This window comes from Capra hircus, chromosome 4 (genome assembly GCF_001704415.2).
Source record: "Capra hircus breed San Clemente chromosome 4, ASM170441v1, whole genome shotgun sequence".
Taxonomy (NCBI): Eukaryota; Metazoa; Chordata; class Mammalia; order Artiodactyla; family Bovidae; genus Capra; species Capra hircus.
This window is the reverse complement of record NC_030811.1, coordinates 37,637,111-37,925,468: the sequence shown is the minus strand read 5'-3', so window position 1 is coordinate 37,925,468 and position 288,358 is coordinate 37,637,111. Positions and strand designations below refer to the sequence as shown.

The 288,358-nt window shown below is 40.7% G+C and overlaps 1 protein-coding gene, 1 long non-coding RNA gene, 1 pseudogene and 1 gene segment (V, D, J or C); 3 read left to right on the top strand and 1 right to left on the bottom strand.

Annotated features, from left to right (window-relative positions):
* Positions 53,662 to 267,203, top strand: AMPH (amphiphysin). The gene is made up of 21 exons (XM_018046989.1): positions 53,662 to 54,011; positions 157,760 to 157,840; positions 174,897 to 174,951; positions 182,562 to 182,656; positions 186,224 to 186,319; positions 196,027 to 196,134; positions 197,860 to 197,945; positions 202,405 to 202,480; positions 203,126 to 203,208; positions 207,125 to 207,263; positions 208,819 to 208,947; positions 221,154 to 221,270; positions 225,701 to 225,724; positions 227,247 to 227,270; positions 230,093 to 230,125; positions 235,813 to 235,860; positions 240,314 to 240,439; positions 255,249 to 255,458; positions 258,250 to 258,495; positions 261,765 to 261,866; positions 265,986 to 267,203. The coding sequence occupies exons 1-21, from the start codon at positions 53,943 to 53,945 to the stop codon at positions 266,091 to 266,093; spliced, it is 2,055 nt and encodes a 684-aa protein (XP_017902478.1). The 5' UTR covers positions 53,662 to 53,942; the 3' UTR covers positions 266,094 to 267,203.
* Positions 121,271 to 121,724, bottom strand: LOC102190931 (annotated as a pseudogene). The gene has a single exon (XR_001295600.2). The product of XR_001295600.2 is annotated as a 40S ribosomal protein S15a pseudogene (transcript).
* On the top strand, positions 274,730 to 275,581 carry LOC108635840. Its single transcript, XR_001917958.1, has 2 exons — positions 274,730 to 275,158; positions 275,279 to 275,581. It is a non-coding gene; the product is annotated as an uncharacterized LOC108635840 (long non-coding RNA).
* Positions 287,446 to 288,001, top strand: LOC108635897. The segment is given in 2 exon segments: positions 287,446 to 287,568; positions 287,676 to 288,001. Coding segments are annotated over 2 exon segments (369 nt in total).

The window sequence follows — 288,358 nt, the reverse complement described above, 5'->3', positions numbered from 1 at the left end:
CATGTAAGAATTAAAGATTTTAAAATTTAAAAAAAAATAAAAAAATTAAAAACAAAACAAAACAAACAAAAAAAAACAAAACAACAAGTATTGGTGAGGATACCAGAAGACTGGAACACTTATGTACTGTTTGTGGGTGTATAAAATTCTACAGCCTCTATGGAAAACAAAGTGGCAGTTTCTCAAAAAATTAAAAATGGAACCACTATATAATCAGCAATTTCAGTTCAGGATAATACTCAAAGGAATTTAAAGTAGGGATTTCAAGACATATTTGCACTCCTGTGTTCATAGCAGTAATATTTACAATAATCAAAATGTGGAAGCAAACCAAGTATCCATTGGTGGATGAATGGGCAAACAAAACGTGGTATATATAAGGCAGGATAATAATTCCATATATATATATATATGGAATATTATATGTATAATATATATAAAACAGAATATTATCCTACCTTATATATGAACTGTGGTGTTGGAGAAGACTCTTGAGAGTCCCTTGGACTGCAAGAAGATCCAACCAGTCCATCCTAAAGGAGATCAGTCCCGGGTGTTCATTAGAGGGACTGATGCTGAAGCCGAAACTCCAATACTTTGGCCACCTGATACAGACAGCTGACTCATTTGAAAAGACCCTGATGCTGGGAAAGATTGAAGGCAGGAGGAGAAGGGGACAACAGAGGATGAGATGGTTGGATGGCATCACTGACTCAATGGACATGGGTTTGGGTGGTCTCCGGGAGTTGGTGATGGACAGGGAGGCCTGACGTGCTGCAGTTCATGGGGTCGCAAAGAATCGGACACAACTGAGTGACTGAACTGAACATACAAAACAGAATATTATCCTGCCCTAAAAAAGCAGAAAATTCTGATACATACTACAACATAGATGAACCTTGACGGCATTATGCTAAGTGAAATAAGCCAGTCATAAAAGGATAAACGTTGTATGGTCCCACTTGTGTAACTTATCTAGAGTAGTCAAATTTAGAGCCAGAAAGTAGGATGGGGTTACCAAAGTCTGGAGGGATGGGAGAATGAGGAGCTATAATTTCATTGGTACAGAATTTCAGTTTTGCAAGATGAAATGAGTTCTGCAGGTAGATAGTGCTGATGGCTGCACAGCAATGTGAACGTACTTAATGCTACTGAACTCTACTCGAATAAAATTAAAGAATATTTTTCTTTTTATAGCTTTAAATATATATTAAGCACAAACAATTTTACATATATTTTAGTTTTAGCTAAAAGTAAATCTGGAAACATTTCAAATTTCAAATATAGCTTCTTCTAGCAGGCAAAATATAAAGGAAGTATATGTAATAAGTCTATACTGCATCCTAAAAGTCTGTGTTCTACCCTATTTTAAAAAATAAAAATACTTGTGGGTTGCATTATTCTTTAAAGTACAAAAAAGGAAAAAGAGTTTGGTTTTTCATTCAGTAACTTTTTGAATTCCTCTAGATGCTAGGTTTATCACCTAAAAATCAACTACAGATAGCTTCTTCCTTGAAAGAACGTACTTGTTCCCAGAAGTTAAAACATATTTTTAAAATGTCTATAAAAAATGGTTAAGATGGTAAGTTTTATGTATGTTTACTCACAATTTAAAAATGTCCAAAAAACTTTGAAAGAAACTTTGAATGGAAGCAAGAGATAAAAATTCTGAGAATATATGAGTTGAAATATTTACAAATATCAATATAAAGGAAATTAGAATTTAACATTTTCTCCATTGAGCAGAATTTTTTCTATACTTACTTGCATGTTATACCTGTAAAAATAGTCTTTTTTAAAATTAAATACAGACAGCAGTATGTGGAAGAAAAGCAAAGTGAAGGTGTGAGCAATTTTAAATTTACTAACCATAAAACGTACATTTGAAGATGATTACTGGCAAGTTTTTTGAAAAAAATATTTAAATCATTTAAAATAGTAAGTTTTTCTCACAGTCTCTTCAGCACGTGGTGCTGGGAAAGCTAGACAGCTGCATGTAAATCAATGAAGTTAGAACACTCCCTCACACTATATACAAAAATAAACTCAAAATGGTTTAAGCACTTAAATACAAGACATGAAACCATAAAACTCGTAGAAGCGAAGACAGGCAAAACATTCTCTGACATAAATTATGCTAGTGTTTCCTTAGGTCAATCTCCCAAGGCAACAGAAATGAAAACAAAAATCAAAATGGGACCTAAACAAATTCAGCAGCTTTTCCACAGCAAAAGACACCATAAAAAAATGAAAAGGCAAGCAACAAAATGGGAAGAAATACTTGTAAACTATGCAACCAAGCACTTAATTTCCAAAATATACAAACAGTTCACACAACTCAGTATCAAAAAATAAACAACCCAATGGGAAAATGGGCAGAAGACCTAAATAGATATTTCTCCAAAGAAGCCATACAGATGACAGGCACACAAAAAGATGTCCAACATCATTAATTCTTACAGAAATGCAAATCAAAACTGCCACCTCCCACTGCTCAGAATGGCCATCATTAAAAAGTCTGAAAATAATAAACTCTGGGGATGGTATAGAAAAAAGGGAACCCTCCTACACTATTGGCAGGAATGTAAATTGGTACAGCCACTATGTAAAACAGTAAAAAAGCTAAAAAGAGAACTGTCATATGACCCAGCAATCCCACTCCTGGATATACAACTAGAGAAAATAATAATTCAAACAAATACATGCACCCTTATGTTCAGAGCAGCACTAATTACAATAGCGAAGACATAGAAACAACCAAAATGTCCTTCAACAAATGAGTGGCGTAGTACATATAGAAGATGTACATACATACAATGGAATATTACTCAGCCATTAAAAGAATGAAACAAAGCCAGTTGCAGCAACACGGATGGTCCTAGAGACCATCATATTGTAACAGGGCCACGAGGCTAATACTGTTTGATGAAGGATATCTAAGCAAAAGTTTTTCTCTTCTCCCTCAGTTGCTGGGAACTAAACTCAGCATTCTTTGTTACTGATTAACATAGGCAGGCCTTCATGCTGTTTTGCTTGTTCCTCTTACTTAACCCCAGTTGCAAGACTTTTCCTTATGCTTGCTTCTTCCCAGAATGGTTGATTTCAAGACGCTAGTTGGCTACCCACTCTAATTATTGGCAAATCAATAGATTTCTTTTTCCTTTACTCTCAATACCTTGTTCTCATTATTCTCATCAGCATCAGGGACAAGGACAGAATTTTCAGTAACAATGCTTAAGTGAAGTAAGTCAAAAAGAGAAAGAAAAATACCACATGATATCACTTATATGTGGAATCTAAAATATGATACAAATGAACTTATCTATAAAACAGGACCAGACTCACAGACATACAGAACAGACTTGTGGTTGCCAAGGCAGAGGAGGGTGGGGAAGGAACGAATTGGGTGTTTTGGATTAGCAGATTCAAATTATTATATATAAAATAGATAAACAATAAGGTCCTGCTGATAGCACAGGGAACTACATACAATATCCTGTGATTAAACCAAAATGAAAGAATGTACATATAACTGACTCACTGTGCTGTACAGCAGAAATTAACACAACATTGTAAATTAACTATACGTCAATAAACCAACTGTTTTTCTTAAAGTAAGTTTTTCTCTAAAAATAGAGTTATCATATCATCCAGCAATCCCACTCCTGGGCATATATCAAGAAAAGATGAAAATTCTAATTCAAAAAAGATACATGCATCCCTAAGTTCACAGCAGCACTATTATAAGAGCCAAGACATGGGAGCAACCTAAGTGTCCACTGACAGCAGAATGGATAAAGAAGGTATGGTACATATATACAATGGAAAGGTACTCAGCCATAAAAAAGAATGAAATGAATGTATATATGTATGTATAACTCACTTTGCTTTACACCTGAACTATATTTCAATTTTTAAAATTAAAACAAAAAGTAAATAAAAGCTTTTCAGAAAACTGTCAGTGACCGAGAAAGAGATATGCCTGAGTAGCAGATTAAAGTAAGTAAATAGGTATCAGAAATAATTATTTTGCTTACATTATTTCAAATGCTTAATAAAGAAGGTATTATAAAATTTGCTTTAATGGACATGGAAATGTTACTTTATTTTGTAGAAAAAATTTTACTTTTTCTTATTTTATTTTTTAGTGATTTTTATAAACTTTTTTTTTTTTTTTGAAAAGAAAAAAGTGTGTAATTTTTTGGCTGTGCTGGGTCTTAGTCGCTGTGTGGGCTTTTCTCTGGCTGTGGTAATCCGGGGCTACTCTCCAGTGCGGCACTTGGGCTTCTCATTGAGTGGCTTTTCTTGTTGCAGAGCACAGGTTCCAGAGGCGTGGGCTTCAGTAGTTGCAGCTCCCAGGCTCTAGAGACCAGACTCAGTTGCTATGGAACAGGGGCTTAACTGTTCCACAATATGTGGGATCCTCCCCCATCAGGCATGAAACTCCTGTCTTCTGCATTGGCAGGTGGATTCTTTATCACTGAGCCCATCAAGGAAACTCAAGAATTTTAAAAAAAATTAGTTTTTATAGGACTATTTTAGAAGCCTATCAGCATCATAAAATCTGTTGAGGGCCAATAGATAAATGTTTATTTCAAATTATATGATTCATTCCTAGCAGACTTTCTCAGTCTCGAAAACGTTCAAGCTTAGATGATAAATGGTACACTTAGCTGTTGATAAAGGTAGTATTAATATTTGGTATTTCCCAACAGTCCAGTGGTTAAGATTCCACATTTGCAAAGCAGCAGGTGGGGTAGGGGGTTCAATCCCTGGTTGGAGAACTAAGGTCTTACAAGGCACGAAGCCAAAAACAAAGAAACGAACAGAAACAGAGAGCTCTGTATGCTTTCTGTAAGGGGAATGACCTCATTTGAAAGAGTATGGCTGGGTTTACTTGATAATTTCAGAGATCCCATTTTACAGGGATGTATTGCTTGAGTTAACTTTCAGTGCAAAATCTTAAATAAATAAATAGAAAGATTCATAAACAAACTTGGTATTTCCCTATCTGGTTGTTAATCCTCAGTCCCTCCACAGAAGTCACTGTAGAAAAGGAGGAGAAGCAGTGGGTCGTAATTGTGATGCATGGGTGCCCAGCCACATGAGGACACTGACAAAGCAGTGTTCAGAGACCAGTGTTCTTTCTGGAAAGGCCACATCTCCTTGTGTCTCTGTGAATGTCAATGGCTAGGCTCAGGCTAGTATGCAATGATTGGGAAATAAGATTCAGCTCCACTTGTGGCTGACTTCAGAAGTCGGCGCCTCCAGCACTGGGGGGAGTGTGAGCTGCCTGTCACCTGTAGACAGCTGTGGGGAGAATGATGTTTTGCTATCGCAGCTTGTTTTCCCCTTTCATCTGTTTCTTAGCGAGGACAGCAAACAGGGACTGTAAACTGCAGAGAGCATCCACGTTCCACACATCCCTCAGGGGCCTCTGGTTCATGAGCTCCGGGCACAGAACATGGATCCATATTCCCAGACTGTGTATCCAGAGCCACAAAGGCAACCATGGCGTGGCTAACTTCTTGGCTTCATGCAGCTTGTGAAGTTCCTTGGGTTCCCTACCTCCCCCTCACCGTGTATCAGCTTCACTTTGGGTTGCTAATTATATACCTTTGATTCAGTTTCAGGATTTCATGACCCAAACTGTGGTTTCAATCACAGCAGGTAATAGAATTTATTTTATCAATAAATAAACAAAGATACCTGAGGACCGTATGCAAGACTGCATTACCTGAGTTAAGGCAGATTCTGATAGATTATATTATTGCAGGCCAGATAGTCTAGCTTTCTTCCTTAGATGCTTCTGCAAGAGTGTTATACATTCTTACACAGGAGTGGCCAACGTGACTCACAGTAACCAATGAAATAAGGACAGAAGTAATGTGTATACCTTCTAAGTAGGAGCTTTAAGGGCCAGTATGTGGGTTCTCCATGTCTCTTCTCTCTGCCACAGCAATTGCCAATATTTCAGGTAGAGGCTGCTCTGCTAGCCTAGGCCCAGAATGAAGATGAGCAAAGCAAAGATGAACAGAGCAAAAACCATAACAATGTGTCACAATAAATAGATAATGTGAGTGAAAAATAAACCTTTATCACTGTGAGTCATTAACATTTGGAGTTGTTACTATTGCATAACTTAACCTATCCTGAGTCACACATAAATATTATAAAATCAAAGGCTAGAAATAAATCTAGGTGCACTTGGACATTTTGCTTATGGGAATCTCAAAGAAAAACAGGATGAAAAATGGAATACAAGACAGGCAGAACAACAATAATGTAGTCCATTATTGGACTAATGTAGTCCATCTATCCCAGGCTTAGATAAGTTAAATGTTGGAGTCATGGCATCCTGGGTAAAATTGCCTCATTTAGACAGATAGGAGAGCGAAGCTGTGCATGATTTGTTCAGGAAATAGACGTTTAATAGACTCAGAACTTGGCACATTTATATTTCTTATTGTAGAGAACCCCATAAGATAAATTATAGGTGACTGTGTTAGGAAAAGAAGTGTTTAAGCTCAAGAACAAAGAGAAAGGAATAAGAAGCACCCCAGTATGGTGCAGTTTTCACCCTACATGTGCTAGAGAGGAAACAGGACTACTGTACAAGCCAGTTAGATCTTAAGCTCTGCCCAGTTGGTTTGAAAAGGGTAGAAAACAGTTCAAGGAATAGGGGTTCTAGGGGTTTTTTCCAATATTATAATAAAAGAAGCATCAGAAAGAAAGCTTTTTACTGCTACAGAAGGCACACAAGTTACTCTAAAACTAGAATTTAAACATTTGATACAAACAGCTCATACAATTCAGTGTTATAAAACCAAACAACTCAATCAGAAAAAAAAAAAAAATATATATATATATATGGGCAGGTGTCCCAGGCAAACGATTCAGTGTCACAGTAATCCAAGTCTATGCCTCAATAACTGACACTGAAGAAGCTGAAGTTGAACAGTTCTGTGAAGACCTACAACACCTTCTAGCATTAATACCGAACTGGAGTGCAAAAGTAGGAAGTCAAGATATACTTGGGATAACAGGTATATTTGGCCTCAGAGTACAAAATGAAGCAAGGCAGCGAACATTCTGCTCATAGTAAACACCCTTTTCCAACAATCCAAGTGATGACTCCACACATGAACATTACTACATAGTCAGTGCCAAAATCAGATTGATTACGTTCTTGGCAGCTAAAGATGGAGAAACTTTATACAGTCAGGAAAAACAAGACCTGGAGCTCTCTGTGGCTCAGATCATGAGGTCCTTATTGCAAATCCAGCCTTAAATTGAAGAAAAGAGGGAAAACCATTAGGCCATTCAGGTATGATCTAAATCAAACCCTTATGATTACACAGTGGAGGTGATGAACAGATTCAAGAAATTAGATCTGGTAGACAGAGTGCCAGAAGAACTACAGATGGAAGTTCATAACACACAGAATTCAGTGACGAAACCATCCCAAAGAAAAAGAAATGGAAGAAGGCAAAGTGGTTGCCTGAAGAAATTTCACAAATAGCTAAGGAACGAAGAGAAGCAAAAGGCAAGAGAGAAAGGGAAAGATGTACCTAACTGAATACAAAGTCACAGAGAATAGCATGGAGAGATAAGAAAACCTTCCTAAGTGTAAAGAACAATGTCAAGAAATGGAGGAAAACAGGAGAATGGGAAAGATGAGAGACCTCTTCAAGAAAACTGGATATATCAAGGGAACATTTCATGCAAGATGGGCACAATAAAGGACAGAAAGTAAAAACCTAACAGAAGCAGATGAGATTAAGAAGAAGCGGCAAGAATACACTGAAGAACTATTCAAAAAAGATCACAATGACCTGGATAACTCCAACAGTATGGTCACTCACCTACATTCAGACATCCTGGAGTATGATGTCAAGTGGGCCTTATGACACATTACTACAAACAAAGCAAGTGGAGGTGATGGAATTCTGGCTGAACTATTTCAAATCCTAAAAGATGATGCTGGGAAAGCACTGCATTCAATACACCAGCAAATTTGGAAAACTCAGCAGTGGCCACAGGACTGGAAAAGTCCATTTTCATTCCAATCCCAAAGAAGGGTAATGCCGAAGAATATTCAACCTACTGTAGAAGTGCCTTCATTTCACATGCTATTAAAGTTATGTTCAAAATTCTTCAAGTTAGGTTTCAGCAGTATGTGAACTGAGAACTTCCAGATGTACAAGCTTCAAAGAGCCAGAAGAACCAGAGATCAAATCGCCAACATTCCTTGGATCATGGAGCAAGAAAAGGAATTTAAGAAAAACATCTACTTTGACTCTATAGATCACAACAAACTGGAAAATTCTTCAAATGATGGGAATACCAGACAATATCACCTGCCTCCTGAGAAACCTGTATGTGAGTCAAGAAGCAATAGTTAGAGCCAGACATGGAGCAATGGACTGGTTCCAAATTGGGTAAGGAGAATGTCAAGGCTGTATATTGTCACCCTGCTTATTTAACTTATATTCAGAGTACCTCATGCAAAATGCTGAGCTGGATGAAGCACAAGATGGAATCAAGATTGCCAGGAGAAATATCAACAACCTCAGAAATGCAGATGATAATACTCTAATGGCAGGAACTAAAGAGCCTCTTGATGAGGGTGAAAAGAGGAGAGTGAAAAAGTTGGCTTGAAATTCAATATTAAAAAAACTAAGATTGTGGCAACTGGTCCTAACACTTCATGACAAATCAAAGAGGGAAAAGTGGAAGCAATGATAGATTTTATTTTCTTGGGCTCCAAAATCACTTCATATTGTGACTGCAGCCATGAAATTAAAAGACACTTGCTCTTTGGAAGGAAAGCTATGACAAACTTAGACAGCATATTAAAAAGCAGAGACATCACTTTGCCAACGAAGGTCTGTATAGTCAGAGCTATGGTTTTTCCAGTAGTCATGTATGGATGTAAGAGCTGGACCATAAAGAAGGCTGAGCATCAAAGAATTGATGCTTTTGAACTGTGGTGTTGGAGAAGACTTGAGACTGCAAGAAAATCAAATCAGTCAATCCTGAAGGAAATCAACCCTGAATATTCACTGGACAGACTGATGCCGAGGCTGAAATTCCAATACTTTGGCCACCTGATGTGAAGAGCCAACTCACTGGAAAAGACCCTGATGCTGGGAGGGATTGGGGGCAGAAGGAGAAAGGGATGACAGAGGAAGAGATGGCTAGATGGCATCACCGACTCAATGGACATGAGTTTGGGTAAACTCTGGGATTGGTGATGGACAGGGAGGCCTGGCATGCATGAGGTCGCAAAGAGACACGACTGAGCAACTGAACTGAAGTGAATGATATTCAATTCTTATATTAATAATAACCTGTAATGGAAAAGAATATAAATATATATATATAACTAAATAACTTCACTGTATGCCTGAAACATTATTTTGTTTTTACTGAAATATAGCTGATTTACAAAATGTTAATTGCTACTATATAGCAAAGTGATTCAGTCATATATATACATTTTTTATATTATTTTCCATTATAGTTTTTCATAGAATACTGAATATCGTTTTCTGTGCTATACAGTAGGACCTTGTTGTTTATCCATTCTAGATATAAAAGCTTACATCTGCTAACCCAAACCTCCCATTCTATCCCTCCCCCAATCACCTCCCCCTTGGCAACCACCAGTCTGGTCTTTGTGTCCAAGATTCTGTTTCTATTTCATAGATAGGTTCATTAAGTATATTTAAATAAAAATGTTGACGCCTTGCTTTGCTGTTTCTGCAGTGATAATTCTTCCTGGAGCAACAGGGGCCCCATCTGGTGCCCTGACAATGATCAGGGATGAGAGTACAGGGAGGCAGAGGAAACACCTTGTCTAATGCTTTAGAATACATCCCCTCCCACGTCTATCAGCACAGCGGCTCTTGCGTCATCCTGCTCTTCTACCTCGTGGGTACAGTTTCAGTATGTAGGGGGAGGAGGGGATGTGATTTTAGGGCACATTTGGGGCGTTCTGTGCCTGGTCATTTAACTCACAACATGCACAGAATTAAATGACTAGAGGGGTGAGCAGGAGTGACTGATATTTCTACAGGCAGTTTTGTAAGAAATAAGCACAAAACGAGGGAGACCCAGTGTGTGACCAGAAGGCATAGGGAGCTGGCAGGGGCCATCTGTAACAGGGAGAATAAGATGGATGGACAACAAAAGAAGAGGTCCAACAGCCTAAGGGGAAGGTGCCAGCTCCACCTAGACTCTGCCCAGCAGTCAGGGCTAAACTGGGCTGACACGGGATGCAGGAAGGGGTGACTGGATAGGCTTCAACAGGGCAACCCTCCTACTTTAAGGTAAGATGTGAGTAACTGATAATTTGAGACCAAACTGGTGAGTTCTCCTTCCTTTTCCCTGTGACTCATGCCTTCTTTCATACACACATGTGTGCATACAGATACATGTGGACAAACACAGAGACACATAAAACCAAGGACTGATTGAGAAAATGACAGGAATGGCAGTCACCAAATGGCCACTTGTGAGATGAAAGAGTTGCGGGCGGAGGTATACAGACCTAAAGAACAGCCTGCCCAGCTCTACTGGAGTAAAGATACATGGCTGCTAGAGCTGGAAGAGGAGGGGACAGGATCTGTGAGGCAGGGAGGAACATGTGTTGCCACCTGCCCTCTGCAGATAACCTAGAAGGAACTATAGAAACTCTTCCCTGAAGTTTGAAAGTGATGCTAAATATCGATTTGGCAGCCATCATCTGAGCTCTGCACAGTCCCCCAGGATAGTTTTCTGCACGCTTCTCCCCTGGTTCCCTTTGCTTTTGCTTCCAGAGCTCTGTACCTGTGATTCTTCCAGACTTCCTCAGCTTCCTGGAGATTTTGTCTGCAGGAGCACAGAGCTCCAGGTGTTCCCAGCCCCGTGGCTCTTAACCAATGACGAAGCGTGCACGTGCAGGCATGCGCGCCCGTGTGTGTCCGTTTCTGTGTATGTCTGTGTTGGGGATGGGAAATGACTGCCTGGCCTCAACTGCTCAGGTCCAGACAGCTCTGAGGCTTATTTTATACTCCAGAGTTCTAAGGAATCAGGGTGTGGCCACCCTCCCCTAAGAATCCATCTGAAAGCTCACCCTCACTTGCCTTCTCTACCTTCTCCTTCTCCCAACACCCCTGCTCCCTTTGTGGTCTTTTTCTGGAAGCAGTTCCTTAACAAATCATTTCACCCAAATCTTTATTTCAGAGGCTTTTCCCGGGGAATCTTTTTTTTTTTTTTTTTTACTTTGAGGTATAATTGACATACAACATTATATTAGTTTCACGTGTATATAATTTGTATATATTGTGAAATGATCACCATAATCAGTCTAGTTTCCAGGGAATTTGACTCGACAATAGAGGAATAGTGTGTGTTTTTGTTTGTTTGTTTGTTTTGCTAAAGCTTGCTGAGAGGCAGAATCTACAGGTCATCCTTGCTGCTAAGATCTCAAGGCTGTTGAGTGGACCAGGCACCAGAGTGTGGGAGGAAGCAGTTAGGTCTCCACAGGATCATCCAGTGACAGAGCTGCAGAAGACTCACCTGGGTACCTGAAGAGCACTGCCAACATTGGTTACATCCAGGATGATGGAGTGACAGCAGCCATCAGCTGGAGTTGGGCACAAAGGACAAGCAAATGTGATGAAAATAAAGACATACATGGCTCCCTCACATTCCCACCCAAGTGTGTTATCCATGGAAACAGACACTTCTTTCTTCTCCCTGATGCTGCCCAGAGATGAGAACACTAAAAGCTATGGAAAGAGAAAGAGAATCAATAGGAGATAAGAGGAAGAACTTAGGATGGGAAAGAGCTGGGATAGGGAGCTATATATAAGCTCTGAAGTAATACTTCACTTCAGCTGAGTATTTACCTGAATGGGACAAAGTATTAAAACAGAAGTGACTAGAAGGTTGTCCAAAGATGTCAGCTTTGTGGTAAATATCTTTGAAAAACATAACCTAATATATCTCAGGTTTGGCAGCAGGAAAGCGTTTATCCCATCAAATGACCCAGATCTTGTTTGAGGATTACATTTAAAATGTATTTAACCTTGGCAGAGACAAGAAATAAATGCTGGAGAGAGTGTGGAGAAAAGGGAACCCTCTTACACTGTTGGTGGGAATGCAAACTAGTACAGCCACTATGGAGAACACTGCGGAGATTCCTTAAAAAACTGGAAATTGAACTGCCTTATGACCCAGCAATCCCACTGCTGGGCATACACACCGAGGAAACCACAATTGAAAGAGACACATGTACCCCAATGTTCATTGCAGCACTGTTTATAATAGTCAGGACATGGAAGCAACCTAGATGTCCATCAGCAGATGAATGGATAAGAAAGCTGTGGTACATATACACAATGGAGTATTACTCAGCCATTGAAAAGAACACATTTGAATCCGTTCTAATGAGGTGGATGAAACTGGAGCCGATTATACAGAGTGAAGTAAGCCAGAAAGAAAAACACCAATACAGTATACTAACATATATATATGGAATTTAGAGAGATGGTAATGATAACCCTGTATGCGAGACAGCAAAAGAGACACAGACGTATAGAACAGACTTTTGGACTCTGAGGGAGAGGGAGAGGGTGGGATGATGTGGGAGAATGGCATTGAAACATGTATACTATCATGTAAGAAACAAATCGCCAGTCTAGCTTTGATACAGGATACAGGATGCTTGGGGCTGGTGCACTGGGATGACCCAGAGAGATGATATAGGGAGAGAGGTGGGAGGGGGGTTCAGGATTGGGAACTCATGTACACCTGTGGCGGATTCATGTCAATGTATGGCAAAATCAATACAGCATTGTAAAGCAAAATAATAAATAAATAAATAATAAGAAAAAAAAAAAGATGACAGTAAGAAGATAATCTTGATCTAAGTAAGCTGCCCAGTGCATAAACGTGAGCAGTAAACTAGTCCTGGAAAGTAAAGACTCCATTTAAAAATATTTTTTCTTCTTGAGATTAAAAAAAAAAAAAAAGTATTTAACCTTGGCAGAGACAGGCCAAGATGGAAGAGTAGAAAGACCCTGAGCTCATCTCTTCTCTTGAGCATGCCAAATCACAACTATCTGCAGAACAACCATCAATGAAAAAGACCAGAACCTACCAGAAAAAAAATATTCTATCACTAAAGACATAAAGGAACCACAGGGACTTCCCTGGTAGCCCAGTGGTTGGGATTCCATGCTTCCAATGCAGGGGGTGTGGGTTTGATCCCTGCTCAGGGGAACTAGGATCCTGCATGCTGTGTGGCACAGCCAAATAACTAAATAAATAAAAGAAGGAACCACCATAAGAAGGGTGGGAGGGGTAGACTCATGATATAATCAAGTCTCATATCCCTGGGTGGGAAACCCAGAAACTGGCGAATAATTGTATTATGTTGCAGAGGTTCTCCTACAGGAGCAAGAGTTCTGAGCTCCACGTCAGACCCAGGGGTCCTGCACCAGGAGCATAAGGCTTTGGGGTTAGTGGGGCTTAATTTTGGGAGCCAGCCTCACTGCTGCTGCTGCTGCTGCTAAGTTGTTTCAGTCGTGTCTGACTCTGTGCAACCCCAGAGATGGCAGCCCACCAGGCCCCCCGTCCCTGGGATTCTCCAGGCAAGAACACTGGAGTGGGTTGCCATTTCCTTCTCAGTGCATGAAAGTGAAAAGCGAAAGTGAAGTTGCTCAGTTGTGTTTGACTCTTAGCGACCCCATGGACTGCAGCCCACCAGGCTCCTCTGTCCATGGGATTTTCCAGGCAAGAGTACTGGAGTGGGGTACCATTGCCTTCTCCAACCAGCCCCACAGGACTGGGGAAAAGAGAGACTTCATTCTTAAAGGGTGCTCACAAACTTTCATGTGCATTGGGACCCAGGGAAAAAGCAGTAACTTGATAGGGGCCTGGGCCAAAGCTACCTGCTGGCCCTGGGGAGTTTCCTGGAGAGGCAGGGGCAGCTGAGGCTCACTCTGTAGAGAGACTGGCAACAACCACATTTGGGAACTTTCTACTGCATGAACACTGCTGCTGGTGGCCAACATCTTGCTTAATTAGTGCCGAGAACCAGCCCCACACTATAGCCTGTAGGAACCAGTGTCGGGATGCCTCAGGTCACACAACTCACTGGTTGGAGACCCTTCCCCACCCACCAGCAGAAAGTGAAAGTGAAACTAGGTCACTCAGTCCTGTCTGACTCTTTGCAACCCCGTGGACTGTAGCCCACCAGGCTCCTCAGTCCATGGGATTCTCCAAGCAAGAATACTGGAGTGGATTGCCATTTCCTTCTCCAGGGGATCTTCCCAACCCAGGGATAGAACCCAGGTCTCCTGCATTGCAGGCAGACGCTTTAACCTCTGAGCCACCAGGGAAGCCCACCAGCAGACATCCTGTCTAAAGAATTCAGAGCCCAAAGTCACCTCTAAACATGCTTCTAGACAGGGCCCTGCTCACCAGAGGGTTAAGACCCAGCTCCGCTCACTAATAGGAAGGATAACAGGCCCTGCCCTCCAGAAAACCTACATTAGCTTCTTAATCAGCCTCATCCACCAGGGAGCAGACATCAGATGCAAGAAAACCACAGTCTCAAAGCCCACGGATCCAGCCTGCCCACAGGAGGCCAGATCCTACCCAGGGACCAGCTGGGACCTGGCCCTGCCAGCTAGCAGGTCAACACAAGTTTCAAAACACTCCAGATGACATACCCAGCTGTGTCAGAAACTGGTTCCCCCACAGTGATCTGACACCAGCTCTTGGCCCTTGACCTTGCAACCAGGCCCCGGGGCCTGGCTCTGCCTTCCAATAGTCTAGCACTAATCCCAGGATCTGGCTTCAGCCACAAGTGGGTGGGTGGACAATAGCCCTGGAGTCTTCTGGACCCCGACTCTGATCACCAGTGAGCTAGCATCTGTCCGGGCCCCCAAAGATTCTTCAGCTAGCCCCCTCATGACCAGGCCCCACTAAACAGTAGCTAATAGCAGGCACACAAGGCAGAACCTGGTAACTGACAGGGCTGTGGGCAAGCAAGCCTACCAGACAGCCCACATAGCCTACTACAACAGAAGGACCTACAAAGCCCTCTTAGGGGGACCCCTAGAGCATATAACTTAACTGATAGGAAGCGAATGTGCAGCTGAGACTCATAGGACATCTCCTATAGACAGCAACTTCTCCCAGGTTGAGAAATGTAACTAACCTACCACATATATAAACAGACAAATAGGAACTTGGCCAAAATGAGGCAGCAGAGCAACATGTTCCAGATAAAGGAACAAGATAAAACCCCAGAAGAAGACCCAAGGGAAGTGGACATAGGCTATCAACCCAAGAGAGAGTCCAGAGGAATGATTGCAAAGATGAGCCAAGAGCCTGGAAGAAGAATGAGTGCACAGAGTGAGAAGTTAGAAGTTTTTAACAATGGAGTAATAAGCATACAGAACAACCGAACTGAGAGGAACAATAAAATAAATGAAAAATACAGACGCAGTCAACTGTAAAGTAACTGATACAAAGAAATGGAGCAGTGGGCTGGAAGACAGTAGTGAAAATCACTGCTCCTGAACAGAAAAAAAAAGGAGAAAAAAATGGAAAAGAAATGAGGATAGTTTAAGAGACCTCTGGGACAAGATTGAATGCACTAACAATCATATTATAGAGGTTCCAAAAGGAGAGAAAAAAGGGCCTGAGAAATTATTTGAAGAGATAACAGCTGAAGACTTCCCTAACATGAGAAAGGAAACAGTCACTCAAGACCAGGAAGAGCGGAGAATCCCATACAGGATAAATCCAAAGAGAAACATATTGGAGACATACTATAAGTAAAATGACAAAACTTGAAGAGAGAATACTAAAAGTAACAAGGGAAAAATAATAAATAATATACAAGGGAAATATCACACAGCCCTCAGCAAATTATTCAGGAGAAATTCTGCAGGCCAGAGGGAAGTGGCATGATATATTTAAAGCTATGAAAAGGAAAAACCTACAACCAAGAATATGCCATCCACCAAGGCTCTCTTCCATAGATGAACGGGACAGGATAAAACCCCTAAAGGAAAACACAGGCAGAACACTCTGACACAAATCATAACAATTTTTTTGCTTTGTATCCATATCCTAAAGTAAAGGAAATAAAAGCAAAAATAAACAAATGGGACCTAATTAAATTTTAAAACTTTTCACAGGAAAAGAAACCACTGACACAATGAAAAAATAACTTACTGAATGGGATAAAATATTTCAAAACGACATGACTGGTAAGGGGTTAGTTTCTAACATATATAAACAGCTCATATTTATATTGATGATATCCACCATGAGATATCATCTCACACTTGTCAAAATGGCTATCACCAAAAAGACAACAAATAACAAATGTTGGCAAGGATGTGGAAAGAAGGGAACTGTAGCACACTGTTGATAGGAATGTAAACTGGTGCAGCCACCATGTGAAATGGTATTGAATTTTCTCAAAAAACTAAAACTAGATATGACCCAGCAATTCCAATCAAGTATATACCTGAAAAAAAAACAAAAACACTAACTGGAAAAGACATATGCACCCCAACATAGCAGTGTTACTTACAATTGCCAAGATATGGAAGCACCCTAAGTGTCCATCAACAGATGAATGGATAAAGAAGACATGAGGTTATATACATACACACACAAACACACACACAATGGAATACTACTACTCAGCCATAAAAGGAGTGAAATTTTGCCATTTGCAGCAACACAGATGGACTTGGAGGGCATTATGTTCAGTGAAGTAAGTCAGAGAAAGTAAAATATTGCATAATATCACTTACATGTGGAATCTAAAAGACAGAAAATAGTGAATATAACAAAAAAGAAGCAGACTCAATGATATGGAGAACAAATTAGTGGTTACCAGTGGGGAGGAGAGAGGGAGGAGGGGCACTATTGAGGGAGGGAAGGGAAGTAAGAGGTACAAACCATTAGGTATAAAATAAATTACAAGGCTATAGTGTACAACAGGGGGAACAGAGCCAATATTTTATAATAACCATCAATGGAGTATAACCTTTAAAAATAATGAATCACTATAGTGTACACCTGTGACTTATAGTATTGAAAGCAACTATACTTCAATAAAAATTTTTTTAAGTAAAACAGGAGTGACTAAAATAGCTGGAAGAGACAAGATCAATAACCAGTTATGTACTGCTGAAAAGCCCATATGGGAGCTCATAAATGGAAACAAGATCTATTAGGAAAATAATTCCATCTTTGCACACATCCCCTTTGTCACATACCTGGCACCGTTGTCACTCCCCATTTAAAGGTAGAAGATAATAACGTTCCAATGGACTTGCCTTCCTCAGCTCCTTTACAAATTTGGGAGAAATCCTTATGAGAGAAAACCCATCCTATTAGGCAGGATAGCCTCATCTAAGAGCCATCCAAAACAATACTTATGCCACTATTGATAAGCATATACAAAATAGATAACAAATGAGAACTTACTGTTTAGCACAGGGAACTCTACTCAACGTTCTGTGGCAACCTAAATGGGAAAAAATCCAAAAAAAGGACGTATACGTATAAACCATTCATTTTGCTGTACATAGAAACTAACACAACATTGTAAAGCAATTACACTTCAGTAAAAAAATTAAAAAACTAAACAGCACTTATGATGGGTAAGTCTTCTCAGATCTCTTTCAATTTTTTTCTTAATAAAAGATAGAACCACCTGGAGAAATTCCCTTTCAGCTGAGGTGTGTGGGTACAGAAGTGAGTACAACTGCTGGGATGGGGAGGGGCTCATGACAGAGAGGTCACGAGGGGATGAATAGATCCTGCTTTGTGAACTTTCAGCCACAGGGCTCCCCCTGCTAGGCTGAAGGACCACCTTCCTAGGTCACAAATATTGGGCCTAAAACTGAGGCCAACTCTGAATGAGTGCAAAGACTGTGAAGTTCTGAATTGTTCACCCACCTGGTCCACAGAGGCGGGCAGTGCAATTGCTGAGAAAGTATCCATTCATCTTCGCATTCTAGGCCGAGGGAGCTAAACTCATGACTGATCAGAGGAACCGCTTAGTCCAAATCGACCCTGAAATCTGTGCTTTCGTCCTTCAGTGCCAAAATATAAGCTCTCCTGGGTGTCCACCTTTCTCTATAGCACATCTCTCGATGGTTCCAGGTGATTTTACTGTTAATCCATTTATGGCTTATAGAGATGGTCCCTCTTGGCTCCCACGGCCATTTTCAAATAAGAGGATCATCTCTCAAAATAAAACCAAACTTGGCTCCTTGGCAACTCACACCATTGGAGTCATCACACCTGACCTGTCAGGCACTCAGCAAACTCCTCATGTTCTCTCCTCTCATTTACTAAAGATGTTGAAATCGGATTGATAATCTTTAGCTCCATATAAAGTTCTGCATCCTGGATGACCTCAAAATCTGTTGGGAAAACTTATCTAATAAATCTTTTCCTTAGATCTTTGATCACTTCATCTCCAATGACCATCTCTTCCATTCTTCTCCAGCTACCATCTCCCAAAGTCATGGTATTGGATTGAAGAGGGCAATCAATAGACCCCCTCCTCTCTTCTAATTAAGTTCTATACCAATTATAATACAGAGAGGAATACAACAGATAGAAATGAATTTATCTTTACTGCAGATAATAAGAGAGATTTTGACTTAGCTATGTGGCCATTGTGGGACCTAGAATAGAAAAGATATACCCATTTGAACGCAGAGTTCCAAAGAATAGCAAGGAGAGATAAGAAAGCCTTCTTCAGTTATCAGTGCAAAGAAATAGAGGAAAACAATGGAATGGGAAAGACTAGAGATTTCTTCAAGAAAATTAGAGATATCAAGGGAACATTTCATGCAAAGATGGGCTTGATAAAGGACAGAAATGGTATGGACCTAACAGAAGCAGGAGAAATTAAGAAGAGATGGCAAAAATACATGAAGAACTAAACAAAAAAGATCTTCTCGACCCAGATAATCATGATGGTGTGATAATTCACTTAGAGGAATGTGAAATCAAGTGGGCCTTAGGAAGCATCACTGCAAACAAAGCTCGTGGAGGTGATGGAATTCCAGTTGAGCTATTTCAAATCCTAAAAGATGATGCTGTGAAAGTGCTGCACTCAATATGCCAGCAAATTTGGAAAACTCAGCAGTGGCCACAGGACTGGAAAATATCAGTTTTCATTCCAATTCCAAAGAAAGGTAATGCAAAAGAATGCTCAGACTACCACACAATTGCACTCATCTAACATGCTAGCAAAGCAATGCTCAAAATTCTCCAAGACAGGCTTCAACAGTATGTGAACTGTGAACTTCCAGATGTTCAAGCTGGATTTAGAAAAGGGAGAGGAACCAGGGACCAAATTGCCAACATCCACTGGATCATCAAAAGAGCAAGAGAGTTCCAGAAAAACATCTATTTCTGCTTTATTGACTATGCCAAAGCCTTTGACTGTGTGGATCACAAGAAACTGTGGAAAATTCTGAAAGAGATGGGAATACCAGACCACCTGACCTGCCTCTCGAGAAACCTATATGCACGTCAGGAAGCAACAGCTAGAACTGGACATGGAACAACAGACTGGTTCCAAATCGGGAAAGGAGTACATCAAGGCTGTACATTGTCACCCTGCTTATTTAACTTATATGCAGAGTACATCATGCGAAATGCTGGGCTGGATGAAGCACAAGTTGGAATCAAGATTGCCAGGTGAAATATCAATAACTTCAGATATGCAGATGACACCACCCTTATGGCAGAAAGTGAAGAGGAACTAAAGAGCCTCTTGATGAAAGTGGAAAAGTTGGCTTTAAGCTCAACATTCAGAAAACGAAGATCATGGCATCTGGTCCCATCATTTCATGACAAATAGATGGGGAAACAATGGAAACAGTGACAGACTTTATTGTTTGGGCTCCAAAATTATTGCAGATGGTGACTGCAGCCATGAAATTAAAAGACACTTGCTTCTTGGAAGAAAAGTTATAACCAACCTAGACAGCATATTAAAATGCAGAGACATTACTTTGCTGACAAAGGTCCGTCTAGTCAAAGCTATGGTTTTTCCAGTAGTCATGTATGGATGTGATAGTTGGACCATAAAGAAAGCTGAGCAGTGACAAATTGATGCTTTTGAACTGTGGCATTGGAGAAGACTCTTGAGAGTCCCTTGGACTGCTAGGAGATCCAACCAGTCCATCCTAAAGGAAATCAGAACTGATGCTAAAGCTGAAGCTCCAAATCTTTGGCCAACTGATGGGAAGAACTGACTCATTTTAAAAGACCCTGATGCTTGGAAAGAATTGAAGACAGGAGGAGAAGGAGATGATAAGAGGATGAGATGGTTGGATGGCATCACCAACTCAATGGACATGAGTTTGAGCAGGCTCCAGGAGTTGGTGATGGACAGGGAAGCCTGGCATGCTCCAGTCCATGGGGTCACAGAGAGTCAGACACAACTGAGTGAGTAAACTGAATTGAACTCAGCTGAGTATGCACAAGTTCTTAATGAGGAAGTTAGAGAAGCAGATCAGGATGTACACCTCCTGGGCAGCAAAGGAGATAAGGCAGAAAGAGTTGAGTACTTATGTTTAATTTCTACTTTCCAGCTGCTCCAGAGTTGAAAGAAAGCCCAAGAGAGAACTACTTTATATACTTACCCCCAACTTAGGGGGTAAGTATCCTTCCCACCTACAGCTTGTACCACATTATCATCCAAATTTGCTTCATCCCCCAAATCACTAATTTGAGCCTCCTACTCCATAGGCAACTACAGTGTACCCTCACTGGAACTTACGGTGTTATGACTTTCTTGTTCATTTTCCTTCTATTACAATGTAGATTTCTTTCTAAGCTCTCTCTAATATTCTCTGCTACCTTGCCCCTCTGTACTTTCTTCATATGTCTAGCATAAGTTTAGCCCTGTAAGATTCTGGGTTGTTTTGCACCTATATTCAAATTGCCAAATACTCATGGAGACGAGCAACACAGAACTTGACATCATTTTTAAATGGCAACTCACTCCAGTATTCTTGCCTGGAAAATTCCATTGTCAGAGGAGCCTGGAGGGTGACAGTCCATGGGGCCGCAAAGAATCAGGCACAACTGACCACACTTGCCCCAAAGACATGGTCATCAGTCTCAAGACTCATGCGCCCTCAAGGCTGACCGGCAGTACTAACACTTTTATCAGATCAAATCATTCTCCTGCTCTCAACGTGCCTATTTACCTCACTATTGGCCAGGGCCTGGTACAGAAACTAACTCCTATGGCCAGCGATTTTTATTTTGGTCAGCCAAAAACTAATTCTGTTATTTCATTATCATTTTGCAGGTTATTACATTCACTTATTCAGTCAATCTCTAGCACTTCTACTGAACTCTTAACAGCCTCCCCTACAGGACTACCCTTGTTGCTACTCCAGCGTCACTGGTGTCCAGTACAGTGAGTGGACACTCTTATAGAAGGCACTTAATAACGTTTGTTTAGACTCACAGATGTAGAGAATAGACTCAAGGTTGCCAAGAGGGAGGGACGTTGGGAGGGATGGACTGAGAGTTTGAGATGAGAAGATGCAAACTATTACATAGAAGATGGATGAACAACAAGGTCTTAATGTATAGCACAGGGAACTATATTAGTATCCTGTGATAAACCATATGGAAAAGAATATGAAAAAAATATATGTGTGCATATATATATAAATGAATCACTTTGCTGTACATCAGTAATGAACACAACACTGTAAATCAACTATACTTCAATTAAGAAATAACATTTGTTTCAATTATGTGTGTGTAATCATAAGTAAATGAATGATTCGTATGTAGTATGATATAATTTATTCTCTCTTTAAGTGTTAAGTAATTTGGATGCTGGTTTTACTTTGCAGTCTGGATTGTTTTATTTTGTGCCTCTTTTATTTTGTTGTGTGATCAATATCCAGAGAGTTATGGATTTCAGTGGCCTGCCAGACACTCTGATATACCTGGAATTGTCACAGGACTGCAGACACTGAAGGATAAGATGCCAGGAGCCCACAGGAAGAATATTAAGAAAGTTGTTCCTGAAAATGAACATCAAAAGCCTCCACTGGCTTCCATTCTTGCTTAAAAGCCTCTCTTGCTAGAAGCTAAAAATTATATTATTGGATATGGATTCTTGTGGTAACAAGGAGGCAGGGAGCTATTTAAGAAGACATTACAATGCATATAGGAGCTTAGTCTATAGAAACTTTGGGTTAAAGTCTCGTCCTTTGAGATAGGCTTTAAATGTAATGTCTACTTTTCTGAATATGGAGGACTTCATAAAGAACACAAGAATATTTGGAGGTTTTTTTTTTTTTTTTTTTTTTTTTTTTTACAAGCAGACTGATCTTTTTTTCTATCCATTCTCAGAGGATCCTAGAAAGACCACAAAAGAGGCCTCCTGGCAATGGTAACAAAGGGGGATTAAAGTCAAGGTTAGGAGGCTGCCAAAGTGAAGAATTCTATTTTGAGTAGAGAGAATAGAAAGTGGAACTCAGTGACAATGCAGATGAAGAGAAGAAACATTTTCAAGGCACTGACCATGATCCTGGCACTTTCCCAAGGGTTTACTATATATATTATTTTAATCCTCAACTTAATTTTATGAAAGCGGTACTATTTTTATCCTAATTTTAGAGATGAGGAAATGGGAGCATAATGGGCTGAGTAACTTGCCCAGGATAATCAATGTTATGCCATGGTTATAAATTTTTTCAACAGAAAATGCATTTAGGTGTGATTAAAGAGCATCCTACACTCCATGCAATGAACAAATGATACTGGTGGGAGGAAACATGCCACTAGATCCAGAATGAGGATCGACTCTTAATGGGATGGTTGTTGACTGGGCCCACAGTTGTTTGTAAATCTCCCTTCTTTAAAGGTTGCTTACTTGTTGGGTGAGTATATTAATCTGTCTATGTCTTAACAATCGATAGATTTTTCTGAACATGTTGAAGGCTTAAACCAAATCCTTGCTCAGCTTGATAATGAGACTAATGGAGACTTGTGGGAGTGAACATTTTTCATTTCCAAAAATTGGGTAGAGTGGAATCTGGGAGCATGGAAGATTGTGGTCTTAGGTCCTTGATGTATTTGCATATAGATCCTAACCATGTTGTTGGATTCAAGGACCAGGTGTGTCATCAACTATGTGTGTCTCAGAAAATATACTACAGAAGGCCATTCTCCTCTTTGTAAAGAAAGAGCATGCAGAGTAAGGATGTTTTGAGTTTAATTGGAGTCACTTAGCAAGTGATGGAGGGATCCCAAATTGAAGCTGCTTAACAAGAGGCCAAAGTTCTGTGCATTAGTAAAAGCACATATATACTCAGAAAATAATGTGTTAGGGTCTGAATAAGTTGGAGGACAAATGTTCCAGCCCCTAGAATCAGTGAATATAAGGTCCTATGGTGGCTTAGTAAACAAGATCCCAGAGATCCAGGTAAGAACTTCCTATAACATTAGGAGACAACAGCAGGAATAATGTGCAAGTGAGGAGGTCTCTCTGGAGGTCTGCAAGATTACAGCCATTCGACTCTTGAAGTTTCCTGTGAATCTGGGTCAGGGGTCATTGGGAGCGGCTCACTAGGATGGCTTTGCTGCTGCTAAGTCGCTTCAGTCGTGTCCAACTCTGTGCGACCCCATAGACGGCAGCCCACCAGGCTCCCCAGTCTCTGGGATTCTCCAGGCAAGAACCCTGGAGTGGGTTGCCATTTCCTTCTCCAATGCATGAAAGTGAAAAGTGAAAGTGAAGTCGCTCAGTCGTGTCCTACCCTCAGCGACCCCATGGACTGCAGCCCACCAGGCTCCTCCGCCCACGGCTTTAGGGCTGTTGATTCAATCCCTGGGAGTGTTGGCTGTCTGATCTCCTGCTGGTGTTACAACACACACTAGAGGGCGCTGTGGAAGAGTGGAGGGTGGCGACTGTGACAAGGAGAGATCTAAATGAGTCACAAGGATTAGAAGATGCCAGAAAGGGAGACATCCCAAATCTAGGATAAAAATGTCCTAGAAGAGGCAAGAGACTGTGGGATGAGATCAGCTAAAGTCACCGTTAGGGACATCATGTGGCAGATGCAAAAATTACATGTATTCCTCCTATTTTAGGGTCAACCGAAGTGGAAGAAATCTCTCAAGTCTTTATGGCTTCACATGAGAGCATACAAAGGTCAGTTCCATATGAAGACAGAAAATAAAACATGAATAAACACAAAGCTGTGCCACATTACTGAACAAATTTAAAATCATGAATATGTGAATTGTCCCATTAATATAGAAATGAGTGCAATCCAAATTAGAACCCTGGTGTGTGGGCTTTTTATTTTGGATTAAATGAATTTAAAATTCATATGGATATATAAATATTCAAGAATAGTCAAGAAAATTTTGAAAAGGAACTCTTTTATAAGATATTAAATGAGGTGAAACCTCTGTAAAAAAGCAGTATAATGTTAGCATAGGAATAGGCAAAGATATAAGTGGAATTATGAAAAGTGGGATCCCCTAAAATAGATTCTACTGCCTTTAGGAATTTAATATAGGAAAGTATTTTATAATTCATCAGGGAATAGTATTTTATTTAATACATAATACTAGCAAACTTGATTATGCATTGGGAAAGAACAAATTTGATTCTGTCTCTCACATAAGAATAAATTCCACATAGACTAAAATCTTAAAGGTAAAGAATAACATAATACATTTTCAAAGAAAGTGTAGGAGACCATATATGCAAACTAGTGGTTGGGGAGGCAGGAAAATAAGCTATTAAAAATTAGTCATATTTGATTGAGCATAGAAGGAACTCTACCTCATCATCATAAAGGCTATACATGACAAACCCACAGCAAATATCATTCAAAACATCATTCTTGATGGTAAAAAACTCAAAGCCTTTCCTCTATGATCAGGAATAAGAAAAGGATGAGCACGCTCACCACTTTTATTCAACATAATTTTGGAAGTCTTAGCCACTGTAACCTGAGGGGAAAAAAAGAAATACAAAGAATTCAAATTGGAAAAGAAGTAAAACAGGTCACTGTTTGCAGATGACATGATACTGTATGTTGAAAATCCTAAAGATGCTATGTGAAAACCACTAAAGCTGATCAATGGATTTGGTAAAGTCACAGAATACAAAATTAATGCACAGAAATCTCTGGCATTCCTGTACACTAGGAAAGAAACAGCAGAAAGAGAAACTGAGGAAACAATTCCACTTATCATTCCAACAAGAAGAATAAAACACCTAGGAATAAGCCTATGTAAGGAGGCAAAAGATCTATTTGGAAAACTAAGATATTGATGAAAGAAATCAACAATGATACAAACAGATGGAGAGATATACAATGTTCTTGGATTAGAAGAATCAATATTTTCAAAATGAATATACTACCCAAAGCAATCTCTAGATTCAATGCTGCTGCTGCTACTGCTGCTAAGTCGCTTCAGTCGTGTCCGACTCTGTGCGACCCCATAGACGGCAGCCCACCAGGCTCCCCTGTCCCTGGGATTCTCCAGGCAAGAACACTGGAGTGGGTGGCCATTTCCTTCTCCAAGATTCAATGCAATCCTTATCAAATTATCAATGACATTTTTCACATAATTAGAACAAAAAATTTTAATTTGTATGGAAACACAAAAGACCCTGAATAGCCAAAGCAATCTTGAGAAAGAAAAATAGAGCTGGGAGGAATCAGGCTTCCTGACTTCAGACTATACTGTAAAGTGCTGGTCATTAAAACAGTATGATACTGCCACAAGAAAAGAAACATAAAGTGTAACAGGATAGAAAACCCAAAGATAAACCCACACACCTAAGTCACCTGAACTATAACAAAGAAGGCAAGGATATACAATGGAGAAATAAAGAGTCTCTTCAATAAGTGGTGCTGGGAAAACTGGACAGTTACATGTAAAAGAATGAAATTAGAACACTCCCAAACACCATACACAAAAAATAAACTCAAGATGGATCAAAGACCTTAATGGAAGGTTGGACACTATAAAATTCTTAGAGGAAAAACATAGGCAGAAAGTCTTTAATGTAAATACAGCAAAATTTTTTTCTTTTTACTTACCTCCTAGAGTAGTGAAAATAACAATAAAGAAATGGGATCTAAACTTAAATGCTTTGCCCAGCACAGCAAAAGAAACCATAAGCAAGATGAAAAGACAACATTCAGACTGGGAGAAAATATTTGCAAACGAAGCAACTGATAAAGGATTAATCTCCAAAACATAGAAAGAGCTCATGCACCTCAATACCAAAAAACCAAACCACTCAATCAAAAAATAGGCAGAAGACCTAAGTAGACATTTTTCCAAATACAGATGGCGCAGAAGTACATGAAAAGATGCTCACATCACTTATTATTAGAGAAATGCAAATCAAAACTACAATGAGGTATCACACTGGTCAAAACGGCCATCATCAAAAAATCTACGAACAATAAACACTGAAAAGGCTGTGGAGAAAAGGGAAAGTTCTTACACTATTGGTGAGAATATAAACTGATACAGCCACTATGGAAGACAGTAAGGAGGTTCCTCAAAACACTAAAAATGGAACTACAATATGACCAACAATCCCACTGCTGGGCATATACTCAGTTCAGTTCAGTCTCTCAGTCGTGTCCATCTCTTTGCGACCCCATGAACTGCAGCACGCCAGGCCTCCCTGTCCATCACCAACTCCCAGAGTTCACCCAAACTCATGTCCATTGAGTCAATGATGCCATCCAACCATCTCATCCTCTGTCGTCCCCTTCTCCTCCTGCCCTCAATCTTTCCCAGCATCAGGGTCTTTTCAAATGAGTCATCTGTTTGTATCAGGTGGCCAAAGTACTGGAGCTGCAGCTTCAACATCAGTCCTTTCAATGAACACCCAGGACTGATGTCCTTTAGGACGGACTGGTTGGATATCCTTGCAGTCCAAGGGACTCTCAAGAGTCTTCTCCAACACCACAAAAGCATCAATTCTTCAAAAGTTCAAAAGCATCAGTTCTTCAAAAATTCAAAAGCATCAATTCTTCAGTGCTCAGCTTTCTTTACCCAGAAGTGAAGTGAAGTCGCTCAGTCGTGTCCGACTCTTTGCGACCCTGTGGACTGTAGCCCACCAGGCTCCTCTGTCCATGGGATTCTCCAGGCAAGAATACTGGAGTGGGTTGCCATTTCCTTCTCCAGGGGATCTTCCCACCCAAGGATCGAACCCAAGTCTCCTGCGTTGCAGGCAGACGTTTTAAACTCTGAGCCACCTAAAGAGAAAGCCATAATTCCAACAGACACATGCACCCTAATGTTCACTGCAGCACTATTTACAATATCCAGGACATGAAAGCAATCTAAATGTCCATCAACAGTGGAATGGATACATATACATATATACAATGGAATATTACTCAGTGATAAAAAGGAATAAAATTGTGTTATCCGAAGAGATGCAGATCTAGAGACTGTCATACAGAATGAAGTAAGTCAGAAAGAGAAAAACAAATATTGTCTATTAAGGCATGTATGTGTAACACAGAAAAACAGTACAGATGAACCTATGTGCAAAGAAGAAATAGAGACACAGAAAGAACAAAAGTATGGACACTAAGGGGGAAAAGGTGGGGGGTGGGATAAACTGAGGGGTTGAGATTAACATATATACATTACCACGTATAAAATAGATAACTAATGAGAACCTGCTGTATAGCATAGGGGGGAAAAAAGAAGGTAAAATATGTTTGTAGGACATATATTAAGTTAATCTTAAAAATGCATTCCAGGGGCTTCCCTAGTGGTCCAGTGGTTAAGAGTCCGCCTGCCAACGCAGGAGACACAGGTTCAATCCCTGGTCCAGGAAAATTCCATGTGCCATGAGGCAACCAAACCTGAGTGCCATAACTACTGAGCCGCACAACCTAGAGCCTGTGCTCCCCAGCAAAAGAAGCCACTGCAATGAGAAACTCACTCAACACAACTAGAATAAGCCATAGCACAGCAACGAAGACCCAAAGCAGCCAAAATAAATAAATAAATGCATTCCAATATACATTAGGTGCAGACAAGTTCTGTTTGAATTCCATTTATGCAAGATATCTAGAACAGTCAAATTCATAGAGTCAGAAGGTACGTTGATAGATGCCAGGGGCCAGGAGGGTGGGGGCTTGGGAAGGGGGAATGGGACTTAGTGTTTAACGGAGACAGTTTCAGTTTAGGATGGTAAAAAATCCAGGCAAGGATGATGTTGAGAATTATACAACAATGTGAATGTACTTATGTTTATATTGTGTGACTTTTACCACAATAAGAAAAAAAAAACATCAAAAAAGCAGAACCCTTATTGCAAAAATAAATAAATAAAAATTCATCTCGACTATCTAGTCCTCTAAAAAACTAGTTCTATTTGATTTTACAAATGTTAAGATTTTTAAAAGTGAAATATAATAAATATTGTATAAAATGTTTATATTGTTTGTAGCAGAAAAAGCATCTGCAATGTAACAGCTAAAGAGTCAGTAACATACAAACAACTATAACAAATTATAACCACACCAAAGAAGACAATGCAATAGAAAAAGGGACATAGGTTAGAAACAGGCAGATCACAGAGCAACTCCATATGGGTTGCTATCAGCAACAAAAGGCCTTTAAGCTTGCTAGTATCCAGAGGAAAACCAATAAAGGTAACTATGAAGTATTAGTGTACATCAATGATATTGGCAAAAATAAAAAGAAAATCTCACCTACCTACTGTTGGCACTCAATCGTCAGGAAAACAGGGTGCTCATGTGCTGCTGATCCACGCATGAACTGTTCAGAGTTTTCTGAAAACAATCTCGCAAAATCTGTCAAAAAAAGAGAACAATCTGTGAAACACCTGGAAATCTAATCTTTAAGTAGAAAAACAAACATGTACTCAGATATCTGTTGCAGCAGTCTTTGTGTACTAAAACTCCTGGAAACAAGTAAATACCTATCAAGAAGGGCATGGTTATATAGATGGAGGCATAGCTGACTAAGGCATATCTTGCAGTTATAAAAGAATCACCTAGAGCTACACAAGCTGACTTGGAGGAATTCATGAAGTTGTTAAACTAGGCATGCAAGATGCAGATAGAGAGAGGGAGGGATGGAGAAATGGAGGGAGGGAGAGGGGGATATGTAAAATACAGTCCTAGTTTTATGAAAGCTAATGACAAAAAAGCCACTTGTTTTTATACATGAGTATATTGTATATTTGTGTGGTTTACTTGTATAGAAATATGTGTATGTTCATAACTATATGCACAGAAATATCATGAAAGAATGGTCACTGAAAGTCACTGTGGACACTGCATGATATGAGGTTTCTAGGAGACCCTGAGACAGGCTAGGATCTGGGATTCTTAACTGTAGTCCTTATATCTGGACAAATGTCTCCTTAATCAAAAGAATGGATGCTTTTCAACTGTGGTGTGGAAGAAGACTCTTGAGAGTTCCTTGGGCTGCAAGGAGATCAAACCAGGCAATCCTAAAGGAAATCAGTCCTGAATATTCATTGGAAGGACTGATGCTGAAGCTCCAATACTTTGGCCACCTGATGCAAAGGACAGACTCATTTGAAAAGACCCTGATGCTGGGAAAGACTGAAGGCGGGAGGAGAAGGGGACAACAGAAGATGAGATGGTTGGATGGCATCACCAACTCAATGGACATGAGTTTGAGTAAGCTCCGAGAGTTGGTGATGGACAGGGAGGCCTGGCGTGTTGCAGTCCATGGGGTCGCTCAGTCGGACACAACTGAGTGACTGAACTGAGGAGCAAAGGCAGAGTACTGTGCATGGTCCCTGCACACCTCAACACCAAAGGGGTGGCAGACAAGCTAAGCGACTCTCCATGTCCAACCCACCTACTTCACCCCTACTTTCACCACAATTAAGGAAGCAGCTCACCGAAAGTAAGGGCACCTGTAATTTGTTCTCACTCCCTCATACTACAGCATGAGTCCCAATAAAGCCTTGCTTGAATTCATCCGGCCTCCTATCAGTTTCTATTGATTAAAAGAGTCCAAAGACCCTAGTCAGTAACAACCGCAGTGTCTTTTGACTCTTAGGATGGACCTCAGAACATGGCAGCTAAGAAGACAGACTTCAGGGCGAGATGGACTGGATCAGAAGTCCACCTCCACTGCCTTTTAACTATGAGATTTATGGAATTTCCTGTGCCTCAGTTTCCCTTATTGATAAAACAGGTTTATAACACCTAACTCACAGACTGTTCAGAGAATTTAATAAGAAATTAAAATACTTAAAGTATCTAGAACAGAGTTTGGCACACTGGTTCTAAACAGGAGAAGGAGTACGTCAAGGCTGTGTATTGTCACCCTGTTTATTTAACTTACATGCAGAGTACATCATGAGAAATGCAGGACTGGAAGAAACACAGCTGGAATCAAGATTGCTGGGAGAAATATCAATAACCTCAGATATGCAGATGACACCACCCTTATGGCAGAAAGTGAAGAGGAACTAAAAAGCCTCTTGGTGAAAGTTAAAGAGGAGAGTGAAAAAGTTGGCTTAAAGCTCAACATTCAGAAAACGAAGATCATGGCATCCGGTCCCATCACTTCATGGGAAATAGATGGGGAAACAGTGGAAACAGTGTCAGACTTTATTTTTGGGGGCTCCAAAATCACTGCAGATGGTGACTTCAGCCATGAAATTAAAAGACGCTTACTCCTTGGAAGAAAAGTTATGAAACCTAGATAGCATATTCAAAAGGAGAGACATTACTTTGCTGACTAAGGTCCGTCTAGTCAAGACTATGGTTTTTCCAGTAGTCATGTATGGATGTGAGAGTTGGACTGTAAAGAAGGCTGAGCACCAAAGAATTGATGCTTTTGATCTGTGGTGTTGGGGAAAACTCTTGAGAGTCCCTTGGACTGCAAGGAGATCTAACCAGTCCATTCTGAAGGAGATCAGCCCTGGGATTTCTTTGGAAGGAATGATGCTAAAGCTGAAACTCTGGTACTTTAGCCACCTCATGCGAAGAGTTGACTCATTGGAAAAGACTTTGATGCTGGGAGGGATTGGGGGCAAGAGGAGAAGGGGACAACAGAGGATGAGATGGCTGGATGGCATCACGGACTCGATGGACGTGAGTCTGAGTGAACTCCGGGAGTTGGTGATGGACAGGGAGGCCTGGCGTGCTGCGATTCATGGGGTCGCAAAGAGTCGGACACAACTGAGCGACTGAATTGAACTGAAGCAGTGTATAAGTCCTTGCTAATGAAACATTCCGACATTGCTTTATATTGTGGCAATTAAGAGGTATTATTTCAGAAATAATAATAAATGACATTAAAGGAACAAACCCAGGTATAGTGGAATTTTCTGACTAAAAAAAAAAAAGTGTATGGTTTTCTAATTTCTTCCCTTCAGTTTCTGTAAAAGTAGGAGCCAAAAAAAAAAAACAAACAAAAAAACCCAGAACTTCTCTGAGTGGGAAGAAAGAAAGAAGAAAGAGTGGTAGAAAGGTAAGAAGCAAAAGAGGAAAGAATGAAGATGTATACATGCCTGTATGGAAGGGTCTCTGCAGCATAGTGGAGAGTGCCTGGTGCAGTGTATACAGGGGTGATAACTGTCAGTCAAAATTAAGATATGCAGGGACTGATGTGGAGACAGGCTGGGACCTAGGACCCTTGCACATGGACAAACATCTTCTCAAGCAAAAGAATAAAAAGAAACTATAAGGGACTAGAATAACTGCATATAAGTGTATGTGTGTGCTAAGCTGCTTCAGTCATGTCCAACTCTGCGACCTATGCACTGTATGTAGACCTGCCAGGCTCCTCGGTCCATAGGATTCTCCAATTAAGAACACTGGAGTGGGCTGCCATGCCCGTCTCCCTTCTCCGGGGATCTTCCCAACCCAGGGATCAAACCCATGTCTCTTATGTCTCCTGCATTGGCAGGCGGGTTCTTTACTATTAGTGCCACCTGGAAAGCCCTGTAGGTGGGGTCAATTATGAACAATAAGATACAAAAAGGCCACAAACCAATTGCCACTTCTAGGGTGCCAGGAGCAAAAATAGGATACTTAGCATGATCCCTGCACACAGCACCATCAAGGCAGACCACCTAAACCACCCTTCTGGCCTGACCCACCCCCTCCCTCACCCACCCCACGTGCAGGGAGCAAGCAAGAGCACCTGTTACTTATTTTCACTCCCTCCTGCTGTAGCTTGAGTCCCGTTAAAGCCTTGCCTGAATTTCTCACCTGGCCTCCTATCAATTTCTATTGATTAAAGAGTCCAAGGGCCCAGGTTAGAAACAATGACTGCACGGTGGGGAAGATAGAAAAGTCCCAGAATGTATCTTTCTATAATAGGGAAGAAGTAGTCTGTCTTCATATTAGATCTGCTTGTTTTGTTTTAATCTTTGTATTCTACTACTTTTGCTTCGAGTTAAGAAAGTTGCCTGTAGCATGAAAATATACAGGATGGCCCATTCTCAAGGCTCTGACATTTAAGGGTATAACACATTTCCACTCCTATGGAGGCAAAGAGTTGTAGAAGAGAGGAAAACATTTGTTTTGTTGGAGGTTTACAGGAACATTGAGACCTGACTTTTGTGGACAAAGGATTGTTGCATTAAGAAGTTTGCAAAAACCAGCCTGGCCCCTCCCTCACCTAGCCTTTAAAAATACTTTGGTGAAACCCTTGAGGGAGTTTGGAGTTTTGGGGGCTACAAATCACTCGCCTTCTAGCTTGGCCCTGCAATAAACCTTTCTCTGCTCCCAAATCCCAGGTTTTGGTATTGTTTGGTCTCACTGTGTGTCAGGCATATGAACTTTCATCCACTAACATTCCCACATAAACAATGATCTAACAATTATCCACAGACGAAAATCGCTCTGGGAAAGCTCTGAAATACAATTAAGAAGCTGCAACAACCTAGTGGAACCGCAAAACAAAGGATGGCCACATAAGAAAAGGAAGGATTTTACCTGAGTCACTCCATCCCTGAAACTCAGCAACTCCTCTTGGACCTGAGCTCACTCCATGGAAGAAAAGAGGCGCAAGAGAACCCCAGCAGCTTTCAACATGAGGACCCCACAAAAGCCTCACTGCTCCTGTGGACTCCTACAGCCTCTGCCACTGAGAATCTCCTGTCTTCCCCAATGTGGACCACGGCTATGGAGCTTCTGAGAGCCTGCACCACTCAGCCTCTCTGGAACCAATATTATCATGAAAAAAACCTCTCCCCTCCAGTCCCTGTATGAGTGCTACTGCCAATGGGCACCCTATATTTAGTGTACCTGAAGCCGGTATCCCCACATAATCTTAGACCCAGAATCAAACTTGCCATAACAGTGCTCCCCACTGAACCAGTGAAACCCTCACTAGAAGCTGGTAACTAGTAGTAACACCCGAACTTGTCTTATAAAACAACAGATAAAGGAACAACATGTTAAAACTCCTTTTGCTTGTAGACTGCCTTCACTGATTAAGTTCGCTTAAAAATTTTTTTTTTTTTTCTTTTTAGGCTGTGCTGGGTCTCAGTTGCCACAAGCAGGATCTTTAGTTGAGACATGAGGGATCTAGTTCCCTGCTGCTAAATCGCTTCAGTCATGTCCGACTCTGTGCGACCCCAAGACGGCAGCCTGCCAGGCTCCCCGTCCCTGGGATTCTCCAGGCAAGAACAGTAGAGTGGGTTGCCATGTCCTTTTCCAGTGCATGAAAGTAAAAAGTGAAAGTGAAGTCACTCAGTCGTGTTCGACTGTTAGAGACCCCATAGACTGTGGCCCACCAGGATCCTCCGTCCATGGAATTTTCCAGGCAAGAATGCTGGAGTGGGGTGCCACTGCCTTCTCCGACCAGGGATCAAACCTGCGTGTTCTGCATTGGGAGCGTAGTTTTAACCACTGGACCACCAGGGAAGTCTTTTTTCTTAGAGACAGGGAAAAATATAATTACATACCTGTTCCGTTTCACGCAGTCCAGATGGTTTATAGGAATGTGGAGTCAGCTCCTACCTAGTGTGAACTGGCTGGAGCTGGTTAGGGCCACTGACCTTAAAACTGGATTTGTGTATGTTCAGTGGATGACTTTTGACGTCAGAGAGCCAGAAAACTCTGCTCTCAGATCAGGTTAAGCGCCTCCGTTTTGAATATGCAGATAAATGAATATAACCTGGACGCACTTGCGCAGAGCACCAATTGCCTCCCTTTTCGCCTACCACCAATCACCTTTCCCCCAGCCTAAGACCATTCTACTGGCTCCAACCCCCTTGCCTTTGGGGGATGAATCTGAGACTTGTTCTCTTGTCTTTTCACTTTGTTGCTTTGTGAATAAATGTTTTATTGGCTGTAAATCTCAGCGAATCAGCATTTGGTTTGCTGTGTGCTGGGTAAACAGACTTGGTTTGTTAACATTAATGCTGTGGCATCCACTCACAAGTGAAGATCTTTCCCTGCAGGAGCCAGTCAATAAAGTTTGGAAGATGTGACTGTTAATAATACTTCCAATGTGACGATACCAGTGCAGGACTGCAGGGAAAACATAAAATTAGGTAAACACGACACCATGAAAGGAAGACAATACATTTACAGCAACTGACAAAACAAATGGAAATCCATGAGATCTTTGATAAAAAATTAAAGGAAATTGTTTTAAAGAAGTTCAGAGAGCTACAAGAAAACACAGATAATTCAATGAAATCAGAAACAAAATTCATGAACAGAAAACAACCTAAATAAAAATGGACTAGAGACCTGAATAAACTTTTGTCCAAAGAAGATATACGAATGATGAACAGGTATACAAAAAGGTACTCAACATCACTAATCATCAGGGAAATGCAAATCAAAACCACCAAGAGATATTATTTCACATCTATTAGGGATATTATTAAGAAAATCAAGAGATAGCAAGTGTTAGCAAAGATGTGAAGAAAAGGGAACCTTCGTGCACTGTTGGTGGCAAACCGGTACAGCCACAATGGAAAGCGATACAAGATTCCTCAAAAAAGCTTAAAATAGAACAATCAGACTATAACAGCAATCCCACTTTGGGGTTATAATCCAAAGGAAACAAAATCAGGATCTTAAAGTACTATCTCCACTCCCATGTTTATTGCAGCATCATTCACAATAACGAAGGTAGGGAAATAACCTAAATGGTCATTGATGAATAAATTGATAAAGAAAACATGGCACACACACACACACACACACACATTGAAACACTATTTGACCAGAAAAAAGAAGGAAATTCTGCCATTTGTAACAATATGGATGAACTCTAAGGATATTATGCCTAGTGAAATTAACTATACACATAAAGACAAATATTACATGCTGCCTTTTTTTTTTTTTTTCTGGTCAAGCCACATAGCTTGCAGGATCTTAGTTCCCTGACCAAGGATGAAACCCCAGCCTATTACAATGAAAGTACAAAGTCCTAACCACTGGGCCACCAGGGAACTCCCTGCATGTGTTTTTTTATTGCAAAACAAGTTACTAAAAATATAAACTCAATAAAACCAGAGGTTGGAGCTGTGTTGTTTACAATGATGAACTGTTTTGTAGTAGACCAACCTGCTGAGAATGCATAGAAAAGCTGAATAGAATTATGCATGTACACTCACACAAACTATTTGAAGGCATCAGAGAACTACCCAGCCAGTGAAGACTCGAGGAAGGCAAGAGTACATTAATTAGGGAAGTGAGGTAGTTGAAACATTTGGCACTGTTTTCCACTCCCAGCTGTGAGCTGGGAGCTTTTGCTGGTTAAAAAGCACTTTCAAGGCCAAGAGGTTGAGGAGAAAACCAAGGCTTACAGAGAGAGAGGATGAGTAGAATTTCTGGAAGTCTCTGGGGAGTTAGATATTAAAAATTGGAATACAAGTCCACAAAGGGGGAAGAGATGTGGTAAACACCCTAAGCAATCAGTTGGGACCACAAAGGGATAGATACTCAAAATTAAATGAATCATAAATTGCCCAACCTTCACACACAAAAAAAGGTTTGAATGAATTTAATCTCTATTGGGGTCAAGATGATCCTCATTCCTCTAATTGCTCACCAAAAGCAAACATATATTTCACTTGGGGGAAGACATCACTAAAAGCCTCAATTTATCTTGATAATATATAACATAAATGTCTTATATTCAATCAAAAATGACTTGGTATGCAAAATGGAAGGAAAGAAAGAGAGAGGGAGAAGAAAATTATTTGACTGAAAGGAAAAAGGCAAAAAACATTTAGATGAAAAATTCAAATATTAGAGTTATCAGATAAGAACATAGTTGTAACTCAGAAGCTCAAGGAATTTAATGACAAGATGGTGAATTTCACCATATACTGGTTGTTATAGAGAAGAATCAAATAGGAATTCTAGAATTGAAAGAAAAGTGAAATTAAGAATCAAAGGTTGGAGAAGTTTGATTACTGATTAGGCTGTTGACATTATAAAACATCATTGTTCCTGCCCAAACAACAATGTATTAGTTAAACTAAAAAAAAGTCTTATTTTAAAAATGATATTAAAATGACATTGAAGACCTGTTGAAACCATAAAGTCTAAATGATCTATATTACAGAACAAGGCCAGCCCTTTCCAAGCGGGGAATGAATGGCAGTCTGTTTTACATGTGGGCATAATTATCCTCTCTGGTAGCATGGATTTGCCACTCAAAAAATGCCAATAAAAAACTTGTTGGCTCAGCTGTTGGGAATATGACAGAAGACAACATTTCCTTGTTAAACTCTTCAAAGATTGCCTCAGCTACAGAAAGCCAACCCATCCCAAGTCACACCCTTCTGGGTGTAGCCTATACCTAACCACTGATTGAAGCATTTTGGCTTAATACAGGAAAGCTGTGACTAGCCATTTTATCCCAGGACTCTTTGGAGTTTGCCTGAGACTACTGTGTTTGCATTACAGCTTCACTTACCTATTTGCTTCTTTCCTTTCTCTCCTATAGATATTGATTCCTAAAAAAACAAACTGTGCTTCAGACTTTGTCTCAGAAACTACTGACTAGAGAACTCCATCTGTAGACAGTTACTGCCAGGAATGGCCCAAAACATGAACATTAAAGTGGGAATTTTGGAGCTATATTACTCTCTAACCAGCTGCCACTGAAGACCTCATCACTGGTGATAAGTGGGGCACAGACAGTTGTTAAAAATTTCAGCAGTGATGAATGCATGTGCATGTAAAGAGAATGTACTAGCTGGTGAAATGTGGCAGCCAATATTTTAAAAGTAGGGGGGAGGAGAGACTTCCCTGGCAGTCCAGTGGTTAAGACTTCATCTTCCAGTACCGGGGGTGTAGATTCAATCCCTGGTTGAGCTAAGATCCCACACACCTCATGACCTAAAAATCCAAACATAAAATAAAGCAAACCCCCCAAACTAGAAGTAATATTGTAACAAATTCAATAAAGACTTTTAAAACGGTCCACATTAAAAAATTTTAAAAAGAAAGTATGAGGGAGGAAAGTATTTCAACGCATTAAAGACCAAATATGAAGATCCTATCGCTGGTATCACTCTCAATGGTGAAAAACAAAGCTTTTCCTCTAAAATCAGGAGCAAGTCAAAAACGTTGACTTTTACCACTTCTATGCAACATAGTACTGGAAATCCTAGGCAAAATAATTAGACAAGAAAAAGAAATAAAAGACACCAAAATTTAAAAGGAATTTTACTTCCTTTGTCTCTGTTTGCAAATATGATCTTATGTATAGAAATCCAAAATACTCCATGAAAAATGGTATGATACTGGCAAAATACTGTTAGAACTGATAAATGAATTCAGTAAAATTGTATGACATAAGCTCAACATATAAAATCAATTGCATTTCTATGTACTAACAATGAACTATCTGAAAAGGAAATAATTGTAATATCCCATTAATAATAGAACTGAAATGAATAAAACACTTAGGAATAAACTTAACCAAGGAAGAAAGACTTGGGCATTAAAAACTATGACATTGATTAACTGATTAAAGAAATCACAAATGAAAAGACAGCCTATGTTCATGGATTAAAAGGCATAATGTTATTAAAATGTCCATACTACCCCTAAATGATCTATAGTTTCAGTAATCCCTATCAAAATCCCAAAGGCATTTTTAACAGAAAGAGAAAGAATTATTCTATACCTTGTATGGAACCACAAAAACACCCCAAGAGCTAAAACAATCCTGAGCAAAAAGAACAAAGTCAGAGGCATCATGCATCCTGATTTTGAAACATTTTACAAAGCTGCTGCTGCTAAGTCGCTTCAGTCATGTTCGACTCTGCGACCCCGTAGATGGCAGCCCACCAGGCTGCCCCATCCCTGGGATTCTCCAGGCAAGAACAAAACAGTATAGACCAAGGAATCTATGGAATAGAATAGAGAGTCCAGAAATAAATCCATGCATATACACTCAATTGATCTTAGGGTGCCAAAGAGTACACAGTGTGGAAATAATATTTCTTTCAACAAATGATATTAAGAAAATTGGATAGCCATATGTAAAAGAAAAAAAACCTGGGCCCTTATATCTTACACAAAAATCAACTCAAATGGATTAATGAGCTAATTTCAATTTCAGTTAAAGACTTGAAATTGTAAAAACTCTAGCCGAAAATTATAGAGAAAAATTCTTGATATTGACCTTAACAATGATTTCAAAGATACAACAACAAAAGCACAGACAACAAAAATAAACAAGTAGGACACGTTAGACTAAAAAATTCTGTGCATAAAATAAAACAATCAGCAGAGTCAAAAGGCAACTTAGGAAATGGGAGAAAATATTTGCACACCATACATTTGATAAGGGGTAAATCTCCAAAATCTATAATGAACCCTTACAACTCAACAGCCATAGAACTAATAAACTGATTTTTAAATGAACTAAAGACTTGAATGGGCATTTCCCCAAAGAATACATACAAATGGTCAATACACATATGTAAAAATGTTTAACATCATTAATCACTGGGAAATGCAAGCCAAAATCATAACATCACTTCACACATCAAGACAGTTTTCATGGAAAAAAAATAAACAACTATACATTGTTGGTGGAGATATAAATTGGTACAGCCATTCTGGAAGGTGGTATGGCGGTTACTTAGAAAATTAAAAATAGGACTACCATATGATCCAGGAATCTCACTTCTGGGTACTTATCCAAAATGATTGAAATCAGGATCTCAAATACATATAAGCACTCCTATGTTCCCTGCAGCACTATTCACAACAGCCAAGATGTGGGAACACCCTAAATGTCCATTAACATAGAAATCAATAAATTAAATGTGGTACATACATACAATGAAACACCAGGCAGATTTTTTTTTTAATAAAGAAATTTGGCAATATGCATGACACAGTGAAATCTTGAGAATATTATGCTAAGGGAAACAAGTAAGACACAGAAAGACAAATCTGCATGTTTCTGCTTATATCAAGTATTTAAAATAGTCAAAGTCATAGGATCAAGGAGTGAAATGGTGGTTACCAGGAGCCAGTGGGAGGGGAAAATGAGACATTACTAATCAGTGGGTGAAAAGTTTCGGTTGATTGAGATGAATAAGTCCTAGAGATCTGCTGTACGATGTGATTCAGTCCACAATACTGAATTGCACATTGAAAAATTTGTTCAACAGGTAGATCTCATATGAAGTATTCTTATTACAATAAACTGAAATTAAAAAAAATCAAATTTCATTGGCGTATAGGTGCTTTACAATGCTGTGTGTTTCTACTGTACAGCAGAATGAATCAGCCATAAATATACATATATCTGATACTTTAAAAAAGAAAAATATGCAGGAATTAGTACCAAAAATATTATGGAGTTAGATGCCTAGTGTAAAATTCATTGACAATCTAGAAAAAGATAACAAAAGATTAAAAGCAACTAACTGGCAGTTGAAGGGCCAGCATGAATAACTTGCTGGAGACTGCCTCCCTGGTGCTGTGCTGTGCTTAGTAGCTCAGCTGTGTCCGACTCTTTGTGATCCCATGGACTGTAGCCCACCAGGTTCCACTGTCCATGGGGATTCTCCAGGCAAGAATAATGGAGTGGGTTGCCATGCACTCCTCCAGGGGATCATCCCAAACCAGTAATCAAACTCAGGTCTCCTGAATTGCAGGTGGATGTTTAGGGTCTGAGCCACCAGGGAAGCCCAGGAATACTGGAGTGGGTAGCCTATCTCTTCTCCAGGGAATCTTCCTGACCCAGGAATCAGATTGGGATCTCTTGCATTGTAGGCGGATTCTTTACCAGCTGAGCTACCGGGGAAGCGGGCTTCCCTGGTGATTCAGACAATAATGCAATGCGGGTGACCTAGGTTCAATCTCTGGATTGGGAGTGGAGAAGGGAATGGCTACCCACTCCAGTATTCTTGCCTGGAGAGATCCATGGACAGAGGAAACTGAGGGCTACAGTCCATGGGAACACAAAGAGTTGGGCACAACTGAGTGACTAACAGTTTCACTTGCACTTGCACTTTCACTTCTGGAGACTGCAAAGAGGCTCTGAAAAGTATCTGCAGGAATCCTTGTCAGTCCATTGGTTAAGACTGAGCTTCCACTGCAGGAGGAGTGGATTTCATCCCTGGTCAAGAAACTAAGACCTAGCATGCTGTGGTGCAGTGGGTGGGTGGGGGGGGGAGGGGCGAAGTATCTGCGGTGGGGCTGCAGGGAAATCTAACCATGAGTCCTAGGACTCAATCACTGGAGTAGCACGGTTCCAGAGGTTAAATTCTCAGTCATGGTAGATGTTCAATGCCAAGATTCGATTCTTGTTTGGGAAACAACAGACACTAACATATGGGATGAGAACACCTGGGTTGAAAACCCTAAAACCCTTAAATCCACAAATTTTCCTAAAACTTTGGAGAGGTCAGAAGTGGCACATCCCTCTCCATCTAAAGCAGCACTCTAGGGACTTCCTTGGTGGACCAGTGGTTTAGACTCCGCCTTCCAATGCAAGTGGTGATCCCTGGTCGGGGGGCTAAGATCCAACCATGCCTCCCGGCCAAACAACCCAAACATAAAACAGAAGCAATATTGTAACAAATTCAAAACTTTAAAATGGGCCACATTAAAAAAAAAAAAGAAAAGAGAGAATGAGTACTCTAGGGAGTGGGGGAGGGAAGAATTGGGAGTTTGGAATTAGCACATGCAAACTATTACATACAGAATGGATAAACAACAAAGTCCTTCTCGATAGTACAGGGAAATATATTCAATGTTTTATAATAAACCATAACGGAAAATAATATAAAAAAAATGCATGCATGCTCGGTCATGTCCGACTCTTTGTAACCCGAGTCTCTTATGTCTTCTGCATTGACAGGTGGGTTCTTTACCACTAGCATCACTTGAGAAGCCAAAATGATGAAGCCACGTTAAAAAAAAAAACATGAAGGAGGTTTTACAGGCCAACTGTGGAATAATTTGGGCATCGATAAGAATGAATAACAGAAGAATCATGAGTCCATATTGACAATAGATAATAAATCTGTAACGATATGGGAAGAAATGGAAAGCTCTTTCATACAGTGGAGTACCAACTGACAAACACAGTAGCACTGTTAGAAGTAGAAAATTGCCATTTAAAATCCATCTTAGAGGGACTTCCCTGGTGGTCCTGTTCTTAAGACTTTGCCTTTCAAAGCAGGGACAGTGGGTTCTATCCCTGATTAGGGAACTAAGATCCTACATGCCTTGAGGGAAGAAAGAAAAAAGAAGCATAAAGCAGAAGCAGTATTGTAACAAATTCAATAAAGACTTTAAAAATGGTCCACATCAAAAAAACAAACAAACAAAACCCCAAACCAAAATCCATCTTAGTAAAAATGAATTTGGGCAAAAACCATTATGCACACCAAATTGAGGGAGGGAGATTTTGACCCCCAAAATGAGGCATTTACATAGTCTCCGAATGTCTGCCTTCAACTTTCTTGTTTATTACAGATGAAAAAACAGTAGCTATGGAGCCGAGAGCCCTGCCAACACAGATGACCACTAACTTCATCAGGTATGGTCAAAAGGTCCATGTTTAAAGGTAAAAGTCTGGGCCTTATGGAGGATGATCAGCTTCAGAAACATCTGAAGGTGGGAGGCAGGAAATGATGGGAGGGTGAAGAAACAGCAGATGATATCTGGAAGGGACCAAAGTACTCGTGTCTACAATGTTCAAGATGCTCTTCACCTGAACCACATAGTAGGGGATGGCCTGGGACTAGTGCCCAGATCTCCCTCCAGGAAGTGTCTGCTGCCCAAGTAGGGCCTACCAAGTGGGCTTCCCTGGCAGAGAGCTGCCTGGTCCCAGTTCACACCCCTCCTAGGGCCACTGGCCTCCAGTGACTGGTGTAATGGCCCAGGCCCCGTGAGCAGCATGGGGACAGTCTAGGGGCAGTGCTCGCTACACAGCCCCTTGCCTGGGTGTCCAACTTCCTCCTCTGCTAATTCTGCTGGCTCCCTGGGCCTTTCACAGATGCAGTGATCTCTAATTTGCACCCCAAAGTCCACCCCTGCTTCCTTAGAACCCATCCTGTAACAGGTTCACTCAAAAGCTACTGCTTTTCACTAAATTAAGAAGGAAAATAAGGACAAATCATGCACTTACAAAAATACATTGTTTCAGAAGAAAGCGGCAGATGAGCACGAGCTGTTCCATCTAATGAAAATCTTGTTTTTAGAAATCTCTTTGTCAGTGATTTGGGTTGGGGAATACTTTTTTTGGAGATGCATGCTGTTTTGAAGAAGGAGGTTGGATTCTGTATGAGTTTCCTAGATCTGCTATAACAAAGTAACAGGAACTGGGTAGCTAAAAACAACAGAAATTATAACCTCAGTTCTGGAGGCTGGAAGTCTGCAATCCAGGTGCCAGTGGGGCCATGCTCAGCCTCCAAGCTTCTGGAATTGCTGGCAAACCTTGGTGCTTCTTGGAATGTAGCTGTGTAAGGCCCAGCCCTGTCTCCATCAACACATGGCCTTCTCCCCTCTGCGTCTTGTCTTTACCTGGCATTCTCCTCAGTGTAGGTCTGATTTCTGGTCTCTTCTCCATTTTATAAAAATAAAGACTGCAGTCCTATTGAAGTAAAGGCCAATCCTCTTCAGTGTGACCTCATCTTAATTTGCATCTTCATTACAGTAAGTCCCCTACATATGAACCTTCCAGTTATGAACTTTTAAAGATGAACGTGGGTACTAACCCCCATGTGCCACTGTTATACTGCACTACTGTACTTTTCAAGGCACTGTACTTAAGATTTAAATTGTTTCTAGTTTTTTTTTCTGTACATATTATTTGCATGAAAAGTATTATAAACCTATTACAGTACAGTACTATATAGCCAGTTGTGTTAGCTGGGTACCTAGGCTAACTTTTGTTGGACTTGCAAACAAATTGGACTTATGAACACACTCTTGGAATGAAACTCATTTCCAAATAAGGTTAAATAAACAGGTACCAGTGGCTAAGACTTCAATTATCTCTGTAAAGAAAAGACTCCTTTAGTGTGTTTCTTTTCTATCTCAATACTGCTGCTGCTAAGTCACTTCAGTCGTGTCCGACTCTGTGCGACCCCATAGATGGTAGCCCACCAGGCTCCCCCGTCCCTGGGATTCTCCAGGCAAGAACACTGGAGTGGGTTGCCATTTCCTTCTCCAATGCGTGAACGTGAACAGTGAAAGTGAAGTCACTCAGTCGTGCCCGACTAGTATTGACCCCATGGACTGCAGCCTACCAAGCTCCTCAGTCCATGAGATTTTCTAGGCAAGAGTACTGGAGTGGCTTGCCATTAATACTACTGGCCACCAAATGCTGGGGGCAGGGGGTAGTTTCAACATGCCAGGTAATTCTGAAACCCCAGCTGGGTGTCCTACAAGTCATCTTGGTCCTGACACTGTCCACCCAGAGTCAGCACCAGATCCCATAGTTTAAGGGCTCAGCTCCACCCTCCACTTCAGATGCCCATGGCAAGTCCAGGTTGTTACCTGTGCTTCCTACCAACTGGCTGTAAATTGGAGGTTCTCATGATTCCCCTACTGGGATTTAATTAATTTGCTAGAGCAGTTCACAAAACTCAGAGAAACATTTCACCTACTAGATTCCCGGTTTATCATAAAGATATAACTCGGGAATTGCCAGATGGAAGAGATACATAGGATGAGATATGTGGGCAAGGGTGTGGAGTTTCTGAGCCCCCTCCAGGCCCCACTCTCTCTGTCCCACCATGTGTTTACCAAGCTGGAAGCTCTCTGAATCTCATCCTTTTGGTTTTTGTGGGGTCTTCATTACATAGGCATGGTAGAGTTAATCATGGGCCATCTGTGATTGAACTCAATCTCCAGCCTGATTCTCCTTTCCCCAGAGTCTGAGGGTGGGAGAGGTAGCGGGGTAGGGGGTGAAATGATCACGAGGTTGATTCTCCTGGCAACAAGTCCCCATTCTTAGGACTATTCCAAAAGTCACCTCACTAACATACACTTAGGCGTGATTGAAAGAAACTTTCTTAAAGAGGGTGGGATGATTTGGGAGAATGGCATTGAAACTTGTATACTATCATGTAAGAATCGAAGCGCCAGTCTATGTCCGATGCAGGATACAGCATGCTTGGGGCTGGTGCACGGGGATGACCCAGAGGGATGTTGTGAGGAGGGAGGTGGGAAGGGGGCTCATGTTTGGGATCGCATGTACACCTGTGGTGGATTCATGTCAATGTATGGCAAAACCAATACAGTATTGTAAAGTAAAATGAAGTAAAAATAAAAATTAAAAAAAAAAAAGAACAGCAAAAAAATACCTTCATTGTTCTAATTACTTGAGAAATTTCAAGGCTTGGTGAACACTGCAAAAATCGAGACAAACACCAAACATAATATTTCTTATCATAAATCACAATATCACAGGGACACAATTCAATCCATGACAGGTTCGGTCCTAGACTAGATTTACAGAAGCCTACCTAAGCCCAATAATGCTGACCTACAGCAGCAACATGGAGAGCAATACTAATAGGAACTACTACTATCATCACTAACCAACTTGTCTGATTCCCTGGAGACTACTCTGGTCTCCCCAGGTGGCGCTAGTGGTAAAGAACCCACCTGCCAATGCAGGAGACATAAGAGACGCGGGCTCAATCCTTGAGTCAGAAAGATCCCTCGGAGGAGGAAATGGCAACCCACTCCAGTATTCTTGCCTGGAAAATTCCAAGGACAAAGAAGCCTGGTGGGCTACAGTTCATGGAGTCACAAAGAGTCAGATGCAACTGAGCATACAAGCACACATATTGCCTGTAGCTTAAAGTATACATCATGGCCCATCTCTGAGAACCCTGCCTCCCATACCTTAGTGTTAAGCTAAATATCTTTGTTAAACTCACAGGACTTCCCAAATGGCACTAGTGGTAAAGAGCCTGCCTGCCAATGCAGGAAACATAAGAGACTCGGGTTCAATGCCTGGGTCAGGAAGATCCCTTGGAGGAGGGCATGGCAACCCACTTCAGTATTCTTGCCTAGGTCCCATGGACAGAGGTCCCATGGCAGGGTATAGTCCATAGAGTTGCAAAGAGTTGGACATGACTGAAGTGACTAAACATGCATGCAAACTCACAGGAAACATCCTGACCAGACTCCCTAGAAACGAAAGCAGGAAAGAAGAAATTAACACATCCCCTCTAGAGTATGTCAGAACCAGGAAGTATCTGCACCAACTTACTGTCTTTTTTTTTACTTTACCTCATCACCTTCTCCTCTTTGTTCTGTAAAAGAAACTACCATCCAAATTTGGGCAAGATGTTTCTTTGGGGCACTAGTCCATCATCTTATCTGTCTGCTGGCTTTCCAAATGAAGTTGCTATTGCTTGCCGCAGTGACTCGTCTCTCCATTTAGTGGTCTGTTGTGTGGTTAGCAGTCCAAGCTTGGGCTAGGTAACGAAACAGAAGGTTGTGTGGTCTCTGCAGAGGAAACATGCTGTACTGTAGAGGAAGAGGCAGATGTTGGGAGGACATGTTGCTTAGTGCAGGCTACTAGCACATAAAATCAGACCATGACCGTGGACTGGCTTCATTAGCCAGGGGTGGAGAAGGCAATGGCAACCCACTCCAGTACTCTTGCCTGGAAAATCCCATGGACGGAGGATCCTGGTAGGCTACAGTCCATGGGGTCCCAAAGAGTCGGACACGACTGAGCGATTTCACTTTTTTTTGGTTGAAGTGTGGGCTTGGAGTGGAGGGACACTATAGTGAGGAATGTTATGACCCAAGATAATACCTCTACTATGTCAGCAGCCACAGCTCCAGGAGCAGTTTGGAGAGAGGGGTGTGTGTGTGTGTGTGTGTGTGTGTGTGTGTGTGTGTGGTGGGGGCGGTGCTGGCAAAAGAGGGGCTGAGTTGGGGGAGCAGCCATGCAACCAAAGACAGGCACATGTGAATGGCTATGTAACATAAATATGGATGAATTTAATAAAAAATGAATTCCTTGAACCAATTAATAAGTCTCCAGCCAATATATGATAAAAATTAAGCATTTGTTAAAGAGGTTTTAAAGTAGATCACTGTTACAAAGCTGGGGTTTGTCCAAGCTGGAAACTTCCCAATAAAACAGTCCAGCTATATATGCAATTAAGAGGATGTTCTTGGTAGCCCAGACAAATGTGCCGTTTCCCAGAGTGCACAGGGAATTTTTATAGCTTATTTGTGGATAGAAAATAGCTTAAAATATTTGCAGGGACTTGTTCCTTTCTTCAGAACGAGTCACAGCTAATTAGAATTTCTATTCTATTTTGCTCCTTGACCTCTCAGTTGGCTTGTAAGCTATTAAGTGATGTTCAAGTAATTTGTTTTGGTGTATAGAAGCTGTTTTTCATATATTTTGCATAAAAGCATCAAACATGGTGTGGAATACTTTAGAGTTACTAGACAGTTTAATACAATGTTAGTGTTTTCTTTGGTGCCCGGTGGTTCACCTATTAAAACCAAGCTCTTGCCTCTTATGTGGTATTTTGGGATACATTAGTGATGCATTATTTATAGAGTTAGGACGTTTTTATTTTTAGACTTAGGAAAGGAAAGGACAGTCATTGAGGCAAAATTTGGTAAAAAAAATAATATGTGGAACTAAAAATGTAAATAATTGGCACAATTTGAAGAGTTGAATATTTTCACCTGACATGTACAAAACAGTAAAAAAAAAATATACAGCACATCCTCCTTTCACTGCTCTTTTAACATTTGTGAGAGGAAAATAGTTTTAGTATTTACGTCTTAGTCTTTAAACAAAGAGGTAACAGTAAGCACTAGTCAATGATTTGGGTACGACCAAAGTCCAGTTAGGTTCAATCAAATGTTTCAATGGAATGGCTTCTTAATTATCTGTAAAATGACACAGAACAGTTGTAGCTAATTAGAATACATAGCATATATTTTCACTCTTATGAGTGTCAATAAATAGCTAAACACATTAAGCACTTGATCTAGAAAGCTCCTTCTCTAAGGGTCTATAGTGAACTACCTGATACACAGATAGGTTAGGATAGGTTAGGATATCTGTACCACTAAAACATCTGGAAACTTTTGTGATAATACAGTAGTAATTCTTGGCCTACTCCAAATTACCAAGTTCATTTCAGTTCAGTTCAGTCACTCAGTTGTGTCTGACTCTTTGTAACCCCATGAATTGCAGCACGCCAGGCCTCCCTGTCTATCACCAACTCCCGGAGTTTACCCAAACTCGTGTTCATCGAGTCAGTGATGCCATCCAGCCATCTCATCCTCTGTCGTCCCCTTGTCCTCCTGCCCCCAATCCCTCCCAGCATCAGAGTCTTTTCCAATGAGTCAACTCTTCACATGAGGTGGCCAAATTATTGGACTTTCAGCCTCAGCATCAGTCCTTCCAATGAACACCCAGGACTGGTCCCCCTTAGGATGTACTGGTTGGATCTCCCTGCAGTTCAGGGAACTCTCAAGAGTCTTCTCCAACACCACAGTTCAAAAGTATCAATTCTTTGGTGCTCAGCTTTCTTCATAGTCCAACTCTCACATCCATACATGACCACTGGAAAAACCATAGCCTTGACTAGACGGACCTTTGTTGGCAAAGTAATGTCTCTGCTTTTCAATATGCTATCTAGGTTGGTCATAACTTTTCTTCCAAGGAGTAAGCGTCTTTTAATTTCATGGCCGTAGTCTTCATCTGCAGTAATTTTGGAGCCCCCCAAAATAAAGTCTGACACTGTTTCTGCTGTTTCCCCATCTATTTGCCATAAAGTGATGGGACTGGATGCCATGATCTTTGTTTCCTGAATGTTGAGCTTTAAGCCAAGTTTTTCACTCTCCTCTTTCACTTTCATCAAGAGGCTTTTTAGTTCCTCTTCACTTCCTGCCATAAGGGTGGTGTCATCTGCATATCTGAGGTTATTGATATTTCTCCTGGCAATCTTGATTCCAGCTTGTGCTTCCTCCAGCCCAGCGTTTCTCATGATGTACTCTGCATATAAGTTAAATAAGCAGGGTGACAATATACAGCCTTGACGTACTCCTTTTCCTATTTGCAACCAGTCTGTTGTCCAAATTACCCAAACCTGTCATAATTGTCTTTTTAACTTATCAACCAAGTTGAAATGCAATTTAGAAGAAAGGAAAGTGAATTGGAAGTTAGAATTAATTCAGGAATTCTGCCTTGTTCACATGAAGATCTGGGGTTGGAGCTGTGATGCTGTTTATGAACCTGAATAATCATTAAGCATATTATAATTTGACATCCTGTAAGTAGCTGAGTAAATCAGTGGTAAAGAATCCGCCTGCCAATCCAGGAGACGTAGGAGACTGGAGTTCGACTCCTGGGTTGGGAAGATCCTCTGGAGGAGGAAATGGCAACCAGCTCCAGTACTCCTGCCTGGGAAATCCCATGGACAGAGGAGGCTGTCGGGCTACAGTCCAAGGGGTGGCAGAGGGTGGGACGCAACTTAGCACAGCACATGGCAGGAAGCAGCTTTTGGCAGGAAAGAGCTCTCTGCAGGAGGCCCATTTTTGTCTTGACACTAATCGTATACCAGGCACCCCCATGCTCTACTCACCTCCAGCCCAAGCACAGTTTTCAAAAGCACACTTCTGATCACAGAATATTTTGCCTGTCGTGTTGGCTCTTTCCATAGATCAAAGAAGTAGAAATGAAGAATAAGTAGTTAACAGATGACTAGATCTCTTCCCTAGCTTTCCCTTCAGTAATCTTGTGAATAAACTCTGCGAACAAGATAGCATCTGGAGAAATATGGTATCATAAGAAGTTGACAAGCCTATACATAAGCCTGCACATAGTGGGGAGTGCAAGAAACATTGTTTCCTTGACTGACCAAGGAGAAAAATGTCTGTCACTAAGAGGAACAGGCACAAGCAAGCAAGGAATATTGCTGGGAAGCCCCAGTGGTGTTGGAGATGAAGGAAACATCCACAAGTGTATGGACCCTGCCATTGTAGAGATGGAAGGTGCTGCTAAGACTGCTCATCTTATGAACTGTGTCCTGGGAGTTACATAACTCTAGGTTGTGTTATTATGCTCAGTTGCTCAGTCATGTCCAACTCTTTGCAGCCCCATGGACTGTATGTAGCCTGACAAGCTCCTCTGTCCATGGAATTTTCCAGGTAAGAGTGGCTTGCCATGCCCTCTTCTAAGGGATCTTCCAGATCTTCCTGACCTGGATCTTCCTGGCTCAGGGATAGAACTCTGGCCTCTTTTCCTGCATTGGCACTAGCACCACCTGGGAAGTCTGTAACTCTAAGGGTCTTCCTTAAAGACAGCCACAGGGAGGGACTTCCTTGGCCGTCTAGTGGCTCAAACTCTGGGCTTCCAATGCGGGGGGGCTGGTTTTCATCTCTGATTAGGGATCTAGATCCCACATACTGCAACTAAGACCTGTAAATAAAGAAATAGATAAATAAATATTTTTTATAAAAGACAGTCATAAGGAATAAAGAAGCTGCCTAATGGGTGGAGCTCTGGGCACTCAATATTCTTTACACGCCAAGACGATGCATCTGGTTAATATATTTGAGTCTTTCATAAGGTTTTGTATAAAAAGGACTCCACTGTATGGCATAACAATGTTTAAAAATCATACTAAGTGAAGTGAGGCAGACAAAGAAAGACAGATAGCATATGATATCACTCTTATGTGGAATCTAAAAGAATGATACAAATGAACTTATGTACAAAAAGAAAACAGAGGCACAGACATAGAAAATAAACTTTTAGTTACCGAAGAGGAGAGGGGGAGGGAGGGACAAATTAGGGGTTTGGGATTAACAGAAACACATATATAAAATAGGTCAACAATAAGGACCTACCATATAGCACAGAGAACTATATTCAATATCCAGAGGTAAACCATAATGGAAAAGAATATGAAAAAAAATGTGTGTGTGTGTGTGTGTGTGTGTGCGTGTGTGTGCGTGCAGGTGTGTGTGCAATTGAATGACTTTTCTGTACACTTGAAACTAATACAATATTGCAAATCAACTATACTTATAATTAAAAAAAATTATCCCAAGGGAAAAGATCACTGCATAGTTTGAGTGCCTTTCCCTCCACCCATGTTCCAGTAGCATTATTACAGAATTAGGAGAAGAAATAGCTAAGAATAGATCCTCATGAACTAGTCTCATGCATGCTTGCATTTTTTCCCTAGCAAATATTTATAATGCACCAGTTAAGTATCACCCAAAATGCTTCCTCAATATTCCAGAATGGCTAGAATGAGCCACAGGGCAACCTGAAAATGGATACCGGTTGATTTGATAACATTATGCACATGACAATTTTTAAAATATGCTCAGCATGTATTCCAAATAGAATTATCAAGATGTGACAAGTTTGCCTTTCCACCCACACTACAGACTTAGATTTGGGCATGTGAATGATAAGAAAAGTTAACCATTTGCAATTTTATTTCAAAAGATATTCATTGTGTTTATCTTGGTGGGGGAGTAACTGCCAAGAGAAACAAAGGCTGGGAGAGTGGGATCTGATAGCTTGGCCTCTAAGGAAGTGAGAAAAAGTACACTCATTGCTTGGAACTCTGTCCCTTGACTTATCAAAGAGAAAGCAGTGGCAGCTATAATGGGGGCTGTAGCCAGGCCCATCAAGGGAGCCGCAGGGACTCTGGAGTTCAGAGTATGAGTAAACATGGGCTTCCCTGATGGTTCAGCTAAAGAGTCTGCCTGAGATGCAGGAGATGGTAGTTCAATCCCTAGGTTGGGACCCTGGAGGAGGAAATGGCAACCTACACCAGTATTCTTGCCTGGAAAAATCCATGGGCAGAGGAGCCTGGTGAGCTATATAGTCCAATGCGTCACAAAGAGTCAGACAAGACTGAAGCCACTGAGCCTGCATGGACTGATATACTCCAGAACATTCTGGTATATTCCAACATCCTGAGGCAGAGCTAAGGTTCAAAAGCCCCTGACTCAAAATTCCTAACTTCTGAGTAGCCTTTTCTATTGAATACTAACCAAAAGAAGAATCAAGTTTCTCTTACTTTGCTCTGAAGTTAAACACCTATTTTGTTGAGATGTTGGAAACAGGGAGGTCAACTCAAGCAGTTTACCTAGGTCTCTCCTGGTTTTAGCACTGAAAATCCTATGTCCTGGAAACTCCTTCATTCCCAGGCAAACTGGGATAAATAGGAAGCCTGAGGAAACAAGAACCAAGTGAATAGGTATTTCAGTAACAAACTATCCCAAAAGTTAGTGGCTTATAACTGTATTTGGGAAGAACAAATCTGACTCCATACTGAATCTGTTTTTTCTAAAATTTGTATTCTCTGGTTTTTGCTTAATGTTAAGAATGTTGCCTATAGCCTGAAATGTACAGGATATATCATTTTCAAGGCTCTGAACTTTAAGGGTCATTTTTGCATTCATATAAATATTAAAAAATCATTGAACAGAGAAAAACATTTGTCTAGTTGGAAGTTTACAGGACCACCCTGAATTGAACTCCAGGGACAGCTGCAAGAACAAAGGATTCTGACACCAAGAAGTTTGCAACAATGACCCATGCTGCTCCTTCACCTTGCCTTTAAAATGTTTTGCTGAAACTCCTTCAAAGAGTTGAGGATTTAGGGGATTTAGGGAATCACGAGTCACCCACCTTTCTCCTGAACCACCTACCACTCTTCTTCTGTGGCCCTGCAGTAAACCTTTCTCTGCTCCAAACTCTGACATTTTGGTTTGCTTGGCCTCACTGTGTGTCAGCCACATGAACTGGCATTCAGTAACAAACCCACTATCTTTTTTTTTTTTTTTGCTCACCATTCCACATTCTTGGCTAGGATTGGCTGGGCAGTTCTTTTACTGGTCTTGCTTATGACTTCTTGTGTGGCTGCTTTCAGCCAGTGTGTCTCCAGGAGGCTGGTCTCAGCTGAGATGCAGGGAAATTTGGGTTTTGCTCCCTGTCCAAGTAATCTCAGGGCTTCTCCCTTTCCATGGAGTCTCTCCAAGGGCCTTTTTACAGCAGGGTAGCTGAAGCTTTACAGGGTGCAAGGAGATCCAACCAGTCCATCCTAAAGGAAATCAGTCCTGGGTGTTCATTGGAAGGACTGATATTGAAGCTGAAACTCCAATATTTTGGCCACCTGATGCGAAGGGTTGATTCATTTGAAAAGACCCTGATGTTGGGAAGGATTGAAGGCAGGAGGAGAAGGGGCCGACAGAAGATGAGATGGTTAGATAGCATCACCGACTCAATGGACATGAGTTTGGGTAAACTCTTGGGAGTTGGTGATGGACAGGGAGGCCTGGCAGCTGCCCTTCATGGGGTTGCAAAGAGTTGGACACGACTGAGCAAATGAACTGAACTCCAAGGGCCTTTTTACAGCAGGGTAGCTGAAGCTTTACAGTAGGAGCAAAACCTGCCTGGTTTCTCAAGGTGTAGGCCTGGAATTGGCACAGTGTACTTAACACCTATCTTATTAGTGAAAGCCAGGTTACAGGGTCTTCTAGAGTCAACGTGAGGGGACTACCCTAGGAGTGGATATCCAGGGGCAGTTCATGGGTGCTGCCAACCTAACTGTTTACTCCAGAGGTGCAGTGAGATGCTCTCTGGAACTCACAGAATTCCTGGTGCCTGATTCTCTTCTGGCCTGTTTACCAGCCGGCGTGCCTTACTCTTCACACACTCTCAGAGAGAAATGAATAGGAATAGTTGGACCTTTCTTCAGGGACTTCAGGAGCTCTGGGTACATATAGGATAAGTTTATCCCTATTGAGCTTACTCTTGCTAAGTGTACTAAGGATGGTGAATCCCTGTTAAGGTTGCCAGAGGCGAGTGTGTTCCTGACACACAGATAATCCAGGGCTGCGCCTTCTGCTCTGGGTGGTCCAGCTGGAACTTCTGGGAGACCAGCCCAATCCTCTCCATCCCAGAGTTGCTCCAGTTCCACATTCCCGGGGTTCTCCTCTCTCCAACCGTTTTTTCCTTTTTTTTTTTTTTTTTTTGCTGGAGAGAATTGGGCCCCTCTCATCCTCCTCTACCACGAACTCCTCCTTAAAAGAACCCGGGAGCTGCTGAGGGCCCTGGGGTCGCCGCTGGCTTCCTTTCCTTTCTGCACCAGACCTCCTCTTCCATCACTGTGGGCACTCTCTGGGCTTTTTGACTCTCTTTCGCGCGCCACCCCGCCCCGGGTCACAGCCAGGGCCAGCGCGTCCCGCCTCCGCTCTGTCGCTTTAAGCGGGTCCCCGCCGGCGCGCCCCTCCCTCACCCCTCCTGGCGCTCGGCGGCTCTTCGCCGCCTCTCCCGCTCCTCCTGCTCCTCCTCCTCCTCGTCTCCCGCTCCTCCTCGCCGCCCGCTCCGCTCCTCGCAGCCTCCGCGCACCCGCAGCCATGGCCGACATCAAGACGGGCATCTTCGCCAAGAACGTCCAGAAGCGACTCAACCGCGCGCAAGAAAAGGTCAGAAGCGCGCGGCAGGCCGGGTGGTGGGGACTCGGGCAGGCAGGGCCGAGCTGGCCGGGGGAGCGCAGGAGGCCGGGCCGGGGCCGGGGTCGCGGGGACGCCCTGCCCTCCGCCGCAGCCACTGCAGCAAGGCGGCAACCGGCAGTCGGGGGCGCGCAGACCCGGTCCCCGGAGGCGCGGGGTGGGCCGGGTCTCCCGGCTCCCTCTCCCCTTGCGCGGCTGGGCGGGCGCCGGGCACGAGCTGAGGCAGGTGCGGCGGGTCGCCCGCGGCTCCCAGAGCGGAGCGCATCTCCCTCCCGGCGCCAGCTCCCCTCGCTCCCGCAGGCGGCTCGCGGGTCCCGGCGGGAGCTTGCGGCGCTGTAGTTCCTCCGGCGGGATTTCTGGCTACTTGGGTGCAGCAGGCAAGAGCGATTTCGCACAGAAGCTACACCTCTCAAATCTGTTTGGATCAAGAGGGCTGACCGCTCAAACCCAACGGCTTTAATACAGTGCAGTGAAGTGAATCCTGAAGTTCAAAACCGAGATCTAGATACACAACTTCTTTTTCTTTGCTTTTTATTTCTTTTTCTGAGGGGTCTCTGTTACACGTGTATCCCTTTTGACGCCAGTGCCCTTCTCTGGAAGGTCAACGATAAATATGACCCGAACCTAACAATTCTCTGCACATTTCTGCATAGAGGAGGGCGTTTTACTGCATTAAAAAAAAAAAAAAAAAAGATCCAGTTGGGTTCCTTGGTGTTTCACAAGCCCCTCAGGATCGGTCACAGTCAATTATTTTTTTCCCCGAGAGATGGGTACAAATGAATGGCAGGTCCACGTCAAGCCCAGCGCCCAACAGTTGGGGAGGTACTGTTCCATGCACTGGGCTTGCCTGGCTTCCCTTGCCTACTGCTTGTCACCAAGACCTTGCCAGCACTGAGGTCTTCATTTGTGTCCCTTGCAGAGGACATTCATATTGTATGTTAAGCATTGTGCTTGAAAATTGACACCAGCTAATAAGCCCCGTGGTTTGTGTCCGTTGAACTGTGTTCTCTTTCACGTGGAAGTATTTTCTGTCCCTGGGATTCTGGGTGTTTAGCGGTTTCCTGTTTTACTGGAAGTCAGATTTGCCGCGTTGCTCACTGTGGCAGTGAATTTCCCTCTGCAGACCCTGTCTTAGACTGCCCTCCAATTCCCACTGACCGCCAGGAACTGAGCTGAACGGGGGCACTGATCCCTTTGCCTCTCTGTGTTCCCAGAGGCTTGGTGGCTGCCTTTAGTCCCTCCCTTCACACATCCAGGCTCTCAATGCAGTAAGAGGATTGTATTTCTTTTAATATCTACCCAAGCTTATCCTGAACCAACAGTGATCCTCCTGCCATTCCTTTAGCTGCTGAATTAGCAAGGCTTCCTGCCTGCTTCCAGTTCCTGGCTGCGTGTCCAGAACGTAGCCAAAATCTGCTGGGAACCTGGTTAGGTTTTGTCATCATTTTTCCATACTTCATTTTATCCACTGGTAGGTATTCCACCCCACCCTCTCCCTCCTTCCAAGTAATTACTTGAATTTTGGGTCTGAAGCTTTTCATTGAATCCACTTTCCATCTGTGAAGGAATTTAGTGATACAGTCTGCCTTTTGACATATTAAATTATTTCTTAATCTAGGTCACCAGCTGTTAATATGCCAGAAATAACTGAAAAGAAAATGTAATCTGACTTAGCATGCAAGCCCTTATAAATTGTTGAAAACTCACTGTTGCGTTACTAAGATCAGGTGTGTGTTATGATTGCAGTTGTGGCTGGTGGTTGATCACAGTGATCTAGGGAAGCTTTGAGTAGGGCTTCAAGTGTCCTGATTTCTTCCCTGGAGAAAGCTGCTGATGAAAAGTGCCTGTTGTACCTAGTTTAGAAGATTAAGGCACCAAGAGGCTGAGAGAGTGGGTTCTGGCCCTGGGTAAGTCCTGCACCCCCTACTGAGCCTGTTCAGTGTATGGGAAAAGAGCACGTGCACATCCAGGTAAGGCAGTCCAGCCAAGCCCAAACAGTAGCCTCTGGACAATGGAAAACGAAGTGTGCCGCTATTGATGGGTTCATTAGACATCTCCTCCAGTGATGCCTTATTTTTGCATCTTTAGACTCCTGGTGCTCTTCTCCAGATGCTCTGTTGTAGTAACTATGTGCCATGTATGTTCTTGAGACCCTTTGTTCCTGGTTTTTACCACAAATTTTCTCAAAAGAGTCCACTCTCTCACGTTCTCATCATTTTTGATCCACCTGACAGCTTGCATGCATTTTCCCTCCAAATGCATGACAAACTACTCTTTCAGGTAACTTATGGCTTTCTATGAATTTAATATAGTATTTTTAATTGAAAGCCTGTAAAGTTTCTTTGGAGAAAAAAAAAGTGAAATACATATATAAGGGGGAAAAAAAACCACCAACAAATTAGAACACTCATAAATTCTACCACTCAGAGACTCACAATTGTTTGATGTGTGTCCCAGTAGATTTTTTCCTCTTGTATATGTATGTATTTATTTAACTAAAACAGATCCATCCTATAAGATTTTGTAACCTGTTTATTTCATTTAATAATCACAATATTTTTCATTTAATCATAATATTTTTCAGTAGATGTACATATTTTCCATCATGATTTTAAGTGAACAGTATTGGAATGTATGCATTTTAGTGAATCCCCTATTTTTGGACATTCAATTTCCATTGTTTCTGAATATAAATGCAAATAAGTGAGAAAACTTACAGGGGAAATGTTGCTACACATTCAAGTATCTCCTTCAATAAATTCCTAGAAGAATTATTCTGTCAAAGTTATGCTTATTTTTATCATAGTTAGATCGCTTTTCAGAAAGGTTGAATCAATTTACATTCTCACCAGCAATCTCTGAGACTTTGCCATTAGCAGATACTAAAATTTAAAACATTCTTCAGATACATAATTGGAAAAAACTCTTGCTATTCTTTTTCTTGGTTTTATTTTTTAAAGGTCTAACATTTTTTGTATTAGTTTTTTTAATCTGTGAATTTTGTTTGTATAATTTTGCCCATTTTGTATAGCATCTCCATCTTGTTATTTGCAAGGGCAGAAACTATCAATTCTAAAGGTTACAAATATTATTTCTTCCTCTCTATATACTTTTTAACTTTTGAGCATTTTTTTCTGCTGTGGAGCATATTTATGTTTGTGTTATGTTTATTTATTTATTTTGTATTTGCTTAAATCTATCAGTTGATTTTGTGTGGTTTCCTCTTTTGGATGTTGAATTACTTAGGATCCTGCCACTTGTAAATGTCAGAAAACTCAGTTCAAACTGGCTTAAGGAAAAAAAATGGATTTAATTACTAAAAATAAAAATATAGTTCTTGCACATATAAATTTAAATGAGCACAAATACAGTATGTACTTTTATTAAACTATGAACATATATATATTCTTATATATGTGTATTTAAAAATATATGTACACATTTCTGTTATATATGTTAACTCATTTGATTCTGTGGAGTTAGGTACTATTATTATCCCTGTTTTATAGATGAAGAAGAGATTAAGTTACATGCCCAAGGTCACACAGTATGCAGTGAAGCTGAAGTTTGAACCCAAGCAGTCCAATGCTTCTTGATTACACGGTACTGCCTCTTATAATTAGGAAAGGGGCAGCCGTGGACACATATCATGCCTGCATAGAAGCAGGGATTCAACCACAGACATCAGGGCTCAGGTGTTTTCTCCCTACCTCTCATCTCTGCAGCCATCTAGTCAGCCCCATTCTTGGGCAGGTTCTTCTCTTTTGGTGGCAAGATGGCTGCCAGCAGCGCTAGGCAAGAGCATGTCACTATTTACGGATAACTCAGGATAGCCCTCACCAGCCCGAATTGGGGCTTGTTCCTCACCCTGGAAGAAAGAAATCTCTGGCCAAGGGCCAGGGCCATGGGTTGGACTGGGCCTGAATCACAGACTTCTGTGGAAGCTGGGGTGAAGAAATGTCCTCTAGACCATATGCCATGCTCGTGGAGGAGGGAGAATCAGAGGACAGAAAATGGAATGGGTGCTGGGCTGGCAAAATAAAAAGTGTCCACTGAGGTATAATTAAAAAGTTTTCTTGTCCCATGTTTGTGTAAAGAATCATGTAGTTAATAATTTAATATTCATTTAAATTTTCTTATCAAATTAATACATCCACAGTTTAAAAAATAAAATATTAATAAAAGGCTTATTATGAAAAATAGCAGTCCCCTGTCTCCTCTCTCCTCAACCACCAATCTTGTTTCCCCAGAGGCAGCTATCATTAATCACAGTGCCTCTCAAATTATACTTAAAACTACTTCTGAATCTATCCTTTCATATTCGGTGAAATAGGTAAAGATTTAGCTCTCATACATTCTTCCCTCTACTTCCATATCCCCTAATAATATAGCAAAAATAGTTGGTTGCTGAGGATTATATTTTTAAAATGGTAAAGTATGGAAAAGAATAGGTATTTGTACATGTATAACTGAATCCCTTTATCGTACAGCTGAAACTAACGCAACGTTGTTAATCAACAATACTCCAATGTAAAATAAAAAAGCTTTAAAAAGCCTAATTGATAAGGTCAGAAGAAAGTATAGTGTTTGTTGACACACACACATCTTAAGTATTCAGCCTTTGTGGATTTTTGTGTATATGGATCTCTGTATAGCTATCACACAGAACATTTCTATCACACGAGATAACTCTCAACCTTCATGCCTCACCTGTTGTCTTTTTCTATGTTCATACATTTTAAATTCCTTTACCATCATTTTCCTGATGAACACCTTTTATTGTACATATTGGTTATTTTAATATCTTCTTTTGCAAAGTGTTTGTTCAAGTCTGTGTTTTATTTGGGTTGCTTGTTGTTTCCTTATTGACTTGTAGAAGTTCTTTATATATTTAGTATATAAGTCCTTTCTCAGATAGACATTCTGTGAAGGTGTTCTCCCAGAAAGTGGCTTGTGTTTTTCTTTCTTAATGGTGCCCTTGGATGAAATGAAGTTTAAAATTTTTATGAAGCCTTATCAGAAGATTAGATTTTCCATGTAGTTTTTTATTTTCCTAGAGTTAATCATAGCCTTATTTCTGTTTGCTTGTTTTTCTATGAGCTATGTAGAGTTGTTTGTTCTTGCTTCATCAGATCTGTTAAATGCCTACCAATATTGTATCAAAGGTCTGTATAGTCAAAGCTATGGTTTTCCACTAATCACATATGGATGTGAGAGTTGGACCATAAAGAAGCCTGAGCGCTGAAAAATTGATGTTTTTGAACTGTGATGTTGGAGAATACTCTTGAGAGTCCCTTGGACAGCAAGGAGATCAAACCAGTCAATCCTAAAGAAAGTCAGTCCTGAGTATTCATTGGAAGGACTGATGCTGAAACTGAAGGTCCAATACTTTGGCCACCTGATGGAAAGAGCCGACTCATTGGAAAAGACCCTGATGCTGGGAAAGATTGAAGGGGGGAGGAGAGGGGGACAACAGAGGATAAGATGGTTGGATGGCATCACTGACTCAATATATATGAGTTTGAGCAAGCTCCAGGAGATGGTGAAGGACAGGGAAGCCTGTGGTGCTGCAGTCCATGGGGTTGCAAAGAGTCAGACGTGACTGAGTGACTGAATATCAACAACAATTATAATCAAGGGTTCAGTAAAATCAGATAATGCAATTATGTTCTTCTACTGAAGGACCCCCTCTCCCAAACTCCGTCAGTTTGTCGTCTCTGCCCTTTTACTGTAAGCTGGGCTGATTTTTTTCTAAGCCTGCTACACAGCTGTCATCCTGGGTCTTTCCTCACCAATGTTGGGGTTGAGGAAGGGACTTGAAGGCCCATCTATTCTATAATCCCAGGCTTTCAAACTGTTCCCCATTGTCAGTGTTGTGCTTTATCCTCACTTTCTGCACTTCTTGGTGGATCCGGGTTCTAAGGTGGAGTGTGTTTGTGACTCGTGAGAATTGGCTGCTTTTTCATGGGTTGCCTAAACAGGCACTTCGAGAAAGTACTTGTCTCTATTTGGCTGAATTGTTTCCATTCCTGTGTCTACTTCTTTGCTTCTGTAAAATGTATTGAGCTCTCTCGTCCACTAGTAACGCCTCTCCTCTTTTTATCCATGTATGTTCATACCTTTTTTTTATTCCTTTGTTGTCATTTTTCTTGCAAGGGTCTTGGGAGGAAATGGATGTAAATAATACAGTCAGTATGCCTGTTTTTTTCAGAGGCCTTTTTTACTTAAGTATTTAATATCCCTGGGATTTTTTTGTCCATCTTTATTCATTTGTGAAATCCAGTGACCTTTATTTGGTCTTAACCCTCCTTGACCTCTATGCAATATTTAAGTTGGTGGTGCAGTTCAAACATTTTTTAAGATTAAAACTGGCTTCCCAGATGGCACTAGTGGTAAAAAACCTGCCTGCTAATTCAGGACATGAGATACGGGTTCAGTCCTTGGGTTGGGAAGATCCCCTGGAGGAGGAAATGGCAACCCACTCCAGTGTTATTGCCTGGAGAATCCCCATGGAGAGAGGAGCCTGACAGGTGACAGATAGTCCATAGGGTTGAAAAGTGTCTGACCTGACTGAAGCGACTGAGCATGCATTCAAACATTTTTTTAAATGTGACTCTAGTAAGGAGGGAGGCTTTTGGTATGTTATAATACTAGCCTCTTTCAGTATTAGATTTTAGTATTAATAAGAGTGAAAGTGAAAGTAAAGTGAAAGTTGCTCAGTCCATGGAATTATAGTCCATGGAATTCTCCAGGCCAGAATACTGGAGTGGGTAGCCTTTCCCTTCTCCAGGGGATCTTCCCAACCCAGGGAGCAAACCCAGGTCTCCTGCATTGCAGGCAGATTCTTTACCAGCTGAGCCACAAGGCTTCCCTCCAGTGTTCCCAAGAATGCTGGAGTGGGTAGCCTATCCCTTCTCCAGCGGATCTTCCCAGCCCAGAAATGGAACCAGGGTCGCTTGCATTGCAGGCGACCAACTGAGCTATGAGGGAAGGCCAATAAGAGAGTTACATTATATAAACTCTAAGGACATATACTGTTCTATAGTCTTTGTGCTAGTTTATCTGCCGTGAGTGACTGTTATATAATAGTCTTAGGTGGAGTTTTCTTCATGCATTGTATCTTCCCGAGTAAATTGTAGATGCTTGAGGGGAAGGACCAAATGTATCGTGAATTGTATGTATGCAGCGATGATGTATTATTTGACATTGTGTTTTCTTGCTAGTTTACTTTCCACCTCTGCAAACACATTGCCTGAAAGCATCCACCTACATTATTCTTTCTCTGACTTTTGTGGAATTATGATAAAGTTTTCACTGTGTATCATTGCCATTTGAACTGTCGTTTTGTGAAGATAGTATATAAAATAAAATTAACTTTAAGAGTTTCGAAGATGGATGGAACTCCATAAATATTAGGTTTTGTTGTTGTTCAGTCATTAAGTAATGTCTGACTCTTTGCCACCCCATGGATTGCAGCACACTAGGCTCCCTTATTCTTCACTTTCTCCTGAAGTTTGCTCAAATTCATGTTGATTGAGTTGGTGATACTGTCTACCCATCGCATTCTCTGCTGCCCCTTTCTCCTTTTGCCTTTGATCTTTCCGATCATCAGGGTCTTTTCCAATGAGTTGGATCTTCACATCAGATGGCTAAAGTATTGGAGCTTCAGCATCAGCCCTTCCAATGAATATTCAGAGTTGCTTTCCTCTACATTGAACTGTGCTAAATTCTAAGTTTTATGGGTCAAACAGATATTGATAGAAAGAATCCTGTGGTTCAGTCCAATGTTGATTGTGTGATATGGCAAGAAAAGCAATGTAGTCTCCGCGCATGGCAAATTATGTGACTTTGTGGGTTTAAAAAAAAAATTGTTGCTTTCCAGATGCTCACATTTAGATTTGTTCTCAAAGAGAGACCTATAAATGGTGCTTGCATGTGCCTGTACTGGTGAGCATGTGCTTGTGTTTATTTTATTTATGCAGATTGAGTGGGAGAAGAAATACCTTGCTCTGATCAGGAGAATTTACCTGGGACCAGAGCCTTTTCTGTGGAAGAGTAGCTTATATGACCATGTTTACGTTTGAGGACTTTTTTAGAGACTGAGTCTCTGAGGCAGTTACAGGGTTTCCCCTTTTAAAATCATCTGAAGACTTTCTTGTCCAGTTCCACATTGTATGACATATACCTTTGCTTCTACTAAGATAATTTTCTCTGGCTGTATTATGAACTGACAGAATTAAAAATAATTTTGAGGGCATTCTTGAGAGTAAGTTTGCCTTCTTCATTTTTTTTTTTTTAACACATAAGCATGCTTATGTGCATCATCCTTCTTTCCCCAGGAGTGAATATAATAGAGAATCAGAACTGTAGGGACTGAGATTTTAACTTTATACAAAGTTATCATTATCCTTTGCAACATAGCATATTGTATGCATTTTCCATAAATCATACTTTAAAAGTCAGCTTGTCTATGAACCAATGCAACTTAAAATATCTGAAATGCTTGTATAAATAATATGGTCCATTTGGAGTATAAAATTAGGTCCCATTTAAAAAGTACTCAAATGATTTTTTAAAAATACATAAATGTTCCAGTATATCGTGAAGATACACTTACTCCTCCCTGGGGTGTCCGTCTTATGATAAGTTCTGAAATCCTATGGGGAGTTTCCCTTCCCTAAAGAAGTCTAATTTTTACTATGGCCGTATGGTAAGGGAGTCCAGCTTTCAGATGTCAGTCCTGTCCCCCAGGGTGAGCACTGCAGTGTATCAGGAACCCAGTGGCATCCCCCCTCACTACCCCAATAGCTCTCACAGAGAGGGCAGGGCCAGGAAGCCTTTTTCTCCAGGGTTATACTCAGCTATGACCACTCTGTGTCATAGCACCCCTAAACGCCCAATGTGTGAGCTCTTTATCAGTGGGTTTATCATTTCCAAATATACTCGCATATGTACACACAGATTCTCACTCCAAGATTTCCCATCATGCCACGGTTCCTAAGTTAGGAAACGCAACATCAGCAAACACTGATCATCCAATTCATTCATGCCAGTCCACATTCTTCTGTTTTTAATAACATGCTCATAGGGACGTATCAAATTGATTTTAAGCCTGCAGTTTGAGAATACTACCCTAGCGGAGCCTCAGCATCCTTCCCTGTAAATTTCTTTTGGGTCATGAGTCCATTCAAAGATATATGTGTGTGTTTATGTGAGAGAGAAAGAGATTGTTTTAAAAAATATTGTGAAGTACTTTGTGAGCGAATGAGTTGAGAAGGCAAAGAGTATTTTTAATAATGATATGTTCTGACTTTTTAAGTCTGGAAATTTCTACTTGACTCTTCAAATATACTTTTCTTTCCATTTTTATAGCCCTTTAAATTAGGGGCCATCTGAATAGAACACCTGAAGAAATATGTAAGCCTGTGGGCTTCAGTGATGGGATAAGGGATAAAAAGATTTCTTGTGTTACAGATAGAATTTTCCAGATAAATGGCTAGTGTTTACATAATGGAACTGCCATCATCACAGAGTTTGAGGAATTCACCTATGAAAGTATATATAGTAAGACTCTACACACAGCATTGTGTAAAATTAACACAAAAGTAATCACGATTTCTTGGGAACACATCCACAGGTCAACTTTTCATATAGTAATGCTGAAACTTCATTCTTATTGATTCAAATCTACATTTAAGTGTAGTAGATTATATTTCCTGAATATATACTGAGTGAATCTTTAGAGGAGTAATATTGGATAAAGCCATGAATAAGATCTTAGTTTTAAAATATTTGCTATGCATAGTATATTAATTTTGATTACCCTGAAATTATTTAGAACAGATGTATAAAAATAAAAAAGCTACAATTTTGGTCATTTTCATCTTATTCTCATATAGTTATTTATTTGACAGTTTAGTTCAGAAGTGGGAAGAACCTGAAAAAATGTATACACATGTATATATATATGGGGCCTTCCAGGTGGTACTAGTGGTAAGGAACCCACCTGCCAATGCAGGAGACATAAGATATTCAGATTCCATCCCTGGGTAGGGAGGATCTGCTGGAGGAGGACATGACAACCCACTCCAGTATTCTTGCATGGAGAATCCCATGGAAGGAGGAGCCTGGCAGGCTACAGTCCATAGGATACCAAGGAATTGGACATGACTGAAGTGACTTAACATGCATACGCACATATGTGTGTGTGTGTGTGTGTATGTATGCATCTTTTTTCCATCTTAAAGTGCCTATAATGACTTAATAAAATACACATGGATCCGTGAATAAATGTACTCTTGTTATGGAACCTAACATTTGTTGAGTAAAAGCATGCTAGATGTACATATTCTAATAGTTATATATATTCTATTGTAAAGTCAACGTGGTAAAATTTGGTTATTCATTTAGAGTCATTTATTAAAAATCTAATGCCTGAAAGGCACTTGCTACTAATATAGCATTGTAATATAGCATTCAACAAAGACATCTTGGTTGATCATAGACCAGCAGGAGCTGGTAGAGAGATAAACCTTTGAACTTAAAAGTAACTACATAGTAATTAATGAAAAATAATAATTAAAAATTCTATGAAAAGAAAAAGAAATTAAAAAAAAATGTAACTAGGGATTTCACCTGGAGTGAGAGGGTTGCACATACCTACCTGAAGAAGGTAGATATTAAGCTAAGATTCTAAGGATGAGTTGCAGTTATCCAGACAAGAGGAGTAAGATAACGGTGTGGGAATTATAGTAGTGAGCATTCCAGACATCAGACTCTTTGCCCTTATTCACAATGCTGCTGCTAAGTCATGTCAGTCGTGTCCGACTCTGTGTGACTCCATAGACGGCAGCCCACCAGGCTCCCGTCCCTGGGATTCTCCAGGCAAGAACACTGGAGTGGGTTGCCATTTCTTTCTCCGATGCATGAAAGTGAAAAGTGAAAGTGAAGTTGCTCAATCGTGTCTGACTCTTCGCAACCTCATGGACTGCAGCCTACCAGGCTCCTCTGTCCATGGGATTTCCCAGGCAAGAGTACTGGAGTGAGTTGCCCTTGCCTTCTCCCTTATTCATAATAGATAAGATAAAAATAAGAGCTATAGAAAATAGTGTCAGAATTGACTGTTAGCATTGGCCTTGTCAATGATCTCTTCTACCATTTGCATATTTATCAAAGTGGAGAAGTGGACCCTAATTGGGAGACTCTTTCTGTAGTTGCAGTCTGTCTTTTGTGTGATCCAATTTTTACTCTCAGGTATTAAAGGGTCTTTCTGGGACAAAGTTCCCCCTTGATAGAGAGGCAGGACGCTGGTTTCAGACATGAATTATCTGTCATACAAAGATCCCTTTGTACAATAGCAGTATACACAAGCGGAATCTGTTTTTATGGCTATGTAACTAAAGAGCCTCTTGATGATGGTTAAAGAGGAGAGTGAAAAAACTGGCTTAAAACTCAACATTCAAAAAACAAAGATCATGGCATCTGGTTCCATCACTTCATGGCAAATAGAAGGGGAAAAAATCGAAGCAGTGACAGATTTTATTTTCTCAGGCTCCAAAATCTCTGCCGACTGTGACTGCAACCATGAAATTAAAAGACTTTTGCTCCTTGGAAGAAGGAAAACTATGACAAAGCTAGACAGCATGTTAAAAAATGAAGACATTAATTTGCGTACAAAAGTCTGTATAGTCAAAGCTTTGGTTTTTCCAATAGTCAAGTACAGATGTGAGAGTTGGACCATGTAGAAGGCTGAGTGCTGAAGAACTGATGTTTTTGAATTGTGGCGCTGGAGAAGACTCTTGAGAGTTCCTTGGACAGCAAGGAGATAAAGCCAGTCAATCCTAAAGGAGATCAACCCTGCATATGCATTGGAAGGACTGAAACTGAAACTCTAATATTTGGCCACCTGCTGTGAAGAGCTGACTCATTATAAAAGACCCTGATACTGGGAAAGATTGAAGGCAAAAGAAGAGGGGATAGCAGAGGATGAGATGGTTAGATAGCATCATTGACTTAATGGACATGAATTTAAGCAAACTCTGGTAGATAGCGAAGGACAGCCAAGCCTGGTGTGCTGCAGTTCGTGGTTCATGGGGTTGCAAAGAGTTGGACATGACTTATCGACTGAAAAACAGCAGGGTCTCTTATCATAGTTCAGTTCAGGCCCTCAGTCATGTCTTTGCAACCTCATGGACTGCAGCACACCAGGCTTCCCTGTCTATTGCCAACTCCTGGAGCTTGCTCAAACTCATGTCCATAGAGTTGGTGATGCTATCCAACCATCTCATCCTCTGTCATCCCCTTCTCCTCCTGCCTTCAATCTTTCTCAGCATTAGGGTCTTTTCCAATGAGTCAGCTCTTCGCATCAGGTGGCCAAAGTGTTGGAGTTTCAGGCTCAGCATCAGTCCTTCCAGTGAATATTCAGGACTGATTTTCTGTTGGATTGACTGGTTTGATCTCCTTGCAGTCCAAGGAACTCAGAAGCTATCAGGAATTCAAAATAGAAATTAAAGTCCTTATAAAAATTTTAAATGCCACACGTTTGGAAAGATTAGTTTGTCTTTAAAAGGTTTGAATGGGCTTCCCTGATAGCTCAGTTGGTGAAGAATCCTCCTGCAATGCAGGAGACCCTGGTTTGATTCCTGGGTCAGGAAGATCCCCTGGAGAAGGGATAGGTTACCCACTCTAGTATTCTTATGCTTCCCTGTGGCTCAGCTGGTAAAGAATCCACCTGCAATGTGGGAGACCTGGGTTTGCTCCCTGGGTTGGGAAGATCCCCTGGAGAAGGGAAAGGCTACCCACTCCAGTATTCTGGCCTGGAGAATTCCATGGTCTGTATGATCCATGGGGTCACAGAGAGGCAGACATGACTGAGCGACATTCACTAAAAGGTTTGAATCCACTTGGATTCCCAACTTTTAATGAGAGAGAGAAGAGAAGAGAACCCACATGATTAATGCTGGAGGCCTTAATTATTTTGTAGGCACTGACCTGATTATATTGCAAGCTGTGGTCTTGAGTTTAAGAATCTGAGATAATTTGCAGCTTGAGAAGAATCTTAAATTTGGAAGAGAATCTTCAGTAGCAGGCAGACTCTTCCCTTATCTAATAATGATTGCTAACAGTTGAGTAGCATAGATGGCCCAAGCCATGGAAGGATACTCCATTTTGTGGTAGCACAGCCTAGATCAGTGTGATACCTTTCACATACTCTAGAATTCCTCAATATTTGAGGCCCCCATACAAGAAATCCTTCCTTTTTAACCTATGTGTTTCTACAGCAAAAAATGAACTTCCCACCTGCTCTTTGTTTAGTGGGTTCTTCTCTGAGTCTCCAAGCAAACTGTGTCCAGATTTTTCTTCTCACCTCTGTAGGAAATGCATGTAAGCATTGGGATCACTAGCATTATGAAACATGGTCCATGAGAGGGCTCTTCTGGGAACTGATATTGGCCTGTGATTTCTCCTTTGAAGCCTAGAGAGTAAATCTAGAAATCCAGTACCCCAGGGTAGTGTTTTTGCGATAGTCAAGAATATTTGGGGGAGTGGGTGAGTTAAGAATGCAGATTCCTGGGCTTATTTTAAAACCTACCAGAATCTCATATTAAGACTCAAGAATATGCATTTTTAATAAGTTAATTCAAAGTCTTAATGAATGCAGAGTATACTACTTTAGAGAAAGGGGCTTGGTTGAGATTTTGTGGTGGGTATGAGCTTCTAGGGGATTTCCTGGTGGCTTAGATGGGAAAGCATCTACCTGCAATGCAGGAGACCCGGGTTCATTCCCTGGGTTAGGAAGATCCCCTGGAGAACGAAATGGCAACCCACTCCAGTACTCTTGCCTAGAAAATTCCATGGATGGAGGAGTCTGGTGGGCTGCAGTCCATGGGATCACAAAGAGTCAGACATAAGTGAGCTGCTAGGTCCACTTCAGGGTTATAGTATAGAGAGTAAGGCTTTCTGGGACATGAGTTTGAGCAAACTCTGGGAGATAGTGAAAGATAGGGGAGCCTGGTGTGCTGCAGTCCATGGGGTTGCAATGAGTCGGACATGACTTAGCAACTGAATAACAACAACAAGGCTTTCTCCCACCTAGTGACTCTAAATTTATCTTGAATGTTGCAGAGAGTGAAAGGTGAACAAACAGTGCCCTATGCAATGCTTAAAAATATCCTTATTCTTAAAATAGCCTACTTAGGTTTCAAAGAAATCAGTCAGTTTTGTAGAGGCCAAATCAGAGATGTTTCATCAAGGGCCAAATGTCTTCTTTATTAGGAGTGTTGTACAGCGTGGAGGATTGGAGTCTGTGTAATCTGGTGCTGTAAAAGCCATTATAATTTTGGAATAAATCTGGCTGGTGCATTGTTCACACAAAGTAGAAATGTTTGTGTCAAAAAATTGCTGCATATTTTTGGTAGGTGATAGAGAGAGATGGGAAAATTTGAGAAATTTATTTATAATTACATTGATTTTGTATGTTTTATTATGGAGTGAATAGTAATGAGATTGCTTAATATGGCTCATAGGGAGTGTCATCAAAACTCAGAGGATGGTTTTGGTCTTTAGTTGAAGAAGCCCTATTTGATAGGAACTGGATTATCATATTCTAAGTTTAATTTTTGTTAAAGTATTTTGTTGAGAACTTGTGTCTGTGTTCTTTTTAAAAAAATTAATTGATTTATTTTAACTGGAGGCTAGTTACTCTCCATACTCTCCATAGACATGATTTTGGTAAATGGAGAGTACGTAGAATCAAGTACATATTTTTTCAGAAGATTTTTGCTAGTCACAAGGAGCAGATGTCACCATGAAGGAATTTAGTGATTTTCTAGATATAAATATAAGGAGATGCAAGAATTGGGCTCATAAAATCAGCTCCTGAAGATATCCAACTATCTAAAAACTTGTTCTGCTAGTTTTTCTAGGGCACAGAGTACCTCATTTCTGATATCCATCCTAAACTCCCTTCAGGTGCTATTGAAGGTCAGCAGCTACAGCAGCACATGATTTAATCTTTGCAAAATATATTGACCTTCCCCCTATCTCTTTGGGGCAGTTTTCTCAGAGCTATTTGAAATGCTGTTTCCCAGGACATAGTCCTCATTTTGCCTCAGACAAAACTTAACTTGCATCTCTCACTTTGTGCACTTTTTTTTAAAGTTGAAAGGATGGAGAATGGGGGAATTGGGTGAAAGTGGTCAAAAGGTACAAACTTGCAGCTATAAGACAAATAAGTTATGGGGATGTAATGTTCAATATGCTGACTGTGGTTAAATTAACAATGCTGCTGCTGCTGCTGCTGCTAAGTCGCTTCAGTCGTGTCTGACTCTGTGCGACCCCATAGACGGCAGCCCACCAGGCTCCCCCATCCCTGGGATTCTCCAGGCAAGAACAGTGGAGTGAGTTGCCATTTCCTTCTCCAGTGAAGGAAAGTGAAAAGTGAAAGTGAAGTCACTCAGTCATGTCCGACTCTTCGCAACCCCATGGACTGCAGCCTACCAAGCTCCTCCGTCCATGACAAGAGTACTGGAGTGGGGTGCTATCACCTTCTCCGAAATTGACAATACTGTACTCTATATTCGAAAGTTGTTAAGAGAGTAGATCTTAAAATTTCTCAAAACAAAAAAAATTGTAACTATGTGACATGATGGATATTAATAAACTTACTGTGGTAATCATTTTAAAGTACAGATCTTCCTTGACATATGCCCTGATAAATTCATCATAAGTTAAAAATATCCTAAGTTGAAAAATGCATTTCGTGCACCTGACCTACCAAATATCATAGCTTAGCCTAAGCTACGTTAAATATGCTCAGGACACTTACCTTTGTTCATAGTTGGGCAACATCGCATAATGTAAAACCTATTTTAAAATACAGTGTTGAATATCTCATGTAATTTATTGAGTACTCTACTCACACCTATGGATAGATCAACTAAACAGAAAATTGACAAAGAAACACAAACTTTAAATGATACAATAGACCAGTTAGACCTAATTGATATCTATAGGACATTTCACCCCAAAACAATGAGTTCTCTATTGAAAGTAATGGGAAGGTTGTCTGGGTACAGAGTGGCTGTAAGTGTATTGGTCCCCCTCTTGATCTCATGGCTGCTCAGAGCTGCATTCACTGCTGCCGCCCAGCATCATGAGACAGCTTATTCTAATAAAATACCTTATTTTGTGTGTGTGTGCTTGGCTTTACTGCATTTCCCAGATATGGTGTTTTCTGCAAGTTGGTTTGTTGTAACCTTGCGTTAAGCAGGTCTATTGGCACCATTTTCCCAACAGCATTTGCTCTTCATGTATCCGTGTCACATTTTGGTAATTCTTGCAGTAGTTCTAACTCTTTATCAGAAGAAAGATTATGACTTACTGCTGGATCAAATGATGGTTAGCATTTTTTAGCAATAACACATTTTTTAATTAAGGTATATATGTAGATTTTTTTAGATGTAAGCTGTTGAACCCGTATTTAGGCAAAATGTAGTGTAGACAAGTGTTCTGAACTTTTATATGAACTTGTGCTTAGTCACTCAGTCGTGTCTGATCCTTGCAACCCCATGAACTGCAGCCTGCTAGGCTCCTCCGTCTATGGGGATTCTCCAAACAAGAATACTGGAGTGGGTTGCCATGGCCTTTTCCAGGGGATGTTCCCAACCCAAGAATTGAGCCTAGGTCTCCTATATTGTAGGCAGATTCTTTACCATCTGAGCCACCAAGGAAGCCCGTTATATGCACCAAGAAACCTAACAATCTCTATGACTAGCTTTCCTGCAGTATTCACCTTACTGTGGAACTGAACCCACACTACCTCTGAGGTATACCTATATTGTACCAGATATTGCTTAGTCCAGGATAATATAAAAATTCAAAATTTGAAGTATACTTTCTACTGAATGGGTATCACTTTTGCACCCAGATAAGTTGAAAAATTGTAAGTTGAACTGGCCTAAGTCAGGAACCATTTGTACATACATATATCAAATCATTATGTTGCATACCTTAAACTTACACAATGTTATGTCAATTACATCTCAATAAAACTGTAAAAAATTTGTTGGACTTTGTTTTACAGCCTAACATGTGATCTGTCCTGGAGGACATACCATGTGCATTTGAGAAGAATTGTAATCTGCTGTTGAGTGAAGTGACCTATAGGTAGATGTGTGCTAGGACACTGATTTATAGTGTTGTTCATACCCTCCATTTTCTTACTGGTTTTCTGTTTAATTGTTCTGTCCATTACTGAAGGTGAGGTAGTGGAGTCTTCCACTATTATTTTTGACTTGTTTATTCTTGTCTTCAGTTTTGTCAATTGTTGCTTTATACATTTTGTTAGGTGCATAAATGTTTATATTTCTTATGTCTTCTTTATGAATTGACCTTTTTGCCATTATAAAATGTCCTGCTTTGTGTCTAGTGACAACTTTTGTCTAAAGCCCATCTTGTCTGCTATTAGCATAGCCCCTCCAGCTCTCTTGGTTATTGTTTGCATGGTCTATCTTCTCCATCCTTGGGCTCTTAACTCATTTGTGTCTTTGAATCTAATTTGTGTCTCTTGTAGACAGTATATAGCTGAGTGTTTTTTTTTTAATCCATTCTTCCAATCTTTGCCTTTTAGAGTGCTTAACTTATTTACATTTAATGTAGTTAATGACAAATTAGGATTTATGTCAGCCAGTTGTATTTATTTATTTTTGTTCCTTGATTCCTCATCACTGCCTTCTCTCTGTTAAATAGACATTTTGTACTGTGCCATTTTAATTCCCTTGTTTCTTCTACTACATTTTTTGAATTATTCTCTTAGTGGTTTGCCTGGAATTACAATTAACATCTTTTTTTTTTTTTTTAAGGAAAGAACTTAGAATTTTAAGAGAAATGTTTATTTATTTATTTATTTGTAACTATGCTGGGTCTTCATTGGTGCACGCAGGCTTTCTCTACTTGTGGCATACAGGGGCTACTCTATACTTGTGATACGTGGGCTTCTCACGGTGGGGGCTTCTCACGGTGGGGGCTTCTCATGGTGGGGGCTTCTCTTATTGCAGAGCATGGGTCCTAGAGGGAGCAGGTTTTAGTTGTCAGGGCATGTGGGCTCAGTAGTTGCTGCTCAAGGGCTCTAGAGCTCAGGCTCCGCAGTTGTGGTGCATGGGCTTAGTTGCCCCTTGGTATGTGAAATCTTCCTGGACCGGGGATTGAACCCGTGTCCTCTGAATTGGCAGGCACATTCTTAACTACTGCATCACCAGGGAAATCCTACAGTTAGCATCTTAATTTATAGCAGCGTAATTCAGATTGAAAGTGAAAGTCACTCAGTCGTGTCTGACTCTTTGTGATCCCATGGACTATACAGTCCAGGGAATTCTCCAGGTCAGAATACTGGAGTGGGTAGCCTTTACCTTCTCCAGGGGATCTTCCCAACCTGGGGATCAAACCCAGAATCTGCATTGCAGGAAGATTCTTTACCAGCTGAGCCACAAGGGAAGCCCATAATTAATTCAGATTGAAGTGAACTTAATTTCAATAGTATAGAAAACTTTGCTCTCACACAGTTCCATGTCTTCTTCCCTTTTGTGCTGTAGTTGTCAAACAAATTACATCTGTATGTATTGTACATCCATGAGTGAAATTTATAATTATTGCTTTATTCTATTGTCTTTTAAATTGGATAGGATAAAAAGTTAAGTTAAAAGAAAAATATACTGTATTTTACATTTACATGTGCAGTTAACTGAATGTTTCAAAACATATATTTCTTATGAAATGGATTCTGTTAGATAATAATTAGCTTACTTCTCCATTTTTAAAACTAAGACAAGTAGTTTTAAAACTAAGACAAGTAGTAGGAGATAGCTAGTGTTAGCACATTTATTAAAGGAATTAGTCTTTAGCTTTATAGTAAATAAGTGTATACCTACAATCTGTTAGTCTGTTTAAAGAAAAGGTTTCAGACTCCTCTTAATGGTTTTATAGTTCTGTAGTTAAGAACTATTGAGTATTACTTAGGATTTAAAATATATGCAGCATTTTATGCTTTTTGCCCCTGGTTCCCCATAGTTTTTATCAGATCCTCAAAAAGATCTGTGACCTTAATAGCTTAAATACCAATTAGTCTATAATGTATTAAGGAACTCCTTTGGCTCAAACATTTTCACAGAACTCCTGGAAGAGCAAGAAGGATAATGAAGTATTTAGTGGATGCTGGAACTACTGGCATCCAGGTGCCCAGTCGTGTTTTGGTTTTGGTCATGGTCCTTGTGCCTTGAAGCCTTGAAAACTCAGATTAACTGTATTCCTCCAGGTTAGCCCTGTTATCGTGCTTGTTTTAACATAGATGTGTAACACATGGCCTCCATGGCGCCAGGCTCCTCATCATGTCTTTAAAAGAATTATTATTGAAGTATAGTTGATTTACAATGTTATGCTAGCTTCAGGTGTACAGCATAGAGATTCAGTTACACACACACACACACACACACACACACACACATTCATTTTCAAATTCTTTTCCCTTATAGGTTATTACAAAATACTGAGTGTAGTTTCCTATGCTATATAGTAGGTGCTATTGATTATCTGTTTTGTATGTAGTAGTGTGTATATGTTAACCCAAACTCCTAATTTATGTAAACAAAGCCTTATAAAAAAATGAATTATTTTGATCTGTTATTTAAGGGATGATAAAATTTCTTGGGGCTTCCCTGGTGGCTCAGTGATAAAGAATTGGCCTGCCAATGCAGGAGATGTGGGTTCAGCCCCTGGGTTGGGAAGATCTCCTAGGGAAGGAAATGGCAATGCACTCCAGTATTCTTGCCTGGAAAATCTGTGGACAGAGGAGCCTAGTGGGCTACAGTCTTGGGGTCACAAAGAGTTGGACATGACTTACCAACTAAACAATAAGAGCAAAAGATTTCTTTATGTAGTCATTGTGGTTTTCTCAGTTGTCCATCCTGTAGTAACTAGAGATATGTATATTGAGGTGGCCTAGGTAAATGAAGAGGGAGTCTCTGTGAGAGGTGACCAGGGAGAAATCTACATGTGTCTCCAGAGTGCATTAGCTGAATTCCTGTAGACTCCAGTATTCTTGCCTGGAGAATCCCAGAGACAGAGGAGCCTAGTGGGCTGCCATCTATGGGGTCGCACAGAGTCGGACACGACTGAAGCGACTTAGCAGCAGCAGCAGCAGAGTCTGGGTATTGAGCAACCTCTTTGGAGTAGCATGGTAAAATTGCTGATCCTCCTCTCATCAGTAAAGATCCTGCTTCCTCAAACTGAAACAGAAAGGTGCACATGTGTATGTGCAGTATCTGTGTGTATGTGTGTGTGCATGTGTATTTTTTGGACTCTTAGGATGAGGTATGACATGCATATATTAATTTGCAAAACTCTTAGGTGTACAGCTGGATAAAATTTTATAAATATATATGTATAATATATAATCTGGCTTACACTCAGATGAAATGAACTGCATTTCTACAGCCCAGCAGGCTCCCTCAGGCTTCTTCCAAGTTAATAAATCCTCTCTTCTGGTCTCTTCCTCCTACCAGATAGCCACTGCTCTGCTTCTACCTCCCATGGGTTAGTTTCATCTGTCCTTTAAATTGGTATAAATGGAATCATACAATGTATGGGGCTTCCCCGATGGCTCAGTGGGTAAAGAATCTGTCCGCAATGCTGGAGACACAGTAGACAAAAGTTTGATCCCTGGATCAGGGATATTCCCTGGAGAAGAAAATGGCAACCCACTCCAATATTCTTGCCTGGGAAATTCCATGGACAGAGGAGCCTGGCAGGCTACTGTCCATGGGGCCTCAAGGAGTTGGATATGACTAAGAACTAATACATTGTATACGCTTTTGAGTCTTACTTCTTTCACTCATCATAGTACATGTTAGAGTGGTCCATGTTTCTGCGTGTAGGAGTTCATTCTTTTTTATACACGAATAGTATTACCCTGTACAATCTTTTTTATCCATCCTCCAGTTGATAGGCATTTGGTTCTTAGGAATACAGTTGCTATGCACATTCATTATACATGTCTTCCAGTGGACAAAACCACCAATTTCTCTTGAGTTAATACTCACAATAGAATTACTGATTCTTTGAGATAGGCATTATTTAGTTTTAGGAGATAGGGCCAAAGAGTTTGCCAGAGCAGTGTATCAAATTTACACTCCTATCAGCAACTGTGAGAGTGTAGAAAGCCCGTAACTTCAAATAGTAAGTTTGATGTTGCAAACTGAGTTGTATTTGTCCACTGTCTCATCCACATGCGTGCGTGCATGCATGCTAAGATGCAGCAGTCCTGTCTGACTTTGCTATCCTATGGGCTGTAGCCCATCAGGCTCCTCTGTCCATGGGATGCTCTAGGCAAGAATACTGGAGTGGGTTGCCATTTCCTCCTCCAGGGGATCTTCCCAAACACTCTCTCTTACATTATAGGATTCCTTGATTAATGAACAGATGAGTTTATTTTTATATATTTTGCATATAATCATGGGAACATTTCTCTCAAGAACTTGTCAACATATTGTGTTTTAATTAGGTGGTGGGGAAGTGGTCCATTTTTAACTCACACTGCAACTCACATATGCAGAGGAAGGGTACAGATGGTGTTGTGTAGATGGGGTGAGGGGCAGGAGGACTGTGGTGCAAACGATCTCAAGGGTCAGGGTTCTTTGCTGTGCTGTATTTTTCTTCGTCTTATCTGGGAGCAGTGTCTCTGGTTCACACAGGTGCCTTTCCCTGTAGGTGTATGTGGCTCAGTAACTTAAGATCTGAGCATATCTGGGTTCAAGCATGGTCCAATGGCATGGTGTGCTGCAATGGACTTAGCTTCACTTTGGTTTCTTCTGACCTTGTATGTGCTTCTGCCATCTGACTGGAATGATACCCTGGGCTCTGGTCCCCAGCCTTTGCTACAGAGCCACGTGGCTACTACCTCAGCAACCCATTTCCCTCTTCCAGTCTAGTGAGTTGCCCGGCCAAATTTCCATGTGACTATGTATTCACTATGGGTATCACGGCATTGTGGAATCTTAACTTCAGGTTCTTCCTTCACCTTGTTGCCTCATGCAGCTAAAGTGATGTAGCTGTGCTCAAGGTTGGCAAGTAGGTCTGGCTGAGAAGGGATCTTTCTAGAGTGTTCCATGAGGTGTAAGGGTCATAGCTGCCTTTTGCTGTTGACATTATCCTTACTTCAAAGGCAGGGAGAGGAAAATTGGGATCTACTTTTCTTCCACCTTTTCCCCTCTTTTACAAGAAGGGGAAGGCTTTCCTTTCCATTCTTTGTATCTTCCTGCCACAGAGCTTGCCAGGCCATCACGAATGGAGGGGGCACCTTTATTCCAGGACAGAAATGGTATGGACCTAACAGAAGTAGAAGATATTAAGAAGAGGTGGCAACAATACACAGAAGAACTATACAGAAAAGATTTTCATGAATCAGATAACCATGGTGGTGTGATCACTCTCCTAGAGCCAGACATCCTGGAATGTGAAGTCAAGTGGGCCTTAGGAAGCATCACTATGAACAAAGCTAGTGGAGGTGATGGAATTCCATTTGAGCTGTTTCAAATCTTGAAAGATGATGCTGTGAAAGTGGTGCACTCAATATGCCAACAAATTTGGAAAACAGCAGTGGCCCCAGGATTAGAAAAGGTCAGTTTTCATTCCAGTCCCAAAGAAAAGCAATGCCAAAGAATGCTCAAACTACCACACAATTGCACTCATCTCACACACTAGCAAAGTAATGCTCAAAACTCTCCAAGCCAGGCTTCAGCAATACGTGAACTGTGAACTTCCAGATGTTCAAGCTGGATTTGCAAAAGGCAGAGGAACTAGAGATCAACCTGCCATCATCCACTGGGTCATCAAAAAAGCAAGAGAGTTCCAGAAAAACATCTGCTTTATTGACTACACCAAAGTCTTTGACTGTGTGGATCACAACAAACTGTGGAAAATTCTTCAAGAGATGGGAATACCAGACCACCTGACCTGCCTCCTGAGAAATCTGTATGCAGGTCAAGAAGAAACAGTTAGAACTGTACCTGGAACAACAGACTGGTTCCAAATTGGGAAAGGAGTACTTCAAGGCTGTATAATGTCACCCTGCTTATTTAACTTATATGCAGAGTAGTACATCATGCGAAATTCTTGACTGGATAAAGCACAATCTGGAATCAAGATTGTGGGGAGAAATATCAATAACTTCAGATTTGCAGTTGACACCACCCTTATGGCAGAAAGTGAAGAGGAACTAAAGAGCCTCTTGATGAAAGTGAAAGAGGAGACTGAAAAAGCTGGCTTAAAAGTCAACATTCAGAAAACTAAGATCATGGCATCTGGTCCCATCACTTCATGACAAATAAATGGGGAAACAATGGAAACAGAGACTTAATTTTCTTGGGCTCCAAAATCACTGCAGATGGTGACTGCAGCCATGAAATTAAAAGACATTTGCTCCTCGAAAGAAAACCTATGACCAACCTAGACACCATATTAAAATATAGAAACATTACTTTACCAAAGTAAGTGATGAGGCAAATAGATGAGGAAACAGTGGAAACAGTGGCTGACGTTATTTTTTGGGCTTCAAAATCACTGCAGATGGTGATTGCAGCCATGAAATTAAAAGACACTTGCTCCTTGGAAGAAAAGTTATGAACAACCTAGACAGCATATTAAAAAGCAGAGACATTATTTTGCCAACAAAGGTCCATCTAGTCAAGGCTATGGTTTTTCCAGTTGTCATGTATGGATGTGAGAGTTGGACTATAAAGAAAGCTGAGTGCCAAAGAATTGATGCTTTTAAACTGTGGTGTTGGAGAAGACTGTTGAGAGTCCCTTGGACTGCAAGGAGATCCAACCAGTCCATCCTAAAGGAGATCAGTCCTATTCATTGGAAGGACTGATGCTGAAGCTAAAACTCCAATTCTTTGGCCACCTGATGGGAAGAGCTGGCTCATTTGAAAAGACCCTGATTCTGGGGAAGATTGAGGTGGGAGGGGAAGGGGACGACAGAGGATGAGATGGTTGGATGGCATCATCGACTCAATGGACATGAGTTTGGGTGGACTCCGGGAGTTGGTGATGGACAGGGAGGCCTGGCGTGCTGCAGTCCATGAAGTCTCAAGGAGTCGGACATGACTGAGTGACTGAACTGAACTGGACTGAACAGTTAAGGCTGGCATTGGCATTAGGATTTGATCTTGGACGTCTGGTTCCAGAGAGCCCACATTCTTTGAAATGAGTGAGAACCTGGCAGTGACATGTTCTTTTCATCCATTCTGATGACATTCTTCTGCAGTGTTGAGTTGAGAAAATGTCAGATCTCCAGTAGTGTCCCCAGATGGGTGAGAAATTCCATGTAGTCTGGTACCTGATGTGGTTTCATTCCTTTACGAGTCATTCATTGCTTCATGTGTTGTCATATTTGTGCCCCTGGGACCTTTGCATTTTCTTGAAGTGGGGCAAACCCATGTGACAGTCATCCGTTTTTGGTTACATTGTAGTTTTATCTCAGCAGCTCAAGCTACTTTACTAAACATGATGCTCACAGCCTTAAGGGATCTGGGAAGGAGTTGCTGGTCATTTGGGATGAGTCTCAAAAGGTGCATTTGGAAAAATCAAAGAGAATTAATATTAAATATTAAATTAATTAATATTAATGTTAATATTAAAAACCATAGAGAATTATCAAGTACTATCCCAGTTCATTTCATTTCTTACAAGATGAACACCCTGCAAAATCTTTACAACTCACCCTAATATTGAGTGTCAGTAGAAGTAAGAGAAAGACATGCCCCTGGTATGACCTCACAGATGGTGAAGAGAGCAGAGCATGCATGTATGTATTCTACCAGATTGACAAAGGCAGCTTTCTACAAGGAGATTTTTCCTAGGCCACCAGTGAACCGATGCATGTTCTATATCGGCATCTTAGAAATTTGCATGTGCCAAGAATGCTGATTTCCTCTTAATTTAAGCTCACTTGAATAACCCCATTTTCATCTCTCCAGATGCTTTTCCAAAGCCTCTCAAATCAGCAAGTTTTTCATGATCCATCACAGAAACTCTCTAGTGTTCACTGATGATTCCTGTTCCTTCTTTTGTCACCTAATGTCGGACACGACTAAAGTGACTTAGGAGCAGCAGCAATTTCAGGTTGTCCCTAATATCAGTTCTTCCTCTTTCCTTCCTTTTTCTGGATTCCTATCCAGCTAATTATAGCGTTTCCAAACTTCATTTGCAGCTAGTTGTGTCCATGGGAGTAAGCCCTGACCAGACGCAGATGTGTTAAAGGTGTACCTATAAAACTTGTAGGTCTTGATTGTAAGCATAAGGGGTTGGGTTCCATGGAATGCTTCTTAATTCCTGCTATCTGGAATGTGGATGTAATGGTGGGAGCCAAGACCTTAGACTGTGGATGTCCCATAGTCTCAGGTGTTGAGTGTGGCAGGAAATTGAGGTGTTGGGAGCCTGGGTCCACCACGCTGTGGAGTCACCGTAGCTTCAGGGCTCCAACAGGATAGTTGCTGGAGGGGGCAAGAGAATCCTATCTTTGCAGAAGCTGTTGTGTTTTCTGGCTTTTATTCTTACAGCTAAACCTCCATCCTAAGGTTTAGTTTGAACTCGTTGAAACTGCCATTTTTTGAGAATCAAAAATTGTCAACAATTACAGTTCAACTTAAGAGCACACATTCATTTAATCATTTTTTTCCCACTGAGTTTTGCACCTACTGTCTGAGGATGCATCCTGTGAAAGTAGAGAGTGTTTGATGGAAGGTGACTCAGACACGGTGGAGAAATACTTGTAGTTCGGAACAGAGGATAATGAGTAGGTGCTAGATGACTTAGAAATTATCCAGATTTGATCTGTTGAAAAGATTTTTTTCTTGGTTAAGAACTTCCTGGAAGCATCATAAGGTATTATTATTATTATCCAACTATTATCCCAATTAGTTGGAAGGCAGCCACCTCAGCAGCTGAGTCTGTCAATGGATGGCTTTCAAGTTTGACCCCTGAATGATACTCTTGCTTGAACTGTGATGTTAATGGTTCACTTGCATTGGGTCATTTTTCAAGGGTAGGTGCTGATGCTCTCAGGGGACTATTTGGAGCTGACCGTGATACTTTAGAAAGCGTATTTTTGGTAAAAGATAAGCTGGGCTTCTAAAACCACCAGGATTTGGAAGCAGTTAAGGATGATGGGAGGAGAAGGCAATGGCAACCCACTCCAGTACTCTTGTCTGGAAAAATCCCATGGATGGAGAAGCCTGGTAGGCTGCAGTCCATGGGGTCGCTAGGAGTCAGACACAACTGAGTGACTTCACTTTGACTTTTCACTTTCATGCATTGGAGAAGGAAATGGCAACCCACTCCAGTGTTCTTGCCTGGAGAATCCCAGGGATGGGGGAGCCTGGTGGGCTGCCGTCTCTGGGGTCGCACAGAGTCGGACACGCCTGAAGCTACTTAGTAGCAGCAGCAAGGATGATGGGGAGAGAGTTGGGAATTAGGTATGGGTTTGAATTCTGATCTCCTCACTTCCTAGCTGTGTGGTCAGTTTTTCTGAATCTATGTTTCCACTTCAATAAAATGCAGAAAATTATGCTGATTTTTTTCAGACTGTACAGAATGGAAATCTGTTAGATTTTCAATCTAAATACAGTTAGAATCTGAACTAGTATTGTAAACATTTGCACAGTATATGGTAGTTCCATACAATAGAATAGAAATGGTAGCTATTTTTATTTTCTTTGGATTTTAATGTCTTTCTCAAGGTGACAAATTAGTGCTCTATTTATATGGTTTCTAATCCTCCTTTAGGCGAGAAGGCAAAAAGAGGATCTAAGTATATACTACATAGATCTATTTGGGCCAAATTGGAAAGTGCCTTATTTAAACTGAGAAAACCTGGTGCATAACACATATTTCCTTTGGTCACATGCAAGTGTGCTAAAGAGGTGGGCCAGAACCGCAGGTGGAGGGAGACAAACCATCATCTGTCTGTCCTTGGCTACTTCACAGGCAGAGTGTCTGGCCTGCATCCTCAGCCATGGGGAAACAGACCCAGGAAAACTTTGGGAAATCCTGGTTTTTATCTGTGCAGAGAACCAACTTTTGTAGAGACCAAGATAGAAAGACATTCTCTGTCTCTTTTCTTTCAAAGCTGCCTACATCTCAATGCCTGTGAGGTCCTTTGAGGAAATCATGCAGATTTTAGGGAGGAACTTGATCCCAGGGGTAGGGTTTAATCCACCTTGCCCTCTGTTCAAGTTTTGAAGCCTCCTCTTGTGATATTTTCACAGTGATAGTGGTATAAAACAACAAGAATCTTACTAGGGTTTTTGCTGGACTTGAACTAGAACTTGAGAGCTGGAAGAGAAGTGAGAAACCAGAGTGCATCCTCAGACCCAAGGCACTGGCTTAACTTCCTGTCTTAAGTTGTGTAGACTGACCATTTAGGTATCTGTTACATTTACAGTAACCTGGGCTCATCTCTTCCTGTGATTTGGCTCTCTTATCAGTATAATTAAAATTTTAATAACTAACTGCTATAATTGACATTTATGAAATAAGGAATAAGAAACCTCTGTTCCAACCCCATAGGAAAGATATTTGATACACCCGTAAACAAGGTGAGCTGATATAAGTGGTCAGATTTAGGTGAGACAACCTGTAACATGACTAGTGGATGTAATTCAGGTGCTAGTTTCATTCCTCCGAGCTGCTACAAGTAGCAGTTGCAGTTATTGCACCCGGAAGGATACAGCAGTCTAAAGAAGAATTCCTATGATGTGTGGAGCCTGGACATTTAGGACATATTTCCAGAGTGGAGACTGGACATTTAGGAATCAGAACTATACATTGGGCTTCATCACACTGTCCTACTTTTATAGAACAAATATGATCCTGGGGTCAGATAAGAGAAGCTTACCTCACTTAAACATTAAAAAAATACTTTATTATGGTAAGAACATAATATGAGATCTCCCTTCTTAGCAAATTTTAAAGTATATAATCCAGTATTGTTGACTACAGGTGCAGTGTTGCACAACAGATCTGTAGAATTTATTTGTCTTGTCTAACTGAAATTTTATCCCTGTTGATTATTATTGTTGTTTAGTCATTAAGTCGTGTCCAGCTCTTTGGAAATCTCATGGACTGTAGTCCACCAGGCTCCTCTGCCCATGGGATTTCCCAGGCAAGAATACTGGAGTGGGTTGCCATTTCCTTCTCCAGGGGATCTTCCCGACCCATGGATTGAACCCGCATCTCCTGCATTGGCAGGTGGATTCTCTACCATTGTGCCACCAGGGAAGCCCCCTCCCTGTTGATTAGCACTGCCTGTTTCTTCCTCCCTGCCTACCCCTGACAGGATGTCTATGAATCTCACTATTTAGATACCTCACACGCAGCATTTTGTCCTTCTGTGACTAGCTTATTTCACTTAGTATCATGTCTTCAAGGTTTATCTATGTTGTCCATATTACAGAAGGTCCTTCCTTTTTTAAGGCTGATTAATATTCCACTGTATGAATGTACCATATTTTCTTTATCCTTTCATCAGTTTAGGGACACTAAGATTATTTTCACATCTTGACTATTCTGAATAATGTTTAAAATGATAAGCTGCTGAAGCATTTTAAAAAGTATTTTTATTTATTTATTTATTTGACCACACCTCACTGCACATGGGAATCCTAGTTCCCCAACCAGGGATCGAACCTTGGCCCCCTGCAGTGGAAGGGTGGAGTCTTAACCACTGGGCCACCAGGGAGGTCTGCTGCTGAGATGTTTGTATCACACATAGGATAGAAGCCAGCCCAAGACTTTAATGTACTGGTGATGGCATCTGGTGACCAGGCTTTCCACTCTGATTTATCACCCCATGAGGCCCTGGGCTCTGTTTCTTTGATTTGATGTCAGTATTGATCACTGGCGTCAGTAGTGACAATTAATGGTATCAATATATTGGAGGGATCGGGGATATACATGGCAGAGATTAAATAACTGGCCTTTTTTCTTTTAAGTCTGGGGGCTTTTGGGGGTGCTGATAGGATAAAAACCTTTGCTGGAGAGCTGAAGAAGCTTAGACAGGGATCAGAGTGATATATGAGGAAGGTGGCAGCTAACTCAGTGAAGAACAGGCAGAAGAAACAGGCAAGAGAGGAAATTTATCTGATTTTCACCCCAGGATTGGGAGATAGACAGCTTTACTCTTCTTACAGATGAGTACACTAAGAATGCAGAGAGAGAAAGTGAAGGATGAGCAGAAGAGTTGGCAGTGAGGCAGCCTAGGGGAGAACTGTCCCACAGGTTCATGTTCAAATGCCCCCACAGTCCTGAACTCCATCAAAGCTCTTGTCTTATGCAAGCGAACCCCTGCAGAAACTCTGAACATGGGGATTTGATGAATAGACACACACAAAAATCCATCCCTGAATTATATCAGACTTTTCACCAAGGGGGAAAAAAAGCAGAAAATTCTATCTTTTAAGTCATTTTCATAATGCTTTATAAATGGAATTTTTAATGAAGTTAATGTTTGTAACATCAGGAATTGGCCTCACAAGGACTAGATATTGGAAGTCTTAGATCCTATTTTCAGTACTTCCAGTGGTCCACGCAATTAAAATCCATTACCAGGAAAACTGCATGAGTTCCTAGTGTTCCTCCTTGGAGCAGACCCCCTCACTTTCATGTGATTGTGCAGTCATGGGAATAAATGATTTAGCAAACATTAGAGCATTCTCTAATAATGGAAACAAACCCTCCTGGTTTCTCTCTATTGCCTCCTTTCTTCCATTTGTCTGTAACTCTTGGTTCCCTGGAGGCCCCGATGTCTTCTGGAAGGGCTTTTTCACATTCCCCCTTTGAACCATGACAGATAGCTTCTTTGATGTTAGCCTGAAACATTGCATAAAATCATTCTGCTGTCAGAAATTAGATCTGTATCATCAATGCGTACCCCAAGGTACATTGAACTATTTTAGTGTTTTGGATGCTCTGCTTTGGAAATTTAGTTACAGGGGGGTTTTTAGTTGAGAAAATGAGGTCGCGCTCTCCATTCCACACCCCAAATGCTCGCTGGCACTTGGATATAACAGGTACACTGACATGGTGGTCATAGAAGGAGCAAAAGCTTGGGTCTGTGAAGTTGGAGGGTTCATTACCTCATCCTTTGGTCTTGTTGCAGTTTCTGTCTTGCCATCATTTGTCTCAGGTTCTACTGTCTTCTGAGGCTCTGTTTGGAGCCTCAAGGAGGAGGGCTGATTCTTGGGAACATTAGCTACAGACCACCTGGTAGGGTGCCCAGCCACGCCAACAGAAGACCCTGTTTCTCCAGGACATCTTGGGATACACACACCCTGGTGCTTCTGCCTGTGGTCTGAACACTGCTCCCCACCTTTGTCTCTAAGGGCTTGGGAATTCAAATTCAGCTGCCACCCGATGTGTTCTTTGTTTTATAGGTCTTGTTACTATAGGTCTTTTCTGTGTGTTGTGACAGTGCAAATATCTCCTCTTTATTTAGAAAGATTTTAGTACACAGGTGAATGAGGTCCAACACTTAAAGTTTCATCTGCCAGCCATGGTCTTCATAAATGACCCCATCAGTTTGCCCAGGCTGGTGCAATTGGACTTATTTGCCTAATTTTGATGTTTCCTTGAAACTCCCTCAACCCATATTTATTCCTGTTAATCAGCAGAGGATGTAATTTTCACATTGAAGTAACTTGGTTTTCTGCCTTATGTGCTGTTCTTTGGCCTTTGAAAAAATAATACTTCTCATGCACTGGGCTTCCCTGGTAGCTCAGCTGGTAAGGAATCTGCCTGCAATTCAGGAGACCCCGGCTCGATTCCTGGGTCGGGAAGATCCACTGGAGAAGGGAACGGCTACCCACCCCAGTATTCTGGCCTGGAGAATTCAATGGACTGTGTAGTCCATGGGGTCACAAAGAGTCAGACATGACTGAGTGACTTTCACTTTCTCATGCATTGCACTCCCGCACATGTAAAATTTGTCAAAACCTGGATCTTTTTCTTATTTTTGTTTCCATGAGGAGAGTAGGACCTGATATACAACTCAGCTGGGCTTGCATTTGGTAGCACTCTCCACTCTGGAGCTTAGGAATAGTCTGGGGGCCTCAGGGTGGTACCACCTAATGATCGGGTTGTCTAAGCAGGGAGAGCTGGGGCTGTGCTAGGCTCTACTCACAGTGAGCTTTCATCATGGATTTGTTGAGTTTTTTGGCACATCTGTTTTCAGAGCCTGTGTGGTACATTGATCTAGAGGCCCGGCTCTTCTGATGGTCTTCAGTCAAGGGTTTTCAGAAACCAACCACTATACTTGTTTTATGCCACCATGGAGACATACATTTATAGCTGTAACTTGTGCCTAGCTTGTTGCCAGAATGGTCTAGGCACTAGAAATTATCTGGCTCCCATGGTGAAATCCAAAGGAGATAGAATAGAAAAGAATTTCAAAACTAGTTTGAGTAGCTTTTCTTTTGCTTTGGAATTCTGAGAAATGAAAAATATGTTTTTTGTTTAATGTGATTTAAAAAATATATTTCCAGTCTTGTTTTATGTATACATTTTATTTTAACATTATTTCAGACTTATAGAAAAGTTATAAAGTTATATAAATATAACAGTATTCAAAATCAGGAAATTGATATGGTGCTATTATCTAACCTAGAGACCTGATTCAGGCTTCACCATTTGTGTCTTTTTAGCATATCTTTTTAGTCTCCTTTGATCTCAAGCAATCCTCAACTTTTCTTTGTCTTAGGAAATTGACAGCTCTGAAGAATCTAGGTCATTTATTTTGTAGAATGCCCCTCAGTTTTAGTATGCCTGTTCCTTGTGATTCACTGATTTTGGCAGGGATACTGTAGAAATGGTGCCGTGTTTTCAGTGTGTCATAGTACATTACATCAATGTCTTGGAGATTGTAGTAAGCAGAGTAATATGCCCTCAAGATGTTCACATCCTAATTTCTGGAACCTGTAATAGCTTACCTTGCCTGCAAAAGGGACTTCACAGATGTGATTAAGTGAATGATTTTGAGATGGGGAGATTATCTTGGAATATCTGGGCAGGTCCAATATTATCAGGGATCCTGATAAAGGACGGAGAGAGCCAGGGAAGTCAGAGGAGGAGACATGATGAAAGAAGCAGGGTTGGATGATGTATCTTTAGTTCAGTGTCAGCCTGGGGGATGTTGTCTATGGTAGCACTGTAACTTTGTAATAGTGTCTTAATGTTGTATTAGATTTGGCTCATAACAAGGCTGAATAAAGAACGCTTAGCCCAAGATCACTCATGAATGTAGATACAAAAGCCCCATGTAAAAATGTTGACAAACTGAATTTAGAAGTGCATTAAAGGAATTGTCCTCCAACCACACAAGATTTGTCCCCCAGGTGCAGGAATGGTTAAATATTTAGTGTTTTTTAGTATGTTAGTTTGAACAATAGGAAATTGCCATGTTTTCTAGTTTAAAAAATATTGGAAGATTGGTATTTTCCTATGGTTGAGCCTCAAAGTGTACCAGTCAATAGGCAATAATTTCAATAGATGTACAGAAGTGTATGATAAAATTCACCGCCCATTCCTCCTTTATTCTCATGACAAAAATATTGATGTTAGTCTTATAGTGAACATTATAGTCCTATTTGAAATCAGGAATATGAAAAGGATCTCCAGTTAACAATATTATTTGATGTTGATTTGGAATTTCAGGCTAATTCAGAGAGTCATGTAATGGAAGTAATTTTATAACATAAGTGTGACATGATTAACAGATACAAAAACAAATTTAAATATACAAATAAAACTCAGGTAATTATTTAAATCATTTAGTACATTTGTATATATGAGACAAAGAAAAAATGACTATTTTCTTATATATATCAGTATTTGGAAGCTATGATAAAAAAGTCACTCCATTTAGCTTAACAACAACACAATAAAAACTCTGGACAACCCTACTAAACAATGTGTGGGAATAATTAAAAGAAAATTATATTCTAAGAGCCATAGCTGTAAGTTAAGTTCATGATGTGAAAATGTCTGAATGCATGGAGAGATGTACTGTGTTCTTTAGAAAGGGTGAATATTTTTAAGATGGCAGAACTCCCAATTTAATCTCAATTTTAAAAACATCCTAGCAGCACATAATCAGATTAAAATACATCCAAATATTTTGTGTTATTTTGTGCTACCAGAGGACTTACCCTTTTCATATTTATTTATTTTAATTGGAGGTTAATTACTTTACAGTATTGTATTGGTTTTGCCATACATCAGCATGAATCTGCCACAGGTATACACGTGTTCCCCATCCTGAACCCTCCTCCCCCCTCCCTCCCCATACCATCCCTCTGGGTTGTCCCAGTGCACCAGCCCTAAGCATCCAGTATCATGCATTGGCAAAATCATGAAAACAACGGGCATTTGTTTAAAATCTGTACACAGATTAGACTTCCTATACACAGACCTCCTAAAAAGGCAGACCCATTGGGAAAGCATTGGTTGACAAAGGGAATAACTCCAAAAATATATGAAAGGAATATTCAACAGTATTTCTTACAGAAAAAACAGCTAATTGGGGAAATAATGAATTGCATGTTTTCACCTATGCTATAAATGAAAACATTTTTCAGATGGAGTAATTATAAAAATGATATCAGATAAAGCTATAAAAATTAAATGTGAATATATTACTGAATCTGGGATGACAAAGAATTTTCTAAGCATAAAAGCAACAGAATACTAACATAGGTTTGAATACACAAAGGTTTAAAGTGTAAGTTTGTTTGGAATGTATTAAGCAGTATTATAAAGCAAACAACTAAAATATATCATTTGCAACGTATGTGAGTGGTTTTCCTATTACAGCAAAAAGTCTCATAAGTCTATTAAAGTGTTCATAGTCTTTGGGGAATGGACCAATGGGTGGTTTAGACAGTCATTAAAAGAAGTTAATAGAAATGATTTAGAAAGGTATGAGACAGATCAGATTAGTTGGTAATAAAAGAAATGCATTTAAATTGCGATTTTGTCTTTTATGTTATTAGACTCTCAAAGAAAAATAAATAAATAAAATCAACTCATTACCCTTTACTTGGGTGGGGAAATGTCTTATAATAGTAAAATGTGAGAGTAAATAGTGTTGGAGAATAGAAGTTTTAGTAACTATGTGGGATCCATTTATTATTAAGGTACCATTAAGATAATATTTACACAGCTTATTTAAATAAGTATTTAAAATACTTCAAATCTATTTGATACTAGTGATAAAATATTAAGTAAAAGTTCATGCCACAGACTAAATATATAATTTTATACGTATGAATATATCAATTTGTATGTATATATTCATATAAATTGGAGGACATAGGTGATTTATTGTGTCCTATAAATTAAGAATATATGCTCTTATCCAGTACTTCATGAATATTTACACTGACAAAACTATTAAGCTATAAAGATCATCTTTCTACATTGCTAAAAGCAGAAATCACATAGACCACACTTTCTATAGCTCAACGAATTAGAAAATAGCTCAAAAGTTTTATCGGAATTCAACTACAGAGGAATCGGAATTACAAAGGATTCTGTTAAGTAACTTGAAGCAAAAAGAGGAAATTAAAACCACATGTAGGGACTTCCCTGGTAGACCAGTGGTTAAGAATCCACCTTGCAATGCTGGAGACTCGGGGGTTTGATCCCTGGTCAGCGAGCTAAGATTCCTCATACCACATGGGGTGACCAAAAAACAAATTCTGTATATAGAAATCACTGTGTCGGAATCAATGGCAGTGACACACTGCACACTAACATTCATGACATCATGCAAAACTATACTCAGAGAAAAAGCAATTGCTTTGAGTGTTTTTATATGAGCAGGAAAGGACAAAATTAAATAAAATGAGCTTCTACTCAAGAAGTCAGGAAAGGATAATTTAAGGACAGGAAGAGAAAAGAACAATAAGGTTAAAAACAGAAATCAAGGAATAAGGAAATAAAATGTACGATAAAATTGATATAGTAAAATAAGACTTAATTCTTTAAAAAGACTAATAAAAAGTGACTGTAACTCTAGGATGAACAATCAAGAAAAAATACTGGAATACACATCAAGAAAATAAGGAGAGAGGGGATGCAACCACAGATATAGGGCTGATTAAAATGTAAAATCGGAAAAGGCACTGGCAACCCACTCTAGTACTGTTGCCTGGAGAATCCCATGGGCGGAGGAGCCTGGTAGGCTGCAGTCCATGGGGTCGCTAAGAGTCAGACATGACTGAGCAACTTCACTTTCACTTTTCACTCTCATGCATTGGAAAAGGAAATGGCAACCCACTCCAGTATTCTTGCCGGGAGAATCCCAGGGACGGGGGAGCCTGGTGGGCTGCCGTCTATGGGGTCGCACAGAGTCGGGCACGACTGAAGCGGCTTAGCAGCAGCAGCAGCAGAATGTAAAATACTAAATCTGTACGTCAGAAAATTTTGGTGAGAGCAACTAGACCTTGTTGTAACAGATGTCAAAATACTGCAAACGCAAAATATGACTTGAACACTGACTGACAGAATTTTAGTGAAAGGGAATGGACTTTGTCTTATCAGGTATTAAAATGTTACAAACATAATGATATCAATATGTGGAAAATTATAGAAAGTTGAGATATAAGGCCAAAGATATGTTAGAACCATTCAGCATGTCTACTTGGGTCAACAGCTCATCATTTTGGAAAAAAAAAATCGTGTTTATTTTATGCACTCTGTATAAATATAAAAATCACAGCTAGAATGAGGATTAGTGTCCAGAAGAGAAGAACAATACAGGTGTTCTCAGAAACTACAGGTAAATATGTACATAAGGAGATGGAGAGTAGGAGAGTTTTTCTGGTCCAGCTAGCAAGGCAGGCACCATAGCAAAAAGATTGACATATTTCACTCTGTTAAAAACACCAAGAATAAAATTTACCATAAATAAGATTAAGAGATAAAGATATTTTCAAGTCATATGAAAACTGGCAGCATGTTCTGTTATGTTCTATTGAGTTTTGATAGGTGGATGTGATTAAGACGAGTTTAGTTTATCAGACATTAATGTTGTGTTCTGTGTGTATTCAGAGTATTTGGCAGGAGTAATTTCTGCCTCTGCTTGTGAGAGATTATGAAAGTCTATTTTAATTGTGGAAAAGACTTTTAAAAGCTAATTCAACTCAGCATGAGAAATGTATATTTAATTCTTTTTGAGAAATCCTAGGCAGTGAATTACTCCAAAGCATCTCTCTTGAATTAAAATATTCATAAATGATTATATATTTGTATATATATATTTTATCTTGAACTCCTAGCTGTAGTTCAGTTCAGTCACTCTGTCGTGTCCGACTCTTTGCGACCCCATGAATCGCAGCACGCCAGGCCTCCCTGTCCATCACCAACTCCCGGAGTTCACTCAGACTCACGACCACTGAGTCAGTGATGCCATCCAGCCCTCTCATCCTCTGTCGTCCCCTTCTCCTCCTGCCCCCAATCCCTCCCAGCATCAGAGTCTTTTCCAGTGAGTCAACTCTTCACATGAGGTGGCCAAAGTACTGGAGTTTCAGCTTTAGCATCATTCCTTCCAAAGAACATCCAGGGCTGATCTCATTCAGAATGGACTGGTTGGATCTCCTTGCAGTCCAAGGGACTCTCAAGAGTCTTCTCCAACACCACAGTTCAAAAGCATCAATTCTTTAGCACTCAGCCTTCTTCACAGTCCAACTCTCACATCCATACATGACCACAGGAAAAACCATAGCCTTGACTAGACGGACCTTAGTCGGTAATGTCTCTGCTTTTTAATATGCTATCTAGGTTGGTTGTAACTTTTCTTCCAAGGAGTAAGCGTCTTTTAATTTCATGGCTGCAGTCACCATCTGCAGTGATTTTGGAGCCCCCAAAAATAAAGTCTGACACTGTTTCCACTGTTTCCCCATCTATTTGCCATGAAGTGATGGGACTGGATGCCATGATCTTCGTTTTCTGAATGTTGAGCTTTAAGCCAACTTTGCCACTCTCCTCTTTCACTTTCATCAAGAGGCTTTTTAGTTCCTCTTCACTTTCTGCCATAAGGGTGGTGTCATCTGCATATCTGAGGTTATTGATATTTCTCCCGGCAATCTTGATTCCAGCTTGTGCTTCTTCCAGTCCAGCATTTCTCATGATGTACTCTGCATATAAGTTGAATAAGCAGGGTGACAATATACAGCCTTGACGTACTCCTTTTCCTATTTGGAACCAGTCTGTTATTCCATGTCCAGTTCTAACTGTTGCTTCCTGACCTACATACAGGTTTCTCAAGAGGCAGGTCAGGTGGTCTGGTATTCCCATGTCTTTCAGAATTTTCCACAGTTTATTGTGATCCACACAGTCAAAGGCTTTGGCATAGTCAATAAAGCAGAAATAGATGTTTTTCTGAAACTCTCTTGCTGTTTCCATGATCCAGCAGATGTTGGCAGTTTGCTCTCTGGTTCCTCTGCCTTTTCTAAAACCAGCTTGAACATCAGGGAGTTCACGGTTCACGTATTGCTGAAGCCTGGCTTGGAGAATTTTGAGCATTACTTTACTAGCATGTGAGATGAGTGCAATTGTGTCGTAGTTTGAGCATTATTCAAATCCATCGAGGTCAAGTGCATGATCTGCTGAATTTCATGATTCATTACAGCTTTTCTCCTATTCCTCTTATGTGGCAAATATGCAGTCGAGGGCTATTTTCTTAATATAATAGAACTTTCATAATGATGATCTATTAAACAGAAATATAATCATATACTTAAATCTATGAATTCCTATGATTGCATATGTCATACAGTTTCACAAATAAACCAAATAATTGATTATGAATCTGAAACTTTTATTAAGTATTTATGGTATCAAAACCATAGGATGAAATGGATATTGTTACTCTGCCTTTTCATTTGATTGTAATATTGACAAAGAATTATGTATCCCTTTTAATATTCAGTTCTGAGGTTAATCAGCCCAGTTTAGTTCAGTTCAGTCGCTCAGTCGTGTCCGACTCTTTGTGACCCTGTGAATCGCAGCACACCAGGCCTCCCTGTCCATCACCAACTCCTGGAGTTCACTCAGACTCACGTCCATCGAGTCGGTGATGCCATCCAAACATCTCATCCTCTGTCGTCCCCTTCTCCTCCTGCCCCCAATCTCTCCCAGTATCAGAGTCTTTTCCAATAAGTCAACTCTTCACATGAGGTGGCCAAAGTACTGGAGTTTCAGCCTCAGCATCAGTCCTTCCAATGGACACCCAGGACTAGTCTCCTTTAGGATGGACTGGTTATATCTCCTTGCAGTCCAAGGGACTCTCAAGAGTCTTATCGAACACCATAGTTCAAAAGCAGCAATTCTTCGGCGCTTAGCCTACTTCACAGTCCAACTCTCACATCCATACATAACCACTGGAAGAACCATAGCCTTGACTAGACGGACCTTTGTTGGCAAAGTAATATCTCTGCTTTTGAATATGCTGTCTAGGTTGGTCATAACTTTCCTTCCAAGGAGGTTTATACTAGGACTAAAAATGGAGCATACATAGAGATGATCTAAAATAGATTTTTTCAGTTATTTAATGACTGTGTTGCGTTCTTGCCCTGGGCCAGGTGGCGTTGGACTTTATCCTAAAGGCAGTGGGAAGCTGTTGAAAAAGCAGAGAGGTTAGATCTGAGTGTTCAGAGCGTCATCTGGACTGTGGTGTAGAGGATGGATTGGAGGGGTAAGAAAGACTTGAAGCAAAGAGGTGGTGCACAAGCAGAGACGTGATACACAGGTGAGGGGCAGAGGATGGAGGCCATCTGGCCAAGGGAAATGGCAGGGGCTAGAGAGGGGTGGCCAGGACTGAGGGGTCTTTGAGAGGGAGGATGCATGGGATTTGATATGTGGGACTGGGCAACAGAGATGGTCAAGGGCAATTTTAGGTTTCTGACTTGAGAAAGTAAATATAAAAGAAGGTTTGGACTTCTATCCTTTCTCGTATCTCCCTTCCTGTCTGCAGTTTCATTTGATCACACTTGACTGCAGTGTGAAAGTCGAAAGTTACAACACAAAGGCGCACTTCTAAGTGTGTTTATATGTAGTGTCCCAACTCCAAATCCGGTATGAATGGTGTGCCTTCACTCTTGCTGCTATGTCCCACCACCTCTCCATAGTGTATCTACACTTCCCCTCTTGCTGCCCACTCTGTTTTTCTGGAGCCTCCTCTGATGGTCTATGAAGTCCCTGGGCTCTTTGCTTATGTCTAAAGGGCTGGTCCTGGGTGCTCCTTGGTGGAGTTGAAATGGAGGAAGAGGCTGAGGAGGCCCCCACTGATGGTCCTGCGAGGTGGTGGCTTGTGGATAAGCTGCTTTCTGTACACTCTTCATTTCTCACCTACAGGCAAGGGGCCCCTTCTCTTTCCTGGCAGCTTTTAAATCTTGCATATCTCTATTGCTGTATGTCCAAATTAAAGTTGGGCTTTTATGGATGCCCTGATTTACATGTGAGAGGGTTCTTGCTCTTCTGTGTGGCCTCCACTCTATATTTTGGTTTCACTGGCCATTCTGAAATCTTTTCTCTGCAGAAGAACCGCATCAGAGACTGTCCTTTTGACTGTTGAGCTCTCTAGCCTGGACCCCAAACACTCTCTTTTTGTACAACCCATTTTTTTAGAAAAAATTAATTTTATTGAAGCACAGTTATTTACAATTTTGTGTAAATGTCTGCTACACGGCAACGTGATTCATTTCCATTATGGTTTTTCTCAGGATACTGAATATGGTTTCTTGTGCTCTGCAGTAGTACCTGGTTATTCATCCCTTCTATATGTAATAGCTTGCATCTGTTAATCCCAGACTCCCAATCCAGCCCTCCCCTTCCCCCTCGGCAACCACAGGTCTGCTCTCTAGGTCTGTGGGTCTGTTTCTGTTTCTCAGGTAAATTAACTTGTGTCATATTGTAGATTCCACGTATGTGATATCTCACGGTGCTTGTCTTTCTCTTTCTGACATACTTCACTTATGGTCACCTCTAGGTGCATCCTTGTTACTGCAGATCACATTATTTCATTCCTTTTTATGGCTGAGTAGTATTCAATTGTATACATGTTGTACAGCTCATTTTTATGCGACCTTCATCTTTCCTAGCACTTCCCACCCTGAACCCCGGCATAGACCGCATACCTGCACCCACCTCTCTGCCTACTGCCAAGGGGAGAGCAGGAAGCAGAGGCGATGGAAGGAAGCCACATGATGTGGAGCCTTGGGGAGCACTCTGCTTCCATTCGAAAGTGGAGGTCAGAATTAATAGGTCAAAGGCATAACTGGAGAGCTGCTCCCCATCCCTCCGTGGTGTAAGAGCACTGACTGTGAGCAGGTTCTTTGCCCCAGTTTCGCTTGGCAAAATCTCTCCTCGAGAGCAAAGGCCATCTGTGTCCTTGCTCTTTTTATATTTGTTATGTGACATATTCCAATACAGTGGCCCTCTAATCAGTCTTAAAATTCTTAACACCCCCTCCCTTTTTTTGGCTCATGTCTCATCCCTGCCTTGTTTCTCTTTGAAGGGTTTCCTGGATTCTTTATTTGCCTCCACATCACCTAAGATGATCATTTCAAAAAATATTATTGATCAATCTAGGAATAATTTACAATTAGCAGCAACACTGCCTTCTCCGTCTAGCTAGGATGAACTGCCCTTAGGTAAAATTTGGTACAAAGGTGTGTTTATTTAGCGATGCAAGTATTGATTTTTGTTTTAGTATGCTGTAGACACAGAATCTCAGACATATGTTTGGTAATTGTTTCCCTCTCTTTTTAAAATCTTAGTTGGGTAGGGTTGATTGGGAGCATTATATGTTTTTAGAGGCCATTTTACACAAAACTGTAAAAATACAGTTTTACGGAGTTGGTATTTTTAAAAATTACACATTTAAATATCAGGAATGTCCATGTAATAATCTGCATTTCAGAGTTCTCTATGAAGAAATATGAAGAGAAATATGAAGATGTAGCAAATACTTTGTATTTCAATAGAAATATGAAGATGTTGAATGACTTTCCCTTAGGCGACAAACTCCTGGATTGGAATATATGACCCGCCATTTATTTTATTTTTTAATTTTTTGACTGCACCGAAGGGCATGTGGGATCTAAGCTCCCTGACTAGGAATCAAACCCGTGTCCCCTGCATTGGAAGGTGAAGTCTTAACCAATGGACCGCCAGAGGAGTTCCTCCATCTCCCTTTAGACATGCTGTCTCTTCTCTGGGTCCAACGTTAGGCAGATCACCTACCTCTGCTGAGCCTCAGGTCTCTGTAACACAAGATGGGATATGAAAAGAATAAAATAATGCCCCTTGCATCAACAGAAATGGAGCCAGAGGCTATCACTCCAAGTGACGTGAGTCAGACAGAGAAAGATGAATACCGTATGAAACCGCTTACACGTGCAATCTAAAACACGACACAAACGAGCCTTTCCATGAAACAGAAACACAATCACAGACACAGAAAACAGACAGGTGGTTACCAAACGGGAGGGGCTTGGAAGGGGGATGGAATGGGAGGCTGGGGTTAGCCGAAGTAAGCTTCTTTATGTAGAACGGATAAACAACAAGGTCCTACCGTATAGCACCGATAACTGTATTCACTATCCTATGATAATCCACAATGGAAAAGAATATAAATAAAGAATGTATATATATATGTGTGTGTGTGTGTGAATCACTTTGTTGTAAAGCAGTAATTAACACAACATTGTAAATCAACTATACTTCAGTGAAACATGAAAGAAAACAAAAGCATAAGATGAGATAATAATCACCACTGTACAAATTTGCAGTGTGGATTATGTGCACACAATGTGCAATGTCTAATATGAGGTAGACCAGCAGGGTACATGGGTTACTGTCCCCTAGGAGCTGGTTCAGTGGTTTAAGACCTGGTGTGCTGGGGAAGGTGTTTTGGGAACATAGGAAGATGTATTGAAAGGAGCTTGGAATTCACTAGGATCACACACATATCTTGTGTGCAGACCTGGCAGAGAGCAGAAACTGTGTCATCCTAGACTCTGCTCTTTCCTGCCCCACATCCAGTCCATCAATAAATCATATCAGCTCTGCTTTCAGAATGAGCCTGGAATTGGAGCGCCCCTCACTTCTCTCTCTGATCCAGACCATCATCATCGGTCACTTGGTGATGGGACTGGCTTCCCAACTTGGCTTCCTGCTTCTGCTGCAGACCCCTGCAACTTACACACCTCAAGACTACCAGAGCACTAAGGTCAGAGTGAAGCAGGCCTCTTCTTAGCACTCTCCAGTGATGCTCACGTCACTGTGGTCAAAGCCACCACTCTCTCCGGGTCATGATCCGGCTCCCCTTTATCTCTCTGACCTGATTTCTTACTGCCTTCTCCCCTACCCTCAGCTTTCTTCACTCTGTTTCTCTGCTTTCTGGGTTCTTTATTGCATCTTGAGCACTACTACTGTCTAACACACTACTTATTTTATTTCTTCATCTTTTTTAAAAAAATTAATTTTTATCGGAGTACAGTTGCTTTACAATGTTGTGTTAGTTTCTGCTGTACAGCAAAGTGAACCATGCTGCTGCTGCTGCTGCTAAGTCGCTTCAGTCATGTCCAACCCTGTGCGACCCCATAGACAGCAGCCCACCAGGCTCCCCCGTCCTTGGCATTCTCAAGGCAAGAACGCTGGAGTGGACTGCCGTTTCCTTCTCTAATGCATGAAAGTGAAAAGTGAAAGTGAAGTCGCTCAGTCGTGTCCGACTCCTAGCGACCCCATGGACTGCAGCCTACCAGGCTCCTCCATCCATGGGATTTTCCACGCAAGAGTACTGGAGTGGGTTGTCATTGCCTTCCCTGAAAGTGAACAATAGGTATACATATATCCCCTCTGGTTTGGATTTCCTTCCCATTTAGGTCACCACAGAGCCCTGAGTAGGGTTGCCTGAACTATACAATAGGTTCTTATTAGTGATCTATTTTGTACATGGTATCAGTTCGTACATGGTGTTTTTATCATATTACTATTTCTTTCTGCAGTGGCATGTAAACTTTGGGCAAGGATTTTGGACTATGTATTCACTCCTCTTTTATATCCCCAGTGTCAAGAGCAGTACCTGGCACTTAGTACCCACCAATGTTTGTGGATGAAGGGAAAAAAGCTAGTGAAAACATGTTACCAACTATGAGTTCCTGTCACCTGCTTCTTTCCAAAGCAAAGCTGTGAACTAATGCAGCAATTTAACACTTGTTATTTTTTGCAGAGGCAGTTAGCTCCTGTGACAGAACTAAAAGCAATAGGGAGGAAATTATAGGTCCTTTCATATTTTTATTTGATTAAAGGTAGGAGTCACCCAGGAGCACTATTTGTATCCCTTGGTGTAGTGAATGTTGCTGTGGTTAATTTGACAGGGTTTGTTCCCTTAGAAACACATTCATCAGAGTATCTTGGAAGCTCCTGGAACTTTTCTTTAAAGAATGTCAAAGCAATGTAGTGAATATGTCCTACACTGAAAGAATACATTTTGCTTCACTAGAGTGAAACAGATCCTTAAATACAAAAATAAATGTTTGACTGATTGTTAAGCTGTTTTATGGTTTCTTTCCGCTCAGAAGCCTTTCATATCTGTCATTTAGCCAGCAGTTATTGTATCCTTACTGTGTGCCAAGGGCTTCCCTGGTGGCTCAGTGGTAAGAGAATCCGTCTGCAGGAGATGTGGGTTCCATCCCTGGATTGGGAAGATCCCCTGGAGAAGGGAATGGATACCCACTCCAGTATTCCTGCCTGGGAAATCCCATGGACAGAGGAGCCTGGTGGGTTGCAATTCATGGGGTTGCAAATAGTCAGACACTACTTGGGGACTAGACAACAACTGTGTGCCAAATGTTTTGTAAGAGGTAAAGAGACATTAAAATGATGTCTGTACTCTAGTAATTTGCAATTCAGCTGGAGACAGAGAATGCAGATTCATAAGCATCTGTATATATACAATATATAAGAATGTGAGTAAGTAGGAGAAAAGAGATGCATCTTTTAACAGTCATTGGGGTTGTAGAATATACCAGACACCCTCCTCAGGGTAGGTCAAGGTGTGTGACCTTATTGATGCAGCTATGATGTAAGTATTGCTGGTCCTACAGTGCAGTGAGATGCAGAGAGCTTAAGTAACTGGGGATTCTGCAGTGGGAGAAACTGAATTTGAATCCAGGTCATTAGATCCCAAGATCATTGTATCTCCAGGTCATTTCTCTTTCCATTCAAACATGGCTGAGAAGGTGCTAAGGTTCATGTGGTGGGGTGAGTCGGGGAGGATCATGTTTGCAGGGAGAGACCTCAGGGAGAGTTGAATGGAGGACTGGGCAGAAGGACGTGAGTATCAGGGCAGTGAACAGGAGGCGGTAGAGGAGGCTCATGGAATGCAAGTGTGGGGTTGCCAGCAGTTTGGCTGTGAGCTTGTTGTGGGCAGAGGAGGGGGTGGTGATAGGGATAATGAGGATTCAGGGAACTTTGCAGTATTTTCCCACTTTGGAGACTCTCTCAAACTTAGGAAAGTAAAGTTAACCCAAAAAGGCTTTGGACTTTTAAGATGTGTATGTTATTCTCTCTCTTGATTGGGATAATTTTTATTTGGGAATTGCCTTAGCTTTAGGGATTTGAGAGCTTGGTGGGAGTCAGAGGAGTGAGTGAATGAGTGAATGAGTGAGTGAGTGAGTAAATGAGTGAGTGAATGAATGAGTGAGTGAGTGAATGAGTGAGTGAGTGAGTGAATGAGTGAGTGAATGAATGAGTGAGTGAGTGAGTGAATGAATGAGTGAGTGAATGAGTGAATGAATGAGGGAATGAGTGAGTGAATGAATGAGTGAGTGAGTGAATGAATGAATGAATGAGTGAGTGAATGAGTGAGTGAATGAGTGAGTGAGTGAGTGAATGAGTCAGTGAAAGAGTGAGTGAGTGAAAATCGCTCAGTCACGTCTGACTCTTTGTGACCCCATGGACTACACAGTCAATGAAATTCTCCAGGCAAGAATACTGGAGTGGGTAGCCTTTCCCTTCTCCAGGGGATCTTCCCAACCCAGGGATCAAACCCAGGTCTCCCGCATTGCAGGCGGATTCTTAACCAGCTGAGCCACAAGGGAAGCCCAAGAATACTGGAGTGGATAGCCCATCCCTTCTCCAGCCAATTTTCCTGACCTAGGAATTGAACCGGGGTCTCCTGCATTGCAGGCAGGTTCTTTACCAATTGAGCTGAGAGTCAGAGGAGACCTGATAATTTAGCCCTATGCTCAAGAGAAAAAAAGAAATCATGGGACTTCTGAAGAACTGCGTGACTGGTGGAAAAACCACCCTGGGCTTTGGACGCAGATCAACCAGGGTGTTGACCCCTCTTTCTATCAGTAAGGAGCTGTGTAGTATGTTTTAACCTCTCTAAAATGATCATAATAATATTTATCATGTTCTCTTGAGTGTAAGGCAGTCAGAAGGTTCACTCAAAAATATTTTTCTCCATGTGCGTGTGTGTGTATATATATATATATATATATATATATATATATAAACTTATAAAGCTGTGGTTGAAATCATTGAATATAAATTTCCAAAATTAATGTATTAAGTAGCATATACTTAAAAATCTATAAAATTGTATCTTACCTTAGAGATGCCCATGAAAGATTCAATTAAATTTTTAGAAAATTTATTCGGGTGCACTGGGTCTTACTAAGAGCATCATGTGGGCACTTAGGTGTGGCCCTTGGGATCTAGTTCCCTGACCGGGGATTGAACCCAAGCCCCCTGCATTGGGAATATGGAGTCTTAACCAGTGAGCCACCAGGGAAGTTCCTCTTCAATTAAATTTTAACAATGACAGCCATGATCTCAATATCTTCAATATAGTATCATGAGTTCTTTATCCTGATGATTTGGTGGTAGAGAAATAATGGTCTTTAGCATTAAAGCGACTTCCAACAGGTTTTCTGAAAATATCTATCTTTTTTTCCTAATTATAGAAATAGTCAATACACCTAACAATTAATGCAGTATAGCCACCATCCCTGCTCCATAACTGGAGAGTTAATTAGACATAGAATAAAGTCAGGAATGTGAGTAGGGCATTTGTTGTTGTTTTTTGGTTTTTAGTTCCTAAGTGCCTAAGACTCTTTGTGACCCTATGGATGCAGCATGCCAGGCTCAGCTGTCCTTCACTATCTCCTGGAGTTTGCTCATATTCATGCCCATTGAGTCAGTGATGCTATGTAATCATTTCATCCTCTACCGTCTCCTTCTCCTTTTGCCTTCAGTCTTTCCAAGGATCAGGGTCTTTTCTAGTGAGTCACCACTTCGCATGAGGTGGTCAAAGTATTGGCGCTTCAGCTTGAGCATCAGTCCTTCCAGTGAATAGTCAGGGCTGATTTTCTTTAGGAATGACTGGTTTGATCAGTAGAGCATACTAATTGGCAGGAAAAAATGTTTTGCATTTTGATAGGTCCGTTTTGATGTGCTGGCATTAACATATCTGTAACATGCAGTAGACATTTAGAAAATCATAAATCATTGTGCCTTTGCTTACCCAGATCAGTCCACCAAGGGAGGAAAAGCAAGATAATGATTAAACATATCCTGGAATTGTTCTGCTTTTTTAATATCTAGGGAAGCCAAGTTCAATGGAAAAGTTTCAAGATAATAAGATAATTATGTAGGTGATTAAGAGAGTGGTACAGACTTAAGTTGGGAGGAAAAGTTTATTTGAGATAAGATGGTAAGTAGTATAGAAAATGATAAGAATATTTAATAAGCTCTTTTAAAGTTCAGAGTTTGGAACCCAAGAAGCCTAGCTGATTACTCAGGACTATATAAGGGCCTAATATTGGAGTAATATTATAATTTAGGGCTTGGAGAATGAGCATAGTTGGCAGTCAAAATAATCATGATGATTTTCTTTTGGAATGGACCGGAAACATTGGCACATATGGGTGATTTATGTTTTAGTACATCAAAGCAGCGTCATCCCTGTACCACTTGTTTGTACCATTGGAAGGTTTCATTCATTGTTCAAGAAAATTATTAAATAAATATTTCGTTCAAAGAATTAAATTCAGAGGACTTTGCATTTACCAGCCCCCAGTGAACTATCTCAGAGTGCTTTCTCTTTTGTAAGCTTTCATTAGTTACCTGTCAGAATCTTTCCAAATCCCTTTTCAGCTGATTTCAGTACAAGAGGGTGAGTATCAGAGGAACTTTTACTACTTGGGCTTACAAACCACTGATAACTCAGGAAAATTAAGCTGACAGTTGCCCCTGGAAATACCTTCTTGTAAGCACTTCCAAGTTGATGTCAAAATTGTTCTTCTTTTTTTTTTTTAAATCTTTCTCCCTTATTTATCTATTTAGGCTGCGCTGTGTGGCATGCAGGATCTTAGTTCCCTAACCATGAATTGAACCCATGCCTCCTGCATTGGGAACATGGAGTCTTAATCCCTGGACTGCCAGGGAAATCCCAGGATTGTTCTCTGATGGCACCAAAGAGTCACAGCTACCAAATCTCATGACCCACCTGCTCTGGGAAACATGGACACCCAGAGTTGTTTCCTAATAGGCAAGGTGGTCTGAAGTGTGATGAAGGGTGCAGAGCCTGGTGTGGCTTCAGCTCCTTGATTTGTTTATTGTTGTTTGGTCACCAGTCGTGTCTGACTCTTTGCGACCCCATGGACTGCAGCATTGATTTGTTTAGTCCCTTAATAATTCATAAAAAAGTTATAAAGTTGGTAAAGTACTTCATAGACTCAGATTTTAATCAGATATTACACAGGTACTGATCACTCATTAACACTAGAGATTCAGAAGAGGCGAGGATTTTATTTTTGTGTGTGTGTGTGCTTATGTATGTGTGTTTATATTAATGATGTTTGGAACCAAAATGTGTTATAGGAAAAGAATGCAAATTTTGAAATCAGGAGGACGTGGTTTATAATCAAGACTCTGCTGAACAAGTAATCTAATATTGCTAAGCCTCCATTTCTCCATCTGCAAATTGATGATTAAAGTGCTTATTTTGCTGGAGATTAAAGAGATCTGTGAAGTGCTTAGCACAGGATGTAGGGTAGAGTAGATCAGCCTTAAACGGTAATGGCAGGGATGAGGATAATGAGAAGCAAAATTTGGGAGCTGTGGTGTTAACGCGGGTGTGGTAGGATGCAGACCATTTACATATTTATTTTCCTGGTTTGGGTCACATGCTGTCATCGTGTACGCGGTGTTGGCTCCAGACCACTCTTTCCATCTTGGTCTTTGTATTTTCACATGAATGCAGTAAATGTACGAGAAAAGATCAGTGTTCCTTAGAGCTGACTCACTAGCAATTAGCACTTTCACATCTTGATTTGTTGCAAGCGTGAGTTACTATCTAGAGTAGTTTTGAAATTGAGCAGATGTTCTTCCTTTAAGATACCCCACTATGGGTACCACAAGACTGAAGTCTGATATTGTCACTTTATATCATGCTGTTATAAAATACCAATTTCAGACTCTACTGGTATTTTAATGTGAGGTTTGTTTTATGCTTGATCTTAGCCAAAAGGCCAAGAAACTGTGTAAGGTTTGTTTTGCTTAAAGAATGCCTTTTAAAAAATTCTGATGAGGATGGGATGGACACATGACCCAAGAATGACAGAGCTAGCTGATGGGTATGTGTGGGCATATTATACTATTATGTCTACTTATGTGTATTTTGAAAATTTTCCATAATTAAAATGTTCCACATTTTGAGATTTATAGGATGGTTTTCTTCTGTACTTGGAAGTAATGGGCATGTTTTAGTTCCATGTTGGAACTTGATACAGCTATCTTTTAGGCATTATTTAATGTGTTGTGTCAGTTGTAGGATGAGATGATTTAAAAGGTCATAAAGAAGATGAAAACTAATTTCAGAAGAGATGTGGATGGACCTCCATCAGTAAGTCAGTACAGTCTGCTCAGGCATGTCCGACTCTTTGTGACCCTATGGACTACAGCACACCAGGCTTTCCTATCCATCACCAGCTTCCAGAGCTTGGAACTCATGTCCATCGAGTCAGTGATGCCATCCAACCATCTCATCCTCTGTTATCCCCTTTTCCTCCTGCCTTCAATCTTTCCCAGCATCAGGTCTTTTTCAAGCATCCAAGTCTTTTCCAAAGAGTCAGTTCTTCACATCAGGTGGATGGACCTAGAGATTATCATATTAAGTGAAGTAAGTCAGAGAGAGAGATAAATATATGATATCACTTATATATGGAACCTAAAATATGGCTCAAATGATCTTATTTCCAAAATGGAAATAGATTCACAGATTTAGAAAACAATTTATGGTTACCAGAGGGGAAGGAAAGAGAGGAGGGATACATTAGGATTTTGGATAACATATACACACTACTCTATATAAAATGGGTGAAAAGTAAGCATGGACTGTGTATAGCACAGGAATATCTTTTAGTAAAAGATTCTTTTAGTAAAAGAATCTGAAAGAGTGTGTGTGTATAACTGAATCATTTGCTGTACACTTGAAACTAATACAACATTTAAAGTAACTATACTTCAATTAAAAAAAGAAATGGGAGAATATTAGCTTAGTGCAAATAGAGGAAGCTTAAGGAAAAATCTCCCATGACAACTGCAATCTCACTGTCCTCTGGTTTAAGGATTATGTAAGTAAAATCCTCTGTGTGGCCAGATTCTATAGTTAAGCATACATTTTAATTTAATTTTCCCATCAGGAGAAATAATCAGTACTGAAGCATTACTGAGATTTAGAAATTCTGGTGTATATGGTACTTAAATGATGCAAGATGTTCAGAAATAGCCCTCACTGCATTTAAATAGCCTATTAGAGCAGACAGGAAAATTCCACTGATACAGTGGACGGTGAACCTGTTTAATAGATCCATGTATTAAAAGTTCAGGCTAAATTTGGGTCTGTGATGTGTAAAACAGCATCAAAGTCTAGTATAAGGCACATTTATCACATTGTTTCTTCCAGTATTCTTATATGTATAAAGAATGTATTTTTCTTAAGCCAGGTGTGTGTCTGCAGGGCCTGGTATCACCGGTGATCTCATGGCTTGCTTTCACCATCAAGGGCATCCTTATCTCTGCAAGAGCTCCATGAGTGCCTTGCCATAGTTAGCAGCATTTATTTGACTCTTCACCCATCCATCTGAAAGCTAGCAATCACCTTATATCTCCTCTGTCATGCCACCTGGAAGAAAGATGTTTGTTTACTCTTTCCTAAAGAGTAATGATTTAGGGCCTGGTGGTTGGAGTTAGACAGCCTGCACATAAATCTCTGGTTGTTCTTGCTGTTTAGTTGCTCATTCATGTCCAACTTTTTTGTGATTCCCATGGACTGTAGCCTTCCAGGCTCCTCTGTTCATGGGATTTCCCAGGCAAGATTATTGGAGTGGGTTTCCATTTCTTTCTCCAGGGGATCTTCCTGACTCAGGCATCAAAACAGCATCTCCTGCTTGGCAGGTGGATTCTTTACTACTGAAAAATCTGCTGCTGCTGCTAAGTCACTTCAGTCATGTCTGACTCTGTGCGACCCCATAGACGGCAGCCCACCAGGCTCCCCCGTTCCTGGGATTCTCCACTGAAGTGGGTTGCCATTTCCTTCTCCAGTGAATGAAAGTAAAAAGTGAAAGTGAAGTCGCTCAGTCGTGTCCAACTACTGAACCACCTGAGAAGCCCTTAAGTCTCTGGACTACCTCCTAATACCTGTGTGCCCCATGGCCTCACAGATTCTCAGATTCCTTATCACAAAATGGGAATAACAGTGGTCTCTATTTCATAGCACTGTTGTGAAAAGAAACAAGGTACAGCTCCTCACTTAAGCTGCCACCCAGTAAATAATTGTGGGAATGGTTATAATTATTATTGTGATTGTGAGTCATTCGCTTAGAAGTCTGAGTGTTTGATCATGTAGCTTGCTGCTTCCAGAGTTGGAAATTGCCATCTCTCCTGGTTGTCATGGAGAATTCCAAGATGAGTATTTCGTGATTTTTACTTGGAAGGGAGAGGAAATTTCAGTCTCAAACCTGAGGCATGAGGGGGAAAATGTAGACCTGGGGTCTATTTGGCAAAAAAACAAAACAAAACAAAACACACATGCCCTCGCACACTGGATTCAAGCCCAGACATTTATGTAACGGCCACTTTATTTAGGTAGAAGTCGTGAGGACACAGCTCCATCTGCTCAGGTCTGTGCCGAAGCAGCAGTGGAGTCAGACTGTGCACCCAAGAGGGCTGAGGGAGAAAATTTCCAGGAAGCTTGCTTCCCATGAATATGAATTTCCCAGTTCTCTCCTCACACACTTGGTCTTCCAAAGCTCCAGGAGGTCCTTTCCCACTTCTATGCTACAGCGTAGTTCCCAGTTGAAAGCCAAGAATTACCCACCAGAGAAAGAAGAGTCTGTCTGGAGCTTTAATTTTTGGCAGGGTATTTGCCTGCAGAGGAGAGTTCCTCATGGATGGTACTGTCTGAAAAGGGAGGTACTAGGTATTAGTATTAGTAAATGAGTTATCTGCCTGCAGAGACAACGCATGAGATGAGTAAGACCACATATGGAGGGATATACTGCTGTCTGATGAAGAGGCTTAGAAGCAGACATCTATGCAAGAATAACCCATATCTTATGAAAAAGAACCATTTCCTATAGAAATTTCTTACTGTCAGGACTCCTTGAAGAAATAGCTGATTCCACATGTGGGTAGGAAATGTACATGATGAGTCTGGAATATCTTGTCACCCTTGAAAACAAGGAAGCTATCCAAGACTTTAGGTCACTTTCAAAGGACTGAGGTGGCAACTCAAAAAAGCTGCCAGTGACCTGAGGCATCACGATAAGAACATCATAAGGATAATGCCTGTGATGGATTGAAATACACCAAATATATAAAAATAAATGAGATTTAAATGATCCTAAAAATGTTTAAAAACAAGTGTACATATAAAAATAAATTGGTCATAACCAAGTCCTTCATTTTTAATGGATTCGGGCAGATGAGGCTCAGTCCCTAAACCCTCAGAACACAGTGATAGTCCTTTCTAACTTTGTCATGATGGAGCAGAACTCAGTGAACTGAGACGTGTGGCGGTGGTGGTGGGAGGCGGAATTCTTTAGGGCCAGTTTGCAAGGGTTGTTACCCATTTAAAGAAGATCCCAGGACTTAATGGCCAGCAAGTTAGGACTCAGTTACTGAGTCCAAGCTCATACTGCTTGCCTCACAACAGGCCAGTAAATTGAGAGATGGGTTGTTGAGGTAAGGGACAGCAACTTTATTCAGAAAGTCAGAAGACTGAGATGGTGGACTAGCGTCCCGAAGAACCATCTTCCCCAAGTTAGAACTGGTGCTTCTTTCATACTGAAAGGGGAAGGGGTGTGGTTGGTTGTTGCCAACTTCTTGGTATCACAATCCTTTATTCTTGCTGCTGTCTAGGTACTTCAGGTCAAAATGTTCCAATAAACTTCCAGCAAGACAAATATTCTCTGTTCTGCAACTTTTAAATCTCTATTTGAATATAAAAGTGTTATATCTTTTAAGTTTAGAGCCTTGAGATTGGGCTGTCTGTATATTTCAGTCTATAGGCAACATTCTTAACTTGTAGCAAGAGCAATAGAATACAAAGGATAAAGAAATAGGTCCAATATGGAGTCAGATTTGTTCTTCCCTATTGTAAGTACTAACTTAAAGTATTCTGATTTATCCTCTTCAGTACTCCCAGTGTCTACCCCAGTACCTGGCATAGTGTAGGATTCAATAAATGTGTATTGAATACAACCTAATAGAGTATGTCCTCATCCTCAGAGTATACAGAAAGCTTCATTATGAATATTTACATATGTGTTTTCCCTGTAAATCCTTTATTGTATTTTTTTTTTGCTTATTGTAAGTGTATCTTGACATTTTAATTTCGCTGTTTTAAAGGTATATCTTGTTATCTATTCAGTTCAGTTCAGTCGCTCAGTCGTGTCTGACTCTTTGCGACCCCATGAATCACAGCACGCCAGGCCTCCCTGTCCATCACCAACTCCCGGAGTTCACTCAAACTCAAGTCCATTGAGTCGGTGATGCCATCCAGCCATCTCATCCTCTGTCATCCCCTTTTCCTCCTGCCCCCAATCCACTCCAGCATCAGGGTCTTTTCCAATGAATCAGCTCATCACATCAGGTGGCCAAAGTATTGGAGTTTCAGCTTTAGCATCGGTCCTTCCATGTTATCTATTACTGAAATACTAAAAACAAAAATCTACCATTTAATATCTATCATTTGCTTGACTCTGTATTAAGCAGTTTGTAAAGTTGCTTCTTTTGACCTTCAGGAACTTCTGAAATCTCTGCTTTATAGGTGAGGAATGAAATCTCAGAGAAGTTAAATAACTTGCCAGTCATTCAACTAGGAAGTGGTGGAACCCAAGTCTATGGAGCTCTCAAATCTATGTCCTTTCTTCTACATTGAGATACAGAAATGTCATCTTGGGCTCTTGGGTGCTTTGAGTGAAGGGGAGATTTGATGTATATCATCTTTGAGAATGAGGCAATAGGACAGTGATGATTCTGTTAGCTTTGACATTTTATGAAAAGAATTCCCTATTCCCCTTAGTAATAAACCATATAATTGCCAATGCATTGTTTACTATTATGTATGGAGAACCATTCTAAGCTAAATTTCCCCTTAGAGAAAAATATAATGAAGATAAAGAGAGTTGGTGTCCATGTGCAAAATTGTGCTTGAGTATGAGATGATCGTATGCATTTTAAATTCAGGTCCTGAATAAAAAGTTTTTTCATAGTAGAGCCTTTCAAACAGTCACAGATCACACCAAATCTGCTTTTGACTATGCCCCATGTCTCCTCCAGCATGTCCCTTTGGGCTATAGCTTTGCTATATGCCAACTCCTAGGGCCTGTATGTCCTCTCAAGCTGATGGCTGATTAGTAGTTTAACAAATGAATACAGCTCACTTATATCAGACAGTGGAAATGGGAAAAGATGCAGCATGGAATACTCTTTCATTCCCACTTTTAGTACCTATCTCTTTATCTGTCTATTTATCTACCTATCTGTCTATATATATCTGTGGTTCTCAAATTTTTTTATCTCTATACCATTTTGTGCTCTTAAAAACACTTGATGACCTCAAAGATTTGTGATTTATTTGGATTATATTCATTGATATTTCCCATATTAGAAAGTGAAGGAGAAAAATGCAAAGCATAAGAATTCACTGTATTAGCTGTCAGAGCAAATATGCCATCACATATCATGGAGTCTCTGGAAAAAACTCATTCTGCTTTCACTGCTCTAGGACAAGGCTCTGGTAATGATTTTCCCCTTGAGAAATAAGTCATCACTTCACAGAGAAGACTCTAGGAGTATTTTACAATAGTTATTCTCTCTCTGCTAGAGCTACTGGTGATTTGGGGGGCTTCCCTGATCGCTCAACTGGTAAAGAATCTGCCTGCAATGCAGGAGACCCTGGTTCGATTCCTGGGTCAGGAAGTTCCCCTGGAGAAGGAGTAGGTTACACATTCTAGTATGCTTGGGCTTCCCTGGTGGCTCAGACGGTAAAGAATCTCCTGAAGTGCAGGAGACCCAGGTTTGATCCCCAGGTTGGGAAGATCCCCTGAAGGAGGGCATGGCAACGCAGTCCCGTATTCTTGTCTGAAGAATCCCACTGGACAGAGGAGCCTGGCAGGTTACAGTCCTTGGGGTCACAAAGAGTGGGGCATGACTGAGCAACTAGCGCAGCATAGCACTCTGATGAGAATAAGGGTGAAGATATTTTTGATTCCGAGGACCCACTGAAAGTTCTTGAGGGCCCCTCACCAAGGGTGTGTGGACCACACATTGCTAACTGCTGATCTATGTGTTTTTCATTTCTCTTCTTCTCGAACCCACTCCAATCAGGCTCTCTACCTGATCATGCGAGCTACACTGCTCTTGTTAAGGTCATCCATTACCTCCACATGTTTAATTCAGTGGTCAATTTTCAGTCATCACCTTACTCTGCCTCTTAGAACCATTTGACACAGTTTATCATTCATTCATCCTTGAAATATTTTCTTCATTTGGCTTGAACTTCCTTTCTTAAAAAAAAAAATTTAACGGATAGATTGTGTCTATTTATTTTTAATGTGTATTTCTTGCTTTCTTTCTTTTTGGCTGTGCCAAGCAGCATGTGGTATCTCTGTTCCCTGACTAGGGATCGAACCCATGCCCTCTGCATTCAAAGGGCAGAGTCTTAACAACTGGACCACCAGGGAAGTCTCAAACTTCTTTTTTTAGCTCTACAGGATTTGCTTGGTGAGGACATCATCCAATCTCATATTTTTAAATACCATTTATGTGTAGATACTCGCAAGTATTATTTTCAGTCTTGACCTCTCTCCTGAACTCCAGCTTCTTTGATCTGTGTCCTTAGCTGTCTGATAGCATCTCAAACTTAATGCATGCAAATCTGGGCTCCCCAGCTCCTCCCCTAAGCCTTCTCTCATAGTGTTTCTCATCTCAGCAAACGCTCACCTTTTGAGTTGCTCAGTCCAAACACTTGACTCCTCATCCTTGACTCTTCTCTTTCACACTCTTCACCCAGTCCCTCAGCTAGTCTACCTTTGCTTAAATTCTAAAAGAAATCTAAAATCCTGCTATTTTGCACCACCTGCTCTGCTACACCACCCTAATGTCTTGCCTGAGTTACTGCAGAGCCTTTCAACTGTCCCTTGGTTCCTCCTTTGCTTTAACTTTTTTTGTAACCTCTTCTTTGCACAACCATCTGGTTGTTCCTGTTAAAATGTGCATCAGCTCATGGCTTTCCTGTGTTCCAGATGATCCAGGGCATTTTTATCTCATTGAGAAAGAAAGCCAAAGTCCTTAAAAAGGCCCCAAAGCCCCATATGACTGGTCTTCTACTTCTACGGTCTCTTTCCTCTTTCCCTGACTCACTCCTATCCCAATACACTGTATCCTGTGGTACCTCCTGGCTTTTGCCCTACAGCATCATCCTTCTAGAGAGTCCTTCTCATTTGTCTTCAGGGTTTACTCTTTTATCAAAATGAAACAAAAAAATAAAAGTTGCAAGAGAACTTTGGGAGGTATTGTGAATGTCTCTTCCTTTGACTGTGGTGATGGTGTCAAGAATGTTTGCATATGTCTAAACTCATCAAATGGTATACATCAATTAGGTCCAGTTCTCTGTATATCAACTATACTTCAGTAATGTTACAAAACAACATTAGACATTATTCACATATCACATTCTCATGGGAGGCCTTGTCAGCACCCCCTTCTTGTTTTATTTTTTTTCCCCATTTCTTTTTTTTTTTTTTTTAGTTCTGCAGACTTTTATTTATTTATTTATTTTTAGATACAATTAATGTTCATTTGCTGTTGTATCTTTTTTTTTTTTAAATTTTAAAATCTTTAATTCTTACATGCTTCCCCAAACATGAACCCCCCTCCCACCTCCCTCCCCACAACATCTCTCTGGGTCATCCCCATGCACCAGCCCCAAGCAAGCTGCACTCTACGTCAGACATGGACTGGCGATTCAATTCTTACATGACAGTATACATGTTAGTATTCCCATTCTCCCAAATCATCCCACCCTCTCCCTCTCCCTCCGAGTCCAAAAGTCCATTATACACATCTGTGTCTTTTTTCCTGTCTTGCATACAGGGTCGTCATTGCCATCTTCCTAGATTCCATATATATGTGTTAGTATACTGTATTGGTGTTTTTCTTTCTGGCTTACTTCACTCTGTATAATTGGCTCCAGTTTCATCCATCTCATCAGAACTGATTCAAATGAATTCTTTTTAACGACTGAGTAATACTCCATTGTGTATATGTACCACAGCTTTCTTATCCATTCATCTGCTGATGGACATCTAGGTTGTTTCCATGTCCTGGCTATTATAAACAGTGCTGCGATGAACATTGGGGTACATGTGTCTCTTTCAATTCTGGTTTCCTCGGTGTGTATGCCCAGCAGTGGGATTGCTGGGTCATAAGGTAGTTCTATTTGCAATTTTTTAAGGAATCTCCACACTGTTCTCCATAGTGGCTGTACTAGTTTGCATTCCCACCAACAGTGTAGGAGGGTTCCCTTTTCTCCACACCCTCTCCAGCATTTATTGCTTGCAGATTTTTGGATCGCAGCCATTCTGACTGGTGTGAAGTGGTACCTCATTGTGGTTTTGATTTGCATTTCTCTAATAATGAGTGATGTTGAGCATCTTTTCATGTGTTTGTTAGCCATCCGTATGTCTTCTTTGGAGAAATGTCTATTTAGTTCTTTAGCCCATTTTTTGATTGGGTCGTTTATTTTTCTGGAATTGAGCTGCAGAAGTTGCTTGTATATTTTCGAGATTAGTTGTTTGTCAGTTGCTTCATTTGCTATTATTTTCTCCCATTCAGAAGGCTGTCTTTTCACCTTGCTTATATTTTCCTTTGTTGTACAGAAGCTTTTAATTTTAATTAGATCCCATTTGTTTATTTTTGCTTTTATTTCCAGAATTCTGGGAGGTGGATCATAGAGGATCCTGCTGTGATTTATGTCTGAGAGTGTTTTGCCTATGTTCTCCTCTAGGAGTTTTATAGTTTCTGATCTTACATTTAGATCTTTAATCCATTTTGAGTTTATTTTTGTGTATGGTGTTAGAAAGTGATCTAGTTTCATTCTTTTACAAGTGGTTGACCAGTTTTCCCAGCACCACTTGTTAAAGAGATTGTCTTTACTCCATTGTATATTCTTGACTCCTTTGTCAAAGATAAGGTGTCCATATGTGTGTGGATTTATCTCTGGGCTTTCTATTTTGTTCCATTGATCTATATGTCTGTCTTTGTGCCAGTACCATACTGTCTTGATGACTGTGGCTTTGTAGTAGAGCCTGAAGTCAGGCAAGTTGATTCCTCCAGTTCCATTCTTCTTTCTCAAGATTGCTTTGGCTATTCGAGCTTTTTTGTATTTCCATACAAATCTTGAAATGATTCCTTCTAGTTCTGTGAAAAATGTGGCTGGTAGCTTGACAGGGATTGCATTGAATTTGTAAATTGCTTTGGGTAGTATACTCATTTTCACTATATTGATTCTTCCGATCCATGAACATGGTGTATTTCTCCATCTATTAGTGTCCTCTTTGATTTCTTTCATCAGTGTTTTATAGTTTTCTATATATAGGTCTTTAGTTTCTTTAGGTAGATATATTCCTAAGTATTTTATTCTTTTCGTTGCAATGGTGAATGGAATTGTTTCCTTAATTTCTTTTTCTACTTTCTCACTATTCGTGTATAGGAATGCAAGGGATTTCTGTGTGTTGATGTTATATCCTGCAACTTTACTATATTCATTGATTAGCTCTAGTAATTTTCTGGTGGAGTCTTTAGGGTTTTCCATGTAGAGGATCATGTCATCTGCAAACAGTGAGAGTTTTACTTCTTCTTTTCCAATTTGGATTCCTTTTATTTCTTTTTCTGCTCTGATTGCTGTGGCCAAAACTTCCAGAACTATGTTGAATAGTAGCGGTGAAAGTGGACACCCTTGTCTTGTTCCTGACTTTAGGGGAAATGCTTTCAATTTTTCACCATTGAGGATAATTCATGTTCCACTATCTAATTATATATTTAAAAGACCATCTCCGTTCTCTCCAACCACAACTAAAACTCTCTTAAGGCAGCAGTTTATTTTGTCTGTATCTTCTCTTGCAGTTTGGTGTCTAGAGGGTGCCTGGCACACCCTAGGCTCACATTAAACATTTGTTAAATGCTGAATGAGTGGGACTGTCAATTTCATTTTCTTGGGTTGAGAAATAATTTATTAAAAATATCAAAGAAGCAGAGTAGGATTAGCTAATTCTAAATTCCACATTTTAAGATTATTTGAAATAATGTGTTATTCAAAAAAATGTCTCTTTGAATTAGTCTTGACTTTGATCATAGGAAGGCCCAATATTTAAAAATGACATCAAAGAACATTTATTTTATTGAATTTATTTTAGTTTGTACATGGCTTCCCTAGTGGTTCAGTGGTAAGAATCCACATGCCAATGCAGGAGACGTGGGTTTGATCCCTGGGTCAGGAAGATCCCCTGAAGAAGGAGATGGCAACCCACTTCAATATTCTTGCCTGGGAAATCCCATGGACAGAGGAGCCTGGCGAGCTACAGTTCATGAGGTAGCAAATCGTTGGACCTGACTTAAGAGAATGAGCATGCAGGCATAGCTTATTACCAATGTTGTGATAGTTTCAGGTAGACAGCAAAGGGACTCAGGCACATGTATACATGCATCCATTCTCTCTCAAATTCCCCTTCCATCTAGACTGCCATATAACATTGAGCAGAGTTCCATGTGCTGTATAGTAGGACTTTGCTGCTTATCCATATCAAATATAACAGTGTGTGCATGTCGATCTCCAACTCCCTAACTATCCCTTCTCTCCATCCTTCCCTCCTGGCAACCATAAGTTTCTTCTCAAAGTCTGTAAGTCTGTTTCTATTTTGTAAATAAGTTCATTTGTATCATTTCTTTCTAGATTTCTCATATAAGGGATGGCATATGATATTTCTCCGAGAAGGCCCAAGTTTTCTTTTGGGGTTTAAGTGAAGACTCATACACATGGTGAGGTGCCTGGGGCATAAACTGATTTTGGAGTGGAAGACTTGGGTGTGGGACTTCATTTTGAGAACAAGTGCAACTATTCCAGAGTTCTGAGAGCCTTATCAGCATCAGCAGCACTTACTCCGTTTACCTTGCAGCTTCTCATACTGGGATAATAGCATGTCCTCCTGTGCTGTGTGCTTAGTCGTGTCCGACTTTTTGTGACTTATGAACTGTAGCCAGCCAGGCTCTTCTGTCCATGGAATTCTCCAGGCAGGAATACTGGAGTGGGTTGCCATGTCTTCCTCCAGGGAATCTTCCCAACCCAGGGATAGAACCCAGGTCTCCCACTTTGTAGGTGGATTCTTTACCATCTAAGCCACCAGGGAAGCCTGGATAACAGCATAGGTAATAATAATAGGTAATAATACATAATAATGGGAGGGCGATTATCTCAGGCTCCTTAGGCCACTAGCTGAGGGAAAACAAACCCAGGTGCAGGTCTGGTTCATCCACTCAGGGCATCACACAGGACACCCTTGGGATCTGGCAACCCTGAGGTTTGACATCAAGGATATGTAGGTGGGGTTGGCAAAAAGCAGGGAGGTTCAAGATAAAATAATCTGGGAGTTAACCAGTTAAAGTTTCTGCTTTTCCCAGAGCCTGTATTCACAGGTGTATATGGTAAGCCTCTATGAAGGAGTTATATAGGACATAGTGCCTCGCACACACATTGGAATACAAACCCTTGTGTTTCTGCAGCTCACTGTAGGGAATTCATGAACACAGTAGTGTGCCTTTACTATTTATATGTGTTACATTTTCTTTCATCTGTCTTCTGGCCTCTAACACTAGGAAGAGAAAGACTTAAACATTAAGTAGAAATGTCTCATAATGAAATGTTTCCTCCAAAATGAGAAGAAAGTCTAGGAGGGTATTTTATTTATGCAGAATTGGAGCAGTGCTCTGTCGAGAATCTGCAAGAGGGTGTGAGCAACAAAAGTCACCTGAATCTTTTCAAGGTTCCCACTAGGGAAGCTTTTTGCATAATTTTTTTTTTGTCACTCAGGGGCCAGTCTTACATTGCGTGTTTTCTGGGTCCCTTGTGCTTCCCTTTCCTCATTTATTCAAAGGTTTGGTGACGGAGGAGTCCAAAGTTAAATTTTAGTGTAGATATTAACGTCATTACTTTACATTTGGCTGTAAATATAAAACATATCTTCCCTTATTGATTTTGATTATTCCTTTATCCCTTAAAAAATGATTCTGGGAATATACCTATTGACATTACACAGTATTTGCACCTTTTGTAAGAAGAGTTCTGGATCATGATTTCTTAAATTGTAGGCTATTAAGTTATCTTAAAAAAAATTTTTTTTTTAAATTTATTTAGATGTACCAGGTTTTAGTTGCAGCATGCAGAATAGTTCCCTGACCCTCTGTGTTGGGAGCACAGAGTCTTAGCCACTGGACCACCAGGAAAGTCTCTAAGTTATCTTTTTAAGATCTCAGCATGTACCAACTGTTCACTGAATGGAAGTTAAGACAGTATACCTCCCACAGCTACAATTTTTTGTAGCCACTGCTACAATTAGGAGAAGACAGCCTACTCTTGATGTATATTATATTGAGAAACAACTTAGGAATTGGCTTGCGAATGGAGCTGACACCCATTCCTTCTTTGAGGCTTACAAACACTGTTCTCTGAAGAGTGGTGCTGGAGGGGAAAGCAGAGGCCACATGTGGTAAAGAGGATCCGGTCATGTTTCTGTGGGAACCAGTGTTCCAGAGGAGAGTGACCGCTAGAGTCAGCCCTGGCCTGGGGCCCAGAATGGACATTTCTGTCTCCTGTCATGGATAGTGATCTGGAGACCAGTTGACCAGCTAGAAGGAGCCATGGACATCAGCACAGCCTCTGCTGGGTGTTTCCTAGTCTTTCTCTCTGTCCCTGGGTGGCTTGGAGTTGCAGCTCTCAAAGTGTGTGGTCCAGGGACTTTGACTGAACCAAAGATTTTTTTGAGTAGTTTTGTGAGACCAATATTATTTTCAAAATAACACTAGGATTGTATTTTTGCTTTTGTTTTTATCACTATTATACTTTCACAGGTGTACAGTGGAGCTTTCCAGAGGCTAGTATCTCAACAGATTGAATGCCAAGGTAGACGTGAGAACCCACCTGTCTTCTAGTATGGCAAACTGTAAGGAAATTTGTAAACATAGTATTTAAAAGGCTATAAAATGTCATGAAATATATTATTTATATTGACATATAGTAGATTTATTATTTTAAATAGCTTCATAAATATTTAAAATATTTTTCCAGTTAAAATTCAAATTGGGTAAATCATTAGTAAGAGGTAACTTTCATAAACTCAAGATGTTTGTGAACATTTTAAGTATGCCCAGATATTGTGGGTATTTTTATTTGCTAAATCTGGCAACCCTAGCTTCTCATCCCTTGTTTCTTGGGGATGGCTTGTTTTAGCAGATATTCTTTGACTGTGTGGAGAGGGCAGAAAAGCCACTGTCTCTTCTTGTTTATTTACTGACTGCCAGTTTAGCAGGCAGTGGAACCAGTTTTAATGAGTATAGGCACACTGAGTTATTCTTTTGAAAATTTTTTTAAAAAATTATTTTCTTATTTTTTACTGAGATAATATTGGTTTATGACATTGTATAAATTTCACGTGTACAATGCTGCGTTTCTTAAATATGACAGTGTACACTACAGTGTGTGCATGCTCAGTGGTGTCCAACTCTCTGCAGCTCCAGGAACTCTAGCCTGCCAGACTTTTCTGTCCTTGGGATTTCCCAAGGCAATAATCCTGGAGTGAGTTTCCATTTCCTTCTCCAGGGGATCTTCCTGACCCAGGGATTGAACCAGGTTTCTTGTATCTCCTGCATTGGCAGGAGAATTCTTTACCAACTCCCCAATCTGGGAAACCATATACAACAATGTGGTCACCACCAAAACTTTATTTTCCATCTGTCAACATACAGTGGACCCTTTTACCCATTTCACCCACTCCCTGTCTCCTCCAGTAACTACTACTGCTACTGTATTCTTTGTATCTACATGTTTGTTTTTGTTTGGTTTGTTCATTTATATTTTTGTTTACTTGTTTTTTGTATCCTACTATAAGTGGAATAATACAATATTTGTCTTTCTCCATCTTACTTATTTCACTTAGCATAATACACTAAAAATCCATTCATGTTGTCTCAAATAGCAAGATTTTATTTTTTATGCTTGAATAATATTCTGTTGTCTCTATATATCACATCTTCTTTATCCATTCATCCATCAGCAGGTGCTTAAGTTGCTTTTATATCTTGGCTGTTGTAAGTAATGCTGTGATGAACATAGGGGTGCATATATCTTTTGAAATAGTGTTTTCATAATCTTTGGATCTATATCCAGAAGTGTAGTAGCTAGATCATATGATAGTTCCATTCATAGTTTTTTGAGGACTCTTCTTACTGTTCTCCATTGTGGCTACATCAGTTACTTTTCCACCAATAGTGTATGAGGATTCCCTTTTTTCCACATCTTCTCCAACACTTGCAATTTTTTGGCTTTTTGTTAGTAGCCGTTCTAAAGGATGGACTTTCCAGGTGGTGCTAGTGGTAAAGAACCTGCCTGCCAATTCAGGAGATGTAAGAGTTGTGGGTTTGATCCCTGGGTTTGGAAGATCCCCTGGAGGAGGGCATGGCAACCCACTCCAGTATTCTTGCCTGGAGAATCTCATGGACAGAGGAGCTTGGTGGGCTATAGTCCATAGGTTTGCACAGAGTCGGACATGACTGAGTGACTGAGCATGTACACATTCTAAAGAGTGTGAGGTAATATCTCCTTGTGGGTTTGATTTGCATTCTCCTGGCCACCTGATGTGAAGAGCTGACTCATGTGAAAAGACCCTGATGCTGGAAAACATTGAAGGTGGGAGAAGAATGGGACGACAGAGGATGGAGATGGTTGGATGGCATCACTGACTCAGTGGACGTGAGGTTGGCTAAACTCTGGGCATTGATGATGGACAGGGAGGCCTGGCGTGCTGCAGTCCATGGGGTCGCAAAGAGTCAGACATGACTAGTGACTGAACTGAACTGAATAATTCTCAATGAGTTATTCTTGATGTCTTTTTGACTTTGCAGTGATGGGTGTGGTTTTCTCTGGGAAAGAACTGAGGGCATCACCTATAAAAATGCAGGTTTCTCTGGTTCTACATGGCAGTATCAGCAACTGAGCTCAGCCCAATCTCTGCTTTTTATTACTGGATACCGTGTAGTTGTGTTTCTTGTAATTCACAGCAGAATCCACATAGCTGGCACAGTTACTATGCCCGTTTCCAATGCTGAGGCTTGGAGTTTGCCAAGAGAGGGCTACAGGGCCAGTTCTAAGAGGTTTCAGTGGTATTACTCGATTAATTGACTGATTCATTACTTCTCGTTCTTTCCGTTTCTCTCCTTTTCCTTCATCTCTCCCTTGTCCTTTATCTCTCTATCCCTGTATGTCTCTTTCTTTTTTCCTCTATTTGTTCATCAACTGTTTATTGCATTCTGCAGTGTATGAGGCACTGTGCTAAATTCTTGTTTTCAGGACAAAAGCACAAAAATGATATTCCTGCTTTCAGGGACCTTGGTCAGTGTCCCAGAATTCTGTGCATTTGACTTGTGCTAATCAAGCTCACAAAGGAATGAGGCATATAAGCCAGAATGTCAATGAGTTAGTTTACAGTGGAAGACTGTCCTTTCCAGTGGATTCCATGCTTAGTATCTGCATATGGAAGAGAGAGGTCTAGTAGGAAAACCTGTAACAGGCTGGGACTTCGGTCGTAGTGGAAGTCAGCAGACCAGGAGTGAGATGATTCATTTCCACGCAGTTTGGAAGCCTTGAAATTTGGAAATTCATCCATCATGGGGCTCTTTCCTCTGCTTCCTTTCGATTTGTTTTTAAATGAGACTTTGGATGTCGTTTAATAGCATTTGTAAAGTTATAATATTTTGTGTTGGAAGCAGTATACATGTGCATGCATGCTCAATTGTGTCCGACTCTTTGCAACCACATGGACTGTAGCCTTCTAGGCTCCTCTGTCCATGGGATTTTCCAGGTAAGAATACTAGAATGGGTTGCCATTTCCTCCTCCAGGGGATCTTCCCATTGCAGGGATCGAACCCACGTCTCCAGTGTCTCCTGCATTGGCAGGCAGATTCTTTGCTACTGAGCCACCTGGGAAGCAGTATCAGTTCAGTTCAGTTCAGTCGCTCAGTTGTGTCCGACTCTTTGCGAACCCATGAATCACAGCACGCCAGGCCTCCCTGTCCATCACCAACTCCCGGAGTTCACTCAGACTCACATCCATCGAGTCAGTGATGCCATCCAGCCATCTCATCCTCTGTCGACCCCTTCTCCTCCTGCCCCCAAATCCCTCTCAGCATCAGAGTCTTTTCCAATGAGTCAACTCTTTGCATGAGTGGCCAAAGTACTAGAGTTTCAGCTTCAGCATCATTCCTTCCAAAGAAATCCCAGGGCTGGTTTCCTTCAGAATGGACTGGTTGGATCTCCTTGCAGTCCAAGTATACTTTTTGCTTATTTCTTCTATATAAAAATCTTATTTCCAAATTTTCTCGCACTCTGGTAAAGATGAGAATGTGATGGTAAGACTAAAAGAGAATGAGATGGTAAGCCAGAGTCCCATGTAGATCTTCTTCAAGAAACGATGACTGCTAGTTACTGAGAGTGTATTATGTGTGAACCCTCTGTGTTATTTCATTTGGTTCCTGAAAGCAGACCTATCGGGTAGAGTTTATCATTTCTATTTTATAAGTTGGGTTTATAAACGGAGTCCAGAAAGGGTGTCTTGCCGTAGATCACACAGCTGTTAACATGGCAGAATCAAGATTCTGTCTCCAAGTCCATGTTTGTATGCACATGCTGTGTTATGCCACTCACTTGCCTTGTGCTAGACCCAGGAAAGAGTTAAGTGGAGATCTCTCTCTCTCTCTCTCTCTCTCTCAGGTATGAGGCTGGGGTTTCTGCCTGATCCTTAAACCTTTTCTTTAGAAACAGACATGGAAAAGAACAACAAGCAGCCCTCTGTGCCCCATCCCTTTGCCTTTTCTCTGTGTACTCTCACTTGATAAATAAGACAAGATTGGCATTGTCTGGGCATCTAATTCTCATAACCAGATGATTTCCTGGAAGGTCCCAGATGGTTCATTCTAGGTATCCTCAGGTGGATAAGTATGGAAACAAGAAAAAATAATGAAGATAGAACACCAACACATTATAAGAAAATTGCCATAATTTAATATCTGAAGATATTAAATCAAACATTTGAAGGGCTGTCATGTGGAGAATGGATTAGTTCTGCCCTAAAGCAATGAACCAGGAGAACCAATAAAGAAAAATTGCAAGTATGAGTTGTGGAACTCAGTGTTAGGAAGTTTTTTATTCTATTTCACTCCTGCCTTTCTTCCCCATTCCTTCCCCTAAACTTTTCAAAAGTGATATGGGCTCCTGGGGAAGGTTTTGGGTTCTTGAGCATTGGAAGGCCACTTGGAAGGCTTTCTGTGATAGTGTTTTAGTTGCTGGTTTTGAACTGTGATCTTATACAGTGCCACATCTCAAGGTGTTTAGAAATTCCAGTGGCAGTCAGGACCAGAGGCTTATAAAATGTTTATCAGTGGACAAGTTTCCTTGTAAAAGTCATTTAGGGAAGAGGCGTAAACACTACAGCACTGGCTGGAGGAGGTTCCCCATGGCCCTGTCAGGCTTGGAGAGGCCAGGCAGGGGAGGCACCTCCGCTCTCTGGCTCTGATTCCAGGTGAATGTCACATAAGAACAACGGGAGGGTGGGTAGCAGAGGCTGGCAGTGGGTTAGGGAGTGCCAGGCAAGGTGGAGAGCGCATCACGCTGCCTTTTGATGGCTTCCTTTTGAATCCTGGCTGTGACACATCGTGTTCACTCTCCATTTTGTACATGTATAAACATTATGAAATTGACATTTAATCACAAAATATTCATGACTATATTTTCCAGGTTAAAAAAATCAAATTATTGCAGAGAAGACTAAACACTTTTTGTTCTCTATTCCCAGTGCCTGATGTAGGTTCCACACAGAGTAGGGCCTAGAGCGCATTTGTTCATAGAGGAAGGATGCAATGGGACAGTTGGGATCTGGATTTACTTGCACTATTCATTCCTTGTGAAGTGTTTAATAATGCCTCTTTTATTTAGATAATAGTTATGAGTGCCAATTATAGAAATATAGACAGCCTAGAAGACATAAAAATTCCCCCATAGACCTATAGCAGGCATAAGGATAATGTTGGTAATCACTGCTCTCATTCTTTTATTTGCCCCATTAATATGTATATATATATGTATATATATATATATTTGTAGTAAGTGGATGGTTTGTTACAGTTTTAGTGACTGGTTTGTTACAGTTTTCAGGCCAGCTGTTTCTTTGTTATAAGTGGCATTGGCTTCTGATTGTTTTTTTTTTTTTTTTTTTTTTTTTTTGTCCTCTGAGGCATTTTATTTGTATGTATTACATCCCTAGAAAAAGCATCCAAGGATTTTCCCTCCTGTATGTTTTCGTCTTGCTTCTTCATGGTTCATGATGCCAGCTGAGGTTGTCAGTACAATGAAACCAAACTGACGGGATGGGAGCAGGTTATTCTGCCATTTTTCGAGATCTTTGAGTTGTACATCAAATCTGGGGCTGATCACTCCACACTTATTTAGCCTGCCTGTGAGGTTCACAACAATTTTCACAGCCCTGTGATCATCAATGATTTCAAATTCGCCAATGTAACCATGCTTCATCATCACTGTTAGAAACCTGACGATGACTTTGGAGCACGGCCTAATAAGGACCTGGCATTTGCCTCTCTTTTCGGCATTGTTGATACTCTTGAGAGCATCAGCCAGGACATTCATGCGCACCATTATGGCGGCACGGAAAGATGGCGGAAAGATGGCTTCTGATTGTGATTCTCCTTTTGGTTTCCTAAATCTTGTAATGAGAGGAATTCTAAGGAGAGAGCAATAATTGGCTGGAGTTCTAGTCTTCAGTGTTGTTAGGAGTGTTCGCTTGTGTGTTGAGGATCCTGCTGTCTGAGTGGACCTCACCAGGAGCTGATGGGGCCAAAGTCTCCAGTTGTGAATTTGATAGATTATCTGCTGAGTTGTCCTCCATAGTGATTCTGGAAACCCACAATGGAGATAGCAAGGTCCTGCTTCGTCTCTGTTGTCTTACATAGGTGAAGTCAGGGAAAATAAGATTATATGTGATAAAGTTGACATCACTAACTAACAATGGGAGGTGAGGATGGTTCAGTCATGTTGCTAGAATTGTTAGCTGGTTACCTAGGAAAGACAAAAAGTACTTTTCAGATCTTTATCTTGCACTGTTTGTCAAAATCCACCCCAGAGGCAGCATGGTATGTTTGAGCACCAAGAACCTAGAGCCAGCTTTGTGTGCTCGTCCTGTGTGCTCAGTCATGTCCGACTCTTTGCCACCCCATGGACTGTAGCCCATCAGGCTCATCTGTCCACTGAATTTTTTAGGCAAGAATACTGGAGTGGGTTGCCACCAGTGGGTTTCCTACTCCACTGGTTCAAATCCTGGCTCTGCCACTTCCTGGTTTGCTCAAATTCCCTCCCTTCTGTATGTCTGTCTTCTCACCTGTAAAGTTGGTATGGTAGTAAAGGCTGTTTAGGACAGTTGTGAGAATTAAATGAGCTATTGCATTATTTACTGTTTAGAATTATAGTTTAGAATGTTTAAATTTTACTTTGTGTATCTACCACAAATTAGGTTCCATATAATTGTTCACTATGATGGTGATGATGTTTGCTATTATATTTGTAATTATTCTTATTACCTACTACTACTATTATGCTTTACATATTTTTAATTAAAAAAAAAAACCATGAAATAACCAGGAGGAAATAGCAATGGATATTTATCTGATTCTAAGATCAGAAAATATTCCCTAAGCATGCAGTCAGTATAAAAAATAAAAAAACACTGATAGATTCAGCTACATAAGCATTAACATCTGTATTGGCTAGGTCAACCAAGTAAAGCATAAATATCTACAATATTAAAAAGTAAATAAAAACACAGAATAAATAGTTGCAACATGTCTGACAGATGAAGAGATTATAACCTTCAAACACAATTTAGCAGGATACCAAAACTCATGCCTTGGATTTATGTTCTGTTATATATGGTTGCCATTAGCCCATGCTCAAAATTATGGATGCACACTTCTGTGAGTGTACATATGTGTGTATACATGTATGTATTTCTTTCCTGCTTGTTTCATAAATGATTTATCAGCTTATAGTAATGCAAAATAGCAAATATTAGAAATAAGAGGAAAAAACAAAAGTAGAAACCCTTGAGGAGGACTGAGGAGGTGTCACAGTGCAGTTTCAGCATTCACTGTCCATAAGCCTGAATCTACCTAATTACTTAAGGGCCTTGCAAGTCATTTTGATAACTGAGAACAGAGGAAAATTATCTTCAGGGTCTTCAAGAGAGGGTACTTACTGGTTATATATTGATTAGCAATGTATAAAAAGATTGATCAGCAATCTTTTTTAAAATTAAATTAAAAAAAAAATTTGACTCTGCCAAGTTTGGAATCTTAGTTTCCCAACCAGGGATCAAACCAGTGGCTCCTGCATTGGAAGCTCAGAGTCTTAACCACTGGACTGCCAGGAAAGTCCCAATGATCGCTAGTCTTAAGACCAGTACTTGTCAATGCTACTATTACTAATGATAATGGTGCATTTCATTCTCTTGGTATAGGCTGATGGCACCACACTAAAGCAGATCACAAGAAAGCAATTTCTTGGAGTTGAGAATGGTAGCGTTGTGATGCCATGCAAGGGCCTCCCTAGCCTCAAATGCTCTCCCTGGGGCAGATGCTGACCCTCCTCTGCTCTCTGCATTGGAAGAGCTGGACCCTGAAGCTCCATTTCCCAGGTTGTCAGTTGGCTTCTGGCTGGTGTTGGCCATTGGGACTTTTTGTCTCTCTGTTTTAGGAAAATTGCTTCCATCTCTATTTCCCTGGCTCTGTCTGGAGCGTGGAGGATGGAGGGTGAAGGGAGAGACTAGGGTAGTTCTCTCTCTTCCACCTCACCTGGGCTGATTCCTTTAGCTGCAGCTGTGTGTCCTTTCTGGGTCCAGCTTCCATGAACTGGCCAATGATGGTGCCAGCTTCTGTCAGCTGACCTTGGCCCCGGGGTCTCTCCAGTTCTGGTGTGGGAGTAGCTTTCCCTGTTGCTAGTCTTTGGAACTCTCACGTGTCCCTTTGACTTCTCAGCTCCTCCATCCCCTGGATGGGAAATAAGTGGTTTCTGATTTCTGATTCGTACAGACATCGGGTCTCAGCTGACCTGGCTGGATTCTGGATGATGATATATTGTCTCACGAATTAGCATCATAGGGACTTCCTTGGTGGTCCAGCGGTTAAGAGTCTGTTTTTCCATAGTAGGGGATGCAGGTTTGATACCTGGTCAGGGAACTAAGATCCTACATGCTGTGTGACACAGCCAAAAATAAAATAAAAAATTACCTGAAGCTTGAAGACTGGCCTCACCAGCTAGTCTCCATGGCTAATGTGGAATCCATGGAATACATTACTTATTATAAGATCTTCTTGGTAAAGTTACTCCTGTGAGTATGTTTTCTCCACCAAAGGGCTGCTTTGGATTGAATTGAACATTGCAAACTGGCCCAAAGTCCGGGGCCTCCAATTTCCAGCACTCATTAGGGCAATTTCCAGGCAGGCTGCTGTGTTAGAATCTACTTGGACATCCACTTGCATTGGGCACAGTGTTATGTCGAATGTGTGCTGTCATGGAGAATTACCATTTAGATTGAAGAAATGTGCTTCATTTGTTTCTGTAATTTATTTCCAAGAAACCTGGACCCTTACAAGTAGAGCATAATTGGGACTTTCCGTTTCTCTGTTTTAGGGAAATTGCTTCCATCTCTATATTAACGAAAAAGAACAAAGTAAGAACAACTCAACTCAGATGGGTACTCATAACCAGCCTCTCACCACAGTTATTCTGCTGGTACCTCCCCACCTCTGTGCCTGGTTGGCTTTTATTCCCAAGCCTTTCTGGACTCTGTGTGCATATGTGCTTAGTTGCTCAGTCATGTCTGACTCTTTGCCACCCCATGTACTGTAGCCCTCTAGACTCCTTTGTCCATGGAATTTTCCAGGCAAGAATACTGGAGCAGGTTGCAACCCAGGGATGGAACCCACATCTCTTGCATCTCCTGCATTGGCAGGCAGGTTTTCTACCGCTGCGCCACCTGGGATGCCCCTTCTGGATTCTGACCTCTTTGCAAATTTCTTTTAAAAAAGACTTTTTCCATATTCTCATATGTAATCAAATGGAATATGGAGTTTATTTATTAGAAATCTATTGGATGAAGTTCCTTGATGGTCCAGTGGCTAAGACTCCATGCAATTTATGCAGGGGTCCTGGGTTTGGTCCCTCATGCCACAAATGAAGATCACACATGCTATGACTAAAAAACATCCCACTTGATATAATTAAGACTCAGTTCAGTTCAGTTAGTTCAGTCGCTCAGTCGTGTCTGACTTTGCGACCCCATGAATTGCAGCACGCCAGGCCTCCCTGTCCATCACCAACTCCCAGAGTTCACCCAAACTCATGTCCATCGAGTCGGTAATTAAGACTCAGCACGGCCAAATAAATAAATAAATACCTTTTTAAAAGAAGAATTTATTAGAAAGTGGAAGAAACTCTGTCCCTGCCACTATTATTCTTTATGTTACTTGGACTCCCCCGACACTTCTCCCCGCATTTCTGTTTGACTGTGCTTTGCACGAATGCAGGTACTTCTCTCAGGTGGTTCTGTTTTCATATGATGTGAACTGGTATTTATTTTTTTTAGGACAAATGAACAAGCACAGAAATACAGTACTTACAGTATATGTCGATACAAATACACATATAAACATAAGTTGTACTTGTGCTCAGTCGTGTCTGACTTTTTGTGATCCTTTGGACAGTAGCCCACCAGGCTCCCCTCTCTGTGAGACTTCCCAGGGAAGAATACTGCAGTGGGCTGACATTTCCTCCTTCAGGGGCTCTTCCCAACCCAGGAATCAAATCCGTGTCTCCTGTCTCATGCATTGCAGGCGGATTCTTTACCATTGAGCCATCTAGAAAGCGCCAAACATAAGCCGCTTATAAGTAAATGTTAACTAGCATTAGAGATTGTTTCAGTGTATGGTGATTCAAAAGAATTACTTTATCTGATTATAAAATGCATAATGTTGCATTGCATTTTATTTAGCAATTATGATGAGGGTATTTGTGCATAAAGTCTGTGCTGGGTTTTAGACTTAGGTGCCATAAATTATTTTTCAGTGATCATATTATGCAGATTATATTTATCAGCCAAAATAGATGAGGGTTGGATTATTAAATTATATAGCCATTTTAATTTTAAGAAAAATATTATTCCAGTTATATAAAAGAGTCATTTCAGTAGAAAAAGAAGAAATATCCCAAATGCTCATAGTGGTTTTTGCTGGTTGTTGAGATTATAAGATATTTTTGTTTTCTTTTGACTTTCCGTGTTTTCTGTAATAGAGCATTTATAGCTAAATAAGATGTATTCCTAATTATTTTGGGATTATTTTGATTGTTTTTAAATAATAATTCATTAAAAAAAATGTATTATTTCTCTCCTCAAGGTGTTTTAAAGTCTCAGGTCATGGATTCATGTAAATCTTTTGTCCTGCTGCTAAGTCGCTTCAGTCATGTCCGACTCTGTGAGACCCCATAGACGGCAGCCCACCAGGCTCCCCTGTCCCTGGGATTCTCCAGGCAAGAACACTGGAGTGGGTTGCCATTTCCTTCTCCAATGCATGAAAGTGAAAAGTGAAAGTGAAGTCGCTCAGTCGTGTCTGACTCTTAGCGACCTCATGGACTGCAGCCTACCAGGCTCCTCCGTCCATGGGATTTTCCAGGCAAGAGTACTGGAGTGGGTTGCCATTGCCTTCTCCGTAAATCTTTTGTCCAATAGATACATAATGAGTGCCTCTAAGAGAGACTGTGCAGCTCACTGCATAAGAAGCTCAGGCCCTGGGAATCAGATTCCTGGATTCAAATCTCATCTGTGTTACCATTTGGTCCTGTGATTTTTGAGGAAGTTCCTTAACTCCTTTACTTTTACAGAGCCTTCTGGGAAAATATGGTATGGATACTTATGGAATACCATGAAATGAAATTATTTGATCATAATGTTCTTATTACTGGTGTTGGCCTACTGATTTCTCAAATAGGATTTGAGAATAAATGATTGAAACAAATTAATGAAACAAGATTGAATTAGAAAGCCTTTCCCCTAAAGATCTGTTGCTTCTTCTGGGGCATTTCTGTATGCAGTTAACAAGCTACCCCTGAATGAACCCATGCATCCATTCAGTCACTTACAACTCATTCATCCGTTCATCATTCATATATGCAATGCATTTATATCATCAGTCATTCAGTCCTTCAGTTCAGTCCCTCAGTCGTGTCCAACTCTTTGCAACCCCATAGACTGCAGCACGCCAGGCTTCCCTGTCCATCACCAACTCCCAGAGCTTGCTCAAACTCATGTCCATCGAGTCAGTGATGCCATCCAGCCATCTCATCCTCTGTTGTCCCCTTCTTTTCCTGCCTTCAGTCTTTCCCAGCATCAGGGTCTTTTCCAGTGAATCAGTTCTTTGCATCAGGTGGCCAAAGTATTGGTGCTTCAGCTTCAACATCAGTCCTTCCAATGAATATTCAGCACTGATTTCCTTTGGGAATGACTGGTTTGATCTCCTTGCAGTCCAAGGGACTCTCAAGAGTCTTTTCCAACACCACAGTTCAAAAGCATCAATTCATCTGCACTCAGCTTTCTTTATAGTCCAACTCTCACATCCATACACAACTACTTGAAAAACCATAGGTTTAACTAGATGGACCTTTGCTGGCAAAGTAATGTCTCTGCTTTTTAATATGCTGTCTAGATTGGTCATAGCTTTTATTCCAAGGAGCAAGCGTCATTTAATTTCATGGCTGAAGTCACCATCTGCAGTGATTTTGGAGCCCAATAATATAAAGTCTGTCACTGTTTCCATTGTTTCCCCATCTATTTGCCATGATGTGATGGGACTGGATGCCATGATTTTCATGAGTGTTGAGTTTTAAGCCAGCTTTTTCATGCTCCTCTTTAACACTCATCAAGAGTCTCTTTAGCTCTTCTTGGCTTTCTGTCATAAGGGTAGTATCATCTACATATCTGAGGTTATTGATATTTCTCCCAGCAGTCTTGATCCCAGCTTGTAAATCATCCAGCCTGGCATTTTGCATGATGTACTCTGCATATAAGTTAAGTAAACAGGGTGACAATATACAGCCTTGATATACTCCTTTCCCAATTTAGAACCAATCCACTGTTCCATGTCTGGTTTTATTTATTGCTTCTTGACCTGCATACGTATTTCTCAGGAGGTAGGTAAGGTGGTCTAGTATTCCCATCTCTTGAAGAATTTTCCACAGTTTGTTGTGAGCCACACAGTCAAAGGCTTTATTGTAGTCAATAAAGCAGAAGTAGATTTTTTTTTTTTTTTTTTTTTTTTAGAATTCTCTTGCTTTTTTGATGATCCAGTGGATGTTGACAATTTGATCCCTGGTTCTTCTGCCTTTTCTAAATTCAGCTTGAATAATCCTTAGTGAGCATCTAATAAATAAATGATAAGTGTGAAAAATCTCTTTCTAATGCCTTCTCCTTAGAAAATATGTTTTAATTCAAATAGGAAAACATGAAATACTTAACAACAATTAACTTCCCAACTGGGTGTGAATGTAGTTGACTTCAAGTGACCACTATGGAATTCAGATATTGGTGGTGATGCTTTGTAAGGAGAACTTAGACAACTCTTCAAGGAAGATGACTTTGAGACTAATCATGGCTTTAAATTCTGTTTCAAGGGAACCTTTTTCCCTTAAAAAAAGATGGACAGTTAAGTGTGAAGACACGCCCCTTACATTGTTTTTCCTTTGTTCGTTTTGCTGCTGTATTCTTGAAGTAGCAAATTACAAACAAAAGATGCATTTGTTTTTTTCTTGCCTTTCTCTTACCTCCTCAGCTCTGCTTTCTCTTCATGCCCCTCTTCCCACCTTCCCCTCCTCTTCTAGTTTCTGTAATCAAATCATGGTTCCTTTGAATGTTTTCTTACAAGCCAATGTTTCTGCAGAAGTCTAGGCTGTGAGTTTTAACATCTCTTCATGTTTTTGAGAATCCGTACCTTTGCCTTAATTCTGTCACGTTCATGATGTGGGAGGCTTTTAAGTGTTTCTTCAGTTTCCCTTTCTTCTCTTCTGCTTTGTCGGTAGGTGATAATAAATATTTATGAACTAGCAATTCCATCTTGATGCTGTCACAGCACTGTAAATGACATCAATTCGAGGCATGTTTTAAAATTAATTGATTTAATGAGAAAAGGAAGCTACAGAGCAGTTAGCATGTCCTCACCCTGTCAGACAGCTGCCTGATGCTGCCAGGGAGTGATGGCTTTCTCTTCTGAATATCACAGTTTGTTTGAAAGAATTGAAATTGTCAGTGGATTTTGCTTAGGATTGGACAGGATGTATTTTTCCTTCTTTATTGGAAGCAAGTTGCCCCTTGCTTGCCTTCCTGGCTTCTTCATTTTTCTCTTCTAGTCTTTTCCATCCATCGTAAGATTTGCTTCTTTTCTTCCCACCTCTGTTTCCACCCATCTAAATTCCTCGTTTTATTTTGTACTTGGCCCTTCAGCTGAAGTCCCATCTCTTCTGGAAAGCCTTCTAAGTCAGCTCAGGCTCCTGTAACAAAACACCATGGACTGAGGAGTTTAAGCAACAGCTCCCTCTCAGTTCTGGAGGCTGGACATGCAAGGGCAAGTTGCAGGCAGATTTGCTGTCTGGTGAGGGCTCTCTTCCTAGCTTGTAGGCAGCAGCCTTCTCTCCATATGCTTACATGGCCTTTCCTCCAGCAGGTGCATATATAGAGAGACAGAGTAACAGTCTCGCTCTCCCTGTATAAGGGTGCTAATCCCATCAGGGGCCTCTCCTCTCATAATCTCATCTAAATCTAATCACCTCCCAAAGGCTTCTCCATAAAATACCATTATTTTGAGGGTAAGGGCTTCAACATATGCATTTTAGGGAAGATGGACATTTGGGAAGATTCCCTGGAGGAGGGCATGGCAACCAGCTCCAGTATTCTTGCCTAGAGAATCCAATGGACAGAGGAACCTGGTGGGTTATAGTCCATAGGGTCATAAAGAGTCCAACACAACTGAAGTGACATAGCATGTACTGAAAAATATGTACAACCTAGAAGCTGAGAATTATGTTTTATTTGGTGGACAAAACTGAGGGCTTAAGCCTGAGATACAGCGTTTCAGATAGTGCTGAGGAAATGCTCGCAAGAGGTGAGGGAGGACCCAGGATATGTCAGAGTTTTTGTAACAAAGAAACTTCAACAAAGGTAGTTGAAGCATCAAAAGATTACTGTTAAATAAAGAAAATGAATTTAGCAGTTTTCTGTGTATGGGAAAATACAGGCGTCTGGACTCATGAAAATCATTCTTTTAATATGCACCTCAGCTACCTAGGGCCAGTATCCTGTGCTTTCTCAGCCTGAGAAAGGTGCCTCACTGGGATGGCTGTAGTGGCTGAGGGCTTGGCCGCAGGCAGCTGGTTTGTCCCCATGCTGATTTGCCTCAGGCCGCCATCTGGTGTGGCTGTAGCGGCTTAATGGCTGCAACACCTTTGTTTACTGATATGGCGGGCAGCATTTTTCATTTACACATTCAGAGCCCCTTGAGCTAGAGGACTTCTGCCTGCCTTCTTCCTTTAGGGTTACTTGTGTGCCAGTCACTTGTCTCAGGAAGTTTATCTCATGTCCTCTGCTTCTTTGTAAACACGGTTAGCTCAGGAATCCTGCATTTTGCCTCTTCTCTGTTGCAGTGCCTAACACTATGCTTGGCTCAGGCTTGGCACTCAGTATTACTTGACAGAGTCTGTGCTGATCGCAACTTATGTGCTGGCCCTTCCCTGGGATGGAAGGACAACACTTTCCAGAGGGTGAGACAGGCCCTACTGTCCAGCTTCATGAGGGGAACCAAGTGTTGGTCATTTAACTTGATTGTTGGTAATTACTATACAAGCCCACATCAAAGCTGGATGAGAACTTACTGTTCATTGTTCAGCACCTATTTCCATATGGTAAAGATGACTGCAGGAAGGCTTAAATGACTTGCCTGCTTACGATTTGACATAGAAATAACCGTGCACCTGCCCTGTGAGCCTTATGAGTGGACATAAAATAAAGCAAGACCTTGTTAAGAAGTCTGGCCAGCCACCTGTCCATATGCATAGATGCCACGGATGTCAGAGGTAGAAAGAACGTGTGGTCTCTTGAAATCATCTAACAACCTCAGCATCATGAAGTGATAGGTTATTAAAAGCATAGATCTCGGTTTCTGGTGCTAGCACTATCATTTTTTAGCTATGTGACATTGGGCTATTTATTCCCTACCTACAAGCCTCTATTGTCAACTGTAAATTGGGGCCAGTAATGCTACCTTCCTTACAGAATTTTCATGAGGGTTAAGTGAAATAAAGCATGTAGCATAAACTTTCTCTGGATGAAGTTGTTGTGATCAGACATTCCCACTTGTGAGAGGAACAAGGTGGAACTTCCCTTAGTTCCTATTTAATGTGACCCAGGGCTCCAGCTTGGCATCTGAGCCAGTTATCAGTGATGGTCCACTAAGCATCTCTCTGGGATCCCTGCTCCCCATTCCAATGGGAAACCCAGTGCAGCTGAAACCACTGGCTGGCTAGTCTGGCTTTCTTCCAGGATATTCTGTAGAAGCCACTGTCTTCCCTTCCCCAGCCAGAAAATTAGATTTGCATCTCTTTGTCCTTCACCTATATTCACCTTGCATGGGGGAGCTGTAAATTCAGTAGGCTTTGGACCGCTCTGTCATTTTCTGTTGTCATAGTCAAGAGAGGAGCTGAGGAAATACGGTCAGGTACCTGATTGAGATTTCAGCAGTACGCCTGCTAGGTTTGCCCATGGGCCAGGTGACAAAATGCTGGCAGCTGGCAAGCTGCATATCCCATGCCCACGAGGAACTTGAGTAGGATAGAAAGCACATGAATTATACCTTTTGACAACATGAACATGTAATGGGCAGGTCCTCTGTGACTTCAGGTTTTCATTAAATAAACTGTTCTTGGATTCTGAAGTCCACATACTTTCCTTCCATCTCACTGTTTCCTGGTTGGTGTGTGGCTGCCAGGATACATTAAGTGGAGTGACTACAAATGGAAGAAAGCAAAATAAGCTACTTAACACAGAAGTCTGTTCATCACGTAGGTGCCAGTTACAAAACAATGGGCATTGTTATTTTCTGTCATCCTTTCCTCCCAGATTGAACTACCGGGGTCACTGGAGCTGCATGTGACTGTTGAGTGTCACAGGATTAACACTCACCACTCACTAGTGGCTTTTTAAGGCAACTTTCTTGCGATGTGAAAATTGTTGCATAACATGTGGTTCAGCATCTCTTAACCTACAAACATTCCTTTAAAAGAAAATGCTTTACGTCTTTCTCACCCAGATACTTGCTAACCAGCCTCCCACCTCCTTCATGGCATTGTGCCTTTCTTTCCACCCCAAGAGCTAAAAATAGCTTTAATCAGAGCGTTTAGAATGGTTTTTCAGATTTAAAGGCAAGTTTGGCAACGCAGAACATATTTTAGGTCCAGAGAAGTTTCAGTTCTCTGAATAAGCCAAGATGCAAATTTAAAATGAAGACCTAATTTCAAGACTACATCTGTCTTTTGAGTCCTGATCAATGGTTTTTGGCTAGGTGTGCCCTGGCATTTATTACTCTTTGATAGTGCAAAGCCTCTGGTAACATATGACAGGCCAAACTATCAATGCCTATACCTGTCTGCTCACTGCCCTTGAGCTGAGTGTTGTGGAAGCCTTTCTCTGGGCCGTTTGTCAAGTGTGTTCATTTGGATGGACTTTCTCTAGGATCTGTGCTTAGAAACGTTTCAAGAAATACATTATTTGCTTCAGCAGTTAAGTCCCTAATGAGCATTCTGAATGTCCCTAGGCAACCTAGTAGTCACCATGTCTTGCAGATTTGACCTCTTAAATGCTTCTTGAATCTCTTTTCTCCAATTAAATAACAAAAATTTAACCGAGTAAATTTAAAGATCAAGTTGGCTTTATTGCATGATTCATGAATCGGATGGCATCCCATCCAACAAATAGAAAGGAGCTCTCCTGAGCTATAAAAAAGGAGAGGTTTTAAAGATTGAAAGAGGGCAGAAAAAGTAAGTTATTAGCAAAGTATGCATTGTTTAAGGAAGGGCACTCTCCTAAGGTGGGCAGAAGGGTTCTTTACTTCTGGGGTGGATTACTTCAATAATGCTGACCAGTGGAGATTACAGTCTTGTGGGTTGTTGAAGCTGCATTTAGTTTAGGTGTAAGTCTTGGTTTGCTGTTGTAGGGCTTAGCACAAGTAACTCAGTGTTGGGCCTGTTGTCTCAATTTCCCTTTTTGATCAGCCTCTCAGCCTAACTGAGGGATGTGGTCAAAATTTAAGGCATTAGCACCACTCTCAGATACTGCTCTATAGTTCTTGCAGTTTCTGCTTACCTTACCTTTTGTGTGATATTCGTAGATCATGACTTTATTGCTTAGTTCAGTTCAGTCGCTCAGTTGTGTCCGACTCTTTGCAACCCCATGGACTGCAGCACACCAGGCTTCCCTATTCATCACCAACTCCTAGAGCTTGCTCAAACTCATGTCCATCGAGTCAGTGATGCCATCCAACCATCTCATCCACAGTTGTTCCCTCTCCTTCTGCCTTCAATCTTTCCCTGCCTTCAGTCTTTCTTTCCAATGAATCCGTGCTTTGCATTAAGTCACCAAAGTATTGGAGCTTCAATGCTTATTGAAAAGATTATTGTTTAATAATCTATTATTGTTGAATAATAATAAAAAAGAGATTATTGCTTAATCTCTGTGATATTCATGGGCCATGATTTCAGGTGCACAGTTTTGAAGTTGGCCATTCTCTTTGTTCCTTTTCTGATGTTCCAGTCTCAGGCAGATGATTTGCTTGATGGTTAGTGGCCACAAACCTCCATTTAAAATTTTTGCGAGAATACCATGCCCCAGGGATACAGTTATAATGACTGTTATAAACTGTTATAAACAGGATAATCCCAGTATCTGGAGTACACTTCAGACACTTCAGACACACAAAAAATCAAGGGGTATCCTATTATCAAGAACAGTTTTAGCCAGAGAGCCTTAAGAATTTTTGTCAGGAAGCTATTTCTTGAACAGTGGATTATGCAGTACTTTCAAGAGTTAATGAGAGGTTCTTGATTGTATTCTCATTTACATTCACTCCTACCCAGGGAAGTGTGTCCATCAGTGATATAAATCCAGGGAAGTCAACCAGTGAGGTGTCTTTGTTTGTGCTAGGGGCACAGTTAGATAAGTTAAGAGGCATTGCTGGGCTCTGTGACAACCATGTAGGCATTCATGAGCCCAAGGAGGATGATAACCATCACAAAGACAAACCTTGTTGAGGCACAAACCATTTCCTTTAAGACTGTACTACTCATGGTGCTTGTTCAGGCCAGCATTCAGTTAATTTTCTCCCAGTTTGATATAAAGAGCTGTTCTGATTACCATGCAAAGATGGGTCCTGTTGGTGAGATCTTTTAGTGAAAAAAGGCAGATCTTCTGTAGATAGTCAGGGGAGCCCAAGGGTGCAAGTGTACTGAGACATTCATAGGTATTTGTAGCTATTTGTCACATGCAGCTATAATCGGAGAAAGGCAAGCGTAATGCACTAGATGTTCTGGCTGTAAAAGTTAAACTCTGTAAGAGACTTCTAAGGGGGAAGGGTCAATCATAATTTTCAGTAACATTGGGACCCTAAGAGAAATTGGTCATGGGGCAAACCAGGGGGTCTTTAGTATCATGAACAGATCAAAGGTTTTTGATGACAAATCCAGTGTCTGAAAGATTAGCAATGGCCTGGGAAATATGAATGATGGTAATTATATTTACCAGGCCATGCCAGAGTAAAGGCAAGAAAGAGAAGATAAAAGGGTTTCAGGTTTAGCTAAAGTATGAAGTCTTGGGAGGAAGCAGTCTACCTTTATGTTGGCCTCTTCCTTCCTCTTCCATTGGACTTGGAGTTCTTCAGCATCAGGACCAGATGTTAGGTGGAGCCTTCTTCAGCTGGGAGATGTGTATCTAAAGTTCAAGTCTTTAAAGTTTGCCTACCATCTGGGTAGTGAAGAAGACCTGGTTCTTTCTCTTCCAAGGAGATTCAAGCTCATCTTTGTTCTTGTGTGTGGACAAAGTCGCTTCAGTCATGTCCAACTCTTTGAGACCACATGGTATGTAGCCTGCCAGGCTCCTCTGTCCATGAGATTCTCCAGGCAAGAATACTGGAGTGGGTTGCCGTGCCCTCTTGCAGAGGAATCTTCCCGAACCCACAGCTCTTACGTCTCCTGTATTGGTAGGTGGGTTCTTTACCACTAGCACCACTAATGATTCCAAATCAGAAGGCTGGGAGAAAATTGAAAACGTTCACTTGGAAAGTTGCAGCCAGATACTTGAGGAAGCTGGAAGCATTCAGGATGTAGTCCAGTTTAAAGGTATATTCAAAACTTTAAAAACAATGAATAGAATTAGACTCTAATATAGACAAAGGTGCAAATATATTTTTTCTGTCTACAATTATACCCATTTTTTTAAAAAGGATAATCACAGTGAAACTAATTTGTTTGCATTATACTCGGTCTGATTATTTATATAAATATAGCAAGAATAGTGGTTGACCTTATGAGGTCTTTTTAAGACTGCTTTGCTGGAACACAGGAAATTATTTTAATAAAACTGTTTTTATTTTCTAGGCAGATCATTTAAAAGGGAATGAAAAATCTCTATTTACAGTTTCTCATTAACAGCAGACCAACAATCCAAGAAAAGCTGTTTTGTCATTGGATGAAAGAAAAGTAAGGTTTAGTTTTACATAAGTACATTACTGCCTTTAAAGCTTAATTTTATAACCCTTGTAATAAATTTATTTGATTTTAGCAAGCTTAACTACACAAAATAAGAATCTATCTTTTCCCAATTTTTAATTTAAATTCTCTTTTTTTCCCTCCATTCCAAAATAACTAATGTAGAACAAAATAACTTTCATTTCCCATAAAAAAGTATATGCATTCTTCATAACATCTCTTGCAGAAAACATATATTGTACTTTTCATGTTTACAGAGGTTTCCCCCTATTGTTTGTAGTAGCTTTAATTCAGTTCAGTTCAGTCCCTCAGTCGTGTCCAACTCTTTGCGACTCCATGAATCGTAGCACACCAGGTCTCCCTGTCCATCACCAACTCCCGGAGTTCACTCAGACTCACGTCCATCAAGTCAGTGATGCCATCCAGCCATCTCATCCTCTGTCGTCCCCTTCTCCTCCTGCCTACAATCCCTCCCAGCATCAAATTCTTTTCCAATGAGTCAACTCATCACATGAGGTGGCCAAAGTACCAGAGTTTCAGCTTCAGCATCATTCCTTCCAAAGAAATCCCAGGGCTGATCTCCATCAGAATGGACTGGTTAGATCTCCTTGCAGTCCAAGGCACTCTCAAGAGTCTTCTCCAATACTACAGTTCAAAAGCATCAATTCTTCGGTGCTCAGCTTTCTTCACAGTCCAACTCTCACATCCATACGTGACCACTGGAAAGACCATAGCCTTGACTAGATGGACCTTTGTTGGCAAAGTAATATCTCTGCTTTTCAACATGCTATCTAGGTTGGTCATAACTTTTCTTCCAAGGAGTAAGTGTCTTTTAATTTCATGGCTGCAGTCACCATCTGCAGTGATTTTGGAGCCCAGAAAAATAAAGTCTGACACTTTTTCCACTGTTTCCCATTCTATTTCCCATGAAGTGATGGGACTGGATGCCATGATCTTTGTTTTCTGAATGTTGAGCTTTAAGCCAACTTTTTCACTGTCCACTTTCACTTTCATCAAGAGGTTTTTTAGTTCCTCTTCACTTTCTGCCATAAGGATGGTGTCATCTGCATATCTGAGGTTATTGATACCTCTCCTGGCAATCTTGATTCCAGCTTGTGCTTCTTCCAGTCCAGCGTTTCTCATGATGTACTCTGCATAGAAGTTAAATAAGCAGGGTGACAATCTACAGCCTTGACGTACTCCTTTTCCTATTTGGAACCAGTCTGTTGTTCATGTCCAGTTCTAACTGTTGCTTCCTGACCTGCATACAGATTTCTCAGGAGATAGGTAAGCTGTTCTGGTATTCCCATCTATTGAAGAATTTTCCACAGTTTATTGTGATCCTCACAGTCAAAGGCTTTGGCATAGTCAATAAAGCAGAAATAGATGTTTTTCTGGAACTCTCTTGCTTTTTCCATGATCCAGCAGATGTTGGCAATTTGCTCTCTGGTTCCTCTGCCTTTTCTAAAAACAGCTTGAACATCAGGAAGTTCACGGTTCACGTATTGCTAAAGCCTGGCTTGGAGAATTTTGAGCATTACTTTACTAGCATGTGAGATGAGTGCAATTGTGTGGTAGTTTGAGCATTCTTTTGCATTGCCTTTCTTTGGAATTGGAATGAAAACTGACCTTTTCCAGTCCCGTGGGCACTGCTGAGTTTTCCAAATTTGCTGGCATATTGAGTGCAGCACTTTCACAGCATCATCTTTCAGGATTTGAAACAGCTCCACTGGAATTCCGTCACCTCCACTAGCTTTGTTCGTAGTGATGCTTTCTAAGGCCCACTTTACTTCACATTCCAGGATGTCTGGCTCTAGATTATGATCACATCATCATGATTATCTGGGTCGTGAAGATCTTTTTTGTACAGTTCTTCCATGTATTCTTGCCACTTCTTCTTAATATCTTCTGCTTCTGTTAGGTCCAGACCATTTTTGTCCTTTATCGAGCCCATCTTTGCATGAAATGTTCCCTTGGTATCTCTAATTTTCTTGAAGAGATCTCTAGTCTTTCCCATTCTGTTGTTTTCCTCTATTTCTTTGCATTGATCACTGAAGAAGGCTTTCTTATCTCTTCTTGCTATTCTTTGGAACTCTGCATTCAGATGCTTATATCTTTCCTTTTCTCCTTTGCTTTTCACTTCTCTTCTTTTCACAGCTATTTGTAAGGCCTCCCCAGATAGCCATTTTGCTTTTTTGCATTTCTTTTCCATGGGGATGGTCTTGATCCCTGTCTCCTGTACAATGTCACAAACCTCATTCCATAGTTCATCAGGTACTCTATCTATCAGATCTAGGCCCTTAAATCTATTTCTCACTTCCACTGTATAATCATAAGGGATTTGATTTAGGTCATACATGAATGGTCTAGCGGTTTTCCCTACTTTCTTCAATTTGAGTCTGAATTTTGTAATAAGGAGTTCATGATCTGAGCCACAGTCAGCTCCTGGTCTTGTTTTTGTTGACTGTATAGAGCTTCTCCATCTTTGGCTGCAAAGAATATAATCAATCTGATTTCGGTGTTGACCATCTGGTAATGTCTATGTGTAAAGTCTTCGCTTGTGGGATATTTAATGATTATCCATCATTTAATTTAACTTAGTAAACTTTAAGGTTTTAAGTTAATGAAAAGATTTGAAAAATTAACCCGAAAACTGCTTATCCTACTTACATCAATTTAATTTACTTGTTCTTAGCAGTTATGTTTATATTAGCCATCTTTATGAGACATTAAACAAAATCAGCCATCAACCCAAGCTGTTTTTCTTGCCGGCAAAATTTGTAAGAGATTACATGAACTTATTTGAGCTTACCTAATAAGCCTAAGTAGAATAGAAGTTGTATGTCTGCATTATTTTTAATGTTGATAACCTGAAGGACGTGTCTATTTTAATTAAATTAACACATTTAGACTAGCTTTTATTTACTACAGATTTCTCAGATCATGTGAACCTGAAAAGTATTTGGTTTGGTTTTTATTATATGTTTAAGAATTTTAGAATACATAATTTATGTCAGAGCTTAAATTTCTTTAGGCCAATTAAATAGAGCTTTGTTACAAATTAATTCTGGCAATACCATATAGACATTAAAAATATGAGACATCTATAATACATCCATATAGACACAAGTGAACAGCCAGATCCCAACAGTGGATAGCTTACATAACACTTTAGATTTCTCATTTGTCCAAGTTCCAGATTACCTTTCCCCATTTTGCTTTTCTTCGATAAAAACTACTTCCTTGAAATTTATATTTTCAGATTTACATCTCAGAGGAGCAGGGAAAGAATGTAAGTTTCTCCAAGAAGGACTTTGTTTTCCCATCCATATTTTACAAGCTTTATGAAGTAAGTATGGGAGGTTTAGGGATTGATCTAAAGGAATAGGTGAACCTCAAATTGCCTCTAGAGTCATATTTCTAGTTTTGCAAAGGTTTGTAAAATAAGGACAGTTGCTCTTAATTCCTCAGAGAATTGGGTTGCAGCCTAAATGACATCATCGGTTGATTCACCCAATAAATCCTTTTACAAGGGCTTTAGAGGTTTTTCTTTTTTCTCTGGGTACATCATTTGATTTTAGCTTAGGGGAGAAGACCTAAAAAAATTTTCTGTCGGGCTCTGCAATTTGACCAATTTCTGACCACAGAGCTACTTTGTATTTTTTACCAGGGACAGACAGTAAGTATTTTTGGAAAGTATTGAACTCAAGAGGCCCCTCCTAAAAGGGTGCAAAGGTATTTTATTTTCCTCTTTCTACTGGGTATTACAGAGATCTGGGAAAGCGGACTTCAATACGAATCTTACCATCAGCTGTCTTTTGACTCGTCTGCCTCTTCCATAGTGTGAGCAAACCCCACTCCAGCCTACAGAGTTGGAGGGTGAGACTCCGAGTATGTGTTTCTGGTCCTTCTGGAGGCTTCCTTTATATCAGCTTCAGTTCTGAAATTTTATTTTATAGAAATCAAATTCTGGCAGTTCTCAAGAGCAGTTTTTAAGGGCTTTAATCTGAGTAAATATCTATTACCCTTCTTAGGACACAGGCTTGTTTTGCAATTAGGGCTTTAGAACTTTGACTCAATGTAATATATATTTAAATACATGCTACTTGATGTATATTAAAATGGATTATTTGTACCCTCAGCAATCTATTCTGAGAGACCAGGGTTTTTTGTGACCAGGTGAATGTGCATACGTGCTTTAAATCTGCAAATATGCCCTCCAGCCCCTACTCAGTGGATCCAGGATAGGCACACTGGGACTACTGTGTATAAGATAAATAACTAACGAGAATGAACTGTTTAGCACAGGGGGCTCAGTGGTCTGTGGTGACCTAAATGGGAAAGAAATCCAAAAAGGAGGGGATATCATATTCAACCTAGATAGCATATTCAAAAGCAGAGACATTACTTTGCCGACTAAGGTCCATCTAGTCAAGGCTATGGTTTTTCCAGTAGTCATGTGTGGATGTGAGAGTTGGGCTGTGAAGAAGGCTGAGTGCTGAAGAATTGATGCTTTTGAACTGTGGTATTGGAGAAGACTCTTGAGAGTGCCTTGAACTGCAAGGAGATCCAACCAGTCCATTCTGAAGGAGATCAGCCCTGGGATTTCTTTGGAGGGAATGATGCTAAAGCTGAAACTCTAGTACTTTGGCCACCTCATGCGAAGAGTTGACTCATTGGAAAAGACTCTGATGCTGGGAGGGATTGGGGGCAGGAGGAGAAGGGGACAACCAAGGATGAGATGGGTGGATGGCATCACTGACTTGATGGACGTGAATCTGAGTGAGCTCTGGGAGTTGGTGATGGACAGGGAGGCCTGGCGTGTTGTGATTCATGGGGTGGCAAAGAATTGGACACGACTGAGCGACTGAACTGAACTGAACTGTTATGTATATGGATAGCTGATTCACTTTGCTGTATAGTAGAATATAACACAACATTGTAAAGCAACTATCAGTTCAGTTCAGTCGTTCAGTCATGGCCGACTCTTTGCAACCCCACAAACCGCAGCACACCAGGCCTCCCTGTCTATCACCAACTCCTGGAGTCCGCCCAAACCCATGTCCATTGTGTTGGTGGTGCCATCCAACCGTCTCATCCTCTGCCGTCCCCTTCTCCTCCTGCCCTCAATCTTTCCCAGCATCAGGGTCTTTTCAAATGAGTCAGCTCTCCGTATCAGGTGGCCAAAGTATTGGAGTTTCAGCTTCAACATCAGTCCCTCCAATGAACACCCAGAACTGATCTCCTTTAGGATGGACTGGTTGGATCTCCTTGCAGTCCAAAGGACTCTCAAGAGTCTTCTCCAACCCTACAGTCCAAAAGCATCAGTTTTTCTGCCCTCAGCTTTCTTTATAGTCCAACTCTCACATCCATACATGACTACTCGAAAAACCATACTCCAACATAAAAAGACATTCAAAGAACAGAGATAGTCTCGGGCTATCAGTCTGGGCCCAGTGGGAGATAGGACTCATCTCAGATGGTTCAAGATGCTTTAGCATAGACCATACAAGGGAGGAAGTGTTAATGGAATCATCAAAGACCAGTAACAACAGCAAGAAACTGTAACCACTGCTAGGACTCAAGGGACGAGAGAAGAAGATGGCTCCACCGAATCTAGTGAGAGCTGGAGTCATAAAGGAGGGGTTTCTGGATGGGAGCCATAGGGGTGAAAGGTCATGAGCACTGCCAGAAACAGCTCAAAGCCGAGACAGAGACCTGACCTTCCTTTTCCACCATCCCCCCACTCCCCCCCGCTGCTGTTGCCTCCATAGGCCCAGAAAGCTATAGCCAAGGGAATATAGGTGAGGTGGTCCACTGGGTCAGTCCTGCTGATTGCAGAGGCCTGTAGAGAATGGATTTTGGGGCCAGTGAAAGATTAGGTCTTAATGTAAATGTGCTACACAGATGGTTTTATTTCATTGCATGCATGCGTAGTCACTCAGTCGTGTCCAGCTCTTTGGGACCCCATGGGCTGTAACCCACCAAGTTTCTCTGCCCATGGGATTCTTCAGGCAAGAATGCTGGAGTGAGTGGGTTGCCATTTCCTACTCCAGGGGATCTTCCTGACCCAGGGATCAAACCTGGGTCTCCTGCATGGCAGGTGGATTCTTTACTATCTGACCACCAGGGAAGCCCTTTGTTTTATTAGTTGTCACCTAAATGGTGAAAGAATGGTGGGGAAGAAGAGGAAAAGCTGAGACAGCTTTGGCTTACACTTGGCAGAGCTGGGTCATGAACCAGATAACTCCTCCCCAGTTATTTGAGCCTGGTTTTTGTTGAATTATTCTTGCAGGACAGTTTTTAAGGCTGCTGTATGGATCCCAGTAACCTGAGCTGCACCTGGCAGAAGTTACAATGCAGGGATTGTTTGGGAACAAATGAAGCTTCCTCCTGCTAGTACTGGCCACTTTTTACAGCTAATTTAAGTATATTTTATGCAGACGAGTCTATCATGAAGCTCCCAATGAGAGATGAGAAGGAAAAGAAAAAGAAGCAATGATAGGAGAAGTCCCCATGTGTGTGCACGTGCACTTCAGTCATGTCCGATCCCATGGACTGTAGCGTGCCAGGTTCCCTTGTCCTTGAGATTCTCCAGGCAAGAATACTGGAATGGCTTGCCATGCCCTCCTCCAGGGGATCTTCCCTACCCAGGGATCAAACCCACATCCCTTGTGTCTCTTATATCTCTTGCACTGGCAGCTGGGTTCTTTACCACTTATGTCACCTGGCAAGGCCACTGGAGAAGTCCCCACTTGCCATAATTATGTTCAGAGGAGGTAGTGACTGGTCATCTGTGTTTGTGGAGACTGCACAGGGCTAAGCCAGTGTCTCGTTCAGCCTGGTGCTGACTGGGCATTTGGTCACTGATGTTCATTGGGTTTTGTAGGAAGAAGCAAAGATTGGTTCAGTGTAAATGATGTATGGCCTACAGACTTCTGGGTTCAGGCCTATTTATTATTTTACATACGAAGCCACCCTAGGACATGTGACATAGAAATAGATTTGTTCTTATTTTGCAGCTTTGACTGAGGTTAAAATTTCTTGCAGTCTGAGTTGCTTGAAACATTGAGGCCGAGGTCCATGTGACTTCAGTTGTTTTCACTGAAAGGACATGAGCACCCATTAGGGTTTTTGAGCCATGACTTACCATTTGGGGAGATGGCCAGGAAAACCTTCACGGATGTTCCTGTTTTATATATCTGAAGTTGTTGACTATCACTGAACCAGAAACTCGCATTTAATTCACGTATTGTGGACAGAGGCATGACTAATCAGAATGATTCTGCTTCCTATGGAGCTGTTTGCAGAATCATCTTTTTATTAAAAAAACTGATTGTGAGCACTTCATTAAAATGGAAATTAAACTGCAAACAACAAAAACCCACTCAACCGTCCAGAATATTTAACCATTTGGAAATTTTTTCAGTCATTTGCCTTAAGAGAATGGAGGAAATGCTGAATAGAGACCATGCATATTCATTTAATTTATTTTTACAGAAATATTTATTGATTTGGCTGCATCGGGTCTTTGTTATGATACATGGGATCTTTCGTGGCGGGGCCCAGACTCTCTAGTTGAGGCACACAGGCTCCTGAGCTCACGCGCTTCAGTAGTTGCAGCAGGTGGGCTTAGCTGCCCTGACTGAGGACTGAACCTGAGTCCTGCACTGCAAGGTGGATTCTCAACCACTGGACCACCAGGGAAGTCCCCATCCATTCTTTATAATAACCAGTGTTCAAGATGGATCCTATGATCATTGCGGCTTTAATCTGATGATCTGGATTTTTTTTCTACATTGACAGCAAATGTCCAGAATAATGACTAATTTTTTTTAAATTCACCTATAGAAATACCTATTGAAGCCTTAATTTTCAGAGCAGGCTTCCCAAACTTGAACATATGGATGAATAGCTTAGGGATACTGATGAACTGCAGTTTCCAGTTCAGTGGGTCCAGAATTAGGCCTGAAATTCTGCATTTCTAGCAAGTTGCTGGGTGAGGCTGATGCTGCTGGTATATGGATCCTCTTGAGGGGTGAAGATTTAAAGAAATGTAAATAGGATGGAAGGGCTCCATCAGATAAATAATCAGTTATATTTATTGCTTAGTAAATTCATCAGGATGACTGATCTTGAAAGCTGTTCACTAAGATTTGCAAGTGTTCATAGATTTCTCTCTGGACATTATACTGATCAAACTGCAGTATTCCTTCCATTTGCTAACTAATCAGATGTTATATATTATAAATTATGGCTTTAACAGGAGCATTGGAGTTGAAGGAAAAGAACCAACATTTTACAAAGTGATCTCATATCTGAATCTTTTAAAACAGAAGGCAGAAAAATACTTCCATAGTATTGCATATAATATAGTATGGAACCAATGTAGTCAGTAAAATCTAAAGAAATTATCTCATGAGAATGCAGGCTGTGAAGAGAGGTTTTGCCTTAGAGTCATGGTCATTTATTTTTCTAAGAACATAGTATAGTCCTAATTTTTTTTAAATTTTGATTTCTGTTTTACGCCAGAGACCCTGCATGGGATTTGGTTTCCCCATAAACGTAGAATAAGACATATAGAAGCTAGTTGTTTGCAGGTGATGTTTACTTTTTACTCTGCTTGGAATTTACTTGGTGCCAAGGTCAAAGGTTTTGAAGGAGAGCACCCTTTTATTAGGACAAAAGTGAGTCATTCCAGCTTTAGTTTACTATTCTGAAAGTTTGACTTCATGACTCTAAAGAGCTTTGGCATGGGATGTAGCATCCTTTTTTATTCTTTCTTCAAAATTGTTTTGACTATTCTGTGTCTTCTACATTTCCATATAAATTGTAGAATTATCTTGTCAATTTCCTCAATGAGCCTACTAGAGTTTTGGTTGTGATTACCTTGAATTCTCAGTGGAGGAAAATCAATATCTAAACAACACTGAAGAAAAGATGTTGTACAAATGCCAGGGATAAAAGTCCTGCAACCTTTAAAAAGGAAGAACAATTTGCCTTCAAAATAAGGCTGAAAGCATCCTACTAAACACTTTTTAAAGAGAATTATCCTTTGCTGACTGTAGAGCTAATGTTCCTAAAAAGCGTCCTTGTTGGCAAAACCCCATTGTTGTGGAATCAGTATCTTTAGACTTGCTTATCGTGCAAATTGTTTCTGGTAGGATGGATTGTGCTGGTTTGTTTTTAGACCATTTTTACACTGTGACGCAGCAGTGGTGCCTTTTTAGAAGTGCTTTGGGTTGCTTTTTTTCATTAAAGCTCATGGTTGAAACGTAAAATGGATAGTGGGAGAGTTGGGAATGGATAGCTGGGAATTTCAAGTGAAAGTGAAAGTCGCTCAGTCATGTCTGACTCTTTGTAACCCCATGGACTGTAGCCCTCCAGGTTCCTCTGTCTATGGGATTCTCCAGGCAAGAATACTGGAGTGGGTTGCCATGCCCTCCTCCAGGGCATCTTCCCAACCCAGGGATCAACCCCCTGTCTCTTGCATTGCAGGAAGATTCTTGACTGTCTTAGCCACCTGGGAAGCCCAGTGACTTATGGAGAGGGTTACAGGAAACCAGCAAGGGATAGGAAAGGCTGCTGCGTCTAGAAGGGTACTAGGCGTCTTTGACCTCCAGGCCTAAAGAGGAAGGGGAGGGAGCTGTTATCAGAAGTTAGAGGAGATGAAATTGTTGGAAGGGCCACCAGAAAGGGGGTAGATTGATGCAACAGCAGTCAAGCTGCAGGGAGGCGGCCAGGGGCACCAGTGCCCAAACCTCTCTGCCTCTGCCCTTCCATCTTCGGCTGCCTTGATTTCCCATGGTTGACTCCAGCCAAAAGCCAAGAGGCCAGGGCTGGGTGCAATCCCTAGAGGTCTGAACCGGGTGGGGAGTGGGGAGTGTGGATCTGTAGGCATCAGTGCAGAGTATGCCCCACAGAAGGGTCTACATGTATTTACAGATGGTCTGAACAGCCGGTTGAAGGCTGTACCAGAAGCATCTTTCACTTATTCAAATTTTCTATGAGTATCACACAAAGTCTACAGAAAACAACTGTGTTCTTCTTACCCATCCTATCATGCAATAGTTCTTACACACCAAACTGTGCGTAAAGTATTCCCCCATCCAGGCAAGAGTCTGGTGATGGAGCCCAAAGCAGCATACTCTCGGTACAATATTTCTTTGAAGCCTCAATATTTTACATATTCAGATAAAGTTTGAGTTTAACATTATAAAATATTCCATGCTAACCATTCGAGCATGGTGATTCCAGCTCCAGAAGCTCAGATTAAATCTGAAAATAGGCCTTCTCCAAACTGGTCAGTAGTTTCTCTTCTTTAGTAATTCACTTCCTGCAGATCAGACTTTGAAAATAGCTGCAGAAAATGGAAAATCAAGTGTAGAAACAAAATACAGAAATGTGTTCAGAAATAATGAGTGCTGCACAATTGATTTACTGGTATCTTGTGGAGATTGCATGTTCACAGGTGAGAAGTATTTTCAATGAGTGCTCAGGAGGCCGAGTGCTCTGATAGGCAGCGCTCACAGCCGTAAGGAGCATCATCTCTATCACCCAAGTCTCCGAGCACCTTATGTTGCCACTCTGTTCAGTGCTCTTTGAATAAAGGTCATGAAGGCACTCAGAGTTCCTTCTTGTGACAGATCTTAAGAAAGTGACCACAGAAACAAACTGGAATACCATTTGGTTTTCAGCCTATTAGCAATCTCTCTCTCTCTCTCTTTTTTTTGACTCCCATTCAGACTTGCAATTTGTATAAACATTTAAAAATCAGATTATTGTTAGTTTTGGATCAATAAACATTAAAGGTAAACACCACCAATGAAATTGCCTTTGAGTCACATCCTGATGGGTCCCTTTAAAATCCTTGGTAATGATGAGCCCTGGCATTTGGAGTGTGTTGTGTGGCTTTTGGGGGACTGTTTAGGAAACCTGTGAAACTGAGGTGGTATTCCAATCTGAGATTACTGAGAATGTGATTTCTAAAGTTCTTTAAGCGCCCTGTATCTTTCTCTTTGTATTAATTCACAATGTGAGGCAGGAAGGGTCAAGTTACCGAAGGCATCATTATTTTAAAAAAAGGAGTTTGTTTGAAGAAGGCCAGTGTCCTTCTTGATCTTATTCAGTGCCCTCAGTGCAGACTTTGGTGTAAGGATCTATTCATACCATTCTTTCCACCAAAAGTTTGGAAAACAGTGAAGTTCTTGCCCATAGAACACTTTGAAACAAGTAACTAGAGCTTCCTTGGGGGCTCAGGGTAAAGAATCCACCTGCCATTGCAGGAGACACAGGTTTGATTCCTGGTCCAGGAAGACCCCACATGGCATGGAGCAGCTGAGCCCATGTCCTACAACTCTTGAGCCTGTGCTCTAGAGCCTTGGAACCACAACTGCTGAGCCCACGTGCTTCAACCACTGAAGGCTGTGTACCTGGATTTATCCTCCACAACAAGAGAGGCCACCACAATGAGAAGCCTGCACACCGCAACTAGAGAGTGACCCCCACTCACTGCAACTAGAGACAAGCCTGTGCAGCAAAAAGTAAATAAACAAAATTGTTAGAACAAGTGACTATACTGCACTCCTCTATACCTGAGGTTGTGTTTTTGTTTTATTTTTTTGTGTCGCTTGTTGCTAAGACACTCTTTGTGGTCTGATCTCTAATGTTCTTATAGTGAGGTGATGTCCTCCCAGGGTTTTTGCCAATCTGAAGTCAGTTGGACCTTTACTTCTAAGTAAGGGTAGAGTGGGGAGAATTCATATTTTATATAACCCATGTCCACTCACTCAGGGTATTTGAATGACTATAGTGACCTATTTTGGATGGAGATGGTGTTGGATGGTTCCGTGTAACAAAAGTATGGATACAGCAGTTGTAATATTGATGTCCCTGGCAATGTGATACATATAGTCAATGGGACTGAATGTAGAAGGGAGGAGAAAAAAAAAATGGGACTTCCCTGGCAGACCAGTAGTTAAGTAACCGTGCTTCCAGTGCAAGGGGTGTGGGTTTGATCCCTTGTTGGGGAACTAAGACACCACATGCTTTGAAGAATGGCAAAAAAAAAAAAAAAAAAAAAGTAGAAAATGACTTTCTTGCCTAGAGAAGAGTGTGGCCACCAAGCTATGTTTCTTTACCTGCTGCTGTCTTTAGCCTTGTGGTTAGAAGCTGACTCTGAAATCAAACTCTCTGCTTTGAATCTCAGCTCAGTTATATATAGTTCTATGACTGGGGTCAATTACTTAACCCCTCCAGTTTTCAGTGTTCTTATCACTAAAATGAGGCTAGCCATTATAACCTAATTCACAAGATTGTTGAAAGGATTAAATTCATTTTTATTTTATTTTTTAAAAACTTTTTATTTTGTAATGGGGTGAAAGTGTTAGTCACTCAGTTGTGTCTGACTCTTTGTGACCCCATGTACTGTAGCCTCCGAGGTGCCTCTGTCCATGGGAATCTCTAGGCAAGAATACTCTAGTGAGTTGCCATTCCTTTCTCCAGGGGATCTTCCCAACCCAGAAATTGAGCTGGTCTCCTGCACTGTAGGCAGATTCTTCAGCATCTGAGCTACCAGAGAAGCCCATATTAGGGTAGAGCCGATTAACAAACAATGTTGTGACAGTTTCAGGTGAAGAGGGGAAGGTCCCAGCCATACATACACAAGTATCCAGTCTCCCCTAAACTCCCCTCCCATTCAGGCCACCATTGTTTAAATTCATTTTTAGATAGAATGGTTTTGGAACTGTGCTCGATGTATTTTAAATTTCCATAATAGTTACTAAGGGAATTACGGAGTTATTAAGATGGGAATATTTTCACAAGAACACATCCTTTCTCTCTTCTCTGGACTCTCTTTTTCATCTGAGTCCTACTCATCAGCTCCCTCTTGTCTTAGGCAGTTCACAGCTCCCAGCTGAAATTCTGGGTATGGTTTTGTGGACTTTGGATTCCCCTAAATCAACATGTGCCTTCATATTTGTACTGCATATCAGTATTTTCAAATTGCCAATTCATCTTTCACTGGTACCTGACGTCACAAACATGGCTTGAGGAGTCTATAGGAAGGAATCAGGAACAGGACTGCCCCCCAGTGAAGTGCCTGGGCATAGCAAGCTCCCTGGCTGCCATGACCACGTGCCAGATCCTCTGTAGATAGACAGATTGCCACTGGTTGGGAGACATGTTTTCTCTCATGGTAAATGGAGGAATATTTCCCCCTTGCTCAGCAGCATGAGGATTAATTTGAATGATTTAATGAGGTTGGAGGATCACTGCAATGTTGGCATTAGATAGTTCTCTGTCCTTGATGGGGGAGCCACGGGAGAAAGAAAATCTGGTCCCCCTTAGAGCTTCACGATGATTCGAAGGCTTTAGCAGACTTTTATGTCACTGCATCTTGGTGTAAATACTGTGTTCCTGGTTTGATATTAGAGGTATTGGGTTTCAAGGAAAAGTCGTCTGAGATGACGTGACCCAACCCAGAGGGACAGAGGGGCACCCCTGGATTCCTAGAAAAAAGAAGTTGGATGCCAAAGTGTTCACAATACATTCATCTTTGCTACATCAATATTCCTCAAGTTTTCTTTTTCAACAACATTTTTTTTAAGTCAGAGGACTAATATGTCCTCAACTGTAAAGGATTGGGGAGGGTAGAAGAGAGTGGAAATCAAACATGATACCTCACCAGGTAGACCCTGATGGAGAGCAGCTATGCCTGGTGTTTACTGTATCTGCATTTGGGAAGCCCACCTCACTTACTTCTATCTCCTTTCCAGGCTCCTGACCTTTTTTCCTCTCATTCCAGCCAATCAGTCAGTGTTAGTTGTTCAGTCATCTCTGACTGTTTGTGAGCCCATAGGCTGTAGCCTGTCAGGCTCCTCTGTCCATGGAATTCTCCAAGCAAGAGTACTGGGGTGGGTTGCTACTCCCTTCTCCAGGGTATATTCCTGACCCAGGGATTGAACCCGGGTTTGCTGTATTGCAGGCAGATTTTTTACTGTCTGAGCCACAAACTGCTTTCTAATTCCTGATTGCCCCTACTCCCCTTATGATATATCTGCTTATGTCTGAGACTTGTACTTTCTCTCTACCATATGTTTTTCTCAAAACTATTTAAGCCTGAAGGCCACCCAAGTGGGATAGAAGGCTGTGAACCTTTTCTCTCTCATCTCTTCTTATTTACTTCCCTAAAGTCTTTCCCAGTATTAGCAAGAAGACTCATGCCAACCTCTTGAGAGGCTTTGATGACGTGATGGCTAATGTACTGTTGAAATCTGCCAGGGCGAGAAGGGGATGTCATAGCGGTGCAGAAATACATCCTGCAGAGGACTAGGTGAAGGGCAAGGAGCAGGACATTGATAGGCACCTGAATCGCACCAAAGGATGACTTATCTTGTTCCTCTCAAGTTAGGGCACATTAAAGCCACTTCTTTAGATTTTGAAACACATGCTGAAAGAGGTCAAGGGACTAGAATCCTGAAGTTTGGGAAACATGCCCATAGGACCCTTTAGAACAAGCAGCTACCCTGTGCTTGCAGGTACCTGGTGGTTACCCTCCAGTCCAAGGTTATGGATCTTTGCACAGCATCAGAATAAGCATTTGATAAATGGATAGGTGAGCATACAGACAAATTAATGAATGAATCACCTGGACGAGGGCAGTGGCGGAAGACCAACTCTCTGCATTCTATCCAAAAAAGGCCATGGTCATCCCATGTAGTTGATCCTGGGTTCTGTGGATAATGTGTACAAAATCTGATATGCTCTTCTTCTTCTTCTTTTTTTTTTTTTTTTTAAAGACAGAAAATGTGAAGAGAGAGGCACTTCTTTGTTTAGAGAATTCTAATTAAATTGTAGGATTATTACTTTGACTTTCTGGTTTAAGGAAGCATGACTCACCCAGAGTTAGAAGCTTGTCTGGTCTAAGCACTAATCAAATGCATGAATCTCTCTAGGGCATCCCGGAGGCCAATCCTGCAGAATTCTTTCCACAGTCACCCTCATGCCAATATCAAGCCGTACATAAAAATGTGTCTCTGACACCCCCAGTGGCTTTCATCTTGAATTGCTTTGTTGTCTGCATTTCTGCATTCCCTCCTCTCATCAGTTTCCCACTTTGGGTCACAGGACTGGTTTTCTTGTTTAGAGTCGTAAATTTCTTGACCTTCTTAGATCTTTCCCCTATTAAAAAAGGGGTTTCCGTGCGGAATGGAACCTTATGAATTTTTGCCTTTGATTTTGAACGCCAACTACTTTCTTTGGAAACTGTACACAGTATTCCATTCCTAATTTTAACATATGGATAGAAGGCAAGTATTACTAATATAATGGTCAGTATGTAATTTGTACTGGTCTCTGAGAATTTGAAATTTGGTCAGAATTTTGGCTTTACAGTAAGAGGAAACTATCCAAATTAAAAAGAGTTCTAAATTTTTAGGGACTTGACTTGTACAGTTTACACGTGAACACTTGCTCTAGAAAAGTATGTGAGATTCACATCATTGGAGCAGCCATTGTAATCTAAGCTGAACAACTAACTGCTTTGGAGACACTGAAAGAAGGTTTATTAGTTGAAATAGTCCAAGTTACCATAGTCTTGCTTTTCCTTCCTGTTTAATTTTTTAAAAAAGATTTTGATGTGGACCATTATTAAATTTGTTACAGTATTGCTTCTGCTTTATGTTTTGGTTTTTATGCCTCCCAGAGGCGTATGGGATTTTAGCTCTTTGACCAGGGATGGAACCCACACCACTTACATTGAAAGGCAAAGTCTTAACCACAGGAAAGTCCTTTTCCTGTTTAATTTTTTATTTGCCCGTGTCATAGTGTCTTTCAGAATCAGATCAGAACTTCTGAACTTAGAGCTGAGAGTGAGAAGCTAAGCACCCAGTCAGCCCTATAGGAATATTTCAGAATCTCACTGAAAGGAAAGGCAGTTTGAAAAAGCAACTTCAACTCATAATATTATTTTGCATTTAAAAACCTTTAGCAACCAAAGTAACAACAGAAATCCTATTGTGTCAAAATAGGAAAGCATCAATGGAGATGAAATCATCTAAGACCTAAATCCTAAACCAAAATGCACCAGGCTCGGAATTTCTTCCTCTTGCCTATGGAGGAGGAAGATGTGTCATGTTGTCAAAATCTGAGTATCAGATGCTTGAATATATAGTAGTAATCCTCTTGTAATATCAGTGATGCCAAACCGTTCAGGCTTAATTGGTATTTTCAGCATTTCTAGTGGTGAGGTGAAGGAGAAAGGCCACCTAAATTATAAGCATACTTTGAAATATTGTGATATTAAACAAGGTAAAAGATTTTTTTTTTGGTTATCTCAATTCTAGGTTTCATTGACCTTGGTGCCTTACATACTTTCTATGTAGCACATCAGTCTTGCTACCTATGTCAAGGCTGCTGGAGAAAAATCATGAAACTGCTTGAACATGGGTACCACTCCCCAGTGGTTTCCGCCTCACCTGAGACTTCGGTTCCATCCAGAATTTCTGCTGAATGTTTCTGGTTTTTACCTTTTACAGTCCCAAATCTAAACCATTCCCACCTCCCTGGGAAGAGAATCTGATTTTTACCAGATGACCCACTCAGCTGCCACAGTGGAAATGAGGTCATCTTTGACTCACCTCTGTCCTTAACCCTTTGCGTCTCATAAGCCATGATGTTCTGTGTGTTTGCTTTGCAAGGATTGTGTTTTATCTGTTCCTTAGCTCCAGCTGTCATTTATTGCCTAAACTATTCAAATAGCTCCTTGACTGGCCTTACTTTTCAGCCATTCTCTCTTCTCATCTGTCCTTAATACTGTCACCAAGGAGCACAGGTTTAATCATGTAGCTGCCTGCAGGGAAGAGACCCTCTTCGTTGGCTTCCCATGGTCTACGCAAGCAGATTGAAGTCTTTAGGCTTGCAGACGAAGCCTTCCCATAACCTACCCTCTGCCTAGCATGCTGGCCACATTTGCCCTAGTTCCACTGTAGCACCCGTGCTCAAGCCTGTCAAACGACCACAGTCTGAGGAACAGAGCTCGCTCTTCCGCAGTCCCTACCACAGGGTTTGGCAAGCAGTCTTCAGCAAGTCAGTATCAGTCGGAGATAGAAACAAACAGACATTCTTCTCTGTGTTCTGTTCATTGAGATTTGTATTCTTCTCTAGGGAAGCTGTCTAACATTATCCATTGATTATGGATTCAAGAATTAGAAGGTATTTGAAATATGACTTATTCTATTCATCTTTTCAATGAATAAATTCCTTTTCTAGAACTAATTCTGGGTTAAGCTCAGATAACTCTAGGACAGTAAGCTCATTAACTCAACCAACAAACTATTTAATTTCTAGGAACACAAGATAGAAATTTCTGGTGAAACATTTTCTTGATATAGCTTTTAACTGTTCATGTTGGTTATTTTTTTAAATACCATTTATTTATTTATTTAACTGCACCAGGTCTTCATTGCAGCATGTGGGATCTGTAGTTGCCACATGCAAACTCTTAGTTGTGGCACGTAGGATCTAGTTCCCCGACCAGGGATCGTACCTGGGCCCCCTGCATTGGGAGCGGGGAGTCTCAGGCACTGGACCACCAGGGAAGTCACCCTGTGCTGGTTCTTGATCTTGGTTTCTTATTGGGAAAAGTCCAATCTTTCTTCCTTATGTTGGTTCTTCGGGTATCTGAAGACAGCAGTACTTTCTCCCTGGTAATATATTAATTAAAGAATCTGCCTGCAATGCGGGAGACAGGGGTTCGACCCCTGAGTGGGGAAGATCCCCTGGAGAAGGGAATGGCTACCCTCTCCAGTATTCTTGCCTGGGGAATTCCATGGACAGAGGAGCCTGGTGGGCTATAGTCCATGGGGTCGCAAGGGTCAGGCATGACTGAGTGACTAACAGGCAGTGTACTAATTGTGTCGCATGTGCCTCTTACCTTAGGGTGTCAGCTCTCTGCCTTTCTGGGGGCCCTTTCAGCTGGCTCAAGGTTGTCTATGTATCTTTGTGTATACCAACTAGTCCACCACAGAGAGGCTTTCAAGACTGCTCTCCTGGTATCTCTCAGGCTTGTTAATGCAATCTGAGGTTATGTTAGATTGGCATCAGTATCACTGTGTCGATTCATATTGACTGTCAGCTGAAATTACTCCTTATTTCCACATAAGGGCAGAAACCATGTATTCTTAACATCCATCGTGTTGTATTATAGTTGAAAGTTGATGTATGGCAAAACCAATACAGTATTATAAAGTAAAATTTAAAAAAAGATCAAAAAATAAATAAATAAAAAAGTAAAAAGTAAAAAAAAAAAAAGTAAGTTGAATACAAAATCTGGTACTTACACAGTTATATTTTGACCTACATTCAATCCTTGTTACATTTCAATTGTTAAAGTTCTTTTTGTGAATCCTTATTCTCAGCATGTAACATATCCAATATCCTCCCCAGCGTTTTACCAATGAAAGTTTAGGCCATTGACAAGTTATTTAATCAGGTTATATAATATCTCTAATAAGAGTAGACATTTATTGAGCATTAATTATTTGCTGAGCTTCCTGGTGGCTCAGTAGAAAAGAACTGCCTGCCAGTGTAGGAGATGTACGTTCGACCCCTGGGTTGGGAAGATGCCCTCGAAGAGGAACTGGAAACTCATTCCGGTATTTTTTGCCAGGATAATCCCATGGATGGAGGAACCTGGTAGGCTACAGTCCATGTGGTCGCAAATGAGTTGCGTCACAAGAAAGTTGCACACAACTCAGTGACTGAACAACAACAGCGACAATTACATGGTAGGCACCAAAGCTCTGCCTCTCCACGTGCTCCCTTGGTAGTTTCATACGATACTGTGAAGTAAGTACTACTGATAACCCTCTCTATACAAGAACCACTGAATCAGACACAGGTCCTAAGGGCTGCCTTTGGAGATCTTTCTTCCAGTTGGTAGTAATTCACTCATCAGTTTCTTTTGAGGAGAGTCTTTCAGCCAGTTACGAACAACCTTCTCACTTATACTATAATCTAATACATAAATCTCCTGCATACAGGCTATCAGTATGATAAACTCCTGATTATTTATCTTTATGTTTTTTTCTGATTGTTTTAGTAACATATGACCATTGAGGAAATAATGGCAAATATAGCAAATTATAAAGAAAAATAATAATCACTCTGAATCTTACCATCCAAGAATAACAACTGTGAACTTTAAAAGATTCCACATGTATGTTTGATCATGTTTTTTATGCTTATCAGCTTTTTCTCTAGTTACAATGTCTAGTTCTTTGAAAAATTTAGTGTTTTCTGCTCTCTCAAAGAAACTCTTAACTGAGAAGAGATTATTAGCTGATAGAGTGATTATTTGTCCTTTTACTAGTTATGTTACTGGATTCGTCCAACTCTGTTTAAATAATAAATTTGCAATGAGCAATAATATATCTTTCATATTATTCATATGTGGTATTGTTTTGTGATATGAAATTGAGTGAAGTTGAGTAATCGGTAATATATGCGAGTCTACGTAAGTTTTTTAAAAAATCTTTGTTTATCAATGTGAAAGGAAGGAATATTAGCATATGTTATAAACAATTAGCTTTAGAGTAGAATAAAATAATCATTTTTTACTTACATACTTAGAATAATTTCTATTTACCTGCAAAGAAAATTTATTTCTTGGAAGAATTTGCAAGGACTCTGTGTTGTTGGGTAAATACTTCCATACTTGGGTTTATTTAAGACGTTCTAAACTGGTCTAAGGAATTCTCAATTTGTACAAGATTATATCTTTGATTTTAGGAAACAAATTAGCATAAGCTGATGTAAAACTTAGCCCTTGTTGTTGTTTAGTCGCTAAGTCCTGTCTGACTCTTTTGTAATCCCATTGAATGTAGCCCACCAGGCTCCTCTGTCCACAGGATTCTCCAGGCAAGAAAACTGGAGTGGGTTGTTATTTCCCTCTCCAAAGTGTCTTCCTCACCCAGGGACTGAACTCATGTCAGTCATCCACCTTGTCATCCAACTCATGTCATCCACCTTGTGTTGGCAGGTGGATTCTTTACCACTGAACGGGCTGGGAAGCCCTAGAACTTAGCTATACAAAGTGTTTTGTTTGAATATATGTTTTAATGCCCAAATGTTTATGCTTCAGGAAAATATATTTGGTAATGCTATAGGGAATACGAATTCTGAGAAGGCAACGTTTATGGAGCTTCTGTAAATTCTTAAATAAGTCAGTGTTTTAGACACTAGATATAGGAACCTTAAATAGTGATCTCTATGTAGCTCTCCGGATCCTTCTGCTGTGGCCCAAAGTAACTTTCTGCTGTGTTTCTGAGAACCGTTTCTTCTGTGTCTGCTGATGCCCAGCCCCGTGCTCTAGGAAAACAGCACCACTTACGCCCAGTCCACCATGATTTTTCCAATGGCCCTTCTTAGGCTGCTTCCTTGGCTGCAGTGTACTCTGCCCCATTCCTTTCTGCTGGAGTTCCCAGCACATTTTCAAAGTTGTAGTTGATTACAGTGTTATGTTAGTTTCCGGTATACAGCAAAGTGATTCATATATGTATATATATATATCTTTATATTCTTTTCCATTATGGTTTATTACAAGACACTGAATATAGTTCCCTGTGCTATACAGTAGGACCTTGTTGTTTACCTATTTTATATATGGTAGTTTGTTTCTGCTAATGCCTAATTCCTAATTCATTCCTCCTCCACCTTCTTTCCCCTTTGGTAACCATGTTTGTTTCCTATATCTATGAATCTGTTTCTGTTTGTGCTGTGAATAAGCACAAATAAAAATAAATCTGTAAATAAATTTGTGCCGTATTTTAGACTACATGTACAAATGATATTATATGGTACTTTCTTTCTTTTATTTCACTTAGTATGATACTCTCTAGGTCCATCCATGTTGCTGCAAATGGCATTTCCTCACTCTTCTATTGCTGAGTAGCATTTCATTGCATATATGTACCACATCTCCTTTTTCCATTCATGTGTCGATGTGTATTTAAGTTGCTGCAATCTCTTGGCTATTGTAAATAGTGCTGCAATGAACATTGGGGTGCATGTATCTCTTTGAGTTTTGTCAAGATATGGCCCAGGAGTGGAATTGTTGGGTTCCAGCACATTTTGAATAATCTCCACCAGCATTCCCTGAAGGAATATTGCTGCTAACATCTTGTAACCCCTTCATGTTGCTTATTACACATTGTCTTGATTTATTTGTAAACTTGCCTTGTCTACTTCATTAGGTAATAAGTTTCTTAAGATTAAGTCCTGGGACCTTGTTTTATTCATTTATATGTTTCTGGATGACCAGTGCTTCATATGGGCCTTGTGCTCCCACGGCCTTCTTTGAGCAATTATTGAATTGAAGGGTCTATCAGGAGATGGTGGGGGAGAACTTACCATGTACCTGGCTCCAGTAATTCTAAAACCATCCCTATGAAATCGGCTAATACTTTCCTCAAATAACTTTGGTTCATTGTTTAACAAAAAATTGAGCAACTATTATGCATCAAGCATTGTGCCAGATACTTTGGACAAAAAGACAAGGCCCAGTTTTTGTCTTTAAGACATGTACAACCTACTGGAGAAAACACATGTGAATAAATAAATATTTCACTATAGCATGACTCTTCCTGAAGGTCATTCAGCCTTTGAATGGTGGAACTGTGCTTAAAATCCAAGTCTGTCCAACTTCAAAGGCCCTGAGCCATGCTGCTTCCAGAATAGAAAAACTAGCAGTGCTAAGAGGGAGATCTCCTCAGAGGAGTGAAGCAATAGCCTTCTTCCACAGACTGTTGAAAGCATTAGTAAATAGAGCCATTTTGTTTTGTTCACGAACTAGGTTCTTCAGAAGCTTGGGAAAGCTGATGAGACAAAAGATGAACAGTTTGAAGAATATGTCCAGAACTTCAAACGGCAAGAGGCAAGTACATTTATCTAGTTTCTGGAGTGGGAAATGGGTTGACTTTGTGTTTTAGTGCGTAAATGCAATGCTTTGATATTGAAGAAAGAACTCATTCAACTGGGCTTGGTATTAACTTGAAGGAGACGCTGGTTAATTTTGTAGACTTTTTCTGTGTAAGGCAAAGAGGTAGTGGGCACTGCAGGAATATTTGTGTTTTAGAATCTCAGGGGATAGAGCCTTTGCTTTCCTGGAGCTCTTCAGTACAGATTACTGATCTCAAGGAAAGGCGATCTTTTTAGTGATTTATATTCCACCAAATATTATCAGTAGTATTATATATTTCTGGCATAATATTTCCGGCATAATTTCTTCAGTTGCTGCATGCATCAAGATCACGAATTCTCAACAGAGATTACATCTCCTTAAGAGGGAGAAGACTGATTCTTATTGGATGAACAATATTGTGCTTTTTTTATGAGAATATGTCACATAAATACTGATAGTATATCTATGGTATCAAGATTTTATGAAGGGGTATGATTAGGAAAAAAATGCCCAGAACATTTCCTCAAGGGCGGCGATAATGAAAAAAGGTTGAAAAACGCAGTTTGTGAAATTTGTTCCTTTCTCAGGGTGCTACGTGTTTAACAGTAGTAGCAGCACTTGGTTGCTCGGTCATGTTCGACTCTTTGCCATCCCATGGACTGCACCCTGCCAGGCTCCTCTGTTCATGGGATATCCCAGGCAAGAATACTGGTCTGGGTTACCATTTTCTTCTCCAGTGTTTAACAGACACATGAATAAATAAGCTATTTTGAAAATTATTTGTTTATAACACTAGGGCTTGATACGTGGCTAGCATATCACCTGTAGAGAGCATGCATTAGAGTCAGGGAAAAAGAAGCAGGGCTCTCTCAGGTTAGAAAATTCAATTTAGAGGTGGGCTGGAACAACCAACTTTGGAAAATGGGATTTGGACATGAGGACAATGTAAGGACATGGGTTTATTTCTCTGCTTTTGTTGTAGCCACCAATGTCTACAGATGAAATTGTGGCTTCAGAGATAAGTGTGCATGGCGTCAGTGATGACAGCTTAGCAATGGAAAATCAGCACAGGTTTTATGTCACTCCCTTTGCTTCTGTTTTCAGATCCTTGGCCCTGGAGGTTTCTTTTTTTTCATTTGTGTATCAGAGTTTTTGACTGCATTCTAACTGGAGAGGCTATTTCTTTTCCTCACCCACAGGCAATATAAAATCCAGCAGGTAGAACCAGGTAGACTAGTCTCCACCAAAGCACTTTCCTGAGTGTCTCCAATTTCATTCTAAGACTAAAGGTTGGACAGATAGGAACTCAATTTAATATGAATGACAGTGATCTCATTCTATCTGAAAATGTGGAAAGAGAGAGGGGAGTTGGAGAAGAAAGCAGTAACAGAGAGAAAACTAGTTCTTATCCAAATCGCTAAATAGTATAGAGAACTTTGGATTTATGAAGATAGAAGAGAGAATTCTTAGAGAAACGTTGGATGTTGGCCCATAGAAGAAGGCACCCCCCCACCCCCCAAGTCTCCTCCAGGAGAACAGATTCTCCACGTTCCCTTATGTCCTCATTTGGTGAGTTCTCTTACACTTCTCATGCGCTAAGATAGCGCTCGTGCAGATTATTGACCTGGATGCCAGCAACTTCTCACATATAAACTTGTCAATCAGTGCCCTTGTTACTTTGCAGGGAGGTCCCCAATGTCTGCTTGAAGGGACTGGTTTGGATAGAAGAAGTGACTCATGTTTATAGTTTTTCCTACTTGAGAATTACACTCTTTCCTTTGAAACTTGGTCTTCCTGTCTAGTGTGTCCCTGTGGAGCCAATTAGTTCTCTGCTGTTAGATTTTTTTTCTCTATCCCTTTCATTATAGTAGGATATTTTAGCACCCCAGAAGGCTGACCTTGGGAAGCATGAAGCTCAGGAATGCATTCAGGTAAGGCAGTACTTTGCATTTTCCAGTTCTGGTGAATTTTTAGTTCTTTTTGGACTTTGTTGACTGAACAAGGTGAGAACTGTTTTTTTTTGTCTAAGGTATCAGAGAAAAGTGCAGTTGGCTGAGTCGTCAGCTTTTATCAGTTTAATACTGCTCTGCCATCTATTCTTGTCACTTTATACATTAACAAATATTGTGGAGCCAATAGTAAGTACGCTGTCATTCTTGAAGAACAGCACCTAAGTTCTGGCAAGATCATTAGCAGATTTCAGGATACAGTTAAAACTTCAACATTTAGGGAAACTTGAACAAGCAATTCTACTTTATAAGAATAAAATGAGCAGAATGGAAATGTAGGAATAGTATTTCTCAGGGAGACTCCTGACCCTGTTTGGTTCCCTTTGGAAATACTCTGGCATCAAACTATCTTGCATTTGTCGATGTTCATTTTTATATTTTTTGTTTTAATCAGAAAGAGTAAATTATAGTCATTTTCATGCCACAAGGAGGGAGGGAACCTTAACCTTGTTGGTAGATAGAGGGAGCAAAGGAAAAAAGGAGGGAGTGGGAGGAAGTTGAGGAGACAGGTTTATTAATCTTCTATTGAAATATATTAAAGTTTAAGAAGAATAGCTGAAGACTGAATTTATTAATACTCTAGAGGGAAAAATCCCTTTAATCCCCAGTACATATTGGTGACCACTTCCCATCCACTGCATATGCTGAAAAAAGTCATAGTCCTTGTGTAGAAATATTAACCAAGAATGAAGGATCTATCAAGATTGTGGTGACCTCTGCAAAGCCTAATATTTTTAGTATTAACGTGAATCATTATTCTAAAGGCAGAAAGCATTATATTTAAACATTTTTTTGATGTGGACCATTTTTGAAGTTTTTATTGAATTTGTTTACAATATTGTTTCTTTTTTGTGTGTGTTTTTTTAAATTAATTAATTTTTAATTTTAAAATCTTTAATTCTTACATGTGTTCCCAAACATGAACCCCCCTCCCACCTCCCTCCCCATAACATCTCTCTGTTTTAGGTTTGGGGTTTTTGGCCATGAGACAGGTGGAATTTTAACTCCCAGACCAGGGATGAAACCCACGCCCACTGTGTTGAAAAGCAAAGTCTTAACCAGTGGACTGCCAGGGAAGTCCCCGAAGGCATTATCTTACAGCTGCGTTCACTGAGAACATTGACCTAGGACATCTAGATTTATTTTTTTCTGTGTATATATATTTCAAATCCAAAAAGATATTATGTATAGTATAAAGTGAACTTTTTTTCGGATTGGTGCATTATATTATAGTCATCTGACCATGCTCAATTAGTATTACATCAATAGTAGACTACTAATATGTTCTAGAAAGTATTCACACATTTTGGGCTTGCTTCTAAATTCTCTTGAAGAAAATCATAAAAGTCCTTATAATAATTCATATAATTCCCTGCAGTAATTCCCTGCTTGTTCATGGTGAAAATGGGTGTTTGAGCTTGAGCTTTAGGTTTAGCTTTTATCTTATTCTAACTCCCAATTCTCTTTTTAATGCCAGACTTACTTTCCTAAAAGTTATTTTATTTGTGTTAGCCCAGAAGCCTGGTTGAAGGGTCTATGCATATGCTCTCATTGTCCTTTGTGCTCCACGTTGTCGTGGATTTTGTGGTCTAGATTTTATGAACAGCTCAGTTAGGACAGGGAGGAAGGGAGAGGAGGGTCCAGCAAGTGGGAATCAGGTGAATCACTCCCACCCCCTGAGAACTCAGGGCTTTCCATGGACAAGTGGTAAGGAAAGCAAGGATTAGAAATATCCAGCAGGAAGAATGAGATGTGACTTTACCCTTTCCTTCCCAGAGGGTTTATTTTGTTTCCTTTCTTACCAGCACTGCTGACAAGTAGCAGAAATGACTGCTGTGGGCATTGGGTGCTTTCTTGTCGGTTCACTGGAGTGCCCGCTAACAGCTGTGTTAAGGAATCCAGAGTAGGTCCCCAAGTAGAAGAAAGGTCTTTGGGTTCTCTCCTTCCTGTTCGTAAACTTGCCTACTAAGATACCATGCTTGTGGCCGATGTGCAGTTTACAACAAAATAATAACCTTGGGGCTGGTGGGGCCCAGATAACCAGCTTTGATCACATTTCAGCGAGTACAGATGTGGAACCCTAATGGAGGCACAAGCTGAAATTAGACCTTCTCATACAGAGGGGAAGGCAATCTCACTTCTGCTCCCATCTCCACGGCTTCTCAGTCCCCACTGAAATTCCGCGTAGCTCTCCATGCCCACCACCAGGTGACGGCCTATTTGGTATAACACAGATGAGGAAGGGGAGAGATATTGGGACGTTGAAATCTCTCCAGTTTGGAGGATCCACAGCCAGCGATTCTCATTATTAGGATAATCCATTGTCTGGAAGCTGGAGTCATGTCTTCATACTGATCTCTCCTCTGCCTAGGGGTCCTACGTGGCCACTTTCATCTTTTTCTCTGCACAGAATGTAGTGCTTTGCACATAAACTTTAAAGCATTTGTCTAACTTGAAGCTGAATTGGTGGCAGAAATGATCATTTGGAGCATGTTCCTAGAGCACATTTTAATTTCTGGAATGGAAGAAGTGTTGAATAGTGTGTGAATATTTGTAAGCAGTTTCATGACACTTTTTAGGACATATGTCCATAAATAATTAAAAATTACAGAAAAGTTTGAAAAAAAGAGTCAATATGAAATGTACTCCTACAGTGTGTTAATGTGTGGATAAAATTTTTATTTATGGCAAACGACAGTTACATTCTGAAAAATTCTTCGATTTTCTTGAGCAGATATCCTAGAACTATTTCTTTGTAACACAGGTAACCATGATATAAAAAGGAATAGTTGGTTGTTCCTATGTCTGATGGTGTTATTTAGGGCCTGCCTGCTAGCTTCCAAGCTGTTCTTCCACTTTCTCCACTGCAGATGCTTTGTTATGATTGAACCATCTTTGCCTGCCCTGCCATCTCCATATGTTCAAGTCCCACCTTTGCTTAAGGTCAGCTTACAAGATATTTCTTAGCTAATGTCTGTCCAGTCTCCTCAGCCAGGCTCTCTCTTTCTCTGTGTCCTCCAGAGTACATTTTTTTTTTTTGTAGCTTATCCAATAGCTCTTGTTCCATTTTTTTAAATATGACAGTTATTTTAAGTGTGCATCTGTATCCTCATCAGGTTATAAAATGTTTAAAGGAGAGCAGCCTGTTGCAGTCATTAAAGAAATCTATGTTCTCTAACACCTGCTAGGTACTTGGTCATTATATCCCTCCGTGTCACACATATCTCTGTATGCACCTTTTGCCTTAGATTTTCCATGCCTCCTCCCTCATTCAATATCAAAGCCTCCCTTCATTGTCATCTACTTCATCTCTTTGATCCTAATTTTTGGCAGCAAATAGCCCTTGGAGAGTGTCTCACATTGCCTGGACTTGATTCTAACCTGAGTTATCAAGACTAGAGAAAGGCTCTGGTCCCCTCCCTGAAATTTTGAAGCTGCTCTAGTTCCATGCTACTCCATAATTATCAGCTGGCATGTACAGTATTCTCCATCTTCTAAGAGCTTTATGTACTTTTAGTCACTAAGTAGTAAGTCATTGTAATTATGTAGAGTGTTATTCAGTCTTTGAATCCCAGTTACATTCTCCAATTTGTAGTTATTTTTTTCATGTATTGTGTTTTAGAGCAAGCTCACTCTTCTGTGACTAGATAATATTTTGACCAGAGGCATTAATACATTTCAAGGTGGCGCCAGTGACAAAGAACCCACCTGCCAATGTGGGAGATGTAAGGATCACGGGTTTGATCCCTGGGTCAGGAAGATACCCTGGAGAAGGAAATGGCAACCTACTCCAGTATTCTTGCCTGGAGAATCCCATGGACGGAGGAACCTGGTGGGCTACCGTCCGTGGGGTTGCAAAGAGTCAGATGCAGTTGAAGCGACTTAGCTTATCAATTCATTAACTGATACCATTAATTTCTTCCAAGCAACTCCTGAGAGAGTTGCTGAGTCTTGTTGCTTGCATTTATACTTGGTTTCTATTAGAGTTTGCACTCAATAATTGCACAATATATTTTAAGAGAATTCATATATGTCTGCCTCTCTGGAAATAAAGTTTGCTGCTTTTTCTGGTTAACCCTAAGTTTCTATGAGAATTCCGTAATGCTGAAAACCATCTTACTGTGCAAATATTTTACAAAATTTAAAATGTTTCTTCTTAATAACAACTTTTGAGGGAGTTTCTAGGTTATTTGATTGATCATAACCTGTGGGTACATGTTTAGAAAAATAATATATAACTATGTCAATATCTGGCCTGCCTGCTCTGGTGAGTTTAACAGTTCTAACTAGGCAGTCTATCTCCTTGAACACACAATAGAGTAGCTGTGATCCAAAAGCTCAGAGTAGAGATCTGTATAAACTCAAGTTAGTTGGCTTAAGGGAAATACATGGAAAATGGTATGTGTAATTGCTAGCTAGCTTTCTAATTTTACTTTATTGAAAGGCAAAAGATATTTGATTTGGTTTTCAGATCATAGGTGCTGTTGGGATTGCTGACAAGGATAGCTGGAAATTGGGCCATGAATCTCGGATAAAACTGTGGAAGCTGAGATGTCCTCTTTGATATCTCTCTTCCTTCTCTGTACCACCCCCTACTCCCATCAGCCCAGAAATGTGATTTCAAAATGTACTCCAGTCTCCTGTCTATCTTGTGTCTTTTGCATGAAGATTTACAAAAGAAATCTTTAAAAATAAAGAAATCGGTTTATGAAATCAATGCTAGTTTCTTAATGAGAGCTCCTATAACTACAAAGAGCTCAAAGCAAGGAAGCAAAAAATGTATGTTCCTGAGATCCTGCTGCTTTTACCTTTGAAAAACTGTCATCTTCCAACTGAACCGGAACCTGAGCTTGTCAGAATAGAGCATTATTTCTTAGTAAACCAGGAGTGCCTGGAGTGTTGAGCAGCCTAATGTGGTCTTTGATCATCAGTGGATTCAGACACTATTAGTTATCTGTTCATCAAGTTGCTGATTATGACTCTGTTAAATCTCATCTCCTTGATAATCTAATTATCTTCTCAGCTTCAAAAATGATCACAAAATGTACCCACATTACTTTTAAGACTGAGTTAACCTGTCTGAACTCTGAGAAATTGAGCCAGTTTTAATTTTGATGTGTTACTTAACCTTTTCAGGGAAAAAAAATGTCAGTAAAGGCCAAAAATAATAATGTAACTCTAGGAACTTCTATAGGTTCATGATCACAGGTGAACAGGCAGGACTTGATGTTGTGAAATCACAATTTTTGAAGTTACATCTCTTCAGATCCAAGTTTTATACATCTGTTTGTGCTTGGACTTGGACTTCCTTCCACTTGGACTCCGTTTTAATCATCAACTCACCATTTCTTAGTTAAAGAGGATAGTTAATAAAAAATTTTCTGTCTTGTGGATGCTGCTTGCTTTTTTTTCTATTTTTAAAACAAAAGCTACATCTGAATATAAATCAGTATTACATTTACCATATTTTAACAAGTCAATCCAACAAAACATTGCTTGTTTAATAAGTATTACATACTTGTTGCCTTAAGATGTTTAGCTACATCTGTATAATCTTACAAATAAAATGCACTGGATTTGGTTTTGCAAGTACACTCAGGGACACAGTGGTATATATTCCCTGAACAAAGGTGTCATGCACATGGTATTATAGTATGGGGCATGGTGCCCCTGAGTTTATAGACACTGTTGCCATGAGTTTAGTTAATTCATTCTATGAATTGTATATACAGTCTGGTAAAATTAATATGTTTGTCTTCTTTCTTTCAGGCAAAAGTAACTGGGTCAAAAGTGAGCTAACAAAATTTTACCTCCGTATTGGCTCCTGAAGTCCTAGGCATAAGTATATATAATATCTTTTTTAGTGCTTTGGAATTTAATGTACCTAAACAATAAAAGACATGACATTAATCTTCCAGTGTTATTCATCATAGCTTAATGCAGTCCTGTTTTTAAGTCCAATGCCCAGAGACAGTTTGCCATAGTCGTAGGACTTAGAGATACTATCTTTGTGTGTCAGTCTGTGGTAGCTTTCCTTACCAGGAACCTGACTCAACTTGTAGGAAATCCGTCTGTAACACTTCATTGCGCTTACCAAAGTGCAATAGGAAACTTTGATGTGGTGGCCTTTACAGCTGGTCCTTTGACACTGCATAGATTAACTCTTGAAAGTTTAAGAACAGCTGAGTCTGGGACCTGTCCGAGGTGCTGAAGAGAGACTTATGTGAGAACTACCCAAGAGCCCAGCCTGTCTGGGTCTGGGCACCCTTCTCTGCCCTCCCCTCCCCTGAAGACATATAAACAAATAATTAAGAAACTGGTGTTTCTGAGGACCAATCTGATGTAAAACAACTTGGAAACACATTTAATTAGATATGGAATGTAATTTCTTTGTGTTGGGTAACAGATATCTGAAACCTTCCATGGAGGTGTGCCTGCTGCATTCTTTCTCCAGCTATTTAATTAGATTTTATACTTCAGTCTAATCCTTAGAGGCAGATTACCAGGAGAGGTGCTCACAGGACCAGGGGAGGAAAGCAACAGCTTCAAGAAACCACTTAGCAAGAGAAAAAAAGGGATTTTTTTTAAACGACACAATGATTCTCAGACCTTTGTAAGCTTTTAAAACCATGAATACTTTTGCTTGCCTATTAATTCTTGGTGGCTTCATGATGAAACCCAAAATGACCCTGGGTTGTTTTCCAGGACAGCCAGGAAATAGAAGACTGGGGAGACAGCTTTCTTCTCCCCAGCCCTTTGAGGGTGGGACACCCAAGGGAGGGAGTGGGTGGAAGTAGCTTTAATGAGGAGAGAGAAGCAAGTCATTCCCTCAGGCTGTGTGGGAAGAAAGTGAGGCCTGAGGGACCTTCTGGGCTTGAGAGACAGCTGCTCCTGACACTGATAAATGATTCATTTGAAAAAATGAAGAACCTCTGAGTAACACCAAGGCCATGTTATTATACTATATGCCAGGTGGGTGGTGAATCCTTCTAGGATCTTTTCCAAATAGGAGTATTAGTTGGCAATGCAGACAACTTTTATAATAAGATTCACTTGCCCATAAACCCTGAGGAGAGTGTGACCAAGAGTTAGAATAATAATTTTATCTTGTCCTGTTGATAACAATAGTAAGAAATAGCAGGAAAAATTCTCAAGGTTGTGGAATTTTGAATCTCTTTTCGGTACACATAAACACGCACAGTACATAATCCAAGGATGAATTGCTGAAATGGAAATTTTCAGAGGAATGTGGAATGAACTTTAGATTCAGTGAAATCTGAGCAGTGCTATAAGAATTTATTTCTCATTTAAACCTTACTTGTGATTCAGATAGAATAATGATGCATAAATTTTATTATGCAATAGGTTCTGTGCAAAAGAACTACGCTGTGACATATTGTAGGTGAAAAATTTCTCTTCAGAGACTTTTACTTTTTTGACTCAGGCAGAACTTTATATGAAATTCAGTATGGTTATTACCAAATGCTTTATGAACCTTAATAGTCATGGGGAAAATTAGGAATGTTAATAATTGGAAAAGAATAAAGTTATTTAAATTAGCTTCCAGTTTATCTAGTTAAATTGAACTCCTCTAGTTAAGCCATTATTATACAGTTTGAACTTTCTTCCACTCACAATATTTAACATTTCTCCTGGGATTCTTAATTTATTTAAAGTTTTTTTTATTGACCTCCTTGGGCTAGATGAATTCAGTGTATAGATTAGAACCTGAATATCTCATTGTCTTTCTAGTGCTCAAAGAAAAGGCAGAGACTTAATTGTGGACTTAATTTGACGTGCTTTATTCCTTAAATATTTGGGAAAAGAATGCCCTTCCACACTGTTCTTTTATTGTTTCCAGGTACTCTAGGCAGTTGTGGTAACTCAGAACCATTATTTACTCTGGTTGGCTTTGTATTACTTCCTGCAGGGAGAGCATCCTTCTGGGTGAGACGTGAGGCCTACCTTAGCTGAGTACTTCTTGCATTCTTCTAGGGAAGGAGCAGAACAGCAGTAGAACAGAGCCCTAAAGCAGATGTCTGAAGATAGGAGACATCTGTGAAGTTCTGTTTCATCTCTATGCAGTTTTTCATTCTACATCATAGCAAGGCGGCTTAGTGGTGGCAAAATGATGATTTATCCATTAGCTTCATTCAACCTCAATAAATGGATGTTCCACAGAGATGTTTTAGGTGTGGCTGTAAGTGCCTTAGACAAACCATTAAGTACCTCCAAACTCTACCCGTACTTATTTTGAAAAATGTGGCCTTAGGGGTGTCATACCTTCCTAATTGCCCCCTTTAGGACGTAGGCTTTAGATCAGCCTGGTTCTAGATCTACCTGAGTAAATCACATGTCTGAGTTCACATATTATTTTCTCTAAATAATCTGCCATCTGTTGGGCAAATGATCCTGGCCTTGCTGTCCTCGCTCAGTACTATGCTACCTCTATCAATTACATGACTGCCTCTCACACTCCATTTGCTAAACCGTGCACTTTGTCCATCATCTTTTCAATTTGAGTTCCTTTCTGAGGTGTTTCTGTAAATACCTTTAATGCTTTTCTGCTCAGTAACTCCACTGGCTTTTTATTGTTGTTATTGTTAGATTTCAACCTCCTCTGCCTTTCTGCATTTCTGCTCTTGACAGTGAACCATTGTATCAGGCTCTTTACAGTAGGTCATGCCGTGGTGGCAATACCTCATTGGCTTTTAAGAGCAGGTTGGTTTCTCACTCATGAAAATGTGCACAGACGTGTTCATCTTCCCTTTACTCTGAGACCCAGGCTGGAGAAGCAAACCCAGTCTGGAACATCATGGGGCTCATACTAGAGGGGAAAAGGCATGGTAAGAGTATGTGATAGCTCTTACACCTTCTGCTCAGAAGTAGCACATGGCACTTCCACTCACATTTCATTAGCCAAGTCAAGTCCCACAGCCAAGCTTGATGTTGATGGGGCAGGAACTATAATCCTCCCCCAGGCAGATCTGGTGGGGAGGTGCAGTGTAAATGCGACAATAATAAAATCGCCCCCAAAATATCTTTTCCGCATTTTATATACTTAGAATCTTGCACAGTACCTGTCACAAAACCGATAGTCACCTGGAAAAGACTTCCTTCTTTTTTCCTCAGATTCTCTTCATGTTGGGGGCCTTGGCTTGACTCTCCCTGTTTCTCCTCTGGACCCTTCTTATCTTCTACCTTTACCCAAGTGTTTATGATTAACATTCTTCTTCATTCTCCTTATCATTTGTCTACAGTTTTACGCTGCACTTTGATGTTTTGGAAAGCCACTGTTGTTGTTGTCCAATTTCTCAGTCTTGTCCAACTCTTTGTGACCCCATGGACTGCCAGGCTTCCCTGTCCTTCACCGACTCCTGGAGCTTGCTCAAACTCATGTCCGTTGAGTGGGTGATGCCATCCAACCATCTAGCTTGTGGCAGTTTGCTTTCACACTGTATTTCTGAATGGCTCGGAAAGACAAAGGAAACCTAGAGTTTTGATATTCAGCCATACTGAGGCACAAGAAAGGGAGTCAGTTGTTTAGAACTCTGATGATTTCTGTGCTGCCATTCTGAATAGCGCCATTCGCGTTGAAGTTTATATGTGCTAACAAATGACTTAACGTTAAGCTTTCATCTAGTAATACCTGGATTTACAGAGTTGCCAAAATAGCTTGAGATTAAGGCAGGATAAGAAAACTTCACCAGAGTTTTACACAGACTTTAGAGAAATAATGTCACTATACCTGCATTATAATATCTAGGAAAATATTCTCTTCCAGAATTTATTTTGGAGTCCAGCATGGTCTTAAACACTTTCTTACAGAGTTTATTTGTATTAATCACTATCTGTTTTTAAATGCACTGGGCATTTTATCTTTCCTTTATACTCCCAAACACTCTGGATGACTGTTCAGAGTTAATATAATCTGCTTTGAGATGCAATTTTTCCTATAGATATTTTAGTTCCTCTACGAGATTGTAATTTACTGAAAGAAGTCATTTTTTTCCTCTTCATCCCCTTCCTTTTTTTGGTTCAGTTCAGTTCAGTTTAGTCGTTCAGTCCTATCTGACTCTGCGACCCCATGGACTGCAGCACTCCAGGCTTCCCTGTCCATCACCAACTCTTGGAGCTTGTTCACACTTATGTCCATGGTGTTGGTGATGCCATCCAACCATCTCATCCTCTGTCAGCCCCTTCTCCTCCTGCCTTTAATCCTTCCCAGCATTAGGGTCTTTTCTAAAGAGTTGGTTCTCCGGATCAGCTGGCCAAAGTAGTGGAGCCTCAGCTTCAGCATCAGTCCTTCCAGTGAATATTCAGGACTGATTTCCTTTAGGATGGACTGGTTGGATCTCTTTGCAGTCCAAGAGACTCTCAAGAGTCTTCTCCAACACCACAATTCAAATGCATCAATTTTTTGGTGCTCAGTTTCCTTATGGCCTAACTCTCACATCCATACATGACTACTGGAAAAACCATAGCCTTGACTAGACAGACCTTTGTTGACAAAATAGTGTCTCTGCTTTTTAATATGCTGTCTAGGTTGGTCATAGCTTTTCTCCCAAGGAGCAAATGTCTTTTAATTTCATGGCTGCAGTCAGCATCTGCAGAGCCCAATAAAATAGTCTGTTACTGTTTCCACTGTTTTCCCATCTATTTGCCATGAAATGATGGGACCAGACGCTACGATCTTAATTTCTGAATGTTGAGTTTCAAGCAAGATTTTTCACTTTTCTTTCACTTTCATCAAGAGACTCTTTAGTTCCTCCTCGCTTTCTGCCATAAGGGTGATGTCATCTGCATATCTAAGGTTATTTCTGCCAGCAATCTTGATTCCAGCTTGTGCTTCATCCAGCCTGGCATTTTGTATATAAGTCAAATAAGCAAGGTGACAATATGGAGCCTTGATGTACTCCTTTCCTGATTTGGAACCAGTCTGCTGTTCCGTGTCCAGTTCTAACTGTTGCTTCCTGACCTGCATACAGATTTCTCAAGAGGCAGGTCAGGTGGTCTGGTATTCTCATCTCTCCAGGAATTTTCCGCAGTTTGTTGTGATCCACACAAAGGCTTTGGATTAGTGAATAAAGCAGAAATAGATGTTTTTCTGGAACTTTCTTGCTTTTTTAATGATCCAACAGATGTTAGCAATTTGATCTCTGGTTCCTCTGCCTTTTTTAAATCCAACTTGAACATTTTAAAGTTCTCAGTTCATGTTCTGTTGAAGCCTTGCTTGGAGAATTTTGAACATTACTTTGCTAGCATGTGAGATGAGTGCAATTGTGTAGTAGTGTGAGCATTCTTTGGCATTGCCTTTCTATGGGATTGTGATGAAACTGATCTTTTCCAGTCCTGTGGCCACTGCTGAGTTTCCCAAATTTGCTGGCATATTGAGTGCAGCACTTTAACAGCATTGTCTTTCAGGATTTGAAATAACTTAACTGGAATTCCATTACGTCCACTAGCTTTGTTCGTAGGGATGTTTTCTAAGGCCCACTTGACTTCACATTCCAGGATGTCTGGCTCTAGGTGAGTGATCACACTGTCATGATTATCTGGTTCATGAAGATCTTTTTGTTTAGTTGTGTGTATTCTTGCCACCCCTATCTTAATATCTTCTGCTTCTATTAGGTCCATACTGTTTCTGTCCTTTATTGTGCCCATCTTTGCATGAAATGTTCTCTTGGTATCTCTAATTTTCTTGAAGAGATCTCTAGTCTTTCAAATTCTATTGTTTTCCTCTATTTCTTTGCATTGATCACTGAGGAAGGCTTTCTTCTCTCTCCTTGCTATTCTTTGGAACTCTGCATTCAGATAGGTATATCTTTCCTTTTCTCCTTTGCCTTTAGCTTCTCTTCTTCTCTTAGCTATTTGTAAGGCCTCCTCAGACAACCATTTTGCCTTTTTGCATTTCTTTCTCCTGGAAATGTCTTGATCACTGTCACCTATACAATATCACGAGCCTCCATCCATAGTTCATCAGGCACTCTGTATATCAGATCTAATCCCTTGAATCTATTTGTCATTTCCACTGTATAATCACAAGGGATTTGTTTTAGGTCATACCTTAATGGTCGTGTGATTTTCCCTACTTTCTTCAATTTAAGTCTGAGTTTTGCAATAAGGAGTTCATGATCTGAGCCGTAGTCAGCTCCCGGTCTTGTTTTTGCTGACTATATAGAGCTTCTCCTTCTTCAGCTGGAAAGAATATAATCAATCTGATTTCGTTATTGACCATCTGGTGATATCCATGTGTAGAGTTGTCTCTTGTGTTGTTGGAAGAGGGTGTTTAGTATGACCAGTCTGTTCTCTTGGAAAATGCTGTTAGCCTTTGCCCTGCTTCATTTTGTACTCCAAGGCCAAACTTGCCTGTTACTCCAGGTATCTCTTGACTTCCTACTTTTCCATTCCAGTCCATTCCAAAAAAGATGAAAAGGACATCTTTTTGGGGTGTTAATTCTAGAAGGTCTTGTGCTGCTGCTGCTGCTAAGTCACTTCAGTCGTGTCCGACTCTGTGCGACCCCACAGATGGCAGCCCACCAGGCTCCCCTGTCCCTGGGATTCTCCAGGCAAGAACACTGGAGTGGGTTGCCATTCCCTTCTCCAATGCGTGAAAGGAAAAGTGAAAGTGAAGTCGCTCAGTCATGTCTGACTCTTAGCGACCCCATGGACTGTAGCCTACCAGGTTCTTCTGTCCATAGGATTTTCCAGGTGAGAGTACTGGAGTGGGTTGCCATTGCCTTCTCCTATAAAGTCTTATAGGTCTTCATAGAATCATTCAGCTTCAACTTCTTTGGCATTAGTGGTTGAAGCATAGACTTGGATTACTGTGATACTGAATGGTTTGCTTTGAAATGAATAGAGATCATTCTGTCGTTTTTGAGATTGCACCCAAGTACTGCATTTCAGACTGTTTTGTTGACTATGAGGGCAACTTCATTTCTTCTAAGGGATTCGTTTTTGGTAAATTCTAACAAATGGTTGTTGAAATGTATATGAGCATTATAGTCTGCAGTTACCCAAGGAAATGTTAATGGTAGTGTGGGGAAGTGAGGCAAGGAGGGAAAGAGAGGTAACTCAAGGTGCACTAACAAGCAAGTTTCCACAGTTGGCAGCCCTGCCTTAATTCAACTGGGGAACTCTAGGAGACAGACTCAAACACCTTCCAGACATCCTCACCAAGGGGCAAGAGAGTTGGGGCATTTAATATAATCTCCTGTTGGATATTGGCTAATGGCTGCTTCTTAAAATGAAAGTGAAAGTCGCTCAGTCATGACCCATAATATATTAGTGGGTATATTATTAACTATCAAGTTAGAATTGTAAAATAGTTGTGATCATATTAATTTTCAAGGTGGAGTCATTCTATATGCTAGTTCTGTGTACTTCTGTTCAATGACTGTGCAGTTAAAATACATTTTTTTGATGTGTTTCCTTGCAGTGTCATAGACAGCACTGTTGGTGCCCAGCTATATGCCTTTAGTACCTACCTTTTCTGAGCCCACTAGATTGACTTGCAGTTGCCAACAGCAGAACTCTTTGATTGAGGTCTTACTATGGTTCCTAGAGACCTGTCTGGCCCTGTGTGGATGTAATGGGGAATTCCTGTTCCCCAGAAGCAGGGTTCAGGCTTCCTTGCTAGCTCAGCTGGTAAAGAATCTGCCTGCAGTGCAGGAGACCCCAGTTCGATTCCTGGGTCGGCAAGATCTGCTGGAGAAGGGATAGGCTCCCAACTCCAGTATTCTGGCCTGGAGAATTCCATGGACTATTCCATGGGGTCACAAGAGTCAGACATGACTGAGCGACTTTCACTTTCATTTTAAGAAGCAGCCATTAGCCAATGTCCAACAGGAGATGATATTAGATGCCCCAACTCTCTTGCCCCTTGGTGAGGATGTCTGGAAGGTGTTTGGGTCTGTCTCCTAGAGTTCCCCAGTTGAATTAAGGCAGGGCTGCCAACTGTGGATACTTGTTTGTTAGTGCACCTTGAGTTACCTCTCTTTCCCTCCTTGCCTCACTTCCCCACACTACCATTAACATTTCCATGGGTAACTGCAGACCAAAATCTAATCCTAGTCTCAGAGTCTGTGAGTTTCTAAATGCTTTCCAAACCAAAACAAGTATTCCTAGGCCAAAATTTACAATTTAACAATTTCTCTACTCTGGTGATGTCCAGTAGGAATATAATGCACACCACATTCATAATTTAAAATTTTCTAGTGGCCATACTTTAAAAAGTGAAAAGATGCTGTACACTTGAAACTAACACAGTATTATAAACCAACTCGCATTTGATCCCTGGGTCGAGAAGGTCCCCTGGAGAAGGGCGTGGCAACCCACTGCTATATTCTTGCCTGGAAAATTCCTCAGACAGAGAAGGCTGGCGGGCTATACAGTCCATGGGTTGCACAGAGTTGGACATGACTGAGCAACTGAGCATGCATACTTCAGTTTAAGAAAAACTGAAAAGAGTTACAATGAATTTTAATAATATAGTTTAATGCATTATATCCAAAATATTGTATTAATATACAGCCTGTAATATATTAATGATGTGTGTGTGTGTGTATGTTTTTGGTACTAAATCTCTGTAACCCGGTAAGTATTTCACACTTACAGTACATCTTCATTCGGGCTAGCTACATTGTAAACACTTGACAACCTTGGCCTAGTAGCTACCATATTGAGCAGTGAACAGTGGTGGTAAGTTTCCTACCATTGTAACCTATGTGTCAAAATTGAGAGACTTACTAGCTCTTGAATGTATAGAAGGCTCTATGGTGGGTCATAGTTTCTATTCTTAGCAAAGTCTTACTCGCCTTCTCCTTTCCCTCTTAAGCTGAATAAAATCTCTGTAAATATCTAGAGTGATGGATACCTTGTTTAGTCTGAATTCACATATTTATTTTCTTTCTAGAATGAGCTTCTGGTAAAAATAACTCTAAGCTTATGGCTTTGTACATGTTTGCATGCAAAATATAAACAAGATGTTGAGCATCTCTGTGTTTGTGTGTTTTCAGGCAGAGGGTACCAGACTTCAGCGAGAACTCCGAGGATACTTAGCAGCTATCAAAGGTAATGTGTATGGGTTGTTTACTGCATGTTACTAAGCACAGGTTGTTCTTGGAATTCAAGAGTGACAGGATCAAGTGTTAATTAGAAAGCCATTTGGCTTTCTGGCAGGATGGGTACTTGAGCACAGGTGTTCCATTCTACCCACTCCCCAGTTTCCATTGAAGTGATAATCAGGATATATAAGGAAAAAATATGTGGGCCCTTATGCTGGAAACTAGGAATAAGTGCCTCCCATGTGCCAGAGCTTTCTAGGAAGAGTTGTTAGATAGAGTGAGCTGCAGACCTTGTTTAAGAAAAGCTGCAGCTGGTTTCGTCCCAAGGGAGAGTATGTCCCAAGAGCTGGACACTCTTAGACTTGCACATAAGCCCTCTAGCAGGAGCGGGCGAGGGATGACAGCAGCATTAACGTGAAACATGGCCCTGAATTGCCTATGGCTTGTGGGGACCAGCTGCACCTGCAACCCTGCCACTGTAGGGGGAAAGAGAGGCTCTGCTGTTGTTTCTAGTCACTTGATATTCAAGGCAAGGAAATAAGGCTAGTGGTGGAGAGTGGAGAGAGCGATCGGGTTGGGTACTCCATCTCTGCCTCTGGAAATATCCAGTCTCCTGCACTGAGTCAGATCCAGGTGCACCCACGATGGATGATAAGGCAGATTTTGAGATTAGTGGGGCGAGAATGGATCATCTGACAATGAGTCTTGGGTAAACTGGCCAAACACTCAGAAAAAAAGTAAGATTCCCAGCCTCACTCTTTATTCTCTCCTTCTTATTTCCAAATATAATGAAGATTTAAATATATAGACAAAGAGATGCGCTCAAGTGCCAGAATAAAATACAGTAGACTTAATCTCCAGTCTCTGGCGACAAGGTCTTTACAAGGCTTCCCCAGAAGGCAGAAATTGGAAAGGGCAAGTTTGAGAGATTTGACCTCATTAATGTACACAGTGTTTAAAAAATTATTTTGACAGCATATTTTAATGAAAGTGAGCCAGGATATAAAGAGCTCAGTAAGTAAGCTAAATGAAGATTAGTGGATCAAAAGAAAAACTGAGTAGAACATATGGAGAGAAAATTAAAGAAGATCTGTAGATGGGTAATAAATGTGAAAAATGCTTGTCCTGAGTATTCAAAGAATATAAAATGAAATCAAAGGGAGAAGATGTTATTTTTCTTGTAAGTGTTCAAAGACATAAAAAGTTAAAAAAAAAAAAAAGACCTCAAAGAAAGCTGTAATACCTAGCTTTGGCAGAGCTGTGGGAAATGGACTCCTTTTGTACACTTCTGGTAAGACTGCTTTCCTGAAGAGGGATTTGGCAAAGGCTTTTTATATGTGATTTTTTATTTTGTGTGTGTGTTGGGAGGGGGGGCATGCCTTTTGATACACTAGTTTCATTTCTAAGAATTTATTCTTAACAGGTTCAGTGTGGATGTGTGAACTTGATTACAAAGTTATGGCTACATCATGAAACTCTTAATAAAAATTAGTCATAAAAATCAAATTAGTGAAAGTAATTTTCAAACTAAGATGTATTTAAGCTTTTATTATTTTATAAACCAGCCATATAATTTCAATTCACCTGACAACTCTATGAGGCAGGTACTTATTTTATCTTCATTTTATTGTTAAAAGCCAGACATAGAAGGGTTAAATAGCTTGTCTAGGGTCATGGGCTTATTGAACAGCAGGGGTGCAATGCATGGTTTGGTCTCTGTGTTTCCTGAGACCTTGCTATTCCCTTGTACTGCCGTTGAACTATATAGCCATCAGTATTGCACTGTTTCATAATTCGAGTTCATCTGTACAATGGAGTAATGACAACTTACCTCTGTTGCTTTTTAATGAGAGACCCAGGTTCGATCCCTGGGTCAGGAAGATCCTCTGGAGAAGGAAATGGCAACCCACTCCAGTACTCTTACTTGGAAAATCTCATGGTCGGAGGAGCACGGTAGACTACAGTCCATGGGGTCGCACAGAGTCGGACACGACTGAAGCGACTTAGCAGCAGCAGCAGGCGGTGTACTAAGTGTTCTACGCATGTTACTTCTTTGTCACCACCCATCACAGGCTAAATAACGTTAGCCTTATCTTGCATATGTAAATAAGTAAGACCCAGAGACTTTAACTTCCACAGTTCACAGAGGTCATAGTTAACTGCTCTAAAAAAGTTAACATCAAATATTTATAACAGTTTGGTCAGAAAATAGAAGGCACTCTTGGTAATTCTTTCATTGTTGATTCAAGGTTTGAACACAAGAAGTCATAAACTTTTAAATATAGGATTTTCTCTTTGTTAGCTGATTTTTAAAAGTGGATACTTTGGTTAAATGAATGAGCGAAATGGATCTCTTGTCCAAGACTATGTGTTTGGGTCTGTTTTGTTGCGCTAGTATGGAGAATGCTATTTAAAAAGATTGGCTTATTTCTTTTCCTTAATGTGGTCTGGAAGGAGAATCCACTGTGAGAAGACTTGGCTCCAGGGAAACAATGGGTGCAGCATCAAGGAGACTCTTCCATCAGTCTGTGCCCTGCACCCCACTTCTAATGGTGACATCTGCATATGAAGGAGGAGGGACTGTCTAGTAGCTTTTCGCCACACATTTTGCTGATTGCATGACTAACAAACAAATCTCTCTTCTCTAAGAGAGATCTCTGTTTAAATGACTCTGGCTGAGGCTGGTTGGAATGAGTTTTTAAACAGTTTACTACAGAGTTTATCAGAACCCTTAACCCTGAATCTAATCTCCCTTAGGCCTGTGGCGTGGGCAGCATTTTCACTGATTTAACTGTAGAATGCTTTTTTCTTTTCAAAGTCTTAGAATCGGCATTCCTGGGAGCATATTTTGAGTTTGGGGAACACACTTAAAGATAAGGGTTATGCATTGAGTAGATTATAATTTGCTTTTTTCAAAGTGCTTTCATGCCCCGTTTTTCTAGTTTTCGCAAGAAGAACTCTAGCTAACTAATGGAGCAGTTTAATACAGGCAGCATTACAGGGAATGAGATCTCACCCAGTAGAGTGATGAGTCCTGGGTGCGGTCTCAGAGGCAACTATGGGATAATCCAAGCCTGTCAACTGCCTCATTTGTAAAATGTGCCAGATGTTCCTCAACTATAAAGCTCTCCAGTTGCTCTCGGAAGTCCCCCCACATCTCTGCTACTAGCATTCTATGAAATTGGATTCAATGAGCTCTACTCTCGGTTTTATTATCCCTAATCTCTGGGTGGCATTCATCCTGTGGGGCTTTGTTATTTCTGCTGATAGCTTGGACTTTGTAGGAGATCTTATGCTCTCATTGATTTTAGTAGCAAACATTGCATTGAGTCTCAGTTACGGGCCTGACACTGTTCTAGAAGATAGAGATGCAGAGATGAATAAGACACAGTGTTTGCTCTCATGGGGCTTGTGGTAGAGAAAGCTAATAAGCAAAAAGGCCAGATATGTACAGTAATGTGTAGTTTAAGAGAAGTGTGCTCTGTGCTATCACAGCAGAGAGTCCTCCCACCTTAGCTGAGGGACAGGAGACCAAGTCAGAAATGGCCCTTCTGCAGAACTTACACTGAATGAACCCAAGAAGGGGGCGTCCATGGTCATCAGGTGATAAGATACACCAGGGAAAGACGTTGATGTTGGAAAGACTTTCCAGGTAGAAGAAATCTTGGATTTTATTCTGTCAATGGAGAAGGGAGTCCTTACATTCTTTTAGGTGAGGGAATGAGTCACATGATCAGATTAGCATTTTAGAAATAATTATCGTAATGGTATGAAATACAAACTAGAGGAAATGAAACCGGAGACTTTTTAGAAGTCTAAGCTAATAGTTTAATAATAATTATAGTTCACATTTATTGAACACATGTGTGCCAGGCACAGACAGAAGCTTTTTATGGCTCATTTCATGTATAATTCCTATAACATATGGTATGTACTATAATTTGTTATTGATGAATACTTTGGAACACTGAGGTCTAGGATGCTCCAAATTTTTGGTGAGAAGGAAATGGTTCCCATCCAGTAGTAAGATGATCATTCTTCTGTGTATGAATTTTGATACTTGTCTTATGGTTTTGGAAACCACTAATCTTTTAAGAAAATATTCCCTTCTCCAGGGAATTTTCTGCACCAGGACTTGAACCCAGGTCTCTTGCCTTGTGAGCAAGGCATCTGAGCCACCTGGAAAGCCCAAGAAAATATTGGCTATTAGATATTATTAAATGGCACTTAGCATCTATTCTGCTTTAATGTTGCCAAAGTACTTTGAAGGAAACTTGGGTTTTAGCTATGTTTTTTCCTCTTTAGCTCTGCCACCAGAGGAAATTCTAAATCTATGCCAATCTTTTTGTCTTTTAAGAGCAAGACTTGTGTTTTGTTCACCTGTCTATCTGTCAGAGTATTTCCTATGGAGGGTTGTAGAAACAGCTTTTTGTCAAAATAATTTCTTTCCAAATTACCCACACCGCTACTTATCCACACAGCAATTAGTAGTTATTTTGAGCTGATAATAGACATATTTACTGCAATATTGTGTTTTTTTGCCTCAGTGAGTAAGATCCTATATAATTTTATTTTAAACTTAAGTCACAGTTTCATTTTGCACCACAACGGTTTTTGTTCTGCAATACCATCATGCTTCTTTCTTCCTCTTAAGACATTAAGAGCTTGTCTATGTGCTGTTTATAGCTTCCATCTGACTTGAAGAATTAAAAGAAAACTTCAGAAGCCTTTTGCCATCTGAGTGATAGAGTTCTAACTAGTGATTCACTTTTGGTATGAATTTGAGGGATGCATTCTTAGTATTAGTTTGCTTAGGGTTAGGGTTAAACATGGACATTCAAGATAAATATCCCTGCCACATATGGTCAGCAGTGACTGCATGTGGAGACCACATCGCAAGAGAAAGATTCTTCCTTGCTTGGATTCAGAGTGCTAGAGGAGGGATGAAGGTTTTTGCATTACTTTTTGTGGCTCAGTGGGAAAAGGATCTGCCTGCAATGGAGGAGACACAGGAGACGTGGGTTTGATACCTGGGTTGGGAAGATTCCCCAGGAGGAGTACTTGGGAGCTATCTCTAGTATTCTTGCCTGGGAAATCCAGTGGACAGAGGATCCTGGCAGGCTACAGTCCAAAGGGTCACAAAGAGCTGGACACGACTAAGCACACACACAATGCAACGTTTGCCTGTCTCTACACCTATAAGACTCTATTTCATCAGTGTCCCCAGAGAATTGAGTCATCACTGCTTTCCCACAGTACCCTGCTGGGCTTCATCTTGTGGTTGTCAAGTCATTTCAGCTGGTGTGGGTTGTTTGTACTTCTCACGGTAAAGGGCGTCCTTAAACATGTTCAGTGATGGAGAGAAGGTCACAGGCTTTCACACTTCATGTGACTACAATACACGTTCATACCTTTCGTGTGCAAAAACCAAATAGGTATCTGCATCTTACCAGGGGAAAACAAGGGGGATTGTCTGTCCCCTGAAGTGAAGTGAAGTGAAGTGAAGTAAAAGTCGCTCAGTTGTGTCTGACTCTTTGTGACCCCGTGGACTATACGGTCCATGGAATTCTCCAGGCCAGAATACTGGATCCCCTTCTCCAGGGGATGTTCCCAACCCAGGGATCGAACCCAGTTCTCCCACATTGCAGGAGGATTCTTTACCAGCTGAGCTACCAGGGAAGCCTGAGAATACTGGAATGTGTAGCCTATCCCTTCTCGAGTGCATCTTTCCAACTCAGGGATCGAACTGGGGTCTCCTGCATTGCAGGAAGATTCCTTACAAAATGAGCTATCAGGGAAGCCCCTCTAGAGAGAGGAAAAGCATTGTGAAATACCAGATTAGATGTTGACTCTTTTTTGGGGGATGGGATTAATATTTTATTTTACTTCTTAAATAATTTATTGAAATATATTTGATTACAATGTTGTTAGTTTCAGGTATACAGTAAAGTGATTCAGTTATATGTATGTACACATATGTGTGTGTGTGTACACACACACACACTTCTCAATATTCTTTCCCATTATAGATTATTACGAGATACTGAATATATTTGACTGTGCTATATAGTAGGATCTTGTTAGTTTTCAATTTATGTGAAGTAGTGTGTATATGTTAGTCACAAAATCCTAATTTATCCCTCCCCTGCCTTTCCCCTTTGATAACCATAGGTTTGTATTCGAAGTCTGTGAGTCTGTTTCTGTTTTGTAAATAAATTCACTTGTATAATTTTTTTTAGATTCCACATATAAGTGATATCATATATTTGTTCTTCTCTGACTTACTTCACTTAGTGTGATCATCTCTAGGTCATTCCATGTTGCTGCAACTTGCATTGTTTCATTATTTTGTGCTGCTGAATAATTTCCCATTGTGTGACTCTTGTGCATATTGTTTGAGGATATACTTTGATCATTTCATACATCTTACTTTTAATTTCATTTTCTGGAGCAGAGAAAAATTTATTACAAGCACCAAGCAAGGAGAATGGGCAGCTTGTGTTAAAAAACCTCAAACTCCTCAGACGCCTTCTATTTTGACTTTTTTTCTCTCGCTGTTAAACCCAAAACTGACTGCTTTAAATCCAACAAACACATGGTTGAATTTAGAGTGTTGCAGCTTTCAGTTAAACAAAAAACTTTCCCTCTTTGATTCATTGGCATTGAGTTTATGCGATGTGTCTTTTATTTCTAATGATGGCACTCTGGTTTTTCTCTCCTCTCCTTCTATCCAGCCCCATTTCATTTCTCCTAGTGACTAAGGCCAAGGCACCAACTTAGTCAGGTCTCACCTTCTGGCTAGGAGGGAGAGTCTGGTGCCAAAGTGGCACTTCTCCAGGTCACCAGCCAAAGGCTCCTCCTTGTTCTGTTCCCAGCCCTGAGTGGTCTCCACTGTAGTCCACACTTTACCTTCCATGTTTTGAAGGAGGGGCAGAGAGGAGATTGAAACAGACCATACTGCAGTGGGAAACTTTATATCTTTACTATTGTTAATAACCATATTTTTACAACATACCAAATTATACCAGTGATTAAAATTCTGACCCATAGACTGAAGAACTTGAAGTTCTCTGAGGCTTCTAACTTAAAACTGTATATATAGCTTTTGATAATATTGGAAAAATAATTAAAAAAAAAGTAGGCCCCTTAAAGCAATTCAAATATTATGCCCTAAAATCCTGTTGACTGTGCTTCTGTCTGCTTAAAAAAAAAAAAAAAGCTTTATTTCTAATATTCAAATTCATTTAGGATTAATTTCTAGGACTCTGTCATTTTATAGAGAAGAGCTCTAGGTGTCCTGTACATTTATGGTTTCACGTCATTTAACAGGTGACAGCACCCCTAGTAGGACATATTGTTTTCAGAATAGAATGCCTTGTTTATTTATTTATTTATTTTCAAGATCCTGTGTCTGTCACTGTTACTGTAAATACAAGAAGGTGCATGCTGTAATCAGAATCAGGAAAGGTGTGACTACAGAGGCAAATAGCAGCTGTGCTTGCCCAGTTTTTCCTTAGCGCGTGTTCAAGATTTTCCCTCTCACTTAGAAAAGTAGGTGAAGGAGGAAGAGACTTCGCCCACCTCTCTCTAACGGGAATTGTTTTTCTCCAATGCTAGGCATGCAAGAGGCTTCCATGAAGCTCACCGAGTCGCTGCATGAAGTCTATGAGCCTGACTGGTATGGGCGTGAAGATGTGAAAATGGTTGGCGAGGTGAGAGCCGGTCACAGCGCTCGGGAGGCCCAGCGTGGCTTCCCTGCGGGTCCCACCATGTCCTACTCACTCACTTCATGGCCCTCTCTGCACTTCATGGCCCTAATCAGGAGGGGACACCATGTACCCAGAAGGTGCTGTGCAGTTCCGCCATCCAGATTGATCCAAACAATAGTGAGGAGTGAACATGATGATAAAACCGCTTGGGAAGCTGTGCGTTAAAGATTGTTTTTCTTCAACATAAGAGTAGCACTTTTCTGTCCCTTACTACACTTCTTAGCCCATTTCAGCCGGAGAATTGGCTCATGACATGATTTTATGTACTGCCCCTCCTTCCCCATCCCTCCGTGAAAGCAGGTACAGGAGCTGAGAAGAGCATCTGTTTCAGTTCACCACCCGCTGGTCCATTTGCCAGTCTGCAGGGCTGAGGACAGAGCTTGCTAGTAGAAATTTAACTAATGAAATACTTTATCCCAAGACATGTCTTAACACTTAAAGCGCACCGTCTAGCCCAGGGCTGTCTGGCTGTGGGAAGCAAGAAAGTAGTTCCTGTTGCTTTGAGGAAGGCAGGATGGGATGTGACACTGGGTGAGTTCTTTAATCTTCTTTGGCTTCAGTTTCCTCATCTGCAAAGTGAGAGTATTAATTTTACCTCCTAATAACACACTGAAAGCCTGTGTATTCACACCCTCGACCTAGTGCACAGTGCATGTGATTGTTACAGACGTTAGGAATCCTGCTGTCTGGAGTTTTCTCATGACCGAGTTCTTTGTTAAAACAAAGAGTGGTTGTTTGTCATGCCCACTTCATGGGAGCTTGTTGCTTCTCATGAGGCATGGAAGACGTAAGAAATGTGGCCTCCACAACTCAGGGGAAGGTCTGGTAGGTGACATGCTGATCTTCTATGCAGCCTTTGCAAAGATGGGTTAACAACTCATCTGGGCTGCTCCCTGAAAATTCTGACACTCCCGTATTGATCACAAATCATAGTCTTGTTTTGACTGTGATAGAAACAGAGATTATTTTTTTAATGTATAAGGCTTTTGTTAGCTCTGTTAACTTCTTTTGAAACCTTTCAGGGTGTGAATTGGGCAAAATCAGCCTCCACACACCATTTTTCAATGGTGTTTTGAGTAATTACATCTTCTCACATTTCTTAAATATAAAGACACTGTTTCAACAGCATGTTTTAAAGGCTTAACTCATTTGTAAATTTCTGATTAGAGGTGTAACATTTGAAATTCATCATGAAAAGAAGACTTTTGAAGGGAATGATAGAAGCTTGCATAAATGGCTTTTCAGAACACCGTATCATAATTCTGTGTGTGGCAAATGCTACTATCTTGACCTTTATTCCTAAGGAAACAGCTGACATCCTGTCTTGGTCCTTGTGGCTGCCAGAATTTTGGGAATCTTCAGTTGCTGACCTAAATATGAGCTCTTTTGAAGGTGAAACACCTGACACCGCATGTTCAGAGGGTCTGCTCAGATAGAATATAAGCCTTTTTGTATAATGGATTTAAATTTTTTGGTTACATAAAGTCTTGAATAAGGATCTATAACAATTAGAACTGGGTTTTAAAGGGTGAAAAAGAAAAAGAAGCAAATCAACCATTAAAAAGTGATTTTCAACAAGACAGAAACTTCTCTCCCATAACGGACATTGAAGGTTGGCAGCCCATGTGTGGTGGGGGGAACCTAAGACCATCAGGGGCCTGTCTTTGCATCCCTGATGTCATCTCTACTTTCAAGTGACTGTCTGAGCTCTGGCTATCAGCACTCATTTCTGTCTTCCAGTAACAGGAAGGAAGAAGCATGGAGGACAAACCTCCCTTTAAGGACGTTGCCTTCAAGTCCATCCTGTTGGCAGAATGTAGTCTCATGGCTACACTAGCTTGCAGTGGAGACCAGTAAATGTGGTCTGAGTCCTAGGAGGCCATGTGCCTGGAAGAAACTGGAGGTTCTGTTACTAAGGAGAAAGAAAGGGTAGATGGTGTCAGGAGACCCCAAATGTAGTGATGGGAAGAGTATAGAGTAATGTTCTTGCACACTTGCTATGTGCTTGTGAGTCTGTGAGGCACTTTATGTTGTCAGTTTGTTAACTGGGTAAACTGAAACTCATTCTAAAATCACAAAGCTGGGATATGTACCCTGTTCTGGTGAGGCAGCCTTGTGTCAGAGACAGATCGTGGGGTTCACATTCAAGGGTTGAACCCAGACTCTGTCATTTACCAGCTACATGACCTAGGCCAGGTTATATATCATCTCTGGGCTTCAGCATTCTCTTCTACATAAAGATAACAGGAAGACTTTCCTCATAAGAATACTGTGAGAATTAAATCACACACACACACACACACACACAGACGAGTAAAGTGTTTAACCAACTGCCTTGATGTCCATGGGTTGCAGAGTCGGACACGACTGAGCAGCTAATACTTTCACTTTTGGGCTTCTTTGGTGGCTCAGATGGTAAAGAACCTGCCTGAAATGTAGGAGACCCAGGTTAGATCCATGGGTTGGAAAGATCCCCTGGAAGGGCATGGCGACCCACTCCAGTATTCTTGGCTGGAGCCTTCCATGGACAGAGGAACCTGGCAGGCTATAGTCCATGAGGTCACAAAGAGTCGGATGTATCTGAGCAACTATGACTTTACATAGTGACAGTAGTAGTCATAACAGTAATAATATCTGATAGTCACTGTGTTTATCATAACGGATACTCCATGCATGGTAGGGCCCTTTCCAGTATAACTATAAGTTTTCTGCTGTCTGTGTGGAAGCTTCAGCAATGGTTTGTTGTTTGTATGGAGTGGCTTCTAATTTCATGGACTGCTTCAGAAGCAAGCTCTTTTACTGGATTTCTTCTATTCTTAGTCCCAAAATCCATTTATAAGGATTCATAAGGGGCCTTCTGATGGAGAGGGAAATGGCAACCCACTCCAGTATTCTTGCCTGGAACATCCCTTGGACAGAAAGGCCTGGCAGGCTACAGTCCATGGGGTTGCCAAGAGTCGGAAACAATTTAGCAACTAAACCACCAGCACCAGGGGCCTTTTGAAGTTTCTGTTGAATACATTCTTTATTAATTCAGAAGCAGAAACACATTTTTAAATGAGCTGAGCCCTCAGGTAACCTATATGTTCAGTTCAGTTCGGTTCAGTCGCTCAGTCGTGTCCAACTCTTTGCGACCCCATGAATCGCAGCACGCCAGGCCTCCCTGTCCATCACCATCTCCCAGAGTTCACTCAGACTCATGTCCATCGAGTCCGTGATGCCATCCAGCTATCCCATCCTCGGTCATCCCCTTCTCCTCCTGCCCCCAGTCCCTCCCAGCATCAGACTCTTTTCCAATGAGTCAACTCTTCGCATGGGTTCAGTATTGTAAATTTGGAAATGGTAGCCAAATTAAGGTATTTTTAAATAATCCACATTTCTTCTACCATTTACTATCCAAGGAATTAGTACTTAATCTGATTTTATAGTTTCAGGCTTTTTAGAAGTTGGTGAAAGGTATCCAATTAAAATAATTCTGCATTCATCCCTTTATTTCCTTTTTTCTTTCAGAAATGTGATGTGCTGTGGGAAGACTTCCATCAGAAATTAGTGGATGGGTCCTTGCTGACACTGGACACCTATCTGGGCCAATTTCCCGACATAAAGGTATTTTATTCTGTGTCTATAAAGGGAAGAATTTAATGGTTGCATGTACTTATTAAAAATGGGCAAGAGATAAGTGGAGTTAAAAGACCTCAAGCTGACATCAAAGGCAGAAACTTTTTGCCTATTTAAGTGTGGGATCTTTATTCTGTTCCTATCAGTATAAAATGAAATATAGTTACAGAAATAACATTTTCTCCTTTAACGAACTGCTTCATCTTTTCTCTATAGAATTCTTTTTAATCCTATATACCTGATCATAAATCAGAGCTACTAAAAAATTTCAGTCTATGTTCAAACCTCTTTATTATGTGGGACCTGACAAGAATTTCCATTAGGATAAACAAGATCACGAGGAAAGGAGAAACTTCATGGCAAGCAAACTACAAAAGCAAAATCTGATCTTTGTTCTGTTCATAGCACACCTGCACATTCTTAAGATGTAAGCATTTCAAATACATTGGCATCTGGATCTAAAAATATCCTGTCTAAAACATTTGTCTTATTTAACAGTTGGATTCATTGAAAGGGAAATACACAAATGAAGGACTGAATATCACAGATTCAGAATTGACTCTCAAGGTAAAGATGGTTTTGAAGCCATCAGGCTTGTAGATAGCAAATGGTAGCTTTGATAGATCAACCCTCCAGTTGTTTTCCCAGCTGAAAGAGGACTTCAAGGTAAGACAGCCACATGCTGCCTTTCCTGTAGATCAAGGAGCCAGAAACACCATCCATGGGCATTTGCAGTTTACTAGGTGACCTTTGATGTAAAGTTCCATTTTTACCTGGTCTTTTTTTTTTTTTTTTTTAGCAGCTTACGACAATACCCATTTATTAGCTCACAGTCTATAGAACAGAATTCCAGGCATGGTTGCCTAACCTTTATAGACATTGCTAAACACCAGGAAAATACCTGCAGTAATGTGAACTGGCTTTGGCCATGAAACAGTGAAACTTCTTGGCCAAAATCAATGATGTTCATTTCCTTGGCCCTGCACAGAATGCCTAATGCTACTTGGCTAATACTTCAGTGTGTTTTGGGGAAGCCAGAGGCACCAGACAAGAACCTAAGTGAGTCAGACTAGATACATTAGCCTTGTTGACAAAATATCCCGGAGAACAAATCTAGATATCAATTCTCAGTGATGTTATCACCATAAGCAGCAGAACAATTTATTGAGTCATTATATAACTACATCCTAATGAAAAGATTTTAAGTCAGTTTTTAAAATTTTCTGAGAATTAAAAAGTTTTTAAATAAATTTTAAAATTCTGTACACAGTGCATTTTGAGACATCTTCAGATACTTTGATAGGCATTGACATTTCGTGTTGGAATTTGCTGCGTTTATAGAGCAAAGATTCTCAGAATTATTATCACACTTTAGAATATTGTTTATGGGATGGTAATTAATCTTCATGAAAATCAATTCCCAATAAGTCAGAAGGAGGTAAAAGAAAAGTTTGTCTTCCTATTGGAAAATTTTAAAGAACTTTGCAGCTTGTCTAAGTTATTCAGATAATATTTGATAGTATGACTTTGATAAGCAAATGAAAATTGTGATTGCCTACAGAAGAATACATTTGAGAAGCTGTTGGGTTTCTTTCAGGATCAAAACTTAATGCCATCAAGAGAAGTGTGAAGCATTTATTTCTTATTTGCTATGGTACTGCCCAGCAAGTTATTTGGAAATTAGCCATTCTCTTTAGGAGTGTAAAATTCCAGAAGACAAATAGACACAGAACTACTTATGCTGAAACATAGATTAAAATAAACTCCTGATGGATTATTTTGGTTTATGTTTTCAGTTTGTTGAAACACTCAGTGGGATTTTTACCTTTCCTGGGGTCCATGTGGTGGAGGGGCAAGCATAAAGATGATCTTCCACTTACTGAAACATCTTTACATGAGAGATCTGGAATTATTTTTCCAGCTACATGCCCTGAAGATAAATGAAATATATTTCATGGTTTTACCTGCATCATGAAAAAAACCTACATAATCTCTCTCTCTCTGTTTCTGTGAAGTCACGTTTAGACTATTAGAGCATACACTTAGGGTTTCAACCAAGATAGAGAATTGCAAAAGCATTTCATATGATGAACAGTGAAGGGAACAGCAGGGTTTACCTTGGAAAAGAGAAAATTTGGAGTTGGAGAGTAGGTGGGAGAGCTGCTTCTAGTGATTGAAAGACTTATCTTTTATGAAAATACACAGAAGTATGCATTTACCCAGTGGCTGGAAGTTAGAAGTGGATATAGACTCTGTCGTTTCATAAAGTTAGTGTTGAGTTTTTATATAATGACTGGGTTATTGATGTAAAGGGGCTTATGATTAAAAATACAGTGGAGAATTTTCAAAGCTTGGGACACAGTTAACCTCCTTGACTCTTGTTAATATCAACAGGCTGTGTGTAACCTCAGGCAGATTTCCAAATATTTACTGCAACCCATCAGCAAAGACTGTGAAGTACTAGTTATGAGGGGATGATGTTTGACTTTTCCAACTGTGATTGGCACGGCACCTGGTGTTACAGTTTTTTTATGCAGCACTGACATCTAACATCAGTGTTGTAATAAAAGCCAGCTTGTCACTAACCCAGGCAGGCTTACAGCTGTGAGCTGTTACTGTAAAACGCAGTTTAGAGTTTATCTTGACAGCCATGCCTGAGCCACTAAGCATATATCTAGAGCAGTGGGCCAAAATGAATTCCAAATTGGGAGTATTGTTGAAATTTTAAAAATTTCAGTAAATTATTTTCTTTGCTGCATAAGGTCAATTCATAGTGGGAAATCTGAAGTACTTTTAAATAAACCATTTAGTTCAACTATTTATTGGGACTTCCCTGGTGGTTCAGTAGTTAAGACTTCACTTTCCAATGCAGGGGTACAGGTTCAATCCCTGGTCAGGGAGCTATGATCCCCACATGCCTTGTCACCAAAATAAAACAAAAACCAAAAAATAGAAGGAATATTATAACATGTTCAATAAAGACTTTTAAAAAATGGTCAGCATAAAAAAACAATCTTTTTAAAAAAACAAAAACCATTTACTATTAAGCTAGTAAATTTATTTAATAAAACTTACTATTGGATGGTTAAGTAAGATTGTATCATTTTCAATGTAAAAGCTATGGTGTATTAACCCTACCCTTACTTAGGAGAAGAAGTTTTCCAAATATCAAATAGGTAAGGAAATAAGATTGGCTCTTCAAACACAAAAATATATGCATCAAAATGAGTGATGGCCTTCAAAATAATAACTTCTACCACAGTAAGCTGAACTCTGTAATTGACTTGTCAGTTACACAAGAAAATGACTCACATTATTTACTTCACTTCTTGTTTGTGAACAAAAAATAAGATGATCCAGTATACCTTCCCAGGCTTGGAAGTAATCGAATTTTAACTCTTCTCAAAAATCAAATTTGTAAAAAAAAAAAAAAATCAAATTTGTCTTCAAAGAATCAAGGTTTGCTTCTTGGAAGATATTAAAGGAAACTCCCCACTCCCACTCCACCCAAGTCCACCAAGCAGAGTTCTGTAAGCGTTTACATAGTGTCACACACGGCCACTGCCTCGAGGGTCAGTGCTTCCTGGGAGGTAACAGATATTTGCTAAAAATAATGAGCTTTGTCACCTTATCAGACACTTCTCTCTGCTCTGCCTGGACTAATTCATTGCATATTTTAAGTGAATGTGATATATCAGCTAGATTTTTCGGTAACACCAGTTGGAAGTGGTCTGTGCAGAGAGTCAAGTAAAAGGGACTGAAAGCGTCTAAATGAGAGTAACTGCCTCACGCTGCCTGTCACCTCTCCTGATGGGAGCGTGGAGGAGCAGCACAGCAGGACAGACAGTATATGGATGACAGAGTCTGTCACAGAAGCCTGGGCACTGCTAGAAGAGCACTGACCCAGAGTGAGGAGCAGGGAATGAGTGAGGCAAGTGAGGGTGCAAAGGTTCGAAATATAAGCAGATGGGAGTGCTCTGGTGGTCCAGTGCTTAAGGACCCACCTTTCAGTGCCGGAGATGCAGGTTCAATCCCTGGTCTGAGAACTAAGATCCCACGTACCACGAGGCAACTAAGTCCGTGCTCTGCAAACTGCAGAGCCCACACGCTCCCACATGCCACAGTGAAGATCCTGCATGCCACAGTGAAGATCCCGCATGCCACAGTGAAGATCCCGCATGCCACAGTGAAGATCCCGCATGCCGCAACTAAGACCTGATGCAGCCATAGATAAATAACTGAAGAGTAAGAAAAACTTACTTTAAAGTCAAAAATTAAAAAAAAAAATTAAAAAAAATCATTTCTGATACTCATTTCTTTGACAGCTCCACGTGGTATTACAATTCTTATGTGGCTGTGAGTTCCCCCAAATGTTGTTTGTCTTAAAAAAAAAATATTTATTTCATCTTTACTTTTGGGAGGTATTTTCACTTGGAATAGAATTCCAAGATCTCTGTTGATTTTTATTTTTCAGTGCTTAAAAATACAGCACTGTATTCTAGCTTGCACAATTTCTGAAAATTAGTCTTCTGTAATTCTTACCTTTGTATTTGGTGTTTTTCTTTATTCTTGATTTTGAACAGTTTGGCTATGATATAGCTGGCTCTGTCTTGTTTGGTATCTTTCTCTCTTGGGATTCTATGAGTTTCTTGGAACTGAATTTTGGTGGCTTCCTTATTTCATAAAATTCTCAGCCATTATTTCTTCAAATGTTTCTTCTGACTCTTGTTCTCGTCTCTTTCTGAGATGAGAAATTTACACTGTTAGACTATTTGATATTCTATTAGAGGCCTTTTGTGCTTGATTCTGTTTTTTATTTTTAAATTTTTTTCTCCTTGTGGTTTAATGAGAATAATTTCTCTTGACTTACCTTCAACTGTACAGTTTCTTTCAACAATTTTATGTCTAGTGAACAAATGTATCCTCTCTGATATATAATTTTTTTGGTCTTTAGCATTTCCATTTGATTTTCATTTAACTGTTTCCATGTATCTGCTGAAATTACCAGTTTATGTATTTTGTCTACCTTTTCCAACTAGATACTTTAACATACTAGTCATAGTTATTTTAAAATTACTGATGGATACTTCCAACATTTGGGTCATGTTTGAGTTTGTTTCTGTTGATTGCTTTGTCCTTTCTCATGGGCCTTTTTTGTTTATTTTTATTTTTTTTTATGTATGTGTTTCAAAATCTTTGATTGAATGCCAGACTCCATGTATGGAAGAGTGAAGACTGAAATAATATTTATGCCTGAAAGTGGGCATTCTTTGTTTTCAAGCTGTTAATGTAAGAGCTAATTGAAACTTGAGCTGGATTTCAGTTTCATTGTTGATATTGTTACTTTCAGTGCACCTTTGCTTTCAAATTCCTCTAGAACTGAGCTGCTAATGCCTTGAGCGTATAGTCTAACATCTATAATATTTTCAGACTCTTGAGTTCAAGTCCAATATTTGCCTCTTTGACCCACTTCGGTGGGCCCTTGCATGCAAGAGTTTTTATTAGTGTTCCCATTCCCCATCAGATTTCAGGAGTCCTTGTGTGCCTGTATTGCAGAGGGGCTTTCTACCCATACACTTATCCTTCCTCCAGTGGTAAGCAGCAATTTCTTGTTATTCAGTGGTGGACTTGGAGTGGGGCAGGGCTATTTATGTTATCCTTTTCTGGTCTGTCTTAGGTATGAGTCAGTTTCACATATGTGATTGGTCTAAGCAGGACTTTGCTGCTTCTGCCCAAGTGAGATCAAACCTCTTCTTGTTACAGAAGTCAGATCTTAGGTCCAAGAAGTTTGTATTTTTAAAATATTTCTTTCTTTATTTATTTGGCTATGCAGGATCCCAGTTGTGGCATGTGAAATCTTCAATCTTTATTGTAACATGCAAACTCCTAGTAGTGGCATGTGGGATTCAGGTCCCTAATCAGGGATTGAACACAAGCCCCCTGTGTTGGGAATTCCAAGCTTTAGCCACTAAACCACCAGGGAAGTCCCCAAAGAATGTTTTATGTTCCTCCCCTATGGGTTGAGACTTTTTTTCCTCCCACCTTTCTGTGTATTGCAGTTATTTTTGAATATATCATATGGACCTGGGGAAACAATAGTATGGGAAAGGCTAGAGATCTCTTCAGGAAAATTAGAGATACCAAGGGAACATTTCATGCAAAGATGGGCTCAATAAAGGACAGAAATGGTAGGGATCTAACAGAAGCAGAAGATGTTAAGAAGAGGTGGCAAGAATACACGGAAGAATTGTACAAAAAAGATCTTCACGACCCAGATAATCATGATGGTGTGATCACTCACCTAGAGCCAGACATCCTGGAATGTGAAGTCAAGTGGCCTTAGGAAGCATCACTACGAACAAAGCTAGTGGAGGTGATGGAATTCCAGTTGAGCTATTTCAAATCCTGAAAGATGATGCTGTGAAAGTGCTGCACTCAATATGCCAGCAAATTTGAAAAACTCAGCAGTGGCCACAGGGCTGGAGAGAGTCAGTTTTCGTTCCAGTCCCAAAGAAAGGCAATGCCAAAGAATGTTCAAACTACTGCACAATTGCACTCATCTCACACGCTAGTAAAGTAATGCTTAAAATTCTCTAAGCCAGGCTTCAGCAATACATGAACCGTGAACTTCCAGATGTTCAAGCTGGTTTTAGAAAAGGCAAAGGAACCAGAGATCAAATTGCCAACATCTGCTGGATCATCGAAAAAGCAAAAGTTCCAGAAAAACATCTATTTCTGCTTTATTGACTATGCCAAAGCCTTTGACTGTGTGGATCACAAGAAACTGGAAAATTCTGAAAGAGATGGGAATACCAGACCACCTGACCTACCTCTTGAGAAACCTATATGCAGGTCAGGAAACAACAGTTAGATCTGGACAATGAACAGCAGACTGGTTCCAAATAGGAAAATGAGTACATCAAGGCTGTATATTGTCACCCTGCTTATTTAACTTCTATGCAGAGTACATCATGAGAAATGCTGGACTGGAAGAAACACAAGCTGGAATCAAGATTGCTGGGAGAAACATCAATGACCTCAGATATGCAGATGACACCATCCTTATGGCAGAAAGTGAAGAGGAACTAAAAAGCTTCTTGATGAAAGTGAAAGAGGAGAGTGAAAAGTTGGCTTAAAGCTCAACATTCAGAAAACAAAGATCATGGCATCCGGTCCCATCACTTCATAGGAAATAGTTGGAGAAACAGTGGAAGCAGTGACTGACTTTATTTTTTGGGGGCTCCAAAATCACTGCAGATGGTGATTGCAGCCGTGAAATTAAAAGACGCTTACCCCTTGGAAGGAAAGTTATGACCAACCTAGATAGCATATTCAAAAGCAGAGACATTACTTTGCCAACAAAAGTCCGTCTAGTCAAGGCTATGGTTTTTCCTGTGGTCATGTATGGATGTGAGAGTTGGTTATAAAGACAGCTTAGTGCCGAAGAATTGATGTTTTTGAAGAGTGGTGTTGGAGAAGACTCTTGAGAGTCCCTTGGACTGCAAGGATATCCAACCAGTCCATTCTAAAGGAGATTAGTCCTGGGTGTTCATTGGGAGGACTGATGTTGAAGCTGAAGCTCCAATACTTTGGCCACCTGATGGGAAGAGCTGACTCATTTGAAAGACCCTGATGCTGGGAGGGATTGAGGATGGGAGGAGAAGGGGATGACAGAGAATGAGATGGCTGGATGGCATCACTAACTCAATGGATATGGATTTGGGTAGACTCTGGGAGTTGGTGATGGACAGGGAAGCCTGGCTTGCTGCAGTCCATGGGGTCGCAAAGAGTTGGACATGACTGAGTGAACTGAACTGAACTGATGGACCCGGGGGATTCCTGTCCCTTCCCAGGGTTAGTTTGGTTTCGCTTCTGCTTCTTCCCCAGAATGGAGGATCTCTGCCTGGTGTCTCTGGACATGAAGATCTGTTGTTTTCCTTCTCAAGTGTCATAAAGCTTTTGCTTTGTAAATAGAAAAATGAGCTAGGAAATAGGCAGGGCTTTGTCTCTACCCCTTGGCAGTCAGAGATCACCTCATTCTCACCTGTACTGCAAGGGGATGTCTTGTTCCCCAAACTCTGATAGAATCCATTGGAAGCCCTAGGTGAGAGCTTGCTCATAAGTGCAAGTTACCCTCATGTCTTTTTATTTTTCGGCTGTGCCGGGTCTTAGTTGCAGTACATAGAATCTTTAGTTGCAGCATTCGAACTCTTACCTGCAGCCTGTGAAATTCTTAATTGCGGCATGTGGGGTCTAGTTCCCTGACAAAGGATTGAACCTGGGCCCCCTGCATTAGGAGCATGGAGTCTTAGCCACTGGGAAGTCCCTCCCCTGTGTCTTGGACACCCAGCTATTATTCCAAACTGACACCTTAGCCCACAGTGGATCTTTAACAATTTGTTAAAATTTTAGCTGATCTCTTGTCCATTTCCTAAAGGAAATCAGTCCTGATTATTCACTGGAAGGACTGATGCTGAAGCTGAAACTCCAATACTTTGGCCACTCGATGTGAAGAACTGACTCATTTGAAAAGACCCTGATGGTGGGCAAGATTGCAGGCAGAAGAAGAAGGGGATGACAGAGGATGAGTTGGTTGGATGGCATCACAGACTCAATGGACATTAGTTTGAGTCAACTCCAGGATGGACAGGGAGGCCTGTCATGCTGCAGTTCATGGGGTTGCAAAGAGTTGGACATGACTGAGTGACTGAACTGAACTGAACTTGTCCACTTGTATTGGGTTGGCAACAGCTTTTAACTGCCAAAGGTGAAATGGTTTTTGTGTCTCATCTCTCCCTACAGGGACTCGTCCCTCTTTGGGATTCAGATGGCTTTATTGGCTTGTGAGTTTATGTCTCTGATACAGTCAAGACAATTTATGTTTTTATAGACTATCCAGATATTTTTCTCTTGTTAGTATGGGAGTAACGGTCTTTGCAGCTCTCTATAGCCTAACTAGAAGTGAAAGTCTCTAGGAATCAATATATTCTTAAAGCTCCTCAGATATTTCTAACAAACAAAAGGGTTGTCAAACACTTCTAGGAAAAAAGGGTTTCTTAGGATTTATAGAGCTGCTGTTAGCGTGAGTGCTATTAGAATTATGAAAGCAAATCCTAACACAGTCTTTGACTGTCTTTAAAATGGAACATTTAAAGGTTTAGAGTAAAGACTAATAGGGAGTATAGGTTGATGTGCTTTCCTCCACCAATTCTGGAATTTCTCTGGTCTTTGACTGCAAATTCTGCCTTCAGCTCTTAATGATTGTCCTAATTATTATCAGAAGGGAGGTATTTACCTAATGGTAGCCACACAAATCCCTAGTGGTAAGGAATCTGCCTGCCAATGCAGAAGGTGCAAGAGACTCGGTTTCTATCCCTGGTTGAGGAAGATGCCCTGGAGTAGGAAATGGCAACCTACTCCAGTATTCTTGCCTGGAAAATTCCATGGACAGAGGAGCCTGGCAGGCTACAGTCCATGACATCACAAAGAAATGGACATGACTGAATGCACACAGACACACACACCTTCACACAGAGGATCGAAGACAGTAGTTTGATTTCTAGCAATCATCTGTCTACTGAAATTCTGGTTCACTTCGATCTCCAGCTACTCTGGACAAGGAAAGTGCTTTGGCAGTCAAGAAGAGAATCTGTGACTGTGTCTCTCTCTTAGTGCTTATGTTTCTCCATTGGCAGAATCGTATCGCCAAGCGCAGCCGGAAGCTGGTGGACTACGACAGTGCCCGCCATCATCTGGAAGCTTTGCAGAGTTCCAAGAGGAAGGATGAGAGTCGCATCTCTAAGGTAGGGACCAATCCACTGTTGTTACCAGTCTCTGTAATCTATGACCTAAGCAACTTTGCTTCTGAAACGAAATCTCTCTTTTCTCACGGAGATTGGAATCAGGACAGAATTTAAAAATTGAAATATGGGTCTTGTGGGCTGCTGTCTATAATTCTGTAAGTTACACTAAGGGTTTTCAGGTCCTTGGTAGAATTCACTTGGGTGGCACTGACTCATACATTTTCATCATAATAAATGTTTCCCCCTAACTTCTGCCTGATCATATAAAGTAATGTGTCCTTACACTCTTTATGTCACCATGGTCCATGTGTATGCATGCTAAGTCGCTCAGTCGTGTCCAACTTTTTGAAACACTTTTTGAGACACTGTAGCCTGCCAGGCTCCTCTCTCTGTGGGATTCTCCAGGCAAGAATGCTGGAGTGGGTTACCACGTCCTCCTCCAGGGGATCTTCCCGACCCAGGGATCAAACCCACGTCTCTATGTCTCCTGCATTGGCAGGTGGGTTCTTGACCACTAGCATCACCTGGGAAACCTGCTGTGGTCCATACTTGATGCCAAAATGGAGATTCAACTGGGAAATCAAGTGTGAAATTCTCAGGCGTAACTTGTGCTTGAGAGTACAGATGTGTGCTACAATTGCTTGACATTCATTTTCTTTGAAAGAACCCATTTCCAGAGCTTTCTCCATGTATGTCTCCAGTCACTGACAGCTCGTTGGAGACACCTACTAATTTCTCTCTTGGCTTCCAGTCTTGTCTCCCCCCATCTTCCCACACGCAGCTTCCTGGATCACCTTTCTACTGAACGTACCCAGATCGAATTTCTCCAATGCTTAAGTCTTTTAATGGCTCCCATTGCCTGTCAAAAAGTTGTAAATTCCTTAGCATGGCCTATGCAACCTTCACAGCTGGTTTCTGACTCACCTCTCCATCTTGTCAGCTTTCAAGTCTTCTTTCCCCTGCTTTCTTCCTCCACACAAACATCCTAATCTGGAGCTTCTATGACCTACACACTGGCTCCTAAGCAGTTACTGTAAGAGCTAAGTTTCATGTCAGGCCACTGAGAAGCAAGGCACAGTGTTCAGCACTTTATTTACATCCACTTTCCTTAATACTCACAACACCTGTGAGGTGGACATTGCTATGTTCATTTATGGATCTTAGGTACAGAAAGGTGGTAACGAAAGTCCACATGGTAAGTGAATGAGAATCCCAACCCAGGCAACTCCACCTTATGTGTTGTCCACCATTCCCCACCACTTCATTAGCAAACAGGTGCTCACTGTTCAAGATGCAGTATCAAGTTAAAATATCACCTTTTCCATGGAACCTTCTCTAATTCTTGCACTGTCTTTCTTAATGGCATGCTCCATAATAGCTTATAAGCCTTCTCTTATAGTGTAGTTACTTAGACTGGCCACTAGACAGGGAGTTTCTTGGGAAGCATCCTGGCCCAGTATCCCAAGCAGAGCATGTAACAGTGTATGTGACAGGCGGTTAGTGCAGTTTTGTAGAATGAATGAATCTGCCAGAGACTGCAAGAGCAACCATCGTAACGAATCTTTTACTGAAAATGATCATGTGGATTTTAACCAGATTTTTCTCCTTTCCAAAATGTTCCAGGATGCTGTAAAGCTATTTCTATTTTATATTAAATGTTGTTGTGTCTAGAAGTGTGGTATGCATGTGATGTTTCAGTGTAAACATGTTATGTGTCATTTCTAGGCAGAAGAGGAATTTCAGAAAGCACAGAAAGTGTTTGAAGAGTTTAACGTTGACTTACAAGAAGAGTTACCATCATTGTGGTCAAGGTAAAGATGGTTCTGTATATGTTATAAGTGGAGGAATAGTGAATATTACTTGTCTTATTTCCTGTGGTGCTTTAGCACTCACTGTCCAGTAGAAGTGTTCGATGATCTGTAATTTACGATATGGTAGCTTCTTACCACATATGGTTGACCTTGAGCACTTGAAATATGTTTAGTATGACCTGGGAACTGAATTTTAAATTTATGTTATTTTGTTTTAATTCATTTAAATTTAAATAACCCAATTTGGTTAGCTACCACATTGGACAGCACTGTTTTAGACTTTTATTTCAAGTAGTGATACAAATCTCATTTAGAGGCATTAGGAGGACTATCCTTAACCTTGAAATTTAAAGGATAAATTTTTAACCCTTGGAAGAACTTTTTATTTCAAGGGGTCATCTAGTCTCTGTCTTTTATGTGAAACCTCTGCTGTCAGCTCTCACCTGTTAATCTGAGCTTCATTCTTATTTTATAAATGAAATAGTCTTTTTTTTTGGTTATTTATAGACTTTATTTTTTTTACTCAAATTTTTTTAAAATGTAAATTTATTTATTTTAATTGGAGGTTAATTACTTTATAATATTGTATTGGTTTTGCCATACATCAACATGAATCTGCCACAGGTATACATGTGCTCCCCATTCTGAACCCCCCTCCCTCCTCCCTCCCCACACCATCCCTCTGGGTCATCTCAGTGCACCAGCCCCAAGCATCCAGTATTCTTTTTTTTTTAATTTTTATTTTTACTTTATTTAACTTTACAATACTGTATTGGCTTTGCCATACATTGACATGAATCCACCACGGGTGTACATGAGTTCCCAATCCTGAACCCCCCTCCCACCTCCCACCCCATATCATCTCTCTGGATCATCCCCGTGCACCAGCCCCAAGCATCCTGTATCCTGCATCGAACCTAGACTGGCGATTTGTTTCTTACATGATAGTATACATGTTTCAGTGCCATTCTTCCAAATCATCCCACCCTCTCCCTCTCCCTCAGAGTCTAAAAGTCTGTTCTATACATCTGTGTCTCTTTTGCTGTCTCACATACAGGGTTATCATTACCATCTTTCTAAATTCCATATATATGTGTTAGTATACTGTATTGGTGTTTTTCTTTCTGGCTTAGTTCACTCTGTATAATCGGCTCCAGTTTCATCCATCTCATTAGAACTGATTCAAATGTATTCTTTTTAATGGCTGAGTAATACTCCATTGTGTATATGCACCACAGCTTTCTTATCCATTCATCTGCTGATGGACATCTAGGTTGTTTCCATGTCCTGGCTATTATAAACAGTGCTGCGATGAACATTGGGGTACATGTGTCTCTTTCCATTCTCCAGTATTCTTTTTTATGGGTACTCTGCATTTCTCATTCCATTAACTTCAGTTTTCCCATTTAGTGGTAGAACCAAGAAGTTGTTGGGTGAAGTGGGGCCTTATGTCTCAGTTTTCATCAGCACACCCATGCTACCACCCTGAATAAACAGGATTGTGCTTGTCATGCAACACTGCTTTAAGTAAAATTTGAAATCTTGGTTAGGATGTGGAGGACAGGGAATCCTCCTACCCTATTGGTGAGATTGTAAATTGATGCAGCTGCTATGGAAAACAATATAGAGGTCCCTCAAAAAATTAAAAATAGATTTACTATATGATCCAGCAGTCCCACTCCTGGACAGAACTATAATTCAAAAAGATACATGCACCCCTATGTTCATAGCTGCACTATTCACAATAGCTAAGACATGGAAACAACCTGAATGTCCATCAACAGAGGAATGGGTAAAGATATGGTATGTGTATACAATGGAATACTACTCAGCCATAAGAGAACAAAATAATGCAAAACTGCAGCAACATAGGTGCACCTGGAGATTATCATACTAAGTGAAGTAAGTGAGAAAGCCAGATACCATATGATATCACTGAAGTGTAGACTCTAAAATATGGCACGAATGAACATATGTGTAAAACAGACTCATAGACAGCACATGCGTCTTCCATTGAAGGGGGCTCAGGCAGAAGCAGTGACCAGCTCACTGGGGTGAGACAGTTTCCCTCAGGGGAGAGGGGAGAGTGCCCTGGCCTGCATTCTGGGACTGCAGTAGGCTCAGTTGTTAACTAATGTTAACAGTAATGTTCACTACTGAACATTTTTTCCATGGTTTCCAAGAACAAAGAAACCTCTTAATGAAGAAATTAAGTGGGTCTTAACAGCTAACCAGAAGGGCCCTGAGGTTCCCTTTGGGGAAATGGTAATGTCTCAGACCCTTTTTGATGAAGAGCTTGTGAAATGAATCCTTATTTTATAGCTGATATTATCAGAATACCTGACAGCAGATAGTATCAAAATTCAGAGCCTGGTACTCTTTGTGGGTGTATATTTTACTGCTGACAACACCAGTGTTTTGTAAGTCAAGGTTATAGTCAGAGTGTGTTCTTCCAGTAGAATGAGTGCCAAATTTGTTCGCTCACTGGTTTGTTAATCTGCTTATCTGTTCGCTCATTCATTCATGGAATATTTACTGCATCGCCTGTTCTGTGCCAACTGTTATTAGGTGCTGAGTCTGTTCTTGTGAACTAGCCAAAGGCAGTTCCTGTTTGATAGAATCTCTGACTTCATAAATAGGAGAGAATCACTATATGATAAGTGGCATCAAAACTACTGAACATTTTTTTTTTCAAAATTAAATACATCCTTGTTGATTTGATTTCTGAGTTCTCAAAGGAAACAAAATCTTAGAAAATCATAGATGTTTGTCTAGTCATTCTAAATAAGGTGTTTCTTACTAGTACTATGCCAATTATTTTTCTAAATAATCATTGAAATAAACAAGCTGTGTATCAGGAAGCAATTTAAAGATAGAAGAATGGGAATTCTTGTTTTTGCTGCTTCTAGTAGAAAATTCTGTATGAATAATAAGAATAAAACAAGCTCCAAGAAATAAACAAGCAAATTCAGATGGGCAATAGATAAAGGAACAAAAAAGGATTAACTCAGCTTTCCTTAATGGAAGATAATTTAAAAGCAGGTGAGATCCTAACTCTTTCCCAGCATATTTACAGAAGTTTTATGTCAAGGGGCCTAGAAGGTCCCTGCATAGGGAAGCTGGTCAGCAGCGCCCATCAAAGCTGCTCTTCTCTGTACCTTTCACCCGGTGTTTACAGTCAAGAAGCTTATTCTGAGGAAACAGTAAGCTGGACACAGAGTTCATTTCATAGATCTTCATTAGGGTTTTGTTTAGTATAGTGAAACATTGATGCAAATAAAACAATAACCACCACCAACTTCAGCTGGGCTTCCACCATGGCTCAGCAGGTAAAGAATCCGCTTGCAATACAGCAAACACAGGAGATGCAGGATCAGTCCCTGAGTCGAGGAGATCCCCTGGAAGAGGAAATGGCAACCCGCTCCAGTATTCTCCCTAAAAAATCCCATGGATAGAGGATCCCGGTGGGCTATAGTCCACAGGGTTGCAAAGAGTCAGACATGGCTGAATGACTAATCGCTACTTCAGCTACCTCCCCCTTCCCCATCTGCACCCACCGTCTATTTAAATCTGATCCTCCTTCATGGCAGCCTGTTTAGCCTCTCAAGCAGATGTTTACAGCTGGCACAGGGCCCATCCTACCCTCTTCTCTTAGTTCCTTCAGCTGTTTCTATCCAAAACTGCTAAATTTTGGTATTTTATCTTGTGTGGCCATTTGTATTAATGTGAACATTCACATACTGTTTTGAAATCTGCTTCTTTCTCTCAGCAGTATGAATGAAGCATATGTTCATAATAGACTTCTCTATCTCAAAATCTTTACAAAGTACATATCTAAAACACAAATTCTTAGGGCAGTGATTCTAGAATCACTGGTTCTGAACCAGCAGCATCAGTATCACATAGAACTTGTTAGAAATTCATCGCAGACCTGAGGTTCCCTGGTGACTCAGATGGTAGAGTTTGCCTGCAATGCAGGAGACCTGGGTTTGATCGCTGGGTTGGGAAGATCCCCTGGAGAAGGGAATGACAACCCACTCTAGTATTCTTGCCTGAAGAATTCCAAGGACAGAGGAGCCTGGCGGCTACTACTCTGTGTAAATGGGGTCACACAGAGTGGAACACAACTGAGCAACTAACACACACACACATCTCAGACCTGTTAAATTGGAAACAAATCGCCAAGTGATCTTGGTGTACATTAAAGTGTGAGAAATGTTTGTTTGCGTATTAACCAGATATCAGGAAAGACTGTGTTCTACACCGAAAGATGGTATTTTTGTTCATTAACGGATCAGGAAAGGTTACACCTACTTTGGGTTAAGTATTTTTATTTAATCTAGTGTTACTCAAAATTATGTAAAGAAAATCTGTTTTTTAATATATGTAATAGCCATTCAAAACACAGTTTTGCTGATTAGTCTTTCTCTTCTTTCCTCTTTGTATTTCCACATGGTAGACGAGTTGGATTTTATGTCAATACTTTCAAAAATGTCTCCAGCCTAGAAGCCAAGTTTCATAAGGAAATCGCAGTGGTGAGTAATGATGATTATTTTTCCATATGGAATATAAAGTAAATGAACATTTATTCTGGAAGCAAATGCAATGGCATACATTAGGCAAAGAATTTACTCTCTTTCGTGGTTCTTTTAATAGTGTGTTTTGACTCTCAGTAATATTTCTACATTGTTTTGTGGTGGCTGCATGTTTCTATAAATCTGGTTCAATTTGTGCTTTCATGAACCCCTGCCTACTTGTTACAATCATAAAATCTTTTTTTATTTTTTCAGTCAGTTTTTAAAGTTGGATTTTCAAGTCTTTAGCCTGAGGAAAAATTGGTCTCCAAATAGATAGTCAGCATTTGTGTCATTGAGTAATATTTTCTTAGTTCAACAGGGTGGTTGTATCACTTTATCTCTAATAGAATCTAATGTAAATAGTAAGTGTGTGTTTTCTCCTCTATATTCTGGTTTATATATATGTTAATTTGTGTTTGTGGCCTTACAGTTTTGACATGAATTTTAAATTGGACCCAGTTCAGACATTAAATTATTCTGAGACCATCCATGCTATCATAAGATTGTTAATGTTTCCATAAACAATTCCTTCCTGGGGGCAGTAGCCTGAATTTGCAGCAGAATGACTTAAAATTAATAGACAAAGGACATCTGTCTTCCTAGCTTTGCCACAAACTGTATGAAGTGATGACGAAACTGGGCGACCAGCATGCTGACAAGGCCTTCACCATTCAAGGAGCTCCCAGGTAGGCCATGGTCGTGAAAGCCAAGTTCATGTGTGTATACCTTTAAGGCAAAAATTGTTGCAACTTCTACAGCCTATACCAGCATCTTTCACTCATCCTACAAAGATCTAAAATCAAGGAATTTTTCCATCCAGAGGGTGATACCAGAACTTAGTTCTGTGCTTTTACATTGACTGTTAGCCTTCAGATGTATCCTCATGGACTTTTGTCACTGCAGAGTGCTATCTACCTCTTTTTGCTTTCCAGCTATAATGTCAATTTCTTGCATACAAATTCTAGTTGTGCACTTGTTACTTTATTTGGAGAGGAAGAGAATTCCCTGAACCCACAACAATTAGTCTTGTTATTTATTGGGTTGGCCAAAAATCTCATTTAGGTTTTTCTATTACCATATTATGAATTTTTCAATAACATCATACATTACGAACTTTTTGGCCAACCCAATATATTGGTGTTGATACCTTTAACGAATCTTTTTTGGGAGAGGCAAAAGGAAGTAAGTGAGACCTCACCATCATCTTCCTTCCTAACTTGACCTTGCAAACACTGCATTGTTTGGGTTTTGTTGAACATTGGTTTGTTTTTATTTTGAGTGTGCCTGTCAGATGTACCAAAGGCTCAGTAAGCTGTAGATGAATAGTCTACAGTGCCAGGGTTTGGATTCACAGCATCTTACTCTTATGATTTGGGAATCCCTTTTATCCATCCTTCTCAGGCATTATGTACTCAGGCTAGTGAGGCTTGGGTTGGAATTCAGAGGACTCAAATTTCAGTTTTCTGATTCTGCAGTTAATTTGCTCTGCCTTCCTGGAGGAAGTTCAATAATCTTTCTGGATAAAGGGCTCATTTTTAAAATCAATTGAAATAAAAATATGCTATTGAACTAAACAACTTGTAAGGAAATAACACAGTCCTGACATTCTGTGTTTATGATTTAGCATCCATCAATGTATACCAGCATACCCATGCATTTATAAAAACACAATGCTCTTACACAGGCACTGCCACCTCCACGTATTAGTGTTTGGAACCTGCTGTGCCAGGGTCCAGCCCCCACAGGATCCAGGGGAACCTGAAGGAAAAACGGTGTCGGCAGATGATTTAGAGAGAGATAAGGAAAGAATATTGTAGATAAGAAAATAGAGGAGAGAAAGAGGCTGATATTCCTTGGTTTACACAGAAAGCTAATAAAGTCTTAGAAGCCTAGGCAGAAAAGTGAATGCAGAGAGCCTCTGTGTTCCAAGGGATCAGCCTGAAAAAGAAAGTAAGAGAGAAAAAAAGAAAAACATGGGGTGACCAAGCTTCTTCAAGCGAGGCCCAATAGCTCTATTTTAAAAGGTACTTTTATACCTTGTCTTATACATAGAAGGAAATGAAAGATGAAAAGTCATACAGAGTCAGCCCAAACATTACATCTGTTTTGTCTTTATCGAAACCAGCATTTTTTCTGCAAACCTTTCCCATAAACAATATTGTGTACATTATCTTCTGGCCTTGGAGGCCTGTGAACATTTTATGACCCTCTTTTGATAAAGGCTGTTCAACCAGAAAACTTATTTTCCCTTGAAATGTTTTTTCTTATATTTCTAATCTATGTCAGCCTCAGAAAGTATTAAACAAGTTACATTTCTCATGGAGCAAAGGTGCAGTAAGATATAAGAAAGAATCAATTAGCTCAAAAGTCTGATGTGGTTAATTTCAAGGCTACACTTGTTTTTCTTACTTTTCAACTATGTTAACTAATGCACTCCCAGGTGCACAGTGGATAAGAGATATGGGAACTTAGCAACAAGCATTGGCCCAATAATGAAATATCTTATACCAGCACTATTCTAATAACTTTTAACTCTTTGAAAGGCTCTGTGTTTTAGGTTTTCCGTGCCTCTCACAGTTGGGAGGCTGTAAATAATCATATGTGTAGCTGCAAGAGTCTGGATATACCTGCCAAGCAAGCTAGAATGCTAACAGAGGGGGTTTGATTTGAAATATTTTTCTCATGTCCAAGAGACTTATTAGCTATAGCCCTAAGTTAATTTTCTCCAGAGAAAGGTGATCAGGAATGGCCCCCTGTTAATGTCAGAGGAGTTGGTGAAAGTCATGAAATAGTAGAACAGACAGATTCTGGTTTGGAGGTAGATGCTCAAGAAAGCCGAGGGAGCCCCTTGAGTTCTGAAGCCTTGCTTAACAGTTCTCTTCCACATGACCTTGTCATGGGTGGGATCTCCCATGGTGGCTCCCGGCACTCCTGGAAACAACTAATTTTCTCATTTGATTCTATTTGGTCTAGATATACATGTAGTCCCTACCCTGGCTGCTATACTAAGTGAGCATTAAGTATATTGTCTTAGAACATTGCCTAAAAGAAGACAGGAAAGGGACAGAACTATTGTGTCCAAACTGAGAACGAAATGTAATAAGAATATCACAATGACATTTGGGTGATTTAGGAAGGAAGTACACGGGGAAAGGTGGCTCCCTTATACAGAGATGAAGGGACAATGGATGCATGTAAATGTATGGCTGGGCTGCATCTCAGTTCACCTGAAACTACCACAGTGTTATTATCTGCTGTGAAAGTGAAAGTTGCTCAGTTGTGTCTGACTCTTGTGACTCCATGAACTATTCAGTCCATGGAATTCTCCAGGTCAGAATACTGGAGTGGGTAGCCTTTCCCTTCTCCAGGGGATCTTCCCAACGCAGGGATCAAACCCAGGTCTCCCGCACTGCAGGCAGATTCTTTACCAGCTGAGCCACCGGGAAGCCCATTATCTGCCATACCCCAATACAAAATAAAAAGTTTAAGGTTTATTTGGGGAAAAAGGTATCTGGAAATTTCATTGCTGCTGAATCAGATACAATGAAGAGAAAATGGGGCCACGACCACTTAACAAGTGTTCTTCATTTTTTTCAACGTTCCTCTGCAGAACGAGGTGGTGAGTGAGCTCAGAGGGGCCTCCATTAGGCATAGATTGGTGGTCGTGCTTCCCAGGCGAGACCATGATTGGCAAGGTTCCAATCATGTGTGTGTCCATGTCCTGTCCATGGGACCCATTCCCTCAGCCCATTGAATCTGTAGACCCTTCTGCTGTGTACGTGCTCATTTATTTGGGGGTACAGACTTGTTCCTTCAATCTGTAGAGTTTAGAAGTTCTTAGAGAGTAGGATGTGTCCCCAGTGGTGGATTAACCATTGCATTTGGGCTGATCACCAGCATCTGGCCCGGGGCTAGGAGCATGATGGGCTCTCAGTAAACATTACAGACTCTCATCTGTCATATAATTCGTTTGCACATGTCTGAATCGAGTTATTGTGCTGTAAGGTGTAGAAAGAGAGACAACGAATTAATTTCTAAATATTATCAGAAAGCACGCCTACCAAATCTTAATGAACATTGTCCTAGGGATGCCTTTTAATAGCCAATGTATCACTTGGTGGGGCAGGGCAGGTTTTGCTATAGATTATGCCATAGCAAGTTTCTCTTATAAACCAAAAGTGAAATTAGTTCAATTAATTCAGCTTATGTTTGGAAGATTCTTACAGAGCGTATTTGGCTCAGTGGAAAGAATAGGAGTTTGAACTACTAAGGCCTGAATTTGGATCCACAAAATTTTCCAGTGATGTTAGGGATTTTTTTTGTCCTCTCTGTGCCCCACTTTACTTACCTGTAAAGTGGAAACAATTATGCACTGGTTCTTGTGATCAGCGGAGGTAATGTATGAATGGGACCTTGCAGACAGTGGACAATAAATGGCACCGGTTACTGCATCACTGTTATTAATAACCAGGATGAACAGGAAGAGGGAGTAGATAACCAATAGTGCCTGTCATGCCTGAGGATTTCTGTGAGAAGGAAGGCCCTTGAGAAATAAGGACCACTCTGTAGAGAGCGCCTTACTTACCCTCTGTGTTCATTCAGCGACTCGGGTCCTCTCCGTATTGCAAAGACGCCTTCGCCACCTGAGGAGGCTTCACCCATCCCAAGCCCGACAGCAAGTCCCAATCACACGTTGGCACCTGCATCTCCTGCACCAGTCCGACCTCGGTCACCCTCGCAGGTAGGAAGACATCACATATATGAGGGGGACCGGAAGAACCCAGGCTGAGCTGACCCCACTTGGGATAACCCCATGGAGTGCAGTGATTGACAAGAGTTTTCAGTGTGAGCCTTGGCCATTGGGATCATCACTAAGGAATAAACTTCCCTTTTTTTACTCAGATTTTTATGTTTCCTCACATACCCTCTGCTTCAGTGGGTTGAGACATCTCTTTCCACGATCTCAACTTCCTGAGGCTTGCATGATCCCTTCTTCTCAGCATCTTGCACTTTTAAGGCTCTGTTGAATCCTACCTTCTCCACCTCCCTCCTGTTAGTCTTTAGGTAACACCTGGAGCAAGAACGGCCATGATGTTTATGTCAGTTCACTTTTTTTTTTTTGTATCACCCATAGCATATTGTGCACGCACTCAGCAAAAGTGATGGAACAAGTGATTGAAAGAAACAGAAAGGGCCAAGCAAAGGCAAACATAGAGAAAAACAGCCACCCTCATTATCCCTTCTTTTAGAGAAAATGAAATTCCTATGGGGAAACTTGAAGTGGCTAATCCAGCTCAAGCTTTCTTGTGTATGGTTGAAACTAAAGATCATTGCGAAAAGATGTGAATGATGGATAGAGCTCTGAAGTGCTTATTTTGTTGTTTATTCACGAAGTCATGTCTGAGTCTTGTGCGACCCCATGGACTGTAGCCAGCCAGCCTCCATTGTCCGTGGGATTTCCCAGACAAGAATACTAGAGTGGGTTGCCATTCCCTTCTCTAGGGGATCTTCCTGACCGAGGGATCAAACCTGAGTCTTCTGCATTGGAGACTGAATCTTTACTTTGCTTTATCAGCAGGCAGATTCTTTACTGCTGAGCCACCTTTCCAAAATATGGGAGTGCAGAGTGAGGTGTATGCTGCCCATAGTGGTCTCACTGACTCTAGTGAAATCTTGCTAGCTTTTAGTTCTAGAATTCTTAACGTGCTGCTGAGGTGAGAAATCATTTGCTGTTGACTTTGGAGAAGGTATGGCATTAGTTTGGGCTTCCCAGGTGGTACTAGTGGTAAAGAATCTACCTGCCAATATAGGAGATGTAAGAGACGTGGGTTAAATCCCTCGGTCGGGAAGATCCCCTGGAGGAGGGCATGGCAACCCAGTCCAGTATTCTTGCCTGGAGAATCCCCATAGACATAGGAGGCTGGCTGGCTACAGTCCATAGGGTCACACATTCGAACATGACTGGAGTGACTTAACCCGCATGCATGCACGCATGGCCTTATTTTAACTTGAGAGGCACAGGTACATTACCCCGCAGTGCTGTGATATAGCACTCGTGTTAAGATGGATGGAGTCTCGTGGCCTGAATTTTCCTCATTGGACCATTACTTGTCACACCGTAGCTACAAGCCGGCATTCTTTGCCGGAATCAGGTGGGCTGATTTCTCAATGCAGACCAAAATTTGAATCAGGGATCAATCTCATCCCCTGGCTCTGTTCCCAAGACATTTCTGCATGTCTCGCGTGCCGTCTTCCACTGAATTAAACCCTGTTTGTTTGTGTGTGATGTTTCTTAGACAAGGAAAGGGCCTCCTGTCCCGCCTCTTCCTAAAGTCACCCCAACAAAGGAGCTACAGCAGGAGAACATCATCAGTTTCTTCGAGGACAACTTTGTTCCTGAAATCAGTGTGACCACACCTTCCCAGGTGAGCACCTGGAACAGAGCTGGGATGTCCGTGGACGCTCCGTGGCAGAGGGAGTCTCAGGGCTCAGCTCTGGAGAAGGTGGCAGATGTGAGAGCCAATGGTGAAATTATAGTTGTTATTCAGGTTTGCTTTACTTACCTGATATGTCTGAAGGATTCTCAAGTGAGAGATGCACAGTATTTGAAAAGACTCCTTCTTTCCATTATAAAGAGCTGTGCATCATTACTATAGAAAGTTGGGAAAATACTAAAAGTGTAAAGTGAAGAATTTTAATAAGCCCTTAAATCATAGCACTCTGACAGCCACTGGTGCATTTAGGTTTGTGTGCCGTGTGTGTTTAGTCGCTCAGTCATGTCTGACTCTTTGCAACTCCATGGATTGTAACCTGCCGGGCTCCTCTGTCCATAGGCTCCTCCAGGCAAGAATACTGGAGTGGGTTGCCATGCCCCACTCCAGGAGATCTTCCCAACCCAGGGATCGAACCCAGGTCTCCCTCATTGCAGGTGGATTCTTTACCATTTGAGCCACCAGAGGTTTATTTTCTTTTATTTTTTCTAAGTATACATCAAATTTTGCAGCACAAAATTCTGATTTCTGTTTAATCTTATTGAGCATTTTTTTCATGTTATAATATTGTCTTTTCCAAAAAAATCAAAGTTTGTCCAGAGTATTTTATCAGATGAATGTAACCAGCCCCTGATGATGGTCACACTTCCACTTTTTTGTTACTTTATCAGCACCTTGGTGATATCAATATATATTAATACAGAAGTGTAAAGTGTTAGTTGCTCAGTTGTGTCTGACTCTGCAACCCCATGGACTGTAGCCCACCAGGCTCTTCTGTCCATAGAATTCTCCAGGCAAGAATACTGGAGTTTCTTTCTCCAGGGGATCTTCCTGACCCAGGGATCAAACCCAGGTCTCCTGCATTGCAGGCAAATTCTTTACTCTCTGAGCCACCAGGGAAACCATTGTTTTTTTCATATTGCTCCTGAATAAAGAATAGTAAAATGAAATTCAAAGAGGTGAATTTTAGGTCTTTTGACCTTTAATGGAGTAAATGGATCCACTTATGTGACTTGGCAAAGGGAACCACCTGTGTTCCCCCTGGTTTGAAAGACACCTGGGTGTGTGTACCCATTTATAGCTACCCTCGATGTTATACCTACACCTGTCCCAGCTTGGTTGTCTTTTGCCTCAAGGATAATCTTGACTTAGTTGCTCCTCACATCGTCAAAGTCATCTCTTTGTTAAGAGTGAATGTTCCCAGAGATCATGCCAATACCATTTCCTGGTATTCTCACAGTCAGAAGTAATTTTAACATTTTGCAGGGGGTGCAAGCATAACATTGTCATTCCTGAGTACATAAATAACAGCTCTATGTCTAACATCCCAATTACAATTGCGTCCTATCAATAATAATAGAAACATGTACTAAAAACAGGGGCTTCAGAAAATAAAAACTTAAAAGTAGTGCAGTGGTACGCCATACTTTCTCATCTCTCTCTAGAGGGTGTTTATGGATCAGTGCAATGCCATTTGCTATTGTTTTCCTTTTGGTAAGCTAATTAGGGCTTGAAATGTGATTTAGTAGCTCCTTTGAGGAAAGGGAATTGCATGTTTATCAGTGCATGGACCAGTAATATCTGTGGATACACAGATGCCACCAGGGATAGTGGTCTTAGAGCCAAATAATCTTACCCAGCATCCACAGTGGCCCTGGCACCAAACTGGAGCAGTTTTCATGTCCAAGTTGTTCTGTGCCTTTGTACTTCTAACAGCTTGCTCTGTTTTTAGCTTCATCAGTTTTAAAGGGAGAGTGTTTTAGAGTGATAAGACCCTTACTGAAGTTGCTTTCACCTGGACCCCTCAAAAGCATCCTCTCAATTCCATCTCCAATAAAGAATATGGTCACCCAGAAGCCATGTGTGCTTAGCTGAGGACATCTCCAGGTAGCAGGCAAGGCCACTGAAGTAGAGAAAATGTGACAAGTAGACTAGTTTTGAAGTAAAGACGGGGATCAGAGATCTTCTTTCTTCGACGGTGTTTTTTTATTTGCAGTTTGCTGGCTCACATAAGGGTCCTTCACAGTGTGGGGGAGAAAAAGAATCAACGCACTTTAAAAAAATACAGATGCCAGAAGAGGTGCCTGAGTCCTTCTAAGAGGGTTAACTTTGGCTGGTGTCGTTGAGTGAGAGAGATTGATGAGCAAAATCAAGAGTTAGGGGAGAGGGTGAGGAGGCACTTGTCAAACCTGAAATGTCTCCAGCTGTGGCTGCTGCAGCGACACAGTCAGCTGAGAGCGGCCCCATCCTTGCCCCAACTTGGCTAGCCTGTGTTCAGGCTCCTGGGCTGTTGGAATGGAAAGGAAAGGCATCCTCCGACTGGCACCTTTTCTAACTTACTGGCTGGGTCAAGTCCACCAGTGTGCCAGGGGACTGTGAAGGAAGTAACCCCCAGAGACATTATGGGGGTGCATTTGGGGGGATTTATCTTGATATATATTGTTTTCTTTTAATCTGGGGAGGAGGCAGAAAAGGGTTTCTATCTTTTTTTCTGGATCTAAGTGGCAACATGACTGTAGCAGGTGAACCCCAGTGTATTTGATGGGGTCAAATGATGGAAATGAGTTGGAGCATTTCCATTGACTCAGTGGCTGTGAGTCTCACGTCACCATGGTAAGAGCAAGGGTAAGGCAAGGATTTATATTTCAGTCTGCTTGCTCCCTTATTGAAGGATATAATCTAGCTTTATTTAATTTTATTTCTTTTTTCTTTATAGAAGTATATTTGATTTACAGTGTTGTTTTAATTTCTGGTGTACGGCAAAGTGATTCGTGTGTGTGTGTGTGTGTGTGTGTGTGTGTGTGTGTGTGTGTGTGTGTTAGTCGCTTAGTTGCGTCCAACTGTGCGCGATCCCAAGAACCTTTGCCCGCCAGGCTCCTCCATCCATGGGATTTCCCAGGCAAGACTACTGGAGTGGGTTACCATTTCCTTTAGATACATATATATAATATATATTCCTTCATATATATATTATATATATGTTTTATTTTAATATTTTTAAATGTTTAATGAGTCATTTTAGATTTAACAAATAGGTTTGCGTCCTCAGTTTGCTATTTTTATCATTTGCTTAATGTGGAAGAAAAGCATTTGTATGAATCCCACCCAGAAGTTCAAGATGTGATGAATGAAACATCCCTTGTCTCTAATGGATGTATTTCATATACCCTGCTTCATCACAGTTGTAATTCTCTCTTGAGTGTGTCCTGGGGTTGGAAATAGAAATCCGTCAGGTCTACAGAGCCCTCTAATGGCCTAAACCTTAACTGTAGCATGTGGTTTCTGGAAATACATATAGTTCCCAGAATCCTCTCTGGAAATAGCCATATCTATGTACAGGGACTTGCCTGCTTGTCTAGATCACAAGGCTGATTTTGTTTTTTTGGTTCTGTGTTTACAGAAATGGACCTGCCACAGGACATACCCACCCCTCCCTATTTTTAACTCCTAGCGACTTAAAAAAGAGATCCTTTGTGTGTGTGTGTGTGTGTGTGTGTGTGTGCACACCTGCACTATTCTTTGAAAACAGCATTTTCCATCTAGTCCCCTGAGATCCCCTTGGTCATAGGAGGCTGGGAGGGCTGCATCTCCTTTTGCTTTTTCACAATGAAAAGCAAAAAAGTTCAGGCTCTGAGAACTTCTGTGACAAAATCCCTATTTACTTTCTTTAAATCAGAGTTTCTCAAGTAATCTCTCATTCTCCCCCACCAGATGCTCTAAGGAAGTGGATTTTTGGTAAACATTTTTAAAAGGAAGATTGAAAAGGTATTATGTCCCTGGAAACCAAATTGTGGCAAAAAAATAAGATTTTAACAGGAGATCAAGACCAAAATAACATAATCATATATACATGTGTATAAACATATTATGTGTATATAAGCACACACACACATATATATATGTGTGTATATATATGTGTGTGTATGTATATATATATATATATATATATATATATATATATCTGCTTCCCTGGTGGCTCAGGCATTAAGAATCCACCTGCAATGCAGGAGACCCAGGTTCTATCCCTGTGTTGGGAAGATCCCCAGGAGAAGGACATAGCAACCCATTCCAGTATTCTTGCTGGAGAATCCCCATCGACAGAGGAGCCTGGCAGGCTACAGTTCATGGGGTCACAAAGAGTCAGACACGACTGAGCAACTAAGCACAGCACAGCACATATATATGTATACACATGATTGTGTTTTTTGGTCTTGATCTCCTGTTAAAATCTTGCTGCTTTTTATACAGGTGGTCAGGGGGCTCTCCATATAAACAATCTGAGTCACATGACATGAGCATGCCAGCAGCATCCTGGTGGCCAGTCTCATGGGATCCCCTGAGTGAAACAGTCTGCTCACCAGCCACCTTCTTGGAAGCAGGACTGGCCACCAAGTTTCAAGACAATCTTGTGGCTTATGAGTCCCAGTTTCCTGGGGCATTTGGTAGACCCTCCCTGTGGAGTTAGGGTGGGACAGTGCTCCAGAGAGGAAAGATGGGGCCATGCCCATGCAGATCTAGTCCAGGGGTGTTCTGCTCTGATGGCACCGCTGTCCCCACCACCAGTATGTGCATGCGTACTCAGTCACGTCAGTTGTGTCCATCTCTTTGTGACCCCTTGGACTGTAGCCCAGCAGGGTCCTCTGTCCACTGAATTCCACAGGCAAGAATACTGGAATGTGTTCCCATGCCCTCCTCCAGGAGATCTTCCCAACCCAAGGATAGAGTCCGAGTCTCCTGCACCTCCTGCATTGCAGGTGTATTCTTTACCACTGAGCCACACGGGAAGCCCCACCCCCCACATACACAACCAGAGTATGACCTAAAAAATTTCAAGGAAGCTGCTCAGAAGTGCAGGGACCCCTTGAGAGGCAGGTAGGGGAGCAGGGTTCCTTCTTGCTTATTTTCCTGTCAATTGGCAATGAGGCAGAAAAGATGGCTTTTTTGAGGATTTTTTTCATAGCAGATACCCCAACTATTTGGCCTAAATCTATTCTCAGCGTATTTTCTCTCTTTGATAAAGCTTTCCCATTTACAAATCCAGAAGGATTATCTTTTGAACATTACAGCTTATTCCTCCAAGCCCTCCTGTCACCCTGCTGTGCTAAAAAGCAAGACATCAGCATGGCCTTTAAGTTGTGTGACTGTTGGGATTAAGTCAGTGCTATGTATTTATTTATTTACGTAAGGCTGCATCTTACATTTTAAGTTCATGAAATCTTCCTATCTTGCCTAGTAAATCAAATCAAAATAAAATTTTCAGCTTGCAAAATACGTTCACAAGATGGCCCTTTTTCACCCGTTCTGATGGGGCCAGCCTGAAATTATTGACATGTGCACCACTCACTTCCTGGGTATCTGTAACCTGCTTTTAAATACCATGCTGGCTATTCTGTTCAATATAGCAAATTTCTGGACCAGCTGCTGCTTCTCTCAGTGGATATTTATTTCAAAGTAAACACATTAACGTTCTTTGAGGACGAGGAATTAATAAGATGAAAATTGGAGGAAAAAAATTAGTGCCTTTCAACTCCAGAGTCAGTCAGTATGGGTTGAAATTTATTTCTTTACATATGGTGGTACAGTAGTTGAAAAATCTAGCTTTATTCTACTTAATTGCCTTTGTACCTTTGTGGAAAATGAATTGTCCATCTGTGTATGGTTCTGTTTCTGGGCTCTGTGGTTTTCCTTTGATCCTTTACCTACCTTTGTGCCAGGACCACACTATCTTGATGACTGCCTCTTTATGCTGTCTTGAAACCAGAGAGGGTTAGTCCTTCAACTTTGTTATTCTTTTTCAGAATTGTTGTGGCTTTCTAGGTTCTTTGGGTTTCCATATGAATTTTAGAGTCACTTTGAAAGTTTCTACAAACTTTCAGGACATTGGATTTGATTTCTAGGTTTGTTGTAATAAAGCACCACAAATTGGGTGGCTTAAAAGAACAGGCATTTATTCTCTTGCAGTTCTGAGGCTAGAAGTCCAAGATCAAAGTGTCAGCAGAGCCATATTCCCTCTGAAGGCGCTAGGGGAGGGTTCTTAAATGCCTCTCTAATTTCTGGTGGTTCCTGGAAATCCTTGGTGTTCTTTGGTGTGTAGACCCATCATCCCACTCTGCCTGTCATCACACTGCATTTTCCCTGTGTGTCTCTGTGCTCTGTGTCTTCACACGGCATTGTCCTTGTGTCTGTGTATCCAAGATTTCCTCCTCTGAAAAGGATGCCAGTCATTGAATTAAGGCCCATCCTAATCTGGTGTGACCTTATATTAATTTCATCACATCTGCAAAGACCCTATTGCCAAATAAGGTCGCATTCAGAGGTTCCTGATGGATGTGAATTTTATAGGGGACTAAGAGGGCACAGTATTCAACCCAGTACAAATGATTGGCTATTGCATTGATTCTACAGATGAATTTGGGGAGCTGTGATGTCTTAATATTCATTGGAAGGACTGATGCTGAAGCTACAATACTTTGGCCACCTGATGTGAAGAGCCAACTCATTAGAAAAGACCCTGATGCTGGGAAAGATTGAGGGCAGGACGAGAAGGGGGTGACAGAGGATGAGATGGTTGGATAGCATCACAAACTCAATGGACATGAATTTGAGCAAGCTCCAGGAGATCGTGAAGGACAGGGGAGTCTGCCGTGCTATAGTTAATGGGTTTGCAGAGAGCTGGACATGACTTAGGGAGTGACCAACAGCAATGACATCTTAATAATATTGAATTGTCTGACCTATAAATACAGTATATGTATCTATCTATATATATCTTTTTGTGAAGATCTCTATTTTTGCCATGATTTGTTATGTTTAGTGTACAGGTATTTCACATCATTTGTTGTGTTTATCCCTAAGTATTTCATGCTTTTAGTGCTACTATAAATAGTATTTAAATTTTTCAGTTTCTGGGTTTTTATACTATTAAATATAAATATAACTGATTTTTATGTGTTGATGCTAACATGCTTGCAATCTTGTTAAACTCAATATTAGAGCCTTAGCCTTTTTGTAGAGTTCATTGGATTTTCTATATGGGCGATCATATCTTCTGTGAATAAAGATAGTATCAGTTCTTCGTAATCTGCATGCTTTTTAATGTGAACTAAGTCAAATTGGGTCATAGTGTTGCTTATATCTTCTAAAATCTTATTTATTTTCTGTTTGTTCTACTATTGAAAGTGGACTATTGAAAATTCCTCTGCAAAATTAAGCATTTTTCTATTTCATTTTGTTGTTTTCTTGGCTCTTGCTTCATAAATTTTAAAACTATAATTGAATGCACACGTTTAGGAATTTGCTTCTTTCTATTTCAGGAAATGACCTTCTTTATCCCTGATTATACCCTTTGATTTGAAATCTACTTTGTTTGTTGTTAAATGTAACTATTCCAGCTTTCTTTTTGTTAGGTTAGTATGTTTATCTTTTTCTCTCCTTTTACTTTTAATCTATTTGTGTGTACATATTTGAAGCTAGTTACCTGTAGATAGTATCTAGTTGTCTTGATTTTTAAAATTCAGACAGTCTCTGTCTTTCATTATATTATTTAGAGCATTTTCATTCAAGGTGGTTGTTCATATGGTGAAGTAAAATCTAGCACCTTGATCATTTTTTGTCCTGTTTTAGCCCTTCTACTTCATTTATCTGCCTTATTTTGAATTAATTTATCATTTTTATTATTCTCTTCTTTCTTTTTTTTTTAATTAGCTACACTTAACTATTTTGTTATTTTAGTGGTTGCCTTAGGACATAAATAACTTGTAACAGTCTACCTTCAAACAGTAGTATACTATTTAGGGTATGGTATAAAAACCTCAGAATAGTATATTTATATTTCTTCCTTTCTGATTTTTGTACTATTTTGTCATCGAGTTTACTTTTTAATATGAAGTAATTTCACATTAGTTTGTTATTTTTGTTTAAGCAATCAATTACTTTTTAAGAAGATTTAAATAATAGCCAAAGTCATATATACTTACCCACGTACTCCTATTCCTGATCCTCTTCATTTCTCTATGTGGATCTGTATTTCTATCTGGTATCACTACTTCTGCCTAAGAAATGTTCTTTCATGCTAATTCTAATGCAGATCTGATGGTGATAAATTGTTTCTGCTTTTGCATGCCTGAAAAAACTCTCCATCTCATTTTTGTGTTTTAAAAATATTTTCAAGAGGCACAAAATTATAGCTTCTTCCTCTTAGTACTTCAAAGATATTGATTCACTATCTTTTTGCTTTCATTATTTCTGATGATAAATCTACTATTAATTTTATGTCATTCCTTATAAGTGACATGTCTTTTTTGCTGGCCACTTTTAAGAATTTCTCTTTAACTCTAGTGTTGAGAAATTAGTTATGATGGGCTCAGATGTACTCCGTGTGTCTCTCATCCTCTTTGGCCAGTGGCTGGACAAAGCTTGTACTTTTCATGAATGGCAGGAATCCTAGGAAAGCAAGTCAACTGTTCAAGCACATTTCAATCTTTTGCTTGCATTATGTTCACTAACATCCCTTGGCCAAAGCATGACACACGGTCACCCCCAAGTCACAGGATAAGGAAGTAAACTTCATCGATCATGAGGTCAAGGCAAAGCTCACCATAAGGATTATGCTCAAACTGTACACCTATACTGGAAGAAGTCCAGTACCTTAACTGTAAACTTCAGATGTCCCCAGCAAAAGCTGCTTCATGAAGTATAGCACAGAAGATTATTATCATTGGTAGTGTTTCCCATTGCGTATCTTCCCTCACTGTGGTCTCCACACCTAGTCTCCTTTCCTAGATGCACATCCCAGGTCACCTCTTCCAGACTTTCAATGGTAAAACAGTAGTTGACATCAGACTCCCAAAAAGCTTTACGAATGTTGGGACCTCATCAGATCTACTCCAGTGGTGATGCAGGTGTAAGGAATGAGAAAAGATTAATTCCCTTCTGTTATGTTAGGGGAAATTACATGTCACTGTGTTTTGACACGTAGTGACAGCACTGTGAGTACTTCAGTGCTCTTTTATAAAGGGATACTGCATAAACAGGCAACCCTTTTCCCACTCTTTTTGTAGCTCTATTAAATTACGATTTCATATGAGTGCCTTAAGGGATAACTCTCAAGATGAAGGAAGCAAAACCAAATAGATATCAAGCCCAAAGTAGCCAGTTACACCTTTTGAAGGCAGCGAAACTGGTATAGTGGATATTTAATGACAGTCATTTTACACAGATCCACATTGTTACTAATAGCAGTTACAACAGCAGGCTTCCATTTCCATTTTGAATATTTTCAGAATACTGTGTTTAGTGCATTTGTTGTATTTATTGTTCATGGTAGTCTTTCTAGATATTATTACTCTCATTTTGTGCATGAAGAAATGGAGGCTCAAAGAAGCTGAATTAACGGCCCAGCAAACATATCAAGTAGCAAAGTTGGGGTGCAAACCCAGATTTATTTCAAATCAATGCATAACTCCATTTAGTCTATTGCTTTTTTCTTTTTAACCCTTGATCTCTAAATTCCCATTTTAGCTTCCTTAAGGGGATCTGTTTGTCTTCTCGGGCACTGATGGACATATTTGTGTGGCTCAATTTTTATGGAGAACTTGCAGATATCAGGGGTCCCTAAGATGTGGAAGCGGGTCTCTGCAGCAGCCTGAAACAGCACTGGAGTCAAAGGATGGTAGGAAACCTGGTACAGCCCGTTCTACTCATCCCTGAGTGGGAAAATGATGCCATCTGGCTCTTGATTTTTTTTTAAGGATTAGCAGTTCCTATCGGAGAAAGCGATGGCACCCCACTCCAGTACTCTTGCCTGGAAAATCCCACGGATGGAGGAGCCTGGTGGGCTACAGTCCATGGGGTTGCTAAGAGTCAGACACAACTGAGCGACTTCACTTTTCACTTTCATGCATTGGAGAAGGAAATGGCAACCCACTCCAGTGTTCTTGCCTGGAGAATCCCAGGGATGGGGGAGCCTGGTGGGCTGCTGTCTATGGGGTTCCACAGAGTCAGACACGACGGAAGTGACTTAGCAGCAGCAGCAGTGCCCATAAAATGTGCTTTGGGGGAAGATAGTAAAGTAATTCTTTAAAGACAACAAAGTGCATTAACATGAGTTATTGCTCAGATGTATCAAGTTCATAGAGCTGTGCCTAGAGCATTTTAAGTATAATGTCTGTTTGCAAAATCATAAATATATAATTTGTACCAATATACAATTGATGAAAATCAGTACTGTTTATAATAGCCAGGACATGGAAGCAACCTAGATGTCCATCAGCAGATGAGTGGATAAGAAAGCTGTGGTACGTATACACAATGGAGTATTACTCAGCCATTAAAAAGAATACATTTGAATCAGTTCTAATGAAGTGGATAAAACTGGAGCCGATTATACAGAGTGAAGTAAACCAGAAAGAAAAACACCAATACAGTATACAAACGCATATATATGGAATTTAGAAAGATGGTAGCAATAACCCTGTATGTGAGACAGCAGAAGAGATGCAGATGTATAGAACAGTTTCCTGGACTCTGTGGGAGAGGGAGAGGGTGGGATGATTTGGGAGAATGGCATTGAAATATGTATACTATCATATATGAAACGAATCGCCAGTCCAGGTTTGATGCAGGATACAGGATGCTCGGGGCTGGTGCACTGGGATGACCCAGAGGGATGGTACGGGGAAGGAGGAGGGAGGGGGGTTCAGGATGGGGACCATGTGTACACCCGTGGCGGATTCATGTTGATGTATGGCAAAGCCAATACAATATTGTAATTAGCCTGCAATTAAAAGAAATAAATTTATATTTTAAAAAACTCCTGCAAATTTTTAATAGGGGCTGAGGGAATCAATTGACAGTTTTGTTGTTGTAATTATTAAAGAAAGAGGGATCCCAAAAGAACATTATCCTTGTTAATTTTAAAAGGATATTGGAAGAATAACCATGCTACTGAATAGATAACTGAAGACAATATGCAGGATGTATAAGCAGATTTGCTCCTATAGTGAATATGGATACCCTAAAAAAAAAAGTATTATCTGTAATGCCCTTAAGGTTTTCATACATTGCTAAATTTTTAAGTTTTATATCTATGATCAACATTAATTGAAACAACTCATGTTTCTTAAATTTTTTTCTCCATATATCTCTATGCTTGTATAATACTATATCCATTGTTGTTATCTTTCAATTTCTAGGCAACAGATGGTCTATATTAAGGCTTATATCAAATAACAAACACATGTAACTTGAATTATGTGGAAACTGACCTCAGTTCTCCCGCTGTGGCATAGTTTATGAGGGCTGACCATCCCTGTGTAACCCAAGCCGGGGTTAGACCAACTTCAAGCCCATGCTATATCCTGATCTCACAATAAATGTGTATTGGTGGTATAGTGGTGAACATAGGTGCCTTCTATAATAAATGAACTAATGTTAGTGTTCAGTATTATATATTTTTTTGCTATTATTATAGCAGGACTTTCATTCTCTATTTGGCTTGCTTTATTTCTAATCTAAGAATGTTTATTGGTGTAGGAGCTCATTTTTCAGTGAATACTGGGGTATGTGTTTTTCTCTCTTTCATTCCCTCATGAATGCAGTTGAGACAAACATATTATGGATGAAGAATGGATATGATAACTGAATCCAGGGTTGGGGGAGAGGCAGGTGGGATGAGGTCACTATAGATATTGACACCTTCCTTTTTAAATCTTAGCTTCCCAGGGGGCATCACAGCAGTGAAATGACTGGAATGGGTCCAACTCTTAGCTCATTTTATCTGCTTGGTTCTCTGTAAATTTTGACTTGAGTTTTATGCGCTGGCAGAGGAGATTCCTTGGATCTTGGTGGCTTTAGGATACATTTCGCAAAAATTCCATTTGTTGCCTGTACTTGGAACTAAACAAAGAATAAGGATTGGAGCCTGGGCAATGTACCTGAGCAACTTGGGTTACACTTGGCTAGAGTTGGCTATTTCCCCTCTCATCATACAAAACTCTGGGACCCCATGGATGAGCCAACTAAATGGTAAATTATCAAAGCATGCTTTGGAAATATCAACTAAAATTAGAGGATTATGCATGGATTAGATCATGAAATCTGATCAGATTCAAGCTCATGCATATTTTATTTTATTTCAACAGAATGAAATCCCTGAGGTGAAGAAAGAAGAGACCTTGTTGGATCTGGACTTTGATCCTTTCAAGCCTGATGTGACCCCTGCAGGTTCTGCTGGAGTGACCCACTCACCCATGTCACAGGTATCAAGTGGATTTTTTGATGGTTGGGGCTCATAGTTTATAACCTTTAGTAAAGCTTAGTAAGGCATTTCTCTGATCCCTTTCCCTTTCACATGACTATTACTTTTCAACTGACAAACATATCTTAATGGGAAGGGTAGAAAGAGGACTTGATCGATGTCAATTATTCTCAACCTCCCCTACTGTTAGCTTTCTCTGCCCACAGATAACACACAGATAACACACAGATAACACACAGATAACTGGATAACACACATTCCAGTTTGCAGGAGTCATCCATCTCAGAGTCACCCATGGTTCCACATTTGTACTCAGAAGTGTCCAGGCTTGGATGATACATTCTATGACTTCCCTAAGTAAGACTCTTCCTCTTGGCTTGGGGTTTAATCTTCTTACTGTTTTCTCTACTGTTTTTCCTCATACTTTGCAAATTAAGTCATTTGGCCATCACCATGAGATTTTGTCCAAACAGGAATCTTCTTCAGTCTTGATAGTTCTGAACTTGATGCTGATACTAATGATGCCTATGTGGTCTTTGTTTTTATTTATTTTAATTGGAATATAATTGCTTTACAAAGTTATGTTAGTTTCTGCTGTGCAACAGTGTGAATCACTATACATATACATAAAGCCCCTTCCTCTTTAGCCTCCCCTCCCTGCCCATCCCACATCCCACCCCTCTAGGTCATCACAGAGCACCAACCTGAGCTCCCCGTGCTATACAGTAGCTTCCCACCGGCTGTCTGTTTTACATATGGCAGTGTATACATATCAGTGCTGCGCTCAGTTGGTCCCACCCTCTGATGTTGCTATGATCTTGATGATAACTTGATGCAGAGTTTGCCTTGCTTATCCATGCTTACCCGTGTTCACAACTTCCTCACTCTCAACATTGTTCCCATTTCAGTAGCTGTTATGATCATGATGTCTATCAGAGGGATACTGGTAAAGTAAAAGTGAAGTGAAGTCACTCAGTCATGTCTGACCCTTTGTGACCCCGTGGATTGTAGCCTACTAGGCTCCTCCGTCATGGGACTTTCCAGGCAAGAATACTGGAGTGGGTTGTCATTTCCTCATCCAGAGGATCTTCCCAACTCAGGGATCGAACCCAGGTCTCCCACATTGTAGGCAGACGCTTTACTGTCTGAGTCACCAGGGAAGTTCCAGAGGGATACTTGTAGTGGGTGCTGAAATGGCCTGTGGGTAATTTCTCTGGAATATAGTTACTTTACAGTCATCTATGCTAATGAAAGGAAGTTAACGCAAAATATTTGCTACCCAGAAATTGTTTATGTCAGTATTTTTGATGTGGTTGGGGCCTCACATTTGAGTCTGGGAAAATCCAAGGATGCTAGAATATACTTCAGATTAACTAATCAAAGTGTAGTGCAAAACTCAACTTGGATATTGAGACCCAGCTCAACTTCTTGGTCTTAAAGGCCCACTTGATACCTATGGTAAATCACTGGGACACAGACAGCTAACTGTGACCTCCAGTAAATAAAGTGTCTCTCTAATCCATACTTTGTTCAGAATGTGATCAGATTTATGCAAGCCTCCATGTTGTGATATTGAAACAATAAAAATCTGAGATGTCAATAAAGCAGGCGATTGAGTAGATTAGATGCTGGTCTGAAAAGTATTTAGCAAAAAAAAAAAATGGGTTTCTTAGATGAATGTTTCAGGAATTTTATTAAAATTCCCTTTTAGGATATTCATGACATGCCTTAGAATATTCAGTTCAGTTCAGTTGCTCAGTCGTGTCTGACTCTTTGCAACCCCATGGACTGCAGCACACCAGGCCTCCCTGTTCATCACCAAGTGCTGGAGCTTGCTCAAACTCATGTCCATCGAGTCAGTGATGCCATCCAACCATTTCATCCTCTGTCATCCCCTTCTCCTCCTGCCTTCAATCTTTCCCAGTATCATGATCTTTTCCAGTGAGTCAGTTCTTCACATCAGGTGGCCAAAGTATTGGAGTTTCAGCTACAGCATCAGTCCTTCCAGTGAATTTTCAGGACTGATTTCCTTTAGGAGTGACTGGTTTCATCTCCTTGCAGTCCAAGGGACTCTCAACAGTCTTCTCCAATACCACAGTTCAAAAGCATCAATTCTTCGGTGCTCAGCTTTCTTTATAGTCCAACTCTCACATCCATGCATGACTACTAGAAAAACCATAGCTTTGACTAGACAGACCTTTGTCGGCAAAGTAATGTCTCTGCTTTTTAATATGCTGTCTAGGTTGGTCATAGCTTTTCTTTCAAGAACATTAAAGGCTCCAAAAAGTCCTGCACTTAAGAAAACAAAACTATTTAGATTTGTTTAAATTAGTTTCTGAATTTTGTTTGACCCGAGAAATGTGTTCCAGTGAAACATTCTTAGCATTCATGGGTGTGGTCCCTAAAACTCACTTTGGGAAATGCTAATGTGGTCATGGTCAGCAAGTTTGAGGGTTCTATCTTGTTGATCAAGCAAGGTAGAATGTGAATGTACGTATCATTCAGAATATCTCCTTGGCAGAGCTTTCTCATTGGGTAGACAGCCAGCAGAATTCAAGGGACTTCTGCCTTCTTCTCCAACATTCACTATGTTAGTGGCAGGAGGAAAGTTTCCACAGTGGGTGCTGTGATGATCAGGGGATGGGATGCCATACCATTTCAGGCTGCAAGTTTGACTCAAGAGAGGAACTTCTTTTGTATCAAGTCATGGTTAAGTGAATTCATGAAACACAGAATTTAAGAGTAAGAGATATTTTTCAGAATTAAACGACACAAAATGACTTGGGTTAAATATTCAGAGGTCTTAGTTTCTGGCAGAAATTCATTACTGCCATCAGGGCAAGCTGTATGTGCCCCTCTGCTCTTCCCTCTGGCTTCATAGTGGCCGTAATTGAGTCACCTCACTGCAGCGTTGACCTGTGATCCAACTCTAGTCACTTCGCTCCTCCTTGGTGAAGAAGAAAAGTCTTAGGCTGAGATGACAAAAAGCACCGAGCTGTTACATTATGCTGCCTTCTCTCTCCTTGATTCAGTGTGATCTCCCTTCCCCATCACCTGATCCTGTGTTTTAAATTGCTGTTCTTTCTGCTCACGGAGCACCTCACCCTGTGATCTCTGCAGCGTCCACTTGAGTTAACATGTCCTTTCATGATCGTAAGGAGTGATAAACATGATTTCACATTGCTGCCTTCTTTCCGAGAAAATGCCTGTGCTTTCTGCATTATGCAGAGATGAGTAGAAGCTTTTAGAAGCTGTGATTCTTAAAGGGCTGTGAAGCAAGAAAACATAAACCATCTAGAAAACCAGAAAATGCATGTAAGGTGCAGAAGGACTCTGTATACCAGGAACTGGCTTTCAGTTGCCTTGTTGTTCTACAAGTGAGTGCTAATCCAGAGACCAACCAGGCTGCCTAGAGCTGCAGTGTAGGGGGACATTAGAGGAGGCCCAGACCGACTTGAGGCGTGTTTCAGTTGTAACCACAGGGCCTGTCTTCTGTAGTACAGAACCCAAATCAGACATCTGTAATCCCATCTGGAAACTGTCGTATTTTTCAGATGAAAGTGTCAGGCTCTCTAATTTTCCGTTCACATTTAGAGATTCAAAACAAGAAAACAAACATGGATGTAGTCTAGTCACAAAGGCATGAACAGAAAAGGATGTGGCTTTAGCAGTAATTCTCAGTCACAAAGGAATTAAGAAAGAGAGGTCTCCTCCACTGTCTACACACAGTGGAAGTCCTTTGAACCCAGCATCAATAAGCTTCATAATTAAAATGCCAGGAATAAGTGTAATTCAGCCACATGTCTTAGGGGGCACTCTACTAATTTGCATGATGGCCAATTAATTGAGCTGTGTGTTGTCTGATTCAACATATTGAAGAACTGCTTTTCTGATTTACCATCAAACTGGTCATCCTCTTTAATTTGATAGGGGGGTTGGGTAGAAGAAATAGCATTTGAAGTGACTAGAATCCGCATTTCCTCAAAGATGTGATAAACTCTAATATCAGGATACCTTGTTTACTTCACTTTGATTGTGTGTGTGTGTGTGTGTGTGTGTGTGTGTGTGTATTAATGTAATCCCATTCATCATGCTTTGGATATAGATTTCACTCACAGAGTGAAAAACAGATTGATACATGTGGATATTTTCAATAATCTAAGTTAAATATAAGAATGTAAAATTTAAAATTTGATTCTGTTACACTTGCACATTTCAACTCCCAATAGCACATATAACAAGTGGCTGCCATATTGGACAGCATGGATATGGAACATTTTGTCACCAAAGAAAATGCTATTGGACAGTGCTGTACTAAATTTTTCTGAAATGTTTATGATTCTGTTTCAAGAACTTATATCACCTCCATATTTTTTACATGCTTGAGGTTTATCTGCTGATGGTATTTTTTTTGTTGTTGTTTACTTTCAGACATTGCCCTGGGACCTATGGACGGTAAGAAAACTCTTATTTTAATGTATCTGGATGGCTGGATTTTTAATGTGTCTTATTCTAATGTATCTCGATGACTAGACATTGGGAACCTTGTTATATTTTATTTTAACTATTATGGAAAGAAGACCCAGATATTTTTGATGATTTCTAAGCATTTATCTGCACCCAGAAGCAGTGGTGAGGAAGAGTAAATACCAGAATCCTGGGTGAGCAAGAATTCAGTGTTGTGCCCCTTCATGCATCTTCTTTGATTATCGGTGGCCAGAGGAAATGTTGTAGTGAAGGGTGTACATATTTGTTACTGCTTATAGAATACATGAAAAGTATGGATAAGAAAATGTAAATGACAAGCTATTCCACACAGGGAATCATTAAAATTTTGAAAAAATTCTTTTGCTGTGAGGCATATAAGATCCTAGTTCCCAGACCAGGGATTGAACCTGAATCCCTTGCAGTGGAAGCAAGGAGTCTTAACCACTGGACAAACAGGGGAATCCCCAGGGAACGATTTTTTTTCATTATTATTTTCACTGAAGCTTAGTCACAGAGGATTTGAGCTTTAGAGCCAGACATCCCTGGATGTGAGTACACTGCAGTTATGGTAACAATATGACTTTCAGCAAGTTCTGAAACTCTTGAAGCCTCAGTTTTTTCTCATCTGTAAAATAAGGGTTATGACACCTACCTCAGAGAGTTGTGTGAGGATTAAAGGAGATAATATTTGTAGAGTATTTAGCTCAGTATCTGTCATGTATTGGTACAAAGTCTCTATTACCGCTGATGTTATTTATTCAGCTAATCTGATGTGCAAGGGTGAACATTTCCAAAATTGAGAATTGAGACTAAAGCACAGAGTTTGGTGGTGGCAACATCTGTGAAATTAAGAAAATAACTGCACCCATATGAAGCCCCATTTCTCTTGGGTTTGGGCCCTTTTCTCCCCTGTCTTAGAAGAGCCCTTGGTCATGTGGTCTTAAGAGCTCAAATTGAGTTTAATATTTTCTTCTCTTTTAATGAGACAGCAACAGGAAAGTTGGGTAGATCTAACTATTCATGAGTCTGGTCTTCTGAAGTGCCATTGCTCCTTTCTTCCCTTAAAACAGAAAGATGACTGTTCCCTTCCCTTCCTCAGGAGATTGAAGCATCATGGAAGGCTCTCAAGAAAAGAGCTTAAAAATTTCTACATGAAAACATCTTTTATAGGGAGATGGTTTTACTTGGATATTCATAAAAAGGGCTGATGTTCAGAACATTGGGATTCTATAACCATAAAGTGTTTTTGTTTTTTGAAAGTGACAGGGGCTAGCTTCATGTTTCAATTGTGTAGTCTTCACAATAGTGAAACACGACTCATTTCTATCGCAAAACACATTGAAAACTTAATCTCAAACCAATAAAAGTCAAAGTCTTCAATGGTATGTTGATTTTGGTCAGTGTGAGATTTTAATGTGCTAGGAAATTTTCTTTTCTTGCCTTATGATCATGCGTATGCTTATTTATTATTATTTTTTTATTCATACAGACAAGCACTGATCTGGTACAGCCGGTAGGTAAATATCCAGAAAATTCTGGATTTTTTTCATATTTAATAAACATTGTATACATAGTGTATTATCTTGGAATAAGTGTTCATTTCTCATGGCATTGCTAGTCACAGATGTAGTCTTACACAATTTAATTTACATACTCTGTAGCTTTATTTAACTGGTGCTACTCTATTGAAGACTTTTGTGTTTCTCATCAAATCTTACCATGATCTATTTCATCTTATGTTTTTTTTTTTTCCCTTTGCTCTTCTGCATACTCTAAAGACTGATTCTTCAAAAAGTCTTTCCCTGTGTAACCTGATCATGGAGGAAACTCCAGACAGTGGGTTGACTGAAGAAATTCAAAGATCTCAGATTGATTTAGGTGTAATTGTTTGGGGCCCCGATGCTAGTACAGACAGTGTCAGCCAGAAAATTACCCAAGATGGGTCGCAGGAAGACTCTGCATGTCTCTCTGAAGCAGAACAGGACCTGGGATTGTCCACCAGAGTGCTTCCTTCTGCTGACTGGAACACTGTAGCTGGACAGGGTGAAAATGTCCTGGCGCCAGCCCCTCCACGTGGAGATGAACAGCTGCCCCCAAACCCCATGCCTGGGGCTGCTTGCATGGAGATGGAGCATCCTTGTGACTTACCTGACTCAGAGATACCAGCCATGGAAACTAGTGGCCTGGTCAAAGAAAGTCAAGAAGATGTTAAAAAGTCAGAAGAAGAGGAAGGAAACCAGAAGACTGAAAATTCTATCTGGGCAGGTGTGGAGACATATGAAAAGGTAGAGGCTGGAACTATTGGTGTCAAGGACCTAGAAGGGACAGAGGAATTTGACGAGAGAACATGTGAAAGTAGAGGAAATGGAGTAGTAGATCTTTTTAAGACACTAGGAAAGCAAGACCAGGAGACCTTAAAAATCAATGAAGCGGAAACTAGGAAATATCTAAGTGCTGGGTGTGAAGAAAGCATAAAGACTGATGAAAAGTGTCTTGAGAAAACTGACATTTTAGAAAAAGACATGAAAAATGTAGGTCAAGCAGATGAGTTTAGTGACAGAGCCCAAGGGCTAGATGAAGGGAATCAGGTAGTAATAAGTGATTGTGAAATTATTGAGAGTTCTGGAGCTAAAGGTGCCAGTCACACAGATGTTTTGAATCTGCCTCCCCAGGCTGACTCTGTGTCTAATCCTGAAGATGCCAGCCCAGAGGGATGGTTCTTAGCTGAAAAAGACAAAGAGAAAAAATTAATAGACCCTCCTAACCATAATATAATGTATCACTCAGCACAGGGCAGTACAGATATTAAAGAGATTCAGTGTGAGGCTGTGTTACATGCGTTTGGAGCTGACAGGGATGGAAACCAGGCTATTGTTTTATCAGTAACACGTGAAGCAGCAACTCAGTCTAGGACAGATCTTAATTCTGCCCTGGGAACTGATGCAAACAGAAGAGACTGGTGTTTGTGTAAGACAGAGGATTCATTAATAGAGGGACCTGAAAGTACAGTGACTGGGAACTGTAGCCAAACCATTAACTTGCCAAGAATTGCAAAAATGGGAGCTTGGGGAACAGATCCAGGTCAAATCCGGCAGCCAAGCTTGGATTCAGCAGGGAATAATATAGAAACAGTAGAATTCTCTGGTATACCAGATGGCCAAGCAAGTGGGTCTGCCAGTTGTCTTGATTCTATTAACCACTGGCCTACCAGAGGTATAGAAGGCTCAGATAATTGCAGGGGATGCTTAGATACAGTTGGAAGCAAGAAAGGGCTGGAGGTGGATTTACCAGCAGATGCAGGTGGGAAACAAGTTGTTGGTAGCTGCTGGGAAGAAAGCCAAGAGATAGCTATACCATTGGTTCTGGGAGCCTCCCAGAATGCTAGCACCGAGAGTTCTGCTAGTCCCCAAGACAATGACACCAACAACTCAGATTTATCTGAAGATGAAATTGCTAACCAGAGATATGGACTGTTGTACCAAGAAATAGAGGCTGATAAAGAAGAGGTACTTACCCCAGTATGTAGTATAGATTAGCCAAAGACTTCTGTAGGCTGTTTTTCCTAATGTTTCTCACCTACTTCATCATCCATCTCTGTCTTCTCCAAGGTCTCCCTCATCTCCTTGACAGATTGTCATATACCTCTTGAAATCTGTGCAAACCAAACACAAATAGGTTGACAAAAAACAGAGAAAAAAGACAACCAAAGTGACAACAGAAAAAGCAGAATGATTATGTTGGGAATTGATGAGAGTCTATTTTACCATCCCATTTATTGTGTTTATTCTTTCTACTTTCAGTTTTATTGTTCAAGCACTAAGATATATAGAAAAAACAGACTAATTTACTGTTCCTAAAGTGGGTACACCCCAATAAAAGCACATGAAATGTTTCTACCAAGGTCCATTGAAACTGTAAAATCTCATAATAGCTGTTCATTAAAGTGATGTATTTAGAGAAAAATACTGGATGTGCTTCTAGAGTCTATCGATGGCTAAAAAAAGAACTATTTAAACCCTCATGACTCTTGTATGGAATCATGTTCTCATTATTAGGAAAGTAGGCTTTGGTTAGCCATATACCAGCAATAATTATAAAACTAATTATAAAACTAATAATTATAAAACTAATTATAAAAACTAACATTTTTGTCAGCCTATTTAAAATGATACAGTATGGCCTCTTCCATTTCCTAAGCATTTGAATGCACAGCCACCTTTTGTATTATTTTAAAATTTGTGGTGGTCTTCAGTTTCCCACTTGTCTAATAGACATTTGCCAATCCTACAGAAGTAATGAAAAAAATAACATACTCTGATTTCCATTTCTGTTTAGGCTTCTGGAGGTTCATTTAATGGATTCACCCAGGTAAGAAATTGACTTACTAGTAAAAGTTATCAGTTGAGAACATTGCAAATTTAAGAAATATGGAACCTCTGGTCACTGGAATAGCATAATGTTTAAGTATGTCAATATAAAATTTGACCCCACTTCTTGTGAACTTAGTAATGGAAATCGTGATAGTAGTAAGGTTGCAGGGCTGTTGTGAAGGTTAAATGAGATGCCAGTGCAGAGACAGTCCAGCAGCCTGGCACATACTAAGTGCTCCATGACACTGATTGGCTATTGGTAATAAGGTATACTATGGAATTCTGATGATTCCTCCACTAGAAATTTGAAGTTGTCTTAATCTGAGAGATCTGCTAGGCTCAGCAACCTCTTCTTGGAAAAGAAGAGATAGGATTGGTTTGATCTAACGAGATGGCTCTTTAGACAATGTAAGTGATTTTTAGGAGCCTCCTTCTAAAGATTCATTTAAGAGTCATACTACACAGAACCTTATTTTTTCAGTGGTTCTTCAGAAAGGAGCCATTGGAAGATCACAAACCACTGACCAGGTTGGCTCTGGCCAATAAGCCAACATTTTCCTTGGAAGTCTGTAACAGAGGGGCCACACAATGGACTGTTCCATTCACTGTATGTGTCCCAACAGATGGACAGTGTAACCCATATGAAAAGCAGACCACATGGCTATCAAGTCATGGAATAAGTTCTGAAAACTTCTTCAAATATCTGCCTAGCTGTGATGAGTGTTTTGTTTCAGATCTTAGACATGAACAGTTTTTTTTTTTTTAATTTTTAATTTTTTTTTAAATTTTAAAATCTTTAATTCTTACATGCGTTCCCAAACATGAACCCCCCTCCCACCTCCCTCCCAAAAACATCTCTCTGGGTCATCCCCATGCACCTGCCCCAAGCAAGCTGCACCCTACGTCAGACATGGACTGGCGATTCAATTCTTACATGACAGTATACATGTTAGAATTCCCATTCTCCCAAATCATCCCACCCTCTCCCTCTCCCTCTGAGTCCAAAAGTCCGTTATACACATCTGTGTCTTTTTTCCTGTCTTGCATACAGGGTCGTCATTGCCATCTTCCTAAATTCCATATATATGTGTTAGTATACTGTATTGGTGTTTTTCTTTCTGGCTTATTTCACTCTGTATAATTGGCTCCAGTTTCATCCATCTCATCAGAACTGATTCAAATGAATTCTTTTTAACGGCTGAGTAATACTCCATTGTGTATATGTACCACAGCTTTCTTATCCATTCATCTGCTGATGGACATCTAGGTTGTTTCCATGTCCTGGCTATTATAAACAGTGCTGCGATGAACATTGGGGTACATGTGTCTCTTTCAATTCTGGTTTCCTCCGTGTGTATGCCCAGAAGTGGGATTGCTGGGTCATAAGGTAGTTCTATTTGCAATTTTTTAAGGAATCTCCACACTGTTCTCCATAGTGGCTGTACTAGTTTGCATTCCCACCAACAGTGTAGGAGGGTTCCCTTTTCTCCACACCCTCTCCAGCATTTATTGCTTGCAGATTTTTGGATCGCAGCCATTCTGACTGGTGTGAAGTGGTACCTCATTGTGGTTTTGATTTGCATTTCTCTAATAATGAGTGATGTTGAGCATCTTTTCATGTGTTTGTTAGCCATCCGTATGTCTTCTTTGGAGAAATGTCTATTTAGTTCTTTGGCCCATTTTTTGATTGGGTCGTTTATTTTTCTGGAATTGAGCTGCACAAGTTGCTTGTATATTTTTGAGATTAGTTGTTTGTCAGTTGTTTCATTTGCTATTATTTTCTCCCATTCAGAAGGCTGTGTTTTCACCTTGCTTATATTTTCCTTTGTTGTACAGAAGCTTTTAATTTTAATTAGATCTCATTTGTTTATTTTTGCTTTTATTTCCAGAATTCTGGGAGGTGGATCATAGAGGATCCTGCTGTGATTTATGTCTGAGAGTGTTTTGCCTATGTTCTCCTCTAGGAGTTTTATAGTTTCTGATCTTACATTTAGATCTTTAATCCATTTTGAGTTTATTTTTGTGTACGGTGTTAGAAAGTGATCTAGTTTCATTCTTTTACAAGTGGTTGACCAGTTTTCCCAGCACCACTTGTTAAAGAGATTGTCTTTACTCCATTGTATATTCTTGCCTCCTTTGTCAAAGATAAGGTGTCCATATGTGTGTGGATTTATCTCTGGGCTTTCTATTTTGTTCCATTGATCTATATGTCTGTCTTTGTGCCAGTACCATACTGTCTTGATGACTGTGGCTTTGTAGTAGAGCCTGAAGTCAGGCAAGTTGATTCCTCCAGTTCCATTCTTCTTTCTCAAGATTGCTTTGGCTATTCAAGGTTTTTTGTATTTCCATACAAATCTTGAAATTATTTGTTCTAGTTCTGTGAAAAATGTGGCTGGTAGCTTGACAGGGATTGCATTAAATTTGTAAATTGCTTTGGGTAGTATACTCATTTTCACTATATTGATTCTTCCGATCCATGAACATGGTATATTTCTCCATCTATTAGTGTCCTCTTTGATTTCTTTCATCAGTGTTTTATAGTTTTCTATATATAGGTCTTTAGTTTCTTTAGGTAGATATATTCCTAAGTATTTTATTCTTTTCGTTGCAATGGTGAATGGAATTGTTTCCTTAATTTCTTTTTCTACTTTCTCATTATTTGTGTATAGGAATGCAAGGGATTTCTGTGTGTTGATTTTATATCCTGCAACTTTACTATATTCATTGATGAGCTCTAGTAATTTTCTGGTGGAGTCTTTAGGGTTTTCCATGTAGAGGATCATGTCATCTGCAAACAGTGAGAGTTTTACTTCTTCTTTTCCAATTTGGATTCCTTTTATTTCTTTTTCTGCTCTGATTGCTGTGGCCAAAACTTCCAGAACTATGTTGAATAGTAGCGGTGAAAGTGGACACCCTTGTCTTGTTCCTGACTTTAGGGGAAATGCTTTCAATTTTTCACCATTGAGGATAATGTTTGCTGTGGGTTTGTCATATATTGCTTTTATTATGTTGAGGTATGTTCCTTCTATTCCTGCTTTCTGGAGAGTTTTTATCATAAATGGATGTTGAATTTTGTCAAAGGCCTTCTCTGCATCTATTGAGATAATCATATGGTTTTTATTTTTCAATTTGTTAATGTGGTGAATTACATTGATTGATTTGCGGATATTGAAGAATCCTTGCATCCCTGGGATAAAGCCCACTTGGTCATGGTGTATGATCTTTTTAATGTGTTGTTGGATTCTGATTGCTAGAATTTTGTTGAGGATTTTTGCATCTATGTTCGACATGAACAGTTTTGAATTTCAGCCTTCAGAATTTCTCCATTTAAAAGTTTGACAACTTCACCACATGTTATCTATAAAAAGAGAAAACCCACTCACACACTTGCACCTGAATACAGATACACATAAACACACAGAGAGATGATAATGAATCTTTCCATAGAAGTGAACTCTTTCAAATGACTGGGTTTTAAGAACTGTTATTCATGTCTCATTTTTAAAGTTTGTACTTTTATCAGTTATAAATGAACATCATTTAAAGAGTTCAGTTCAGTTCAGTCACTCAGTCGTGTCTGACTCTTTGTGACCCCATAAACCACAGCACGCCAGGCCTCCCTGTCTGTCACCAACTCCTGGAGTCCACCCAAACCCACGTCCATTGAGTTGCTGATGCTGTCCAACCATCTCATCCTCTGTTGTCTCCTTCTGCTCCTGCCCTCAGTTTTTCCCAGCATCAGGGTCTTTTCAAATGAGTCAGCTCTTCACATCAGGTGGCCAAAGTATTGGAGTTTCAGCTTCAACATCAGTCCTTCCAATGAACACCCAGGACTGATCTCCTTTAGGATGGACTGGTTGGATCTCCTTGCAGTCCAAGGGACTCTCAAGAGTCTTCTCCAACACCACAGTTCAAAAGCATCAATGTATGGCAAAACAAATACAGTATTGTAAAGTAAAAAAAAAAAAAAAATCAATTCTTCAGCACTCAGCTTTCTTTATAGTCCAAATATCACATCCATACATGACCACTGGAAAAACCATAGCCTTGACTAGACAGACCTTTGTTGACAAAGTAATGTCTCTGCTTTTGAATATACTGTCTAGGTTGGTCATAACTTTCCTTCCAAGGAGTAAGCGTCTTTTAATTTCATGGCTGCAGTCACCATCTGCAGTGATTTTGGAGCCCAGAAAAATAAAGTCAGTCACTGTTTCCACTGTTTCCCCTTCTATTTGCCATGAAGTGATGGGACTGGATGCCATGATCTTAGTTTTTTAAATGTTGAGTTTTAAGCCAGGTTTTTCACTCTCCTCTTTCACTTTCATCACGAGGCTCTTTAGTTCTTTGCTTTCTGCCATAAGGGAGGTGTCATCTGCATATCTGAGGTTATTGATATTTCTCCCGGCAGTCTTGATTCCAGCTGTGCTTCATCCAGCCTGGCATTTTGCGCAATGTACTCCGCATGTACCTTAAATAAGCAGGGTGACAATATACTCCTTCTGTTTTATACATAGTATCAATAGTGTATATATGTCAACCACAATCTCCCTGTTCATCTGAACCCCTCTCTTTCTCGCTTCGGTATCCACACATTTGTTTTCTATATCTGTCTCTATTTTGGTTTTGTAAATAAGATCATCTGTACCATTTTTCTAGATTCCACATTTATGTGTTAATATATAGTATTTGATTTTCTCTTTCTGACTTACTTCACTCTGTATTACACTCTCTAGGTCCATCTATTTTGTTGATTCATTGGGATTTGAGTAATAAATTGGGTTGTTTTTGGCATTCCTACATCAACTTACAGTGCAGACATTTTGGATCCTCCAAGTTACTGTTCATTTGTTTGCTTTTTAATTTCAAAATTTTGTTGCAGTTGTTTTTCTTTCTATTCTTTTTACCCTCATGGGTTTATGCCTTTAAAAATTAATTTTCTTCTTGTTATCTAGTTTGGATACTGGAGGCAACAGAGGTAATTGCCTGTGTTCAATCCTCCGTCTTTGACCAAATGTCACTGGCTCATCTTTTCTTTTAGAGAACCATTGATATCTGATTATTTAGGGATGTTTATTTCCTTTGAACTGGTTAGATTACCCAGGAAAGACTCTTCTGGTTTCTTGTCTGGAGGGTGTAAGCCAGGTTACCCGTATAATGGGAATGAAGGTTCTCCCTGAGATCACTGTTCCCTTAGCTTGTCTCCAACTTGATTTTTTTATAATCCATATCCCAAATGAATATATTTCATACAATTTTAAAATTATGGCTCCTAATTAATTCATAGATGTCACACTTTGATGAAACAATAAGATTAAGAATCCAACATTTAAAATGCTTAAATTTATAGCTTAGATCCACTAAATTCTAATTCTTTGTTGATGTCCTGGAGAGAAGCTGCAGACCAATAATGCTTTGAAAGCTCTGCCCTTTGTTGAATGCCTCTCATCATATTATTGAATTCTGCTAGCTCAGATTTAAATTTAAAATAACTACTGTCAGAAATTATATTTGCATTTTTTGCTTTTGATTTACACTAAACGAGACAAATGAATCTTTATAATGTATTTGTTGACGTAATTCATAGAAACTGATTTAAATGATATCTTTGTTGTTGCTGTTTTGGGAAACTAACTGAAACCCTAATAATTTGGAATCTTCTACTCTGTCCCCACATTTCAACTCCAGGATACTTCATTGTTCACAATGCAGGCAGACCAGAGTATGTTCAACATGGTGAGTTGATTTTGGTTTGTGTTTTGGGAAAATTTTTCATTACCACCAAATGTTCCAAGGTTGATCACTGTAGGAAATTTAGAGCTTGAATATTCAGAGTGTGGTTTCTGTAGCTCCCTCTTTTCTAGAAAATAGGAAGGAAAGCTCCTGAAAAATCATGTGACTTTGAATGTGGTTGCTTCTATTTATGAAGGCACAGTGATCCTGGCAAAAATCAAAGTGTCTTTATTATAGGCTTTGAGGGAACATGAAGTCTAATTATTCAAGAACATGGATGTTTCTGTGTAACTATAGCTTATGCTACAGGACTGACAACGAAATTGCCTCAAGAATTCATGCTTGAGAATAGATCCTTGCTTTTTCTTGAACCTGAGCTACTTCATCTCTCATCTCCTCCCTTCATTTTGTGACCTGTAGAAAGAAGTACTACATGGTAAAGATGTGATGCCTACTTTGCTGCCAAATGAGATAAAGAGAAAAGCTTAGCTTGCGAGTGAGTAGGAAGCAGAAAGGTTACTCTGGGTGTTAGAGGAGATTCTTGCAAGATTGGTTATCATAGGAAACATATGTAGTAGCAGCTTACTACTAAGGCTGAATGAAGAGACCATGAGTGATGTCACAGAGAGCTTGTCAGCACTACACTATCTAGGATTTAGGCTCTTTGAGGATTAGTTCAGGAAGGTTATTTGTAGTGTACTGCTTTTCCTGTGGGAAAAGGATTATCCCAGCTTCTGGCTTTCACTTTGGAAACTCAGGATTGTATTTAAGTAGAATGAATTTTTCCTTTTAGATGATTTTACTTCTAAGAAAGAATTTCTGCTCTGGAAGGTTGAAAGTGAAAGTGAAGTTGCTCAGTCATGTCTAACTCTCTGCGACCCCATGGACTGTAGCCTACCAAGCTCCTCTGTCCATGGGATTTTCCAGGCAATAGTACTGGAGTGGATTGCCATTTCCTTCTCCAGCTCTGGAAGGTTAATTGGCCGTTTTTCAAAGACAAGTGTTTCTCTAACACTCTGTCCATAGATGGGTGTATTTTTGCCTTTTGGGTAACCAAGTAAAAGCTGGAGTCTGTGATGCCTGCAAATGAAGAGTTAAATGTTTAAACTTCATATTATATTGGTGTTAATAATGGAGCCAGAGAGACTTATGTTTCATGATCATTAGTGGTTTTCAGTCTGGGTGATGGAGTGGGGGTTATACTGACACTGGAGGATGAGATTTTTAATTATCAATTGTGAATGAGTTAAAAAATGGAGAAATACTGCTGTAAAAAAGGCAATGGGTCATCAGTAAATTCACACCTATTACAATTGCAAATTCCTGGCACAGAATCCAGTGGTTTTTAAGTTTCTCTGAACATCTCCCTACCACCCCTACACACATAGCTGGTTCTAGGAGCTTCCCTGTGTGCCCTTCTCTTTATCTGTGTTTTCTGAAGCAGATTTCTTGTACCGTCTTTCCATTGAGGAGCTTAGCTGTGTCATGCCCAGCATTGCAGATGCTGCTAGTGTTGGCTCTGCACTGTGAAGAACTAGGAGATCACAGTGAATCTCACCCACTGAGTTGCAATTGTATAGCATCTTCCCAGAAGCAGAACAATGTCTGAACATGGGTTCATTGACTGATCTGAGCAAAGCAGAGGCTGAAGTTGGTAGTCAGCTGCACATCTCCCTAGTCTTCATCTTGTGGCTCCACGAGATATCCGTTGAGAACAAGTTTAAACCCTGTTGAATCTGCAAACCCTACTCTGGACTCAGGATTGCCTCCATGGCCCTTTGAAGTTCTTATTAGAGTAGTTGTCTTGAGTTTAGAGAAGGCAGTTAGCATATTGAAATGTGTCTAGACCCTTAACTCCACTCTCCCAAACCATCTCTTCTTACCCTGCATTGCCTGCTTTCCAGCTTATCACAGAGGATGCTAGAAAATGTGTCCTCTAGCAACACTACTTGTTTTGTTCTAAAGCAAGAATTCCGTTTCTGAGTCTTCAGAGTTAAATCATCATAGCATCCTGCTGCCACTAATATATACAGAGAATACCTCTCCTCTGAATGTATAATGATGGCTACACCAGTGAACACCAGTGACCCCCAGATGGGTACAGCATGGTATCAACCCATTTGAAATGTTTGCCAGGGGAAGCTTCTTATAGAAAAAAAAAAAAAAAGTGCTTGAAATGGCACAATTCCTAATGGTCTACTTTAAGATCTTTCCACAAGATGCTGTTACCTTTACTTTTCCTTCTATCTTGACAAAATATTTTCAATTTTACATTATCCTGGAAGGATTAGATAAGTGACTTCAGTTTCCAAATTTGAGCAGCCTGTTTTGTGTAGTCATGCTGTCATGTTTCAGCCTTACTTATCATTCAGTGAATTCTATTTGTTCCCCTGGAATTTAAGTTTATAATGATATATTATAATATCTGGTGTGATTATTAGAGGAAAATATTGTGACTTGTGGAATATAACCAATTCCTCCTCTTTATACTTTGCTTCCATTGAGTTATTGTCTGACTTTAACAAGCAAACCTTTGGACTTTTTCATGAAAACACCTCTGCCTATTCTTACCGTGTATGAAACTTCAAAATTTCTCAGGCTTCCAAGAAACCCAGACTGATGCAAATATTTTTTCATTTTAGGTTATCTTTGTGTTTGGTTTTGGATTTTTTAAAAAATCTTAATGTAAACAGATAAATTTATCTGATAGATGTTTTGAAACTTCCTTGACTCCTCATCCCCCATTGCAGACTCAGCTCACAGTGGGGCAGCCATCTGCCCATGGGTTTCTTTGTCTTTGTCAAATTACCCTTCCTATCCTTGTTGTGTAGGTCATTTGATATCCTCTCATAGCAAGTCACCTTGACTTCCAAAATGATTAGATCATACTGTGAGAGCTTATAGTATTTCTTAGTTGCAATGAAAATTTGTTCTGTTATGAAGATAATTCCTTTTGAACAATACAAGTGAAATCTTTTCCCATAAAGAACTCCTGAGAGTAGATTAGAGTGAATTTTATCTCATTCTTTCTTAGACCTGTGTCACACCACCCTTTAAAGGTTATAAAAGCCGAGAAAAATACCAGATCTCTGTGCATTTATCTGCCTAAGTATCCTTTTATTTTTATTATGCCCTTTCAAGAAAGGAGTGATGTGACCTTGAAATGGGTTGCAATGGAGGATTTGATGGCAGCATAAGAGAAACAGTTTGCATATTTATCCAACCACAGGCTATTCATTATTTTCTATTATCTCAGCACCACTTCTCCATCACTTCCCTATGGAACCTATCCTGTGCACCTATTTCAGTCTACACATGGGAGAGAGATGGCTTTTGATTTCTTACGGCAAATATTTGACAGAAATTTCTGATTCCTCCAAAGGTAATATTTATTGGAGACTCCTTACTCTTCTAGAAAAACATTTTTAAACTTTCTTATGGTTTAAACACCCTGACAGAAAAAGATCTTAGCATACCTTCCAATGGCCATCTGTATGTTAATCTATGAATCAAAAGAGAGGAAATAGTTTCAGTAGCCATGGCAACATGCATTGTTTGGCTGTGCTGTTTTTCATCGCTAGTTATTATTTAATCTTGCTAACTTTAAAACTGAAAAAGTCTGGAGCTAAGAGATTCCAGAGGCTTTGTTCAGCATGTAATTGGAATCAGGAGGGTGTCTGTGGGTAGAGGTCCTAGTAGGAAGAAAAGACTTCAGTCTGGCCTGCACAAGAATCTGATTGATATCAAAGAGAATACTGCTCAGTATTTCCTTAAAGGATTAGTTTATCATGTGAAAATGACTGATGACTAAGGATTTTGTTGAAAGGAGAAGTGAAATATAGGGACTGAACAGCAATGTACAAGGGCAAGGTATCTATAATTGTGGTGGCTCCTTGCCAGGTGGCTGAGTCTGTTCCTCCTAGCCGGGCAGTGGCACAGTCATTCCATAGTGATCATTCATATGCATTAATGCATTTTGAATCATTGGGATGACCCCTCAGTTTTTGGCTGCAGTGCCCATCAACAGAGCGGGCAGTTCCCGGAACTGTGTTCTCCTTGAATTCTTCCTTACTCCTTCCAATTTCCAAAGGAGGGAGTGCCTAGGATCTCTCTGTCTCTGCTCCATAGTGCAGAGTACTGTATCAATGTCCCAAGAAGCGAATACTCAGAATGTTGAAAGCAAGTACAACGAGTCACCAAAATGGTAAGTCTTTGCCCAACTTCAAAGGATATCACAGTGATGGTATTGTGAAACTTAGTATGTTTATTCCTAGACTATTTCAGTTCTGTAAAGAACCATCATGCCTAATCTGGATTTTTTTTTCCCAGCACACATTTAATGAAGCTAATTACCTATTGGGTGCTGAAGAAAATCGTTAATTGTCCAGTATTCCATAACGTTATCTGTTCACATGTTGAATCTTTTTCTTCTAACCCATGAAACAAACCATCAAAGGCTGAATCTGAACAGGCTCCACCCACAGAGCCGAAAGCCGAGGAGCCCACTGCTGCTGTTCCACCTGCCACTGGGCTGGACCTTGGACTGGACACCCGGGCTGAGGAGCCAGAGGAGGGGGCAGCGGTGAGCGCTACCTCCCTCCCACCCTCCGCCCACCTCCCCACCACTGCTGTGCTCATCTCGTCCCATTTCTCCCTTCTCATTCCTGTTTCACTTGGGCCACATCACTTCCACATCTGTCACAGCTTCCCAAGTTCAAATGGCCTTTATTCTTTTGACAGTGAAAGTTCATTCTCTTATTTTTTTTTTTTAAAAGGAAGATATCCAGAGACCTGATCTAACACTGTCATGTTGCCACAGGCTTGGTTCTCAATCAAGGGTACCTTGAATCTTTCTGCTACTCTCCCATTCATGGTAAATAGATGGTAATAACTCACAAATAACCAGACTTGTTAGTGCTTGCCCCACCTGTGATGGCTAATGGTGGACCTTCCATTAGGGACCAACCTGCAGATGATAAGCAGAAGGGTAATCACTTTGTTGTTTATGTCTCCATATTGATTTCTTACAGTATTAGTCTTGTGGGTTGGTTTAGGCCCCATGAGGGACTGAAATCCCACATTAAAAATCATTGAATCTACAAGGATTCCTATGTGTACAACTGGTTGCTCAAAATCAAGTCTGGTGCTGGCTGTCATAATGAGGGAGCTTAAGGATCTGTGTTCTGCAGAGGTGGAGACTCATCTGTCTGCCTGGAAACCTCTCACCTTGCTCGCTGCAGCTGTGTACCACACCACATCCTAAAGTGGAATGGGGTCTATATGCACCATACTGAATTGAATCATTTAACACACTTGGAAGTGTAGAACAATACCAAAGAAAATATAATCCAAAATACCCATGGAGAGTAAAAAGAGTTTATTTATGAAATTCAGTTAAAGCATCTCCCAAGAATTTAATCAGAGTATTGCTGCTGCTGCTAAGTCGGTTCAGTTGTGTCCGACTCTGTGTGACCCCATAGACGGCAGCCCACCAGGCTCCTCTGTCTCTGGGATTCTCCAGGCAAGAATACTGGAGTGGGCTGCCATTTCCTTCTCCATTTAATCGGAGTACCATTTAGTAAATACTACAGCCTTCACGTAATCTGTACGGAGAGGAGAACCAAAATCCCACTTTCCAAAATAACATTGCCTAGATGAGATAACTAGAGGAATGAAAGTTATATTTTTGCTGTTGGTGCCTTCTGTTATTTTGCCATGAAAAGGCAGGTCATCTGTCTAATTTATCATTTATTAATAGAGTAGAAAAATAAATAATAGGGCAAGATAGTGATGCAAATATAAATTAAGAATGACTCAAGAAAAATGGTCATATTTTCCATGTAGAGCTACAGAGTTAGGCCAAATCCTGAGAACAAGAAATGTTCTCTTTCTGCTAGCCTGAGTCCCTCCTAGGAGGGCTGCTTGCACAGACAGTAGACTGGGAAGTGCTAAGACACCATGCTCCACTGGAGAGTTTTCTCAACTCGCATCCCCAGATTCACAGGTGATCTTAGTAACTCAGTGCAGATTGAACTTTTTCATTTGGTGTCAGATTGTGATCTCTGCACCTAATTAGCGTGATTTAAGTAACAAAGGAAGGCTTCCCAGGTGACTCAGTGGTAAGGAATCAGCCTGCTAATGCAGGAGCCTCAAGAGACACGGGTTTAATCCCTGGGTCAGGAAGATCCCCTGGAGTAGGAAATGGCAAACCATTCCAGTATTCTTACCCAGAAAATCCCATGGACAAAGCAGCCTGGCAGGCTACAGTCCATGGGGTTGCAAAGAGTCAAACACGACCAAGGAACTGAGTGGTGGTGGTTTAGTTGCTGAGTCGTGTCCAACTCTTGCGACCCCAAGGACTGTTGTGACCCCATGGACTCTTGCGACCCCATGGATTTTTGTTTCCTCAAATTCTAAGTTTATTGGTTGTCCAGTGAACAATCTGAGTAGGTATCAATTATCAAGTACCTACTTTATTATACATACTACATTTATAAAGATTTATAGAAGATTGGTGATCTTTGAAATCAAGGGTAGTGTTAAAAATACTTAACAAGTTGCATGGTACAAGCATCAACCATGACTAAACCTGGTTTCGTTCATGTTGACTGAAGAGATACTTGAAAGAATTCTTCATTCTGAAAATACTTGTCTCCTAAACTTCATTTGAACTTTAAAGAACAGAAATTTAGATTCCTTGTGAAGTAGACTTCAAGCAGTTGATTTCTCCACCCTTAAAATGAACTGAAACATAATAGTAAGAGAGGGCAGCTCACAGCATTGAGTTTGCCTAATGCTTTTCAAAAGTGGATCCTTTTCATGTGTTGAGAATGAACATACTTGGATGAAGTCAGTTCTTCCCCAAGTTCTCCCTTCTACTTAAGCAAATAACATCAGACAGAATGTATTTTTGTTCCCTAACATAGGTTTATAGCGTCTTTCTCTTGGTGATAATCGAGATAACATTAGGGTTATTTTTTCTAAAGAAAGGTCTCTTCAGTTGCTAGAAATGTGATATTTAGTTGTAAAGACACAAAAATCCACACTGTGTCCCAAGCGCTCATTAAGCAGACTGGCTGTGGCTGTCATCAGTCAGGATGGGGTTGACGTGACCTTTTGAGGTCATCATTTTTGCTACCAAAATGTCACCACATGGTTATTATTTCTAGTCTTGACAGAATGCATTTCGTATGAGGTGAAATTTGTGGTGGGTGTATTAAAAAAGAAACAAATGTAATTTTGAAAACAGGAAATGTGAGCAGTGGTTCACAAAGCAACCCTGGGCTCTCAAGAGAGGTTTATTACATTTTTGTTTGTTGTTTTATTCCCTGAATAGCTAATATTGCCTTTAGTTTTTCCCTACGGCACCAAAAGCACCAAATTTTACCGCTGTCTCTGCAGGATGCATTTTAAAAACCAACACTTGCTACCTCTTCTCTAGATGTTTCCATGTCATATAAGTACTGAAAATTTTCTTTAGGAAAGATAATTAATATTTGTTTAGATATATATTAGAGAAATAGGTTAAAAAATAAAGATGATTTTTTTTGCCTATATTTATTTCATTTTCTTCCAGAGAACCCCTCTTTCTCTAAATTTCTGTCTGATCCTATAGTTTGCTCAAACGATATGAAGTGGACTAATGTCTTTTTTCCCTGTTAGTTTTAAAGAAATAATGCAGTGTAATTGAGTTTAGGGTTTAGCATCGTTTCCAAAACAAATAAATGGGAAAAAAATCAAGATAGATATTTTTTAAATATTTAGAATAATTTTAGAATCCTGGAAGGTGAAACACTGGCTACTTTTGATTTTGTTGTATTTTGTTTCTTTAAATATTTCACCAAACTTAAGTTGACTTGTCAAGGCCAATTTAAACCAACAAATATAGATGGATAGATAGGTAGATATAGATAGATATACCATGAACTTCATCTTGCCAGGGAATAGTTCTGGCTGTGTGTATAGAAGGCATATGCTAGTTTCCCCGCTTCGTTCAGCTGGTAGACATACTTGAGCCTCTCTAGATGTGAAGCTCTGCTATGGTGCTGGGGGATACGGTTTTGCAGGTAGTAGCTGTGGCTCCAGCCATCCTAGTTCACACGGAGTAGTGAGAGAGGAGGCTGACATTGCACAGCACTCAAGGCATCCTACTGCGATGAGCATATGGGTGAGAAACAGCACTGAGTTTTCTCCTTGTGCTGGGTGAACTTGGGAGCTCAGACTTGCACTGTGTCTCTACCTGTGAGCTTGGATCTGTCAGGGAGACACTGAGGACCAGAGGAAGCCAGATGAGGCTGATTTCTTGTCTGCTCTTCATTATCATGGGATTATGTTCAGATGCAAAGTACTCACTCTGAAGTATGCCTTACATATATAATTATATATATTTCCCTGGTGGCTCAGATGGTAAAGAATCTGCCTGTAATGCAGGAGATCAGGGTTCTGTCCCTGAGTTGGGAAGATCCCCTGGAGAAGGGAATGGCAACCCACTCTACTCTTCTTGGCTGGGGAATCCCATAGGCAGAGGAGCCTGGTGGGCTATGGTCCATGGGGTCGTGAACAGTCAGACCCGACTAACACACACACACACACACACACACCAGAATTGTGTGTGTGTATGCATGCCTTGGAGACAGATTTACCTCTTTACTTTTCTTAGAAAAACAAAATCACAGGAATAGTTATTTTCTCTGAGTTTGACTGCACTCCTATTAGCAGCTAACTACATTCTCAGTATCCCTCAGGCTAAACAAATAGCTGTTTCTTTTGTGTCCCAGGCACCCAGCAAAGATCTGGGTATATAATGCATGTCCAGTAAGTTCTGAGTCATTGATTTGTTGATTGATTGACACTATAGTCTGCTTACCTGAATGAGACTACAGCCCAAGCTATTAAAATACAGATACTACAGGGTCATTTTCTTTCTGTTTCTATTCAGATAATTGAATTTTTGTATCTAGGAAAAGAAAACTGTTTATTGTGATCAAAAGCAGGACCACCTATCTTGTTATGCTGCCCAGGAGCCTTGTGACATCTGAGCCTCAGTTGCCACAAATGGAAAATGGGGTTAGTGTTAACTGCCTTCACAGTTTCCTACAAGGGCTTGGAAATAATCCACGTTCCTAGTTTAACATCTGGTACATAGAGGTCCCTCAAATGATGAGAGTTGGATAATATTATTGTCATCATCTTCATGATAAGTAGTCCCCCCAAGAGAAGCATAAGTCAGTGAGACCTTTCCTCTGGGAAGGGGAAGGCCAGAGATGCGGAGGTGACAGCCCCCTTTCAGTGTGCTGCACGATGATGTCAAGGGGCTCAGTCTTGTATAGGTCCCCATCCAGGCCAGGTTCCTCCCAGATCCTGGAGAAGCTGCATCCCATCAAAATTCCTTGCCCTTTCTAAGAAGACTTTGTCTCTTCTAGGGACCTTCCTATTGGGTCCACTGATAGGAAGTGTTCCGAACTTCACTGCCAGGAACATATGGGCTTTCAGAGGCATGCAGCCTCCTTCAGGAGCAGTGGAGAGAACACAAAGGCAGGTGAGTTCCAGAGACTGACACAAAGTTGATTCCAGTGGTCGGGCCAAGAACTTTCTTTCTCTCTACCATTGTACCAGGTCATGGGGAAGAGACAAAGTTAGCCAGGACTAGAATGAAGGTAACAAGATGATAGAAAACTCCCCATGCCTCACACCTCACAGAGTGGATTGACTTGGGGTTGTCAGTTTCCATCTCTGAAAATGGGGTGCTGGTTGTTTTCATATGTGGCTGATTTATTAAGTATTCATTAGCCACCTACCAGCTGGCATACACAGACTGTCTTCCCTGCTTCCTGGCGTCTCATGTTCCAAAGCCCTTTCTTACGAGACCCATGTGAGGATTGTGTAATGTTGTTATTTTGATCAGAGTATTATGATTACATGTGAACATGGATATGAGGGTTCAGATTATTCTTCCATCTTTGAGGAGCCCTTTGTCTACAGTTGGTGCCTAGTGATTTTTTAGGTGTTACTTTTGGCATGTACTCACTGTGTTCTATTGAGGTGCAATTTATGTAACATAAAATTAATCAATTTGAAGTGAGCCTAACATAAATTAATCGATTTTTTATTGAGGTACAATTCACATAACAGTCGATTTAAAGATAAAACTTCAATGGCTTTCATACATTTCTAATGTTGTATAACCACCTCATCTGTCTAGTTCTGAAACCTGTTCATCATTCCAAATTAAAACCTTGTGCACATAGTCCCCTCTGCCCCACCCCAACCCCGGAAACTGCCCGTCTGCTTTCTGTCTTTATGGATTTTTCTACTCTGGATATTTCATGTCCATAAAATCATACAATATATGACCTCTTGGTTCTGGCTTAGTGTATACTTTTATTCATAATATTGAGTCTCAAGCAACCCCAATATTGCCTTACTCTGTGTGGCCTGCAGTAAAAAGCAGTTTATGACTAAAGACACCAAGAGAATTAAGGTATAGTCAACAGGACCATATCAAATACTAATAATTGACATGCCTTCTCTCACAGCAATCCCAAGAAAGATGATATTTAGGAATCGTTATCCCATTTTGCAGACTAAGGAGACTGAGACACAGAGAGTTCAAGTGGTTTAAATGAAGATTATGTACCCAGAAAGCGATGACATGAAGTGTGAATCCTGACATTTTAATTCATAGATATTCCTCTTTTAACTACTGCAGAGGCTATGTTTTTCAAAAAAAGCAGGTTTTAAAAGTATGTTTACAGACCAGTCTAAAGCCAACAGGATTACAATTGGGCTGAAATCTCTCCATGCTCACACCAGGACTTTCTCCAACTCACACTTAGACTTGGTACATATTCTTGGTGTGAAGCTGAAGGATCAAAAAGGAACAGAAATGCTCATACAGCCCCAACCTTGAGCTTCTCTGAGGCAATGAGTATCCTGATCCTCCACTTTGGCTGCAAAGCAAGGATCTAAGGTGATATATTGGAAAGATCACTGAATAAGAGTCTGGAGAAATGGCTCTGTGGCTAACTGTTGAGGTGGCCTTGGGGAAATCATTTTCGCTTTCTGTCCCAAGTTTCTTCATCTCTCCTCTACAAGTTGTGCTTGATACGCAATATGTTCTCTTGCTGCTCTCAAAAATCTACAACTTACTCCATTAAACAGTGAAGAATTTCCAAAACCCCTCATGGTAACGAGTATCCTTCATTCGTGTCTTATAGCTTCTATTTGCTAAGCAAATGGGGTGACAGATTGCATGGACTTTATTTTACTTACTCGAGTCAAGGCTGTCATATCCAAAGGTAGAGAGTTGGGTCTTCTAAGGGTGACTATCAACTCCTTATCCTTCCTCAAGATCCAGTCCCCTGACTACCATCTAGATGGGTCCCAGGCTACCCAGGGAGGTGCCCATGGTTCTGGCAGGGCCAGGGTTGGGAGTTTTAAACATGGTGATATATAGGTGATTGGCAGATCTCCATTTTTTGGTCTCGACTCTGGGTGTGCCTGGTAGCCCTGCCTCAGCTTTCTGCCAACCTGAGCCTGGACCTACTCACAAGAAGGCAATTTGAGCAGTGGCAGCAAATGCTCAAAGACACCATAGCCAGGCAGAGTGAAATGTTTATTGTGTAGTAAAGGCATTTTCCTTAAATAAGCTCTTTGCAGCTCCCACTGAGGCTGTGTTTTGTGGCTACTTCTGAAACTAATACTTGATCACATCAAAACCTCTGAGAGTGTGCAACACACAATATTTACCTTGCTTGTAAAGATAAATCCACTTTTCCTATCCATTTCTCCCAAAGAAGAGATTGCAAATAATCTCTAATTAAAACTTTGTTTTAATATGTACTATTATTGGATAGTCTACTATGACCTTAAAGGCCAAATTAACCCCAAATTCATTAACTTTGGTATTTCATCAGGAGATTGTAATTTATAAAGAAAGTATGGAGCTAAATCGGACAGATGTTGCCATGGCAACACCTCTGCCAGCAGATGAGTTGCACTGGGACCAGGCTGCTGAAGGTTTATGATGGGACTGCAGGCCATACTAGGAGAGTAGATTGAAAAGGATGATTAAGATGAAGGTCGGGGAAGGGGGCAAACCATGAAATTCCTTTATTAGAAAGGAAACGTGAAAGTGTTAATCACTCAGTCATGTCTGACTCTTTGCTATGTCATGGACTGACACCCTCCAGGCTCCTCTATCATGGATTTCTCCAGGCAAGAATACTCGAGTGTATTGCCATTCCCTTCTCCAGGGAATCTTCCCAAACCAGGATTGAACCCAGGTCTCTTGCATTGCAGGCAGATTCTTTACCATCTGAGCCAACAGGGCAGCCCAGAAAGAAAATGCAGAGAGTAGCAAACGAAGTTAGTAATACCAGGTACTACAAAGCAAGGGAACACCAGTGGTGGTGAGGTGTTCCCTGGGAGAGCTCATGCCACAGTTGTACTGAAGGGAAATTGTCACCTGCCATTTTGTTTTTTGGGTTACTTTTTAGTATTTATTTGACTGAGCCAAGTCTTAGTTGCAGCATGCAAACTCTTTAAGTTGTAGTATGTGGGACCTAGTTTCCTGACCAGGGATTGATCCTGGGCTCCCTGCACTGGAGCACAGAGTCTTAACTACTGGACCATCAGGAAAGTCACTGCTGTTTTCTAAGTGTAGTTTATGTGAAAAGGGGGTACTCTCCACCAGGCTCTGTGTTAGGACAGGGATTTTCTCTTCTCCAGTCGCCTCTTAAGCTTTTCTTTAAGATGGATCCTGAAGGAAATCCTGTATTTTCATAACACGCTTGTATTTTCAGACAAGTCAAGAGCTCAGGTTGGATCCAGAAGAAGTCAAGGGCAGCCTGCAGCCAGGATCCACACTGTGGGATCCATCTCCCTTTTTTACTTCGCAGAGGGACTCAGGGGTCACTCCAGCTCTAGTGTTTATCAGTGGGAGAGTCAGAACTAAAACTTGAGTCTCTAGCTCCATCTCCAGGGCTACTCACCGTCCATCATATTTCCTCACTTGTCAAATGAGAACACAGGGCGTGTAGGGGGCTTGCTGTACCTGCTCATATCCCCATCTGTGAATGTGCAATGCACAGTATTTACTTTTGTTTGTGAAGATAATCCGCCTTTCCTAGATGAGCCCTCTGATCCTTCCAGCTTTGGAATCATATCAATGTTTAACTTGTGAACATAGCCAAGTGCCCCGTTTCTGTGTGTTTTCAGTTATAATTCTGCAGTGCACTGGAAAAAACCAGGATGATCTTCTTTTCCACTTTCTCATTCTGTCCATATATTTCTAAACAATAGAATTTTCAGGAATATTGGCAAAAATAATGATGAGACATTCTACCTAACCAACCTCTTCTCAATAGCTTTTTACCATATGATTTGTATCAGATATGAGGGGTTTCATGACATGGTTGCTTAGGTACCCGGATCATGTCTGCAAATAGATTTTGAAGCTATGAATCTCATCTTTTTGTTCATTTTACTTATTTTTTAATGGAGTATAATGGCTTTACAATGTTATATTAGTTTCTGCTGTACATTGAAATGTTGTACAGCAGAAATGTACTCCCCATCCCCCTGCCTTGGACCTCTCTGCCACCCCACACCCCCAGATCTCATCTTAAAGACAGCATTCCTAGAGTGTAAGTGAATGCACTGGCTGTAAGAACACACTCAAATTCTTCAGCAAACATTGCTTGTTTGCAGTTGACAGTAGGAAGTCATGGGTCTGTAGAGGCGCCAGGTCTTGGCATCACAGTGAAACTCTAATTTGAGAGGTGCATTGTCTACTTGAGTGCTGGTTGGTGTGAAGAAACACAAAATTTAGAATCAGATTGTCCCAATCCTAGTTTACTGACTTCTTGAGTTACTTCAGCTCTTAAGTATGAGTTGATTTGTGTAGAAAGTGGGACTATATCTAATAGGGCTGTTGGACGAATAATATATGATAGATGTAAAACACCTGGGATGGTGCCTGGAAAACTAGAGTCACAGTAAATGTCAGTTTCCCCCACAGGCTGCAGAATGTGCATATGCTGAAACTGTCAGAGGCTCTGCCAAGAGCAAATGTCAGGAAGATGGCCACTCTCTGATTTTAGTGTAATCAAATAAAAAGTATATATATTCCTTACATTCTTTACTTATCATTAAGAAATATATTTCAGGCATTGTTCAGAGCAAATATTGACAAGAAAACAGTGAATAAATAATAAATTACACAAAGCCCACAGATTACAAATTCCTCTGCAGCTGATCAGGGCTCTTACTTGTCTCTATTCTCATCCTTGTTGATCTGCTTCTAAGAAGGGCACCAGCCGCCAGAGGGCCTGGCTAGTTTCTGTCACCCCTGGTGCTCCCCTGCTTTGTAGGATACGGGTACCATTGTTACACTGCATTCATGTCACTCTGCTTCTAGAAAATCTCACTAAGGCCAGTAGGTATTTGAAAAGACTGTCACGAATACCAATACATATAGCTTTCCACCAAGAGGATTGTTGACGCAAACGATAAAAAGGCAGTAAGATCTGTACAGTATGGTAAACTGAGAAATGCTAACCTCAGAGAAGGTCCCATGTGGGTCTCTGTGACTTCTGTGATTAACGTGCAAATTGTTTATACGGTGCTTGTCCTGCACAGACCTTGTGGATACAGTAAACAACCCGCAGACAGGGAGAACTAATTTTAACCTGTTTTTGCATTGGATGTTTTCCCCCAAAAATCGATTAGGCCAACCAAGATAGTGTACCAAGGTAGTATAATTTTGGCAGCAGATAAGGTACTAGTGTTTCTCTTAAAATGTAAAGGGAAAAAAATTTGATAATGTTGAATATCAAAGGCTTGAAATACTTTCAGTAGTTTCAGCCCTCTGGTCTCCCTTAAAAACAACAGCAGCAACAATAAAAAAAGCACTTAAAAAATATCCAGTAGCAGTCATTAGTCATTGTGGTTGCAGGTATAACATCTGTGATAGCAAGCAGAGTCTAGAAAAAACTAAATTTAGAGTCTAAAACTATATTAGCTAACAAATTGGAATGCATAAAAATAATCATAAAAGAGGGATAACTTTCCCTGAAAACCTTTTTAATCTGTTCTTGATTTATCTGGAGCAAACACTGAATCTGAGCAAATGGATTCTATTTCCACTGTATCTTTATGTTATCTATTATTGCTGCCAGTAAATAGGCACTGGAAATATTTTGGTAAGAGCAGAAACTATGGGGCAGATTCCAGACATAAGGTGAGGATCAGAGCATCCTTGATTTTCGGAGCAGTGTCGGACAGAGGCAGAAAGATGCAAGGGAATACAGGTAGAGGCAGTGCTCTCTTTTTGTAATGTTCCTGCACGTATGCATGCTCAGTCACTTCAGTTGTGTCAGGCTCTTTTCAACCCTATGGACTGTAGCCCGCCAGGCTTCTCTGTCCATGGAATTCTCCAGGCAAGAATACTAGAGTGGGTTGCTGTGCCCTCCTCCCGGCAATCTTCCTGACCCAGGGATCAAACCCAAGTCTCCTGCGTCTCCTGCATTACTGGCAGATTCTTTACCGCTGAGTCACCAGTGCTGTGCTGTGCTTAGTCGCTCAGTCATGTTTGACTCTTTGCAGCCCCATGGACTGTATCCTGCCAGGCTCCTCTGTCCATGGGGATTCTCCAGGCAAGAACAGGAGCGGGTTGCCATGCCCTCTTCCAGGGAATCTTCCCAACCCAGAGATCGAGCCCAGGTCTCCCACATTGCAGGAAGATTCTTTACCATTAGAGCCACCAGGGAAACCCTGTAATGTTCTTAAGGTTTCTAAAATCAAAATATTAATTTCAGCTAGGGAAATAGAAATTCATTTCTAATGGACTCAGAGAAGGCTGGAAGAGGGATCACTTCTTCCCTTTTTAAAGTAGGTCACTCAGAGTGTCTAACTTTTCCTCTGTATAGTCAAGAGCTTCCCTGGTAGCGCTAGTGGTAAAGAACCTGCCTGCTAATGCAGGAGACTTAAGAGACATTGGTTTGATTCCTGGGTTGTGAAGATCTCCTGGAGGAGGGCATGGAGGAGGGGTTCTACCATGGGCAGAGGAGCCCGGTGGGCTGAAGTTCATGGGGTCACAAAGAGTCAGAGTTGACAGGTGACAGCACATGCATGCTCTGCAGCCAAAGTGCCATTTCCTTGGCACCTTGTCTTCATTATCTTTGTTACTTTTAGTATTTAGGTGATTTTTATTTTCTATCATTCTTATCAACGGTTTTCTATATGCTCTTTTTTGTGACAGGGGCCAGGTAAATTGGTGACATATTTGAGCTTTGCTCTTTGAGGTCAGAGGATCAGAGCAGGCAAACAGAGCCCTTGGTCTCCACCTGCTGGTGGCCGGCGTCACTGCAGCCACCCTCTCAGGCCTAAATCAGATCCAGTCGATGAGGATGCTTGTTAAAATTATTAGCAAAGGAAAGGTATATCCTGCGCTAGTAAGATCCGATACAACCAAACTGATAGTTACATACAGCTGTAGAGATAAATCAGGAACTCATTATTAAAATCTTATTTGTGTAGAGTTAAAAGATTACTTTTGGCCACACCAGTCCATACTTCACAGAAATCTATTCTCTTCAGGAGATATATCGATTCAGTTGAGAGTAAAATCCAGTTACTAACAGTATGTGTTTGGAACATGTGTGTAAGGAAGGTTTTATGTGTAATCACTTGGGGGAGCAGCCTGTCATGTAACCTAACGTCTGTTTTCTGATCTGCAATAGAACGTCTGTGTGTGTGTATGCTGGTAGTCACCACTCAGCTTGCCCATGCTGTCTGCGTGATACAGAGGCTGTCTGGCCCAAAACTGTTGAAACCAGGGGGGTGATCACTCCATAGGTGTGACTTTTTTTCAGACAGATGGAAAGTATATATAACTTTGAATGAAGACAACACAACTTGCTTTCTACATTTGAACTCCTAAGTCCATTGTATACACAGTGTGTTTATGTATAGTTTATGTGTAGTTTCTTAGGATCCTGGAGAGAGCTTGTTGCTTTCTCCAACAGCAAAGCTAAGAGCCCTTGTTTATCACTCTTCTTGAAATTAAGATGGCCTCCTAAGTTATATTCTGAGCATTACTCTTTTAACAGTGGCAACAATAACATATATAAAAGATCTATGTTTATGTAAAACAAGAGATACAATTCTTTTAAATTTTTAAGTTAACCTTTTATTACGGGAGCTTTCAGTCATTCTCCTAAATATAAATCCCCCTGTACCTCATATCCCACTTAAGTAATTATCAGTGCTTATAATGAACCTTAAATAAGTATCATGTAAAAGGGTTGTTTTTCTGAACTCATGTACTTAATGACAGAGTAGGGAAAAAAAACTACATTCTATGTCATGGCCTGTGTTTTAAATCATTGCATACTTTGTGGAGATAATAGGATATCAGATTCTGATAATCGGAAATTCTCCTCCTGCTGCAGCTAAGTCACTTCAGTCGTGTCCGACTCTGTGCGACCCCATAGACGGCAGCCCACCAGGCTCCCCCGTCCCTGGGATTCTCCAGGCAAGAACAATGGAGTGGGTTGCCATTTCCTTCTCTAATGCATGAAAGTGGAAAGTGAAATCGCTCAGTCATGTCCGACCCTCAGCAACTCCATGGACTGCAGCCTTCCAGGCTCCTCCGTCCATGGGATTTTCTCCTAAGAGAAGGAAATAGCTTCTAAGAATATGAGTGATACTTGTCCATATAACAATACTACACTGCTAGCATTATTTTTCATTTCTAAAGTAAAATGTTGTAGAAAATATATCAGCAACAGGTTAATTTTATATTAGTTATTTTTCTTTTTTTACTGGTGTGGTTGGTTCACGATAGTGTTAGTTTCAGGTGTAGAGCAAAGTGATTCAGTTATATATATATATATATATTCTCTTTCAGATTCTTTTCCCTTCTAGATTATTACAAGATATTGAGTATAGTTCTGTGCTATACAGTAGGTCCTTGTTGGCTGTCTATTTTCTATTTAGTAGGCTGTATATTTGGAGAGGAGAATGGCATCCCACTCCAGTATTCTTGCCTGGAGAATCCCATGGACCCAGGAGCCTGGTGGGGTTACAGTCCATGGAGTCGCAAAGAGTCGGACACAACTGAGTGACTAACACACACACGCACACACACACACACGGTGTATATTGCAATGGGTTATTTTTGTAATTAAAGGTACTTCTGAGTCAGAAGGAGGTTTTTTAAATGCCCCGCTATGACCATAGGTGTGTGGCTCAGGATCTCCGTCTCCCATTTCTGAGGCCCGTTCAGCAGGCACTGTTGTTGCCCTTTTCAGTATTCTGGAAATACTGGAATATTCTGTCTATTGCCCTGTTCAGTATTCTGGGTTCAACAGTTAAAGTATCTGCATCATGAAAGCTTTCCTAACTTAATAGGACAAACTGGGTAGAGTTTATTCAATAAGGGAAAAGAATGATTAATGCTAATCACATCAGCTAGCAAGATCAGTTTTTGAAAGATGCTTCCTGAGTGTATTATATACAATCAATCTACAGTGCTCCTTTTTCTCAGTCTTTCTGATTTGAATCTCTCAAATCAAGTCTGCAAACTGATATGAGAGTCTTGTAAAGACTTGGACTCCATAGCCAATCTGTTCAAAACTAAAATTTCTGATTGTACTTTATTTCATTATTCCAAGTTTTACATACTACCTAAAGCTCTTCTGACTACATTCCAACCTTAGAAACAAGATTCTCATTTTTTTCTATTTTGTGTTTCCTAGTAAAGGAACCTAAATCTGATTTAATTTGAATTATCATATATATTTGATGACAAAAATGATTCTCCCTTCATTCTCAAGAGGTCTCTTGAGAAACTTGCTAATTTTTTTATTTAAATGAATGTAATTTGGCTTACGGGACCTTCTCCATGCAGATTTGAAAGTTTATATTTTTAAATGTAGTTTATAAAATTCTGACTGTGTGTGATAAGGGTGCTTGTCAGTGGCCTTCTTCTGTGGTCCAGGTAGTACTGGGCTTGGGCCCCTTCCATTTTTGTCACTCAGATATCCTTTGCTATATTGCTGTCATCATCTTTCAGCCAACAAGGATTAGAAAGAGCTTGTGGAGGGGACTTTGCACACCTTAAAAGCCGTGTTTCAAAAGTGGCACGGTTCGCTCCCATTCACATTCCATTTGCTACACCCACCTTCAAGGAAAGCTGAGGAATGTAGCATCACTGGGGGCCCAGGAGGCAGAGGAGTCAGAACTTGGAGCAGATGGCAGACTCTGCTGTACCTGAATACTGGGCTTTGGGACATGACAAAGAAAGCCTGAAGTCTGATGACCTCAGAAGAGGAGGGAGACATGACAGGGCTGAGTCTGACTCTTACTGAGGCCTGTTTGGTTTACAGATCATCCCTGGACCGGAGGCTGATGTGACGGCTGGGACCTTGGTGCCGGCAGCCGAGGGGGTCCCGGTGGAGGAAGCAGAGACAGAGAAGGCGGCTCTTCCCGCTGGAGCAGGAGCAAGTTTAGAGGAGGCCAAGACTGACACCGAAGCCACAGAGGCCATGGATGGTGACAGATCTCAACTGGAAGAAGCAGAAGCAGCGGCCACTCAGGTATATGTCCTAGTAAACGGAGTTTCAGGGAGATGGTGGCCACTGGAACCTCTGCTGGCTGATGGTGATACCTCTTTTGGAGGTGGAGTAATGGATGGTATGTAGCCATTCTGTGGCTCCCACTCCACCAAAACGACATATTTGATTCTCAGAAAAAGTGATCTCCGCATTCTCCTGTATCAGCATTGTGAAGCTCCACATGGCTCCCCTTGCTCTGGTGGACTGGGCTTAAGCACAGATAGGGGCAAGGAAAACCATGGTATTAAGTGATGGAGAAAAAGAATGAAGCACAGATGAGGAAAAGGATGTGAATGGAGGGAGGGAGGAGGAAGAGAATTTGATAGAACAATAGGCTTGTTGGGTGCATTAGGTGAGATAATAATAGCCAGAGTCCTCAGCTGGGTGTCAAGCACATGGTGGGAAGCCAGTATTAGTAGTTAAGTCATATTACTATTATTATTCTCTATTATTCAGTTCAGTTCAGTCGCTCAGGTGTGTTTGACGCTTTGCAACCCCATGGACCGCATCACGCCAGGCCTCCCTGTTCATCACCAGCTCCCAGAGCTTGGACATCAAACTCATGTCCATTGAGTCGGTGATTGCATCCAACCATCTCATTCTCTGTCATCCCCTTCTCCTCCTGCCTTAAATCTTTCCCAGCATCAGGGTCTTTTCAAATGAGTCAGCTCTTCACGTCAGGTGGCCAGAGTATTGGAGTTTCAGCTTCAGCATCAGTCTTTCCAGTGAACATTCAGGACTGATTTTCTTTAGGATGGACTGGTTTGATCTCCTTGCAGTCCAAGGGACTCTCAAGAATCTTCTCTAACACCACAGTTCAAAAGCATCAATTCTTTGGTACTCAGCTTTCTTTATAGTCCAACTGTCACATCCATACATGACCACTGGAAAAACCATAGCTTTAACTAGATGGATCTTTGTTGGCAAAGTAATGTCTCTGCTCTTTAATATGCTGTCTAGGTTGGTCATAACTTTCCTTCCAAGGAGTAAGTGTCTTTTAATTTCATGGCTGCAGTCACCATCTGCAGTGATTTTGGAGCCCAGAAAAATAAAGTCACTGTTTCCACTGTTTCCCCACGTATTTGCCATGAAGTGATGGGACCGGATGCCATGATCTTCGTTTTCTGAATGTTGAGCTTTAACCCAACTTTTTCACTCTCCTCTTTCACTTTTATCAAGAGGCTCTTTAGTTGTTCTTCACTTTCTGCCATAAGGGTGGTGTCATCTGCATATCTGAGGTTATTGATATTTCTCCTGGCAATCTTGATTCCAGCTTGTGCTTCCTCCAGCCCAGCATTTCTCATGATATACTCTGCATATAAGTTAAATAAGCAGGGTGGCAATATACAGCCTTGACATACTCCTTTTCCTATTTGGAACCCATCTGTTGTTCCGTGTCAAGTAACTGTTGCTTCCTGACCTGCATACAGGTTTCTCAAGAGGGAGGTCAGGTGGTCTGGTATTCCCATCTCTTTCAGAATTTTCCACAGTTTATTGTGATCCTCACAGTCAAAGGTTTTGGCATATTAGAGTGCCTTAAACTCTCCATTAGGCTCCTTTTACCAAAAGCCCATCCCTACGTTGGGTAATGGGTCATTAATATGACATGAAGTTGGAGTTACCCCAGAAACACAAAGGCAACAAATACAGATACTCCTAATGTGAGGCCTCAAATGCAGAGGCCACAGCAAGGATGGCTCTTCTAAACCCCATGTTCTTGCTCCTCTGAATTCTAAGTAGAAATATTGAAGAGTTGGTTTAATGTGAGGGTTTGCTTTTTCCTGATTATTTCACTTATAGTAAATTTCCAGAAATCTTTCCGGAGTTCCTTAATGCTTGAACCTACATGATCCTGTTCAAACAGCTGGCAGTGGTACTACTTAGGGAAATAACTCAAAAGTATATTCTATATTTTTCCATAGATTGTCTTGTCACAGTGCCTGGCATATTTCTGTATGTATGACGATATGCTTATTGAGAGAATGTATTATTTTCCCCAAATTGAAGAATGGAGGTGCCTATTTATGTTCACTGATATCTGAGGATATATAGAACTTGATCTCCAGGCTTCCAATATGCTAGTGAAATTCCCTTCCCTGCTCATCTTTGTTAAAGAATAAAACAGGTCTTGATCCTTTGATTCTGCTTTTCCCCCAGACAGCACAGTACTTAGAGCAGTTGGTGGGAATTGTCATCGCTCAAGTTATCATTGCAGTGTGAGCTCTGATGATAACCAGCAAGCAAAGGACATCTCCAAACAGGGGCCAGATCTTTACTAACAATAGGGTGTCCGGGAGAAAAGCAATCAAAGGTGGTTAAATGTCAGTTTCAAGTGAGGGTTACTATTCAGTGGGACAAGAATGGACCACTGTGAAAAGGAGAGCATCTTTAGAGTCTAGCTACATTCCCTGTCAGGATTATACCCCTCCTCCCATCACGATTAACCTCTCTCCCGAAAATCTGCTAGTCCACTTCCCCACTTCCTGAGAAACCTGTCTTGCCTAACTGCCTGGTTGTTCAAGGATCCACAAATTGGTCCCACTAAAGGTTTCTGTCTCAGGAGACAGAAAAAGGAGGCCCTGTTGGGAGGAATGTTTTGCCAGGCGGAAGGATTTGAGACCAAGAAGTTGGGTGACGGGCAGACGTTTAGCTGGATGGGAGACGTGGGGAAAGTGGAACCACGTGGGTAGGATGGGCTAGAGGAAACTCCTGGAGAGTACAGAAGCCTTCTTTCCCAACCCTTGCCCACATCACCGTATTTTTCTCCCCCCAGGAGAAGGTCATCCCTTCTGTCGTCATACAGCCCGCCTCCAACAATGAAGGGGAGGGAGAACATGAAGGAACCATGGATGCAGAGTACAAGGAGGCGTTTGATGACACGGCTCTTCCAGGCCCCACCAGTGAGATGCCAGAGCTGGCCTCGGAGGAGCAGAAGGCGGCCAGAGCCTCCCAGCCTGCACCTTCCGCTCCCTCTGCAAGCGAGGCCTTCCAGGAAGTGCCTCCTGGCTTCCTCTACAAGGTTCTAACTTTTATTTTGCTCTTTTTTTTCTTCCTTTATTCAGTGTCAGGAAAATACAGTAGTAAAAATCTGTCACCTTTGATGGAGAACACAGTGTAATTAAATTTAGTCTTGTCTTACTTGAGGACTCTGTTTCAGTTTGATTTGCAGTTAACCACAGTTCATTGTTTTGGAGAAGGAACTGGCAACCCACTGCAGTATTCTTGCCTGGGACATCCCATGGACAGAGGAGCCTGCCAGGCTGCAGTCCAGAGGGTCGTAAAGAGTTGGACAGGACTGAAGCGACTTGGCACACAAAGTTCATTGTTTAGTTTCAAAGCTTGTAAATTTGGTGGTCTTATCTACACAAACGGATACGCTTCGGATGCCACATGCCACACTGACTATTAAATATGTTTTCTGTTCTCTATGATCTGCTTTACAGTTTTGCTTCAGTTAAAGCTGAGTCTCGTTTAAAAAGGAGAAACGTGTTTCCGGTCCCTTGACATTTCTTACTTTTTAATCTGGTGACCGTTTGTCTTTCCTTTGCTTTGAAGCCCTTTTGTGCAGACTTGGTTGTCTGGTTTTCATTCTTTTTGCCATATATATTTATTGTTTTTGTTACTGTATTGCTTTTGCCTTCATCCTCACATCACATTATAACATGGTAAGATTTCCATGCTGCTGGGCTGCAAGAAGCACAGTCATGTCTTCTATATTTTAACAACTGGTAATTAAAGAAAGTTCCGCCACAGGGTAAATGATATGCCCCTTGGTAGTGAGTGGGGTGATTGCTTCCACCCCAAGTGCCCCCTCGAGCTCCCCCTACAGCCCAGGGCTTGAAATCATCTGTGTGCTTATCTGCTCCTTGCTGGAGGGCAGGAAACACCTTGCTGCAGTTGCATGGCACAAAAAAAGGAGTCCATAAATATTTTAAAAGTGAATAAATATGTTAATTGGCTTCTATGATAAGGAAGGGAGAAGGCAATGGCACCCTACCTGCATGTGGCATGTTTCTGCTGTACCATTTATTAAACAGGCTATTCTTTATTTTATGTTCTTTGCTCTTTTGTTGTAAACTATTCAGATATGGGAGAAGGCAATGGCACCCAACTCCAGTACTCTTGCCTGGAAAATCTCACAGACGGAAGAGCCTGGTGGGTTTCAGTCCATGGGGTCACGAAGAGTCGGACATGACTGAGCGACTTCACTTTCCCTGTTCACTTTCATGCATTGGAAAAGGAAATGGCAACCCACTCCAGTGTTCTTGCCTGGAGAATCCCAGGGACAGTGGAGCCTGGTGGGCTGCCGTCTGTGGGGTCACACAGAGTCGGACATGACTGAAGCGACTTAGCAGCAGCAGCATGATAAGGAAACAAATGATGGAGGGAAAATTTTTCTCAGAGAGGCCATCAAATGACTATTTAGTCTTCATCAATGGAAGGGTCCTTACCAAAAAGCCCAGTTTAAATACCTTTTTAATAAAAGTGTTAGTCACTCAGTCATGTCCGACTCTTTGTTGCCCCATAGACTAGCCCACCAGGCTCCTCTGTTCATGGAATTCTCCAGGCAAGAATACTGGAATGGGTAGCCAATCCCTTCTCCAGGGGATTTTCCCTTCCTAAGGATCAAAAATGCATCTCCCACACTGTAGGCAGATTCTTTACTGTCTAAGGGAATCCCCATACTTAAGCCTAATACCTGGGCTTAAGCCAGGAGCTTAAAGGTAGATGATCCTAATAGATTATAGCTGGAATACTAATAAGCATATTTGACTTGGCATTTCCAAATCCAGCTCTTTGTCTTTTAAAAACTATTAAATATGTGTGTGTTTGTAGGGATGGAATTGAGTAGAATAGTCATTGTCTTTTTCTTCTATTTGCTCCTTAGAAAGTAGCTGCTACCTTGCCACCTCCATTGGGGACAGGTGGGCTTAATAGATTGATGAATTAATTAATATGGAGGAAAAAACTAGACATATGGCCACTAAGCCAGTGCTCCACTGTGTTCTGTTTTAAGAAAAGGGCATGAAGTCAAGGAGGCAGGGATGCCAAGCAAGGTCAGGTCTGGCTGGGACCCTCCCTGACTTTGCTCAGTAGCTGCACACTGTGAGCTGGGGAACAGCATTTACCCACTATCTGGACTTCAGTGTTTTCATCAGAAAAAAATGAATTTGGCAATAAGACAGTCATTTCCAGCTCTTCCATGTTATGCTTCTGTATACAAAATATACAATTTAAAAGCCAGTTGTTTAGTCTTGGCTCTGGGAAAGAGGTCAGGGACATAGGAGAAAACTAGCCTTGATTAAATAGTTATCCATTTCAGTACTCTTTCCTGCTTCTTAAAAATTCTCTGTAATCAAAATTTAAGGAAATCTCTTTAAAAAAGGGGGAAAAGAGTGGTGGACTAAGACAGATGTTTAAGCTGGTAGTGAAGTAGCCCTAGATGTCTAATCCATGGTGAATGACACGGTTGTGTTAGCATCATCAAAACTGCTAAGAGACTAGAACTCACCCCCACCACTAAAAAGAAATGATAATTATGTAACTTACTCAGGTGCCAGATACTGCTACGGTGGCCATCATGTTACCATATATAAATGTATTAAATTAACATGGTGTATACCTTAAATGATACGATGTTACATGTCAGATATACTTCTATTAAAAACCAGAAAAAGAGAGAAAGGAAACAGATTGTCATGGTTTAAAGGTAAGATAGGGAAGGAAGTTTATTTAAGAAATTGATCACAGGGTTTAATTAGATAGTACTTTCCATATAACATACAGGTGATGGTTTTCCCAATTATTGTTTTACAGAGGAACTTTTCACTAGGCATCTTTAGGTTAAAAAATAAACAAATAGTAACAAAGCATTGGTGATAATAAAATAGAGCTCTCTAACAAAAATGTGAGAAATTAAAATTTAATTAATACACTAAATTTTAGCTTAGGAAAAAGGCATTGCTTTACTAAGTATATAATACATTCAGATGGCCTCAGTGTCTGCCTGTTAGAGTCCCTGGAAAAAGAAAAGAAAGTGAAGTCACTGTCGTGTCCGACTCTTTGAGACTCCACGGACTATAGCCTGCCAGGCTCCTCTGTCCATGGGATTTTCCAGGCAAGAGTACTGCAGTGGGTTGCCATCTGGGGCTTGACTCATATCTTCATCTTTTTTTATCCAGTTTAGAGATGCTTCTAAGAGTGCCTGCTGATAATCTGGCTGAAAACTTTGGTTTTATATCTCTTTTTCTTTCTAAAATGAATCAGTTCTTTTACAATCTTTTGCAGGTGGAAACACTGCATGATTTCGAGGCAGCAAATTCTGATGAACTTACCTTACAAAGGGGTGATGTGGTGTTGGTGGTGCCCTCAGATTCAGAAGCTGACCAGGTAAAGGATAAGGGCAGAAAGTACCACGGGCTCTGCTGGTTTCTCCTGAGGGTCAGGTGGGCTCAGTGACTTCCTGAAGATGTTTCCACCTTCTGAGTTGCTCCATGAATGCTCAGTTGCTCAGCAGTGTCTGACTCTGTAGCCCCATGAACTGTAACCCGCCAGTCTCCTCTGTCCATACAATTCTCCAGGCAAGTGTTGGAGAGGGTTGCCATTCCCTCCTTCCGGGGATCTTCCTGACCCCAGGATCGAACATGGGTCTCCTTCATTGCAGGATTCTTTAACATCTGAGCCACCAGGGAAGCAGTGTACTTTGGCTTAAGTACTTGAACCTATTTATAATAGCTGCTTTATAGTTCTTACGATGAATTCCAAAAGCTGGGTCATCTCAAGACACATTTCTGTTGCTTTTTATCTTTGGTCATATTTTCCTGTAATTAAAAAAAAAATTTATACTGGACACAGTGGATGTTGCATTGTAGAGTCTCAGTTCTGTCTTCTACTTCTGAAAATTGTTTCTTTTTCTTTTAACAGGCATTTAAATGGGTAGATAAATACCTTGAATTCATGGAAGTTTGTTTTAATTTTTTTACTCTCAGGCTAAGTTCTTAGTCCTGAGATTTGTCTCTACCTCTTAGACATTCTCCTTTGGGATTTCAGTAGAAATCCTGAAGGATTATCAAGCCCACTAGCTTTGTGGGATCTGAATTTAAAATTCTGCCTCCTCTGCACTGCCAGTGCTGACATTTCTACTTAGCTGTGGTTGCCTTCCTGCCGTTCCTTTCCCTCAGGCTCCTAGAGAAGCCCTTATGCATTTACAGCTTGGGTTGCAGCTCAGGATTCCAGGAAAGAAGTTTTCTGTATATTTGAGGTTCCCTCTCTGTACTCTCCTCTTTCAAGATATTCTCCATAAAAGTACGGCTCCTCTGGCAGCCGTGAACTCTATCCTCTGAATGCCCTGCATCACAGACTGAGGTTAACCCTCAGGAAAGACCTTGTTAACAGCTCTAACCCAGTGTGGTTTCAGGGGTTAAATATTCCCCAGTTTCTGCGCTGGTGGCTCAGAAATGGTAAAGAATCTGCCTGCAATGTAGGAGACCCAAGTGCTATCCCTGGGTCAGCAAGATTGCCTGGAGAAGGGCATGGCAACCCACTCCAGTATTCTTGCCTGGACAATTCCATGGACAGAGGAGCCAGGTGGGCTGCAGTCCACGGGGTTCCAAAGAATCAGACATGGCTGAGCAACTAACATGTTCACTTTCAATGTCTGCCTGCTTGTGTTCATTTTCAATGCCTTCACACACTTGATGTATATACGTACTAAGTCACTTGACTCATGTCCAACTCTCTGCAAACCTATGGACTGTACCCCACCAGGCTCCTCTGTCCATAGAATTCTCCAGGCAAGAATACTGGAGTGGGTTACCATGCCCTCCTCCAGGGTACCTTCTCAACCCAGGGATCAAACCCAGGCCTCCTGTATTACAGCCAGATTCTTTACCATGTGAGCCTCCAGGGAAGCCCTCTAATATATAAACATATTTTGTAGCAGTCATTTTTATATAAAAAGTTTCATTTATGTATGCACATGTATCTACAACTATCAATATAGTTGTGTTCTATGCAATAGTGTTTGTTGGATACCAGCTATTTTGCCACAACCAAAACTGGAAATCTTCAGTCTACCATATATTTTAAACATTTAAAATTTACTTTTCCATATTTTTTTCAGCTAAAGATTGATATTAACTATGATGCTTCACTTCATAAGTTGCATTTCAAAATCTATGAGTTGGAATATATCTTGATTATGGGTTTATGCCAGCCCTTTATGTTTGCCTTTATTGAAACTATTTTAAAACCCATGACTCCACTTAGCGTCACCGGATTTTTCACTCACTGTAAATAAAGTCAAATGTAGACACTTGAGGGGAAAATATGACCTTTTGTATGTTTACCAGAGGTTTAGAAAATATTTAGTTATCATCTTTTACTCTAAGTATAACTTTGTCCTTCACATATATAACATCATAATTTTATAGAGGACACTTTTCCTCATCAGCTAGGTTATTATCAGTTATTTTATCAAATCATTTTTTCTCTGTTACTTTTTTTTTCTGTCGTCAAAAATTGGCCTGTCTAAATGCTTATATTTCTTGTCTGTATAGCAGCATCAATTTATGGTCTTAGATTATATCAAAGGAAATGTATTCAGCTCCTTTATTTAATTTTATGAGACCTCGTTTTATCTGATGTACTTGAACTATACTGGGGATTGGTTCCGATGAAATCTGGCTATCCTTCATTTTAAGTGGGGTCTTTTCCCTGTATTGGTTAACATAATAAAGACAGTCATTTGCCACTGGTTTCACATCCTAAGATCTGTATGTTTGAAATGGTTCCTTCAGCTCAGCTTTCCCCAAGTAGACTCTGCTTGTCTCCGGAAGGCCGAGGGCAGATGTCAGCCTCCGTTTCTGTTTCACGTTTCATCTACCATACCCTGTGGCCATGCACAGACGGGTTCTTTAAACTGTCTGTGGCTAACTGTCTTCATTTTTGTGAGGGCACACCTATACGATGACAAATGTTTATAAGGAATAATTTACAAAGACTATGACTATTTCCAGCACAGATGTCATGACATCAAACTGCTCTGTCGTTTATATAAACTCGAGAAACAACAGTGGCAGCAAACACAGTAGTGATACCAGGCAACAGATATCAAGCTGTTAGTGTCTGATTAAGTCTTGTATATGGTGGTTTATTTCAGGTACATGTGTGAGTGGGTAGACAGAGTTCTTTCTTACAAGCAAGTGGTTGAGGCTAAAGTAGAAGACCTATACTATTAACATTTGTTGTTGTTCAGTCTCTCAGTCGTGTCCAGCTCTTTGCAACCCCGTGGACTGCAAACACGCCAGGCTTCCCTGTCCTTCACCATCTCGCACAGCTTGCTCAAACTCATGTCCATTGAGTCAGTGATGCCATCCAGCCATCTTGTCCTCTGCCGTCCCTTTCTCTTCCTGCCTTCAGTCTTTCCCAGCATCAGAGTCTTTTCCAGTGAATTGGCTGTTTGCTTATTGGTGGCCAAAGTATTGGAGCATCACTTCAGCATCAGTCCCTCCAATAAATATTCCGGATCGATTGCCTTTAGGATTGATTGGCTTGATCTTCTTGCAGTTCTAGGGACTCTCGAGTCTTCTCCAACACCACAGTTCAAAAGCATCAATTCTTCAGTGCTCAACCTTCTTTTATGGTCCAACTCTCGCATCCATACATGACTACTGGAAAAACCGTAACTTTTACTACATGGATCTTTGTTGGCAAAGTATTGTCTCTGCTTTTTAATATGCTGTTTAGGTCTGTCATAGCTTTTCTTCCAAGAAGCAAACGTCTTTTAATTTCATGACTGCAGTCACCATCTGCAACATTAACCTTCAATTAACTATATATATAAAATAAATAATTTCAAATTTTATTCTATTTTTCTTAAACTGACAACTTACTAGGGACAAACTTTATCCCTGAGCTCAGCACACAAGTTTACAGGTACTGTGATATCCTTGTACAGGACCACAATACTCGATAAACCCATTATTTTATTAATCATTGGCAATGTACATTTTTCCAGTACAAGAATTCCCCTACCTATAAACAAGTTCCATTCGAAGAGCACATTATTAAATCCAAGTTGTTTGTAAGTCCAACAAAGTTAACCTAGGTGCCCGACTAACATAATTGGCTGTACAGTACTGTAGTGTAATAAATTCATAATACTTTTCACACAAATAATACATAAAAAACAAAATATAAAGAAAATATTTAAAATCTTACAGCATGATACCTTGAAAAGTACCGTAAGTACAGTACATCAGCTAGCATAGTGGTCCTGGCTTCGAGTGAACCAGCATAAAGAGTTACGGACTACAGGAGAGAGAGGAGGTGGGAGATGGTAGACCTGAAGGATCGTCAGCAATAGGAGACAGAGGGCAAGCTGCAGTTTTACTCATGCCTGACGTTGATGGAACACATGTTCTCATCTTTAAAAGTTTGCAAACTGAAGGTTCATATGTAAGGGGATTCCTATAGGTGGACTCTAAAAGCCCTGTCTTTGTCTTGCAGGATGCAGGCTGGCTGGTAGGAGTGAAGGAATCGGACTGGCTTCAGTTCAGAGACCTCGCCACCTACAAAGGCCTCTTTCCAGAGAACTTCACCCGGCGCCTGGATTAGGGCCAAATATATTGTAGAAAGAGCCTGATTACTGGGTTTTTAAACCTTTGTGGAAACCTGAAGAGTTCACTTTTGCTATGACACTCTTAATGATTGACAGACCGATACCAGACAAAGCTTGGAAGGCTGTCTCAGTGGAGCATGTGTGCAAACAAATGTCAGAGAAAGCAAAAAGTAAATTAAGGGAAAAGTCCTCACTGGTTCCCATGTTCTTGCTACCAGGTTTGTTTGTGCTTTGTCCAAGCTGTGGAGACTCGTGTACTCGACCCCCTCCCACCAATTCTAAAATAGCTTCCTCCAGATCAGAACCTTAATTTCTCTGCACCAAGTATGTGGTATTGAGTGGCTGCCCTGCTGAAGACATGATGAATTACCCTGTAACGTGAAATTATCGTATTCCCCTACGCAGGTGTGAGCACGTGCTCTCCCTTTCACGTTTACTGTGTTTAAAACGAAACTGCTGCAAAAGTTGTCACTGTTCTTTTCCAACACACCTCCTTCTCTGTAGATATATATGGACACACAGTCACAGGAGCTAGTTCCCATCACTCCTGATCTATGTGTATGCACACGGCTACATATACATAGTTGCACTCTCTCCTCTCCATCGTAGCTCTTAGTCTCTTAAGCGCCATTGATTCATGCACTGCTCTTATTCTCTCTGGCATTACAGTTGCAGTTTTGCCTCTGGGCAAAAATCAGCCATCCCATTGCCAAAGGAGTCGACAGTATCTGTGTTGGGAATGTGCATTTTTCAGGATGCAATGACTCATAGCCTGTCAGAGGTGCCTCCCCTTTGGAGAAAGCAGTCTGACGCTCTGAATGGCCACTGTGGCTGGAGATAGGTGAGTTGGGATGAGCAGCTCGATTGTCTTAATTTCTGCCTTTTTGAGATTGGCCAGCTGATGGGGCATTGAAATCAACCCCCAAAGAACACTATTTCCAAAAGCTCCTAATTTCCACCTCTATTTATGCAACTCATCTTCACCGATCGTCCGAAAATAAGATATAGGTGATGTATACTGTATCCACAAGTCATCTGTAATGATTCTGTTTTCAGTGCTGTGTCATTCCAAATAAACCTTGGGCAATCTCCAGCAATGACCTTAATTCCTTCCGGTGAGTCATTTGTTTTGGAAAGCTTGTTTCATTTGGATGCATGACTTACAACAGTCGATACTGAGTTGTTATTTGTGCAGAAATGTGCTCCTTCCTCTGGGTTGTGCTTTGCAGCCCGTCTCCCTTCCGCTCACTCCTTCATCCCAGTCATTGCTGGCCACTTGGAGGTCCTTGCTGCCCGGCAATCACTGCAGCACAAATAACAGCTGCCAATGGAGGCCCTGTGCCGACTGTGGCTGCAAAGAGTGTGTATCACAGAAATCTGACAACCTCCACACTCAGCAATTTCTTCTCACACCAGCCTCATTTTCTGGTCACTTTTCTTTCAGACATGTTTATGCTTGTAGGTACCTACAAAAATAGATGATATAGAAAAGTCAACTCACTAGACATAGGAGAGAATTCTGAAAAGAAAACCCTTTTATTCTTTTCTGCCCTGTAATTGTACACAATATAAGCTGATCAAGAATGCATGTTATTTGACTTTTAAATTTGGTGTGTATTAGTGGTTCACGATTTTGTGTCTCATGGTGGATTACCGACTTGGACACTTAGTGGATGTTTAAGTGTTTATAGAAAAATAGCTGTTATTTTTAAAATAAGTTTTGCTTATTATTTTTAAAAAACTTTTGGTTGCACCTTGCACATGGGATCTTAGTTCCCCGACCAGGGGTTGAACCCACATTCCTTGCATTGGAAGGTGGGGTCTTAATCACTGGACCACTGGGGAACTCCCAAGAAATAGCTATTCTTGACCTGAAATTGTTCCAGGGGCTCATTTCCAGCAAATCTGGATCGCCACGAATGGCCTAGCCTCTTCATCTTTTACGATTTCTCTTACAGACCCAGTAGGATTCAGGCCTTCAGATAGTGCAGAGAATCTTCAAAAAATCAGATAAGGAAGCTTGTAGTTCTTATTAAACATATGTCTTTCTGGAATTCCTGCTTACACCACATATACATTGAGTGATGTATATAGTTTGCAAGGCTAAGCACTTTGGCAATTTGGATTTTGAAAAATATTTTAGCATCACTAGGGCCCCTGGGATGGGGAAGGCTCCATGCACCATGCTGTTACATTGCCTCCACCTTGGCCAGTTCTTTCTGACAAAGCCAGGACCCCACATCCACAAGCTGCCACAGAAAGAGTATGCAGTTTCAGAATTCTGAGCTCTTTTTTACCACATAAAAAAGCCTTTAAAAAAAAGCCAAAACTCAGGCTATTTAGAAAAATCCAAGCATGGCCCCATGACCCATTCTGGTGATCCATTGAAAAAAAATCTTTGGGAAGCTGCAGAAATTTTAAGAAATCAGTGAATTTAAAGATGACTGAAATTCTGTGCTTTATGTCATACAAACTGCATGAACACCTCAAAGCCTGGGGAACAGACTGATTCGCCTTGCTAGGACTCTACTACTCTATTCAGAGGAGCCCATGCTGCCTTCTGGTTTTCGCTTGGAACCTAACTAAAGGCCTTATGAACATCATGGGCTAGACCTTGGACATAAGCTGGTCACACAGTTTCCTTGGGTGGTGGTGTAACTACCGTCTTCCCAGGAAGATGTAGCCTCACCTTAGGGCTCGAATAAAAGGCACCAGATATTGGTAGCTGCATGGAGAAGACTATGACCAGTGACCTCATTGCAGACTCTGAAATCAGAGCCATGTGGTTCTATTCATTCTTGACCCCCATCACGCAGAGTCAGGACAAGAAGAACCCTGGTTGTTCAGACCAGTCTTCCTCAAGGCACGCAGCACAGGTTTGATACTTTATATATATATATAATTCCTGAATACAATGTGCTAGAATAAGCTTAATATTCCATACCAATAGTAAGTGGCTCCGTGGTTACGATTGCTTTGGGCTTCCCCTATGGCTCAGCCAATAAAGAATCCTCCTGCAATGTGGGAGACACAGGAGCTGGGTTTGATCTCTGGGTCAGGAAGACCCCCTGGAGGAGGAAATGGCAACCCACTCCAGTATTCTTGCATGGAAAATCCCATGGACAGAGGAACCTGGCAGGCTACAGTCAATATCAAGTGGTCACGAAGAGTCAGGCAGGGCTAAAGCGATTTAGCACACATAAGATTGCTTTAAGATGCCATCCATAGTAAGTGGCTCATTGGTTATCATTTAAGAATGCTTTAAGATTACCCTTGAAAAGGTCATTGAGACACACCCTTTAATTATATGCAAATTGAGAGGTAGACCAGGTACCTTGAAGCTTTCAAGCTTTTCTTAAAATCTAGCTAATTCCCAGTCCCCTGGGGTCTCAGGTCCAACACTCAAGTTGCCTTATTTGTATAGGTTGGGTCCAGGTCATGGACGTATTCCCCCTCCCCTGTACCCATGGGTGTGTCTGCCCTTTGCCCTGGGGAGGCACCTCCTGACGCCGTTTAATGCCACAAAAACCAGAGCAGGGAGGCCTGGTCTGTAGCACCCATGCACCCCTGGGTATGGTCTATGCCCTCACACCCTCCCCTGGTAATAAATATCATCAGTCTCAGTGTCCTTGTCCAAAATTCCACCAGTGACCGCTAGGTAATTTCTGTGACATCTGATAATGCCGCCAAACTTCTCCAAACTCTCTGTGAGGTTCCAAGATACTCATTTTCCTGTTTTTCCACCTCTCTATTTCTTCTTTGTTACTTTACTAATTTTTCTTGCTTCTTCCAGTGGGTGCTGGGGTGGGATGGGGGCAGGGAGCATCAGTCTCCCTCCCAGGTCTGTGTGCCCAAAATCCAGAGGATGTTCTCTTCAAGGATATTTCCGGGGACCAGCAACCCTGGGGTTACCAGTGGAATTACTGACACTAGCTTAAGAGAGCCTCTGTCAGTCACTGCACAACCGGGAGTGCCCAAGGAGGGGGCAGCAGATGACGCGCCAGTCGCTGGGGGGTGGCTGAACACAGCACAGTGGCTGAAAGCTGTGAAGAACAGTAAGCCAGGCGAGCAGACAAAAGTACAGACACAGGCAGGTGAGGTTGCTGTGCCATTTATATCAGTGCAAAAATACACTCTTCATAAACGATACTCTAGTTTTCACAGATACATAAACTCAAAGGAAATCAAACAGATTGAGCATCCTATGGAGGAACTCGAGTAAGGGAAGAAGGGGAGGAAAAAGAATGAAATAAATAACAAATACGTAAAACTAAGTAACATGACTAGTACAAATTAATGGTGCTAATGTGCGACACACTGAGAAATATCACACACACACACACAAATGAGAACTAAGCTAAAAAATAAGAAAAAAGCAATCAGAAAATACATACTATGGAGGCACTCAGAGAATGCTAATTCCAGGATAAACCATATATTTGAGCTTAATTTTCAAAATTAAAATTTTCAATTTTCAAACCTCATATTTGAGCTTAATTTTCATTTTCTCTATTGGTTGAGGAAAATGTGACTTTTTTCCTTCTCCAGAGAAAATTTGTGTTCACTGGCTGCTAATTAACATCTAGCTGGCCCTGGCATTGTGTGCTGGTCATGAAGTTGACGTCCCCTTCAAGGCAATGCTCTCCTACCTGGTGATGAAAGCAAACCCGGAAGCAGGACACTCCTGCGTTTAGAAACAAACACTGGAGTCAGGCACCGAAACAAGCCTCGGGGGGCTCAGGGGTTTGAAAGTGAGAAAAAGTATGAGAAGATAGTTTCTAGCCAAGCTATTTTCCAAACCATAGTTAACTACTATGTCTCTCAGAGACAGGCATAAAAGTTTGTTGTTGATAATCTTTCTGGTTTTTAAAAACCAGAAAATATTCAGTTCAGTTCAGTTGCTCAGTCGTGTCTGGCTCTTTGTGACCCCATGGACTGCAGCACGCCATGCCTCTCTGTCCATCACCAACTCCCGGAGTTTACCCAAACTCATGTCCATTTGAGTCAGTGATGCCATCCAACCATCTCATCCTTTGTCATCCCCTTCTGCTCCTGCCCTCAATCTTTCCCAGCTTCAGGGTCTTTTCAAATGAGTCAGCTCTTTGCTTTAAGTGACCAAAGTATTGGAGTTTCAGCTTCAACATCAGTCCTTCCAATGAAAACTCAGGACTGATCTCCTTTAGGATGGACTGGTTGGATCTCCTTGCAGTCCAAGGGACTCTCAAGAGTCTTCTCCAACACCACAGTTCAAAAGCATCAATTCTTCGGCGCTCAGCTTTCTGCAGTGCAACTCTCACATCCATACATGACCACTGGAAAAACCATAGCCTTGGCTAGATGGACCTTTGTTGGCAAAGTAATGTCTCTGTTTTTAAATGTGCTGTCTAGGTTGGTCATAACTTTCCTTCCAAAAAACACATTAAAATTAAAAATAAAGTTGAAGGATGTGAGTGGTACAGATGGCAAAAAAAAAAAAAATCTGAATATCCCCAACAGAATTCTATTTTTTATGCATATTTAGATTTACTAAAAGTCTTCACTTTTAGTTTCCTGACAGAGCCAGAACCAAGTACCTAAGAAAATCAGCACGATTCAGCTTTCTGCATATACTGTAGTTGTGCACACGTACCTGTGTGTGTACATGTGTGCATGCATGTGGGCACAAGGACTCTCTCCAAGCGTCAATGTTTGCACGTTCTCTAGGTGCTATGTTTGAGCATTTCCTTTGCACTGGCCTAGAATGAGTTTGCTGGAGGAAGTGCCTAGGGTCAAAGTCAGGCTGGGTAACAAAGTCAGTGGCTATACATACCCTCACATCACACTTACAACTTAATGGCTTTTTGTGAAGGAACCTACTCAGAATAGTTTTCTAGAGCCGTATTAAGTCAAGAGGAAGCAAGCAATGTGCATTATTATGGGATCAAAACCAAAGTGATAAGCTGCACTATTTTTCATCCTGCCTGAGCTGTTATTTCAATATCCAGAGTGTTAATTCAGTTCAGAATCACAAATCACTGGAACCAGAAGAGACCAAAAACATCACCCTCTCCCCTCATTTCGAGGCTGGAGAAATGGGAAGCTTTCAAGGGGGAGTCACTTGCAAGCACATGGGGAATACAATTGGAAAAACAAGTGTCCTGCCCTGCTTTCCAGGGCCTTTTCATTCAGAGACTGAATCTTTTGCTGTTAATCACTTTCTAGGGTAACAAGGCAGAATCCAACTTGTGTGACAAATCTCTCATGGCCAGGAGGGGGCGCTAGAAGTTAGTATAAGTGAATCCATCCAAATACTGACCTTTGTAAGCAGAAAGCATGAATTGAAAGCAAATCAGATGTACAGCAACATCACAATTTGCATTAACATGAAACAGTCCAGTGAGGAGAGAAATTAATTCCTGAATCACAACCTGCCAAGCAGGTTGCTTCGGGCGCAGGCTCTGGAGACTGGTTGACTTGGCTCAGATTCTTGGTGTTTTTATTCCCCAGGCAACCTCAAGTGAGTTACTTCACCTCCCTATGCCTCTGTTTCATCTGCATATTGGGCATAAATAACACCATCTTTATGCCTGCAAAGAAGGGATAAATATGTACAATGTTTCACATTCAAAAAGGGTATTTGTTATTTAATGGATCAGTGATTTCTGCTATGACCTTAAGAAAATTAGACTTTTAAAAAGGCCATCGGGTATTAACATGAAAGTGCTAGAAGAAATTTCTTTCACTTTTTGAGGTCCATCGCATTAATGAATGTGGGTTCCTCAAGTATGTCTTAAGTTCATTGTGCACTGGTGTGTGAAAGCTATTCTTAAATTTCTATAATCTTTCTGAGATTTTCCTCATGGTCTCTTGCATATTATAATTTAAAAAGAAATCACATATACTTATTTATTTATTGAGTAGATGGTGGCATAGGCTTTGTAATTTGTTAGACTTGGGTTTGAATCCAGGCTTCATTACCTTCTTCTTAAATGACCCTGAGAAGACAAAACTCTTAAACATTCTGACTCTTTCATCATCAAATGTGATTGAATATAACCAATTTGAAGTATTATTACAAGGATTAAAATGGTACAAGAATTAAATGTTACTTAAGACCGACTTAGATAGTATTTATTTAAACACAGTCTGTCATAGTCCCTGGCACAGGATGAATAATGTATCCAGAGTAAGCATCGCTATTCTCATTTACAATGACTTGCCCAAGGACACATGTCCTTCAAGTGACAGTTTTTGGACTCCAGCAGTCATTCTATGTTTTCCAAAGCAATACAGCCTCACAGAATCACAGGGTCTCATGTCAGACTCTCCAAACATCCCCTTTTTGTGCTTCCATCCTGAGAAGGACCATTTTCCCTCAGCTCACCATTTATGGGATTACACTGCTGTCTGTCCAGAGAGCCAAGCCCCAAGCAAAGCCCCATTACTGGGTCATTCACTTTGACAAAGAAGTTGGGAAGGCTGACAGCCATGTGGATTCAGTATGATCCAGCAGCTTCACCTCTTTTCCTCTGAACCTATCAGAGCCTGTCACTTTAAAATGAAATCTTCAAAGACTCCAGAGACTAAACCCTTAATTTCTTAAAAACACACTAAACAGATGAAATGCCTTGGGTTAGAGAAAGCAAAAGACTGAAAGGAAGCTCAGGAATCCAGAGAGGGGAATTTGTGTTTCAGAGAAGAGATACTGGGATTTGATAGAGATATATTGTTCAGGTAGCCAAGAGGGAAGACACAAACCTGAAATTTAAATGGAAGGAAACAAACTGGAATGGAGTCTTAAGATCCCGAAATGGTCAGTAAGCACCATATGGTGCAGGTATATGGGTAACTGAGCAGATGTAAGCATACCGATGAACCGAAGATGGTTACAGAAGTTCTTGATGAGCCCAACGATGCAGAACCCAGGCCGGATTATCCTCCTTTTTTCCCCACCAACTCTGACTTGACAACACAATGGAGTTATGGAGAATTTCTTCTGTGAAAGGCAGTGGGAGAAAAGAGAGAATGAATATTAAGATCATAGCATTAAGTCACCCCATCTCCCCATTAGACAGCTCTCCATAGTCAGATGTTCAGTCATTGTGTAACCAAAAGTGGAGTCCCGCTGCTTCAAACTAATAAAGAAACAAGGTTGGTGGAGAGAAAATTTTGTTTTGTTTTGGATGCTGACAAAACATCCAAAGGATGTCGGAGGAGTGGGAAGGGAGGATGCCTGTCCAAAGGCCAACCCCACCTGACAATCAGGGAGCAAGAGCTTTCATAGACAGAGGGGGGAGGCTACATGACGAAACAGCACAGTCAGCTCTGTCATCTTACAATCGGTCATCAGTGATCTGGCCAGCGTCTTCTTGATTGTTTTAGGTACAGTTAAGCTTCAGCTACAGGGTCAGTTCAGTTATAGTCTGGTCATCAGGTGGTTAACTTCTCCAGCTGTTGGGGATTTCAGTCTCTATAAAAGCTCACAGGATAGGGCTCAGAATATTACCTATAGCCCTTGAGAAGGAACTAAATGTGCTTGACTATGCTTAATGACCAAGCTATTATTATTTGGTCTTCTTTCTTTTTCTTTGTGTCTGCATTTTATTTCTATAATTAAATTTCTTCTTTTGCTAAGGTTTTTCCAGGCCAAAGGCAAGCAGAGGACTTGGGGTAACAAGGACCATAGCGTCCTGCTCTGTTTCTGTTGCGTCTTTATTACACCCAAAGAACTTAGCATAATGTCTTGGAACTAACGGCAGATTCATGAATCAAGTTTGCAAAAATGAGTCCTATCCGAGTTCTAAGGTGGCCATCCGTGTGGTCTATACTAAGCTGGAAGTCCTTGAACTACTGTCTTCAAATGGAGAGGATATGCTAATGTGTGGTGAAGACACGCCTTCACAATGAAGCAAGAGTCATGTTCGCCTGCACCAGTGGGAAGTTTGACCTGATGGACTCAACCAAGCCCTAATGGTGTTAAACCATTTTCAGCAATGCTCGCAGACTGTCCTGGAGGACAACACTGTTAATGCAGACATGCTGTCACCGTTCCAGATGTTAACTCTGATTGTCCTCAGGGCTTGTAAGTTGCTCTTTTCCCCCAATTTCCTTTAACTAATATTCTCTAAATTTTGTCCCTTTAAAAACTCCAACTTTCTGGTTTATTTACTCTCCTCTTTCTGCCCCACCCCCACCCCACCAGCGTGTGTGTATTGTACAGGTCATCTAGAGCAACCTCAAATTTCCAGTACCAAAAAGCTGTCTAACAGCCCGCCTGGAATGTAACAATTTTTACTACATCTGTATATTGGTGTCAAGAAAGACCTGGTTAAGCCATACAGCACCTGCTACACATTTTCTCTAACAACACCATCAAAAGGGAAGCAGGCATTCTGTTGAGCAAGTTTGAGGCGGACATGATACCTGAAACTTCTACATCGACCCTCACTGTTCACAATGCACGGGAACGAGACTCTGACACCTATTACTGTGCCCTCTGGGATGTGCACAGTAGAAGACATTAGAGTCATGCCATTCAATAAATGATTCTTGGGCTTTCATCCACTGTCGTGAGTTAGGAAACCACAGTTACCACCTGTATGCATCTGTGCAGTTTTCTAGGTAAGCTTTTATGTGGGTAACTCTGCAAAGTTGCCAAATCCCACATTTTCTCAAAGAGGAAGCTTTGTGCTCTATAACACAGGGAGCCCAGCCAGATACTTTGCGATGATCTAGGGGGTGGGGTGGGGGGAGGGGAAGGAGGTTCATGTATACAATTTTACATATAGTATATGTAATGTATATATGTATAATTATGTATACATATGTATAATTGTGGCTGATTTGCACTGTTGTATGGCAGAAACCACCACAACATTGAAAAACAATTTTCCTCCAGTTAAAAAAATAAATTAAAAAAAATAAATATTAAAAAAAATGAATTAAAAATAAATTACCTGCAAATAACCAGGCTCCTGTTTTTGGGAATCATCTTGCTCTCCAACAGGCTTTCCCAGGGCACCCATGTTTATTCATCTGAGTCAACCTCCACAACACACTGCTTTATTTTCTGCCGAGATATATACACCATACTATCTGTGACCCCTTTTTAAATTTAATTAATTAATTTTTGGCTGCACTGCATGGAATGTGGGATCTTAGTTCCCCGACTAAGGATCAAACCTGTACTCCCTGCAAGGAAAGTGTAGAGCCTAACCACTGGACCACCGGGGAAGTCCATGTGGCCTCTTTTGTATGATTTGCATGTCATTACTTTTTTTTTTCTGGTCCACTTATCTCCTTTGATTAAAATTGTGGGTATTAGATTAAATGTTACTTATTCAGCCTGGAGGCTAAAATGTAACAAACACATGATGATCTAACCACAAGCAGGGTTGACTGCAAGGATAAATATATCAAATATATGCCTGGAATGGTGATATTTGATTTTGCATGAAACTTATAAATGCTGCTACTTACTGAGTCCAAGTCAAAGTCTACTTTGGATTGGAGCATGGGGAGCAGCTCATTATCTGAGCTACTGAAGATCCCACCTATCCCACAGTAAGGGTTTGACTGACACTCTGAGCCAGGCATTGTGCACAGCAGACACTGAAAATGTCATATGCTCTGTCAGATCTGGAGATCTGTAGCACCCCCTCTCTGCCACTGGGCTGCCAGTCCCCAGTGAAATGATAGTCCTCAAATTAAATATTAATACATCTCCGGGTTATAAATCTCTCAGGAATTCTGGTAACTTCTAGCTCAGCTCATGGTTTATAATTTGTGTTGTTTTGCTGTGAAAAAACAAATAAGATCTTTGTTTTCTTCCAATGTGATTTCACTTAGGTAAAACAGATGAAAGTAGATTTGCTCTGTTTGAAAGAATTGAAGGATAAATAATTCTTAGGTTTGTTTTCTTAAATAGCTCTTATGTTTTCTGATTTTTCAATAGAATACAATTATCTGTCTACACAAAGGGCCTAGCCAGGTGGTGAAGACTTTTATCTCTTGTATCAGAGAGGCCTAGGTCTGACCTGGGCTCTGGCACTTACCAGCCATGCGACAAGGAGGATCTCTGCTATAGTCCATTTCCTCACCTGTAAAATAGTGGTCCTTGACGGAGGAGCCTAGTAGGCTACAGTCCATGGGGTCGCAAAGAGTCGGACACGACTGAGCGACTTCACTTCACTCACTTGTAGAGCATCTATTGGTACAGGAACACACACACACACCCCAGGGCTTTGTACCTAGGGCTTAGTACCACATTGGTCATAGTGGGGCTGATTTACAGCTTAAAGATAGATTAGCTAGATACAAAGAAAATCCCATGGGAAGCCATCCCAAATCAGTTCAATAAAGGATGCACACAGGTGAGAATTACAGTGGCTTGCTCATGGACCAACAAGCCCTATGTGGGTAGGGGGGAAACAAGTCTGTATGCAGAGTCACTTACTTCTCCTGCTCTTCTTTAGACCAATGTGAGCTTCACTAAGGACACTGGCCACACATATCAAAGGCAAATCAGCCAGAGGCAAACCAGCCTGATTCATAGAACACCGAAAGCACTTTATATGGATGAGCAGTACTGAAGACAGAAGTGGCTCAAGTACTGTCTGTTGAAATGAGGTCTATATTTCCATTATTATTGAGGTGTTTGCATTACCTAATGGGTGGATGGGAATTTTCTATAGATGGATACATGAAATCTCCTGATGATTTTGATTTAACTTCTTCTTATACCAGAAGGGGATGATTCACAGTGACTGTAAGTAATAGAACCAATGTAGTATTATCTAATTAATGCTGAATATGAGAGCTGAAGAACTGATACTTTCAAATTATGACGTTGGAGAAGACTTGAGAATTCCTTGGACTGCAAGGAGATCAAACCAGCCAGTCCTAAAGGAAATCAAATCCTGAATGTTCATTGGAAGGACTGATGGTGAAGCTGAAGCACCAGTACTTTGGCCACTTGATGCAAAGATCTGACTCACTGGAAAAGACCCTGATGCTGGGAAAGGAGAAGGGGGCTGCCAAGGATGAAATGGTTAGATAGCATCACCGACTCAATGGGTGAAGGGTTAATGCGGCCACAATAGGGAAAGTGGAGATGTACTGCTTGCACACAAGATGTTCTGCCAAGAAGACAGACACAGCCTTGAGATTAATGGTCCCTTGCAAATAAGGGAACATTCCCTTCTTGTGATAAGGGCTCTGGACAGACTCTGCAGTAGGCTGGAATTTCACTCCCTTTTGCTGTATTGATAACATTTATGCACATGCGCTGTACTGAACAAGTTTGGTCATACAGTCTGGAATTCTGCCCAGGGGGGCTATATAAAAATTAACCGCAAAAAAAAAAAAAAAAAAAAATTAACCACTAGCCTGCTTGCTTGCACAGTTATTATTTTTCCTCTGGCCAGAGCGGTGTCTGTCTCTTGTATGTGTGTCTTGTTTTATGTCATTTCACTCATAATCTCCAGAAATCTCCTACAAATGGGCATGAATTTGAGCAAACTGCAGGAGATAGTGAAGGACAGGGGAACCTGATGTGCTGCAGTCCATGGGGTCACAAAGAGTCAGACACAACTAGTGACTGAAGAACAGCAAAAGTCTAGGAAAACCTTAAAAGTCAGTATTTTCTGTAACATATGGTGTATTACCAACTCCTCACACTTACTAACACTGTGGGAAAAGTGATGTGTGTTCCCTAAGAGTCAAGTTGGAAAAATTACAATTTTGAAAATTGCTAGGCCCACCTGGAAATCCATATTGACTCTTTTGACTTGAGTGACTTCACTTTCAACCCTGAGAATGGGTTTGGAGAATTAGCCCAAGGCAGAGGAAAGGGCACAACCTTGTAGTGATCATGTCTGGAGGTTGGGATCATAGATAATTGTTTTCTATGTCACTACTGTGGCTCCTACATTGTCTAATAGAAAATCTTTATTACTTTTGAATTTTAGCTCAGAATTTATTTTTAAGAAAAATCCACATATTTCATAATTTTAACAATACCTCAGAAACTATTGAGCACTTAGAGACAACATGTAAAAATTGATGGTTAGAAAGGTTCTGTCTTGAACACTTTTTCTTCCCCCTCCTCCAGCAGCTTTTGCTTCTTTACAAAGTAAAATCTTATTTTCTCTCCTAATTTCCAGTGAGCCCTATTTGGCAAGTGAAAGACCATGTTAATGCTCAGGGTGGCTTATTGGGCTTATATGTCTTTTCTTCCCCTTATTATAGACACTATAATGTACAGATAGTACCAAAAATATGCAGTTTTCTTTTTTTTTCTTTTGGGCCGTGTAGCTTGTGAGGCCTTAGTTTCCTGACCAAGGATCCAACTCAGGCCCTCAGCAGTGAAATAAAGGCATCTTAACCACTTGTCTTCCACACAGTCTTATTAACCCTATGGTACTGAGAGGGTAACAGGCAGGAAGGCCATGGGTCTCCAAAGGGAGGAAATAGGCTGCAAATGTCAGACATTTTCTCTCTCTCTCTCTTAAGCAGCAGGAGGAAACAAACTAGTGATATAATTTTTCCCCTTTTCTACACAAATTTAAAAAGAGGCTTCTCTTAAAATATTGTGTTGACATAATGATACCTGGTTCCATCTGAACTTAACTTTTCTCAAATTTTGAGCTACTAATACATTTTTTTTTTATGGAAGTGTTTGTCTTAAGCTATGTGAATGTACTATGCATTTACCTCAAACTCTGTCTTCAAGTCGGTTCCACCTAAAGGCTCAGAACTGACTTGACATACCTATATGTTATCCTCATACATTGTTCCAATCCATGTAAACAGAACTATTTGTATGGCAATCTGCCTTTATACAAGACTCAAGTCAATCATTTTATGGCCCAGATGACGGTGCCAAGATTATCTCAAAATGCATCTTGTGGGTGAGGGGCCTGGTGCCATTCTCTGAGTTTTTAGACATTCCTTTCTCTCATTAACAGCCTGCCAGTACCTATAAAACATCCAGCGAAAAGCTAGCAGGCATGTATTCTTTCTGCCCCCTTCTGATGTCTATGTCAGAAGCTTTCTCTATCTCTTCTATACTTTAATAAAACTTTATTACACAACAGCTCTGAACGATTAAGCCTTGTCTCTGGCTCCAGGTTGACTTCTCCTCCAGAGGCCAAGAATCCTGCCGTCTTTCATGGTTCAGCAACAACCTTTCACAACAACATTCTTGCTCTCTTTGCTTCTGTTTTGCCCAGATGTAGTGATGAGCAAGAACTGTACACTTCACTGCACAGGAGGTCTATCAGTCTGCAAGGTGGCTGGCACTCCTGTTGCCAGAGAACATGACCCTCTACCTCTCACAGAAGGTTGCTAGAAAATCAGCCTCATGTGATCGTCACCTGGAGAGGCCGGAGAAGATAGACTTTCAGCTTTGACTCTGTGAGTGCCCTTCTTTGGGGCATGGATTTCTCAGTCAGTTCAAGGACATGAGGGGATGCTAAGGGGCAAAAAGGATGGACTCTTGAAGGTTTTCTGTTTTCTCAAGTTCCACTCTTCCCATTTCTCCAACCTGCTCTTGATGCAGGAGACTAACCCCTATGGAGTCCACTAATGGGCACCTTCACTCATCGATTTCCATTTAATTTTGGCCCAGCTGGAATTTGAAGTTCAAAGAAATGAAGACTGTGTCACCTGACCAAAGCATTCCTTCCTTGGGCACTAGGATTTTGAAGCCCTGCGGCGGGGGCGGGGGGGGGGGAAATACACATGTTCCTCTCTATTAAGTTTATCAGTTAGAAAGTACAGAATTCAGTGATACTCTCTCAGCAACTGTCTGGTTTCCTGTTTTCTTACTGAAGGAGCAGGGGGACATCCTGTTCTGTTAAGGGCGGGATCTTAGTGGCTTTTTGGAAAGTGAAATGAAACACGCTTGGGGAGGCCTTCTTCCTACTCTTCAACCTGTATTACTTATCTGGGGGCAAAGGTAACCCACTCATTTGAACATCTGTTTGATTTCTTCCTTTTGTTCTTCCAGACTGACTCTCCATTTCTCTTAACTCTCCTTTATGCCTTACATGTCAGACCTTCATGAACTAGACTAATGGTCTTATTTCTGGTTGCTGTTTGGGAGACTGGATCAGGGTTCCCTCCTTGACAGTGATCTTGGATTGACTGCGTTCTCCACCAGTGACCAAATATAGTGACATCTAACTCATAGACAGAAGTTTAAGTCCAGGAGCCAAAAGATGAAGGTGTAGGAGGACATCTTTTTATACTGATTAACCCCATGGAGGAGTGTGTTTCCTTTACTAAAACCCTGGGAGGCTGTTTCCTCTTCCTCCTGTTCCTCTTTTCTACCTGCTCCTCATCCTTTTGGGGCACTCAGGCTGGGTAGACAGGATGTATGAGTACAAATATTCATCTATGAATATTGTTCTGAGTATGCACATTTGTTACTCTATTTCTTAGATTTGGTTAGGATTTTTTTCCTGGTGGCTCAGATGGTAAAGAATTTTCCTGCACTGCAGGAGACCCAGGTTTGATCCCTGGGTCGAGAAGATCCCCTGGAGAAAGAAATGGCAACCCGTTCCAGTATTCTTGCCTGGAAAATTCCATGGACAGAGGAGCCTGGCAGGTTACAGTCTATGGGGTCACAAAGAATTGGACACAACTGAGTGACTAACACTTTTTTTTTTAAAGTAACTTCCAGTGAAATAAGTTAGACAGAGAAAGAGAAATACTTTATGTTATCACTTATATGTGGAATCTGAAAAGTAAAACAAAAGAATATAACAATAGCAAGACTCTCAGGTATAGAGAACAAGTGTGGAGAGGGAGGTGGGGAGGGGCAAGGGATAGGTATAGGTTTAAGAGACACAAACTACTATGTACAAATTAAATAAGCAAAAGCACAGAGAAACAGAACTATTCTTTTGTAATAACTTTAAATGGAGTATAATCCATAAAAATACTAATTCACTATGTTGTATACCTGAAGATAACATAATATTGTGAATCAACTATACTTCTATAAAAGCATAGTTGATTTAAAACATAGTTACCCATGCCAGCAAAAAAAAAAAAGTAATCTTTTCTTTCTTGATTATTTTGCTTTTTGTTGGAAATCCTATTCCAATGGAAGCAAAGGAAAATATGTAATTTAATAGCAGGAAGGAACAGATATTTCACTGTAGAGTATCCAGATATAACTTTCCATGTACACACAAATGCTGATACCAAATCAGGAGTTTGAAGATCAGATATTTACTTAAAAAAAACAACCACCATGTTCAAGGTCTCTTATGATTAAAGAACTGCAACCATAAAGTTTGTAAAATTCACAGAAGAAGAAGATGAAATGAAGACCCAATATAATAGCCGCTGGGAACCTTAGAGTACCAATAGAGCCAAGAAAATGAGCACTTATCATGACTTATCATGACTGTGACCACATCCTTCCCAACATGGAGCAACCTTGGTCCTGAGTCCAGACCTCAGCCCTGGCTAGACCTCAGCTGCAGCCTGCAGCATTTCCTGTGCTTCTCAGGTCTATACCTTATATCAGAGAAAAGAGGAAAGGGAGTCTGATGGCTATCGATTGTACCCCTACAGATGTTAGTAACTGTGCCCCTAAATGTCTGCTTTGACATCATTTCCTGTTGATGTGGATTCCTATTTAGAGACTATGAGTGTTGAAATGGCCTGATTATCTCAGAGAGAAAGAAGACAGGGTGCATTATTTAATTTCCCAGAGATTTTCAGTCACTGAGAAGAATTTGGACCAAAGGTACTGACAATGAACATAATGAACTTGATAACCACTTAGCGCCCACTGGCTGCTAGATAATTTATCATGCATATTCAGAAGCTCATATGATTATCATTAAGAAAAACCCTGCAAATAAGTGTGTTTCATGGAATAAGGAATTTAGGCTTAGAGAGGGTAGTTATCAGTTCAAACAAATAGTTCATGCTGCTTCAATTGCACTATTGGGCCACTGTGAATCCCCTTAGTGTTTGTTAACCATATAAAGATATACTTTGGCATTTGTGAGCAAATATGGGTTGACCCAGACCTGTTGCCCTACCTAGGGGAGCCTGCTCTGGACATAATGAGTAGCCACTCAAGAAGTCATGGCTTGAAGGTCACCTTGGGGCACCTCTTAAAGAGTTCTGTTTCTGTACACTCTTCTCTAGGACCCTTCTCCCTAGTGGAGAACAAAAGTCTAAGAAAATCATCTATCTTCTGTGTTTTGTGAATTTACTTTACCAAGAAATATCATAGATGGGATACATAATGAAGGCTCCAAACTCCATTCTTGGACTTAAATAAACAATCATAATAATATGCAATGAGGATAATGTTTTAGAAATTTATAATCAGCATCTCTTTATTTTCCTAAATGAATCATGTAGTTAGCTGTAGTCCTTATTCTACTGAAACTAACCCAAGAGATTTGCCACCCATGGAAGGTGACACTGGCTGTGACCAGAACAAGCTCAATTTTGCTTCTTTTATTTTGCCTATTTTTCCCAAATTTATTGAGATACAATTGATGTACAAGAAGAGAACTGGACATGGAACAACAAACTGGTTCCAAATAGGAAAAAGAGTACGTCAAGGCTGTATATTGTCACCCTGTTTGTTTAACTTATATGCAGAGTACATCATGAGAAACACTGGGCTGAAAGAAGCACAAGCTGGAATCAAGATTGCCGGGAGAAATATCAATAACCTCAGATATGCAGATGACACCACCCTTATGGCAGAAAGTGATGAGGAACTAAAAAGCCTCTTGAGGAAAGTGAAAGAGGAGAGTGAAAAAGTTGGCTTAGAGCTCAACATTCAGAAAACTAAGATCATGGCATCTGGTCCCATCACTTCATGGCAGATAGATGAGGAAACAGTGGAAACTGTGTCAAACTTTATTTTTTTGAGCTCCAAAATCACTGCAGATGGTGACTGCAGCCATGAAATTAAAAGACACTTATTCCTTGGAAGGAAAGTTATGACCAACCTAGACAGCATATTAAAAAGCAGAGATATTACTTTGCCAACGAATGTCCATCTAGTCAAGGCTATAGTTTTTCCAGTGGTCATGTATGGATGTGAGAGTTGGACTGTGAAGAAAGCTGAGTGCCGAAGAATTGATGCTTTTGAACTGTGGTGTTGGAGAAGACTCTTGAGAGTCCCTTGGACTGCAAGGAGATCCAACCAGTGCATTCTAAAGGAGATCAGTCCTGGGTGTTCATTGGAAGGACTGATGCTAAAGCTGAAACTCCAATACTTTGGCCACCTTATGCAAAGAGTTGACTCATTTAAACAGACCCTGATGCTGGGAAAGATTGAAGGCAGGAGAAGGGGGCGACAGAGGATGAGATTGCTGGATGGCATCACCGACATGAGTTTGAGTGAACTCTGGGAGTTGGTGACGAACAGGGAGACATGGCGTGCTGTGATTCATGGGGTCTCAAAGAGTCGGACACGACTGAGTGACTGAACTGAACTGAACAAGACTGTATAATTTTAAGCAATGGAAGATGTAGTATCAACAGTGGTAGGTTAAGTTCTGATTCTTACTTACACCAGCCAATTCAGAGGAAGAGACCAAATCCCGGAGACCAGCAGGGCAAAGAGCTAGAAGCTGATGAGAACACAAGGGGGATGGGAGGATGACTGTAAGAATTCACACTCCTGTGTGTAGTGAAGCCATCCGGGAGGTGAGAGGAAGGATGAGAGAAAAACAAAAAAGATAAGAATGTACTCAAAGGGACTGAACTAGCCTGCAAGGGACCATTCTAAAACAGTGGAAACTACTTTAAATTGGTAATTAGTGCCTTCTTTCAATGTCAAAATGAGGAGATACACCAATTATACACAACAGTGATGCTCCCACACTTCACACATGTACAGAGTAGTAGCCTAAATACATTCTACCACTGACCTCTGCTCAAGGTGCCTAGAGATTTGGAATCCCAACCCATGCCAGCCTCCCTTTACCCACAGGACCAGACTATGTTAGCCTCAGGAGAATTCCCTTTTCTAATTCTGCATGCAGATGTGTCTTTTTAATAAATAAAAATTGACCTTTATGTGCTCTTAGTTAGGAGGTAGTAAGTTCATAGAATCATGTAGACAAGAAATGGGTTTTAAATAAATTAACTCTGTGAAACTTCCTGGTCCTAAGGCATGAAAACGAGTCTAGGTTAAAAAGAATGATCAAAGAAGATGGCAGAGTAGGAAAACCCTGGGTTTTCACTTCCTCCCATGGGCACAATAATATTACGACCATTTACAGAGAAACTGTTGATGAGAAAGACCCAAAGACTATAAAAAAAGATCTTCTACAAATAAAGATATAAAGAAGAAACTACAGCAAGATGGATAGAAGGGGTTAAGGAGCAGTATAAACAAGACTCATAAGCCAGGATAAGTGACCCACATACAGGAGGAAAATAGCAATTTCAGAGATTCTCCCCAAGAAACACAAGTACCAAGCCCCACATAGGGCTCCCCAGACTGGGAGTCCTGCACTAGAATGACCAGACCCCATAATATTTGGCTTTAAAGGCTGGCAGGGCTTACTTTTGGGAGAGTCAAGAGGTCTGTGGGATATTACACCCCATTCACACAGACTGCACACAGAATCTTACAGGGCAGCCACAGTAACATGAAAGGAGCCTGGGTCAGATTCACCTGCTGATGTAGGTGAGCCTCCCAGAGAGGCAGGAGGCAACTGGAGTGCACCCACAGGACATAGACTCCGGCAGCGGCAGTTTTGGGGAACTGGTGCCGGCAAGTGTCAGTGTGGAATCCTTCATCTAGTTTATTAGAGCCTGAACCCATAACGCTCTCAGCTGACATTTCTGGAGAAAATCTACAGGCAAGAAGAGAATGACAAGATATGTTTAAAATAATTAAAGGGAAAAATCTATAACTAAAAACCCTCTATCTAGAAAAAACTTTCATTTGGATATGATGGAGATATCAAAAGTTTTAAAGACAAGGAAAAGATAAAAGAGTTCAGTGTCGCCAAATCAACTTAAAAAATAATAATACAGAAACATCTCTACATAGAAAAGAAGAGGCCACAACTAGAAATATGAAGATAAACAAGGAAGAATCTCATTGGTAAAGGCAAATAATACAGTAAAAGTGGCAAGCCAAGCACACATAAAGCTATGAGGAAGGTTAAGAGACAGTGAAAAGCAGTGAATTGTCTACATCCACAATAAGAAGAAATGCAAAAGAAAAGGACACAAACAGGTAAGAAACAGTAAACATGAGGGTGTGGAGTAACAATGAAAGGTTGTTAAAATCTGTTTGACTTAAGAGACAAGGAACTTAAAATATTCTCTATATAGACTACTACATACAAACTCATGGTAGCCACAAACCAAACATCTATAAAAGATAATACATGAAAGAGAAAGGAATCCAAACACAACACTAAAGACATTACTAAATTCAAAAGGAAGACAGCAAAAGAAGAAGGAAAGAACAAAAATGAACCATTGAGTAACCTTACAAAACAAAGAAAAGGCAATAAGTACATATGTATCAATAATTACTTCAAATGTAAATAGAATAAATGCTTCAATCATAGGGCATAGAGTGGCTTTTAAATATATGTATAATTCATAATATCAAGTTAATATCTATATATTCCAAGGGAGAAATCTAGAAGTTAAGACAGCATAATGATAGCAATTGTTGGTCTTGGTAAAATGATCACAGGTATATTTAATTATTTTATTGATGTATGAGTGCTTTACAATGTTGTGTTAGCTTCTGCTAACACAAAACTGGTAAGAAACAGTGATTCAATGAAGTGAATCAACTATATGGATCACAGGCATTTTAATTTTCATCTTTACCTGTTTCTCTGAACTTCTTCAATGAACATCTTTCCCAGCACATCCCACTGAAGAGCTGGGTGACTTTTGTTGAGTCACATCACTCCTCTGAACCTCATTTTCCTGATCTATAAAATCAGAACTGCCAACACCAATATTATGTGATTGCTGTGAGAAGAAAAACATTTACAGAAATTGCCTAACAAATAGACAAAGCTCATTAAATATTTGCTACCATAAAAGTCAATGTTTATTAAACACACAATATTTGAAAATACTAAGCTGAGAAAAATACTAGCTCCTGGACAAACAGAAACCATTTTCATTCTACAGAAATCAAGACTCTTCCATGGCTCCCTCACAGTCATATCAAATAATCCTCCGGAAACCACTAGTTTTATCTTGAGATCAGCAGAGCCAATGAAGGACCAGAGGAGACAGGAGACTCAGGTCTGAGGAGCCTGCAACCAAGACTAACAGCCCAAGGACACATTAGTCTGGCTACTTCCTTCTCCTCCCCTTATTCAGCCATGCCCTCTTACCACTGACTTGGGGCATCCAGCCACCAGGTCCCCACTTTCCTGCCTTCACTTTGAGCACACAGCCCAGCGGACAGGATGTCACCACTGGAAGCGTTCACATTTTTCTCCTTCTGGGCTTGTGAGTCACTCCCTGACCATTTCACTTTAGATGAATGAGCAAAGAAATTCTTGGATATTCCTTACATTATCAGAAGTTCATTAGAAATTCTCTTCTTTTACTTGCAGCTGGACTTGGGTTATCAAAAGTGGAGCAGGCCCAGATATCTCTTTCCACAGAAGTAAAGAAAAGTATTGACATACATTGCAAGATAGAGAGCACAAATTTTGAATCAGAAACTGTTTACTGGTACCGGCAGAAAAGGAATCAGGCTTTGGAGCATCTGGTTTATGTGATCTCAACCACAACTGCAGCTCGAAATCAAGTAGACGGGAAGAACAAAATTGAGGCAAGAAAAGACGCTCGAATGTTCACTTCGACCCTTACGGTAAATTTTGTAGAAAAAGATGATGTGGGCATTTACTACTGTGCTGGTTGGAGCTCACGGCACTAGAACTATGGAGATAACCCACACAAGATCCCCTCCCTGGGTCTGTGCCCACCCACATCCTTCCCACTAGCAGCAATCAGTTTCACAGCTGGGCTCCCCACCTCAGCCCCACCTCATCTACAGCACTTCCCGAGCTTTCCAGGAGGTCATCTTGGATCACACTTGTGCTTGACCTTCAGGCTTTATTTGATACTGTATCCCGATGAATAGAATTCTTGGGAATTCTAGGGACTAAGGGCACACAGACTGTGCCACCATTCATCTTCTCCCCACCCAGAGACTTCTGTATGTGGGCAAGCCTCAGGTTTAGAAAGGGCATTACCATATTCCTTTATTATGACATATACTCAAGATGACAAG

What these genes read in the sequence shown, in the direction of transcription:
- AMPH (XM_018046989.1), top strand. Translation starts at nt 53,943, where the DNA reads ATGGCCGACATCAAGACGGGCATCTTCGCCAAGAACGTCCAGAAGCGA. An exon ending in AGAACTTCAAACGGCAAGAG is followed by an intron (nt 157,841 to 174,896) that starts GCAAGTACATTT and finishes GTGTGTTTTCAG; the next exon opens with GCAGAGGGTACCAGACTTCA. An exon ending in GCCAATTTCCCGACATAAAG is followed by an intron (nt 186,320 to 196,026) that starts GTATTTTATTCT and finishes CTCCATTGGCAG; the next exon opens with AATCGTATCGCCAAGCGCAG.